At 53.1% G+C, this 247,354-nt stretch overlaps 98 protein-coding genes and 1 non-coding gene across 99 annotated transcripts in view; 48 read left to right on the forward strand and 51 right to left on the reverse strand.

The window, feature by feature from the left end:
• LTS14_004906 (uncharacterized protein) overlaps nt 1-1,459 on the reverse strand; it is a gene marked incomplete at both ends in the record, with an annotated part of 1,896 nt that extends 437 nt beyond the window's left edge. The window contains one exon of the mRNA XM_064837606.1: nt 1-1,459. This exon is cut by the window's left edge and continues 437 nt beyond it. Within this exon, the coding sequence (XP_064694929.1) occupies nt 1-1,459 (1,459 nt within the window).
• A 558-nt stretch (nt 1,460-2,017) lies between these two features.
• LTS14_004907 (uncharacterized protein) lies at nt 2,018-5,540 on the forward strand (the record flags this gene model as incomplete). The annotated part of the gene is made up of 2 exons (XM_064837607.1): nt 2,018-5,093; nt 5,260-5,540. The coding sequence occupies 2 exons, from the start codon at nt 2,018-2,020 to the stop codon at nt 5,538-5,540; spliced, it is 3,357 nt and encodes a 1,118-aa protein (XP_064694930.1).
• Nucleotides 5,541-9,508: 3,968 nt separating this feature from the next.
• LTS14_004908 (uncharacterized protein) lies at nt 9,509-11,312 on the forward strand (the record flags this gene model as incomplete). Its single annotated transcript, XM_064837608.1, has 2 exons — nt 9,509-9,601; nt 9,666-11,312. 2 exons carry the CDS (start codon nt 9,509-9,511, stop codon nt 11,310-11,312), a joined length of 1,740 nt encoding a protein of 579 aa, XP_064694931.1.
• Nucleotides 11,313-12,956: 1,644 nt separating this feature from the next.
• On the forward strand, nt 12,957-14,797 carry LTS14_004909 (uncharacterized protein; the record flags this gene model as incomplete). Its single annotated transcript, XM_064837609.1, has 2 exons — nt 12,957-13,038; nt 13,170-14,797. The coding sequence occupies 2 exons, from the start codon at nt 12,957-12,959 to the stop codon at nt 14,795-14,797; spliced, it is 1,710 nt and encodes a 569-aa protein (XP_064694932.1).
• Nucleotides 14,798-17,201: 2,404 nt separating this feature from the next.
• CCT5 (T-complex protein 1 subunit epsilon) lies at nt 17,202-19,109 on the reverse strand (the record flags this gene model as incomplete). Its single annotated transcript, XM_064837610.1, has 3 exons — nt 17,202-17,335; nt 17,455-18,951; nt 19,097-19,109. The coding sequence occupies 3 exons, from the start codon at nt 19,107-19,109 to the stop codon at nt 17,202-17,204; spliced, it is 1,644 nt and encodes a 547-aa protein (XP_064694933.1).
• A 401-nt stretch (nt 19,110-19,510) lies between these two features.
• On the forward strand, nt 19,511-20,392 carry LTS14_004911 (uncharacterized protein; the record flags this gene model as incomplete). Its single annotated transcript, XM_064837611.1, has 3 exons — nt 19,511-19,517; nt 19,577-19,850; nt 19,921-20,392. 3 exons carry the CDS (start codon nt 19,511-19,513, stop codon nt 20,390-20,392), a joined length of 753 nt encoding a protein of 250 aa, XP_064694934.1.
• Nucleotides 20,393-21,718: 1,326 nt separating this feature from the next.
• On the reverse strand, nt 21,719-23,503 carry LTS14_004912 (uncharacterized protein; the record flags this gene model as incomplete). The annotated part of the gene is made up of 3 exons (XM_064837612.1): nt 21,719-22,047; nt 22,100-23,380; nt 23,434-23,503. 3 exons carry the CDS (start codon nt 23,501-23,503, stop codon nt 21,719-21,721), a joined length of 1,680 nt encoding a protein of 559 aa, XP_064694935.1.
• Nucleotides 23,504-24,332: 829 nt separating this feature from the next.
• Nucleotides 24,333-24,930, forward strand: MRPL6 (54S ribosomal protein L6 mitochondrial; the record flags this gene model as incomplete). Its single annotated transcript, XM_064837613.1, has 2 exons — nt 24,333-24,492; nt 24,557-24,930. 2 exons carry the CDS (start codon nt 24,333-24,335, stop codon nt 24,928-24,930), a joined length of 534 nt encoding a protein of 177 aa, XP_064694936.1.
• A 173-nt stretch (nt 24,931-25,103) lies between these two features.
• On the reverse strand, nt 25,104-26,060 carry LTS14_004914 (uncharacterized protein; the record flags this gene model as incomplete). Its single annotated transcript, XM_064837614.1, has 1 exon — nt 25,104-26,060. One exon carries the CDS (start codon nt 26,058-26,060, stop codon nt 25,104-25,106), a length of 957 nt encoding a protein of 318 aa, XP_064694937.1.
• A 232-nt stretch (nt 26,061-26,292) lies between these two features.
• On the reverse strand, nt 26,293-28,266 carry LTS14_004915 (uncharacterized protein; the record flags this gene model as incomplete). Its single annotated transcript, XM_064837615.1, has 1 exon — nt 26,293-28,266. One exon carries the CDS (start codon nt 28,264-28,266, stop codon nt 26,293-26,295), a length of 1,974 nt encoding a protein of 657 aa, XP_064694938.1.
• A 401-nt stretch (nt 28,267-28,667) lies between these two features.
• On the reverse strand, nt 28,668-29,782 carry LTS14_004916 (uncharacterized protein; the record flags this gene model as incomplete). Its single annotated transcript, XM_064837616.1, has 2 exons — nt 28,668-29,464; nt 29,527-29,782. 2 exons carry the CDS (start codon nt 29,780-29,782, stop codon nt 28,668-28,670), a joined length of 1,053 nt encoding a protein of 350 aa, XP_064694939.1.
• A 257-nt stretch (nt 29,783-30,039) lies between these two features.
• LTS14_004917 (uncharacterized protein) lies at nt 30,040-31,913 on the forward strand (the record flags this gene model as incomplete). Its single annotated transcript, XM_064837617.1, has 2 exons — nt 30,040-31,817; nt 31,862-31,913. 2 exons carry the CDS (start codon nt 30,040-30,042, stop codon nt 31,911-31,913), a joined length of 1,830 nt encoding a protein of 609 aa, XP_064694940.1.
• A 702-nt stretch (nt 31,914-32,615) lies between these two features.
• Nucleotides 32,616-35,119, reverse strand: LTS14_004918 (uncharacterized protein; the record flags this gene model as incomplete). The annotated part of the gene is made up of 2 exons (XM_064837618.1): nt 32,616-33,676; nt 33,733-35,119. The coding sequence occupies 2 exons, from the start codon at nt 35,117-35,119 to the stop codon at nt 32,616-32,618; spliced, it is 2,448 nt and encodes an 815-aa protein (XP_064694941.1).
• Nucleotides 35,120-36,484: 1,365 nt separating this feature from the next.
• Nucleotides 36,485-38,233, reverse strand: LTS14_004919 (uncharacterized protein; the record flags this gene model as incomplete). The annotated part of the gene is made up of 1 exon (XM_064837619.1): nt 36,485-38,233. The coding sequence occupies one exon, from the start codon at nt 38,231-38,233 to the stop codon at nt 36,485-36,487; it is 1,749 nt and encodes a 582-aa protein (XP_064694942.1).
• Nucleotides 38,234-38,617: 384 nt separating this feature from the next.
• Nucleotides 38,618-39,630, reverse strand: ALI1 (putative NADH-ubiquinone oxidoreductase 30.4 kDa subunit, mitochondrial; the record flags this gene model as incomplete). The annotated part of the gene is made up of 3 exons (XM_064837620.1): nt 38,618-39,206; nt 39,258-39,336; nt 39,390-39,630. The coding sequence occupies 3 exons, from the start codon at nt 39,628-39,630 to the stop codon at nt 38,618-38,620; spliced, it is 909 nt and encodes a 302-aa protein (XP_064694943.1).
• A 394-nt stretch (nt 39,631-40,024) lies between these two features.
• Nucleotides 40,025-42,388, forward strand: NOT4 (transcriptional repressor general negative regulator of transcription subunit 4; the record flags this gene model as incomplete). The annotated part of the gene is made up of 2 exons (XM_064837621.1): nt 40,025-40,144; nt 40,199-42,388. The coding sequence occupies 2 exons, from the start codon at nt 40,025-40,027 to the stop codon at nt 42,386-42,388; spliced, it is 2,310 nt and encodes a 769-aa protein (XP_064694944.1).
• A 527-nt stretch (nt 42,389-42,915) lies between these two features.
• On the forward strand, nt 42,916-45,787 carry LTS14_004922 (uncharacterized protein; the record flags this gene model as incomplete). The annotated part of the gene is made up of 2 exons (XM_064837622.1): nt 42,916-43,001; nt 43,126-45,787. 2 exons carry the CDS (start codon nt 42,916-42,918, stop codon nt 45,785-45,787), a joined length of 2,748 nt encoding a protein of 915 aa, XP_064694945.1.
• A 473-nt stretch (nt 45,788-46,260) lies between these two features.
• Nucleotides 46,261-46,777, forward strand: LTS14_004923 (uncharacterized protein; the record flags this gene model as incomplete). The annotated part of the gene is made up of 2 exons (XM_064837623.1): nt 46,261-46,357; nt 46,419-46,777. The coding sequence occupies 2 exons, from the start codon at nt 46,261-46,263 to the stop codon at nt 46,775-46,777; spliced, it is 456 nt and encodes a 151-aa protein (XP_064694946.1).
• Nucleotides 46,778-46,961: 184 nt separating this feature from the next.
• On the reverse strand, nt 46,962-48,766 carry LTS14_004924 (uncharacterized protein; the record flags this gene model as incomplete). Its single annotated transcript, XM_064837624.1, has 4 exons — nt 46,962-47,686; nt 47,750-48,098; nt 48,332-48,516; nt 48,571-48,766. The coding sequence occupies 4 exons, from the start codon at nt 48,764-48,766 to the stop codon at nt 46,962-46,964; spliced, it is 1,455 nt and encodes a 484-aa protein (XP_064694947.1).
• Nucleotides 48,767-49,456: 690 nt separating this feature from the next.
• LTS14_004925 (uncharacterized protein) lies at nt 49,457-51,454 on the forward strand (the record flags this gene model as incomplete). The annotated part of the gene is made up of 1 exon (XM_064837625.1): nt 49,457-51,454. The coding sequence occupies one exon, from the start codon at nt 49,457-49,459 to the stop codon at nt 51,452-51,454; it is 1,998 nt and encodes a 665-aa protein (XP_064694948.1).
• Nucleotides 51,455-53,452: 1,998 nt separating this feature from the next.
• On the forward strand, nt 53,453-54,779 carry LTS14_004926 (uncharacterized protein; the record flags this gene model as incomplete). Its single annotated transcript, XM_064837626.1, has 2 exons — nt 53,453-53,661; nt 53,711-54,779. 2 exons carry the CDS (start codon nt 53,453-53,455, stop codon nt 54,777-54,779), a joined length of 1,278 nt encoding a protein of 425 aa, XP_064694949.1.
• Nucleotides 54,780-54,899: 120 nt separating this feature from the next.
• Nucleotides 54,900-56,546, reverse strand: LTS14_004927 (uncharacterized protein; the record flags this gene model as incomplete). The annotated part of the gene is made up of 1 exon (XM_064837627.1): nt 54,900-56,546. The coding sequence occupies one exon, from the start codon at nt 56,544-56,546 to the stop codon at nt 54,900-54,902; it is 1,647 nt and encodes a 548-aa protein (XP_064694950.1).
• Nucleotides 56,547-56,882: 336 nt separating this feature from the next.
• LTS14_004928 (uncharacterized protein) lies at nt 56,883-57,968 on the forward strand (the record flags this gene model as incomplete). Its single annotated transcript, XM_064837628.1, has 2 exons — nt 56,883-56,985; nt 57,007-57,968. The coding sequence occupies 2 exons, from the start codon at nt 56,883-56,885 to the stop codon at nt 57,966-57,968; spliced, it is 1,065 nt and encodes a 354-aa protein (XP_064694951.1).
• A 131-nt stretch (nt 57,969-58,099) lies between these two features.
• Nucleotides 58,100-60,396, reverse strand: LTS14_004929 (uncharacterized protein; the record flags this gene model as incomplete). The annotated part of the gene is made up of 3 exons (XM_064837629.1): nt 58,100-60,136; nt 60,211-60,267; nt 60,361-60,396. 3 exons carry the CDS (start codon nt 60,394-60,396, stop codon nt 58,100-58,102), a joined length of 2,130 nt encoding a protein of 709 aa, XP_064694952.1.
• A 444-nt stretch (nt 60,397-60,840) lies between these two features.
• LTS14_004930 (uncharacterized protein) lies at nt 60,841-62,434 on the reverse strand (the record flags this gene model as incomplete). Its single annotated transcript, XM_064837630.1, has 2 exons — nt 60,841-62,319; nt 62,378-62,434. 2 exons carry the CDS (start codon nt 62,432-62,434, stop codon nt 60,841-60,843), a joined length of 1,536 nt encoding a protein of 511 aa, XP_064694953.1.
• Nucleotides 62,435-62,981: 547 nt separating this feature from the next.
• Nucleotides 62,982-64,143, reverse strand: LTS14_004931 (uncharacterized protein; the record flags this gene model as incomplete). The annotated part of the gene is made up of 3 exons (XM_064837631.1): nt 62,982-63,459; nt 63,519-63,770; nt 63,827-64,143. 3 exons carry the CDS (start codon nt 64,141-64,143, stop codon nt 62,982-62,984), a joined length of 1,047 nt encoding a protein of 348 aa, XP_064694954.1.
• A 1,988-nt stretch (nt 64,144-66,131) lies between these two features.
• Nucleotides 66,132-70,969, forward strand: LTS14_004932 (uncharacterized protein; the record flags this gene model as incomplete). Its single annotated transcript, XM_064837632.1, has 4 exons — nt 66,132-66,630; nt 66,682-68,131; nt 68,186-70,875; nt 70,929-70,969. 4 exons carry the CDS (start codon nt 66,132-66,134, stop codon nt 70,967-70,969), a joined length of 4,680 nt encoding a protein of 1,559 aa, XP_064694955.1.
• Nucleotides 70,970-72,279: 1,310 nt separating this feature from the next.
• Nucleotides 72,280-73,890, forward strand: RPN7 (proteasome regulatory particle subunit; the record flags this gene model as incomplete). Its single annotated transcript, XM_064837633.1, has 2 exons — nt 72,280-73,733; nt 73,797-73,890. 2 exons carry the CDS (start codon nt 72,280-72,282, stop codon nt 73,888-73,890), a joined length of 1,548 nt encoding a protein of 515 aa, XP_064694956.1.
• A 1,943-nt stretch (nt 73,891-75,833) lies between these two features.
• On the forward strand, nt 75,834-77,410 carry LTS14_004934 (uncharacterized protein; the record flags this gene model as incomplete). The annotated part of the gene is made up of 3 exons (XM_064837634.1): nt 75,834-76,289; nt 76,453-76,788; nt 76,868-77,410. 3 exons carry the CDS (start codon nt 75,834-75,836, stop codon nt 77,408-77,410), a joined length of 1,335 nt encoding a protein of 444 aa, XP_064694957.1.
• A 1,675-nt stretch (nt 77,411-79,085) lies between these two features.
• Nucleotides 79,086-81,572, reverse strand: LTS14_004935 (uncharacterized protein; the record flags this gene model as incomplete). The annotated part of the gene is made up of 1 exon (XM_064837635.1): nt 79,086-81,572. The coding sequence occupies one exon, from the start codon at nt 81,570-81,572 to the stop codon at nt 79,086-79,088; it is 2,487 nt and encodes an 828-aa protein (XP_064694958.1).
• Nucleotides 81,573-83,257: 1,685 nt separating this feature from the next.
• Nucleotides 83,258-85,492, forward strand: KAR2 (ATPase with role in protein import into the ER; the record flags this gene model as incomplete). Its single annotated transcript, XM_064837636.1, has 4 exons — nt 83,258-83,435; nt 83,496-83,805; nt 83,861-84,683; nt 84,740-85,492. 4 exons carry the CDS (start codon nt 83,258-83,260, stop codon nt 85,490-85,492), a joined length of 2,064 nt encoding a protein of 687 aa, XP_064694959.1.
• An 850-nt stretch (nt 85,493-86,342) lies between these two features.
• On the forward strand, nt 86,343-87,468 carry LTS14_004937 (uncharacterized protein; the record flags this gene model as incomplete). Its single annotated transcript, XM_064837637.1, is given in 2 exon segments — nt 86,343-87,246; nt 87,266-87,468. 2 exon segments carry the CDS (start codon nt 86,343-86,345, stop codon nt 87,466-87,468), a joined length of 1,107 nt encoding a protein of 368 aa, XP_064694960.1.
• A 6-nt stretch (nt 87,469-87,474) lies between these two features.
• Nucleotides 87,475-87,783, forward strand: LTS14_004938 (uncharacterized protein; the record flags this gene model as incomplete). Its single annotated transcript, XM_064837638.1, has 1 exon — nt 87,475-87,783. One exon carries the CDS (start codon nt 87,475-87,477, stop codon nt 87,781-87,783), a length of 309 nt encoding a protein of 102 aa, XP_064694961.1.
• Nucleotides 87,784-87,919: 136 nt separating this feature from the next.
• On the reverse strand, nt 87,920-90,316 carry LTS14_004939 (uncharacterized protein; the record flags this gene model as incomplete). Its single annotated transcript, XM_064837639.1, has 1 exon — nt 87,920-90,316. The coding sequence occupies one exon, from the start codon at nt 90,314-90,316 to the stop codon at nt 87,920-87,922; it is 2,397 nt and encodes a 798-aa protein (XP_064694962.1).
• Nucleotides 90,317-90,849: 533 nt separating this feature from the next.
• On the reverse strand, nt 90,850-91,950 carry LTS14_004940 (uncharacterized protein; the record flags this gene model as incomplete). Its single annotated transcript, XM_064837640.1, has 1 exon — nt 90,850-91,950. The coding sequence occupies one exon, from the start codon at nt 91,948-91,950 to the stop codon at nt 90,850-90,852; it is 1,101 nt and encodes a 366-aa protein (XP_064694963.1).
• A 513-nt stretch (nt 91,951-92,463) lies between these two features.
• On the reverse strand, nt 92,464-94,527 carry LTS14_004941 (uncharacterized protein; the record flags this gene model as incomplete). Its single annotated transcript, XM_064837641.1, has 2 exons — nt 92,464-94,242; nt 94,306-94,527. The coding sequence occupies 2 exons, from the start codon at nt 94,525-94,527 to the stop codon at nt 92,464-92,466; spliced, it is 2,001 nt and encodes a 666-aa protein (XP_064694964.1).
• Nucleotides 94,528-99,070: 4,543 nt separating this feature from the next.
• On the forward strand, nt 99,071-99,424 carry LTS14_004942 (uncharacterized protein; the record flags this gene model as incomplete). Its single annotated transcript, XM_064837642.1, is given in 2 exon segments — nt 99,071-99,370; nt 99,383-99,424. The coding sequence occupies 2 exon segments, from the start codon at nt 99,071-99,073 to the stop codon at nt 99,422-99,424; spliced, it is 342 nt and encodes a 113-aa protein (XP_064694965.1).
• Nucleotides 99,425-99,860: 436 nt separating this feature from the next.
• Nucleotides 99,861-103,649, reverse strand: LTS14_004943 (uncharacterized protein; the record flags this gene model as incomplete). Its single annotated transcript, XM_064837643.1, has 4 exons — nt 99,861-102,310; nt 102,361-102,859; nt 102,916-103,261; nt 103,315-103,649. The coding sequence occupies 4 exons, from the start codon at nt 103,647-103,649 to the stop codon at nt 99,861-99,863; spliced, it is 3,630 nt and encodes a 1,209-aa protein (XP_064694966.1).
• Nucleotides 103,650-104,584: 935 nt separating this feature from the next.
• LTS14_004944 (uncharacterized protein) lies at nt 104,585-105,076 on the forward strand (the record flags this gene model as incomplete). The annotated part of the gene is made up of 3 exons (XM_064837644.1): nt 104,585-104,598; nt 104,641-104,793; nt 104,848-105,076. The coding sequence occupies 3 exons, from the start codon at nt 104,585-104,587 to the stop codon at nt 105,074-105,076; spliced, it is 396 nt and encodes a 131-aa protein (XP_064694967.1).
• Nucleotides 105,077-107,690: 2,614 nt separating this feature from the next.
• LTS14_004945 (uncharacterized protein) lies at nt 107,691-109,361 on the forward strand (the record flags this gene model as incomplete). Its single annotated transcript, XM_064837645.1, has 2 exons — nt 107,691-108,512; nt 108,576-109,361. 2 exons carry the CDS (start codon nt 107,691-107,693, stop codon nt 109,359-109,361), a joined length of 1,608 nt encoding a protein of 535 aa, XP_064694968.1.
• Nucleotides 109,362-109,393: 32 nt separating this feature from the next.
• LTS14_004946 (uncharacterized protein) lies at nt 109,394-109,961 on the reverse strand (the record flags this gene model as incomplete). Its single annotated transcript, XM_064837646.1, has 2 exons — nt 109,394-109,772; nt 109,822-109,961. The coding sequence occupies 2 exons, from the start codon at nt 109,959-109,961 to the stop codon at nt 109,394-109,396; spliced, it is 519 nt and encodes a 172-aa protein (XP_064694969.1).
• A 628-nt stretch (nt 109,962-110,589) lies between these two features.
• MAK5 (ATP-dependent RNA helicase) lies at nt 110,590-112,878 on the reverse strand (the record flags this gene model as incomplete). Its single annotated transcript, XM_064837647.1, is given in 2 exon segments — nt 110,590-112,067; nt 112,083-112,878. The coding sequence occupies 2 exon segments, from the start codon at nt 112,876-112,878 to the stop codon at nt 110,590-110,592; spliced, it is 2,274 nt and encodes a 757-aa protein (XP_064694970.1).
• A 533-nt stretch (nt 112,879-113,411) lies between these two features.
• Nucleotides 113,412-115,849, forward strand: LTS14_004948 (uncharacterized protein; the record flags this gene model as incomplete). The annotated part of the gene is made up of 2 exons (XM_064837648.1): nt 113,412-114,747; nt 114,804-115,849. The coding sequence occupies 2 exons, from the start codon at nt 113,412-113,414 to the stop codon at nt 115,847-115,849; spliced, it is 2,382 nt and encodes a 793-aa protein (XP_064694971.1).
• An 81-nt stretch (nt 115,850-115,930) lies between these two features.
• Nucleotides 115,931-116,909, reverse strand: LTS14_004949 (uncharacterized protein; the record flags this gene model as incomplete). The annotated part of the gene is made up of 2 exons (XM_064837649.1): nt 115,931-116,679; nt 116,750-116,909. The coding sequence occupies 2 exons, from the start codon at nt 116,907-116,909 to the stop codon at nt 115,931-115,933; spliced, it is 909 nt and encodes a 302-aa protein (XP_064694972.1).
• A 456-nt stretch (nt 116,910-117,365) lies between these two features.
• LTS14_004950 lies at nt 117,366-117,465 on the reverse strand. Its single transcript has one exon. It is a non-coding gene; the product is annotated as a tRNA-Glu (tRNA).
• Nucleotides 117,466-117,993: 528 nt separating this feature from the next.
• On the forward strand, nt 117,994-119,004 carry LTS14_004951 (uncharacterized protein; the record flags this gene model as incomplete). The annotated part of the gene is made up of 1 exon (XM_064837650.1): nt 117,994-119,004. The coding sequence occupies one exon, from the start codon at nt 117,994-117,996 to the stop codon at nt 119,002-119,004; it is 1,011 nt and encodes a 336-aa protein (XP_064694973.1).
• A 1,039-nt stretch (nt 119,005-120,043) lies between these two features.
• LTS14_004952 (uncharacterized protein) lies at nt 120,044-120,889 on the forward strand (the record flags this gene model as incomplete). The annotated part of the gene is made up of 1 exon (XM_064837651.1): nt 120,044-120,889. One exon carries the CDS (start codon nt 120,044-120,046, stop codon nt 120,887-120,889), a length of 846 nt encoding a protein of 281 aa, XP_064694974.1.
• Nucleotides 120,890-121,099: 210 nt separating this feature from the next.
• On the reverse strand, nt 121,100-121,969 carry LTS14_004953 (uncharacterized protein; the record flags this gene model as incomplete). Its single annotated transcript, XM_064837652.1, is given in 2 exon segments — nt 121,100-121,502; nt 121,518-121,969. 2 exon segments carry the CDS (start codon nt 121,967-121,969, stop codon nt 121,100-121,102), a joined length of 855 nt encoding a protein of 284 aa, XP_064694975.1.
• A 617-nt stretch (nt 121,970-122,586) lies between these two features.
• On the reverse strand, nt 122,587-124,070 carry LTS14_004954 (uncharacterized protein; the record flags this gene model as incomplete). Its single annotated transcript, XM_064837653.1, has 2 exons — nt 122,587-123,730; nt 123,784-124,070. The coding sequence occupies 2 exons, from the start codon at nt 124,068-124,070 to the stop codon at nt 122,587-122,589; spliced, it is 1,431 nt and encodes a 476-aa protein (XP_064694976.1).
• Nucleotides 124,071-124,082: 12 nt separating this feature from the next.
• Nucleotides 124,083-125,114, reverse strand: LTS14_004955 (uncharacterized protein; the record flags this gene model as incomplete). The annotated part of the gene is made up of 2 exons (XM_064837654.1): nt 124,083-124,642; nt 124,784-125,114. The coding sequence occupies 2 exons, from the start codon at nt 125,112-125,114 to the stop codon at nt 124,083-124,085; spliced, it is 891 nt and encodes a 296-aa protein (XP_064694977.1).
• Nucleotides 125,115-125,762: 648 nt separating this feature from the next.
• LTS14_004956 (uncharacterized protein) lies at nt 125,763-126,155 on the reverse strand (the record flags this gene model as incomplete). Its single annotated transcript, XM_064837655.1, has 1 exon — nt 125,763-126,155. One exon carries the CDS (start codon nt 126,153-126,155, stop codon nt 125,763-125,765), a length of 393 nt encoding a protein of 130 aa, XP_064694978.1.
• Nucleotides 126,156-127,792: 1,637 nt separating this feature from the next.
• Nucleotides 127,793-130,300, reverse strand: LTS14_004957 (uncharacterized protein; the record flags this gene model as incomplete). Its single annotated transcript, XM_064837656.1, has 1 exon — nt 127,793-130,300. The coding sequence occupies one exon, from the start codon at nt 130,298-130,300 to the stop codon at nt 127,793-127,795; it is 2,508 nt and encodes an 835-aa protein (XP_064694979.1).
• Nucleotides 130,301-130,684: 384 nt separating this feature from the next.
• On the reverse strand, nt 130,685-135,445 carry LTS14_004958 (uncharacterized protein; the record flags this gene model as incomplete). The annotated part of the gene is made up of 1 exon (XM_064837657.1): nt 130,685-135,445. The coding sequence occupies one exon, from the start codon at nt 135,443-135,445 to the stop codon at nt 130,685-130,687; it is 4,761 nt and encodes a 1,586-aa protein (XP_064694980.1).
• Nucleotides 135,446-137,177: 1,732 nt separating this feature from the next.
• On the reverse strand, nt 137,178-137,690 carry LTS14_004959 (uncharacterized protein; the record flags this gene model as incomplete). Its single annotated transcript, XM_064837658.1, has 1 exon — nt 137,178-137,690. The coding sequence occupies one exon, from the start codon at nt 137,688-137,690 to the stop codon at nt 137,178-137,180; it is 513 nt and encodes a 170-aa protein (XP_064694981.1).
• Nucleotides 137,691-138,854: 1,164 nt separating this feature from the next.
• LTS14_004960 (uncharacterized protein) lies at nt 138,855-139,157 on the forward strand (the record flags this gene model as incomplete). Its single annotated transcript, XM_064837659.1, has 2 exons — nt 138,855-139,024; nt 139,085-139,157. The coding sequence occupies 2 exons, from the start codon at nt 138,855-138,857 to the stop codon at nt 139,155-139,157; spliced, it is 243 nt and encodes an 80-aa protein (XP_064694982.1).
• Nucleotides 139,158-139,848: 691 nt separating this feature from the next.
• Nucleotides 139,849-140,432, reverse strand: LTS14_004961 (uncharacterized protein; the record flags this gene model as incomplete). The annotated part of the gene is made up of 2 exons (XM_064837660.1): nt 139,849-140,312; nt 140,366-140,432. The coding sequence occupies 2 exons, from the start codon at nt 140,430-140,432 to the stop codon at nt 139,849-139,851; spliced, it is 531 nt and encodes a 176-aa protein (XP_064694983.1).
• A 40-nt stretch (nt 140,433-140,472) lies between these two features.
• On the reverse strand, nt 140,473-141,718 carry LTS14_004962 (uncharacterized protein; the record flags this gene model as incomplete). Its single annotated transcript, XM_064837661.1, has 4 exons — nt 140,473-140,633; nt 140,683-141,012; nt 141,063-141,216; nt 141,266-141,718. 4 exons carry the CDS (start codon nt 141,716-141,718, stop codon nt 140,473-140,475), a joined length of 1,098 nt encoding a protein of 365 aa, XP_064694984.1.
• A 1,887-nt stretch (nt 141,719-143,605) lies between these two features.
• Nucleotides 143,606-144,138, forward strand: LTS14_004963 (uncharacterized protein; the record flags this gene model as incomplete). Its single annotated transcript, XM_064837662.1, has 2 exons — nt 143,606-143,631; nt 143,685-144,138. The coding sequence occupies 2 exons, from the start codon at nt 143,606-143,608 to the stop codon at nt 144,136-144,138; spliced, it is 480 nt and encodes a 159-aa protein (XP_064694985.1).
• Nucleotides 144,139-145,880: 1,742 nt separating this feature from the next.
• On the forward strand, nt 145,881-148,653 carry ATG13 (autophagy protein 13; the record flags this gene model as incomplete). Its single annotated transcript, XM_064837663.1, has 5 exons — nt 145,881-146,120; nt 146,185-146,280; nt 146,662-147,657; nt 147,724-147,773; nt 147,828-148,653. 5 exons carry the CDS (start codon nt 145,881-145,883, stop codon nt 148,651-148,653), a joined length of 2,208 nt encoding a protein of 735 aa, XP_064694986.1.
• A 990-nt stretch (nt 148,654-149,643) lies between these two features.
• On the forward strand, nt 149,644-150,227 carry LTS14_004965 (uncharacterized protein; the record flags this gene model as incomplete). The annotated part of the gene is made up of 2 exons (XM_064837664.1): nt 149,644-149,827; nt 149,881-150,227. 2 exons carry the CDS (start codon nt 149,644-149,646, stop codon nt 150,225-150,227), a joined length of 531 nt encoding a protein of 176 aa, XP_064694987.1.
• A 694-nt stretch (nt 150,228-150,921) lies between these two features.
• LTS14_004966 (uncharacterized protein) lies at nt 150,922-154,443 on the reverse strand (the record flags this gene model as incomplete). Its single annotated transcript, XM_064837665.1, has 2 exons — nt 150,922-151,843; nt 152,048-154,443. The coding sequence occupies 2 exons, from the start codon at nt 154,441-154,443 to the stop codon at nt 150,922-150,924; spliced, it is 3,318 nt and encodes a 1,105-aa protein (XP_064694988.1).
• A 543-nt stretch (nt 154,444-154,986) lies between these two features.
• LTS14_004967 (uncharacterized protein) lies at nt 154,987-156,651 on the forward strand (the record flags this gene model as incomplete). Its single annotated transcript, XM_064837666.1, has 1 exon — nt 154,987-156,651. One exon carries the CDS (start codon nt 154,987-154,989, stop codon nt 156,649-156,651), a length of 1,665 nt encoding a protein of 554 aa, XP_064694989.1.
• Nucleotides 156,652-157,082: 431 nt separating this feature from the next.
• Nucleotides 157,083-158,979, reverse strand: LTS14_004968 (uncharacterized protein; the record flags this gene model as incomplete). Its single annotated transcript, XM_064837667.1, has 2 exons — nt 157,083-158,738; nt 158,797-158,979. 2 exons carry the CDS (start codon nt 158,977-158,979, stop codon nt 157,083-157,085), a joined length of 1,839 nt encoding a protein of 612 aa, XP_064694990.1.
• A 393-nt stretch (nt 158,980-159,372) lies between these two features.
• Nucleotides 159,373-162,507, forward strand: RSC9 (Chromatin structure-remodeling complex protein rsc9; the record flags this gene model as incomplete). The annotated part of the gene is made up of 2 exons (XM_064837668.1): nt 159,373-159,461; nt 159,525-162,507. The coding sequence occupies 2 exons, from the start codon at nt 159,373-159,375 to the stop codon at nt 162,505-162,507; spliced, it is 3,072 nt and encodes a 1,023-aa protein (XP_064694991.1).
• Nucleotides 162,508-165,638: 3,131 nt separating this feature from the next.
• On the forward strand, nt 165,639-167,018 carry LTS14_004970 (uncharacterized protein; the record flags this gene model as incomplete). The annotated part of the gene is made up of 1 exon (XM_064837669.1): nt 165,639-167,018. The coding sequence occupies one exon, from the start codon at nt 165,639-165,641 to the stop codon at nt 167,016-167,018; it is 1,380 nt and encodes a 459-aa protein (XP_064694992.1).
• Nucleotides 167,019-167,552: 534 nt separating this feature from the next.
• LTS14_004971 (uncharacterized protein) lies at nt 167,553-168,533 on the forward strand (the record flags this gene model as incomplete). The annotated part of the gene is made up of 2 exons (XM_064837670.1): nt 167,553-167,751; nt 167,824-168,533. The coding sequence occupies 2 exons, from the start codon at nt 167,553-167,555 to the stop codon at nt 168,531-168,533; spliced, it is 909 nt and encodes a 302-aa protein (XP_064694993.1).
• An 800-nt stretch (nt 168,534-169,333) lies between these two features.
• On the forward strand, nt 169,334-174,731 carry LTS14_004972 (uncharacterized protein; the record flags this gene model as incomplete). The annotated part of the gene is made up of 2 exons (XM_064837671.1): nt 169,334-174,304; nt 174,369-174,731. The coding sequence occupies 2 exons, from the start codon at nt 169,334-169,336 to the stop codon at nt 174,729-174,731; spliced, it is 5,334 nt and encodes a 1,777-aa protein (XP_064694994.1).
• A 703-nt stretch (nt 174,732-175,434) lies between these two features.
• LTS14_004973 (uncharacterized protein) lies at nt 175,435-177,102 on the reverse strand (the record flags this gene model as incomplete). The annotated part of the gene is made up of 2 exons (XM_064837672.1): nt 175,435-175,596; nt 175,648-177,102. The coding sequence occupies 2 exons, from the start codon at nt 177,100-177,102 to the stop codon at nt 175,435-175,437; spliced, it is 1,617 nt and encodes a 538-aa protein (XP_064694995.1).
• Nucleotides 177,103-178,028: 926 nt separating this feature from the next.
• Nucleotides 178,029-178,645, forward strand: SWF1 (palmitoyltransferase swf1; the record flags this gene model as incomplete). The annotated part of the gene is made up of 2 exons (XM_064837673.1): nt 178,029-178,558; nt 178,600-178,645. The coding sequence occupies 2 exons, from the start codon at nt 178,029-178,031 to the stop codon at nt 178,643-178,645; spliced, it is 576 nt and encodes a 191-aa protein (XP_064694996.1).
• A 647-nt stretch (nt 178,646-179,292) lies between these two features.
• On the forward strand, nt 179,293-180,120 carry ECM31 (cell wall biogenesis and architecture protein; the record flags this gene model as incomplete). Its single annotated transcript, XM_064837674.1, is given in 2 exon segments — nt 179,293-179,673; nt 179,692-180,120. The coding sequence occupies 2 exon segments, from the start codon at nt 179,293-179,295 to the stop codon at nt 180,118-180,120; spliced, it is 810 nt and encodes a 269-aa protein (XP_064694997.1).
• A 1,534-nt stretch (nt 180,121-181,654) lies between these two features.
• Nucleotides 181,655-182,274, forward strand: LTS14_004976 (uncharacterized protein; the record flags this gene model as incomplete). Its single annotated transcript, XM_064837675.1, has 2 exons — nt 181,655-181,696; nt 181,747-182,274. 2 exons carry the CDS (start codon nt 181,655-181,657, stop codon nt 182,272-182,274), a joined length of 570 nt encoding a protein of 189 aa, XP_064694998.1.
• Nucleotides 182,275-182,376: 102 nt separating this feature from the next.
• On the reverse strand, nt 182,377-184,080 carry LTS14_004977 (uncharacterized protein; the record flags this gene model as incomplete). Its single annotated transcript, XM_064837676.1, has 1 exon — nt 182,377-184,080. The coding sequence occupies one exon, from the start codon at nt 184,078-184,080 to the stop codon at nt 182,377-182,379; it is 1,704 nt and encodes a 567-aa protein (XP_064694999.1).
• Nucleotides 184,081-184,705: 625 nt separating this feature from the next.
• Nucleotides 184,706-186,989, reverse strand: LTS14_004978 (uncharacterized protein; the record flags this gene model as incomplete). Its single annotated transcript, XM_064837677.1, has 5 exons — nt 184,706-184,854; nt 184,910-185,635; nt 185,688-185,781; nt 185,849-186,760; nt 186,843-186,989. 5 exons carry the CDS (start codon nt 186,987-186,989, stop codon nt 184,706-184,708), a joined length of 2,028 nt encoding a protein of 675 aa, XP_064695000.1.
• An 807-nt stretch (nt 186,990-187,796) lies between these two features.
• On the reverse strand, nt 187,797-189,360 carry LTS14_004979 (uncharacterized protein; the record flags this gene model as incomplete). Its single annotated transcript, XM_064837678.1, has 2 exons — nt 187,797-189,005; nt 189,058-189,360. 2 exons carry the CDS (start codon nt 189,358-189,360, stop codon nt 187,797-187,799), a joined length of 1,512 nt encoding a protein of 503 aa, XP_064695001.1.
• A 2,027-nt stretch (nt 189,361-191,387) lies between these two features.
• PEX11 (Peroxisomal membrane protein PMP27) lies at nt 191,388-192,212 on the reverse strand (the record flags this gene model as incomplete). The annotated part of the gene is made up of 2 exons (XM_064837679.1): nt 191,388-192,085; nt 192,146-192,212. 2 exons carry the CDS (start codon nt 192,210-192,212, stop codon nt 191,388-191,390), a joined length of 765 nt encoding a protein of 254 aa, XP_064695002.1.
• A 629-nt stretch (nt 192,213-192,841) lies between these two features.
• LTS14_004981 (uncharacterized protein) lies at nt 192,842-193,148 on the forward strand (the record flags this gene model as incomplete). Its single annotated transcript, XM_064837680.1, has 2 exons — nt 192,842-192,975; nt 193,040-193,148. 2 exons carry the CDS (start codon nt 192,842-192,844, stop codon nt 193,146-193,148), a joined length of 243 nt encoding a protein of 80 aa, XP_064695003.1.
• Nucleotides 193,149-193,234: 86 nt separating this feature from the next.
• LTS14_004982 (uncharacterized protein) lies at nt 193,235-195,916 on the forward strand (the record flags this gene model as incomplete). The annotated part of the gene is made up of 3 exons (XM_064837681.1): nt 193,235-193,314; nt 193,365-194,157; nt 194,213-195,916. The coding sequence occupies 3 exons, from the start codon at nt 193,235-193,237 to the stop codon at nt 195,914-195,916; spliced, it is 2,577 nt and encodes an 858-aa protein (XP_064695004.1).
• A 642-nt stretch (nt 195,917-196,558) lies between these two features.
• LTS14_004983 (uncharacterized protein) lies at nt 196,559-197,374 on the forward strand (the record flags this gene model as incomplete). Its single annotated transcript, XM_064837682.1, has 2 exons — nt 196,559-196,724; nt 196,779-197,374. 2 exons carry the CDS (start codon nt 196,559-196,561, stop codon nt 197,372-197,374), a joined length of 762 nt encoding a protein of 253 aa, XP_064695005.1.
• A 290-nt stretch (nt 197,375-197,664) lies between these two features.
• Nucleotides 197,665-198,635, forward strand: LTS14_004984 (uncharacterized protein; the record flags this gene model as incomplete). The annotated part of the gene is made up of 2 exons (XM_064837683.1): nt 197,665-198,324; nt 198,375-198,635. 2 exons carry the CDS (start codon nt 197,665-197,667, stop codon nt 198,633-198,635), a joined length of 921 nt encoding a protein of 306 aa, XP_064695006.1.
• A 27-nt stretch (nt 198,636-198,662) lies between these two features.
• LTS14_004985 (uncharacterized protein) lies at nt 198,663-199,660 on the reverse strand (the record flags this gene model as incomplete). The annotated part of the gene is made up of 2 exons (XM_064837684.1): nt 198,663-198,987; nt 199,035-199,660. 2 exons carry the CDS (start codon nt 199,658-199,660, stop codon nt 198,663-198,665), a joined length of 951 nt encoding a protein of 316 aa, XP_064695007.1.
• Nucleotides 199,661-201,352: 1,692 nt separating this feature from the next.
• On the forward strand, nt 201,353-202,702 carry LTS14_004986 (uncharacterized protein; the record flags this gene model as incomplete). Its single annotated transcript, XM_064837685.1, has 2 exons — nt 201,353-201,801; nt 201,859-202,702. The coding sequence occupies 2 exons, from the start codon at nt 201,353-201,355 to the stop codon at nt 202,700-202,702; spliced, it is 1,293 nt and encodes a 430-aa protein (XP_064695008.1).
• A 478-nt stretch (nt 202,703-203,180) lies between these two features.
• Nucleotides 203,181-204,058, reverse strand: LTS14_004987 (uncharacterized protein; the record flags this gene model as incomplete). Its single annotated transcript, XM_064837686.1, has 2 exons — nt 203,181-203,857; nt 203,944-204,058. 2 exons carry the CDS (start codon nt 204,056-204,058, stop codon nt 203,181-203,183), a joined length of 792 nt encoding a protein of 263 aa, XP_064695009.1.
• Nucleotides 204,059-204,821: 763 nt separating this feature from the next.
• LTS14_004988 (uncharacterized protein) lies at nt 204,822-205,553 on the forward strand (the record flags this gene model as incomplete). The annotated part of the gene is made up of 2 exons (XM_064837687.1): nt 204,822-205,209; nt 205,279-205,553. 2 exons carry the CDS (start codon nt 204,822-204,824, stop codon nt 205,551-205,553), a joined length of 663 nt encoding a protein of 220 aa, XP_064695010.1.
• Nucleotides 205,554-205,571: 18 nt separating this feature from the next.
• On the reverse strand, nt 205,572-206,057 carry LTS14_004989 (uncharacterized protein; the record flags this gene model as incomplete). The annotated part of the gene is made up of 1 exon (XM_064837688.1): nt 205,572-206,057. The coding sequence occupies one exon, from the start codon at nt 206,055-206,057 to the stop codon at nt 205,572-205,574; it is 486 nt and encodes a 161-aa protein (XP_064695011.1).
• Nucleotides 206,058-206,634: 577 nt separating this feature from the next.
• Nucleotides 206,635-208,419, reverse strand: ABD1 (mRNA cap guanine-N7 methyltransferase; the record flags this gene model as incomplete). Its single annotated transcript, XM_064837689.1, has 1 exon — nt 206,635-208,419. One exon carries the CDS (start codon nt 208,417-208,419, stop codon nt 206,635-206,637), a length of 1,785 nt encoding a protein of 594 aa, XP_064695012.1.
• A 482-nt stretch (nt 208,420-208,901) lies between these two features.
• LTS14_004991 (uncharacterized protein) lies at nt 208,902-210,306 on the forward strand (the record flags this gene model as incomplete). Its single annotated transcript, XM_064837690.1, has 2 exons — nt 208,902-209,528; nt 209,587-210,306. 2 exons carry the CDS (start codon nt 208,902-208,904, stop codon nt 210,304-210,306), a joined length of 1,347 nt encoding a protein of 448 aa, XP_064695013.1.
• Nucleotides 210,307-211,097: 791 nt separating this feature from the next.
• LTS14_004992 (uncharacterized protein) lies at nt 211,098-211,945 on the forward strand (the record flags this gene model as incomplete). Its single annotated transcript, XM_064837691.1, has 2 exons — nt 211,098-211,769; nt 211,823-211,945. 2 exons carry the CDS (start codon nt 211,098-211,100, stop codon nt 211,943-211,945), a joined length of 795 nt encoding a protein of 264 aa, XP_064695014.1.
• Nucleotides 211,946-212,053: 108 nt separating this feature from the next.
• Nucleotides 212,054-213,177, forward strand: LTS14_004993 (uncharacterized protein; the record flags this gene model as incomplete). Its single annotated transcript, XM_064837692.1, has 2 exons — nt 212,054-212,927; nt 212,981-213,177. The coding sequence occupies 2 exons, from the start codon at nt 212,054-212,056 to the stop codon at nt 213,175-213,177; spliced, it is 1,071 nt and encodes a 356-aa protein (XP_064695015.1).
• Nucleotides 213,178-215,567: 2,390 nt separating this feature from the next.
• LTS14_004994 (uncharacterized protein) lies at nt 215,568-216,227 on the reverse strand (the record flags this gene model as incomplete). Its single annotated transcript, XM_064837693.1, has 2 exons — nt 215,568-215,983; nt 216,038-216,227. The coding sequence occupies 2 exons, from the start codon at nt 216,225-216,227 to the stop codon at nt 215,568-215,570; spliced, it is 606 nt and encodes a 201-aa protein (XP_064695016.1).
• A 5,526-nt stretch (nt 216,228-221,753) lies between these two features.
• LTS14_004995 (uncharacterized protein) lies at nt 221,754-222,419 on the reverse strand (the record flags this gene model as incomplete). The annotated part of the gene is made up of 1 exon (XM_064837694.1): nt 221,754-222,419. One exon carries the CDS (start codon nt 222,417-222,419, stop codon nt 221,754-221,756), a length of 666 nt encoding a protein of 221 aa, XP_064695017.1.
• A 58-nt stretch (nt 222,420-222,477) lies between these two features.
• On the reverse strand, nt 222,478-222,840 carry LTS14_004996 (uncharacterized protein; the record flags this gene model as incomplete). The annotated part of the gene is made up of 1 exon (XM_064837695.1): nt 222,478-222,840. The coding sequence occupies one exon, from the start codon at nt 222,838-222,840 to the stop codon at nt 222,478-222,480; it is 363 nt and encodes a 120-aa protein (XP_064695018.1).
• A 352-nt stretch (nt 222,841-223,192) lies between these two features.
• Nucleotides 223,193-223,698, reverse strand: LTS14_004997 (uncharacterized protein; the record flags this gene model as incomplete). Its single annotated transcript, XM_064837696.1, has 2 exons — nt 223,193-223,437; nt 223,512-223,698. The coding sequence occupies 2 exons, from the start codon at nt 223,696-223,698 to the stop codon at nt 223,193-223,195; spliced, it is 432 nt and encodes a 143-aa protein (XP_064695019.1).
• Nucleotides 223,699-224,498: 800 nt separating this feature from the next.
• LTS14_004998 (uncharacterized protein) lies at nt 224,499-225,447 on the reverse strand (the record flags this gene model as incomplete). Its single annotated transcript, XM_064837697.1, has 3 exons — nt 224,499-225,043; nt 225,097-225,217; nt 225,277-225,447. 3 exons carry the CDS (start codon nt 225,445-225,447, stop codon nt 224,499-224,501), a joined length of 837 nt encoding a protein of 278 aa, XP_064695020.1.
• A 317-nt stretch (nt 225,448-225,764) lies between these two features.
• LTS14_004999 (uncharacterized protein) lies at nt 225,765-226,367 on the reverse strand (the record flags this gene model as incomplete). Its single annotated transcript, XM_064837698.1, has 1 exon — nt 225,765-226,367. The coding sequence occupies one exon, from the start codon at nt 226,365-226,367 to the stop codon at nt 225,765-225,767; it is 603 nt and encodes a 200-aa protein (XP_064695021.1).
• A 529-nt stretch (nt 226,368-226,896) lies between these two features.
• On the reverse strand, nt 226,897-228,698 carry LTS14_005000 (uncharacterized protein; the record flags this gene model as incomplete). The annotated part of the gene is made up of 2 exons (XM_064837699.1): nt 226,897-228,028; nt 228,082-228,698. 2 exons carry the CDS (start codon nt 228,696-228,698, stop codon nt 226,897-226,899), a joined length of 1,749 nt encoding a protein of 582 aa, XP_064695022.1.
• Nucleotides 228,699-230,991: 2,293 nt separating this feature from the next.
• On the forward strand, nt 230,992-232,364 carry LTS14_005001 (uncharacterized protein; the record flags this gene model as incomplete). Its single annotated transcript, XM_064837700.1, has 3 exons — nt 230,992-231,213; nt 231,263-231,457; nt 231,549-232,364. 3 exons carry the CDS (start codon nt 230,992-230,994, stop codon nt 232,362-232,364), a joined length of 1,233 nt encoding a protein of 410 aa, XP_064695023.1.
• A 4,155-nt stretch (nt 232,365-236,519) lies between these two features.
• Nucleotides 236,520-237,689, forward strand: LTS14_005002 (uncharacterized protein; the record flags this gene model as incomplete). Its single annotated transcript, XM_064837701.1, has 2 exons — nt 236,520-237,359; nt 237,417-237,689. The coding sequence occupies 2 exons, from the start codon at nt 236,520-236,522 to the stop codon at nt 237,687-237,689; spliced, it is 1,113 nt and encodes a 370-aa protein (XP_064695024.1).
• A 171-nt stretch (nt 237,690-237,860) lies between these two features.
• Nucleotides 237,861-238,820, reverse strand: LTS14_005003 (uncharacterized protein; the record flags this gene model as incomplete). Its single annotated transcript, XM_064837702.1, has 3 exons — nt 237,861-238,180; nt 238,238-238,621; nt 238,697-238,820. The coding sequence occupies 3 exons, from the start codon at nt 238,818-238,820 to the stop codon at nt 237,861-237,863; spliced, it is 828 nt and encodes a 275-aa protein (XP_064695025.1).
• Nucleotides 238,821-240,435: 1,615 nt separating this feature from the next.
• Nucleotides 240,436-241,555, forward strand: LTS14_005004 (uncharacterized protein; the record flags this gene model as incomplete). Its single annotated transcript, XM_064837703.1, has 6 exons — nt 240,436-240,614; nt 240,667-240,847; nt 240,910-240,919; nt 240,983-241,099; nt 241,155-241,351; nt 241,421-241,555. 6 exons carry the CDS (start codon nt 240,436-240,438, stop codon nt 241,553-241,555), a joined length of 819 nt encoding a protein of 272 aa, XP_064695026.1.
• Between the last annotated feature and the right edge of the window lie 5,799 nt (nt 241,556-247,354).

Raw genomic sequence — 247,354 nt, forward strand, 5'->3', positions numbered from 1 at the left:
GGGCTTCACGCCACCATTGCGTTATCATCTCGTGAGGGTCGAGGTCGCTATCGAGCTGCAGCAGGGTTTCTCCGACTGTTTGAACGGTGTCAAGGAGGATACCACCAAGCTGGAGACCTCGTTCCCAGTCGTAGTCAACCATTCCTAACGTACTACCGCCCGCACGATAGTTTCCACCGAGTCCAAAGATCAGTGGGCGCGAAGCCAGATTCGTAGTCCAATCTGGTACCCAACTGGGTAGCTTGCGCTTCTGGTTCTGTCGACCAGCGCAGGAAAGCATGACCATTGCTCTGCGGACTTCTGTTCGGTTGACATCCAGCTCTTCGTCATTGGCTTCAGCTTCCGACAGAAGATTGGTCACGGCACCAATTTGGTGTTGTGCGAACTCGATGTAGATATCTTCAGGTGAGGCCTCGTAGTCAGGAGTGATATCGTGCCGGCCTAGCCCAAGTAATGCGTAGACTTTGTCTCTGGGATCCGATGCGCCAAGCTCGCGGGATACCAGAAGCAGATCAAGGAGCTCAGGATCGTTGGCGTGGGACCCATCAATCATAGATTCAGGCTCGTCGACCAGTACTACACTTCCGAGACTTCCCTCCAGCGAGTCACGTGGTGCACCAGCTGTAGTACCAAGCTGCTGACGGTGTCGCAACCTGATACGATTGATTCGCGAGAAAGGTAGCTCGGAGAAGGATATGGCTTGGTCGATTTGCCATGCTCTTGGGAGCGGTCCTTCGAGCAGGGCAACGATGCTTTCAAGCTCATCCCAAGTAAGCATATTAGCACCCAGCACTAGTTCTACCTGCGGGTTCAGAACCACTTCCTGGACAACCCATGATCTCCAGAACCAGGGTCTGCGAAGGATACCCGACAAGGCTTTCCACTTCTTGTGACCTCTTTTGGGCAGGCCATATAGATCGATGTGTTCAGGGCCGAGTCCAGCGCTCTCGGAACGTCGTCCAATACTTCGTAGATGTCCAGCTAGCTGCATACCAGCTTTACTGTCGTCGTAGTCCTCACCAAGCCAGACGATAACTTTACGTGCGGCTTTGAAGATATCACCCATAATGGAGACTTGTTGATTGCGCTCTTTGACTCGCTCCTGACAAATACATATCTGGTCAATCCAGAGTGTCAAGGTACGCGTGGGGTCGCGGAAGCGATGTAAGGCTTCGAGCAGAGCCTGAGTAACAGCTAGACGTTTGCCATTGCAGGCGATACTCTTGTTGCGAGCTCCGTCACCCCACGTATAGGACAGGGCATTGTATGGGGTCTTATTAGGACCGGTAACGAAGCTGTCGATGAGATTTATGGCCAGACCCTTGTTGCCGATGCCTGGTAGGATTTGAGCGAGGCGGATGCCTGTTTTAGAGCTCTTCAGCGGACCATATCTGAACTCGCTCGTGCTGCCGCTTCCCGTAGAAGTGGTATATGGACTTGTCCAGCGGGTCAAGCTCATGCCGAATGAATGGCGGGATCGTGGCTGGTATCGCTATCGACTCTCACGATCCGCCAACTTCCGCCGATGTCGCACAATAGAATTTACACGATCGATCGGTGCCATGGCACCACAGACGTACACACGTATAATAATCTAGACGCGCATTTGCATGATGTCGCCTCAGCTGGAGGATTCGTAGCGGATCGGGCTTAGCGTCCACCACGTTGCTCCGCCAAACTGTCATGTTTTGATCGACACGTGACAAGTGAATCTTTGGGCGTCGTGGATCGAGCACATGAATTATTTGTACGCCAACCGTCCAGCACGATTTGACACACACTCCTGATCGCCAACACGGCACCTCAAGAGTCGCCTCAACGCGGAAAGGCATTCCAGCCCATCAACACTCTGTCGTCGCCCCACAAACCAAGTTTCGCAACCCACAGCGAGCTCCGGGACACAGGCAGAGCAATTGATTGGGATTGGGACAGCAAAGGCACAATCATGGTGAAGGAGAGAGAGTCACAAATTACATCGCCAACCAAGAGGCTACCTTTAGCCAACATCACCGCAAAGATGCAGTCCCCCTCGACCAAAAGCAATACCAGCGACGAGGTCGACTTCAGCGTCCTCAAACCTCTCGAACCGCAGGCGAAGTTCGGTGAAGCAAGTCCTTTGAGGAACCCGCTTAAGAAGCAGTCACCCACGTCGAATCTGTTCATACCCAAGAAGCCGCTGTATCGACCACAACTGCACAGTCAGTATCTGTCATCTGCCGCACAGCAGGCTATGCCTCAGCCACCGTCCCAGAGCACCTTCTACCTCCCTGGCCAAGCACCAGCATCTTCGCGTCCGCCACCTCCTCCATCGAACGTGCGGCCAACGCCCGTCTGGCAGCCTTTAAACGTACCCCAGCGAACACAATACCAACCACAACAGCCGACATTCTCCTCGGCAGGATCAGGATCCGGATATGCCGCACCATACAGACCACCTCCACCACCCAAGCCTATCGTCGACCTGACGAGGAACGACGACGAGGAAGAGTTCGACCCTGACGCAGCCATCAGGGATGGCCAAAGATTCGGCGAACCAGACCCTTACATGTACGTCGACTCGAATGCCGCAAACGACAACATCAAGAACTTACTCGAAGGTGCTTTTGACGATAATGAAGACAAGTCGAGGACGCGACTCAGAAAGCGCGCTAAGAAGGCGCTTGATGAGGGCAAGAAGAAGGAGGCTAAGGGCCTGGCGGACAAGCTTGCAGCATTGAAAGTCGAGGACAAAGCTGCTCCAGAGTCGGCTGAAGATGCTGAGGAGGAAGAAGAGGAGGACGGCACAGTTGAGGGTCTCGCGGTCAAGCTTCTACCGCATCAGGTGGAAGGTGTATCGTGGATGATTGACAAGGAGATTGGCAAGGGCAAAGTCAAGGGCGTGCTGCCTCATGGAGGTATCTTGGCAGATGACATGGGCTTGGGAAAGACGGTCCAGTCTGTGGCTCTGATCTTGACCAACTCGAGGCCACCACCGGATGCTAAGCCTGAGCATCCCAAGCAGAAGCTACCTGGCAAGGACGTCAGCAAATCTACACTTGTCGTGGCACCACTCGCGCTCATCAAGCAGTGGGAGGATGAAATCAAAACAAAGGTTTCCAAGTCGCACGCTCTGCGCGTACTGGTGCACCATGGCGCCAACCGCACGAAATCCGCCGTCGAGCTGAAGAAGTACGACGTCGTGATCACCACTTACCAAACCTTGACGTCCGAGCATGCCGGCTCCTCAATGAATGTCGAAGGCGGCGCACGTATAGGCTGTTTCGGCGTGCATTGGTACCGCGTCGTGCTCGACGAAGCCCACAGCATCAAGAATCGCAACGCCAAGTCGACCCAGGCCTGCTATGCGCTACCGAGCTGGTACCGATGGTGTTTGAGCGGCACGCCTATGCAGAACAATCTCGACGAGCTGCAGAGTCTGATCAGGTTCCTGAGGATCAAACCTTACTCCGAGCTCTCTAAATGGAAGGCAGACATCACACAGCCTATGAAGAATGGTCGTGGTGGTCTGGCGATGAGGCGTTTACAGATCTTCTTGCGCGCGATTATGAAGCGCAGGACTAAGGATATCCTCAAACAGTCTGGTGCTCTCAATTTCGGTGGCAAGCCTGCTGAAGGTGGCACGCAAGATGAGAAAAAAGGTGGGATGCAGATCGTGAAACGTGAGGTGGTCAATGTTGAGTGCGAGTTCGATGCCACTGAGCGTGAGTTTTACGACAGGCTACAGAGTCGAGCCGATCTGAGACTGCAGGAGATGATGAAGAATGGCAAGAACACAGACTATATCGGCGCTCTTGTGCTGCTGTTGAGGCTGAGGCAGGCGTGTAACCACATTCACCTGATCGAGATGGCCGCCAACAAGGATAAGGATAGTATGAGTCTCATGGGCAGCAAGCCTGCTAGTCACGGCGAGGATGAAATGGACGATCTTACACGACTGATGGGTGGCGTTAGTGTCGAGACCAAGAAGTGCGACGTCTGTCAAGTCAAGTTGGGTGGTGCTGAAGCTAAGAATGGGAGTGTGCGTTGTGGAGATTGTACGGCTGATATCCTTATGCTGAAGAAGAGTAAGAAGACGAAACCCAAGAAGAAGAAGGGCGCGGTTCGAGTTCAACATCGGCGCCCGGCTCAAGGTGGCGATGAGGATGAAGGAGAATGGATTGGTGAGGGGGCCGAGAGGCATATCGAGCTTGGTAAGGCCGGTGGAACGGACGACGAGGATGCTGATGGTGGTGGCGAGACGCTGAACTCCATCGACTCCGATCGTAGTGCCGACGAAGACGAGGATGAAGACGACTCTCCGCCTCGCGCACGTACTAGGCGCCGCCCTGTGGTCAAAGATGAGGACGATGACAATGACGATAGCACGGACGACAGCGACAACGACTCCGACGACTCACCTCCAGGTATCTCACGTTACTCCGGCAGCAGCACCTCTGGCAACGCCCAACCACCATCGACCAAGATTCGCCGTCTGCTTCGTATACTGCACATCGAGTGCCCAGACCACAAAGTCATTGTCTTCTCCCAATTCACCACTATGCTTGACCTTATCGAACCACACCTCCGCTCCGCCGGCCTACGCCACGTCCGGTACGATGGCAGCATGCGTAACGACGCGCGCGAAGCCTCGCTCCATTCCCTCCGAAACGACAGAAAGACCCGCGTCCTACTCTGTTCGCTTAAATGCGGAAGTCTCGGTCTGAACCTAACAGCAGCAAGCCGAGTAATAATCGTCGAACCCTTCTGGAACCCGTTCGTTGAAGAACAAGCCATCGACCGCGTCCACCGCCTCAACCAAACCGTCGACGTCAAAGTCTACCGCTTGACCGTCGCTCAAAGCGTGGAAGAACGCATCATTGCGCTCCAAGACCGGAAACGTGAATTGGCCAAAGCCGCTATCGAGGGCGCCGGCAATACGGTGAATAAACTCTCGATGCAAGAGATTCTGGGCTTGTTCAAGCACGATGCGCAACATAGTTCTGCTGAGCATGATGAGCAGGATCGTGCTATGTGGGAGAAGTTTGGTGGGGATAGTGGGGTATTGAAGGCAGGGGGGCGGGAGGCGGTGGAGAGTGGGAGGTTGGATGTTCAGGGTATGGGGAGGGTTATGGGGAGTCAGGGTGGGCAGAGAGGTGGGAGGGGGGTGGAGCATGATGTTTTTGGGAGGAGGTGGTAGGGTAGGTCGCTGGCTTGGATGGAACAGATCTCGTGGGTGTTGGAGCGGGATGGTGGGTATGACGATATCGTTGTCAGCTATAGGCGGCATAGGTGTCAAGAGCAATAAGACGTGTGGTGGTACTCCGAGCCAACATCATGCTGCCTATCTCAACGCGAAGTCTCCGAAAGTCAATTCTTCGTTGCACTTCGTACTCGTCGCAGCTTTACGCAGGAACATGTCTGATGGTATGGCACAGCTACTGCACGACGTGATCGTCGACCTCATCCTCTCTTCGATCGTTGAGGATCTTCTTGTGTGCGTTGTGCTTACTCTACAGCTTTTTATGCAGTGCCCTCACCATCTGGACCTAGAGGTAGCATAGTTGCTTACAGCGCTTACCACAGCTGCTCGATCCTCAGGAGTGGTTGAGGCTGTGGCTTCTCACCCATCACATCCAGACTGCATAACGAGATATCATCGCGTTGACGAGTAGGCACCGCGGAATCTCTATCGATCGAGAAACGTGTCTCATGTAGTGCAGAAGACTTGCATGTCTTGAACTCTCTCCGCGACGGCTCCCACCCCCGCTGCATCTACCCACCCGGGCCGACGACAACGGTTGTGGAAATAGCTTTACAACAGTGTTTGTGACTGCAGGCGCCAGGTTCTTGTTTGTTTGAGGCGGTGGGCGTGATGAGAAAAGTGCCGGGCGCGGACAGCGGCTTCGTCGGCTACTGAGGTACTGTCTCGAGAAGGAGGACTTGTTTTCTCCCACGTCTTGCATCGGCTGGCCGAGGAGATCTCCCCGTTCTCGTTGGCGTGGGGATATTTGCCGGTGTGATGGATATGTGTACATGCTGTGTTGATAGAATATGGAGCCGCGGATTCACCCTACTGGCTGTCCCTACAGCAGATGTGATCGCGATTCAGAAGCCCTTACGTCTGTAGTTTCGAAGCCGGACCGTGGTTGACATTGTCGCACAACGCTGTGGATGTATCGCACCCGATATACGACGCTCCCATCAACCGGTTTCGACATCGTCATGCAGACTTATTACACACCTGCAGTGGCACTCTGAAAAAATCCAATTTGCGCCAACCTGCATGTTCCGTCAAGACCAGTAAACAATCCAAGACAACCGCGGTAGGCTGTTCGCAGACCGAAACCGACTCTCCCACGACTTCGGTATTCAGGCTAAACCGGAACATTTCTGACCTCCTCCGTAAAAGCGACGACCAGGACCGCGGTGTCGGGATCATGACCAGAGACGTTTACACTAGAAGCGCCTTTCCACGCGCCCCCAGATTGCCTTCTCCCCCTAGTACAGATGCCGAAAGATGGCGCGGGGGGTGGTGGCAGATGACCATGGTGACCAACATCTCGCTTCTCGCCTATCACTCAGCGACTTTGTGTCACGAGGATGGACGCTGCAAAAAGCACGACCTGCAGCTTTCTAGCTGTTGTTGTGACAGCGGTGCCACGCTCTCAAGAAGCCTGTCCAGTCTCGTGGGAGCCCTCTCCACCATCTCCAGTATGCCGTGCGACCACAGACCTGATCTTAGAGGCTCGGCTACGGCATCTGCTCAACAAAGAAACACATTCTCGGGAAACGAGATGATGAGCGGCCTAGGGTGGGACACAGACATCCGGGGAAGGGACGGAAGGCGTTTCCAACTCCCGCCTTGTGGAAAAGGTTGCAGCTTCGCTTGCAGGAATGCAGGGAGCGGGATGTGGTGTCACGGCTGGTGACGCGTGGGGAACATAGCGACGGGTGCGGAGTGGAGGGAGAAAAAGACGATCGCTGCTGTTTCGAACCGTGACGATATGCGCGTGACTCGAGTCGAAAAGTTTGGTTTGGATGATCAGCTGCAATGCAAATCTGGTCTGGATTGAAACTGGCTATTATTGATATTCCAATAAAGGAGACTTCCTCTGTATCTTGGTTTTCGTGCATAGGAGCACTCTATAGCACGAGGACTGCAAGCGCCTATAGATTGATCTATGTCATCGTGTAATTACTATGGCGGCAAGGAGATGAAGTCGTGACCATTTTCGGACAATATTCTCCGAGAGTGTTGGAGAAATGTAGGAGTGAGATTTGCCTTGCCAGGATGGCCATAAAATCGTTATTAGTGCTGATCAACAAGGCCGCATGACAACGACGTCGCAAGAGTCATGGCCTGGACTTCATTTGAGTCATGCCTGTCCGGCGCTATTGCACCTCAGGCAGCAGTCGGCGATACTGTACCTGTACAAGATTAGCGACGCTGTGCTGCAAGAAAGTGGACGTATGATCGATGCGCTGGCACTGGTCAAGTCATCTGCCACCGCTCCTTGCGCTGAGGGACGAAAACCACGAGAGCTGAGAAGCCACTTCTCCATGTTTCTCCAACAATTGGCGAAGCGACTGCGCCCCTCTGATCTTGTGTCACACGTTGGCGAGAATTGACATTTTCCATACAACAGACGAACCAAATCTAAAGCGTTGCGCGCGACTCGTCCTTTGTGTGATGATTGCGCGGCCTTGCACAGCAATGTAATCATGAGATCAGAGACATGTCTTATGCGCTGTTCGTTGGCCACATAGCAGTTCTGTTCCTGCGTGAAGTCCGCCAATGCGAAAGCGTGGGCTTTTCGCGTGCCATGTGCCAGCGCCTGTGTGGCCTATCAGTCCGCCATGAGGCCTTCCCAATGCAGCAGGTGGCTAGGCCTGGTACTCCTTCAGCAACCCGTCGCATCCCTATCTTCGACTGCGAATGCGCGTGATGTTAGCGACAATTTTGCTCGGCGGAGGACCGGTTTGTTGTGAAAGGACAAGTCACCTCTCATCCGTGCGCGGGATATAAAATTCCATGAAAGTATCTCGACTCGCAACCTCGTCTCGAGTCAAGACCGAAACAGGAGAGAAGTTCTCGAACTTTATCATGGCCCTACCTCAGCCACAGTCACCTGCGCACTTCTCCAGAAGCACCGGGAAGGAGCCGTATCAATGACCGTCCGGTGGCGCTCCGGTGCCGTCCGGCCATGCAGAAGACGTATCTTTGTACTGACAAGCTCTTCCTGGCACCCGATGCATCCACCCACGCTTACTGCAGCCCAGTTGCGAGAAGGATTGGAGAGCAAATGACTACTCTGACCAGCGTTTGCAGACTCCGTTCAGCTGATGCCGGCGGAGCAATACGTCAATGTATTGGTACTGCACCACGCTGACGGCGAACACCAACGTTACACTCTGCGCAGCTCTGCGACGACCGACCCGACGCTATCAGTCTCCTTCAAGTCAGTGACCTACATGCGAGATTGTTTGGTTGCGATCATTTGTGACCGCCTTCTGGTCGACGACCTTGGCGGCGCTCTCTGTGAGATGAAGCTAATGCAGCCGAGCCTTCTGGAAAATAAGGCCTCTGACTAGAGTCGGTATTGCAGTCCTTGAAGCGCGCTTTGATTGACGGCGCAGACAGGTGCGTAGTGACCACCTCGACCTCTTCACGCTTTGCTGTTGGGAACGAAGATGCTGTGTTGCAATGGAATCGTCGTCGTTTGTTATTTTCTGTCCAGCCGAGGCTTGTCGTACCTGACTTACCGATCTCATGTACCGATCCGATAGCCCGTCGGATGGCGCTCAAGCGTTGACGATTGTTTTTGGCCAAACGGGGGTGGCACGGTTTAGACACGCGCTACAGCTGGGGATCACGGAAAGTGTTTGAATAGGTCGCTAGTGCGCGACGAATGGAAGGTCTATCGGTGATGCTGACTCTGATCGTTGGTCGTGAATTTTCGTGCTTGGCCACCCCCCCCCCGTGTTGTCGTGATGTGAATTGTAATGCCGCCTCCCGTGCTTTCGCGGGTGTTGTGGACTCTATCCCTGCAGTAGTGGAGCCACGGAGCCATGTCGCGGGCGGCGGATCCACGAAGCTTTCTTGGACCGGAGTAATGCGCGGTGCATGTCAGACCGTAACGTAGTCGGCGTTTTTATGTACACTGTCGGTCAGCCGAGGAGTAGTATACACGGCCTGTATCCCCACCGCAACATAGCAAGATTCATCCGGAATCACTTTACCCTACCGCTGCTAATTCACAAACAACGAGACACCACTGTATTACGACGAGACACTGGGTGACACCAACATCACTCAATCGACAAACTATTCACGATTGTGTTTTTGTTTAGCCGCAAGCCCGGCGCTACCGATCGCAGCCAGTACAAAGGAATAGGTACCGCCAGCGCCCACCTGACGCACATGCAAACGGCAAAACTACTGTGAGAGCCACGCGCGCCTTGCCATCTGCTGGCTCTTTAACCACCACTGTTGCTCGCCTCTCGCGCGCGCAGGACACCACCATATACCATGCCTTTCAGACCTGAACACTCGTTACTGCGGGTGGAAGTGCCAGCGCTGCAAACAATCGACACTGGCTCCGTTGAGAATCTGTTCGGCATGGTTCGTTCCCCATCGCTTTACTGACGAGATAACTTACCAGCTGCTGACATGGCACGTTCAACAGTGGTCGCTATTCTCGAAGACATCTCACGCAATGGAACATGGCAAGCGGTTAGAGAACTTGAGTTGGCGATTATGGAACCGCGAGACCTTTTGTTGCGCTCCAGAAGTGCAAGCCCGATCGACACGATGCTCATTCAAGCCGACGAAAGCAGCCGCGACGAGCATTCCAATGCCAGCGCTCTCCAGCAGTCTCGACAGCGCTATGTCCGACGAACTGGAAGACGCGGAAACGTCATCAGCACCCGCCACATGCATACCAACCGCTCGACCAGATTTGAGGAGGAACGACTCGGCATGCAGCACCAGCAGAGGCCGCGAAAAGCATATCACACCCGTCGACCTGGAGAAGATTGTTCTCTCGATAAAAGAGGCGAGACAGCTATCACCGATCGATTTGCCTATTGCCAAACCCGCATCGAAACCAAGTGCCCCACTAGCTGCGCACGCGGCCCAGAAGGCTCCACCACCACAACCAACAATAATAGCTTCACGTCCCCGCTGCGAGAAGAGTGAACCGCCTCTACCAAAGATTGAGGAGTCGCAGCTTACCATTGAATCGTCCACTTCGACCGTGGACTCGAACGCCAGCAGCTCTACCGAGATGCAGATCGTCGGCTCAGAAAGCAGCTCAAACACTGAAATGAGCACACACAGCATCGTCCGTGGTTTCGTACCTGGCGGAGCACCCTCATCCTATCGATCGCAGACGCATCTTCCTGTTCATGTGCAACCCACTCCCATCCTCAAGAACTCACCGTCCTACCGACATTCCGAAGTGCCTAAGAAGAAGAAAGGTCCAATGTTCACGATCGGCACATCATCTGGAGAGGATGAAAGCTCACTCGAGACTCGATACAGAAGCTCGCTGTCTGAGAGCTTACGACGACCCGATGGTAGCGATGGCAGTGCGGGCAGCAAGAAGCAGACGACATTCAAAGAAGAGGTGGCCATTGGCAGAGCTGCCGAGCACAGTCCGGTGTTCGAGTCTGACGATGAAGACGACGAAGTCAGCGAGAGCGCGATCGATGATGACGACGACTCCTCCGATTGGGAAGACTCGGATGACCAGAGTGGTCCGTCTTCAGTGAATGAAAAGGAACTGGTCTTCCATCGCGTGGACTCGCGGCCGAACCTGACATCGCGACGATCTATGCTCACTACTCTCATGACCGAGCCAGATCGTGCAAAAGCGCTGCAGAACGCCGCCTCGAGATCCACACCAGCGTTGCGCCGATCACGCACATCTACACCGAATGGACCTTCTGTTGCCACCTCACCGGAACCAAATGGGCACCTGATGCTACCGGGACAAGGACCTCCTCAAACCCAGAATGATCGCACACAACCAATAATCATGACGACCTCCAACACTCATCCACAACAGCTTGCGCTGTCGCCACGAACTACCCGCAGGAACATGTTGTCCACTGAGCTCACCGAGTCTCTACGAAAGAACCTACTCTGGGAACGACAACACAGGAGTACTGGCAATCTGGCTGCGCTTCAACGACGACACACAGCCCAAGACATGACCAAACTCAGGCAACAACCCGAGGCGGTGGCGATGTCGCAAGGCGAGCACACCAAGAACTTCACCAACGAATACTTCCACGCTGGTCTCCAGGAGTACCACGCCAAAGGCTGGTGAGGGAAGACATCCACGGGCGTCGCAATCGGCCCACTACAATGATCACTTCTTTACTGCGTTCAAGCGACACGCATGAATATCACATGCATCGAGGACGGACTGTCCTCACGGACGACGGCTGCGTAATCCGGCGGTGTCGAAAGGACACCATAGCCTAATGATCACGGGCATTACTATCGGGAAGGGGCAAAATTGAATTTTATGATACCAGCATAGGCAATTGACAGAGATCAGTCACATCACGACCGACGACACGAGCGAGGGCGCCCAACCGAGCGCAAGGAGCGTCTAGAGAACGACGACTTGTTTGCTGCTCGGCTGGTCCGGCGGCACTGTATTACTACATTGAATATACGCATGTACTTTTAGCTACCAGCTGCTACTCGAGGAGAAGTGGCAGAGAGGAGGGTGGTTGAGGTGGTGGCGTGGGATGATTATGCAAGTGCTCACAGGGATGAGCGAGCTGGCAGAGTAGATGGTAGTCGCGTAATGGTACTCACAAGACGTCTTGTTGAAAGACGGGCGTCGCATTCTCAAACATCTACATGGCTTCTAGACTCTTCATCTCCATCGATCTTCGTCTTGTTGAGTCGTTGGCCAGAGATCAACAGCGCAACGACACCTCAGACCGCTACTTTCGAGTCATACGCCGCAGCAGTGATCTACGGACCCAGATTCGTCAGCTGCAGCTGTATGTAGCATGCGTGCTGCAAGCCGAGCTCATGCAGGAGCTGGGTAGTATGCATACAACTACCTTAACCGTTAGAGCTTTATTCGCCAGCCTGGGTCCGGTGTGAGTGAGAGCTATGCGGCTCTGATGCACATGTTTTCGTATGATCATCTGGACTGTCGAGCTTGAGCTTTGCTTGGTTCTGACATTGTGTCCAACGAATTACTACTGCTTACGCGGTCGGGATTATTGTGGCCTTGGTATGAGGAGTAGTGTCGCGCCAGCTATAGGCTGAATGTGCTCACACGAAACCCATCTCCACCTCGTCGCCTCGTCGCTCCCTCCGCGCGACTACATGGCTAATCACGCGTTTCCTGCTCGTGATCTTGTGTACATGTGACAGCGCCACGGGACCGTCCAGTTCCCTGTTCGGCCAATACACGGCGAGGCTTTCCTGTAGGACGAGGAGAGTTTGGCGTTGCAAGCTTTGATTCCCACCTTCGTTCTCCACGTTCTCCACCAGACGAAAGGAAGTTTTCGAAGGACGCTAGAATGTCGTGATCGGGCACTTTCGGAAGGAGATTTGCATTTGCAATACGCTCGTCTGTTTTGTCGGTCGTGGGAACCTTGACATGTGACGTAGATCCCACAATACCACCGAATGCTGGTATGTGAAAATGGTTAAGTCAAGGGCCTAGAGTCGCAATGCTGCGTAATGTGGCCGCTGGCGCCGAGGCGACTGTTTGTGCGGAACTCCCCGGACGCCACATCGCGTGCTATTCACAGACGCTGCGCCACTTTTGCCTCGTGGTATGACGTCTGTCCTATTTGCGATATCCTTTCGGGAAGGCACGAGACGATACACCATTACAGTGGCGACGGCCGGTACGATACGAAAGGCTGGCATGCGAGACCAGTACGACCCTACGACCAGTCACGACTAGCACCTGTGTTCTACTGGCGCCAACGTAACCATGGGCGCCGGCGCTCCTGAAGCGAAGCAGCAAGGCCAGGGCAAGAAGCAGCAAGTGTGTCGCTTCTTCAATACCAAGAATGGTAGGTTGATGTCTTGCCACCTCTATACCACCGTCTCCGCCATCTTTCATACTGTCACTTTCGTCTCACTACAGGCGACAGCGTAGCGTAGCATTGTTGACACGTTTGAACACTACCAGGCTGTAGGGCAGGTGAAGAATGCCGCTTCTTGCATCCGTCAGAGTTTAAGGGCACCGCCGAGACAACATCCACCGCGCCTGAGCCCACTGGGAAGGTCGCCAGCAACGTCCATAATGTACAGCCCGCCTTGCAGGCTGACTCACAGTCAAGAATTCCGAGTACTGTTCCTGTGAGGCGGTCTAATGTCGTCCTAAGACCTACCCCCCAGGCTCAACAAGAAGATCCGCGTGCCTTCCAGATTGGGCAGGTCCGAAGGCGATTCCGACCAAGTTCCTCTGAAAAGAATGATAGCAGCATTCTAGAACTCGGCTTGAAGCCGTCGGATCCTGACTTCCCGTACGAGATCGAGGAGCTGCAATGTATCTTAACCGTGCCGAAGGCTTACCCAGATGTCAAGGCAAGTCTCAAGATCACGAACCAGGATATCCCGCGGGGGTTTCAACTCAATATTGAACGTGGCTTCGACATGATAACGTCCGCTAATGCTAGTGCCACCCTGCTTGGTCTGATGAATAGACTTGATAGGGAGCTGGAGACAATTCTGGCCGGGAAGATGGCAGACACTATCAAAATTGTGCCAAACCGAGGAGCGGTCGTAGCAGACAGGCTACCACCAGTACCAGCTGTTCCTGCTGTAGTGGCTCCAGCTCCTGTCGTAAAGTCTCCTCCCAGCTTCACTGATAAGGAGCGTGCTGCAGCCAAGTCAAATCGCGGTGCACATACTCGCCAACTTGCAGCACGCTTCGGTCGACTGCAAGCTTTCTCTGCATCCTCGGATGGTCGTACATACACTCTGCCATTAGACTCGCCTCGAAGAACGAAGTGGCCGTCGTCTCTGCAGATTCTGCGATCGTTCAGGCTGCTTGTGCCAGAAGCATATCCTCTCGAGCCAGCCACGATCAAGCTTGATAGTGATGCACAAGAGGCGAGGAATGTGGAGGAGGCCTTCGAACAACTGCCGCAGTCAATGAGGGAGCGAACGCTGACACAACTTGCCAACCATGTGGCTCAGCATATCGCAGACATGGCTGTAAAGGAGGCCAAACCTGCCAGCCACGTCACTCCGCCAAGTGCTCCTCCAGCGTCTGTCGAAGCCACACCGGCAGTATCGGTCTCATCAGAGCCAACAACTACTTTAAACCACGCTATATTATCCCGCTCAGCAGACAAGCCGCACCTTCACGTAATACCACGACCACCGGAATGGTCGCAGGTACACAACGATGGCGAAGACAGTGCCGAAAGTGCTGACGACACCTACTCGGAGGCCTCTGATAGCGAGGATGATGACCAAGATGAGAATCAAGCAGACGAAAGCAAGGCACTCGACACACCCTCTACCACCCAAGAACGTGGCGTCTTACTGTCCTTCCCTCACATCGAGCTCCATGGTATCGAATTGCTAGAGCTGACGTCGCTGAATATCAGCGTCAAGTGCGAACGCTGCAAAGACATCACCGATGTTCAGAAGCTGCGAAACTATTCTGGTAAAGCCACTGAGATGCAGCAGGTCACTTGCAAGAAGTGCGCCAATGTGCTCGCCGTCGGCTTCAGAATGGAGCTCATGCACGTCAACGCTGCTAGAGCTGGCTATCTTGATCTGGAAGGCTGCACTGTAGTTGATATGTTGCCAAGGTAAGAATTTTGAGTACAACCTGCCTGAGATCGTGCTAAGAATGCTGCTAGCAACTTTGTCCCGACTTGTTCAGAGTGCTCAGCTGCTTACCCTGCACCTGGCGTGGTTGCTGTACGAGGCGACTCGTCTTTTGCGGTGTGCCGAGAGTGTCACCGCAAGCTGAGTATGTACAGTGGTGAGCATGAAAGCCAGGCTCCTGCTGACAGGCCTAGCTTTCCGTCTTCCTGAAGTGAAGTTCCTCCACGTCAGCGCATCTGCAAGTAAGTCGGATCATCGACCAGGTCCACTTTCCACAATGCTTGAGGCTGACCGCATTTCTACAGTCCGAGCAAGCAGAGCTCCTGGTCGTCGCAAGGTATGGCCCTAAAACCAATGGCAATTCATTGTGCCACTCTGCTCGCTACGTACTTGAGAGTAGCAAACACCTAGCTGACGATGCAATTCTCCGCCTCTAGGTTAAGGAGAATTTGGGTATCACTGCCGGCACGGAACTGGCCCGGAAGGGGAGGTGTAAACATTACGCAAAGGTATTGTCATGATGTCCAACGCCGCGAAATCATCACTGTGCACGACTGACCGCACATCTTAGAGTTACCGCTGGTTCAGGTATGTTCGACGCAAGAAGGATTTTCGTTCCCACGACAGCTCGGCATCAATGTTCCAGCTGCGCCCTGGGTGGGCTGGCAATACTGACTCGGACAACTCAATCAGGTTCTCCTGCTGCTCGAAGGTCTTCGCATGCGGTAAGCACATCAATTTCTCTGGCAATAATGCTCGCTCAAGCCTCGGCTATTCACACAATATGACAATGAGCTGACAGCATCCCCGCCCCTCACAGACCGCTGCCACGACGAAGGAAGCGACCACCCGAACGAACATGCCAACCGAATGCTCTGGTAAGCATCAAACCTGATCTACTTTCCTCTTCAAGACATTCCCGTCTTTCCCCCACCCCGCAAATCTCCGAACGAGACTTTCTTTCCCTCGACCCCAGACCCCGGATTTGTTCTTGCAAGCATCCTCTATGCATGACGGCATGGTCAAACCACGATATGCGGTCATGGCTCCGCTGCACGAGAGAAACGGTTTCTTGACCAGCTGGCGATCATACATTATACCGTCATACCCCCTGAACGCGATGCGAACGCTCGCCGAAAGCAAGCGAAGGGCGAAGGTTTCGTCGCATATCCGGCCTGCTGATCAGACGTTTTCGGAACGTCGTCAACGGCGTCCGGTTTTCATCGGCTCTCAGCACCACATGTGATGGGAATAGTGTTCATGCTAACCGTTCGTTTTCTCTCCGCTAGTGGCTTTTGTGAGTTTAGCGGCCTCTTCCTATCTCTTCTTCCCTGCCTGCAGCGGCTTTCCCAGTTCGGAAACGAATTGGCCAACGACGTATGTGCCAAGCCAAAGATCAAAATACCGTACCTGGGTACTCTACCCTACTGTGGCGGTGCTCATGAGCTTGGACTGCCCCATTACCTCATCTGACTCAAGATCAACATCCATGCTTCGTCTCGAGGCCGCCCGGCAAGCGGTTTCAGCAAGCCACATGGGTGTGTACGTGAGATGGAGAGGCATCACTGACATCACATCTCCCCTCGCTACACAGGCTCCCGAGAACAAAACTACAGACCCGAAGACTGCGGCATCTGCCACGCCGTCCTGATCGGCAAACGCGGTCGTGGCTTCTGGGAAGGTGGGAAAGGGACGAGGGATCCGGCTAGGATGTCGAGGAAAGGTATGTTCCAAGTTCTTTGTCGCCCCTCCGTTACTCATCGTTTTGGGGACCATTGCTTCAGCACAACAATCAAACGACAAACAACAAGGCATACAGTGGGTTTGTTTGGGAAACGAGAAAGTGACTGACCGCGGCTTTCCCAGATCCGAGGAAGTATAAACGTCGGCCGGGCACGAAGCCCGAGACGTAGTGCTTTGCTGATTTCGTGACCCCGTATCATTGATAGTCTGCTGCCTGCCCTATGTATGAGAGGGCTGCCAGGCATAACAGCTACATGACCCGTAGCGCTTTTTTGAGGAGGCGATGCGAGCCACCCCCCCGGACGTATGAGGAGGAGGCCGTGGACATGTATCATACAGAATCTTCTTCATCATGCATGAGCTACTATCTGTATCTATGTACTCTGTACTTCCCCCTCCATCTAGCCGGCCTCCTATCCCCTGTCCACTCCATCATGTGTAGGAAGCGAGAAGACGGACAGAGTGCGAAGCGGCCGCACCGAAAGCTGGAAGGCGTGAAAGAATTGTCGAGGCCATGCGATTCTTTCCTCATACTATGCATACCACACAACGCAGTCCAGTGCAGTCCACCCCATTCCACTTCACCCCCACTCCCGCCCCCGACCAAGTCAGCCAGCCAGCCAGCCAAAAAGGCGCCTTGCCATCCTTAAAAATCATTCTCATCACTGCCCGCAATAATAACATTATTGACCTTGAGCACCATCCGACACAACTGCGTGGCAAGCAACAACTGCTGCCTTTTCGAAATCAACGGATCAATGACGAAATTCTTCTTCATGTCTGTGACACAGATCACAAGATCGTCGTCAGCAAAAAAACCATATCATTCCACATAACCAGCACACCACCGAAAAAAAAAGAACAAAGAAAAGAATGGATAAAAGGGTGGGAAGACTCACCAAGACTCCCCGTCTGCAAACAATCCACCCCCAACCTCCCCCTCCCACTCCCCTCTCCCCCCTTCGCCTGCAGAGCCTTAATCTCCGCCAGCGTCTCCAACCCCCTCAACCCCGAATTCTCCGCCAACGCCATCGGCACAGCCTCCAACGCCTCCGCAAACCCCCTCATACAATACTGTTCCACCCCCTTCTCCCTCAACGCCGCCTCCTCCACCGCAAGCGAACACGCGATCTCCGCCGCTCCGCCACCGTACACGATCCTATTATCTTTCACCAGATTCCTGACCACGCACAAGGCGTCGTGGAGGGAGCGCTTGGCCTCATCGATGATCATTTTGTTTGAGCCGCGGAGGAAACACGTCACGGCGCGACTATTGGCGCACTCCTCGATTACTAGCATCTTCTCCCTCGTGGTGCCAAAGGACATTTCGCGGACAATGCCCGCTTTGCCCAATTTCGCCGCACTCAGGTCCTCAAATCGAGGGACGATGCGTCCATTCGTCGCGATGGCGATTAATTCGATCTCGGGCCCGCCTACCCATCGCACGGCGGGGAGGTTGTTGGTCAGGAGTAAATGATTCGCTTCGTCGTCGAAACCCCATTGGCAGATGACGACGTTGGCGCCCGTGTCCTTGATCTGCTGAATCATTTCCGCGAATTTCGTTTGTTCGTATTTCTGCAGTTCGCGGAATTCGGCCACGCTGGTGATATCAAGCTTGTGTTTCGTTTTCGGTTTCGGGGGTTCGAAGGCGCAGGTCAGAATTGCTAGCTTCGCATCTTTCACCTCGGACGGCATTTGCGGGTGCGAGAAGTCTTTGTCGACTATTACCCCATTCACGAGGAGGGAGTCTTCGAGCGATCCACCGACTTTGCCGTCGACTTTGATCAATTCGAAATCGACGTCTTTGCGCTCGAGGTCGGCGACGGAGAGCACGGCTTCTACGGCCATGGTGGCGAATTGGTCGTGGGCTTTCGACACGATCTTGGAGCCGAGCGAGGTTTTGGCCACGCGGAGCAGGTTCTCCGTATCGGTGCGGGAGAAGGTGATTTCGTCGGAGATTTTATCCAACTCGGCCACCGCGACTTCACACGCTGCGTCGTAGCCGTCGGCGATGCGGATCGGGTGGATGCCCTTGTCTATTAGTTCGGCGGCTTGCTCGAGGAGTGCTCCTGCTAAGACCACGACTCCCGTCGTTCCATCGCCTATCTCGGCGTCTTGGGATTGGGAGAGGGAGACGAGGAGTTTGGCGATGTGGTTGCTTATCTCCATCTGGCCCATGATGGTCGCGCCGTCGTTTGTGACGGTGATGTCGCCATCGGGGGAGATGAGGATTTTGTCGAGGCCTCGGGGGCCCAGGGAGGTTTTCACGATGTTGGCGATGGTGCGGGCGGCGAGGATGTGGTTTTTGACCGCTTCGGTGCCGTGGGAGCGCTTTTTCTTGCCTTGGTCGCGGACGATGATGAAGGGGCGGCCGGACTCGTCTTTGGCTATTTGGGCTGGGAGGAGGGGGGTGTTAGTAGGTGGTGGTAGTGGTGGGGTAGGGTGTGTGGAGGGTTTGTGGTATACCGTTGCTCAGGTCGATGTCTGCATATCACTGTCAGCCATAATGCGATCTGTCATGTGATATGATATACCACTCACTCATTCCCGCCATGTTGGCGACTCGTTCACTGTTCCCTCACCAGGCTCCCTCACTACTGCTGCTATCCGCTGGCTTGGGCGTTGGTATATGTACTGCTCTTGTTCTGCCTTTCAATCCTTCTTCCTTTCTTCCTTCCTTCAATCAAATTCCCCAAGGTAAGTGGTGGGTAAGTGGTGGGTTGTGATTAATCAAATCAATTATTCCCTCTTCTCATGGTGTGATCTGTTTGCAATCGCGAACTTTTTGATGGCCCAAGCTTTCTCTCTTTCCACGCGACCGCGACCGCGTTTCTGTCCCGCAGCGAGACCGATCTCTCTCGACAACCATTGGCGCGCATTCACACTCACTTCACATCTCACATACTGACATCCACCACATCCACCACCAAACGCCAACGCGCCGCACTCGCAGCCATGCCTCGTAAGTACCAACCGACAAAGTCCAAGGCCAGACGCGACCAGTTACTAACAAGGCTACAGCCGCCATCTCCGACGACGAATCCGACGACCTCGACATCCCCGACATGATCCCCGCCAAGGGCAAAGCCAAAGCCAAAGCCATCGACCCGGAACCGATGGAGGCAGACGACGATGATGAGGAAGAAGAAGAAGAAGAAGAGGGAGACGAAGACGCCTACCAAGTCGAGAAGATCCTGAAACACGATTATGCCGTTGATGGCACCATCCTGTATCAGATCAAGTGGTTGGGTTACGACGACAAGGCGGATTTGACCTGGGAGCCCGTGGATAATCTGTGTGTCCTTGAAACATCCTACAGAACACAGACATACAAAAGAACGTTCACTGACAAACGTATGCCATAGTGAAACCGCCCCCGATGTCCTAGCAGCCTACCACGCCACAGTCGGCGGCCCCCCCGAACCCAAACCCTCCAAAGGCAGCTCGAAAAAACCCTCCACCAAAGCAAAAGGTAAACGCACCGCCTCCGAAGCCCTCGACGCACTCGACTCGCCTCTGCCCACCTCAACCTCAACTTCCTCCCAGAAACGCGGCCGCAAATCCAACGGCCTCACCTCCACATCTCAACAACCACCAGCAGAACAAAAACGCACCCTCCCGCCCGGAACCTGGGACGACCATGTTCTGGCCGTGTCCTCGATCGTGGAGGAAGAAACACCGATGAGAGTCGGAGGCGGGAAGGCGGGACCGCAGAAGAAGGAGTTGATTGGTTTGTTGGAGTGGCGGGATCAGGGACCCAAGACGCAGCATAAGATGAAGGTTCTACGGCAAAAGGTGCCGCAGCGGTTATTGGATTATTATGAGCAGCATTTGTGAGTCCCCCATTCTCCCTTCCCCCCCACCTTCCCTCCTTCACTCCCCTCCCTCCTCCTCCACTGCTACCCCTTGATTTCGCTTCCATCTTCGCGAATCATTAAGACGTCTCTTTGCTGAGACCAAGCTTTTTCTTTTTACCACAGGAGATTCTCGGCCGACTAGTCTTTCTCGTCGACAGTCCGACTTACCACGCTCTTTCGTAGGGTCTTTACCCGACCGGACGGCGATGAGTGAGACGAAGGAGAAGGAGGAGACAAAGACGACACTCCCAAGACTGGAAGGCGAAGGAGATGTGCAGCCCGACAGACACACTACCTCTCGATGCCGAGCTCTCGCAAAAGCGTCCTAGTGGACCAAGGGGGAAGAAAGGAGAAGGGAACCGCGAGGGGGCTTGGATGTGTCACGATATGTGCGCCGAAACGGTGTTTCCCCCCAAAGCATTGTATTGTTCCGTGGACTGCGAGGCAGCGCGAGCTCAGTGCTCGCCCGCTTCGCTGCTTTGGTTTCTTTTTAACTTGCACTACTAGCTGGAGTCAGGACCTCGAGAAGCTTGCATGGGAGATGTATACTGAGGGAAAATCAACGACTATTGATATGGTAGACCACTTCCGGTCCCTCCACAAGTGGCAGCGAAGTCTTAAAGGTCGTGAAACTGAAATTGGGAAAACCCGCTGGTCGCCGTGCTTGTTGATTCCGACTGGTGAGAACTCCCCGTAGACGTCCACCTTTCCCTCTCTCTCTCCCTCGCTTGCCAACTCGCTCGCTTGCGGTATACGTCGCGAGAGACCACGCGAATGGAGCCGGCGGGGGAGCTTTGTTCAGTATGTTGATTCGAGGAAAAGATCATACAGGCTGTTCTGTGTTGCCCTCGATGGTATGGAATGGAAGTCCTTTCGCATGTTCTTACGTGGATGGCTATGAGGACAAAGGGCTTGGAAAAGGGTGGGGGCTGGGAGGTGGAGCTTTTGGAGAGCTATGATGTGATGCTGACGTGGCGTTTGGGAAGCGCCAGCTCCGTGGCTTCGAGTGGATGGGAGTGGAGTGGAGGAGATTGTGATTTGTGTACAATGCAGGACTTTGACGGATACTTCATGTCGCATGTTCTCATATTGCATATGCTCATCCTCCCTAGTCTCATGCCCCCTCGCTAGATAATAGCAGAATCAGACCCAAGAAAGCAGAACATCGCTTCTGTAATGCAAGCCAAGTAATGCAGGTTAGCCTCCTCTTGTAGATGTATGGCTGTGTATGCTCCGCCCAAGACTCCCGTCCCCGCCCCCTCACTGCCTCAGCTCAGCCCAGCCCATCACATCCACCCGCATCCTTTCAAGCCATCTCCGCAACATGCTTCTCCTGCCTGTTGGTGAAGGCCTTGGGGTCGTTGATGGGCAAGCGGAAGGTCAATTGGGTTTGGAGCCCCCCGCCTTTCTCAGTGATTGGGAGCGTTGAGGCCTGGGCGTCGCTGGTCGTGCAACGTCCGATGCACCTCTCGACCAGTGTCACGACGCCGTAGATGACAGCCAGAGCCAGCACAACAAGTACGGCGCAGAAGGCTGCGTTCGGGATCGTGGTCAGGGTGTTGTAGTCTTGGAGAGCGGCGGCCGGGCGGTCGAGGTCGATGTTCTGGTAGAGTAAAGTCCAGATCTTGGAGAGGACTATATCATGTCAGCTTATGTTCTGGTAGTATGTGTAGAGGGGCCTGCTTACCCCATCCACTAGCGAGCGAGAGAGTAATGTGACCAGAAGTCGGACATGCGACGACCCTCTGCCAGAAGGCGAAGCTCGGGAGTGCGAAGAAGACGATGCCACCAAGGGTCTTGCTGAAGCCGGGTGCCTCGGGCAAGACAGTCTCAAGTATGCTCACGAGTGACAGGATCGGGCCAAGGCTGCCATTGAGAGTTTTGGCATCCTCTATAGCACCTGAGAGCTCAGCGCGAAGTTCAGCAGCATCGTTCTTGACGGTCTTGATACCCTCGATAGCCTGGGCAACGGTGTTTGTTATGTCTTGCTTGACCTGCCCGAAGTATTGTTGGATATCTTGAGCGTACATCTCTCCATAGTATGCACGTTGCTGCTCGAAGAGGGTCAAGGAGACGCTGTGTGCCTGTTGTTGCTCACTCAGGCTTGAGACGGAGAGCTCCTGCATGCGATCAGCATGCTGGCTTGACTGGGTTTGGGCCTGGCGTTGGGCGTCAGCCGCCTGGTCAAGCATAATCGCCATCTGGTCTCCGAGGCTTGAGAGGCGAGCTAGGAGTTCGTCTGTCGACACGGCAGACCTCATGTCCAGATCTTTGATTCTCGCCAAGGTAGTCTGATAGTGCTCCAGGAACAAGCGCTCCTGCTCGGATTCACGTTGGACAAGCCTTTCCATGCTCTCGGTAGCCGACGAGAAGATGTTTTCGTAAGCACTGGTGAGCCCACCCATGTAAGCGATCTTCTCGTCACGCTCGACATCGTCACGGAGAGATCGGCACGTCACTATCATGCTATGGCCGCTGGTCTCGTAGGTCGTCCATGCCTGCCCATTGCCTTCATGGTAGAGCGCTTTGATGCACGCTCCAGCATGAGCTTCCGAGTCACGCTCATAGTCCGGATAAGAGGTCTCGTGGCTGGTGGCCTTGCCTAAGATGCCTGTCAACCACTTCCGCTTTGTATTGCGCTCAGTCGGGAGAAGTGGGAGGCAGGCTTTCGGAATTGGGTTGCCGGTATGGTTGAGCCTGCAGACCGAGAGTCGTGCCGCGTAGAGCTGTTGCTGGTCTCGAACTAGTGCATCAGCACCAGGCGCAGGGTCATCGGGGTTGACGGAGACTGGACGCTCCAAGGAGGCACAGCTGGTCAGGAGGGCACCAGTCGCTAGCCTCTCACAGGTTGGAAGCGATTGGTATTTCTTGATTGCGGCCAGCTCGGTCTTTGCTGCATTTGAGAATGCGTAGTCGGGAAGAGAGGGTGCGTCGATGATGTTGCCGTTGCCATGACCAAGAGAGATGACTGTGAAATAGTCAGTGATACTGTTGACAATCAGCAGGGAAAGGGTAGTCTACCTTGATTGTCGATTGAAGCAGAAGAGATGTTGCAGAAGACAGATAGACAGAGGAGCAGAAGTGACCACATCGTGATGTTTGTCCTTCCCTGAGTTAGTATGAAGAAGAGACGACCAGAGTTGTTGGAACTCTAGGCGTTGTGTTGAAGGAAGTATGATATTATGCTGTGAAGGAGTGATACTCAAGTCGAAGGATGATCGTCGACCACACACCGATGGAAGAAGTGTCGATGTGAGTGGCAAACGGAAGAAGATTGTTGAACGGGGATGGCTGCCTCCTTATACCTCCCACAGCCGGCGGAGAGACGACGGAGGAAACCACGTCGCCGCCGCGCTAGGACCGTGGATGCCTTGATTGAAGGTCACAGCTACCGGATGTGGTATGGCGGCGACAATTGTTGCACGTGATATGCGAAACGTTGAGTGAGATTGAGCAAGTGAGGTTTGGAAGACATGTGATAGAGGCCACTCGCTATGCTGTGGGACTGCTGGAATCAGCATGGAGTCGAAGTGGGACGCGGAGACGTGGTCAGGGAAACTTTCGGGAGTGTTCCTGATCGGGCGAACTGCGCGCGAAAGCTCGTGACTTGCGACTCGTCTGACCATAAGTAGGACTTTCGATACAGACGACATATGCTGTCTACAACAATGGCAGCATCAAGATGTGAGAGAAGCTCATCGATCGCTCTCCAAACAGTCTTCCATACACATCGACCGACCTCAACAACACCCCCAGCTTTCCTGCTTCCAGCCTTCAGTCTACCCTCGAACTCCTTCTCGACCACCTCACGATGCCATTCCAAGATTGGCCGCGCTCCTCTCTCGCTACCGCCAGATGTCACGTTCACAGTCACACCACAGGCGCCAACACGTGGCTCATCAACCAGCAGCAAACAAATCATGCGATCACAGCAAGGATCCACGATTGAGATTTCTGGCCCATGGGGGAAGATGTCATACAGTATCCCTGCGTACATGAGTATAGAGCAAGACGAGGCGGCGAAGACGAAGACGCTGAGTATCCTCGATGCCGAGGATAGGAAGCAGAGGGAGATGTGGGGTGAGTAGTAAAATGATCCATCAGATAAATCGGATTCAATGGCTAATGCTACATATATACACAGGTACAGCTCGAGCCTACCTTCAAAATCACATCCTAGGCTGCAGCGAAGGCCACACCGCCATCCTGCGCCTCGTCGGCGTAGGCTACCGCGCTACCATCGAGGCCTCGGCCACGACGACAACGGCAACATATCCCGGTCAGAAGTTCGTCTCACTGAAAGTCGGATATTCGCATCCCATCGAACTCGGTATACCCGAAGGTGTCACGGCGAGTACACCGCAGCCGACGAGGATTCTGCTCGAGGGCGTCGAGAAGGAAGTGGTGATGCAGTTTGCGGCCAAGATCAGAGAGTGGAGGGTTCCAGAGCCGTATAAGGGCAAGGGCATTTTCGTCAACGATGAGACTATCCGGTTGAAGGCGAAGAAGATCAAATAGATATCTTTTGGTACACAGTTGCACAGCTTTTGTACTCAACATATGTCCTCATTCTTCCCCGAACTCAGATGCTTTGGTGGAAATGATCCATCGTTGACTTGTAATAGGCAAAAACTGGACTCCGAAGCACTACATGCTGGTGGAGCACTTTGTGGAGGCGTTAGCGTGACCACTTACTCCGAAGGCACCAGCTTCTTGTCACTCCCAGCCAGCTCCAACTGCCTCTGCTCCTCGGCCACGAAGCGAGCATACGCGCTCTGCCAGTCAAATTCCCTCGCCCAGCCGGAACCCTCCATATAGGACGTCCATCTATGCATACTCAAGCTATCCATATCTTCGTCTTCCAGCTCAGCTATTGTCTCCTCGTCAAATGACTCTCTCTGGAAAGGCTGAACAGCCCAGTATCGATCCACGGCTCTCCGTCGAATCTTGCACCTGATGGCAACATGCAACTGCTTGTCCAACTCCACCGCCCACCAATACCTCGACCGCGCAGGCGACGGCAGATGTTCGTTTGACCGTGAGGCCGGGCGATACAGGTCCTCTCGATCCATCTTGTACAGCGCTGTGCCCTCCCGTACCTTGAATCCGAGAGCAGTATGCACGACCGAAGTTCCTACCAGTTCGACAAGCAGGGGTGTCTTGTCCGGACGGGAGGAGTAGTAGAATGCGAGAGCCCGCCACATCCCACAGCCGAAGCAGGCCCGGTGGAACGGCGAAGAGCACATGTAGCATCCACGCTCAGCACAAACGTGCTCGCATAAAGGCCAGCGTATCGCCATCACTGTGGCAAGGAATGCGAGTCTACCAGGGTCAGAGGCGGCATCAAGGGAGTTGCGGTCGTTGTGGGAGTGGCGAGCCCTGCGTGTGTCTTGGAGAGACTCAATAAAGTCCTTCCTTGTGTCCTCAAAGCCAGCTTGTGCTTTGATGTACGCTCTCATCGTCTCGGCGTGGACGAACGTTGAGGTGAGACGTAGGTCGAGGGGCGGACCGGGCTTATTCAGCAGATCATGGTCGGAAATATAGGGAGCGGAGAATGCGAGTCCGTAGATTTCCTCTCGAAGCTCGACTGGCAGTCCCATGAGGTCGGAGTGTTTATCTTCCATGGCGGGGGAGTCGATGGTGGGCATGATGATTAAAGTGTTGGTTTGTGTAGATCGAGTGCCTGCATAGAACGATAGATGGCCATATGTATACTGCTGAGCTTTGTTGATAAGAAGCTGATGGCAGCCTGTGAGCCCAAGCATTAGTGCTGAGTGAGGTCCTGGCGTATTCAATGCCACTTAGTCCGCCTTGTGCTCGAATGGTAGTGAGTAATGCCATGAGCTCTCAGCAAGTGAGCAGAATCCCACTCAATGTAGCTCAGCCCTTTCCCTCCTCAACCTCTCCCTCAAGGAAGATCTCATGCCCGCTTCCCTCTCTGACCCATCGCCCAACCACCACACCAAGCACAGCCCAGATTGCAAGACCCCACCAAGCAGCACCAACCACGCCCTTTTCCAGCCCCCTTCCGTATCCCCAGCCCACAAGCACCGGGCCAACAGTTCTCGCAGCACTCGAGACCGTCTGTGCGATCCCATGCACCGTCCCGAGCACGCTGGGATGCGGACAAGAATTATTGACCAGTATAGCCGTAGCCGGTAGCGAGAACGTCCGGGCCGTGACCTGGATGAGTAGGAGGAAGGTAATGGCCGTCCAGATCCATCCTCCACTGGCTGGATGAGGAGCCGGGGAGGAAGAGGGTATGACAGCCAAATACGGCGCAAGCGTGTACGATATCGGGAACAGGAGAAGCGAGTATCGATAACTTCTCACCGTACCCAATCTCCAACTCACCCTCGGATAGAGAAGTAATTGCATACTGATGCCAATCACGCCCAAGATAGCTAATGCGGTACCAATACTTGGTGGTGGGAGCGCAAGACCACCCGTGAAGGTGAACGGCGCGTGCGGCGTATAACCTTTGGGAAGATGGATTGTAGTGCTATCGCCATCATTGTTCTTGCTCCTGGCAGTATAGCGAGGCGTGGAGAGGAAGACGAACCAGAGATTGTTGAAGCAGCCCACGTGGGCGGCGAGGCAGCCATGGGCTAGGAGAGTCAGGACAACGTTAGGTGTCCAGATACGGGAGAGTGGTAACTTCTGCTTCTTGATTGCTGAAGGTTGACGTGAGTGGTGAGGGGCGGACATTTCGAAGTCTTGAACAGCATGCTCATGAGCGGCCAGACTTTGATACTCCTGGCTCCTCCTCTTCGACCAGCCGAATGTTCTTGCGACCCAACTACTGAATCTCAACCCATAGTCCGGCTTGCCCTGCAGACCCTCTAGCGTCTCCTCGAGTCCGAGAATTACACCCAGTGCACTGAATGACAGAAACGCAGCACAAACAACACTTGGTAGCGCGTAAGGCCACATCCTCAACCATCCACCGTACTCTTTCCCAAACAACCATGGATAGCTTCCCACCGGATCCGCCAGCAGACCACCTAATAGCGGTCCAATGATAACACCAACATTGAACGTCATCGGCAAGAGCAAGAAAGCTCGGGACTGAAACCTCTTCTCCCTCACAATCTCGGAAATCATTGTCCTCATGACACCAATATTCCCGTTCAACGCTCCACCTATTGCTCTCCAGACCACCGCTTGCGCGAAAGACGAGGAGAATCCGAAGCCCAGTACTCCAATCGATGTACCCAGAAGCCCAACAAGAATGACTTTCTTCCTTCCCATCCTCTCACTATCAGCCGCCCTGCCCCATAGCACAGCCGTACACATCTGGGCTCCTGTGAACGCGGCAGCGAGGATACCGGCTTGTGTTGCTACTGTTGCGTCTGTTGGTGGAGATGCGCCTGGAGCATGGAAAGTCTTCAGTTGGTAGAAGATGTATGATTGCAGGCTTGTTGAGGCTAGAGGCTCGGAAAGGCGGCTGAGGGTAAGGATGGCGAGTTGACGCTTTTGTGGTAGTGAGGACCAGGATACTGGGTTAGACTTAGAGTCTGCTTTGGGTTGTGAAGGTGGTTGTGGGTCGAGGTCGTCTACGTTGGCTGAGTGTGTGATGTTTGTGTCTATGGTGGCTGTTATGTCGCCAGCGAGTAGATGCTCGCCCTCTCCCGTAAAGCCATCCTCATCCTCCGAAGTATCATATTCAAGATCATGCTCTTTCTTGTCATCCTGTCGGTGCCTGGTGTACTCTCCAGCTGCATAGTCGATCGATGTAGTAGCAGTTCCTACCACCGCAGAGGCTGGACTACCAAGCAAGGTCGTCGCCGTAGAATCTACTCCTTCTACATCGTGTTGTGAAGTCGAGTCTTTATCATGGTTCTGACCATTCATCCAGTCCTGGTAGGTCTATTCGTTTCGGCACCGAAGCGGAAAGTCCGTGTGGGGTGAAAGTGGGATGCAAAGCGATGTCGGCTTCTCAATGATTCCTGCCTTTCGTGCTTCAGATTTTACGGCCTCACAGCAGAATGATGTTTAGTGAAGACTGGTAGTAGGATGACAGTAGCATCCTTATCACAAACATATGGTCGGAGTATATACCGCCTAGTCCGTAGTCTGCATAGATCGTGCAGAAATGTCGATGCCGAACATCCGCTTCGGCGCTTGTGGATTTTACGCCGAAAGTATGGTGCTCGAACGTGTTATTGTCAGTAGTACGGTTCTCTGCCGTCCTTTTGATATGAAGGTCGGTGTAACTTGATGTCCAGTATAGATTGCGACCACCATTGCATCTCTTACACAGATGGCATCCCATGATCGTGTCTGTCACGGGCTCTCTGACTTTCATCGGCTTGCGCGAACATCTGCCTGGCGTTCAAGTTGACCCTCTTACCCTCCATCCAGCCCTTGTAGCCCTCAAACCTCTTTGGGTTCTCCTCGCCACCCACAGTAGGCCAGTCCCGTAACCAGTCCGGACAGGTCCCAGCGAGGACTTTCGGCACACCATGCCATGCGTATCGACTTGCGCCACTCATGAGTACTGCATCGCCCGACCTAAGGCGAAGGACCGCTGATCGCAGGGGGTCACCCGGTACCTGCTTAGCTTCAAACCCGATGACAAAGAGAGCATCACAGCCAATACTTATCGAGACCAGTGGTTGTGCACACTCCTCGCTTACATCACGATGGACGCTTAGTGTGTCTCCTGGACTGTAGAGATTGACGATCGCGGCTTCGGCCTTTATGGGGAAGATGCCCTCCAGTAAGTCCTTAATGTCCTTGGGAAATGGCGGAGGCGGTCCGACAGGGTAGACTTTGTTCGTCCAGTCGTACTGACCTCCTAATGTCATCCATCGGAGCTTCTTATCCAGCATTTTCTGTGTGCTCATAAGCGCATGGCCAGCCTTTGGGTTGTGTTGGAGTGACTGGGAGGAGACATCGAAAATTGAAGCAGTATCGGATGGATAAGAAACATCGTAGTGCAAGTGGACATTGGTCTTGTGGTCAGGATTGGAGAGATCACGGTGTAGAAGCTTGTCTAGCAAGGACATCTGGACGTGCTCTGGTAGGAGTTTGGGATAGTAAAAGAGACCTACCCTATTCTCAGATTGTTCTTGTTGGCTATCAGCTCAAGGGCTGCTATTCATTACTTACCAGGCACGCTCTTTACACTGTACACGCGGGGTGCTTCTGTACTATATCTGCTGTCTGCTTCGCCAGTAAAATCCTCGAAGGTCATGTCTATTGTCTCAGGGAACAGCTTATCCTGCTCGGTCAAGTGGAAGGAGTCGCCATTGTTTCCATCAACTAGAGTAGTTTCTAGCTCGCTTAAGGTTGCCTTCTGCCATTGTTTATACAACGTCCTGAGTGCTTCCGGCGGTCTTTCGCGTGCGTCTGGTCGCTCAGGCATAGCTCGTGAACACGGCCGCCCAGATCGCGGCAAGAGTACGATATACTGGCTTCGAGACCAACATGGACTCGTGGTGAAATCGATGATCAATGCATGGCGCCCAGACAAGATGTTATGGAGTTGTTCTTCAAGTTCTGATGCTCAAATGGTGCAGTTTATGACGAGCGCCAAGACCACGGCGCGTCTTCCGGTGCAAGGACGCGTTCTACTGTACACGAGCAACGTCTGAACCCTCAATGCTTGACAGAAGCCTGGAAATGCCTCTCCGTGCTGTTGAGGATGACGCAGAGTACCAAGCGCTCACCGCAGCTCCTCGACAAGCTCGTTTCCCACAGCGGCGAAAGGTCGTCAGGCAGAAAGATGCCTTGCCACGTCTGACCAAAAGCCAGTCTACATTGACACAGGTCGGCTGGATCGACCCACCCAGTAGCAGCAGCAGAATCATGGACAGCGAGGAGGAGTTCATGGAGCCACAGCCAAAGAGGCGAAGAATAACTAGGAAGCTGGAGAAGCCCGAAAGCCAACCCACATATACTCAGGCTGTCCACTCTGCCACAGCAAGGCAAAAACGAAGGCCGAGGCTGGATGAGGAAGAATTTGAGATGTGGCAGAATTCTGAAGAGGCTGTTCATACGCCCATGCAAGCTGTCGTGCGGGAGCGCAGAGCTAGAGCGGCCGAATCGATGCAGCCACTGGAACGTCTAGAGATAGTTGAAAGTGATGACGAAAACGATATTGGTGCCAGGCTTTCCTTGGAAATACCTGAAAGCGAGCTCCACGACCATGCGACCTCCGTGCAGAATTTGCGAGCTCACGATGATGGCACGTCCACTAAGCCGTTCGCCACACCGCAGAAGGTACGCTTCAAGGAGATTCCTTCCTCGCAGAGTCCGGCGAGCGTCAAGCTCTCCACTCAGGAGAGAGACCGCCATAGCGATATGTTCAGAAGTCCTTTGAAAGAGAGAAGCGTCAATGTTCGATCACCAGCGAAATCTTCCCTCAAGGTGGCCTCGCCTCTGCCGAGCAAAGGTTCTGCGGCCGTTACAGCTGGAGACCCTGACCCTGGTCTGTGGATTATCGACAAAATCAATTTGGCACCGGCCAAAACTCGTGACGCCGCTCCGCGAGCAGTGCGGACATTGAGGCGAACCAGTACTGTGCCCGAAACACAATTTGACCATGATGCTGACAATCTCGATCTGGTAGAGACCGAAATGGAGACACAAATTCTACCTGTGCCGGAACAACGAGCTCGAAGGAAGTTCCAGCGGACGAACACTATTCAAGACTCGCAACACGAGGACTCGGATCTGGAGCTGGATTGGCCAGAACCTACGCAGCATATCCAAGAAATAAACGAAAACATGGACTTTCAAGGTGAAGGGGCTACTTACAGCGAATACCAACAAGAAGACAACACATACGATCCAGCATACTCAGCATTGGATCGCGATGCTGCTCGGTTTGCCGATCAGATACAAACACAGGCGCAGACACAGGCTACATCGCTCCAGCCACATATCAGCAATAGTACACACAGTGATGACGAAGACATGCTTGAGGATGAGACGCTCGTGCCTTTCAAGACGATCGACCATGAGCCGGAGTCGTCGGCATCTGAGCAGTTGTCCAACGAGCTCATGCAAGCAGCTGAGGCTGTACCGTCTTCTCAGCCTTCCGAGCGCAATAATAAAGGGTTGGCTTCTGGAGACTGCGTCGTGCCTGCTCCTCCCAAGAATGCCGAAACGCAGACGGTCACTCAGGATAGATGCGCAGGGATCGATGATGATGACGACGAGCGAGTACCATCCTCGCCTCCTCCACATCAGCCATTCCAGCTTCTACAGCATGCAGAACCGCGCATTCCCTCCTCTCCGCCACCTCTTCGACCAAGTCAAGTGAGCACAGTCGTGCCTACCCAAACCTCACCACGACAACCTGTATCACGCCCCGGAGAAGTGGATCAGGCATCTCTAGCTTACATCAAACGCGAGAAGGAGACCCAAGCTCAACCAATCCTCCTTGTCTCCTCTCCGTATGTAGGCACAACACCGCAGAAAACCTTGAGATCCTGGCCAGAGACATATGCTACAAGTTCGCCTTTGCCGCTTCCGCCTTGGAGCTCCCCTGATCGTGTGAGGTTCGCTGCGGCAGGTACGCAGGGGTTGAGTAGGGAGATGGGAATGGAGAGTCTGGCTGATTTCAGCTTGCCGCCGCCACCACTGCTTAGTAGCTCTAGTGGGAGGGACGAGTAGAACGGTGTTGTAGCGATGTGGCTGCGGTGAACAGACCAAGGAAGTAGACATACATGTGCTTCGTTACAAGGGACGTGTGTTTACATAGTATCGAGTAGCACAGATATCGATCAAACACTCCTATGTTGTTCAGTACGCTGCACTATCTTGCTGTCTCGCTGTCGTGGCCCATGCTGCCACTATCTTCATGCACTAGAACCAGCAGCTTTTCCACTACCATATGGCTACTCGCTCGCGACTTCACCTCGACCTCGTCCTCGACCTCGTCCTCGACCTCTTTCGGCAGTAGTACCACGACCTCTGATCAAGACGCCGCGCCTACGACCACGACTGAGGCCTCTACCTCGTCCTTCACCCCTAGTACCTTTGCCCCCACCGCGATCTGTCCCTGACGCAGTCTGATCGGCTTCAACGTTGTTCCCTCCGCCACGTCTTGCACCACGACCGCCGCATGTAGATGCTGTGTGCCCATCGTTCGCAGAACCGGGAGCCCTGGCGCCCCTGCCATTGCCATGTGCTGAGGCAGGCTGCGTATTATAATGTTGACCACTATCAGCCTCTTCGACGAAACCTCGTTCTTACGGCATCACTCCATCCCCGCTGCCACGGCCACGACCACGACCGCGACCACGGCCACTCGGCTCAGCACGTGCTCGTGCTCCTCTTCCGCGTCCTCCACGGGTGCTAGCGCCATTACCACGTTGTCGTGCCTCGTCAAAAGCCTCACTCCCTGCTTGCTCTGCACGACGACGTTCTTGCTCTTTCTCGTCCGCCGTGATAATGTTTTGCTGCCATGATCGGAATGTAAGTGTATTCTGTGCTGATGAGGACGCAAGAAGTGCTTGTCTGTCCGGGTGGATCGTGGGCTCTTCCGTCTGCTCACCATCCGAATCCGGTTGGTTTCGGTCATGGTCTTCGTCATCAGACCCGAAGTTGATAGGTGAGCTCCGACTGCTGGCAGGACGATCACGGTATTCCAGCACTGATCGTACTCTCGACTGTGCTTGCTCTGGTGCAGACCGAGAAACTCCCTGAGTGTTGCCATTTTCTCGAGCGCCGCCTCGACCACTACGCTGTTGTCGCGCTGCTTGTCTCGCACGTCGTGCAGTCTCTAAGTGTTCCTCATCTGTATCTTGCTCGTCGCTTCGTCTTGCTCGTTCGCCTCTCCCTCTCGCATTAAGAGCTAGGCCTTCTAATCTCTTCGTCTCCGCTTCCAGATTCTGACGCTCGTTATACACATAGACATCTACCTGCTCGAGGCTCATCCCCGCCAATTCACGGATCCTGATATCTGTGTGCGTCTGCGACATGGCTCTTACCGACTCCCATACTGTGCGACGAATCTCTTCGAATGCCAGATCCCGACTACATCTGAGCGACAGTGACAAGCCTGCTGAAGCTTTTGCACGGGTCTCATGCGCCATCTTGAATTGATGAAAGTACTGCATGGTGTCTTCAAGCGACTCGAGGGCTTTGCGGGTGGAGAGACTAGCTTGCAGGCCCTCAAGATCCAGAGCTTGGAGATGGCTGTGCAGGCGGGTGATATAGCTATCGTTGATGCTGGCCAGTTTGTCTTGCACTTGAATGTCTGGAAGGGCCTGGTAGGTGTCCAGGGTACAGGCAACTTCGTCATTGAAGCCTGAAGGAGATAGACGTGATCGTGCTTGAAAGTCTCGAGTTTCGTATCGTTCGAACTCATCAAGACTTCGTGTTGCTCCACAAGAGATTGCAGGAACTCCATCACAGTCTGGCTTGCTGGCCTGATCATCTCAGTGGTGACTTCGGGCAGGGCCTGGACTTCGGCACTTTTCTCCACGGCTGCTTCGATGGAAGCTCGAGTGCGTTGCATGATCAATAGAGTATCTGGCAGACTTGGCTTAGTTGCAGCACGCAAGTGCTCGAGAACCTGCACCTTGTCTCGTAGTGTGAGCCCAAGGTCTGCGAGGTCTGCATGCTCAGGTATCGCCTCCCAGCTCATACCCAACGCATTCTGCAGGATGATTCGAACTTGGTGGACTAGCGGACTAAATACCAGCCTAGCATCGGCAGAAAGGCCAGTAGGAGTGACTTGCATAGGAGTCGCGGGTTGCAATTCCGTCCATGATGGCCAGGCTCCAGGTGTATTTGCGACTACTGCTGTATGCATCTGATAGCTAGGCGGCAGTATTTGTTTCGGCTTCTTCCTTTCACCCTCATTCAGTACCTTCGCTCTTTGAGTCACAAGGTTACGAAGAGTTGTGCGCCAGCCAGTGGTTGTATCAGTCCTATACCTGTCTAAAGTCTCATACCCTCTGAGTCCCAGAGGATTCGAATGAAGTTCATTGACTGGAACATGTGCAGGCGACTGCGGGACGGAAGATGTGTACAAGTCCTGATCGTCCTGATGAGGGAGTACAGGATATCGGCCTGGAATCGAATGTGACGACCGCAAAGCTGACTGCTGCGGAGGAGCAGCAGACCGAGCCTCGACGTTCTTCGTTGAGATCGTAGGTATCGCAACCACCATTAGTCTGGAAAGTAGCACATGAGCATCTCGAGAGAATTGCTGCTTCTCATCACGCAGACTGTCGTCCGCTTCAAGATGAAGAACGATCCGATCAGTGCTAAGTCGCAGAACCACTTTCTCGATAGCGGATGATAAATAGTCAGATTTCTGCTTACGATAGTCTTCGCTCAATGACTTGTCTGATATCAGTAAGTCGTATTGAAGTCTGAACTCGTTCAAGGCTCGGCGGAGCTGAGCTAGTCGCTCTCTTGCCGCAATAGTGTCGCTACTTTCGATCTTCGATGGATGAGTTGTGGCATGCTCGTGCGCAGCAGCGGAAGTAGCGCCAGCTGAAGCATCTTCCACCAAGTCAAATTGTGGCAGATGTGCTGGCGCATGAGACCTTGGTCCGAATCTGCCGTTCGTTTTCCGCCATATCGTGGCAAAAATGCCGTCCAAGACCCCGGATTTGGGCGTCAAGATCTCCACTACTCTAGGCAAGTATCCTATGCGAATATAAGGTGGGCTAGTCTTCTTCTTCAGTATCGAGGGACGGCGATTCGGTGCATGATTACGCTCTTCGCGGCGAATCGTCATGACTGGTGATCCGGCCGCGAAAATAATTGGATTGAATTTCTGGCGGCTCAGCTCACCGTTCAGCTGTAACACGTATTGCCGGCCGAGACTATCATCGCTAGGACTTACGGTCGTGGCAGCGATTCCAACCAGCAAGAGTAGGAGGCTTACGGCAAGTACCAGGTGTACGGTTGAGTCGCCCACAACAACGCTGAGACCTAGTCTCAAGTATAATCTTGCTGCATGCTGCGCAAGGCTTCTCAGGCCCAAAGGATAGTTGAGGAGATACGACAGCTCGTGATACGTCTATATAACACTAGGTAGCGAGTATGCCAATATCTGTTGAGCATTAGTGGAGGCTCCTGCGTTTGATTCTGCCATACTAACCATAAGGATTGCCGCCCGCAAGATCCATTATAATACTGGCTGCCTATGGAAGAGGCTCGGTAGTTTGATCCGGCAGGCCAGTACCAGGAGTGCTACGAAGAAGGCAGTGTCGTAGACGTCGAATGCGGGTTTAGTTGATATGCTCGAGCTGTTCAATATTGTAATAAAGCGTAAGCATAGTTGCAAGAGACTGATCGCCAACCAAGCCCCGATCGTTGACCAAATGACAAGTACAAGCCAGGTCAAGTTCTTCTCGAGGACAGGCATGAGAGTTCCAGGTCTGTTCTTGCCATCAGCATCTTCGGAGGATGCGTCGGCATGCTCATGCCTTTCCATTAGCGCCATGGCCAATCACGGCAATGACTGCTTTCGCGGTCTTCCACCTGAACACGTATGGAATGATGTTGTGGTGGCCGGATAATTCGATGGCGGTAGCAGCCATGCCGGCCCAATGGACGCAGCGTCGTAGTTCTTTGTTCGTCGCGCCCAGAACATACTGTCTTTGTTGCGGTCCATAGTGGACCCTCTACCCAAGCTGTAGCAGGCTCGAACAAAGCCAAGGTCATGTTTTTGATGTGAAGCTGGACGGCTTAATAAGTGTGATGCGAAAACAGCTTCTTCCGTAAGTAAGAATTATGTGCCAAATGTCGGAGAGCGAAAGTAAAGTCTATGCAAAGCTTCGAAAGCAAAAGGGAAGGACCCAACTTCAAGTCGGAAATGAGATGTGCAATTGTCGAGGTTGTGTCGGTCTTACGACCTACTGTTTGATATCGTAGCTACTTCCCTAAGGACTAGAAGCTGGTGAATTGCTCATGTATCGTGTAGGAGTGGGCCGAAGAGAGGCCGGTGTGATGTGAATGGCAACACGATGTAAGAAGACGTCCTCCAACCACCAAGACTGTAATAGGCCGCACAGAGTCTTCCACAGTAAGGCACCTTTAGGAAGTATGGTCCGTTATTAGAACAGACAATATTGTAGAATCCGCCCTACCGCTGCCCTCATCTCCTCTCCAGAGTCTTATGCAAAACATTTTGTCTCATGAACAAAGACGCAAATGCCGCAAGTAGACTGAAGATCAAGATAACAGCCCAGACGCCCCTCAAACTCTCCACATAAGCCTCCAACACCCCTTCATACCACCCCTCAGGCATATGGTGGATCCTCTCAACACTGTCTCTAATTCTCTCAATCTCATCTGCCGCACCCGGCAAGCCCTCGAATCTCGCCTCCAGCCTCCTTCTCAGGATGTTTTGGAAAACGGCGCTCGAGATCGTGATCCCGATACTGGACCCTGTGGATCGGAAGGCGTAAGAGGCTGAGGTGATGACGGCTTGGTATTTATGCTCTACCGCTGAGATCAACGAGATCAGGGTGATGGTCAAGACTGCGCCGTGAGCGGTCCCCTCCATGAAGAGGTAGATGAAGGGTGGAGCGTCCGGGACGGTAAGATTGAAAGTCGTGAGAATCAAGATGCAGGCGGTGAGGTTAAGGATTTGCATGAAGACGTTCAGCAGATAGTATTTCCCGGTTGCGCGCATGATGAGGCCAGCGCCGAACGAGCCTACGGCTGTGCCGGCAGCTTGAGGTATGAAGAGCGTTCCTGCTCGGGTGGGTGTGACGCCGCGTACGACTTGGAAGTAGATGGGTCCGTAGTAGATCAGTGCATACACGGCCATGGTCATGAACCATAGTGTAAGACAAGCAGCCATCACAGAGCGGTCCAGCAAAAGTCGAACAGGAATGATAGGCTCCGGCGCAACCTTGTCCTCGATGTATATGAATAAGAGCAGGAAGACCAGACTCAGTGGGAGCGAAATATAGACCAGAGGATGATTCCATGGGACGATGTTGCCGCCACTGTTGAGACCAAGTAGGCACAGGACCAAAGCAGCTACGAGTGTCAAAGCACCGAGGTAGTCCACCCGCGCCGCTTTCGACGTATCCGTCTCCTTAATAGGCACCTTCACAGTCAAGAACCCAGCAATTCCAGCAACGACAATAAAGGGGACCTGGATATAGAAAGCCCAGCGCCATCCAATCCAGTCGTTAATCCCGCCTCCGAAAACACCACCCAGACCCATTCCAGTCCCGTAGACAATGTTCGAGAAGCCCTGCCAAACACCTCGTTTCCGTAGTGGGACGAGATCGGAGGCTACGAAGGTGGAAATAGTGTTCAGACATCCGCCGCCCATGCCTGCGATGATACGGCCTACGATAATCACCCATCCGGAGGGAGCAAATCCACAGATCGTAGTCCCTATTGCAAAGAACGTGCTGGCGAACACCAGGCCAGCTCTTCGGCCGTAGATATCCGTGAGCTTTCCGGACAGAGGCTGACATGCAGCATTCGCGATCAGATATCCTGATGCTATCCAAGAAAAGAGTCGTCCGGACTCGAAATTCGCGGTTATCGGACCTGACAGTGTAGCCACTATGGTAGAGTCCAGAGCAGCAAAGATGGTACTGAGCCAGAGACTAGACATCGTAGCCAGTAGTTTCCCAGTCGAGGGCTCGTCCGCTACCGGGATGGTTCCGGCTTCGTGTTCGCGGCGCTCCCGTTCTACTTGTGCCTCGAGAGAGGCATGGAAAGATGCTGCTTCGGCTGGGACACTCTCCCGTCGATGTGGCTCGGGTACTCCTGAGGGCTTGCCGTTGCTGTGGCCATTGCTGTTTGATAAAAGAGGAGTTTGCTCGTCGGAGATGGGTTGGGGTTCTACTTCTTGCAGACCTTTGTGGTTGGTCGCCATGATTGCGGAAGAGTAAAGAGACTGATGATCTCGTTCAATAGATATGAGAATCAGATTTCTGCTACAAGACTACATACTGTATGCGTGAGAAGAAGTGAGTCAAAGCAGATGGATTTTGATTCGTCTGGCTGACGTTCCTTCCGCTTTTTAGAGTTGCCGAGCTTAAGCATAGATTACGGTCATGTGTGTCGGACATGATCGCAGACTAGAAGCCATTGGCGTTGAATTGCTGCCAGACCTTACGTGCCAACGTAGAACAACGACTTTCGCGGTAGCAGTAAATTATGCTGAGACCAGTGGTGCGCTGATATATTGTTCTTGAAACTCTGTATGTACAATATAACTATACATCCCGGTCCAGCCTGCACAATGCCATCTAATCCTCTACTTCTTCTTCTCTTCTTCTTTCTTAGGCTCAGGCTTGGGTGTCGGCAGCTTGAATGTTTCCGGCTTCCTATCCTGCCCCGGCCCAACCTGCTCCCAAGCCGCCGTGCCTCCCTCGAAATTCCGGAACGCCTGTGTCAATTCGAGCGGCTCGACCACAATCCGCTTCTTCTCCTCGTCGTACCTGATCTCCGTGTACCCCGTGAGTGGGAAGTCTTTCCTGAGAGGATGTCCATCAAATCCATAATCCGTCATTATTCTCCTCAGATCAGGGTGACCACTGAAGAATACACCGAAGAGATCGTAGACTTCGCGCTCATACCAATTTGCTCCATCGTATAGATCGCAGATACTGGGCACGGGGCTCGCTTCATCGGCGTAGGTCTTGACTCGGATACGGGAGTTGTGGCGCACGGAGAGCATATTGTAGACTACTTCGAAGCGTTGGTCGCGGGTCGGGAAGTCGACGGCGGTGATGTCCATTACGGCGGTGAACTCGGCGGCGGTGTGGTATTTGAGGAAGGTGAAGACTGGGATGACGCCGGTGGGGGTGATGTAGATTGTCAGTTCGTCTTTCCAGACGGAGAATCTGTACACTCATCAGTACTAGCTTAGAGCATGACTTTGTGAGATGTCATACTGCTGGATATATTTAGGCAAGCAAGAGAGCAGATATTGTCCATATTGGTGGAGTGACTGGCCCATCTCCTGGAACTTGTCTATCCATTGTTAGCATTGGCTTGCCGTGGGAGTGGCTACAGCTCTGCCATACCTGCTGGGTTCACAATTGGAGCATGAATTCGTCCCTCTGGCCCTCGCTGTGCGTGTCGCAGGTTCGGTAGGTCGCTAGTATCGGCCTTGGGCAGCTTCGAAGGCTTCGCCTCTGTCATCTCTGCCCTTCGTCCTGCTGTTGTCGCAAATGCCCTCCGCGCCACCGTGGCATTGACGCCATCCTGGATGCCTGCTGCGCGGACAGCAGACCGTAAGGGCCTGCTCAGTGATCGTGAGGCCATTGTGAAGGTTATGTAGAGGGTGTAACGAGGCTCCTGGTCGTGAATCTACCTGATCGAAGCATCACCATCATGTGCGGGAGGGCCCGCTGTTAGTTCCAGGTCAAAGCGCGGGAAGATGCGACCTGACCTGACCTGCTGTGAACTTGTGAAGCACTCGCATCGACATCTCTATTCACACACCCCTTCCATCCATCTCATCGACTATATTACCGCTCTCACATCCGACCCTCGCAATACACCTACCACAGACGCAGCTCGTAGCGACCATCAAGCTGGCTTCCTCGTCGCACGTCAGAGCTTCCGGTGCGCTTTCATATCTGCGCCGCCTTTCACTTCTACGCGTCACATCACCGCGGCCCACATCCACCAGGGCATTACACTCCATACCACCGATATGTCGCGAACACAGCAGGATCAGTTCATCGACGATGAGGAGGAGGAGACGTGCCCGTTGTGCGTGGAGGAGCTCTCCTTTGATGACAAGAATTTCAAGCCTTGTCCCTGTGGATATCAGGTAAGCGTGACTTTGAGTACTACGAGAGTATGGTGGTCACTGACACTGCTATAGATATGTCATTTCTGCTGGAACAACATCAAGAGCACGATGAACGGCCTGTGTCCTGCCTGCCGAAGACCGTACAATGACGAGAACATCCAGTACAAGGCACTAACCGCTGACGAGATCGCTGCTTACAAGGCAAGACAAGCTCAGAAGACACGAAGGAATCAAGCAGTGCAGCTCAAGGAAAAGCAAAAAGCTGAAGCAGATCATCTCAGTCGAAAACATCTTTCTGGCATGCGAGTGGTGCAAAAGAACCTGGTTTATGTGACCGGTCTCAATCCCACCGCGCAGGAGGATCAACTACTGCAGACACTCCGAGGCGATCAGTACTTTGGCCAATACGGCAAGATTGTGAAGATTGTTGTGAGCAAGGCCAAGGATCCATCACAGTTACAATCTGTTGGTGTATACGTCACCTACGAGCAGAAAGAGGACGCCGCTCAATGTATCACTGCTGTTAACGGTTCCAAGAATGGCGAGAGGACACTCCGCGCACAATTTGGCACCACGAAGTACTGTTCGGCATATCTGCGAGGCGAGACATGCACGAACAAACAATGCATGTTCCTACACGAACCTGGCGAGGCTGGCGAAAGTTTCTCACGAGCCGATCTTTCTGCACTCAACGCTGGATCTTCACAACAGGGCGGGAGCCGGCCACCACCTCCTCAATCACAACAGCCTGTGGCCTCAGCAGCGCAGCCGATGGAGAGGCAAGCCAGTGATCAGTCTCGTAGTCCGACGACTGACAGACCTGGGTTGCCTTCTACCGCTTCCTGGGCTTCGAAACCACTTCAGCAGCCGAGCCGCAATGAGAGTAGATCTACCAGTGGAACCATGGACAGTCCGGCACCGTCGAAAGCTACACCAGCGCCTGTTGCAGAAGAGCCCGAACCTCTCGTCACCGAACTTCAAACTACCACCTCGACTATCACTGCTGCGCCACGACAACCACGGCCTCGGAAACCGAAAACAATTTCACCCTTTGAGGAACTTGTGAGGAACCTTTCGATTGACAATTTCAAGTTCACTTTCTCCATGGCCGGTCTTCCAGAAGCCGATGTAGCGATAGTGAACAACTATCCTCCGCTGTTCGACAATAATGGCGGCGCCAAGAGACGGCAGCGAAGGCAACGAGAAGAGGAGCAGAGACGAATGGAACTGGAGGCGCAAGCATTCCAGCAACCTCCTCCCGCAGACGAAGACGACAACCCTGAAATGAGTGGTAGTTTGCAATTAGGAGGTGAGCCCGAGGAGCGACAGGCACTCGGCCAAAGCAATACCATGAGACCGCCGGGTCAAGACGGTGGACTCGACCCCCGATTCCAATTCGGCGATGTCTCAAGCCCAAGCACGTCTTCACCACAACCACAGCTCCCAGGTAGCTTCATGAACCAGCAAGCCACTTTCAGCCAGCCTTCGCATCTCCCTGGTCACGTCCGGGGAGTATCTCGCTTCTCCTTCGCCAACGACACATCTCCCTCCACAAATGTCAAGCCAGTAGCGAACCAGAAGCTGATGAACCAACAAACCTCCATCATGCCTCAAGCAGGTGGTTTCGGGAACGCAACTCAACAACAACAATTCTTCACCAGTAATGTCCAGGGCCCGCCTCCCGGACTCAAAACCGCAGGCACGCCGCCTGTGAGTGGTACCATGACTTTTGGCCAAGGGCACGGTTTCGCTACTGGAGGACTACAGTATGGAAGTGGTACAGCAGCGGGAAGAAATGCGAGCGAGGAGATGATGAGGAATCTCTTGCGAGGGAATCGAGAGGGCAGTGCACAGCGTGAGTCTAACGGTTTTCTTCAGTCCCCTCCTAATCACTACAGCTCCGCCTCTTCGGTAGCGTCTGGGTTCCCGCAGCAGCAGCAGTCGCAGCAGGCATTTCCATCGGCGAGTCAGCAGAACAATCCGAACTACGCATCGTCAGTCTTCTCGGACGGCGAGAAGAGCAACAACGGCCGTTTGGGAAAGAAGAAGTCGAAGAAGCATGCACGACAGGGTCATGGTAACACTGGATCTTCGGCTTCTTCGGGCTTTGATGGCGCTTCCACCGTGGATCAACATACGCTGCAAGGACGCTTTCAGGCTGCTGCTGCGGGGATGAGTGCGGCGGGTGCTTACAATGGTTCTGGTGCTGGGTACATACATGGTACTGGTGGTGCAGGTGCGGGTTATGGTGCGAGGTGGTGATGTGGCTGGAGTCAGCGTGGTGCTATTTCCTGTGCGCGCTTTCTTTGTTGATCTACTGCAAGGTGTTGGTGGAATTTCAGGCCAGCTCTCAAGCGAGTTCAAGCGTTGAACTTGCTTGCGCGCGTGGGCTGGCATGGGCGTGCACGTGCTTGGGACTTTGTGCCTTGCACATTAGAACGACAGCAAAGTGTGGGTTCTTGGGCATTGGTACCTGGATTCCCAAATAAGGCAAGGCGTTCATCACATCCTGTTACCGCCCCCCGAAGACTCTGTACGTATGCTTACGGCATCTTTCTTCCTCCTATAGTGACAGCGGCTGATAGATAAGGAAATAGATATTTCAGCCTTGTCAACTTACTGCCTGCTCCAAACAAACTTCACTTGCTTACGTCCGTAATGACAACGACTGCGATGCGACTCTTCTGTAGCTTGGTTCCGTAGCGCATTAATGTCTAGTGTAGAAGCGCTCAGGTAGTCTCTGCTTTTTGTCCATAGCACCACCTGCGCCACCGGCAACAGCCCAGACCATGCATAAAAGAGGAGGAAACAGAGCCAGCGACAGCCCGCCGCGCACCCACAGTCTAATCAATCTACGCATCACAACTTACATCTTGTAAGAGAAACCAAAGCTAACAAACCCTTCCAGATGACCCCAACAACTCCAATGCAAGTCCGTCACGACAATCAAGTGTCCACCTCCCCTCCTCTCTAGTCGAAGACCTTCTCCCAACCACCAGCTCCCGCCATGGCACTCCACCAGTACCACCGGGCTTCGAGTCCACCCTCGCATCCGAGGCACAAAGTCGGAGATCTACTCCCACTATCCCCCCGGGTTTCTCTGGCAAAGCGCCGAGTGCTATACCGCATCTGAACGAAGACGGCACCGTCATTTCCCGACCTGGCAGTCGACGTGGGAGCTTGATTGGTATTGTGGGTGTGGTGGGCAGTCGGCCTGCTACGCCTTCGGGTTCGAGTAAGACCGTTGTAGGGAGTTTGAAGAGGCAGGTAAGTCAGCAGGTTTTGCCTGCGTTGCCCTTGAGGCCCGGGACGCCTAGGTTGGTTTCTGGGCTTGGTGCTGCGGGCTCTGGGAGCCGAGCTGGGAGTCCGACGAGGGTGGTTAGTGAGATGGGTAGGAGGGACGTTGAGGAGACGCCGACCAAAGGGTCGAGGGCTGCGATTGGCAAGAAGGTGGAAGTTCCAGCTGCACAGACCGAAGCCAAGAAGAATGATGTGATTGAGAAAGCGGAGGACAAGGTCGTGCCGGCCACGCCTGCAAGATCTGCTGTGGTCGAGAAAAGTGTGCAAGCTACGCCTCCGAAGTCCGCTGGTGTTGCACAACCTTTTCAGGCCACGGCATCTAAGCCAGTCAAGCAGGACAAGACGAATGTTGAAAACGCTGTGCCTGCCTCTGCCACGCCAGCAAAGCAGGCACCCACAAAGACGACAGAGCCGATTGTCGCACCGCCCGTTGAAGCCTCGAAGCCCGAGAGGAAATCCTCGGGACCCCTGTCAATGCAGCCAGCGTCGAAAGGTGCTGCTACAGTGCAGACGAGCGACATGAAAGCCACGCCTGTGACGCCGAGTAAGCAAGACAAGAAATACGAGAAGCGCAAGCATCCTGGTAAGCTCGACATCACTGCCGCTGTCAACGAGCGAGACGAGGCCACCGCAGCAGCGATCAAAGCGACACCTGTTGAGACCGTTACACCAGCCCAGCCGCAACGTAATGTCTCACAGACCGCGTCTATTGCTTCAAAGCCTGAAAGCCCCATCGTCTCTTCGCCACTCGTCAAGAATGCACCAAGGACACTACGTGTGATGCAGACGCCCAAGACAGAAACACCACCATCACAGATACCCATCGCAGCTATGCCAAACTTGCCTGGATCATTTCCTGGTGTCAGACAACCCTCTCGGCAGCCAAGCGTTGCCTCCATCAACCCACCCGGTACACCATCTAGCGAGCAGGTCTCAATCTCAGACAACCTCAGCATGACCTCCACATCTATGTCTCGCGCCAACTCGCCTCCTCCGGGCGCTAGCGCGGGGGGGAATGTGGTCGGCAGTGCACCGGTACGAGCGAAAACCAAGAGTCAGATGAAGAAGGAGAGGCAGGAACGTGCTAAGGCTATCGAGGAGGAGAAGGCAAGGAGTGCTAGTGCGGCTTTTGCTTCTGGAGAGGGCAGTGGGGCTGTGACGCCTGTGGCTGACGAGCCGGCGCAAGAGGCGATTCAGGGTAGGAAGAAGAAGGCTAAGAAGGAGAAGGAGGTCAAGCCGCCAAAGCCTATCAAGGCTGCGCCGACTGTGAAGGAGACGACGACTGCCACCGCATCGAGTCCGAAAGACGCAGCCGCCAGTCAGCCTGTTTCGCCTGCGCAGAAAGTGGTGGCTGCTGAGCCTGCCAAAACTGCCCCTGTTGTCGAGCAAGTTGCGCCAAAGCCTCCCACACCTACTAAGACACCGGTGTTCCATGGTCCGGCACCGCCGCCTATGGTTCCAGCACCACATGAGCCTTCGCCGCCACCTACGCCTACCTTGACAGCCGCCTCGTTGCTGGCAGACCTCAAGAACCAGGCCCCGGAAATACAGAAGTGCCTCGAGTCGCTCTTTCGCGCCCCGACGAACACGACATACAAGGCCTCGCAGCCGATCTCGCCTAAGGACTTACAGAACCCGGCTTTCTGGAAATCTGACTTCAAAATCAATCTGACTAAGGACGAGGTTGATGCTCTTCTCAAAGGTGCTATTCCATCGATCAGTTATGGAGGACAGACCGGACGAGTCTGGGATCGAGGACTGGTTACGCAGACTGGTGCGCACCTTCGCGCGTTGACCGAGGAGCTAGAGCAGCGATTTCTGGATCTGGAGAAAGCGCTCAAGGAGATGCCCGACGAGCTTCGATTCAAGTACAGCAAACCTCAGAATGAGATCCGCTTCCCTGGAATCGACCTCGAGAGCCTGAAGCGTGGCTTTGCAGCCGATGGCGCATATGGTGCTGGTGCAGGAGGTGGGCAAGGTGGTGGTCGGGGAGACAGAGGCCCGAGTGTCATGGAGCAAATGGTTCAAGATGGCAACTCTCTCAAGAAAGGTGCCTTTCTTGTCGACGAGGCGGGCAGGTATGTGGATGAGTTTGTTATGCCGCCTGTTACCCCACCTCCTTCGGCTGGTGGTAACAGAGGTAATGGGCAGAACCAGGGTCAAGCTAATGCTGGTGCGAATGCTGGTGGTGCTGGTGGTGGTGCTGAGGGCCAGACTGCCAGGGCTGTGCAGGGGTATGTCAATGTGGATCTGGAGGTCGTGGAGCGACAGGTTCAAGAGGCCAGGAGGTTTGCTGAGGAGGGCGAGGGGAGGTTGAGGAAGATGATCAAGCGGAATAGGCGCTTACTGGGGCTCGGTTGAGCGTACGGGCCGAGCTGTGAGAGATGGCATTCGCTTGCTAGGTGGAAGGTATGAATGAAGATATCTGGTCACGCCGACATTGTGCTAGCAAGCAGGCCGGTTTTTGAGCATTGACTACATCCTTTGCAAGTAGTTTGGCTACGAACGATATGAACAGCAAGATCATCTCGCTCATCTACACTCATCCTACTGCCATACTTTCACAATTTCATCAGGCTTTGCTTGTGCTTCAACTTCATCTTAGGTCACGCTAGTCCTTCACGGGAAGGCACGACAATGCGTGACCCTTCCTTAGCCTCCCTGGCCAATACGAGGCCTACATTCATTCATCGCACTGCTGTGCATGCTTAGTATAAGAGATTTCTCCTTCTCGACCACAGCACTTATACATTACAAGCACAATAAAACTACCAATTATTGAACAAATAATATCAATAACAACTTCATCACCCACCAACACCTTACCAGCATCAATGAGCGTCGCAATTTTAACTCCGAACATTTCCGACTTGAGCAAAGCTACGCCTCGTCTCAAGGTCGCAGCTGCTGCTGCAGAGGTGATGGCCAGCAGTACGTGCTCACTACTATTCATCTGCTCACGAGTATTCACCAGTAGCTGACCAGCTCGCAGTATATCGTGCCAACTCTGCCCTTACACCACTGCAACGCTTCGGTTCTCAATCGGCTGTCGACGCAGAGAAGGTGCGGCGCTTCGTCCAGCACAAGGCGAAGTACCAGAAATTTCAAGAAGAGTCCCAGCAGCGTCGAGACAAGGTTGGCTGGTTGAGCAGGACCACTAGCGAGTGGGATGTCAACATCGCGGATCTTGAAGAGAGTGGCAAGGCTGGTGAGGTAATTGCGGCGAAGGAAGAGAAAGCGAAGGCTTGGGAGGGCAGCAAGACGTTATTAGACCAGGCGAAGCAAGTTATCGGACGTCTGGAGAGGTGGAGTGCATTTCTAGATCTGGAGAGCGATGATCCTGGATGGTGAGAATTGCAGAGCAGTCCAGCGATGGAGATCTACAGTACTCGTGGCCGTGTGTTATGAGCCGAGACGAGTGATGAGCTATGAGAATAACGACACTTCTTTCAGCTGGGACTGTGTTCAGTGAGCTGTTATCTAGTCTGCTTTCACATGCTGATGGTTTCCACAATATCATGCTCAAACTATGTTGTTACTCCCTGCTATGCTCATTCTCGTAGGGATCGACCTCGTAGCTGGCGAACTTTCGAGCGGACACTTTGTTGTGGAACATCAAATCCAACTCCTCGTATGTGCGACCGCGACATTCTGGGAGCCGGAAGTATGCCCAGACTACTGTAAGACAAGCGGTGGCAAACCAGAAGTAAGCTGTCTTGCCCTTGAGGTTGCCCTCCGTCGGGTTGATAAGGTACGGCTCGATCACGTTGGCCACGATCTGTGTCATGTTGTAGACGTTCCGGGACAGGCAGACAGATTTGGCTCGAAGGCGCAGACTAGAGGTCTCAGAGATAATGGTGTAGCAGATAGGTCCCACCGTGCTGGAGTACGTGAACAGCCAGAGCAGACAGAGCGCAGCTTGGCCCCACTTCGCTCCTGGGGAAGAAGATGCGCTGGCGATGATACCAACGATAAGTAGGAGACAGGCCAAGGCAATCATACCGTTCAGGTAGAGTGTTCGACGGCCAAATCGAGAGAGCAAGAACCAGGAGAGTACTGTACCGATGAACGCAATGCCTGTTCCTCCTACAGCGATCTGGTAGGCATTGTTGACAGAGATTCCTGCCTGCTCGAAGAAGTAAGTTGGGCCGTATGCGAAAGCCGATCCGGACAGCACTTGTCCTGCGAAAGTCATGCAGACGATCTCGGTACGTCGCAGATCGGTGCCCTTGAAGCAGTCGAAATAGCTGGACCCGCTCTCTGCCAGAGTTGTTAGTCGAGGACCATCATGCCCAGCACAGGGTTCACACTGCTATAACTTACCGACTTCTGCTTCGAATTTCAGTGTCCGTGAGATCTGGGCAAGTGTTTGTCGGTGAGAATCCGAGCCTTTGTTGTCAAGCTTAGCAAGTGCTTTCTGGGCATCCTCGATACGATCGTTGCGAACGAGCCACCAAGGACCTATCATCGTCAGCGAGTGCAGCCATGAGGGATCTAACGTATTGATACTGACTCTCCGGCGCGAAGAAGATGAGGCAGAATAGTGGAAGAGGCCAAGCCCATTGTACCGCGTAGCAAATTCTCCAGCTCCAGGCACCGTTGAGATCGAGGCATCCGTACAGGACGCCAGCCGCGATGAGCTGACCGATGGCCCAACATAGGTTGACATAGCCTAGAGGTAATTAGTAGGGAGCTTTCTGGTGTGACTTTCACACGGCGCTCACAGGTCATATAACCACGAAGGGCTAAAGGTGTGACCTCAGATGCATAAGCTGGTGCTGTTGTTGCAAATACACCCCAAGTCAGACCGCATAGTACTTGACCAACAAGTAGTACAGCGCTGGATTTGGCGAAGAATAACAGGAACAAGAACCAGTTCATGAAAAAAAGTGCTCCAAGGCATACACGTTTGTAGCCATAGCGTTGTGACAGAAAGCCATTAGCGAAGCCTCCGATGATGATACCACAGTTCGCTCCGTTGGCAAAACCTGCTTGCCATGGTCCCGAAATCTGGTAGGTCGCGGTCGCTGGGTCAAAGTTGCCAAAGGTACGGGCGAAGCTAGGGTAGCCGAAGAACTGATAGATGAGCCCTTCGAGCTGTTAGCTGCTTATACCAGCTGCGTTTTACTCCAGTCCTTACTCACCAACATCATACCCTTCCATCACGATCGTCGTTGACAGCAAAATCGACCACATGGCGGCCTTCTTGTTGCTCTTGAGGGCCTGCCATAGTGTCGTCTCGTGTTCAGCAACGGCTGCAAGCCTTGCTGCCTTCGACTCCGACATATCGTCAGCGCCTTCGAAGTGCTGAGCTGGCATCTTCTCCAGAGAGTCGGCCATGGTGAACGATACTGTCAGCAGTAGGACGTTCCAGAAGCACGAGACGTGAGGGCAGAGCTCCAACTATGTAGCATAATTCATGGCCAAGGTCCTGCAGATGCTCGGACCAGCCAAGACAAGATTTGAAGTCTCGCACACCTGCGGTCGACACAGTCCGCCGAGAGTTCTGGTAGCGTGTAGCTGCCAGGACGCCTGCTCGAGCAATCTGACACCGGAAGATGTGGTCCGGGGCTACTGCTCGAGTCAGCAGTCAGCATGCCCATGGGGTAAAGAATTAATAACACGAGAGACTGCCTCGCAGCTACTCACGGGACGTGGAGAACAGGAAGATAATCCGCCTATCAGAAGAAGCTCCCGATCGTATATGTACGCCCGAAGTCTGGCTATTTCGCATGCTTCCGGCTGACTGTCACCTCCACTGGCGACATCACGAACAGCTCCGCCGGCTGCATATGACCAATCGAGCCATCGTTGTGCTGCTCCGTAAAGCTATAACTGCTGGAGACTCCGGTGGGTGAAAACGAGGAAGCTCTTTCGGGACATCGGGTCAAAGATGTGACGACATACACAGTTCTATGGAAGGAGCGCGGCAGCAGCATCATTGATCGGTTTGTGTAAGTAAGTACATTGGCTTCGTTTGAGTCTGTTCTACAAGGACGTCTGTAGCATCAACAATCATTCTTTGCCACCATGCTGTATTCCGAAGGCAATAAGCTCGTCTTCCGCTACGATGACCACACACTCTGGATCGAACCCTGGAATCACAATGCGTTCCGTGTACGAGCTACCAAGCTCTCGACAATGCCAACAGACGACTGGGCGTTAAGTGAGGCACCAAAAGACGTCAGTAGCCAGATCTCGACCGAGCTTCCCTCTACAGATTCGAAGGAAGCCAAAGGCGGCGCAACCATCACAAACGGCAACATCAAAGCCACCGTCTCCCATCGTGGCAAAATCATCATCTACAATATTGAGAGTGGTCAGAAGCTACTGGAAGAATACGCACGGCATCGTAAAGATGTCTCGGACCCGAAGACTAGTGCTCTAGAGATCGAAGCTCGCGAGCTCCGTGGCATCCCTGGCTCGACTGACTTCCATACTACTCTCCGCCTGGAGTCTGTCGATCCGGACGAGAAGATTTATGGTATGGGCCAATATCAGCAACCGTATCTCAACCTCAAGGGCACGGATCTCGAGCTCGCACACCGCAACAGTCAAGCCAGTGTACCATTCGCCGTGTCATCTCTGGGCTACGGCTTGCTGTGGAACAACCCAGGGATTGGCAGAGCAGTGCTGGGTCGCAACGTGATGAGCTTTGAGAGCTTCTCTTCGAAAGTAATCGATTACTGGATCGTCGCTGGATCAACGCCAGCCGAGATCGTCCAGGCGTACGCAGATGTAAGCGGCCATGTACCCATGATGCCAGACTATGGTCTAGGGTTCTGGCAATGCAAGCTACGCTACTGGAATCAGGAAGAGCTACTCGGAATCGCGAGGGAGTACAAAAAGCGTGAGGTCCCACTCGACCTCATCGTCATCGACTTCTTCCACTGGAAACGGCAAGGCGAATGGAGCTTCGATCCAGAATACTGGCCAGATCCCGCGGCAATGGTAAAAGAGCTCAAGGAGATGAAAGTCGAGCTTATGGTTTCCGTCTGGCCAACCGTCGAGACAGCTTCAGAAAACTACCAGGAAATGCTAGAAAAGGGTCTACTGATTCGCCACGATCGTGGTGTCAGGGTCGCCATGCAATGCGAAGGCGATATCACGCACTTTGATGCCACGAACCCTGAATCTCGTAAATTTGTCTGGAGCAAAGCAAAGCAGCATTACTATGACCTCGGTATAAAGGTCTTCTGGCTAGACGAGGCGGAGCCAGAGTATAGCGTTTATGACTTCGATCTCTATCGATACCATGCTGGACCCAATATGCAGATCGGGAACATATTCCCGAAGGAGTATGCACGCGCATTCTACGAAGGTATGGAAGCTGAGGGTCAGAAGAACATCGTCAACCTCCTGAGATGCGCATGGGCTGGGTCGCAGAAGTACGGTGCACTCGTCTGGAGTGGCGACATTGCCTCCAGCTGGTCATCTTTCCGCAATCAGCTTGCCGCAGGACTAAACATGGGGATGGCAGGTATACCCTGGTGGACGACAGATATTGGCGGCTTCCATGGCGGCAATCCTGACGAGCCAGAGTTCCGCGAGCTTTTCACACGCTGGTTTCAATGGGGTACTTTCTGCCCCGTCATGCGTCTTCATGGTGATCGCGAGCCGAAACCTGTCAATGGCTCAGGTACCGCGCCTGGAGCTCCGAACGAGATCTGGTCATACGGCGATGAGATCTACGAGATTTGTAAGAACTATATCAAGATCCGCGAGCGGCTACGTGAGTACACTAGGGACCTCATGACAGAGGCACACGAGAAGGGTACCCCTGTCATACGACCACTGTTCTTTGAATTCCCGAAAGACAAGAAGTCTTGGCAGATCGAGCAGCAGTATATGTATGGCCACAAGTATCTTGTTGCGCCAGTATTGGAGGCGAAGCAGAGGAAGATGACGGTCTATCTTCCAAGTGGAGCCAGCTGGAAAGCATGGGATGGCGGCAAGATATATGATGGAGGCCACGAAATTGAGGTCGACTGTCCGATCGAAAGTATGCCGGTTTTCGAGCGCCAGTAGATCATGACTGCGTTCTCCGGATAGAGATAGATGTCACGATCGCATTGCGAATGGAGGTTTATGGTGTGATGCATCACTCTACTGTGGTATCACTTCCAGTGGTGTGCTCGTCGATGGCGAAAAAGTCGTCTTCTTCGAGCCACTGTCTTACGCCATCATTTCACTTTGTGCGTGCATGCCACATATTCGCAAAGTGTATTGCAGGCCTCGATACCAGATCGCACGCCAATGAGCTCGTTGAACGAGTCAAGATTAGCTAGCTAAAGCTCGTAAAAGTCCTCATCAGTATGCGGTCCATCGTCCCGAGCATGAGCTGCGCTGTCTTGGCCCAGGTAGGTGTGGAAGTTGAGGATCGAATCCCATCGGCCGAAGCTGCCCAGCTGCATTGTAAAGTCATCTAATAAGGTCTCTCAGCGTCACTCCTCGGGACATAGAGCGGTCCCCTTGCTTACTGAGCTTCGGTTCGGCCAGATCTTCTGGATTGAGGAGCACTCGACGATTATGGCCCCTAGCAAATGAATCGCTAATGACATGCCTGGCACTATCCAATGCTCTATGGCGAAGATCTGCTGGGTTTGGATGGCCACAAGTAAGCATCTGTCGAACCATGCCCATAGCAAAAGGTGCCAGACATTGACCGAAGGACGGGTCTTCCTGCAGCCTGCAGCCTGCAGGTCAAAGACGCAATGTCATCGAAAGCCACGCCATTCGCGGCGTCATAGTCCTCGCCGGTAGCAACCTGATACATAATCTCAAGCCATGTCAGCATTTTCGCTTTCGTTTCTTCCGGTGCTTCGCCCTTTCTAGAGGCCATGGCATGTAGGAACTGCAGGTCTCCTAGATGTGATCGTCCTATGATGTTGCCGCTCTCGAGTGCTTGACCAGCATACTGAGCCGCCAGGTACTTGACGCCCCATTTGATAACTTCGCTCTAAGTAAAGCTATTGGCCGACTGCTCGTCAAATAGCAGGCACTCGGGGTTATCGTTCCAGATGGAGCTGCGTACAAAGTCGTTGATCTCCGGCCATCTTGCTGGGTCTTGTCTTAGAGCTGAGTATAGGGTCGCATTGTCGAGGCGATAATCCGAGTGGATGGGTGCTGCTAAGGTCATGCTCTCGTGGATTGGCTGGCCTACTCTGCAGAGGTGGCTGCCACCGATGTGGATGCCTCGGATGTCAAAAAGCAGCAATATAAAGGCCAGTAGGAACTCCTCTTCGTTGTCATCTCCCTGGCCTGGTTCCGTTCGATGGACATCCGATATCCCCTTCTGATATCTGTGCATCAGTGACCACCACAAAAACCATATTGTCAAAGTTTCTTGCATGTGGGCCTATCGCATCAGGATTTGAAGCCATCGGGACCAGAGTCCATGACGCGTGAGGCCCACGTGTAGGCATACTTACTTGTCAAATCGCATCACCACGCAATCTAGTAGCCACTACATGCAATAATGTGTGTATGCGATGCTTGAGAGACCAAAATCGGATCTCGCTTCCTGCGCTGTTGTGAGACGCGAGGCCAGAAGGACGCGACGTTTCTACAGAATTATACCGCACAACGCCGCAATAACCGTCAATCTGTCCGCTTCCGCAAGACCAGACGACGATTGCTCACCCCGCAAACAGATCGACTCCACCTTTGCATGACAACCGCGGCACGATGATGTAGGTCTCGTGGGAATGGCCGGCAGAAGCTAGCTCGACTGTCGGTCGATCAATGATCTGGTTGATATTCAAGCCACCTTGACCTTGTACGACAAACTACCGACACGAACGAGCAACAGCGGACATCATGGCAGCAATACGTATAGCACCGTCTCGTGCAACGAAGGCACTGAATCTCTTACGAGCCGTCAACTCTGGAACAAGCTCCTGCCCATGCCATTCGAACCCGTCCCACCACCACAATGCTCGACCAAATCTCAACCCATTCGCAGGCCACAAACGTAGTTTGGCTACGCCAGTAGACAGCTCGCAACAGAAGGAGTATGCGTTCGAGATGGCAGCTAGCAGTATCCGCTTCGGACCTGGGTGTACGAAGGAAGTGGGCATGGATGTGAAGAATCTTGGAGCGAAGAAGGTCATAGTCGTGACGGATGAGACGGTGCGGAAGTTGGATGCTATGAAGCAGACTATTGAGGGATTGGAGAGGGAAGGGGTACAATATGAGATATACTCAAAGGTCAGGGTTGAGCCAAAGGACTACTCGTATGTCTATCGATGTTGTTGGTAACGTTGAAGAGCTAACAATTCCTAGGATACGAGAGGCTATCGACTTTGCGAAACCGCACAACCCAGAGGCTTTCTTGGCTGTCGGCGGAGGTAGTGTGATTGACACAGCCAAGCTAATGAATCTGTATACCTCATTTCCAGAAGCAGACTTCCTGGACTTTGTCAACGCCCCTCTCGGCAAAGGCAAGCCGATCACGTCGAAGCTGAAGCCGCTTATCGCCATCCCTACAACAGCAGGTACAGGTAGCGAGACCACAGGCACCGCTATCTTCGATCTCGTCGAGAAGAAAGCAAAGACTGGTATCGCACATCGCAACCTGAAGCCCACACTAGGCATATGTGACCCCATCAACACCCGCACCATGCCTTCAGCGGTGCACGCCTCGTCTGGTCTGGATGTACTATGTCACGCTCTCGAATCATGGACAGCCATCCCGTACTATGAGCGCACACCACGTCCCACGAACCCAATCAATCGACCTGCTTACCAGGGCGCGAATCCCATCTCCGACATCTTCTCCCTCCAAGCCCTCCGCAGCACGGTCAAGTACCTACCTCGCGCCGTCAAGGATCCAGATGACTGGGAAGCACAATCGAACATGCTCCTAGCCGCTACACTAGCAGGTGTGGGCTTTGGAAACGCAGGCGTGCATCTCTGTCACGGTATGAGTTACCCCATCTCATCGCAGAACCCAGGCTATCAACATCATGGCTACGACGTCACATTCCCTATCATCCCTCACGGCGTCTCCGTGGCCGTTACAGCCCCGGCAGTCTTCAAATTCACCGGTCATTCGAACCCGGAAAGGCATTTGCAAGCAGCAGAGGCTTTCGGTATTGATATTTCCAATGTCAAAGCCGCATCTGCTGGTGAAGTGTTGAGTGAGGCATTGGCTGAGTTCTTGACCAAACTTGGTGATCAGCCACGCGGCCTTAAGCATCTCGGCTTCAAGAACGAGCACATCGAGGGGCTCGTGGAGGGCACTATTCCACAGGCACGAGTGCTGATGTTAGCTCCAAGTTTGGACACGAATGGTGGGGAGGAAGAGAGAGAACAGCTACGTACGCTGTTTGAGAACGCTATGGAATACTAGTCGTGGTTGATCCCAAAGATATGGTGTGAATGCATTGCATGTGTATATGTAGCAAGCTATTTACGATCTATAACAGCGCTCATGATCTGTGAAGGCCTGATCTGCGTGCTGCAGCACTCGCTATCGGATATGATTTTTCCGCTTGATCCGTACCCTCATATCACCTTCGATACCCACCACTTGATTGCCAGCATAGCCCTTCTTGAGTCCGGGAAAGCCAGTCGCATCTTTATCGATTCCAACAGGCTGTTTGCCATCCCGCTTAGCAAACTCCACGAATTCAATATCGAAGTTGAGTAGAAGCACTGCAACAGAGCCAAGAACCTCTTGCTTCGCAAAAGTACGCCCAGGGCACATATAATGTCCTCCTCCAAAAGGGAAGTACTTGCCGCCCAGTCCAGTCGCGCTATAACCCAGTTTACCTGTCTCTTCATCCCGTTTCAAAAATCTTTCCGGATCGAAGACTTCTGGATCTGCGAAGAAAGCCGGATTTCGGTGGGTCATCCAGCTGGGTGCCATGACTTGCTCGCCTTGTTTGACGTAGTGGTGCCCGATAGCTACAGAGCTGTCGACTTGGCGAACGACCAGTAGATCGACGTAGAGGCGAAGTATCTCGTGGAAGGCCGAGTTGAGGAGAGGCAGACGGGTCAGTACGGATATGTCTACCGAGCCATCTGGGCGCTGGCAGGAGCGTAGCTCGTTCATTATCGTCGGGTGGAACTTGGGGTCCGAGGTTGGAGATAGGATATGTAGGAGTAGCCAGCCTGTTGCAGGTGTGGCGTTGGAAAGGATGCCTGCTAGGAAGATGAGGTCGAAACCTGCTTGGGCGTGGACACTTAGACCCTGTTGCTTGTAGAAGGCATGACGCTTTCGTACTACTTTGGCGCCGAAGTTTGGTTCCCAGTCAAGATCTTCTTGGTTTCCTGTTGAGCTTGCATATCCTGCTTCTAGCCATTTCTCTAGCTTCGAGACCGCGGAGTCGCGCGCTGCATACGATTCACTGGCAAACAATCGTGGTGTACCAAACAGCATACCTAGCATGCCGTCCTCCCACGTCTGGTAGTCCTTGTCAAAGTCGGGATGCATCTCGAGTAGCTTCGCACCGCAGAGCGCTGTCGTTGATGACCGGAAGATGTTCTGCCATAGCCAATCGTACAGATCAATCTCCACGCCTTTATCGAGCGATCGATCGCTGTCCAGCCTTTGCAAGAAGACCTCCATGAACTTGCTGGTCAACGAATTGACAGCGTTCGGTGTGAGCAGATGCTCAGAATGGATTCTTGCTGTTGTCGACTTCTCCTTCTCATCGATGTCGTACGGAAATGCTTTTAGTGAGTCCGCCTTGGACATTCCAAGGACATTCGTGCCCAGCTGCTGGTCCAATCTTGCTCTGGATAATTGTCTGCTTCGGAAGGCAGCGGAGATACCGGCCTCGGAGAATATAAAGTGAGTCCTTGTGCCGCTGAGCATGATCGAAAAGGCATCTTGCTGATATCGCTCGGCCTGCGTTCGAAGCCATCTCCAGAATACTCCAATGTTCTGATTGCTGAAGCTGATTGTGGAGCCCAGACCTGGGATGGCGTACGGAACCAAAGGAGGGTGCTGTGCAACCTGTATCTTGCTACCATGATCTGGATGCTTCCGAACATCAAGCTCGTATTTGAACAGTGTCGTGAGATATGTGTAGGCCAGCACTAGAGACACGGTCACAAGCAGAGCAAATGTGGCACCGCCAACGATGGACAGAACAGAAGTGTTGCTTGCCATACTGCTTCCAACTGTAGTTGGGGTCCGACACCCTGATGGTCATGAAATAAATACAAGGGAGGAGTAGATACTACCTTTCCAGCATGGTCACTCACTAAGTAGACAAGCCATAGTGTCCCACGCGATTTATCTTACATTGTTGGCCTGATTTTGACCTCACCGTTGCTTCCAAGATTTCGGAGACGAGCGGCAACCGGTCAAACCTTGTCGCCGTCCAACGCGGTCTGTGCACCTGGGACCTCACTTGACTGCCCCCTTTGCATGGCGGAAGTCCGGCTTCAGCCGATGCTCATCATGCATGAGTAAGGCTCGGTATCGCTGGGAAGCAAAGAAGCGATGCGTCGTCTTGTACTCAGGATCGCCATCGCGGCCGCCTTAGTTCTCGCCTTTTGGCTACTCACGTACACTTTGGAACCTAGGAGGACCGCATATTCCTGTCGTACGTTCTCGTCATGCATAGGCTTTGGCGACCGTCATCGATACCCACAACAGCCAACGCAGCCATCCATATGGGAAGCGGAAGACGAGGTGCAGAATGGAAATCTGCGCTTTACTCGACAATCTAAGAGCGCAAAGCCTGAGCTCCTGATACTTGTCCTTGCACGGGATGCGAACTCATGGAGTCGCGACTTCCGGTCGACCCAACGCTCAGTATACGATTTCATAGACCTGCTTGCGGCCACTGATCTGGACTTCTCAACTGTGTCCCTCGCAATGGCCACAAAGGATGTAGGCGAATACGCAAGCATGCAGGCAGCCACCAGTCGCATAGTCACTGCGAGAACGACGCTCTGGCTGCAGAATGAGCCTGATGAAGTGCCTTACGAGCAGAGACATAACCCGTTGATTCAGCTCGCACGCAGAGCGTCACTAGCAAAGTTGCGCAACCGCCTGATGATCTCAGCACTAGACGATGAACAGCATCTATTGTGGCTAGATGCCGATGTTGTCGAGCTATCTACACAAATCATACAGACCATATTGCAGCAGTCCGCCAAGAATGACAGTGTCGGGATCATTACGGCCATGTGCCATCAAAACCAGATGGACAATTATGACAAGAATGCCTGGAGAGTCGACTCTCCCAGCCTGATGGGACCGATCAACGACGATGGCCGAGAGAACGCTGTCAACCAGCTTGTGAAAGAACGACTGTTCCTGCCTGAAGCAATGAAGGCCTCCTCAGATGATGATGTCGTGCCACTTGACAGTGTGGGCGGTACCATCTTGTACATCCGGGCTGACCTTGTACGCCAAGGACTGATGTTCCCATACTTCAATATCGTGGGAACAACCTGGAGTAAGCCGGGGTGGATAGGTGTGGAAACAGAAGGCTTATGCTACATGGCTCGCGAGCTGAAAGGCGGTGGCTGCTTTGCTCTAGCGGGTGATCACTGGGCGAGGCACACAGACTGGGGATAGGGTATGTTGATGCTTGCTATCTGATTCTCGACTCGTACCAAGAGCCACGATGGCCATCTACCAAGCGTATCTGCACCGCAAGCTCGCCTTCTGAAGCGCTGCAGCTTGTATTGGACATCATCTCAACTGAATCACACCCGCTTGGGCCGAGTTGGGATCGCATCGCTGTTTGCAGCTGGCTGGCTGAACATTTTTGAGACAAGAGCATGCGCTGCACCAGGCCCAAGAAGAGTGCCGTGCATACCAAAGCCAAAGCACAGCCAAATGCCATCTGGTCTCTCCATCTGGTCAGTAAAAGCAGCAGTGCCAGGGCCAGATGCAGGCAAGTTGGCGTCAAAAGGAAGCCCTCCAGCTGACGTTGAGACCTTAGCATACCGAGTTCTCACATTCTTCGCCTCGAACTGATACTGCCCATTACCATCTGTAGGACCAAGGCGTTTACCAGCATACTCACGGATGCGACCGAAAGGTTTCGCATCGTCGAGGCTGGGATCGAGAGCATCTTGCATGGAGAGATGCACATCTTCTATTTGCTTGGCCGTCCCAAAGACGGTGACCTGCTTCTTTGGCACATGAGCAGCCAGGCCTACCCTAGGCTCGATGTACTTGTCGTCCTGGGCGATGAAAGGTAAGAGGAGGCCGACATCGTCCTTGTCAGCCTTGGAAGCCATCTCCGTGTCGATCAAGTACGCATATGCAGTCTGCACGTTGTTTGACAAGGCCACGTCGTCCTCGAAGAGTACGTTTTGCAGGATACCTGTAGTCCATGGGCCTGCCGCCAGTACTAGGCTTTGGCAGTCGAGGTATTGGATTTCTCCATCTTCCGTCCTCGCAGCAGCCAAACCGCTAGCTGAAGCCGCTTCTGGTGGCGTGACTGACATCAAGCACACCTTCTTGATGGTGTTTTTGGCGCTTGATGAGACACTTACAACATGGTGATTGTGGACGAAACGGACCCCAAGCTTCTTGCATTGCGCTTCAAGCCAACGTGCGAACTCCTGCGTATCAATCTTGCCGGTGTGGCTCTCCTCAGCATCGAAGATGTCCATCTCGTGGCCATGATACCAAGTCGGCTTCTTTTTGTGGCCTTGCCCTTTATGTGTGTATACACCAAGGACATTGTCGCGCTTGAAGTTCACAGAAGCAGTATCGCCAATCAGCTTGAAGATCTCCTCTAGATCCTCCCAAGCTTCTTCCGCCTGAGCTACCAATGGCTCAAATTTCCTGTCCAGGTGTAATCCGCTCAGGATGCCTGCACAGCTGCCGGATGCCGTCGAGAGGCTGCAGCAGTCGCTTCGGATCTCGACGATCGTGATGTTGTGTCTTGTCTTTGTAGCACGACACTTCCGGGAAAGCTCGAAAGCGACACAGAGACCGACTATGCCACCACCAACGATGACCGTGCTGCACTCATTGAGGTGGGCACATGGAAGAGGTGCGGCGTTCTCGATGTGCTCCTCAGGCTCGTCTGCTTCCGACGAGCTGATAGCTTCATCATCCTCTACCAAAGGCGCTGCTCGGACTAGCGAATTGCGCTTCAACCGAGGAAGACGACTTATCTTGGCGGGTGGTGCTCTCCTCTCGTCGTCATCGCTCTCCTCGTTGTACCTGACTGGTCTGGCGGTGTTGCGATTTGGCTTGACCGACGCCCTCGTCGGCGCGAATGCTTGTGTCGCATCCAAGCCAGTTTTCTGCTTCTTCACCAAGGCCACATCGTCAGAAGTACTCAAAGGACGCTTCGGCTTACCCACAGAACCATCTAGCCGGGGGCTCAATATATTTGATGCCTGGACTGACGCAGCCGAGCCAATAGCTGGCAGGAGTCCAAGGTCCCGAAGCTTGCGCGCGAAACCTGGTGCCTGGTTACTCGGCCAGGCACAGAAGCACTTGGCACTGAGCTGGTGTTTCGCGGTGTATTTGTGAATGGGCTTGCTCCTGCCGGACTCGTCTGCGCACTCGGAGCAGATGTGCTTGTTACACCTGCTGCAGATCCAGCTGTGATGTTTAACACGTTCGTCACATGTATCGCACTTCGCGGTCTTGATCCTTCCGTTCACGACCCAGTCGTTGTGGCCGTTCTTCGCCTTTTGGACTGGCCATTCTGTATCCGATGCGTTCTTGGATTCTGTTGCGGGCGATGACATGACGATAGCCTGTTCCTGTGATCTCTGTGCGGTCGTTTGATCTGAAGCGACGGAAAATCAAAGCTCGATCTACGGCTGAAGTGGTGTGGCGTTCCTACCAAGATGTCGATGGTGGAGACAATGCTGTCTGTGTATGCGGGCTTCTGCATGTACGACTATACAGTTTTGAAAAGTTGTATCAACAGAATAAGTTTGAGAACGGACTCGCAATCGATTTAAATACATTGGAGTCATGTGCCGCTACTTACCAGGACAAACGTGCGTTTCGCAGGTCGTGAATACATTTTCATGTGTGTTTGCTGCATGTACCGATGCAAACCGCATCTGACAATGCCGTACGTGAGCGGTGCTTATGGGAGTCAAGAAATCTCAGTGCCGATCAATAGAGTCACCAAGACATGCATCACCGCATTGTGGCAGCATATAGATCATGACATGGGCCTACTAGAACGAGAATCCTTGCTACATGTAGTCAAAAGGCAGGCGAATGGGAACCCCACGGCTCTGCCATATATCTACATCCCTGTCTGCACTCACGGTATCTACATCGTTCTGCAACTGCCGCAGTAGGATTGCCAAATTCGACGGCAGGCACGCTGGTGCAAGATTCTGATGAATGTCTGAGAGCAGTCAACATCTTATGACGATGAATGAATGCAGCCAAGGCCGAAGTATGTACGCCGAATACGCTTGCTAGACCTGTCGCCAGCCTGTCATACCATACACCTTCATGTGTTTGGCTTCTTGGTCGCCACTGGCGTCAAACCGCTGAATTCCCGAGCCGCGAACCGCATCATCTCAGCGCCTATATCGAAGACGCACAGCACACTCTTCATCCACACATCGCCCAGAATAGTGAGCTTCGACTCGCTTCCTTGAATGCCACTGTAGCACGTTGTCTCGTTCTGATACAGTATCATATCTACTGGGTTCGCGTAGAAGATTTTGTTACTTATCGCCACGCCGAAGAGGGGTGGGATTGCGTTACACTGCACCATCCAGGTGTTGTAATGGCTATCGTACCATGCGGGCGGCGTGAAGGCCAGGTTCACGGGGGTGGCGATCGTAGCATTGTCGACGTAGACCAGAGACGTCCCTGAGTCCACTATCGCTTGAGTGCCATTACCAAGCAGACCTGTCTTCCGGGAATTTGGCAGGCCAAGGACGTTGAACTGAGCGTTTTGCTTTGCCGAGAAGGCGAATCCTTCTATCACTATTGTATAGAACTGGTACACCCATGCGCCGGAGCTTGCATTGAGCATCCATGGTATGATCGGCGTACTCGCAAAGCCCGGCGAATATGGGATATTCGGAACTCCGCCAAGGGCCAGCACGCCACCGTTGTTGTAATCTCTGTTGATGGCGAGAGTAAAGACTGGTGCCACGCTTTCGTTCTGGAACATGTTGTAGAAAAGAGGATTGTACGTCAGTGCCGATTCTTCCCCGTCCTGGTGAGGATCTGAACCGGGATACGCCGAGGTCAGACTCATATACGCGAAGCCCACGAGACCTGAAGAGATAGTGTCGCCGGACCAGCCCGCGTAGTCCACGACTGCGAATTCCTGCGAAGGCACATTGATGCCTCCCATGGTGAATGACTCGTAACCCATACTGCCGGTCAAGGTCTCGCCATCGGAGTAGCTGATGTTGAAGTTCTCATTTGGTAGTACTCGGTATGTGGACGATCGACTCGAGTTGTAGGCCGGGCCAAAATTGCAGTCCGCCTGATCTAGTGATGTCCCGTCGTCGCTATCTATGCACGCAAAATCCGATGTCACCAACCAGGGGTCACTGCTTCCACTATCGACTACGAGGTAGAAGTCCTGACCACCGACTATGACAGGTGCCATGAAGACTGACCCGGCTCTCGCTGATACTAAATTCACGGAGCCACTCTTTAGGATCTTGTTAGCTTCTTCAGGATTTGGTGTTCGTACAGGACAACATACTGTCGGCGCCGCTGCGGCCGCTTGTCTTTGTAACGCCTGAACGTACTTGCCACTTATCGACCATCCAATCTCGCGACGAAGATCGACTGCGACGAAGCCAATCAGTAACAAAGCCAAGTCATAGTGCACCTTCATGATGAGAGACTGACCAACATTGTCCGTGACTTTCAGCTCGGTCAATGGCTGCTCGCGGTTCGATGGCGCAAGCCTGTCCAGTGTGTACAAGACGTCGTTTCCAGTATCGGGTAGAGGGACGCCCTTTCAACCACAGTCAGCTTGATTGAAGCCATACACTGTAGCCCAGATCGTCGCGCACCGCTTTCAACGCTACTGTCACGCCAGCAAACAATAACGCGAGGAGTCCTCTTGCCATGCTTGCGACTTCAAGTCGTGGGCCACAGATATTACACTGGGAACGCCGGCTGCGCGAAGGTACGTGGCTGCTAGGAGCACTAGGCGTCTGCGTGCGGCTTCGAGGCTCAGCATTTCATCTTTGGTGAGTGTGCAGATCAGAAATAGTCCGCCAGTTGTATAGTGCTGCGATGAGAGCATGTCAGCGAGTATTCTTGGCAGAGAAGGCTTTCGATATTGTTGATTGTGGAATGTCGCGCATCGGGCCAGAATCTGAGGAATGTGGCTGTGAGCCACGTTTCTGTCAACTGTTTTCTTCTTCTAGGACTACCGGAGAAGTGTCCGCTATGATACAGGTCTCCATCTATTTCTAATAGGTTCTAGTAATGATGATGAGCCAGCATCACCAAGCCGCACTGCTGTATTAACCAGTCCGCCGACCAGTGTTGATCTCAGATCCCGAACGCCACACCCTCTGAACTCCATTACCGGCTCATGGCTGCTAGCCGATAGCGTTGGGCTGTAAAACATGCATACTCTTTCATTGGTCGACGCTAGAATAATGTGGCTTACCAAAGACAGTAGCCACCGTCGATGATGCAGTTGTTGCCGGTCATGAAAGCCGAGCCCTCGCTAGCAAGATAGACAGCAAGGTTGTTGAGGTCGTCCGCATCGCCCAGACGCTTCTGAGGGGTGTGATCCACCCAGATTCTCTTCTGCGCCTCAAGAGCCGGAACACGGTTGAGGGCTGTGTCCATGTAGCCAGGACTGATGGAGTTGACACGGATGCCAAAGCGAGCCCATTCAGCGGCCAGCGACTTGGTCAGCTGCACGACCGCGGCCTTGCTGGCGTTGTAACATGACTGCTCTTGCGGGTAGTTGACGATCGAGCCTGACATGGATGCGATGTTGATGATGCTGCCGCCCTTGCCGCTGGCAATCATCTGATTGCCAACAGCCTGCGCCACCAAGAAGGTACCAGTGATATTGATATCGATCAGGCGGCGGAACTTGTCGTGCGGGTAGGTCTCGGCTTTGATGTTGGAGCTGTGGCACGAAGTGTCAGTCATGCATCTCGCTGTATTAGGGTCGACGGAGGCACTCACTCAGCAATACCGGCGGCGTTGATGAGGACGTCGAGAGCGCCGTAGTGATCAACGATGTCCTGCACCGTCTGATTGATACCCAGGCCGTCGCGGACGTCGACCTTGTAGAAGCGGACGTCCACACCAGTCTGCTCGCTAAGCTCACGAGCAGCATTGTCCCCGAGATCCTCCTGCACATCGAGAATGGCAATACCACGCACGCCGACCTCCGAGAGAGCTTGAGCCATGTTGAAGCCGAGACCACGACCACCGCTACCAGGTCAAATTAGCTTCTGCCAGATCATATGCTACTGATCAGATGGACATACCCAGTAATAACGGCGACCTTGCCAGGCAGAGTGAACTTGCTTAGCGTTGGTGTGAGATGCTTGGCTGCGTCTGCGCCCAACGGACGTGCGGACTTCGTCTGGTCGCCACCTGGTGGGTTCACAGGTCCAGACTGGCCAGCGGGGAAATTGATGCGTTCCTCGACGCGCTGGCCGCTCTCATAGCTGACGACCGGGACCTCCGGTTCGCTCCGCCTGACGGAGGTCGAGAATGTGGCGCGGGTGAGAGGGGCGACGAAGGCAGCTGCTGGGCGGAAACCAGGTTTAGCCACAGCCTTGACGATGCTGCGAGCGAACATGTTGTTACTGTTCGCAGAGGTGTGTTTGCTTGTGCGACTTCAATAGCAAGCCCAAGGTGCTAATTCAATAGTCCTAGATTGTTGTGCTCGTTGAGCGAGTGTGGTGGTGGTGTTTGAGCAGCGAATGTGATTTGTATGGGTGGTGTGTAAAAGTCAGAAGCCGCTGGAACTGCTGAGAGTAATGGCTTGCGCGGTCACGAGGTAGTCTCGTGCGTCGATAGGAGAGGAAGGCGCTGGTGAAGAAGCAGATGAGGAAGGTGCAGTTGAGATGGTGCTGGATATACAAATCAAGTGAGGAAATGGCGATGTAGTTGTGCCCTGAAAGCCTCTCGAATTGCCCAAAGATGTGATGGTGATCAGGACGAAGCAATCATGGACACGATACAGACCTACCTTAAGTCGCTGAAAGATGGGCCTCGCAAGATCTTTTGAAGAAATCCCATTCGCACCCTGATGACCGCGAAGTCCGTTCAGTCAACGCGAGACAGACCCGCTCTTCACCCTTTACGTTCCTTGCTAGCCTTGAATCACGACTTCTCATCATTGCGCTTGCGATAGTCAGCGCGCTGGGCCGTAGAGTCCGCGAAACGGTAGGAAGATGAAAGTGGGACTGTCGTGGTTCAGCGAAAGGTTTTGTGTGGTCGGTCTATTTTTCACACGTGCGGGACCCCCACGCCTTGTCCGCCGTCATGGCGCTGTCCTCGCCGTAGCTTTCGGCTGCACTGGCGATCGGCTAAAATAAGGTGGCGCATTGTTCGAGAAGAGAGCAAACGCCACAGTCTGGCGTAGTGGAATCTCGAGTGCGAGATTTGGAGATGGCATGGCATATTCGGCTTCGAAGTGCAAAGGGCGAATGCCGAATGTTGTCGTCTTTGAGTGGAAAACGACGATGCGCAATTCGTGGAAGCTTGCAATAGACAAACGCAACCCTGCACACGCAGAGCCTCATGTGCCTCGTCTCGAGGTGATGGGTGCTCATATGTCAGCTTCTTACTACCTCAACCGTGACCTTTAACACAGGCTGCATTGTTGTCATAACTGCTAACATCAGAACACTTCATCCTTGGTACACCAGTTGCTTCTGTCTTGCCGCGCATGACCGGACATGGGTGGTCGGCTTGCTTGCTTGATCGAATGGCTAGACGAGATGTGCTTATACCATAGCAAATCTCGATGGATCGATTCGTAAGAGGTGCGGAGAAGATGTGATCGATGTGCGTTCAACAAAGTCCGCAAAAGAGCTGTATATCATGGGACACGATCTTCGAAGTCTCCAGGCTCGTCTCTGCGAACAGGGTTGTCGTGCCATGGCTGTGCCGAGCCCAGCAAGCGTACTTGGGTTCAGGATCGCCGAATCACTTCATCCGGATGTTTAACAGAAGATCGGACTACCCACTCTCAATCATGTGCTCGCAACGTGAAGAACAGTGATAGACTCGACCTTATGCCTATTAGAGATGTGTTGCGCCATCATCTGTGGCCCCTACTGGCGGCGCCTTGAGGCAGGTTCTTGCACTGCACATTCCTCTCGCCCTGTGCGAGCTCACTTCGGACGAGATGCAGTATGGGTAGTCTTGAGACGCTGGGTCGATGTGTCAGGCAATCATGAGAGCATCCAAAACGGCTGCGAATTCGGAGTGGGCTTGAACAATGCTACGGTCCATGGCTCGAGAGGGTCCAAGGCCATGTCGACCTGACCACAAACAAAACATCGATTGTGGCCCGTCTGGTCATTTATACGCCGATCTCAGCTTGATGGCGGAAGGCGCGTTGTCGCGACTGCCTGACGTGAAGTTCTGACCGCACCCCATCTCACCTCATCTCATCTCTTCACTTCGGTTTTTACCCAACCTCTACAGTCTTTTCTCTATCGTCACATCATCCCCTTTATCATATATGACGTTGCGGTTCATATCATATCACAAGAACAAGCGCCTCAGAACAGAGCAGTCTTGAAGACTGCCACGGCGAATCAGCCGCACGCACCCATGCCAGACCCCCTATACGATACCGACATTGCGGCCACGCACGACAGCCTCGAGCACAACGATGACAACTTAGTGACCTCTCACGAAGATGTACGAGCGGCACAAGTCACCAACGGCCTTGGCGAGGAGGCGATCGGGGACCCTGGACGCGAACTGGCTGTGTCTGAGACACAGTTCGACAACGACCTCGTCGCGCCACATGGCGAAAGCTCCAACATCCAGAACGTGCTACGAGTACACAAACAAAGCCAAGATCAAGATGGGTCTGCTGGGCTTGCTGTCGATACTCCAGCCACTTTCCACACGCCGCTACTGACCACTGTCACGCTCTTCTCGCGCCCAATGGATGAAGAAATCGGTACTGGACAGGGTTTCACGTACGGCAAAGCGAGCAAGCCGCCTCTCGACATGAGAGGCATACGCAAAGGAGGCACAGCAGCTGCATCGCTTGAGCCCACAACAGCCATAGAAGGTCAGAATCAAGAGCAGGGTTTCGACGGTATGTAGTCTTGTTGAGTTAGCACATCAAAATTCACTGACATCGTGCTAGGAGATGCATCTATCGCACCAGCAAACACCGACTATGCGAATGGAGCGGCCGATCGGCAACTTATCGAAGGTTTGGGCAATGCTCATATACCTCTGGCACCAAACATTGACACAGCAGTCTCAACTCCAATGCAGACCGCAGCATCGGTCCTGATCAGGAAGAAACGCAAGAAGCGTGTTCTCCAGAGCTCGAATCTGGCAGGACCAAACAAAGAACAAGGAGCAGTTCCTGTCCTCCTGAACAGTGCCGAGCCCCATACGAAGGACCAGGTGCAGACATTCGCATACGTTGGCAGAGCGGCCGAACTCGACACTGCTACTCAGTACCGCGAGCAAAATACTGGAGGGAGTGGTCACTACGCGGGCGTGGCACAACAGAAGGGCATGATCCTTCATCACCCAATCGCTTCTGCTCAAACAAACCTAGATGATCTTGGTATGGTCGTTGATGCTAGGCCACACGTCGGTGGCCCATATGTTACGGCAATCGACGCGGAGCGTACTGAGGAGGCTTTCGCAGAATTACCGAAGCAGCCTCACTTGACAGACGTGCTCCCTTCATCAACTCGAGATGCTGGCCACGCAGACTGGCACGGTATGCTGAGCCGCAATTCCAGAAGACGCAGCCGCCATTCAACTTATCACCGTGAACGGGAGCCTGAGAGCGATGCTGTTAGTCAGACTATGGAAGAAGCCTTGGAAGACATCCATGACAAGCATCAACGTGAGAAAAGCAAAGCTCGTGCTGATGTGCAGAAGCTTAACGCAGAGCTTGAGCAAACTGTCGAAGCCAGAGAGGCTTTGCAGGTAAAACTCAACCATACGCTGCAGCAGAACGACAAGATCGCGACAATGCTGAAGCAGCAGGAAGGCAAAGTCTCAGCTTACAAGGTCAAGTTGAAGTCTTTCCAGACTTTCATGGATACCATGAAGACGGACCTGGCCGACCTGAAGCGGACTCATAAGGAAATGTCTAAAGCCAAGGAGCGCCTTATCCACACCTGTCAAGAACGTGAGCTTGAGCATGAAGATCTCTACAAGCGCCTGCAGCAGATGGCCACTCGGGTCGCCAACGACAGGGAACAGGGACTTGAAGCCTCTCGTGAGCTCAAGACGGAGCTCGATGCTGCCCGGGTTCGCAACGAGTACCTCGAAAGCTACCTTAGTGATACCAAAGGCTCCTTGATCGAGGAACGCGACCGTAGATCTCAAGTGGAGGCACAGCTTGCTGCCATGGCGGAAACACTGAGCACCACTCATCATCATCATGAGGCCGTCCTGGAGAAGCTGGAAGAGATCGACATTGTACTCAGCGCGTCTACAGCTCGTGAGCAGCTCACTGGATTTGTGGAGAAAGTGTCAGCCGCGCTCAGAGGACTAGACGGCCAGCAGACTGATACAGCTAACGACGTGGTCTCGGTGATAGAACTCTTAAAGACCTTGTCAGAAGAGTGAGTGTCGTATCTGCTACATACATGTATACATACTGACGCACTGCACTGCAGATTGATGACGGCCAAGAAGCGTGAGGGCGAGGCTGACGCCAATGATGCAATACTGCCACAAATACGAGCTAGCCTCCGAGACGCCTTCACAGAACTGAAGTCTGATCTCGAGCAGCGTGAGCAGCTTATGCAGCAGGATGCTGCACAGCAGGAGAGCTTCGCTATCCTACAAGACAGGCACCAGACAACGAGCGATCAGTGTAGGGATCTGCAGGCTCAATTGAACAGCCTTCGTCAGGATGAGCTTCAGCTCCAGAATTCCAACACGTCTTTAAGAGCCAAGCTCACTGCACTAGAGAATGTGTCGCAGCCTGAAATGACTCCGGGCAATGTCACGGATGGCGACGAGGATGCCTTGAGCGCTGCCAAGCTCGACTTACACAGCAAGACGGAAGAGTTGCAAGCTATACGTAGCGAGCTCAATGATGCGCATGAACAGCTGCAGTCACTCCGCATCCAAGTTCAAGAAGCTCATCGTCGGTCTACCAAGGCTGCGACCCAGCGAGAGCGACTGCAGGACGACCTCGAGACGCAGCTTGATCGAGTTCGTTCCGAGATGAGACGACATTCCGATAAGGTCCTCGATGAGAGGATGGCCGAGTACAAGAACCGCATGCGTGAATTGATGAGCGAAAGTGAGCTGTACAGCAACAGAGTACAGCCTTTACAGCTCGAGCTCTTGGCCAGTCAAGCTGTGATCGCTGAGGCACACCAGGCTGCCGCGTCAACGCAAGCCAAACACGAAGAAGCCCTTCTGAGAGCAACAGGAGAAGCGCAGAGTTGGAAGCAGAAGGCCGAAGCGAACGGAAGCATGGCAGAGGAGTCGACAAAGCAGAGTCTCGGTGGTGTTTCGCACAAGCTCGCCGCGGCGCAGACGGACTATGAGAGGACGATCGAACAGAAGGCTGCTCTTACCAAACATATCGAAGGTTTGCAGATGGCCATGCAGCAGGCCCAGAAGGCACACGACGACAGCGACAAGCAACTCAAGGAACAGCAGCACCAGCACGCCGCCTCCCTTAGCGACGTCACCGAAGAGTTGGCCACCGCGAATGCAACTATTGAGCGTCATAACGCTGGGCTAAAGCATCTGACCGATGAGTTTGAGCGTGCCATGGAGGTCGAAAAGCAAAAAAGTGCCATCAATCTCAAGGCTCAGCAAGACCGGCTAACACAAGCCCAAGATGAATTACAGCAGGAGAAAAAGAATGGTGAAGATTTCCGTGTTGAAATTGAGCGAGCATGGAAGGCAGATACGGAGGAGTACGATGGCAGATTCAAAGCTCTCTCACGGGAGCTCACTCAAGTGGCAACCCAGCGCGACCAGATGATCGCAGAGAATGAGCGCTTCCGCAATCAGATCCAAGACATTGCAACCCAACATCAGCAGGGTCTGGAAGTCGTAGCGAGTGATGACACGCGTGATGTGGCTGCTCCACCCGATGCTCGTCCTCTAGTTGACGACATCACACCAGCTGTCAGCAATAAGGAGAACGACCCGCCACGTCCGCGCAAGAAGGTGGATCGTCAATCGCTGACGGTGATCGAGACAACTCCTATCCCAATCCTCGAAGTGCTCCGTCCGGACTCGCGGCAGAGGAGTGCAGATGCTACTGTACGTGGGCCGGTTGTAGAAGAGTCGCAGCTTCAAGACACAACTGTGCATGTTCCAGCAACGCAGGATGATAATGAGGGAGGCTTCAGTACCGACGGCCGGGGTCCACTCGATGTTATTCCGAATGTCAGCGACGATATGATCGACAATGCTTCGCTTGGCGCACAGCATCCAAGCCATGTTGTGGAGGAGACACAGTTCGATGACAACCTTCCATCTTTCGCCGCATTCAACAGCAATACATCAACGGCTGCACCCAGGCACAAGATCGTATCGGTATTTACAGTGCCCTCAGCCGCTGATGCCCACAGCCAGGGCGGAAGGGCAGCAGCTCGCAGAGAAGGGTCGCTCCACGGCCCGCCTGGCACTTCCGAAAGCTTCTCGATCTACGAGGATCAGATGTCTCAGACCTCACTGCCTTCGCAATCGCAGCTGCAGAACAGCTTGACATGGTCGGACGCCGAAAAGGAGAAGTACACTTTTCGCAAATCTTTCCCCAAACCAAACAGTGCCTCCAAGATGGCTCCTCGCAACGACGATCACGATGTACAACACCGTACCGAGTCTCGCTCTAACAATCCTGCTTTTCGCACACCACCTTTCCGTAATGTTAGCGACAGAGCCAGTAGCAACCACAGCAGCACGCCCGACTACATCAATGCCGCTGGCACGAACCATCAGCAGGTGAACATCGATTCTGGTGGATACGACTCTGTCTCGAAGCGCCGCATATCTCGTACCGACTCCCAGACCAAAGCTAATCCCGATCCGCGCTTGCTCCCACGTAATACAGCTGCTCCGCTTGCAGCAAGCAAACGTAAAGCGGAAGCACCTCACATCGCAGAAGGCTACGAGCACGAGCGCAAGAAGCGTAAGAATGCTGCAGCTTCGAAGCCGCAGAACCCGTCAGGCCGCTCCTCTCTCCGCACCAGTTCTCAATCTTCCATCAACGACCTGCCTCAGATGCCGCACTCGAGTTCGTCTCGTGGTGGGCCTGCGCAGTCTTCTTCGCGTATGCGTACACTTGGTGGGAGCACTTCCCGCGCTGCTCGTGGAAACAAGAAGGCGTCCAAGAGTAAGTTGCTTCAGGTAGAAGTGTGAAGGCAAGCCGTATTGACTGGACTGTAGGTGACCAGTTCAATGCGCGCTTCTCCCAGGAACTACGTTGAAGCGCACAACTTCCACGGGCCTACACGACGGCACGCCGCACATTGTTGCTGCCGCGCACATGCTGTGCGACTTCCGTTTTGAGGCCGAGTGGTGTTACGATCATGTTTGGACGATGGCATCTATAAGACTAGTATCTTAATAATGACTGACTGATGCGCAAAGCGTCACGAATGATTTGGAAGATGGACCTCTGCTCGGTCAAAATGATGAATGGTGGCGGTGGTCAAGAGTAGTATACATCTGTCAGCATCTCTGTAGCTTCTGCAATACATCTTGGCACCGCGCATGACCTCTTGCTTTGAGCAGTACAGCCGATCCGTTCTTCCCAGTGCTCGTATGTCCGCATCCCCGTGCACCACGCGGTTCGCGCGCCAGATCCGAGCCTTCTATGGATACATCTCGTGTGGACCAGGCGGTCGGGAGCAGAGTTGTATTCCTACCAACCCGTTGGGCTGCTATTTGGCGTGGAGAAGGATGAAGCGGATCTCCTGGCCCGGGTGCTGTTCTGTCGGTGCTGCTTGTCATCTTGTTTCGTCCAGTCAAGCCCTGGCTAGAAGCCTTTCCGACGCCTCCGCGAGCCGGCACTCATATGTTGGAACCATCCCATGTCCTTCTCAGTCATGGAAATAATCTGATGGCCTGGCCTTTCACTTCCCTCCTCCGCGCTTCTGCTCGAGGAATAGGACTTTCTTCTTCACTGTGATGATGGCATGTTAGCTTTACACCGCTGATTATTCTGTTACGGGGGTGAGTGTTGCATACCGACGGGGTCATATTTCAGCATGCTCAGTGGTCGATGGGTCCGAGGCCGCGAGAAGGTCTTGTAGTAGCCTGTCAGAGCCATGGAGATGAGGCGGACGGGGATCGTGCGGGATTTTGCTGGAGGACAGTCATATCAGCTTTGAAGGTTTGTGTGAATGTGAGAGCGCCGTTATACCTTTCTTCGCCATTGTTGATATGATAAGAGGAAGCCGGCTGCAATAGTGTAAACCTGTCGTAGTATCCCGAGTGCTTGCTTTCGGCAATGATCGTAAGGTGGATGGAGGCTCTGCGGCTTGCGGGAGTGCTCGCTGGACCTTCCTTGCATGGAGCTTCAAGGCAGGTACGACCGCGCATCGTGTGCTCACATGTCAAGCAATTATCATATCGGAACAACTCAATCATCATCGCCGCCGACCACGACGGGACAGAACAGACACGACTGAGTACAGTTGACATTGATCACCACATCCCCATACAAGCGAAAGAGACAGGCAACGACCCCACCCAGATCCACCTCGAATTCACACTCCATCATCAACCACTCAACATGGGTGACCCTCAATATCTCTCTTTCCCCAAACTCGCCCTCGCTCAATCCGTCTTTACCCTCGCATCCCCATCAACAGATCACGCAGCGAAGGAGACTTCCCGCACCGCCCTTCAAGATGCCATCCGCGAACACAAAATGGCGCCTCTATACGCCTACCTCGCACATCCACAAACGGGCAAACTCAACATCAGTGGTGAAGGAGGGAGCGGTGCACTGAGTCCCGTGATCTCGAGAACGAACACCCGATCCGAGGCTCCACCAGCACATCTCTTGCGAAGAACGAGTTCGATCAATGCACCGAGTATCGTTGGTGTGCTAGGTGGGAAGCTGGACCCATCGGCGACGCTGGCGTGGGACGAGAAGCTGTACGAGCAGTTGAAGGAGGAGAATGAGAAGGAACTAGCTACCATCGCCAAGGAAGAAGAGGATGCGGCCGAGACACAGGGCGAGACGGAGGTACAGGGCAGTCGAGCCAAGCGAGCGGAATTCTACGCACGAGTCGGTGATAAGGATAAAGCACTCGAGGCTTTCGAGGCACTGATGGAGAAGACGGGGATTCTGGCTACGAAGATTGATATTGTGCTTGCTATTATCCGGATAGGACTTTTCTTCGATGACAAGTTGCTTGTGAAGAAGAATGTGGATCGCGCGCAGCAGCTTGTAGAGAGCGGTGGTGATTGGGACAGACGGAATCGGCTCAAGGCTTACTCGGGTCTGCACCTCCTTACTATCCGCGCCTACAACCTTGGAGCTTCTGGTCTTCTGGATTCGCTATCGACATTCACTTCTTCGGAACTGTGCTCCTACTCCGAACTCGTCGTCTACGCCACTCTAGCCGGTGCAGTAAGTCTCCCACGTCGGGACTTCAAATCCAAGGTCGTAGACGCACCAGAAATTCGCGCCATCTTCGGCGCCGGATCGGAAGAAGAACGCCTCGCCGCTCTCTCAGGCACTGCAGCAGACGGCGAGGAAATGGCAGTCGACGAGACCTCACAGAAGAAGAAAAAAGACGCCACGGCCACACCGAACCCGACCGCTGTCAACCTCACCACCCTAGCCTCTGGCTCCGCCTCAGCAGATGCACAAGCAGCCGCCGAACCCAAACTCGATTTCACGCCCCTCGCCACCATGATCTCAAGCTTGTACAACGGGAACTACGCCTCTTTCTTCCGCTCGCTCGCCGCTGTTGAGGAGAGCTTTCTCTCCAAGGATAGGTATCTGTACGAGCACCGCAGCTGGTTCGTAAGGGAGATGCGGCTTAGGGCTTATCAGCAGTTGTTGCAGAGTTATAAGGTGGTGAGTTTGGAGAGTATGGCCAAGTCGTTTGGGGTGGGCGTGGAGTGGTTGGATCGGGATCTGGCGCCTTTTATTGCCGGGAAGAGGTTGCAGGCGAGTATTGATCGGGTAAAGGGGGTGGTGGAGATGGAGAGGGTACAGGGGAAGGGCGGACAGTAAGTCTTGTCCTTTTGGAGTGTTTGAGTGGCTTTTGAAGTGTGCTAATGTGGTTGTTGCAGGTATCATGATGTTGTCAGACAGGGCGATCAGCTTATCACTAAGTTGCAGAAGTATGGGCAGGTTGTGAGGTTGAGGGGCAGTGAGAGGAGCTAGTCGAGCATGAATTGGGCGGAAGTGAGCCTGGGATCAAGCATGGTTCTGCAGCACTTGACGAAAGATCGAGGTCAAAGACTCGTTTCATGGTACGTTGCCGACTGCCCTTGCCTTGCAGGATCACCCCAACGACACCAAGCTTCGGTCAGCTGGTCGTCGTCTGCAAGACATGGGCAGCGCCACGGATGGTATGCTCTGCACACGGACGATACAATGATCGTGTCTGTGTCGAACTTTCCATACTTGGGCCGCCGCTGTGCCTGCTTTGGACGGTACAAGTATAACTAGTATAGCTCAGCACCAAGCATCGGATATCAAGCATCAAGCATCAAGCGTAAACTTCACGGGCAAATTCATGATGCCGGGGAGCTCACGTCTCATGATTGTTAAATCTACGGATCCCGATAAGCGGGCTCTAACTTCCCTTTCCCATCCGTCGTCTTGATACTCGCTTTCGTCAGATCGATATCCTTGAATAATGCTGCCTGTTGCCACGACATGTTAGTACGAATCCGTAGGTAGACCACTTCCCGGAGGAGCACATGGTGAACTTGGCTTGACAATGTACATTTATAGCGTACAGTTCCCTCCACTCTGCTGGCAAATCATCGCCTTGACTGAAATCTATCAGGACGGAGGAGGAGCATTCCGGGCAGAAACGGTGGGGTTTGTTCCCTTTGCCCATGCGGTAGGATTTCATTTTGTCGAAACTCCCGTCTGCCCATTTGACGTCTGATTGTTGGGGGTAGACTAAATAGTAGCCTGTACATCGCATCACGATCAGCGTTCCTTTCGAGGCTATGCCATGCCATGCCATGCCATGCCGTGACTGGGTCCCGGATGTATGGAGAGGGACGAGGTGGTGGGACTAGTGGTGGCTTTACCGTTCTTTACGCAGATGGAGCAGTTGCAGCGGGTTATTTGGCCTGTTCCTTCAGGGGCTAGGGCTTCAGGGAGGGTCGCGGAGTATTTGATCAGGCCGCAGTGGCAATTTCCTTGGTATTCTCTCGGGGACATCGTGATTTGGATTGTATGTTGAGACAAGTCCTGTTGAGTAGCGCTGCGATGGACTGTGTTGTCCTTGTTCAGGTTTGTATCAATAGCTCGAGAGGAACAGGATAGTATCTGCTGGTTCGATAGATGTCTGTGGCTTTATGTACGTATAAGATTGTGGCTGCCGGAGACTTTTGATCAAGCTCACGCGATTTGAGTTCAAGGAGTTTCTGGATGGAGAGTTGATGGAGTGGTTGCCTGCACCCGAGCCTAACGTGTTGGCATGGTGCAAGAAAAGTCTATACTGTATACACAGCTATACTGCAGACCAGCAATGATTAGAAACTATGGTTATGAAATGAGAGGATGTTTGTCCTGGACAATCGAAGGCTAGCATCGGTCCTGCCCTTGCAAATTGACACACCCACGCAGATCATCACGCCTACTTCGCCTCCGCATCATACCCGCCCTTTCTTCTCTTGTCGTCTCCACCGCGTACATTATCACGTATCAGTGCCAGGATGCCGATATACACATCGTCAGCTTTCGTCATATTGGTGCCGACATGTTCCAATTGCCGTGCCTGCCACGACCGCGGATGTGACAGGGTGAGCCCTTTCCTGTGTTCGTGTTTGTATGCGATGTGAGAGATTGCTACACAGGCATACGCGTTGTACGGGTCTACGATCGATTGTGACCGTCGACCACTCGGCCTTACGGGTAGTGTTGAGATCTTCGAGCTGCCACGATGACAGGTACAACTGGCCCGGGAGCTCTTTCCTGGACTTACTATGCCTCTTCCGAGGCCACGCGACGTGCCTGCCTCCGAGCAGGATAGCATCATATTCGCTTTTCGGACCAGGAAAGTTCTTTCACGCTTTTCCTGAAAGCTACAACACTCGCCGCCACCCACCCTGTCCTCTCGTTTTGCCCACCAGCAGTTCGCGAACATGTCTCTGCTATTCGCTCTCCTTCTCATTCCTCTTTGCTTGTCCCAGCCATACAACCTCCAAACGTCCTTTCCAGGCTCAAACTTCTTTGATGGCTTCGACTTTTGGACTTCTGCAGACCCAACCATCGGCTACGTCCACTACGTCGACCAAGCTACAGCTCAACAACATGGTATGATCGATATTACTGCTAATTCTACCCGCTGGGGCGTGGATACTACTCAAGTTCTCGACCCGTACGCCAATCTGGGACGACTCAGCATTAGACTTACGAGCCGACAAAGCTGGACTCATGGTCTGTTCATCCTTGATCTGGAGCACATGCCTGCCAATCAGTGCGGAACATGGCCTGCATTCTGGTCTCTCGGCAGTGGCACATGGCCATATGGCGGCAAGTCCACCTTCCATCCCGGCTTAGCTAAGCTGACCCATCCAAGGCGAGATCGACATCATCGAGTACAGCAACGTCCTGCAGAATAATCTTATGGCTTTGCACACCGGCAATACGCCAAACTGTACAATAGCTGGCTCTGATCAGACCGGGACACTACTTACAGACGACTGCAGCGTGCGTACGACTCTACATGCTGAATTTACTCATCGCTGATCCAATCTATAGGCTGCAAACGGGTTTACAGGATGCGGTGTCTCTGCGACCAAGCCCAACAATATCGGCTACGAGTTCTCAGCCAATCGTGGCGGTGTTTATGCTATGGAATGGACCTCCGCAGCCATCAAGATCTGGTTCTTTCCTCGGAACGCCGTTCCAGCTGGTATCGCCGCCGGCACTCCCGATCCAACTACATTCGGCGTACCAATGGCGAACTTCCAGGGAAGCTGTGATATTGATGCGCACTTTATGAACCACAAGCTTGTTTTCGACATTGATTTCTGCGGGTCGTATGCTGGTGGTACATGGCAAGAGCAATCTTGTCCTGCACTGGATCCTGCCAATGTAAGTGTCTCGAGCATCACCTTATCTTTTTACGTGTTGGAACGATCGCCGTATGTACTTTTGCTGATTCGCATGCCAGGGCTGGCAATCATGTAACGACTATGTGGCTGGCAACCCTCAAGCCTTCACCGAGGCCTACTGGCAGGTCAACTACCTCAACGTTTATCAGATGGCTGCTGGATCTTCAACGATGAGCAGTGTCAGCTCTGTCACGCCTGCTATAAGGACAAGCTCCGTCAGTACCGCTCTGAGCGCAGCACAGGGCCGGTCGACTACTCCAAGCGGTACACCTTCAACTGTCACAGCTTCACTCGTTGGTGGTACGCTATCTTGGCCATCAACATCGAGTGTCTCGAAAGCGAGTGGCGCTTCAATACCTGCTACGACGGCGGTTGTTGTGGTATATCAGACCGTTACCGTCGTGGGCTCCCTTCCGCTGCAACGCGCCAAAACCTCTCAGCCGATGACAGGAGGCGGCATCAACTTCTGTGGTGTGGCCGGATCAGCTTGTTTTCGTGCTCTTGACGAGTCAACGCCAGTGGAAACTAGCTTGCCAATCCAAATTGGCAATATAGTGCCGCGACAGGTTGAGGAGGTCGTGGTCGAGATGTCAACTGTCTAGGTGACAGAGTCAACTACGCCCGACTTCACTCCGACATTCTTCCAATACGAACCGCTGCTTCCTTACACACCTACCACCTTCTCTTACGAGCCACTCGCGCCACGCCGTAACATACATCCGGCAGGAATTACATGTAAGTAAAGCAGCACTGAGATCATGACATTTCTGACTGTCCTAGGCAAGCCAGTAGTCTTTGTGCGACCAGATGGCACCCCGATTATCAGTGGCTGTCAACTGCCACCCGGAGTTGCCGTCACAAAGAGCGAGCATATCACTATAGCAAGGCCCGTGAGCACAATCACGCTACCGTTGGAGCCGGCTTTCGCATACACTACCCGTGGTCTGATGCTGGGAGGGCCCATCGAAAATCGTGTCACGGGTGAGGCTTGTAGTGATCGCACTATAGCGATGTATCTAGCCGTCATGGTTGCAGCTGTAGGTGGGTGTATCGTGGTCTGATCTGGATGACACCAGACAAGAACATCGCCTTAATCTGAGAGCCATGCTGCTGTGAGGACGGCGACGTGGACGGGAATATGGTGCAATTTTGGGTGCGCACTTGCGAGGTAAAGCTGTGCAATCACTGCAATGTATGGTATACTTATGCTACTGATGAGCGCGGTTGGAGCAGTCTCGTAGATGAACGAGTAGCGCAATTGAGATGCTCATACATCGTCAGCTCATTGTACAGAGTGGGAATGAAATATCATGATCTAGTTCCTGAAGTTGGTGGGTACCAATACGGAGCGCGAGGATCCCTTCATCTCATTATCTGTCCACCGAAAGCTGCATACGATACGACCATGAGAGACATACACAGCTTCAAACCAATGCTGCCAATCTCAGCCCAGCGAATGGACGGGGAGGCCCTCGAAACAGAAAAGTAGTGCGAGACTAAAACAGTCACGATGAATGCCAACCCATAAGCAGAGCACCATGCCTTAACCTTATCTCACCCTACACCAGCCGCGATCCACACATTCATATTCAATCTCCAGCCTGCTCTTCGCTCCATCTCACCACGTCAACTCCAGTGTCTGGCCAATTTCCCTCAGGGTCCTCCCGTACGAGCACTCTGCGCAGAAAACAGCTGTATTCTAGCTGTCCTGAATGCATGCTCCGTATCGTGTCTTGCCCGAGCAGGTCACCACATTACCCCTTATATCTTCAGCACGAGCAGTCTGCGCAGACAACAGCCGTATCGTAGCTGTCCTGGATGCATGCGCCGTGTGTTACCTTCCTTATGCACACGCTCAGTTCACTGGGTCTCCACACCCCTCCATCTTTGCTGCCTTGGTAGTGCTGCAACCCCTGGAAAGCTCTGTTCAAGCAGTCTTGTGGGGCTCAGTCTCCATCTGCTGTGAAGTCGACACCATCTCCTCGCTTCCCTTCCTAGTTCCTTCCTTCTTGGTAGCGCCGTAGTCTCTGTGACTCTCTTTTCAAGCAGTCTTGAAGGCTCCAGCCTCTATCGTCTGGAAAGTGCGTTCTTTGATGTGCTGAATCCAGCCGGTGCTTACTGGTTGGGATGCTCATGGAGGCGGAGGCCACCAAGAGTGTTCGACGCCACTCAAGCTTGCTTTCTCACGTAATGCCTGGACTCGAGGTATCGTAGACCATCATAGCATGGTAAAATCTTATCACTCGCCCGACTCCTTTCCTTGCTTCGCAGCCATATCTAGGAATTCCATAACTGATGGATAGGAGCCCAAGCCAGCAGCAACTGTTTACACCTCTCATTGTAGGGCGCAGCAGCGTTCACTTTCTGCCATACATCGTCGTAATTGCTCCGCAATTCATCGGGAAAGACCAGACCGCGAGAATGAATGTCCTTGGGTAGCCGCGCCATGCTACTCGGCGCATCAGGGTGATCATAGTTCAACCACTTCGCGAACACGGCCCACCAATTCCGGAAGCTAACGATCAATCTCTTCAGCTCAGCGTCATCCTGGAGATTGACGCCCGAGAATCTCTTCTTACCCAGGTCGTTGATGTTGGTCTTGAGTATATACCGCAGTTCGTCGTAAGTCTGGCCCAGGCCATCACAGTCGTTGAGCTTCTTTTCAGAGTATTCGATCGTATTCGGTTGCTGCGGAGATCTGGTCCCAGATGGTGGTGCCAGGATGTTTAGACGACCCTGACTGTAGCCGCTCGTCAAGCCTTCACTATTGCCAGGCAGACTAGAACCACTGGCTGTTTTGGCCGTGTTTGCGGGCGTTGTGGCTGGCTGAGGAGTACGCGATGGCACAGCAGCAGCCAGCGGACCAGCGCTCGACTGGGTACGAAAGTGCTGACTTGGCAAAGTGTTGCCCGAGTTACTAGTACCAGTGCTAGCTGCGGGGTCTCCAGTTCTACTCTTCTTGCTCCGACCATTTTCCTGATACTGGTTGGTAGCGACGGAAGTGTCGGACGCTATCGAGGCTTGACCATAGTTGGTGCTCGTCAAGACGCTGCCCTGTGTAGGCACAGCTGGTGCAGCATCGTGGTGAGTCAATGGTAAGGCGAATCGGTTCGAGGACGGACCATTATCTCTCAAAGTGACGCTCGATGCAGGCACGGCTGGTGTAGCGGCATACTCAGCTTGTGACGCGGCGTAAGGCTTCGAAGATTGAATACTGCTCTTCAAAGTGCGGCCCGGTGCAGGCGTGGCTGATGCAGCGTCATACTGAGTCCGTGGCCAGACGTGCGAGCTCGAAGACGAAATGTCGCATGCATAGGCACTGCCTGGAACAGGCAATACTGGATGCGCGACCCCGTTCTGCTGTGAAGTTCCATAATCCTTGCCCATACCGCTCTCAACAGCAGCGGCAGCAGCCAGCAGCACGGTCGTACGGACATCGCCAAAATTCTGGATCTGGCAGAATTCACTCTGCACTAGAAGAGAGGCAATTACAGGCTTCATGCCGGAGACAGAACGTCGTGCAGTATCGGGCCAACCGCCAAAGAAAGCCTTCGTCTTCTGTAAAGTCTGCAAAGCGTCCGTGTACTCCTTGACAGCATAATTGGTATAGTCCTGGCAGATCTGGAAGAACAGGTGTGTGAGAGCAGTCAGCTTAGGGCCGTCTAGGCCAAAAGCTTCCAGATCGCGGATCTGCAGCTTCAGAAGATCTGGGATGCGCTTTGGGGTGTTTGTAGGGTCGACTTTGGTGCACCAGAGGACAATGAAGAAGCAAAAGGCGGTGATCTCCTCTGCCATACAATTGAGTGGCTGATAGGTAGCCAAGTCTTGGCCGATCTGGAGACTGGTGGCCTTGATCTTTCCTGCCTGGAGCTCTGCTGTGGTGGTATCTTTCCAGAAGTGGATGCGAGCCATGATATTGGAGATGTACTTGCGTTCGGTCTGGAGAGGGATCTCGTAGTCGCAATAGTTGCATTTGCCAGGCAAAGAGTCGCCAAAACCGCTGAACGACTCCGCCGTCTCGAGGTAGCGAGGATACTGGGCGTCCATCTGCTCATGCATATTCGTGTGAACGGCATAAAGTCTCGTGCCATATGGGAAAGCCTTGGTTTTGCCGAACACTCCACTGGTGATCTTCTCAGGCGCCTTATTGCTCTCAAAACTGATGTGAGCGGCCTTTGGTGGTACAACGGGGGTCGTTACCGCTGGGAAAGTGGTTGGAGCTGGAGCGGGTGTGGTTGCTGCTGTAGCCGTGGAAGTCGTCTGCACTGGTGGAGGAGTTGCCTGAATGGGAGCAGTAGACTTATGCCATCCTGCTTCTGCATACGTTGCTCTCAGCACAGCAGCCCGACGAAGATTCGGTGGCGTGCGGAAAGTCGTCTGCTTAGCTGGGACGCCTTCTCCTTCCTCGACCAGACGCTGCCGCTGACTAGCCTCGACCTTCTTCCTGTTCTTTTGGAACTCACCAGAGGGTTTTGAAAGCACAGTCTTCGTCAATGGTGAGAGCTGCCAGAACGGAGCGGGATCATCTTGCTTCGGTGGAGGCGGAGGCGGAGACGGGGAGGTGACGGTGCTGGTGACTTTCGTCACTGCCTGCCTGCTGAAGAAGATCAAGTAGAGGTCCACAAGCGAGACGACCGGAGCGATTTGACGAACGAGGATATTCCTGTCGTCGGCGATGGAGGAGAAGAAGAAGAGAGAGAAAGAAGTGATGAAGATGACGATGCCGAGGAAGTGCTTCTCGCAGAAGGAGTCGGTGGTCGTCATGGTGGCGACCGCCATACTAGCTCTTGGTATGGTCCCTGCCGCTGGGATAGCTGAGCTCGAGGGGCTATTATCTCTATTAGCTGGTTGTGGTGTGGTATAGATGGCGGTGAAGGTACCTTCTACTTTCTGGTATGATGCCGGTGGGATACTAGCTGTAGTACACCCTGCGCTGTGCCGTTCCCTGGCGGTGATGTGTGGTGTGATGGTGCTGGCGGCGAGTATGCTTGCTGTTTGTTTGTGTGGTGGCGTAGCGATGTGGTCGCTGTTTGTGTGTGCAAGTGTGTAAGTTTGTGGAAAAGATGCTTGAGAGTTTCGAGGTTCTTGTATGATGATCGATCAATAGCTATGAATTATTGTTGTTGCGGCTGCTATTGTTGCAGCGCTGCGGGCCGAGGAGTGGCTAGCGTGGTTTCGTGAGGTGACGTTGAGACGGTCACGGGGTGGGCTGCGTCTTGGTGGGTGGGATCCATTCACACTGGGAGAGATCCAGGAGAGGGCCGGATTGGTGATACTGATATGTCCCACCGTTCAGTAGAGTTTGAAGGGTGACCTAATAGGAGGAGTCTGCGGTTGAAAGGGGCGGGATATGAGCATGTCGTGAGCGCCGGTCGATGGATATACATGCTTGCAAGTCTCGAGCCGCATATTGGAAGCTGTCTTGAAGCATGTGCACATTACACTCATTCTTCACGTCTCGGGTGTAGGGGAAAGATCGTACGGAGTAGATGGATGGTCAATCGATAGCTGAATGCCATCACTTCGGACAGTATGGAATTCTGATACATGACCTTGTTTTACCCACCCTACCGGTTACATGGAGCTTGCGGCATGATCTCTGCTGCACCATCAAAAGCAGCACATGATGCAGCCCAACGGACCAGCCCTCCAGACTCGAAGGGATCGCCTTCACAAGCTGCATGAGCTGCCTCTCTGACATCTCACGAGTGCCTTGGCCATCCGCTCCCATGTGCTCCAGCATGTCAAATGAGACATTCGCGACGACTATCCTAGGCAGGAGCCTCGGAACAGCAGATGGGAAGTGCTGCTCATCTTCCTGCTGCTCGTGGTGGCTCGCGAAGCGTTCACAGTGGCTTCAGTGAACTGGCGTGGAGTCCCAGTTCCATGAGGTGGATGATGGCGGCATATCGGACACCACGTGACATCACGATCCAGTCAGTCTAAAAGCCTGGCAGTGATAGCAGCGGCCATCATGAACGTGGTGCTAGGAAGTGCAGATACAGTATACGTTCACCACACCACAGCTGTAGTCGAAGTTGAGGCGACGTCACGAGGATGCATCAGATAGAGTGGCACGTGACAGTGCTCGGCTTGTGAAAGGGACCCTGCCAAGAAAGCAGATTACCGCATGAGGTTCGGCGACAAATGTGAAAGTTGTCCATTCAGCGGGCAAAAAAGTGCCAGCTGGAGTTTGCTACAAGAGGCCACATTTAGCCTCGAGCAACGCTTCTTTATAAACATTTCCGAGGGTGCAATTGAGCGAGACTCAATCATACCTCCACACAACCCACCCAACCACCTAATCCCTCCTCTTCCCTTCCAAAGCTCATTGACTGAGCTTCCTTTTACCACCACAGTTGGACCAGCTCCACTACCGAGTCCATCGACTGACTTGATTGAGCTTCTCACATACTAACACACACACACACACCAGAGACACCGTCACGATGGCGAGGTTCTCACGGAATAAGCGGGCATCCCCACCCAGCGTCTCCCCATGGATGACCCTCTTCTACATCGGCGCCATCCTCCTCGCTCCCATGCTCTTCATGGGCATGATTCCTTCCGCACATGCCCAGGACACTGAGCAGCCTCTCAAGGACAGCAATGCTGTTTCTGGACCTGGTCAGTATCTCCTATGAACCCCTAAGCCCAACCACAGGCTAACATGTGATTTCTCCCCAGTCATCGGCATCGATCTCGGAACGACATACTCCTGTGTTGGTATCATGAGAGGCGGCAAGGTCGAAATCTTGGTCAACGACCAGGGTAACCGTATCACACCATCCTGGGTCGCCTGGAATGACGACGAGCGATTAGTCGGTGACGCCGCCAAGAATCAGTTTGCCTCGAACCCGCACCGAACCGTCTTCGACATCAAGCGATTGATTGGGCGCAAGACTTCGGATCGGGACACGCAGAAGGACATCAAGCACTTTCCCTTCAAGGTCGTGGACAAGAATGGTCAGCCACGTGTTCAGGTTGAGGTCAAGGGGTGAGTTCGGAGCATGATTTGGGGATTGCAAGGCTACCTACTGACACCACCACAGCGAGCAGAAGACATTCACCCCCGAAGAGGTCTCCTCCATGATCCTCGGCAAGATGAAGGAGGTCGCCGAGTCTTACTTAGGCGAGAAGGTCGTTAACGCGGTCGTCACTGTCCCCGCCTACTTCAACGACGCTCAACGTGCCGCTACCAAGGATGCCGGTACCATCGCCGGTCTCAACGTCCTCCGTGTGGTCAACGAGCCCACTGCCGCCGCCCTCGCCTACGGCCTCGACAAGACCGACCAGGAACGCCAAATCATCGTCTACGATCTTGGTGGAGGTACCTTTGATGTCTCCATCCTAACTGTCGACCAAGGTGTCTTCGAGGTCCAGGCTACCGCCGGTGACACCCACTTGGGAGGTGAGGACTTTGACCAGCGCGTCATGGATTTCTTCGTCAAGTCCTACAACAAGAAGCACGACACCGACATTGCCAAGAACGCCAAGACGATGGGTAAGCTCAAGCGTGAGGTCGAGAAGGCCAAGCGTACGCTTTCCAGCCAGATGAGCACCAAGATTGAAATCGAGGCTTTCCACGAGGGCGAGGACTTCTCCGAGACCCTGACCCGCGCCAAGTTCGAGGAGCTGAACAATGACCTGTTCAAGAAGACTCTTAAGCCCGTTGAGCAGGTGTTGAAGGACGCCAAGCTCAAGAAGAGCGATATCGATGATATTGTACTTGTCGGTGGCTCTACTCGTATTCCCAAGGTGCAGGCCATGCTTGAGGAGTATTTCGGCAAGAAGGCTAGCAAGGGTATCAACCCTGATGAGGCTGTCGCGTATGGTGCGGCTGTTCAGGGTGGTGTGCTCTCTGGCGAGGAGGAGGTGAGACAAATTCGTCCCTGCATGCATGATCTTGTACTGACTTTCATTTTTCTCAGGCCAAAGACGTCGTCCTTATGGACGTCAACCCCCTCACCCTCGGCATCGAGACTACCGGCGGCGTCATGACCCACCTCATCAAGCGCGGCACCACGATCCCAACCAAGAAATCCCAAATCTTCAGCACAGCCGCCGACAACCAGCCGACAGTCTTGATCCAGGTCTTCGAAGGCGAGCGCTCGATGACGAAGGACAACAATCTTCTCGGTAAATTCGAACTTAACGGTATCCCCGCCGCCCCACGCGGCCAGCCTCAAATCGAAGTCACATTCGAGCTCGACGCGAACGGGATTTTGCGTGTTAGCGCCGGCGACAAGGGCACGGGTAAGAGTGAATCCATCACCATCACAAACGACAAGGGCCGCTTGAGTGCGGAGGAAATCGAACGTATGGTCGCCGAAGCCGAAAAATACGCCGACGAGGACAAAGCCACCCGTGAGCGCATCGAAGCCCGCAATGGACTAGAGAACTACGCTTTCTCCCTCAAAAACCAGGTCAATGATGACGAGGGGCTTGGAGGGAAAATCGACGAGGACGATAAGGAGACGCTTATGGAGGCGGTGAAGGAGGCGCAGGATTGGTTGGAGGAGTTCGCGCAGACGGCCGAGGCGGAGGAGTTTGAGGAGCAGAAGCAGAAGCTGAGTGATGTCGCTTATCCCATTACGAGTAAGCTTTATGAGGGCGGTCCTGGGGGCGCCGGGGGGATGCCCGATTATGGGGATGATGAGCCGAGTGGGCATGATGAGCTCTAGGTCTGAGGAGGGAGGCAGAGGTTGTGAGGAGGGTGTGTGCTGTGGAGATGCGAGGGAGGTGGTTGGTAGGTGTGCAGTGTATGTTTTCGAGATGTATACTTGCTTAGCTTGCTTGCTTGCTTGCTTGCTAGACTGGGTCGAATTTGGTCTCTGCCTGCGTGCTGCTAGTGGGGAGGTTTAGATATATCCTGCTACTTGCTCGTCTTTGTTCTACTTCTTTAACCTCTGTCCGGTCCCATTCTGTGTTCTATTGGGTCTCCCGCTGCCTGCGTGCATGCCTGCGAGTCTCTTGCGCTGCAGTGCATCACGTTCTGCATGACTCTGGCCATCATGATGAAGTTGGGGAGGTAGATCATGCATACACGGACCTTTCTTTGATGTGCGTTGCGTGAGACATTTTGCCGTGCGGGTCGTCCTCTCACATTCACTTCACTCCTGCCCTGGCTTGGCTTGGCTTGGGCTGGCGAGGCTTGGCGGAGCTACATATATGATGTGGAGAGCATTCACTTCGCTTCACTTTATCTTGTATATAATGGAACAATGATACTGTCCTATCCATCTCATTGAGAAGTGGGTAGGCTGCTGTATAACACATACTTCTTCTTATTGTCACTCGTTTCTCATCGTCTGTCCCTATATCTGGACAAATACTTTTCTCCTTCTCTTTCGCGAATATCTTTTTTTCTCGTACAGTTACAATCATCAGCACAGAAGGATCTCGAAGCAACGACAGCATTCCCAAGTTAGCATACTCGCCATCAGTACCGCTATCATATCACATACAGCAGAGATCCTACCGTTCATCACTACGATATCTCAGCAAACGAGCTGGTCTCGTGCCGGTATCGTAATGGCCGCCACTAAGATGTCACACATCTCGCAATCGGGGATCTTACACCGGCAGGCGCCAGTCTGGTCTTGGATCGCGTGGTGGATCAGTCTGGCTTTGGACTGGAGGAATGAGCGTTCGTTCCTGGGGTGGTTCTTCAGTGGGATTGTTTTGACTGGGTTGATTGTCTCGGTTACTGGTATTCCTGGACTGCTTTTGGGTCGTCTGGCTGGGGTGTTCGGTGGTGGAAGAGGCGGCGGCGAGGAAGCGCTTGGTGATGGTAGATTCGTTGCTGTTGATAAGAATCCCGGAGAAGTGGCTGATCAGGATGACATTGCGGAGCAGGAGGATCGGGATCAGATGAGTGAGAGTCGATACCAGCGCTGGCTTGGGCTGAGACGACAGATCAGGGCTGAGGAAACACAGCGGAAACTTAAATTCGACGAGGAGGGTCGTCGTCTTCTTCTGGCTTGCAGCAAGACGAGCGTAAGCAAGTTTCGACTTCGCAGAGCTGTTTTGCCATCCGATCAGGCTATCCTTACTGCTGTGGTTGCTGAAACCATATCAGAGGCCGACACGACAGCGATTGACACACAAGCTCAGCCAGAGAAATTTTCTACTGCTCCTGATCATCCCGTCAATCCGCTTGAGACGGCCTACAATGCTTTGGTGCTCGTATATGCTCGTCTGGACATGATTCTGGCCTACGCACGCCGTCTGGAGACTACTGGTGAGAGCTTTGAGGCTGTTATCGCAGCCATCTTCGGTCGGGACGAGGTTATGGACTGGGCGAGATCTGCGGCGATGACTTTACAACAGATCGCCGTCTTATCTTCGGTTGATGGGACTCCTGGTACTCCTGACTGGTCGAAGTTGCCCAATATTTATCAAGCTCACATGAACGGCTTTCTCAGCCTGATATGGCGTCAGTCTGGTTCCCACAGCTCAAACGCAAGCCGCTCTTTGTCTTGAAGAAGATACAGCTTCTGCTACGGCTTCAGAAAGCGCTTTCCCGGCCGTCCAGACGGACGTAGATATCGATCGATCGATCGCAGACAAGATGAAGCAGCTACAGGCCTGGTACGATCCCATGATGGCCGACTTTAAGATGATGCCGGACTATGAAGACGACTCGGAGGACACATGAGAAGCCATGGAGAAGAACGAGCAGTTTCGTCTCTTCTGCAGCGAGCTCGCTGAATTCCTGCGCGAGATCGTTGACCATCTGTTCACCAAAGATGACGCCGGCAAAGATATCTGCTCGTTGACAGACCAGGCACTCGACGATGCCGGCTTGAAGATAGACGAGGCGTACGCAAGACCAGACGACAATCGGATGACTGCCAAGTTGTTGCACAGCTATTTCAACAACGACATGCGGCTTGGTAAGGCCCCCGAGACAGAGAAAGCGTGGTGTGTCTTGATGGACTTGCATTTTTGCTTGCATGGTGGACATTTGTGAGACCAGATGATTCTTCCTGGTGACAGAGAGTAGATATTTCTGTAAACGATTGTAGCAAAATAGCTTTCTTACAGCACTGCATGAGGCCGAAATCCGTTCATCGTATGATGAAGTCGCTCCTATAGTACCGTACCCCTCAGCCAGCACCTGCACTTGTATCATCCCATGTCCAGCCATAGCCCAGGGTATCAGTATGTGACTGGCCGGAAGTGTTCGTGTGCATCGCCTCATGGTCTTCAGGGATGGTTATTCCAGCAATATTAGTAGGCATCCAGGCGTCGAGACCTGCCAGATCGCCGTCTCCAATGCTGCCATTGAGCTCATCGATGTAGTTTGCAAAGTCAAGATCGAGCTGCATAAGGTCGATCTCGTTGGGCTCTTGTTCAGAACCATTGCTAGGTATGCCTGCTTGGCTATGCTGTGTGTCATATGTGCCTGGTTGGTATAAACCTCCATGCGATTGAGACATGGGAGTAGGCTGCTGTTCCGAGACAGCCATTCTACCGGGCCCGCCTAATGCTTGCTGAGGCGAGGGAAGGTCTCCTGAGCCTGGGCTGGCCTCGCTACTAACACTTCCACTGACGCTGCCTCCATACAGCTCTGTTATTTGTTTGTGGCCATCTTGCTCCAACGCGTCAGTGGTAGGTTCGGGCAGTGCGCCGCCATTGCGAAGATTGTTGTACGGCTCCATGGCATCGGGACCAGACCCTTCTGTTTGCTCGAGCATTTCAGGATTCAGACACCATTGTCTTAGCTTGAACAGCAACGCAAGAAAGATGGCCGGAACTCGAGATCTCTTCGTACCAACGATATTCCGTACGTGCAGTACCGCACGATCCATGTAGCTATCTGCCTTCAGCGCAGACTTGTCAAGCACTCGACCGATGCGACTCCTTGGATGCGACGCTGAAAGACATAGCTTAGCCAGGACAAATGCCGCAAAGGACACGCGGACATAGCTGAAGACCGGCATCGCGCGAAGAGACTCTGGCGGCATAGTGAAGAAGCATTCCAGCAAAGCATGTGAACTGGATATGCACCCCGAGATACATTCAGCCAGGATCTGCGTCGGTATTTCTCCGACACCTTCCCATTCCTGGATGGGCCCCATCTGATATGGTGCAATGAAGTCCTCCGGAGAGTGGTCAACATGCAGTGCAACTTCGTGCAGGCACAGCCGGACAAACCAGTACATGATCATCATGTCCCCGTTGCTTTCATCTACAGGCACGCTTGCCGCCCACACGTTCAGCTTGTGCCCAAAGTCTTTCAACATCAGCTGTACGCGAAGCTCGGTGATAGAAGCTACACCGCCTAGGTCGTCATAACTGAAGGCTACAGATATCTCTTCTGCTATAACGACTAATCTGGCCCAGTGAACCAGTAGCCGATCGGTGGGTAACGCATCCGGACTGCGTGCCAAGAAGGTGATGCATTCTCGAACATAGCTGCTTATGCGGAGCATGTTCGGTCTGCGGAGCGATAACGATACGCCGGCACAGATCATGTACGTGGCCACGAATGTTCGTCTGCTCTCTAAGCTTCCAGTGTGAGGGCTTTGGTTCCGTGATCGTGGTGTCATACTCAGATCTGGATTCGAGGTGTCCTCGGCAGGGTGCACGGCGTGGACCATTGCCTGCTTGGCTGGCTCACGCCCTCGATCAGCATTCCCAAAGCGACTTCGAGTCACAGTAGGCCTTGTACCGATGCCAATATCCATAGCCATTGTCGCCGCCATGTGGATGTACTCGTAGTATTTTAGTTGTCCAAACTTTGAAGGCGGATGATACCAGACAGCCGAGAGCAAAAGAGCCTGAATCAGGTCGAGGCTCTTCTCCGACCGCATTAGACTGCGGGTAGCATACATATCCAGCACCTCTTTGTCAAGCGTGGCCGCAAGCTCACTGTTCTCCTTCCCAGCCGCCGCGGCGAGGGTAGCCAGAAACAGCGCAGGACGAGCTACACGCATATCGTCCGCGGACATGTTTGCAGGTACGGGTACAGGAGGCCAGTGCGGAAACAGGTCGGTCTCGTACGTTTCGTAGAGTTGTCTCGCTGTCGCCATAGACAGAAGCCCTCGGTCTATGACATCGCGCTTGCTCAATTCTGGATAATCTGCAAGACGATCCGGCCACAATTTGGAGGCGGCAGGGTGCCTGATCTGCTCGCAGGGCTGGTGCTCTGCAAATACCGACTGTTGCAAAGGCCGAGCAGAGGCTATATTCTGCGTGAACCACAGTCCAGGCGTGCCTTCTTGTCCTGATCCTGCTGGGCTGGTCTTGGCACCGTTCTCTTTCTCCTTCAGCATAGACCTCATCGTACGCATTTCTCTTTCGAGCTCTGCCACCCGTGTATCTGTGCGCTTACGCTGCTTGCGCTTCTGCAAGGGTGTGAAGATACATGGCCGTCCAACCTTCGTACATCTCGAACAGGCATCAGGATTCGCCTCGTCTGGTATGCATCGTACTTTCTGGGAGCGACAATGGGCACAAGCTTTGTGTGCTTGAGGATCAATCGTCTCCGGGCTAGGCATATTGTTCTGTTACTGACAAACAGCCACGAGATGGACTTGGTAAGATTGGTCCGCGGTCTCGATCCGATTAGCACAGGACAGCAGTAGCACCCAAATGTCACAACGGCACATTGCCAGCTTACAACATGTATCCTCCATGCATGGGGGTATCTCCGCACGCCTGCAGATTCCTACAGATCATGAAACAGTGACTCAACACGGTATGAATGTAAGGCTGAAGACGGCCAATATCGGCAACAACATGGAGCCGTGCTTAGCTCATCACGAAAAGTACAATCAGTGTGTTTAGTCATTTAGGCTATATAGCGTCAATCTATATACCCAAGATCTCAACGCGTACATCTCTCTGCTGGGCTGCTCACGGATGCATAGCTATCACCTCGCCAAGTTGCCGTCCAGCTACAAGCAAAGATCTCTATTCCCAAATGTGCTCTGCTGCCGCACCAAGATTGAGGCATGCGGACCACGTCGCATCGGCCGCACTAGTACCTCGTGTCTGGAGACCTGCAGCCCAGCACCGGCCAGCCCTCATCCTACTCACCAAGCATCTTCCTCTGACGCACATCGATCTTCTTGCTATCCATCCTGCCCTGAGCAAAAGCCCTCTGATCAAGACTGGCAGCCTTGCGCTTTTGTGCTTTGCCCAGCTTCATGTCCCGGCTCTCCAGGTACTTGTCTGCGATGTCACTGGCTGTCTTGCGAAAGACCACAAGCTGCTTGTGCGATGCCCAAATGCAGAGGTCCTCCGTCTTCGTCCCACGATTCTGGCGCTGCTTGAGTTGCGCAGAGGCAGGCTTCTTGTCCAGATCTGCCACCAGACTCTTCATATGAGAATCGAACCCGGCATCGTTGAGATTTGCGGCTTCGTCGTAGCTCTGGCCATCTACTTCGTGGAAGTCCGCGATCTCCGACTCTGAAACAAAGTCCTCTTCGCCAAACCCATTGCGTTCGCCCAGACTCTCGTCTACAGAGACTGCATCTCCAGCGTGCTTGGCCTCGAACATCCACCGTGCTCTCTCCTGCTCGGCTTTTTCAGCATAAGCTTCCTCTTGCTTTCTCTCTAGCTTCCCCGTGCGCTGCAACCCAACGGAAACGCCATGGCAGTAACTATTCTGGGCGGTCCTGCCTTTGTGCTCACGGGACCACATCTGCACGAGATTGTATACCATACAAAAGGCGTTGGCCGCAGCAACTGTGTTCTCCGCGATGCCATAAAAGGAGATCTTGAAGGCCCGCATTCCAGATTCGGTGAAGCATTTGCAGTCAAAGAAAAGCCGCATGGCGTGGGTGAGCTCATTCAGCCTGTAGGCTTGCTGGACTGACTTCGTAGGGTCGCCATCGCGGCGAGTCAGCGCGACCACGCTCTGTCCGGCATGTTGCTGGTCCTCTGGCTTCTCGAGCGCGAGCACCTCTGCGTGCGTCATATTGAGCTGCGTCACAAGCTTGGAGGCCAGATGTAGTGCGACCTTGGCCTCGTTCTCTGTGGCGCCTGTGTCCTTCGCGGTGTTCAGGCATTTCTTCACGCGGGCGAGGAGATGGTCCTTGGACACGTCTCTGCTGGATTTGGCCGTTGTAGGGCATTCATCTGCAGCCTCGATGACTTTGGCTTCGTAAGGAGGGGGCGTTGGCGGCATATTGATATGGAGGTGTATATCAACAGTGTTTTGTAATCTGGAAAGTATGGGTATCTTCTTCGCGGCTGTTCAGTGTTGGGGAGGTACGTGGTGCGTGGCTGAATGGGAAGGCAGTCTTATATCGTCTGCAGTGCCGCAGTTTTAGCTTCAGGGTGAAGTCAGTGAGGGTTGTGCAGGTGAATGAGTGGAAGTGACGCGTGAAAGTGAAGGTGTCCGACTGGGCGCTACCAAGCGATGGCGTCCAAGTACAGATTCCGAGCGAAAGCGCTGGGTTACTTTCGTGATGATGAGAGTGTTAATAGCGAATGCAGAGTGAAGAGGTGCACCGATGCAAGAGTTGGGGTGCAAAAGTGGGAGTTCCAGGCGGCAAGCTACCTGCTGCGTTATGCTCATGGCATCTTTACGTCTTGTCTTATTCACGAGACGAGGCTACAGCCCAGAGCTATTGGCAGGTTCAGCGGAATAGGTCGCTCAGGGACCACAATCTCCTCCGTTGCAGATGACAGTCGAGGTCTAGAATATCCTTAGCCCAACAAAGTCGGCACCATAAGCCTGATATCCAGCATCGCCATTGGCGTTTCCAACAACAATCGCATCTTCCCCTTTGCCGTCACCAAAGCCACTGACAAGGACACCCAAGGTGGCAGGATCACCCCAGCCTTTCATGGGTGAGAAGAGCTCGCTACTACGACCAGACAGTGGTGCTTCAAGGCGGACTGGTGCAGCGCCATTGACTGCGATCGTGATGTTGCGTGTGTTCGTGCCATAGCCCCACGATGTAGCTGTTGCTACATCATTGTTGATGTATGTGATCTCAACGTAGCGAGAGCCAGGAACGGCGTGGCTTGCCCGTGGAATGCTAAGGCTAGCAGACCCGTTTTGAGCCAGATTTGTGATCTTGGAGCCAACAGGTGCACACAAGCCAGGAGTACAATTGTAGTGCGAAGCTATGCCGGAGGTCGTAAAGGCAATGCTGGGGTAGAAAGTGTCATGTGGTGGTGAAACGTGGACCGAGGAGATTTCGTGACTACCGCCGATGGTGATGGTGTTTTTGATGCCCGCTAGAAGACTAATATGGACAGTCGCCGATCCTCCCTGGAGTAGAACCTTTGTCTTTATAGAGGAGGCAGAGGTGCTGACCTCCAGCTCACAGTAACCAGGACGACTCTGCGCATATATGGTGAGTGTGTATGCTGCACTATCGGTAATGCCGGAAACATTGGGGAATGTTACGCCTAAATCGTGCATACGAGCACAGCGATCTGCCTTGTACACGCCAGATGGAGTCGTGTCGCCCAGTTCCAGCAAAAGTGTGCCGTGGGGCGCTATCTGAGCGGGATATGATGTGACCACATCTGCCGCAGAAGTGTTTGACCAGATATTCTTGACTCTCCCGGCACTTTGCAAGCCAATGTCTGGCAGTGTCAGGGCAGCATCGACGGTATTATTGTTCCAATTCACCAGCGCCGCGACTGTCCGACCACCACTCAATGGACCTGACCAGACGTCAAGACCTGCGTCCGAATATCGTCTAGATAGGTTTGCGGCTACGCCAAGCTCGTCCTGGTTGTACGCTATCACGTCCGCGTTCTTCAAGATGGCAAGAGACGAAGGATTGACATGTGTCATGGTATCGTTCAACGCGCATCCTATGACCAGAGGACTTTTCGCCATAGCCCAGAAAGTGAAGTGCGTCTGCTCTTCAGCCTCAGTAAAGATGTCGTTGCCGACCTCGAGCATATCCAAATCTGGCCATTGACCGGGCCCAGCATACGAAGCAGATGGTACAAATTGATTGATTTGTCTCCAGATCGTCCGCCAAGCTGGTATGATGTCGTTGGTGATACGCCAGGTATTGCCTACTGCTGGCGCCCATGCACTCGGAAAGTCTAGACCCCATTCGCAGACTTGGTATAGTACGTCACGTCCAGTCTTCTCGAGGGCGTCCCTCATTGTCTCAAACCGGAATGCCAGTGGTGAGCTCGGGTTGTAGTCTGCATCGGGGTAGCCAGCATCCTTGTCGCTGTAGCAGTTGTCGTATTTCAGTAAGTCCACACCCCATGACGTGAACGTCAGCGCGTCCATATCCTCGTGGTACAGACTCCCTGTCTGATTAGGTAGGCCATTCATGCACATCTGTATTCCAGCATCGGAATATGCACCAAAGCCAAGGCCTAGGCTGTGGATGTACTCACCCATGGCAGGAAAGCCATCGGGAAAGGAAGTCTCATTCCAGGTCAATGTGCCATTAGCCGTACGATCTGGTACCGTCCAGCCACAATCCGTGATAACCTGTCGGTAGCATGATTAGCTTGTCTAAAGGATCTCATGGCAGGCCTTTGTGCCAACACCTACATAATGATACCCAAGATCAGCCAGTCCGAGGTCTACTAGCGCTTGGGCATTCGATTCGACGATTGATGAGTTCGGTATACAAGCATAGTGATTGTAGCTATCCCAGCCCATGGGTGGCCGGAGGGCAAGACCATTGTTCACTCTCCTATCTAGTGTCTGGCTTGGACGTGCTTGCACCAGTGCGGCGCCGGCAGCAATCTGGAGGATTATAGTGGCAGCCATGGTGAAGCTGTGACAATGGCGAGTACATGGCGGCGGGAGGCGTCTTGTACGAGCGAAGGTGTAATACTGTATTGGAGGACAGAGATTGTCCGAAAGTCTGTAATAGCCTCATAGCTTCTCGCAGAAGATCAGCATGTGGAGCCGCAGGAGGGGTTGTTGCTCTGACGTCGTTCGATGGCGGAGGATGGATGGTCGCATTAGTGATCCATCTGCATCATGAATATGTTCAAGCGATGCAAGTCGATCGGCATGCGACAGTCGTGGACCTTGCACAGGGCTATTTCTCTACCGTTCTTGAGCTGTTGCTGAACTCTATCCCACCCTTCCTCCAGAGACAACTGTGAAACCATCATTGCAGTAGACAGATCACGTCCGAGCATTATCAAGAATGTAGTCCTGCGAACTGCCATCTTTGACACAGACCAACCTGAATGCGATTGACTTCCCACACCATTCCCTCCACGCAAAATTGTCCTTCACATTGCACTACTTGCAAGGTGCACAATAGGCTGACGAGGCCCGTTCTCGTTATCAGGAGGTCTGACCTGTGTCGCGCGGTTGTCGTATTTTCTCGCTGCAAGACCTCCAGTGAATTAGGCATGCAATTGAGAACGAAGCATGACATGTCGACTTCATCTGTCGTAGAGAGGAAGTCGGGTGCCTGAGCCTCTGATGTCTCGAGCTAGAACATTCAGGATAGATAGACTGGAGGGTAACGCAAATGCCTGCTGACACCAAGGGAGTCCAGACGGTTCATCCTACAAAATGTCTGGTGTACCATTCATTTCCTCCCAGAACCTCTTTAGTCCCGTGACCTTTTCCTTCCTTGGCCTCTCCCGCCACGACTCAGCAGTGCGTTTGGCCTCACTCATTTTCATCTTTCTGGAGAATCGCCACACAAGCACGCCCACACCACCTACCGCATCTTTCTGTCTAGCCTTGATCTGATCTGCTTTGCGTTCCAGCCATACGCGGAGCCCTTCTCTCAGATACTCTCGCTCTACCCGCCTCTTCCGCTCCACAAGCGCCCCTGCCACGCCTTGTCCCCAGATAACCTCGCCAGACCGTCGATCGTACCTGCAGCACTCTTTTGGTAGGATATTCGCCGATATCAGGGTAGAAAGCTTTGGCCGTCTGGTCAGAGAGCGATTCAAGCGAATACAGACTAGCGACCAATGAAGTCGGCGAGCAGCTACGTGAGTCCTGCTCAGGTAGATCGTTGAGCTGGGTGGTTGCAAGGTCTGCAATGGCGGCCTTCTGTTCAGAAGATGGTTGACACGGGTATGGTAGTATTGCAGTCTCAATCTATGCAGCAAGGGATCGAATGACAGCGTTCGTAGCTGATGTGAGGTCTGCCCATATCAGTATCAGTCCCCTTGCCATACGAACGTGTACATGGCAGCATACTCTGGACGTATACAGCAGTTCCGGTACGTCAAGAAAGTATAGTATGCGAAGCAGCAATTCATCTGGTAAGTCAAGTAACTGCCTGGGTGGCAGGAGCGATACTTCCGTCATCACCTTGCCTTGCTATCCTGTAGCGAATACATGTAGGCAGATGAAGCTCAGGATGCCAGATGGTGACCTTCTTGGTACTGGTATGCGCCATCAGGCACGGGCCAATTCCACCTACTGTCTCAGACCTCCCGCACTTTGTGTTGTCTTCACTGCTGTAGCCGCCCGGCAACAACCCAAGTCCACGGCATGTGCTTGGGGAAGCGATATGACCAAACACCATAATCCATTCTACCGAGACAGTGAGAGCGAACATTTGAACTGCGCGCGCGTACGAGGACCTCCACTTCCCCGGCCGCTATCCTCCTGCATCGGCCTTATGTAACAGGACTGTCTAATCAATTTCACTGGAGCTTAAGGAGCTGGAATTGCTACCAAGAGCATCTCCGTACTTGGTAGCCGACCGTACGACCGCCAATCACAAATTAGTCTTGCAAAATTGAAAGTGAGCTGCCGCAGTGTAATTCCGTCTGCCTACGACTCATGCACTGCCAACGAATGCACTGAGGGTAGGATTGCAGCACGAGCATACATGCTCGTCTGGCGAAGGTACAGCAGTCTGCGGCCAATGTCAAGCTCCGCCGCCATGTATCACTTTCGCCCATTGGTCCGGCTAGATGTTGACAGCTCATCCAATGACCTGGCGGCAGCACAAACTAGCTAGCCAAGCAAACCCGCACCTCCGAGCACATCAGGTGGAAAACAATTGCTGCGACTGGCCGTAGAACTCTGCTGGCTGTGTGGCTACCAGTCCCACACAGCAGCGTTACGTTTCAACCCCGTGACCGGACGCGGGTGCCCGACTTGCAGGCACAGCCGGAGCCAATTCGGACGTCAGCCTCCTCGTCTCATCTTCCGCAACCTCACCTGATTGTTCGATAAATCATGCTCAACTGTCCAATGGCGAAACTTGGTGCTGCTAGTGGCAGCCGTTACTTCGCGGCAGATGCCACTCCTTTTTTCATCAGAGATATCGTGAGCTAGGACCATCTCAGCTGCAGAGACGTCTTCTGCTGCATGCAGCGACGTCAGTTCCTTGCCCCAGCCTCCCTCTCGCACGAATATGCAGCACAATATCGGCTCGAACCCTCGTTGGTCGCTCATCGTCCTCGGTAGAAGGAGTGGCTGAGCAAGAGAAGTTAGCGGCTCGAGCATCAATCGTGTTGCGGCAGCGTTTCGTCGCTCGGCCGCTTCGCAGTGCCGTATACTGGTCTCTATCGACCGGTGCTGGCTCCAGGTTCAGATGAGAAATGTTTGAACAGTGGTTTCACCACACTGTACTGACGCTGCCTGCTTCTAAAAGTGTTTTGAAACACCTGAGAATTCGGAGGAAGGCTGGCTCGGGTACAATGGTCGTTTTCGTGCAGCGGAAAATACCTTGCAAAGCCAACGTACGCGAAGAATGAACTCAAGCTGGTGATTATAATTTTGAGCCCACAGATAGCCTTTCCGGTCCACCATACTCAGACTGCCACGTCACAGAGCGGAGATAGGCTTGGTTGAACCTAGCTCGTCTGACCGGGGCCTGAAGTGGTAGGTGTGGGAGCCATGAGAGGGACCTCACGCATTGACTTCCTGGCTAGCCGTACCTACGCAAGACATGCCTGCCCGCTGACGAACGACTCGCCTGATCGCTACTAGCACGGACGATTGCGGCAGGAAAGAGCGGGAAATGATCAGCTGAGTGAAGGTCGACGGGATTTCCCATGCATAGTGCATGCAGTCCGGGCATGGTTGGCATACCAATGATGGCCAAGGCTGTCAGCACCAGTGGCGACCTTACCATCTTGCAGGACCCCTCGATAAGGTGACTGGCTGGCTCCGGACACACCAGTATCTAGGCGAACAGGAAGCCTGCAGCCAAGGCAACCTAGCCACCCTGTTACATCCGTTAGGGTCGTCGTACGGGTGAACGAGGTACTGCATCGATCGAACCTATGAGATCGGCAAACCAAGTGCTCGTGCACTGATCCGTCCAGAGGACTGTGCTCTGCTGCAGCAGTGGCATGCACAACGCTGGGATGGCAGAAGCTCCTCTGTCCGCGGATACGATGTCGTCCATTGTCAGTATGCCTCAGGCCTCTGCCCCAAGGTATCGGACAGTGCCTTTTCGACGTTACCCAAAGCGGAAGTGTGTGCAACATGAGTAGCACACTGGCCTACTGTTGCAACTGTCAAGCATGAGCCAATGGCTGCCGTGCGCGGGCCAAGTTATATATTGCCTGACTCGCGCGTTTGGAGTATATCAGGCACGTGATCAGGGAGAAAGATTCACTTATACCTCAACGCCATGTCGCCGGCGGTAGGCTAGTACGCTTCGCTGAAGCTTCAATCCTTGCTGTGATGGACACACGGACCGAGGGTGACATGGCAGGAGGCACACGGGCCAGCGCCTACAGGCGGAGACGAGCCCACGACGCCGTCGATCAAGTACAGAGCAATATTGGCTGCATTCTCGTCACAATCGACGACGCTACTGCAATGCTGTAGCTGCCTTTCACGGCGATGTAGCTCGATAGGGAGGGCTTCCGGCCTCCCCGACATCGATCGTTGGTCCGATTCAGGCGACATTACGGTCTCGCTCGCCGTCGGAGGGTGGGACCACTCGCTCGAGGGTGTGAGGACGGCATGTGCACAATGACCATGGCTAGCTTGCTGTTCATGGACGGGAAAGCATAAATACTGGGCAGCATTCGCCCTCCGTCCTCTCGTCCTCTTTCAGCACCCTCATCCATCGACTCTACGAACAGTGTCAGCTTCCCAATACATTAAGAACGCCTGTACGTGGCAACTCCGCTTCTCCTCCACCATTATCCTCCATCACCCTTTCCACTGCTTCTGTGGCTGGCATTGCTTGTCTCAGAGCATGCTGTACTGCCCAGCCATCTGATCATGACATTGCTGACGCAGCGAAGGTCAACCACAGCCAATCATCAGCGGCCTCCCATATACAGACCTATACGTACAAGGTAAGATCGTCCCAGAGATCAACGAAGGACATGACCTAACTTCAGCCAAGACAATCAATATGTGTTTCTACGACAACCACCGCTTCGCCTGCAACGACTGGAAATGGGGCAACTTCCGCCAACACTGTCACGCGGAGTACCGCACAGGCGAAACATGCGGCATGAAGATGGTCTACCAGACACTTGCCGTCGCCGAGAAATGTCAGATGTGCCAGAAGATCGAGCGCAAGCAACGGCGCTACGAGAAGCACAGAGCCGACTATGGACGCTGGGTGCAAGAGAACCCGACAAAGTACAAGTTCTCCATCGAGAAGGCGGTCGAGGAGATGAAGGTGCTTGCCGAGGAGATCAAACGCTTGGTGAGTGAGAAGCAAGCGCGCTACATGGCGGTTGGGAATCCACGTCGTGCTTGAAGACTGTCAAACAAGATCCGCTTCTTGTTTGTGGCCTTGCAACGATCGCTCATGATGACGAACTTTCATGTAAACCCAGACTAGTGTTACTTTCGGTTGTCTCATGTTAGCTATCAATGAACATGCGTCGTTCTCATCTTACCAGTCATCGCTCAACGGAAACATGCAATTAAGGTGCAGAAACGCCGCTCTTTGAGTTGTGGAGTTGACCAATCCGCATGAGGCTGCGGCGTTCCTGGCGGTACTATGATACTTCACAGCGGCAGCAGATATCGGGATAAGTCGTGGAGTTAGAAGTACTCTCATTCAGGTTTAGTCTATCGTGGTTTTTGCTACCAATGTATAAGCGCCTGCACTCTGCCAAACAAGCCCATACTCAATTGTCCCATGAAAATGCCCACGGTCATCCATTATTCGTTACTGCCACCTCACAATTTCATCCCGACCATGTTCCTGTTTGCAGAGGTGGGTGGTTGAAGACCGGGGCCCCAAAGGACTGAGGGCCGCCGTAGTTGGGTAATACTGGACAGGAGGCATAGCAGCCAAACTCCGTTGTAGTGACGAACATGGTTGTTGTGGCGAGTGTTGCGTTTGTGCAGGACGGAGGTGCTGTTGGGAAGCTGTAGCTTGCTGGAGCTGTCGGTATGGGAGCAGTAGTACCGTTGTAGGAGGGCATTGGAGCTCCACTGCTTGCCGGCGCTGTCTGCAATGGCACGCTGGGAGATTGACTTCCACTGCGCAGGTCACCAGAAGTGCTCGGAAGCGGACTGCCTGTACTGGGCGACGTTGTGTCGTTTGTTGTGAAAGAAGGCGCGCCGCTGCTGGCAGCCGACAAGTAGATCGGCGGTCCGTGATAGTGAGGTGGAATGCCAAGCGGCGCCTCAGGTGGTGCAGTACCAGTTGGCGCGGGCACAGTGTCGTTGCTCGGCAGGTATTGTGATGGAGCTGTCGCTATTGGAGGAGCAAGAGTCCCGTTACGATTGCCGGCTGGTGTGCTGTATGGACTTGGACCAGTCGCAAGCGGTGCTGTACCGAGTGGTGCTGTTGGTGGGACAGCGGTGCCTAGGCGTGGCGCATTAGTGCTTGATACGGGTGACGTGCCTGTCAGCGCCGTACTATTCTCTGACGTTGATGGTGAGGCGGTGCCAGATCGTGGTGCCTTGGTGGTAGATACTGGAGATGTGCCGGCCGGGACAGTGCTGTTTCCTGACTCTGGTGGTGGAGCAGTACCAGACCGTGGCGCTCCAGAGGTAGAGGATGGAGACGTGCCACCTGGAGTGGTGATATTTGAAGATGGGCTTGGCGAAGCAGAACCAAACCGAGGAGCGTTAGTGCTTGATACTGGTGAGCTGGAACCTAAATTCGAGCCGGATGCCGCAGTACCAGACATTGCCCCTGTACCAGTGACTGAACCAGACGCTACAGCACCAGAGACGTAACCTGTTCCGCCAGTGCTCAATATGACTGTGATGGATGTGCTGGCTGGAATGCTCGTGACAGAACCAGAAGCGACGAAGCCAGAAGCTGAGCCGAAATTTGTGGAACTCACAATCATAGTCACCTCCGAAGTGCTGACCGACAAACTAGTGACGGCGCCAGATGCCACAAAGCCTGATGCTAAGCCATAACCAGTCGAGTTGACAACGGTCAAGACTTCCGAAGTACTGACAGGAAGACTCGCGATAGAGCCGGAGGCCACAAATCCAGATGCTGAGCCGAAACTCGTCGAATTGACCATGACTGTTACTTCCGACGAACTAGCAGGCGAAGCTGTGATTGAACCAGAAGCCGCAATGCCAGACGCGGAACCATAACCTGTGGAATTTGTGATAACGATGATCTCGGTCGAGCTAGAAGCAGGCGAGCTCGTGATCGACCCAGAAGCGACGACTCCAGACACAAAGCCGGAGCCAGAAGAATCAATAATGATCGTTACCGCCGAGGTACTTGCCGGAGTACTGGTGATGGATCCCGACGCCACAGAGCCAGAAGCTGAGCCGAAGCCGCTGGATTTGATGGCTGTACCGACTACAGTTGTGCTTGCCGGAATCGTGTAGGCGGAGCCGTTGGCAGCTCCACTTGCGCCACTGGCTTGACCGGATATTAGATAGCCCGAGCTCACTGCAAAGCCAGAGCTATTGATTATCACAGTCGCAGAAGTTGATGGTGCAGCAGTCGGAATTGCCCCAGAGGCTGCTCCTCCAGATGCAGCACCCGAACCAGCGGAATTAGAGATGATTGTCTGGGTCGAAGTGACGAATATCGAGGTGGTCTCAGCAGATTTTGAGCTGATGGTACCGTTTGATGCAGAGCCGCTAGCTGCCTCAGCTGTACCCGTGACATGGCTGTAGTAAGCCGTGGTTGCGGAGGAGTAGGTCTCGGTGCCATTGTCTGCGTAACTCTGTGTAGTGGTGACAGACATGGTATAGTCGCCAGTAGAATTGTACGACGTGGTATTGTGAGTAGTGACAGTTGTATAGCCACCATTGCCAGAATCTTGCTGCGACGAAGAGCTGCTGTTGACTTGAGAGACGCCTGTCTGCTCTGGCGTTATGGCATACTCGGTCGTGGCTGAGGCCCACTCGACTGTGTAGGAAGTATAGTAAGACGAATACCACACGCCGTTACTCGTATAGTAGGTAGAGTAGGCCGTGCCACTTGAGAAGGTGCTACCGTTGGTCACGTACGTGGAATAAATGGTAGGTCCGTTGACGAGAAGGCCACTGACTGGCATCTGAGGTCCAGGCGTGATTACGGGCATGCTTGATGTGCTGCTGCCCAACAGCGACGAGAAGGAAGAGCTGAGTTGACTGGGGTCCTGGGTAGGGGTCTCCGTAGCGAAGGCCGCATCGGTTGTTGTGCCGGCTTTGTTTTCAGATGACACACCTTCGACATGGTCAGCAAGAGCATCTCTGTATGAAGTTCACAGTACTTACCTCGGACGATCCTCAGTAGCACAGCGGAGTCGACACCTATCATGGGTTCACTACCATTGCCGGAAGTCTTCAGGAAACAATTGTAGCCATCCTGGTTTGGCGAATTGTAGTAAGAAGCACCCTGGCACACAGGTGACAGAAAATATGCATCAGCGGACGAGCAAGCACCAACGCATTGGCCGAAAGAACCATAAGATAAGGCGCCATAAAATACCGAAGAGGTAAGATCTGTCGAGCAGTCGACCTGGTAGTCGAAACGTTGAGCATCCATCATCTGGCTGATAACTTGACCATCGTCGTCCGGACAAATAAAGGCAGGCGAGGTTGGCGTGGCAAGATCTACAGAGTTGCTGGTCGTGGATGATGCACTTGCGCTGTTCGTGATGCTTGCCGGACTGGCAGCCAGCGTGACTACAGTGTCAGTGGCAACTACTGGTTGTGCAGTATGTACAATTGTGGTGGTCGTTGTCGGTTGAATGACGCCTTGCTTGGTCACGACCTATCTCACAATTAGCGGCTGGCTGGCTGGTTAATGTGCCTTTCAAAAGTGCCTACAACTGCTTGATCCGTAAAAGTCTCTGTTGCAACAGTCGGACCAACGTAGTACATACAACTACAAGCACTGCTGAAGGCGGAGGACATAGACGACAAAGATGACTTAGTGTCATTAGTACTGCTGCTGTTGTCGCTACTCGGCATGCCATGCTGCCGTCGGAACATGTCGAAAGTGTAATCGATCAGCACTTGTTTTGCATCCGAACGAGCAGTGATTTGAGCATGTGCTTCACGTTTGGCCTTCATGCCGTTTGTCTCGGTCTCCGTCACCGTTGTAGTCGTGTGGGGAGTTGTATAGATGTTCCTAGTTGTCGTGACCGTTCTGGTCGTCAAGCTGTAGTAGGTACTGCAGGTCATTAGCATCAACCCTGGCCGAGGTGCTGGTTGCAGTGTATATACCTTGTCGGCGTGTGGTCAACAGTTGCAGTCTGGTTCGGGTAGTCCATGTAGAGGCGACAGAAATCTGGTTCGTCCGGTTGCGCCAATGTGAAATTATAGTACGAGTCCTGATCCTCGGGGATTGCAGGGCACGGATCTTCTCGTCTTATGACATCCTTCCGAAACACGCGAGCAACCCAATCTAGCACTCCGGACATCTCTAAGGATCGTTCCTGTATGGCATGATCATTCTGCATTTGTAGCCCGACCTCGGGTAGCCGCTCATGGGCTCTGGCATTGGCGCAGATGGTAAAGAGTGTAAGGCACAAAGCCGCAGCAAAGAATGACTGGTGCATGGCGGGAGCCTGCAGCTGCGAACGAGTGACAAGCAGTTCAAAGATAGCTGTCAGACAAAATCTCGAGAAGTGGTCGTGCTCGTTGCCTTATAGTTCCTGATGCAGGAGCTTGATGATCGACATACGGACTGGAAAGGGTTGCTTCTTTATACAAGGTTGTCCAGCTCCATCATGCGTGGTTGACCTTGCCACTCACGACCATACGCCAGCCTGCCTTGCGATCGAATTGACGATTGTCTGGTCCAGCGATGTATAGAGCGGGTGGGCTGGATACGAAATGTGCGACACTCCTCTTCCTCGACAAGAGTGGCCTTGCGCAAAGCAGTGACTTCCCAGCCCGCCCAGAGCAGACTTCGCTACAGTAAAGCACTCCATGGTGGGACTTGAGAAAGTCGACATTCCGAAGTAGTGGCTAGGTATGTGAAGTCGCGAACATGTCAAGAGTCCCTTACCATGGTGGATGGAAAGACCCACTTCTTCCTCATTCTTGATCTTCCGAAAGTGCTCGCATAAGAATGTGTGTCGATACGGAACGGTGATGACACTTACTCGCCGTCTCAATCCATCGGCAGCGCCGAGGATGCGTGACTTAATCTGCCCTCGTATTCGGGCATGCTCTTCGAGACCTAAACATCTTTGACGGGGAGTATGAGAGGACTTGAGAGGAAGGTGAACTCTATGAAGACACGGGACACCACGGGACAGCCCGTGCTGAGGTAAGTGAAGCTTAAGGGCTCCCAGCCACTCCAATGGGCAGGTGAGATGACTCGAGAGCAAGATTCTCCTACTGCCATGTATTCATACGTCTGCCGTGAGCTAGCAAAGGTTGCTTGCGTTTTCGGAGAGGAGAGTGACTAGGTGCTGTCGGATGAAACTAGCTTGAGAACCACATTCTTTCATGGGCATTTGTGCTTCCTGTCTTGGCCTGAATCGGCATGCCTCACAAGAAGTGAGTCTAGTCACACCGCATTACTGACCCCTCCTAACCCAGATATCAGCAGGTTGACGAGACAGATGCCCTCTTGAGTCATCACGATCAGGTGCAATACTGTGTCATTCGCGCGGAAGAAGATGTGCAACCAGACGAGGAAGCGATGAGAAGGGAGAGGGAGGCTTTGGAAGAGATTACTGCGAGAGCTACAGAGTATGTCTTGATACGCTGCTGAGGCGGGTTGGACCGGCCAATTGACACGAATAGTGACATGATCGATGCCTCCCACCCTGTGGTGGGAGAGTACAGCTACCACAGTGAGAACAACGCGGACGAGTCCTCCACCAGCGCAGCAGAAACCGCCGACGAAGAAGCGTGGCTACGGAGCCTCGAGGCAGATGGACTCGGCCAAAAGATGCAAGTGAAAGGCCTGAACAGCGGCACACTTATCATGGACATTGATCAGCTTCGCCAGGACGAGTCTGCTCGTCCTTAACAAGGATAGCAATACAGAATTGCGGTGCAGCCCACGAAGCGGCGTACTGACCTGAGCTTGTTTTGTGCTTTGGAGATACCCATGTTGCGAACTACCAACACTATATTCCTGTACAGGTCCTCGTCCGAGGACGATCCCAGACGATGTCTTCTGCTGCTACCAAGGGAATCGCCAGGTCTGTGGGTGCATCAACATTGAAGCTCCAACATTTCTGCTACATCTTTCGTCGCTTGGCAGGTGCTTGCACATACATTCGACGTGCTTAGCATGAAAGAAGCAGTACGCAACAACGACCATATCCGCCATTGTAACGTTCCCTCTGCAACTTCCCATCACCTCGTTCAGAGCCCGGATCCGTTCTCTGGCCTGCCTCTCGCACGCATCGTATGTCTCTCGAACATCGATCAACGCCAGCTCGCCATCTCTCAATTGCAGAGTAGCAACAAGCAAAGGCTTTGACCGCCCATACCCATCAAATTGGAGTCGGATCGTACAATCGCAGTCCTCAATCGTCTCCAACCACTGCATACTACGGCAGTCCATACGAGCCAGTTGGCCACTGATGCTAGTCACCGCCAAGGCACTTGCTCGGAAGATGATAGGCGTAGCCTCGTATCGGATTTGGCGGTTTGTTCTGAGCAGAGGTGGCGCTCTCGCGTGAGCAAGTTGTAAGTGTCCAGGTGCTGGGCCATCGAGAAAGTACTGATATGAGGCTGCCCGAGCTTGCGCGCCCGTCTCAACTGCCAGTGCGTACTCGTAAATGGCATTTCGGATTTCGGCAGGGAGCTGCAGCAGCCTGCTCATTGCGTGTTGCGGAATAGTGAGAGTACCTAAAATTGCTTTCTAGATCTCGAGGGATGTAGAAAGGGGGCAGGCATCTTCCTGAACAGTGACTCGATCGTGTTATCATAGGTTGCTGCCTTGCAGATTGAGGCAGCCTGCATGAGAGGCTCTACAACATTGTCTGGATCTCTGGTGCCTTGCCAAATCCGTCGGTAAGTACACCTTTCATCATACTAGATCGACATCTCGGTCGCGACTGTTGCGCATAAAACCAGCACTATGCCTTGTCTACAAGCATTCTTGTCACGTGACTGGAAACTGAAAGTCGGATGATGTTACAGGCCCCGATAAGGCGACAGGCCATAATGGCCAGGGTCTCGAAGAATAGAACGGCATGCAGATCCCCCATAGTGAGAATGATCGGACGGGCACACTCTTGTTGGACGATCCGAAGCCTTCGACTGGCGACCACCGGGGACACGAATTCATTCGGGTTGCGGTGTCAGGCTGCCTCGAAATGCTGGCATACCGTGTCTCTTGTAGGGTCTGTAATATCTTGTAAAGCTTACGCTAGCGAGAGTGTCGGTGATGAACCAAGCATCGGACCTGGGCATCAATCTCGCTGGCGATCCTAGAGGATGACAAAGATGCGCCCAACAGGTTCTAAATGTTGTCTGGCTGTGCTTCTATCTATTCCTGCCACTTCGTACCACTCATCAGTCAGCTATTGAGTGTCTGCGATGGAGATTCCGTCCTCGTCTACTGAAACAGGCCGGCCAGATCAAGGAGCAAGATCACCATCCGAGAGCGATTCATGATGTTGGCGGTGGTATTACCTGGCATGTGAATGTCCCGAGTCTCAAAGCTGAGAAGAGATCGTCGCATCTTGCTCAAATGCCTCGAGCTAGGAGTTGCGGACCGTGCATGTGTAAGATTCTGGAGCGGAGGGATGATCGCGGAGTCATCAAGTCAGGTCTCTCGGCAAGTGCTCAGCACCATCTTGTTGGAACCACGTCGTTGGGAAAGCTTGATTAGCTTATGTAGCAGTGCGTTCGTGTTTCTTTATCCTTCAGATGAAGTGGGTGAGCTAAATGGTGATCATCTGGATGATCACCAACGTCATCGTCTGGTATAGACGATCGGTCTTCCCCGTATCGAGTATCACTATCCCGTGAGCGTTACGAGGGCTTACCGTGCAGCTGTAGCCTGTGCCTGCGCCGCTTGATGGTAGGTCTCGCTAGAGCCACATTTGTGTTTGTATGTGTGCGATGGACTCCTATCGGCATCGTCGCACGCGAACGTCCGAACACCCCGTAGCGCTCTGGAGACGTCTGCCATGCGTGCAAAACAACTGGGGATATCGTGGACGATGGGTGTTTTACAATCTAATCAGCTCTTGATGACCAAGGCATCTCAAAATAAAATGGATGAGGTAAGGTGTACTGATGCACGGTCCATCCGAAAGTCCACTTCTTTTGCTCGAGCTATACCATAAATGGGTCTCAGTACCCCTGTCGCAATGCACGAGAAGTCGCCGGACGCTGAAAGAGCTCAGAAGACATCAACACCGCCCGTGTTGCTGGTATGGCAAGCAGCTGAGTACGCTCTGGAGTATCGGGACCGCCATGCAGGCCAGAGAATATCAGTTTTTCGCTGCCGACCATGAGTCGCCTGGATGAGTAAAAAGGGGACCAGCATCTATCTCTTGGGTAAAAGACCTACTGCCTTATGTAGTCTGTCGTTGCCCTCTATCATTTTCAACGTGGCCTTGCAGTATCTCTCCGCCGGGGCACAGTGCGCCACAAAAGCATACAGCTTGCCATCTATGACCATGACTACAACAAGGAAAACAACAGGCAGTTTCCCATTTGTGGTCTCGAATGGGCCAAAGGTGCCCAAAGAAGCTCGCACAATGATCCGAAAGCAGGCTATGAAGGATGTCGGCTTCGCAAGAAAGAAGAAGGGCAATTATGGACGCGTCAATCTCAGACAGCTTCCACAATATGCAGGAACGACGGAGCGCCCCAGCATCCCAATCCGGTCAACAGTGGCAAACGTCAGCACAAACGGCAGCAGTATGCTCAGGATCCGGAGCGATTCTAGGGCTTCCGGCACCTCCACGCCCAGTCTGGACACTTCAGACACTCTTGATTGGGCCGATGAAGTTGTCGAGATCCAGGAAGATAGTACAGATATGGATTCTGCAATTACCCGGTACGATGCAGATCAGTACCTTTCATGCGAGCTCGTCCTCGCCGACATGGCTCTATATCCTGAATATGAGCGTGCTCGGTCAAAGTTTGGCATCGACCTGTCAAGTCTATCAATATTGACCAATTTCAATGTTGGCAAAAGCACTATAGCTATACTATCGGCAGATCCGACACGTTTGGCCTCGCTACTGAATCTACAGCAGTGGTCCTATCTCGAGTATATACCGGCTCGGTATGGGACCAGCAAGTGCTTGACTGCCGCCACTGACTGCCTGTTGGCGAAGGTGCATACCGTCCTAGCACCCAAAGAGGAATGTTATGCAGTATGTAGTCGACTATATGGCAAAGCTCTGCGCACGCTCCAAGAAGCCATCGCCTCTGATTCGTCTGCCATGGATGCAGACGTACTCTGCGCCACACAACTGCTCAGTCTCCACGAAGTAAGTCTTTTATTGACCCTTCTTGTGCACTCAAACCTGTCGTTGACGGCTCGGAAACTTTAGCTCTTGGATCCATCGAGGGATACGGCATGGTCACAACATGTACAAGGCTCCGCCCGCCTAGTACGCCACAGATCTGCTTCCCGATTCATCACCGAGTTCGACAAGGCCCTGTTTGCAGCGCACGTCGGTGGAATTGTGTCGGAATGTCTCATAAATAACACAAGCTGCTATCTCGAGGCCTCAGAGTGGACTAGTCTGTATTCATCAATGACACATGAAACGACCTTCCTTTCCGAGCGGAGTCCACTGACTATCCAGATGCGGGTCACCATGTTCTCCGTACCTGGGCTGTGGCACGATGTAGGAGAAGCGGTCAACGGTGAAGACTTCTGTAGCGATGCAACGCTTGCCTCGCTCGAAATTCGCTGCCGCTTGGCACATAGGAGTCTTCTGGACTGGCTAGAGCAATACAAAGCTCATTGTGTGCGCTTATCTCTGGTCCAGCCTCCGGCCACCGAGTTGGCTTTACGTCGAGAACTATTTGGTGCCGCTATGGAGTGCCTCGTCATCGTCAAGCGGCTACTCAGTACCCTCTGCGAGCACGAAAGAAGATCGCTCGAGATCGAGACACAAGCCCTGGCGCATCTCATTTTAGACTTACAAAAACAGGCAGCGCCAAAACACTCATGGCTCTTCAGTGGCCACGAGGTTGGGGTTGCATATACCGTGCTGTTGACAAAGGATCAATGGGAAGAGGAATCAAACGAACTCGATATGGAAGAGAGACGATTGGCGATAAGATCGCGGTATAATACATGGAGTAACACACTCCGCATGACTGGCTGAGTGTCATCCCTCGATGAACTCGCCGTCCCACCTCAGATCACGGTTTGGTTCCCGGCCTTCCACAACGCCACAAGCGGAATGCCGATGCTCCACGCATAGACGCCAGTCCGGGCGAAAGCAGCTATGTCGTTGGTAACTGTCATGTACAATGCGCAATACAGCGTCCGGGCACCGAGGAAGGAGTAAGCCATGGTGTTAAGGTCCTGCGCCGGTAGACCGGCGGCATTGCCAGCGAGCTTCACTTTACTATCAGCGCCAGCTTTCAACATCAGATGGAGCGCACTTACGACTGCCGCAGCGTAAAGCGGGAATATCTCCATCGAGTTCAAGTGAGCGCCTCGCGCACGGGACAGATGGTGCCAGAGTATCTCGGGCATCTTGCCCTTCCATGCTTGAAGATTGGTTCGCGGACTAAAGCCAGTGTCAGTATCGATGAGGACGCATAGGCTGGAGAACGTACTCGGCCATGGACATCTTGCCCTTGCTCGCCACCATCATGCGGCTTGTGTAGTACAGGTGCGGCGCGAGGCCAAGCGCAAAAGCATATGGGATACTGTGGTATGACCAATTTGCTGCAGGCGATGTCGTTGTGGTAGCCATGGTTGATGATCTGATTTCGCGAAGATGTGGTGTCTATGATGAGAACAGCCAGAGAGATCTCTACTTTGGACGGTTTGCAGAATTATGGCAGGCTTTGGGAGAGTGCATTGGATGAGATATATATACCTCAACATGAGCATGAAACGTCGACCACGAATGATCGCATGATCGTCACTTTTCTGATATGACTACGTTGATTGTGCACGCGATCCGGCCGTTCTTCGTGGTCGTAGTGTTTGCGGCAGCCGGTACAAGATTCTATATACTGGAAGGATCTCATTGGAGCTGTGACTTTCATCGATTGGTTGTTCGGAGCGGCTGTCTGCCTAGCCGCTTCCGAAAGCCTGCAACTCGGAACTCAATCTCGTGAGGCTCCGGAACCGTGGTGTGATTCGGAGACAATAAGGGAGACCGGTTGCTTCTTGAAGAAGCAACATGCGGTACTGCTGTTCTTTTGGAGACAGAAGCTACCTGGACTGTACATGTGATCACTTTTCGGTGGCTCATGACGATCCCGTTAGTCACAGAGGTTGTGCATATGTGTAGCATGGACTAGCTATTAGAGATATTTGTAACCTGCGAAATTAGATCCCACTGCTAGACTAGACCTTACGTTCTGCAATTACATCTACTCCATCCCAAGCCCCCCAGTCTTACCAAGAAAGTCAGTGCTCGCATTCCCTTTGTCCTGCTGCCGCAGAAGCTCCTCGATATCGATGCCACCGCTCGTAAGATATTTCTCACTCACCCCGACATTGACTCTCTGTTGCAGCAGAGCCTTCAGCTCTGCCCGCATTGATGCCGCCTCAGCTTTCGTAACTTCACGCGCTTCGCGCTCTTTCGATTTGCGTTTGCTACCACGGCCACGCTTTCCACTATCCTGCTTCTCCAATTCCTCGCTGTCATACTCCATGCCTAGCTCCTCTGCAGCGTTTCGGAAGAAATCCTCCTGCTTATGTTGTTTCTCCTTTGCGATGGTCATGTCTGCGATCTGCTTGGCAAGCGTCGCTCTAGGGCGGAGGCGAGAGACGATGCGACGGTCAATGTCGATTGTTCGGATGTAATAGCCTTGCTTGGCGGCATCACTCGCCTCCTGGTCATGGTTCGCAGCGGATCGTGCGTGCACCTTAGCTACTAGCCGGCGTACGCCACCCACTTCTTCTGGTCCGCAGATTAAGATGCTTGATCCTTGCTGTCCAGCACGAGCCGTTCGGCCAGACCTGTGCACGTATGTATCTGCTGCCCGTGGCAGATGATAGTGAATGACGAGCTGGACATTCGGAATATCGAGACCACGGGCAGCCACATCCGTAGCTACCAAAATGGACGAAGATGATATCCTCCCACCCGCAGCTTCTGTGAGTCGCTCCACGGATCGTAGTCGTGCTTTCTGCACCATGCCTGAATGCAAGGCGACAGCTGGCAGACCAAGATTCTGCAGTAGTGGTGTGATCCGCCGCACGGCATCAATGGAGTTCGTGAAAACCAGTGCCCGGGCATTAGAGTGCAGCATCAGCAGAGCGTAAAGATAAAGATCTTTCTCCGTGCCAGTGCACTCGATCAGACCCTCTTTAAGACCAGTAGCTAGCTGGCTGACCGGATTCGCGTCGATAAATTTGGGGCTTTCGTCGCGGAATTTGAGCTTCGCCAGCAGATACTCCATTGACTCTTTATTGCTCATGAGCTCACCGCCTGACTTACTTTTCCCAGCAAGCTTACGCTGTAGACCTCGATCGAAGGTAGCTGAAAAGACGAGAGTCTGGCGAAGATGCTTCTGTCTGTCGTGGATCTTGTCTACCTGTTCTCCGTCTTCATCCTGATCGTCTGCTGCAGCCTCAATCTCACGATCCAGCGCATCGAGGATCTCCTCGAGCTCCTTGTAATGGCCTTCACTTAGAAGTCGATCGGCTTCGTCCACTACCAAGAACTGAATCTGCTTCATGGCGTCCATAGTTCCTTGTCCAGAACTCATGATCTCCCACAATCGCCCAGGAGTGCCGATGACAATATCCGCGTGCTTCATGATTCTCTGCTGTTTTTGCAGAGACAGACCTCCGGTGAGAGTGGCAACGACCGGGCTTTCGAAAAGATCATTGAGACACAGAGCTGTGAGATGCTTACCAAGTTGATGTGCCAGTTCGCGAGTAGGCGAAAGGATCAGTGCTAGAGGTACTTTGTTGTCTTTCGTGCGCTTATTGCGTAGCTCCAGATAGCGCTCCAGGATCGGTATACCAAAAGCCAAGGTCTTGCCTGAACCAGTCGAGGCTTTGCCAATCACATCATGCCCGGACAGGATTTCAGGTATCGAGGCTTTCTGGATGGCACTCGGCTTACTGAAGCCAAGTCTTGATAGTGCGGCAAGTGTATCGGGAGATAATCTGAGATCACGCCAGGCTGAAACGTCGACATCTCTCGAGACTGCAGCATCTTGTTCGTGCTCACCAAGTTCGGTGAATGCGGTTGCTAGTGTGCTGCTAGGCTTCGCTGACTTCGCAAGTGCAACCGCTTTAACTTCAGAGCCAGTCTTCTTGGTGTTCTTCGGCTTTTTGGCCGAAACCGCACTGCTCGCAGAATCTTCGTGATCGCTGAAGCCAGCCCACTCATCCTCAGTCGTGCCATTGTGCCGAGCCTGGATTTCAACACGCTGTGGTGCTTTAGACACGAATGAGACCTTGCCACTGGTTCCGTCTCTGACAATATCGACGTCGTCTATCTCCTCGAGCCCAAAGAATCCTTCGTAGTCATCAAGACGGTCCGGTAGGGTAGCGTCCTTCCATTGCAATGCTCCGGCAGGGACGATGAGTTTGCCACGATCAGTCGTGGGCTTCGGTCCCAAGTCGATCTTTTGTTTTTTGTGTTGAGTGACCTCCTGCTTAGGTGCTGCGGCCTTTCGCTTCCTTACAGTCTGCACCGCCATCACATGCGCTGGGTTGGATTGAGTTATCTGCTATCTGTAATTTTTGCTTGAGATTTCGGCATACGAAGATTTGTTGTGGCGCAGTCGTGGCGCGGATAAGCTTAAACTTAGCGCGGTCCCCTCTCGCTTCTATAATCCTTGCACCTGCTTTGCTGTCGTTTGTGCCGCAGAGCATACACATGCTGCCGCCGTGCTGAAGCCATGGGACTGCTGACTCAAACGCGAACATCATCGACCTTGGTTCACCCAGCACTGCCAGAGCATTTCTACATAGCATGGCATTGCAGCTCCAAGACCTACTTTCTCAATATGTTGGTCAGCTAATTAATGGCTGTGGGTCTTCGGACTGTCACGAACCTCTGTGCGATACTGGCAAACACAACGATTTCGACCGGCCAGTTCGCAGATGGACTAATCGATCAGCTCGCGCCATAGCGTTGGCTACAATCAGTGGACCTTCGCCACGCAAGCATCTATGCAATCACTACAGCAGCCCCGCTGACAACAATGTGGTTCCCGAGTCGAGTGTTGCCATGGCTTCAGCCGATGAGAAACGCGATCCGTCGTCTTTCCAGCAATTGTTCTGCGACACATTCTCGATACGCAAGATATGCACGCCACAAGCCGATGGCATCAAGGTGGACCCTTCAGGCCTCGAGCATTACCATCGGGCTGTCAATACTCTGTTGAGGCCATTTTCGTCCGCTGGTGGGAATATAGTCAGCAACAAAACTGCTGCGACCATCATGAACGCTGCTTTACAAACCTGTCTGGCCGACGCTCCTTCGGGATCACCTCAGCAGTACGTCTTCGCCAATCGCTTGATAAGCGCAGGCCACGCATATCCAGCTTGTGATCAGCGAACTCCAGCCGATGCCAAGTGGAACATCTGGCTTCGAATACTAGATCATGTTGAAATCGAGAAGCCGACGAGCCGACTTCTTGTGCACATCTTGCAAGTTGTGGCGTTCCGTTCACAACTCGATGATCGGGCCAGTGATATGACAAATTGCATGCGCGATCCCAATGGACAATCGGCGATGCTGTATCGCGCATTCTCGACCATCGGGCCTACGAACAAACTGAATGTCGAGCTGGATCCTCTTGCGCACAAGCTTGGCTCCAGCTATCATACCCGGAGCATGATAATGCGACTTGTAGCTCATACCACCGAAATGAGTGAATCGACTCTGCTCTGCTTCGTTCTCTGGCTTAAGAAGTTGTTTCTCACGCATTGGCGAGGTACGCCTGTCGTCCAGAGGGACAATGTCGAGTTCGCCGCGTTGTTCTTGATCGATGCCATCAAAAACAAAACAGATACAATTTCTCCTGCTATGTTGGATTACTATTTGATCGAAGGCGTGTCAACTCGACTCTCCTCCCTTGAAATCGCACAAAGCTGGACTGAGCTTGCGAGCCGATGTGGCGTAGCAGATTGCAGTCACATGCCTTGGTACATTGGATCTTACGCATCCGAAACGCAGCGAAGCTCTAAGCTGGACCGCGAAGTCGTACTGCCCTACAGTCCGGCCGTCTGCCACCTTTTGCAATTCGACTTCTTGTTTACGACCACACAACGGGCTGTCTATTTCCGCTCTATAAATTGGCAAAGGATGCTGCAAGCATGGTCCGTGTCCGAGAAGGCATCAGGTAATCGGCAGCGCACAGAGTCGTCCAGGCTTCGAATCCAGCAGCCCGACGGCAGGCTCAGACATAATGAGGAGCAAGCTCTAGTCCTCAAAATTCGCCGAGATCATGTTTTACAGGACGCGTACGATCAACTATGGCAGCGGAGGAACAATGAGCTCTTCCGGCCGTTGAGGGTGTGGATGGCGGAAGCAGATGATCTCGAGCTTGGTCAAGATCTTGGTAGGTTGTGGCGCGGTGCGAAACGTCATCTGCCAAGTAGCTAACGGATCTCTTAGGTGGCGTTCAGATTGAGTTCTTCAACCTTGTCTGTCGAGAAGCCTACGCCGAAGACGCCGGCATGTTCACTACAAACGACGCTACGGGCACGAATTATCTCAGACCTGGAAGTATCCAACCATTGCACAAATTCGAGCTGCTTGGTACGTTGCTAGCATTGGCTGCCTACAACGGGATCACGTTGCCGATAAGTATGCACGAGACTTTTTACAGAATTCTGCTTGATGGACCTGTCGGAAGAAAGCCTAGCATCTGGCCCCCCTCGTTCATATCTGACTGGCCAGTGGAGTCCAGCTCCCTCGAGTACATGCTAGATCACGCGGAGGAGGACATAGATGACGGCTTCTCACTCGAAGCAAACGGTCTGCGGGTCTCGGCTTCATATGGTGGTAGATTCCGCACAGGTGATGAGTACACGCATACGATGAATGTGTACCAGGCAGTCCCAATGTATGGCTCTTCAGCGGGAATGGATGTCTCGGAGCTCAAGTGGCCTGGTTGGAGAATGATACAAGTGCCGGAAAATGCACCACCAATAACCGATTGGAAGAAGTTCGCAGAAAAGTACATGCTATGGATGGCCTACTATTCGGTAGTACCACAGTGGGAGGCGTTGATGAAGGGCTTCTACAGGATCATAGATCCACACACACTATCAATTTTCACACCAGCTGAGCTGAAACATCACATCGAGGGTACGTCGAATCTGGACATTCAGGAGCTCCGGCGAGCGACACGGTACGAGGGGTATGTTGCGAATGAACCGTATATCCAGGCTTTCTGGCGAGTCATCTCAACCTGGAGCGAAGCAGAACAGATGGGCCTAGTCAAATTCGTTACAGCTGCTGAGCGGGTTCCAATAGGTGGTGAAAAGGACATTACGTTCGTCATCCAGCATAGTCCAGGCACGGACGACGAGCGTCTACCTACAAGCTCAACATGCTTTGGAACACTGAACCTGCCTGTGTACAGCTCGGCGGATATCTTGAACACAAAGTTGACCATGGCGGTGAAGTATGGGATGGAGGGGTTTGGTGTAGCATAAGCATGCGTGTTCGTCAAGATGTATTGTGTATATATTCTGGCACCCGTCTTCTGGAGCATTCGACGTCATCGTGACGACTGACTAAAACACCACGGCTCCGCCATCGATGACCATGTCCGCACCGTTGATGTAGCTGCCCGCTCTGCTTGCAAGTAGCACACACATCCCGTCTAGCTCACCAACGGCACCCATCCTTCCCATTGGATTGCGGCTTGCCCACACACCCCTAGCTTCCTCCAGTGCTCCACCGCCAGCATTCAAGATAGTGTCCATGTAGCCCGGAGAGAGTGAGTTGACCCGGATGCCATAGTTCGCCCACTCAGCAGCCAGACTCGACTTCAATGCCACAATCGCTGCTTTGCTAACATTGTAAGCAACTTGCGGCTGTGGGAAGTTGACGCGGTGTGCCGAGATGGACGCTGTCAATGTAACACTGCATCCACCGGTGCCTTGCTTCGACATTTGCTTGGCAGCTGCTTGGGCGCACAGGAAAGCACCAGTAGTGTTGACATCAAGTGTCTTACGCCACTGAGCATCAGTCATGTCGATGGCAGACACGACACCAACAATTCCAGCGAAGCAGAAAAGGTGCTCAATGCTGCCGAGAGTCTGTACGACGGACTGGACCCCTTCGGCTACTTCTGCGGCGTCGGTCACGTCGACTGCAACACCAAAGACCCGGACTTTTGGAAAATCTTTGGCCAAAGCCAGCACATCCGCCTGAGACGATCGTAGTGTTGACTCCAGATCCCATAAGCAGCAGCCACTGGCTCCATGTTCGAGAAGTGCTCGTGCGGCTGATAGACCTAGAGTACCTGCTCCTCCGGTGACTGCCATTGAATCAGCATCATGTAAATTTTCAATTCAGAGACGAGGGGATCGCGCTTACGCTCTACGTACTCACAACATTGCCCTGCACGGCGAAACGAGCCGTTGCTCGGTCGCCAGCTTTCAATTCATTTGATAACGGCTTTGGCGGAGCGGTAAGAGACCCTGGAGAGCCATCCGACAGTTTCATGAACGGTATCTGCCTCGAGGACAGGGTATCGCGGTCACCCATGTTTGTGAAGTTCTGATAGTCGGGCTTGTCTGCTACACGCCGAGCAGAAAAGAGAAAACGAGATCGCCAGAAGCTATACGAATGTGTGGTGTAAGGTCGAGGATGGGCAGAGACATGAAACCTACCACTTGTGAATTTGCTTTATCAATTCTCCTTGTCTGTTGGTCAATGTTGTGGAGCTCAAGAAGGGTCACAGTCGCCCGCCAAGAGTGGAAACATAAGCGACGAATGATGGAGCGTGAGGAGGAAGGTCTGGCGCGGAATCTCCTGACTGCTTCTATCAGGAGGAAGTGATTGCATGGACCGGCATAGCAGTCCATGGCCGTGTTGCTACAAGGATTCATGGAGTCCGCGAAGGAAGTTCGCCTCAACTCTTCTTGACTTCGCTCCCGGTTATGCGGTAAAAGGACAGCTCTAAATTTATGGCGTAGGATGTTCCGGCGCGGCAAAAAGATCTTCCGGTGCGGGGAATTGAACCCCTGCCTCCTCGGGCCATGCTAGATCATGTTACTGATCACGTGAGAGCGAGAAATCCTAGCCACTAGACCACACCGGATTGTGGAAGACTCTCTTGCGGCGTCCGTACATGATGCACACATTTACGAGCCCGAAATAGTCCCATTTCTCGGGCAGAGATGTGCGGGACCGACATGCGCATCCCAGGAACATCAACTCGGATCTGGATGCCAATCAAGGTCGCATCTAAAAACGGACTTGGACGATCAGACGTGAGTCTAAGGTCTCATCATCCCATCGAATCACATGGTGCTGCAAGTACCGCCCTGTACCAACTCGGAAGAAGCCCAACAGTCAGCACCACCACGAAAGAACAAAGCTACACCGGTATATGCCCAGCTATGCGCTCCGTATATGCAATCGCGCAGGCCGCCTTGACTCTAGATCCTTCGGGGCACAGATACGCAAGAATCTCGTTGCCCGCCCACCACTTTGCTTGTGCCGCCGGATCTCCTACTTCACGAAAGTGATCACGAGAGTGTATCAATGGACGACTGCTGAGCATCTTTGGCGTCCATCATCAGAGAGTGTGGAGATTCCTATATCTGTGGCCTCTGCGGTAGCAATGATGGCGAGGGGCAGCACTCCAGTCGCCTCATCATTGTATGCCCTGCGGCAGATGCTGGGACTGACACCAGCCAATGGAGATGCTGCTCTCACCGTCCATCCCATCTTTGTCTGCATCGACTGTGAAGCGTTCGAGCATGCCCACCACAAGATCACCGAGATAGGCGTGGCTGTTCTGGACACTAGAGAGCTAGATCAGAGAAGTGCTGAAGCAAAACAGTGGATCGAGAAAATCAAGTATGGTCACTTCAAGCCAATCGAGTACGGATTACTGAAGAACAAGAACTTCGTCAAAGGCTGCCCGGAAGCCTTCAACTTCGGCACTAGTACATGGATTAAGCTGGCAGATGCCAGGCGAGTGCTACAAAACATCTTTGATGACCCGACTCGCTTGCATGAGGCTGCCGACTTTGACAAGCCATTGAGCAAGACAGGTCGAGACGTAATCTTTGTTGGCCACAACGCCAGCAGCGACACTTCATTCCTCAAGCAAGTGGGCTTTAATGTAGCAGTAGACGGTGGCACCAAGGCGACCATGGATACGCAAAAGCTGGCAGGTGGCACGAAGAAGAAGTCGATTGCCTTGCAACGGCTGCTTTTGAGCCTGGACGTCGATGCTTACAATCTACACAATGCCGGCAACGATGCGGCGTACACACTTCAAGCTATGCTTCTGATGGCGCTGAAAGACCAATCAACACCTGGAAGCGTGGCTGCCGACTTGCTGAAATATTCTGGAAAACTGTCTCCTGCAAAGCACAGCCCAATAGTCGCACCTCACGTCTTTGCAGGCACGGCTATGGGGTGTACTATCGAGTCGGCCGCTGAGAATGGATCTATAGCGACGGACATGAGAACAAATATCCAGAGGCGTGCTGAACGACAAGAGCGGAAGATCGTTGTACGGACCGTCCGCAATGCTTCTGAGGTGCCGGCCACGACTGCCATGGCGCTGCAGAGGCCAGTGACATCCCACAGCTCACATATATTCTTCAACGACCCAGGACCCTGAATACTGCTTGATAGAGCGACACGCTACTTGAGGCGGATGGGCCCGATGAGAGATCGACGTGGACCATCGCACGCAAGCTGGACCAATACTTCGTTCGTCATACTTCGAAATCTCTTGCCGACTGATAGCCGTGGCTAGATCGAATCAATTGCGACTCCTGGAGGTCTGGATGCAAAGATTGACAGCCATCTGCTCTGCTAGGCTGTGCTAGCGGAAGGGCTTCTAAAGGAAAGATACTTCAGGCAGCCTCGATAACAGGCGAGGGCGTGAGTGGTCTGCACACGTGGCGACCTCGATACTGTCAGAGGGCCGTCGATAAGCGATCTGCCAGCGCAAGATGTGGAGGCTGTAATGCGCCCTTTTGCTCGTCGGGCGAGGTCCACAGTTGAGCAGAAGCACAGAGGCGGCCTCACAGCAGTTAGTCGACCGCGACATACAGAAACGATCAATCTCCGGCCACGCCCCACGTCGTATGATACCCCGGGCTAGCTTGCATGCGTACATGTATGTATGGTCAAGGAGCCTTTGGGCGAGTCGTCGCAACGTGGGCGAAGATGATATTTGATGACAATGGTCGTAAGGTGGTGCGATCTCCAGCATTCACCGGCTATTGCGGGGCGTAGAAAGTAGCGTATGACGTAGAATTACACAACGGTTCAAAAATGCCGAGCACCAGCGGTAGTGTCATGAGACATAAACTTCTTGCTTGGTAAAGACTGTCACTATTGTCTCACCGGCCGAAGCACAAGGCGACCGGCTCCGGTGAAATAGTGACTCAAGCCTTGTCGTGCATCAGCTGATTTTATTCGATGACCTTCCAGTACGTATCGGGTGTGGTAGCCTCCGACGCTTAGCAGACAACCACATATTAGCACAGCCCTGGTGTAACCCTTCGTATCACCTCCCTTCACGTACTCCAACAAACAGTGTACTAGTATTCTCTCTTCACTTGACACTATTATCCACCAATATCAGAGTCACCATCCCACTCAAATCTCCGCCACACAGAGGATCAGCGAGAGCAAGCACGAAGCACACGATGGCGGCGGCAGACTACTATAATCCTGGCGGCGGCAACATGCCTCAGGCGCCAGCAGTCCAAGCACCGAGACCTCAGCAGCAATATCCATATCCGCCTCAGCAAAGCAACAGCACCTTACCCTACCCAGTCTCCGACGCACCGCCACCCTACTCCCAATTCTCCGACCACCAGCGTCCACACTCTCAGCCACCACCTCAAAACCGACCCCAACCGCACGTGAATTTCGCACCCACCAACAACTACGGTCCAGCCGAAACCCACGCCTACCCACCCGACAAACAAAACCACCGGCCCTCCGCCATGCACAATGTAGTCCACGCCCAAGCGTCACCAGGGCAGTACGGCCAACCTCAACAACCACCTTATCGCCCACCCGTTCCCCAACCCCAATCAGGCTACCCTTTCCCAAATGGCCTCGCACCACCACCACCCACCGAAACACAACGCCGAGCCTCAGGTAGCTCAGGCTACAGACCAGCCGTGACTCCCTACCAAGGCGACTACGACTACGACAGCCGGAGCGTGAGTCGAGATCGTGGAAGCAGCGGCCGGCACCACCATCATCACCACCACGATCAGTCAACGCAGCAGAAGAAGAAGGGCAAGAACTCCGTCAGCACTTTCTTGGGAGCTGGCGGCGGCGCATTGATAGGCGATTTGATTTTCCCGGGTCTGGGGACGATAGGTGGTGCGGTGTTGGGTGGGGTTGGTGGACACGAGTACGGGAAGCAGAGGCGGAGTTATAGTAATGTGGACGGGAGGTCGAAGAGTTATCATTCGTCCAGGGATTACGATTATGATGAGGGATTGGATAGGAGAGGGAGGAGGAGGGATGTTTATTGAGAGTTGTATGTTTTGGATGGATGAATTGATGAAGCTTGGCGCTGGTCGTGCAGGCATATGAATTTTCACGATCTAGCGTTGTGTAGCGTATGGTGTAGAGTAGCATGACTTGCAAGAATATTCGAGTATCCACAGAGTTTTGGCCATAATAATCATTACTCATGCATCATTCTGTCTGTCGTGGCATTGCTACCCTAATCTATCCAACTACTACCCATCGTCGTTGCCCGAAATACTCGGACTAGGTAGCTCAAGCGCAACCACATCCTCCCCTCTTCGCTTCCGCTTCACTGCTGCTCGCTCATTAATACCAATCGCGCCGCCAGGATGATTCCGTTTGAAAACAGCATCCTTGCGATCCCGATGCATCTCGTCCGCCACTGTCAAGGCGAGCATATCGGCCACAGCAAGTGCAACGGTTGTGCTTGTCGTCGGGGCCGCGACACCGAACGTCGTCTCCTCACGTTCCGGTATAGGTGCTGGTAGTAAGATGCCGACTTCAGCATCACATAGCAGCGGACAGTCTGCGACCTGCAAATGTGAAGATAACGCCATCGTCGTGATGCCAGCGGGAAGATGCGGTAGCAGATTCAGCAGTTCCGGTGTCTTGCCACTGTAGCTGACGAACAGCAGTACATCCCCAGCTCGAACATCGCCCAGGTCCCCATGGACAGCTTCGCAGGCATGCAGGAAGCTGGCTCGGATGCTCAGGGACTTGCAGGTCGCTGTCAACTTCTGGGCAATGTACGCAGACTTGCCGACGCCACAGATGACGAGCTTGTTCGCCGTTCGCTGGGTTTCTAGGATAGCATCCACTGCTATGCGGAGTCCTTGTTGGGCAATGGTCGAGGTCCTATATAGTTCTTTGACGGCCGCCAGTGCTGCTGCCTCGGTGGCCAGAATCTGGACTGCGCGATCGAGGAAGCTTTTTAGCTTGCTAGATGGGGCCGCCATTTTCGAGTCTTCGAGAGCCAGCGGAAGATCATTTTCGGTAGCGGGCGGCGTGTTCAACGGATCGTCCATGTCCGCTGAAGAGGCCACATCGCTGCCATCGTCCTTGAACTCGTCTATGCGTAGCATGTTGGAATCAACGCTACTCATCGCGGATTTCGATCCCTTGGCCGGGCAAGAGAGTCTTCGTCGCTTCGGCGCTCGTGGTGAATCCATGTCACAGCTAAAGCTGCTGCTCGCCGCCGTGAATAATCCCAGAAGTGAATGTGCAATCAGAAAGTAATGATCTAAAGATCAAGACCATGACATAGACCTCAACGACACTAACGACGCAACCAGAACCAAGAAAGCGCCCCAAAACGTTCTCGAACCTATTAATTATTCTACCCAAAACCCAACGGCCACTCGGATGCGAGGCTGAAGCTTCCGGCCCAGGCACCGATAGCAACGCACTACAACAGCGTCATAGATTATGTGAGCGCACATGTACGAAGCGAGGTACGGTCGCGAGAAGAACACTAAATAGCGCGTTCTTGGGGTTTGTCGCGAAAGCTAACCAAGCTGCGGTGAGGAAGGACAGGGCAGGCTTGGCTGGTTCGAGTGGAGTCGGTGGTAGGATGCGCTTTCGGTCGAGGCGAGGTGAATGGCGTGATTCAGAGCGGGTACTGCCGCGATTGCGCCGATAACACGATCGCCTTTTTCAATTCGGCATCGTTTTCGGGCGCTGTGGTCATGGTGAAGACTAATCACTCTACTACCACTCCGTACGCAGCAGTCACTCCGCCGCTACGCAACACGACACGCTCGCCTGACTCGATGGGAGCGCCATTTTCCAGCTTCACCTTGATCCGAGCTCGTTGGCCTTCTTTCAGCAACCTAGGCTTCTTCTTCAACCGTTCTCCTCTCTGATCCACCGTCTCAATGAACTGTCTGATGACGCCTGGGACGTGAAGGCGTCCGATATGAACGTCAACTGGTTGTGGGAGCAGAGCGTCGACCACGCCCACAAGCATCGTCAGGTCTTTGACCACAGTGACGGGCAACGAGATATTACATAATACGTCGCCAGGCTTGATGTGCTGTGCCTCGATGTCCTGGAGATGTAGTGTACAAATTTGACCAGCAACCGCGTAGTCATTCGGCTCGTCGGATACCTCTATCGCTTTGACTGTCGCGATCTCGCCGGCTGGCTGGAAAGTGACGGAATCTCCGATCTGTACGCTGCCTGATGAAATCCGGCCAGAGACAGAAAGCGGGTTCGTGATGCTACCTCGGAACAAGTCGACGACTTGCATGCGCAGAGGTTTACGCATATCGTCCTGTGTCGTCTCGGCCCCAGACGACGTTTCGAGAGCCTGCAGTAGCGTAGGGAGCTTCGCTTGCGCAATCCAGTTTACTTCTCTACCACTCGGGCTATTCGCAACGTTCTGCCCACTCAAGCCGCTGCACGGCACGAAAGTGATCTTCTCCTCCCTGAAGCCGGACTCCCGCAGTAACTTCGTCACAGCCAGCTGTACTTTCTCGAACGCTTCCCGACTCCACGTAGGCATTGTCGAATCGAGCTTGTTCACAGCAACGATGATCCTGTCGAGGCCCACAGCTTTCGCCAGAAGTATATGCTCCTTCGTCTGCCCCTTCATCCCCGACTCGAGCTGATTCGCGTCCACCACAAGCACCGCCATATCAGCTATCGAGGCACCACCAATCATATTCGGAACGAAGTCTCGATGTCCGGGTGCGTCGAGAATCGTGAAGTCTGTGCTTTCAGTGCTGAAGTGATGTTGCGCAAAGTCGAACGTGACACCACGTTCGCGCTCTTCCGTGCCGGTGTCCATTACCCATGCCAGAGCGAAAGATGATTTGCCGAGCTCAGTAGCTTGTTTCTGATACCTGAGATAGATTAGTATCATAAAGCGTGATATTAGACAAACAGAGCAGCGTACTTATCAATATCACGTTGCGCTACAGCTCCCGTATCGAGCAGTAATCTACCCATGAGTGTACTCTTGCCATGATCGACATGACCAATGACCACAAAAGCTGCTGATGGTTTCCGTCGTGCTTTCCCATCCTCCCACAGCTTAGGCACGTCCAAGCCTTTGCTCTTGATCTTTGGTTGTGATGATGGAGCAGTGGCGTTGCTGTCCAGCCTAAGAGCTTCAGTTTTCTTCACTAGACCATTTGATTTCTGCTTCGTTGATAATGTGTTGCTGCCTGTATTCGTATACATTGTCAGTGTTGCTCATCTCATCAATCCTTTGCTGGTCTGCTGTGCTTGGCGAACAGTGTCGTCCGGTGACGGTACTTTGAATGGATCGTCCGCTGCCTCTGCACCAAGAACCTCGGATAGAGACATATTTGGTCTATGTCCGCCAGGCAAGCTCGTTGCCAACGTGCGTGCAAATTCCGTCGGCGAAGCTCTGATATCGGGCTTCTCCTCCTCGGGCTCAGCTAGCGGCGGTGTTGGCTCTCGTGGTGGGGGAGTAGGCTCGCGCTTCCTTCTGATTGCATACCTGCGTAGTTCAGGAGGCGCATCTGCAGCAGGCTTCTCGTTCTCGATCGTAGTCTTCGCCTTCGAGAGCCTATCCAGTGAGCTCAAGGAACTTGTACTGTTCGCGGCACTAGAAGAAGCAGCGCCTTTCTTGCGCCGCTCTTCTGCCAGCTTGGCAAGTTTTGAAGAGCCTCCGAGCATCATTTGTCGTGGTAGGTGATTGCTCGGAACAAGCGAGGCCTGCTTCTGCAATGGCATGGTCCAGGCCACATCTCGAAACCAGTCGGAGGCTGTTGCAGCACGATCCAGGTCTATCGTCGGCGCATCAGCACAGTCTCCTTGAGCTCACAAGGATGAACGTGACCCACCTCTTCGCTTCTGCTCCCAGAAATGCCCTGGCCCACAGCCAGCCATCATGAAAGAACGGATACGCAAAACAGCGACTGACTCACCTGATTCTTGTGCACTCTTCTCAGCCGCCTCATCAAATTTGCTCTTCGGCTTCTCTTTCTTCGCAGACTGCTGCGGTTGTGTCTTTGGCTTGCGGTTGTTCTTGAGAAACGTGACACTCTTTCCAACATCCCAATAGTAATTCCATAGGGCGTCCTCGATTTCTCTGTCCGAAGCCTGAAGTCCTGCCTCTTCTAGCTCCACTCGCACTACAGGTGTCAAGACCGCGAATTGGTTGCGATCCTCTTCCGTGTATCCTTCGTCTTGCTCCTCGTAGTCGCCGTCATCGTACAGCTCGTCCTCATCGTAGTCGATGTTCTTGACTCGTTGCATGTTGGGTACTGGTACGCCCCAATCGAGGTCGACGTGTACGTGTTGGATTGACAAAGGTTACAAAATAAACAGTCATGTGTGCTCTTGCCTTTCCGATCTTCACGCACGTGAAACAGCTTCAGGGCTACGTCACTAATATGTCTCGGCTCAAGAAGTGCTCCACCTAAACTCACAACGTCTTTGAATATACCGGACAACATTATCATCATAACCAGGAAAGGTAACAGATCACGAGGCGTGAGGCTCAGCGTATGGACAAGGAGGAAGAAGTGTGAATCACAAAAGCTGAGAAACGGACTGAGCAAAGTCACAATTCACCAAACCAATATTGGCAGTACAATGTACATAAACGAAAACAGTACACGGTACCATGAAAAGCTCTCCGTCCCACCCAGGAAGGAACCCGTCCAACCCAATTCCACAAGGACCCTCCCCTGTCGTCCAAGGAAAGCAAGCCCGGGCCCGTAGGCACAACAAAGGCAATGCATAAAGACAACTCCATCATAAATCCATTTGAGCATGAAATCGTCGTCCCTGCCGATCCGCCAAGTGTTAAAGAAGGTGTCGAGCTATACTGCCAAGCAGCGCGTCCAAAGTAATTTTTTGAAAGCACAAGAAAGAGTGTGAAGGGCTTGGTTGAGCTGGAAGTTATAGTACTAGCATGCCGGCCATGCCTGCGACGGCGACGATGGCGGCGAAGTCCATGCTGATCGTCGAGCCGCTGCCTGTCTGGGGTAGCGGTCGTGCGGTTTGATTGCCTGCGCTTGCGGACGGATGGGCGGCACCTGTGGAGCTGATGGTGCCATTACCGTACGCATAGATCGTTGAGCTCGGACCCACAGTCGTCGAAGCAGGTGAAGTGCCGTTACCGCTCATAGTGGCATAGGCCGTCTGTACGACACGCTCGACGGTGCGCGTGATTGTGTACGTGGTAGTGGCACTGGTGATGACCTGCCTCTGTGTCGACTCCAGAGTCTCCTGGGCACCGACGGTGCTGCATGTCAATGCAGCGGCGGCTGCGAAAAGCGAAGTGAAGCGCATATCGTTCGATGGTCGTTCTAGATCGTGGAGTTTCTGGAAGGAATGTGGTGGACCTGTTGTGGCGGTACCGGGTAGTGTGACGCTGCACTGGAATGCGACAAACGAGTGTGTGTTGAAATGTGTTGACGGATTGTCGTTCGAAGCAGTAGCGACCTGTATGTACAGTCAAAAGAGTGTGAGGAGACCAAGAAGTGTCCAGTAACGATCGTGCGACGACGAGGTAGACGAAGTACTCAAGACGAAACGAGTCCGTGACAGTGTCTGAGACGGAGCCTCAATGAGTCTGTCGCACAAAGCGCTGATAATGATTCGTGCTGAAAGAGCAATCTGATCGATTCCTTTGTCCTGGTAAATGAGCGTGATACGAGCCTCGAGCCGTCGTAGAGTCGCAGTCGCAGCAGCGTTGTTGTCAAGTGAGTGTGTGTGTGTGTGAGTTGTGTTGTATACAAGAGATCAGGGCTGTGCTCAAAGACACTCTTCACGCGGACACCTACCGAGTATAATATATGCTTGAACGGCGACTGCAGAAGACTCTTAGCACAGGCACCCCTGTCGAGCGATTCAATTCCACGTTCCGAATGACACAATTTGATGTGGTACGGCCAATGGTCGTGAGCTGTTAGTGAAGAGTGTTTCCAGTAGCGCGGGTAGGGTGGAAATTGGCATGTACCCTTTTCCGACTTGCATGAAAGCGCGGCGCTAGGCCCGATTTCGACCTTTGCGACAGGACGCCTGAACTGTAGGTTGTCTTTACGCAGGAGCGACATGAGGGCAACAGAATGATCTATCGAGTGGACATCCCCCGACGACAGGTCTATCTATACGGCTCGTGCATCCATATGATAACACCACACTATCGTAGCCCCCCACCAACAACGCAAGCACAAGCTTTCATCTCATTCGCCAAGCCTCACTAGCCCATTAACCGAAAGCACACCCAATTGTTCGATCGTTCCTGCATTAGCGCCGTCCATCGTCCGGAGAAATGATCAGAGCACGGATGGAGAAGGAGAAGGAAAAAAAAAACGTCTTTTCGCTGAACGGCAGTCTGGGCTCATGGAATCGGGCCAACTACCGAGCTTGATTGTTACTTTCGCTAGCGCAAGACCCGAGGCGTGACAATGATCGCGAATGTGACGCGTGGGAATAGTGATGGAAGATCGAGACACGCGATGAGATGGTCGATGGACCACTGGTTGGGTGGTCAACAAACATTGTCGTGATGACCTTTGTGAGGACTTGTCTGGGCCACCAACGATTGATGCTGCCATGGATAGCATACATGGCTCACAGTCTCCCCAGACGACGAGTGAGCGACAACGTCTGGTCGAGCCAGCTGCGTGAAGTTCGGATGGGAAGCCACGGTGACTCGCTCTTACAACAGCTTACAACGTCATTTACATTCGCCACCAGCAGCATTACGAGTTCAACAGGAGTCGTCTTCCGAGAGATATACTGCCAATCTGCCGCGCGAATGATTGCAACCAGAACCGCCCCAGCACACATCCGTAAAAATGAAAGACGCCACGCTAACGACCCAGCAAAGCACGAAATAACCTCGCCGTATATTAGGCTTCAGAACGCATACCGAGGAACCCGCAGCGAGTGTACTCATCCAAACGAACGCAGCCTCCAACTCAGCCAACACTATTCCAAAGCATCCTAGCAATCCCATCAACCCTCATCTCCCTCTCCTCCCCCTCCCCCTCACGCTCTCGTTCCCTCTCAACATGACTACTGGACAACGTACTCTCCGCCCCAGCAAAACTAACACCCCGCCTTGACCCAGTCCGTCGTCTTTCCGACTGGGACTGCGAGTGCAACTGCGACTGCTCGGGAAGTTGCACAGCACTCTTACTTCCCCCACCTATCAAAGCCGAAGCAGATTTCTGCGGACTCTCGCTCTTGGCGTGCGCACCAGTTGGCACAACACCGCTAGGAGGCGAAGCGGAAGTCGAGAGTTTACTCGGCTCGTGGCCCTGTCGTGGTCGTGCGGGGAGGGAGACGGCGGATTTACTCATCTTGAGTTCTGTTGCGGCGGCGGCGGCTGCGGCAGGGTTTGTCCTTGCTGCTGTGCCGAGACGTGTACTGGTCTTTGCATTCCGGCATTTTCGTAAGCGCTCTAGTGAGTCGGCGATAGGGTCGCGGAATTTCTGGACGACTTTCAGTTCCGTGTTTACGGCCTTGAAGCGGCCTTGGAAGATTTCGGGGCCCATGGAGTAGGTGTTTGTTGGGCCTGGGAGACTGTTGTTCCTGCCGTCGTGTGCATTTAGTGTGGCGAGGTTGAGGTAAGACTTCAGTGTTTCGTTTCGTCGATCGTAGATATGATGGGGTACCAACGGCTGTCTCTCCGCCGCAGCTTCTCGGTCTGCGAGGGCTTTATCTTGCATCATTTTCAGCTCGATCCGACTTCGTCCCATTGCCGGTGTCGTGACGCCAGAAGAGCCAGATCGGGTTGAGTCGGGGCTGACGGGTCCAGCACGGAAGGTGGTAGGCCTTGTCCTGACTCGAGGCATAGAGCTTTCATCCTCAGGTGTGTGACCCTGGAGGCTGCCTGTTCTGGGTGTGTTCATCGGGTTAGTATTGCTGCCACTGCCTGTCGTAGGATGCGAAGCACTAGGCACAAAGCGAGAAACGAGCTCGTCCGCATCCTGGTCCGCTGCTCCATCATTACCGAGTGCAGACCGTGCCGAGCGCAAAGATGGAGCTGGCGAACCATGTCCACTGTGTCCATCGTCGAGAGCGCTGATACTGCTGAGCAATGCCGGAGCAGGTAGTTGTGCGCTCGTGAGTCGTTTGGCTGTGGGATTGGGATGCTCTTTCGCACCGTGCAGTGGACTTCGAATATGCGGTACGGGAGTCACGGCTTGCTTCTCTATCGCCGGTGGTGAAGGTGGCGGCGGGGAGGGCTCCTTTTCAGGAGATGGAGATGCTTGTATGATCGGGGCAGGTGGCATGCTTTTAGGACTCGTCGCACTCTCGTCCGATGCATCGCTTGCAGCAGGTGTACCATCTGCTTCAGCTTGTGACTCTTTTCGAGGCTCCTGGACCTGCACTTCTTTCAAGCTCCTCGCTTCTTGCATACTGAAATTTACAGCCGGATGCTGCAACCTCGCAGCTGCTCTATCGGGCGGCTTGTCCTGCGCGACACTCGTTCTTCGCGAATTATTGGCAGTATTCTGCCTCGTACCGTACGGACTCGCGCTCGCGCTCTCCTCCGTCCACTCATCCTCCTGCGGCTCCGTCCCTTCCATCTTGGTCGTCTCATCATCCTCCGCACTGGTATCGCCGCCCACACTCCCCACCGCGAAGCCCACTCTCTTCGGCCCACCATTCTCCCTGCTCGCTCTCCGCGCTTCCTGCTGTCTCAAAAGCTCCACCTCCTGTTCATGCAGATCCTTCTCCTTGTGCAGTTGGATCTCCTCGCTCTGCGGCCGACTCCTCTTCCCACCCTTCAACCCCATTCCAGCCAGATTCTTCCCGGACCCCATCGCAGCCAAATTCTTCCCACTCGACAAGCGCGTCAACTGCCCATGCGACAGGTTCTTCTTCAGCTTCGTCCTCGACTGATTCCTTGGCAACTCCGAAGCCGTCATATTCCTCCTCATCGCCGGCCTGTCCTCATCCAACGAACCCGGCAACCTGATCTCCGTATCCCCCTCATGACTCCTCTGCCGCGCATGATGATGCTTCCTCCCATCCTCTTGCTGGTGCTGCTGCGCAAACTGTGCCGCCGCCTGCTGTTGAGCAGCCGCAGCCTGCCGTCCCATTTTGGCCAGATTCCGCCCGCTGCTGTGATTCCTCGGTAGAACAATCTTCGCGTGCCGGCCTTTGGCTCCTCCGACTGTATGTCGTAGCGGGTGGTGTTCGCTCGCCGAGCCTGGGCTAGTGACTCCACGTGGAACAGCACCATGGGAGCTCTGACTGCTATGTCGTTTCATGATCGGTGGTCGGGCCATTGCTCCTCCGCTTCCTGAGCCACCGCCTAAAGGTGTACTGGCAGACGTCACCGAGGGCATCGCGGCGGGCATGGCGGAGCTGGGGGTAGTGGTAGTGGTAGTGTTATTCGTACTCGAGCCAGTGTTGTATTGCGCCAGTGTCGGTGAAGCAGTACGAGTGGAAGGTGCAGCAGCCGGTGACGGCATGGCGATCGATCGCTCAGCACACGCGCGCCATGCACGTCCAGCTCAGCGACGCCAGCGTGGCAAGAACGTGAGTTGCTATTTTGGTGGTTGTTAGTGGATGTAACACAGCGTAAAGGTCGCGTGGTCTGTACTCGGTTTCAGCATTCATGTACAGTACGGGTGAACCGGTGCTGCAGTAGTGCTCCTCGGCATCTCTTCGCCGCCGTAATGGGGCAAGTGGGGCTCGCCACGATTGAGCCGTCGGCAGAGTTTCTGTACATGAACGCCACCAACTCAAGTCAGTGGAATGCAACAGCCGTGTCTGGCCTGAAATGGTATGTACAACGAACTATACAACATGCACCCTCCATCGTCATATCCGTGACATCATGATGGCCACACCCCTTATTCCGTACCGCCTGGCTCAGCACCCGCAGCACTACCACCACCTCTCCCCTTCCCACCCCTCCCACCTCTCACAGCTTTAACACCACCCCCACCACCACGTCTCCTCTTCCCATCAGCACCTTTCACTCCTCCACCAACACCGGAGGCCTTCTGCTCCTCCTCTTGCACCCTCTTGACCTCCTTATCCCACCATTCCTGAAATTCTTGCTCGGCCTGAATCTCCTGGAGATCGCGCTTGGCGACCGCAGCTTTGATGTCATCTTTGACCGCTTGTTCTGCGGCGACGATCTCTGACATAGAGAGGCCGAGAATTTGTTCCGATGGTGGTTGGTGGCGGATTGACTGGGGTATGGGTTTGGTATTTGCGGAGGAGGCTGAGGGGAGGGGGTCTAGCTGGTTGTTTGGTGTTATGGGCGCGGGTCTGTTGGTTTCTGGCAGGGTGCTGGGCTTGTTTCCGGAGACGCTGCGTGGTTGTAAAGCACACTGACCTGATGGCCCAATGACTGGCTTTTGTGGCAGCTGGCCAGGCTTGGTGTTGGCGACTGTCTGGCGCATGGTGAGCTGCGGCGTGCCCGTGGCCCGAGTTGTCGGTGGTCTCGACCCTGGACCCGGCACTTGATCGTTAGGGACTGGTCGTAAAGCAGGAGACCGCTGCGCAGAAATGGTCTGCCATGGATTGGCTGCTGGAGACTGGCTAGTAATCGGTCCTCGTGCCGAGGGAGCAGGTACGGGCTCTGGTGAGAGTGCAGATTGCTGCATACGCTTGCGCTCTTTCTGTGATATCTTCGCTGCGCCGAGTGTGAACGAGCTTGGTGTAGCAGGCAACGGAGGTCGCGAAGCAGCCAGCTCCTGTGATAGTGAAGATGTCCGACCGGTAAAAGTCTGCGCCATGATATCCCGCATATCTGTTCTTGGACCTGGTAGGGGTGTAAGAGTCCAAGGCGCCACACCAGTGCTTGGTGGTGTCTTGCCGCCAAACGCGGGTGACTTAGGCGTACGAGGCGTAGCTGCTCCAGATGTCGAGACCTGCGGACCCAGCTTCGGGGAGGGCAGCACTTTACCCTTCGAATCGAACCATACATCCTCTGGCGGACTCGAAGGAATAGGTTCGAGACCACGAGGACTAGTCATCGGTCGTATAGCGGGAGACTGTTCGGGCGTGCCAATATCAGATGAGCCCTCTTCGTCCATAACGAACATCATATCTTTCGTCGATGCCTTTGCTTTGAGAGAGGGCCTGTCGGTGTCCATCCTCTGCGCGGTCGATGAACGTCTGCGTGCTTTTTGTGCCATGGGCGAGGCTCGGATCTCATCACCAAGCGACCCAAGCACGAAACTGTCGATCTCGTAATGTCTTGAGCGTACAGTGACATTGTCGATTTTGCGCTGCCGGTTGCGTTCGACTATTTCTGCAAGCCCAGGATGGCGTTCATGCAGCATAAGCTCCGCCCGACCACTTTTTGCGAAGGGCATGCAAGCCAATTGATTCTCTTTGACCACCTCGTCGAGCTCGATAAGCAAATCCTCGTCTAGTGCATTGAGATGATGTCCCTGCAGCATAGCTTCCATGTTCAAGCACATGTATTCCAGAGCGGCATCCTTGAATTCACGCACCGAGCTAGGCGAGATCGCATTGAGTAGCTCGCTGACATTGCGTGCGTTGACATACTGTCCGACGACTGCCTGGCAGATCTGCGACAGTCTATCCAGCATGAGCTCATTGGCCGCGCTCATGACATCCATCACGGCATCCAGAAAGTCGTCCAGTCCAACACTGACAATATCGTCGAAGAGTTCCGAGCCGGTATCAGCATATATGTGGCGTAGCACCAACATGAACGTTTTTGAGCTGATATGCGTCAAGTCGACATTGACCGCCTCTTCCGCCTCGCGTCCCGCAAGCCATCGACCGCCAGCACGACCCATGAACATGCCCTCGAAGAATGGACAACGTGCGCGAAGCATAGCACTGTGTACACGTATCTCATCATCCTCAAGCTGGACCATTACATCGCCATCATAGAAGAAGGCAGGGTCGGCATACGCGACCTCGAAGTCCCAATCCAGACACGGTCTCGGCGTGACCATCTGCCGTACAGCAGGCTCTAGTCTGCTGAGCTCCAGCTTCGCTGCAGCCTTCATGAGCTCAGTCCGTACTTGGCGGTAGCGAAAGCTCATCTTGGGATTGCGTTGAGCCAGGTGCCAGAAGTCGATGATGGTGTCTGTATACAGGTAGAGTGCCAAATCGACCAGAGTCAAGATGTCCAGACTTTGAAACAGGACGACCGTGCGACCGTCCTTGTCCAGTTCGGCGACTGCTAGATCGGGTATCGTGAACGTGCTCGTGGGACATAGATCCCGGAAGCCCCGTCGCAAGACCTTGCTCCTGCCAGTAATGACAAATCGATGGACTGTTATCGTGATGTCCGAGGTAGTGGTGGCGAGAAGAGCATCATACTTCGCCGTACTATCGGCCAGGCTATTGTCGCATACTTCCGCCAGATCCGTCTCGATGTCCTTGCTTCCAAGCACGACGCGCTTGAGTGCTTGTACACCATCTGTCTTGGTCGAGCCTTGCCAGAACCGATGCCGTGTTTCGTCCTCGACTGCAGCGACTTTGTAAAGCAGCTGCTTGAGCGAGAGCAACGGGAACAGATCTGCTAGTAGCTTCGTATCCTCGACCACAACCTGCGTCTTGAGTACATCGCAATCCCTTCTGATGGCCGCGTATGCACCGTATGCTGACGCTCGTACGGCGAGAACACGAGTGAGACCGGGCACCCGCGAGAATTTGTAGTCCTTGGGCTTGTATTCGGTTGTGGTGGAGGCAGTTGTGCTTTTGGCATTAGCTCGATTACTTCGTCGCCAGACACTGCCTTCTTCCGTAGATAAAATGATCGAGCCATCTGCGTCAACGCCAACGTCGCGAGCGTTCATGTTCGTCTTTTTGGGCGACCAGATACGTTGTGGGTGCGTGATCGCACTACGTATCTTGGCAGGATTAGTGGTCGAGGCACTGGACTTGCTGTTAAGCTGCTGGTTGATGGCCAGGGTGAAGACATCGCCACGACTTGACAAGGCGCAGATAGTGTCACCACCACCAGTAAGCTTGACGATCCTGTTCGGCGCACTGTCGTAGGTTGTGACGAGAAAGCTCTGTTTGAGGAAATAGTTACTGAAGCCTTCGAGGGGAAACTGTACCTTGGCGTATCCGTAGTTTGCAAATACGAAGACCTCGTGGCTTTCGAGCAAGCAGACAGTAGCTTTGTCGATGGCACAAACGCTCTGGATGGGCGAAGCAAACAGCGACGCTGCGACCTTGCGAGGCGTATCTTGCATCTCAAGTGAGCGTGCATCGGAGTCCATGATGCCGAGCTGTCCATCGTTCTTGCCGAAAGTGTATAGCGAAGATGATGTGTAAGCCACAGAGTGTATACGCGAGGCAGCGATGCCGACTACCATCTCACGTTTGAGTATGCCGAACAGCTGCCTTGGTATGGTACTGATCGGATCTTCATCGCTAGTCGTGCTCTTCGGCAAGCTGTAGCCAAGCTGACCGTAGCCATTATTGCCCCAGCTGAAGATTTCGCCTTCGTCGGACAGTGCAATTGTGTGGTTCTGACCAAGAGCAACAGTTGCCGCGCGCTTGCCGGCAAGAGCGCCACCCTCGACGCAGACAAGATTGAAGCGCGTCTGCTCGTCACCGAGACCGAGTCGGCCGCCTTGACCATGTCCGCACATATACAGATTGGCCACAGGATCGGTGGTGAGGACCGCAGTCGACAGCTTGGACATGAAAACTTCCTGTATAATCAAGGGTTTGCTGCGCACGAGGAACGGTAGATCGTCCAGCCAACCAGATGGCGGCGCTGATTTCGGCTGGAAGGAAGGTTCGTGGGATGACCACTTCCGATTGTGCTCTTGCAAGTGCTCTTGATAGAAGCGCCTAATCAAGTGCCCAGGTCGTCGTAGTGTGATGCGCTCAGGATATTGACGATCGTCCTCATCCCCGAAGCCCAAGGTAACATTTTGGTTGCTGCCAAAGGTGAACAGCTGGTCGCCATTGATATCATGGTAGTGGATCTGTACTTTGTCGCTGCTTTCTTCTTCATCACCAATCATGACTGGTCGATCGTCGTCGCTTCCGTTTGAGCCGGTGCGTGGACGTGAAGCCATATCAGGTCGCAACGTGCGATCCTTGATAGTAGCGCCATACGAGTCGAGCGGACCATGCCCTTCCTTGTCCTTGACCTTGATCAGACCAATCGTCTGATGCACATGTCCGGTGGTCTTGCCAAGCGCATCGGCAGCATCCCGCTCCAGCATGAGCCGAGCAACACTGACGTTGCCAAAGTAGAAGGCACGGTGCAGGGCCGTCCAAGCATTCTCCACGTCTTGTATGTACAGATCGATATGTGGATGCTCGACCAACGCGGCTGCAAAGTCATATGCATGCTCAGCACTTGAGGATGCAGCATGATGCAGCAACGTGAGCCCAGCCGAGTCACGCCAGTTGATGTCCGCTTTCGTCAAAGCACTGCCGTGATGCGCTCCGCTGCCAGGTGTTGTCGAACCATTCCTCCGGCCCTTCATAATGACAGGCGATGTGCCAAACTGAGCCGGACTGCCTATGATGGCCGACGCATTGCCACCTCTTCCCGCGCCCGGTCTGGTGTTGTAGACCGGGGTTTGAAAGAGCAATTGCCGAAAGATATCGACATCGTCTTCGTAGTAGGCCTTCCACAGCCGGCTGCTCATATGAGGAGGTGGAAGTGGTCACCAAGGACGAGCTCCCCGGTGCTTCGATCACGACACCTCGCTGTAACCTCGAAGAACGGGTTACGGCTTGTTTAAAGGTGTGATGATGGAGCTTGAGGGAGTGGTGAGGAAGAGGAGGGAGAAGGCGGTGCAACTTCCTTTTCGACTCAAGCGTTGGGTGATCGAAGATATGTGGTGTGAAGGGGAAGTCGAATGTGGTAGTGGGCTTCGTTTGATGTTCTTCGGCGGCTGTTCGCAATGGTGGCGTCAATGGAGTAGCTTCCTGTCCTTTGTCGCGTACCGCTGCCTGTGCCTAGCTGACTCAGAAAATTTCTTTTGACGGAGTCACACGTTCGCAGTCCGGATGACTTGATTTCGCGCGTAGATGAGTCTTTGTGAGTGATTGAGTGCCCCTCATAGTAGAACAGACGGACTCGTGAACGTCTTGGTGACGGAATCGAACGGGTCGCGATAAGGGCCTATCAGCATGCACTAACGAAGAACGAGGGACGAGCTTCTTCTTGCCAGCTATGCCATTACTCGCATTAGCACAATGGGGTGCATGCGGCACCCTTGCCGCCGCATGAACCACTCATCCGGCACGTGTCAAGGGAGAGCGAGTGTTCGACCTGGCGACGGTGCCATCCTCTCTGTTGTGCTTGAAGACCACTCGCCACCCGATATCACACACCAAATGATTTGCAAAGCAGTTCAGAAACACGTTCTTCTTCTATAGAGGCTACGAGCGATGGCCAGCAGAGCATTCCGGAACAGGGCTACAAGGAGTTCATGGGAGTCCATTCTCGCGCCGGCCGTACATATCCAGGTGGACAGGCCCAGGTCTACAGTACCGTTCTCACACAACCAACAATAATGGAGCTTCTCGACCTACCGGACGACCTCATATACTATCTCTGCAACACCATATCAGACCGCCGAAAGCACACGGCGGCATCTGATCTTGACCGTGAGTCTGCATTCGCAGATCTCATGAGGTTCGCCTCAACATGTCGTCGGGTCCGCCAAGCAGCCGTGCCACTCTTTCTTCGAGAAGCGAGTAATGTAAGACACGCAGCAAGTCACGACCACTTTCTACGTAGTGTAACTGGGTGTACGTATCCGCAATTTCTGAAAACGCTGGACATTCGACTCGAGTATCCTGCCTGGACAAGGAGCACGATACCACTTCGGTAGTCGGCACTGTCACGTATGAGTCTGTCAGGTCACCGTCTAGAAGCTTTCTCTCTCCAGATCCTTGATTGCCCTGGCAACGCTATGACCAATGCTATCGCCACACGCTTTGCTTTGCTTCACTTCGTCTTGTAAAGCTACCCCCGGTGACAACGAAACTGTCGTGCCATCAACGAGGGTCTATAGAAGAAGCCAGACTCTTATGGCAGTATCAAGATTGACAAGCACTATTTCGGCGTGAGGACTAAAAAAAGTCCGGACTTGTAGCTGGTCGCTGCAAACGAGACACCCGCAAGCTTCTGTCCGCGCCGCAAGCTCACAACACGACAGCTGAAGCAGTAGCTGATGACCATCTCATTTCTCACAATAACAATGAGTATCAAGTGATGAATCTATGGATGCTAATTTTCCGTACGAAATAGTCAAACATGCAGCAAGCTACAAATCAAAAGCACCTGGACCAACCAGAAGCTTCACATAACAGCAGTGTATCATCGGACCGACCTCACCGTTCTTCACCTGCTGCTGCAAAATTCCGAGATCAGGCGGCAGTCTGTACCCAGCATCCTCTCTCATCCGACTTGTGCTCATAGCCCTCCGAAAGCAAGTAGGAGTCATGGAAGCACATGAGCGACGGCTCCTCATCGACCAACGGCTCCTTCGTATCGATGCGCTCAGTGCCCTCGTACATGGGTACCTCTTCTACCTGCGGAAAGCAAACATTTTGCGCCCCAAAATTCTCCGCGAACGACTTATGCCATGTCTCGAAATCGCTCGCGTGATAGAAGCGGAACTGGAGACGCTTAATCCGGGGCAGGAAAGTCTGAATGAAGTGTTTCCGGCCGGCGTGTGTGAGATGAGGAAAATTTTGGCCTAGCATGGTCATGGTGAGGTTGTCTAAGGAAGACTTGCTGTCATTGTTCTCTGGGTAGATGCCCCAGCTTCGACGCTCTAGGGCCCTCTCAATCAGGTTGAAGAGATTGAGTTGTTCGGGCATTGTCATTTGACGGCCCTTGTAGAGCTGGGTGAGCAGTTGGATGGTTTGGGCGTTCATGCTGATGGGTTGTCGAGATACGGTGACCGTGGTACAATTCGATGGCAGTAGACAGCGGATGCCATGCAACGGCTGTCGGGATATATATATGTTGCAGTGTTGTTGTCCTCATCCTTGCGTCGGCACTTGGTGAGTTTAAGCATCGCTCAGTGACGTGTCGTCCTCATCCCAAGAATTTGACGCGAAGACTGAGCTTGCCTTCTACGCCGTTTTGTGTCTGCAGATACATATGGCGTCAATTCATACGTTGTCCACGGAGCCCGTTGCGATTACTCCTGCCTGGAGCGATATTGCGGAGCCGGTGCTTTCGTACAAATCATGCTTTTACAAGCATTAATCAGCGTTGCTGTACAGCTCGGATACGGCTCAGTAGTAGACATATGCGACGACTACGATTGGCTCTCGCTGCTTCTTCCACACAACCTACAGACATAAGATCTCGTCCATGTCTTTTCTCGCCTTCACCGAGCTCTTACTCGGATAAAATAAGATGCACTTCTCTGGCACTTTTTTACCAGTCTCGCCGTCACCGGTGGTCTTGCCAACGCGATCGCCATTCCCAAGCCTTCCGAAGAAGCAAATTCGTCACCTGCTATGGTGTCAGCATTTTCGCTGCTAATGGAGAAGAGGGCTAATGAAAATGGAGCGTGACTTACTCCCAGTAAATCTTTGAGCACTGCTAGGTCGTCCTGAACGAGATCAACAAGCTGCCAAAGCAGGCAAAGGGAGAGGTTTAGAAACGTGGTACGCCGAAAGGTCCATTTCAACACGGGCGAATTTTCTCTTTAAGCTCCTCAAAGCTGCTTCACCCTGTCTAACGAGGATACAGGGAGGGACTTCTCGGTCTGTGGTCGTATGCAGTAGCTGAAGGCTGGTGAAACTATGCTTACCATTGCCTATCCCGCGCTCCTTATTGCGTCCCATCAATACTGTGAGCAATATACTTTGGTATAGAGCAACAAGAAAAGGTCAAGTCTTACAAGCAACGACAGAGTTGGCTTCCACCAAGGTTCTGCTTATCAGTCTTACCTGCCGAGAAGCATTTTTGTGTTGATTGATATATAGCAATGCAGCCTTTGTCCCATTCCGGTCTTCCTACACCCTCGCAGAATCTCGATTTACACAACTTCAGACCACGAACATCGCCAAGGCACTGAATTGATCATGTACTTCTTCAGCACTCTTACCACTGGGCTTGTGATCGCGGCTGGTCTTGCCAACGCCGCCGCCATCCCTGTGCGCTCGTCTACTCCGGTGAACGCCGCAACGCCTTCAACCGAAAAGCACGCCGCAACCTCTTCAGTGCTGGCAAGAGACGATGATTGTCTGAAACTGTAAGTCTGCTCGAGTTCCCATATCTATACTCTCAAATCAAGAGTTGATTCACGAAACAGGTCCTTCCAATTCGAGCCGAAATGCCACTTCAAGCTCTTCCGCACTGGAGACTGGTCAGAGTACTTCGACTGATTGGCTGAAGAGAGCAAGAGAGTACCGAAGAAGTGGTCGTCAGGATATGTAAGTACCCATCCGGCACATACCTAGCACTGCTGGGCAAGCTTTCATGTTGTCTCGAACCCAGATGAGGTGGAGCAGCTCATAGCCGTGACTGAGGGTCGCGGTCCTGGTCCATTCTGGCTGACTGGAGAGAACAGGATATGTGCCTAGCGATTTTCTAGAATTTTGACAGTGTCGGGTGTATGCGCCTGGTATGTTGGGGCGCTTGCGATGAGGACAAGTGCGAGTAGCTACGACCTTACAAGCAACGTCACTTCAGCACTCCTTACGACAACATCTTTATTCTCTGCATTACGATCTGTCACTTCTTCGATTCACAGCTTATCGGCAATACAGGGTGGCGTGAGGTTTTGAAGAGAGCGGCAAGGCGCCTTGGGGCCATCAGCTATTTCGTATGACTCTACATTGATTGCTGGTTGTCTGAAATTGACATATGGCTACAGCTGCAAGACCAGTCGGCCGCGTGATCTGATCGTGAGATGCCAGATTTGTACCCTGCTTCGATACTTATCAACCACGCCTCGGAAGGCAGTGGAGAGTGTGCTCGCAGTCGTTGGTCGGTCCCCATTATTTTATGCCTTGATGCTGCCAGAAATGTGCAAGGACTAGCTCTGTAAATATCGAGGACGGTCGTCCGTCGCCCCTACTCGCCTTTCCTCACATACTCTACCGGTCCCTGATACTCTTTCTTTCCCCACAAATAATAGTAGGCCAAGGACCATACGACCGCAACCCCAAATATCAGACAAGTCCAGTTGAAGTTGGGAGCCGTAGGATGTGGTGCCGTGGGAAAGAAAAGAAAGATCCATTGAACGCTGAGAAATGCCAAAGCAATCAAATTGATGGCAAGACCAGCCTTCCCTAGGCTGAAGCGGGATGGCAGAAGCGGCTGTCCCTTGATGCGACGCCACGCCACGCAACCGACGCAGATAATGTAGCTAGAGTAGAGACCTGATACTGAGATTGACGAGAGCGTGAAGACTGCGACTGGCGAGCCGAGGATGATGAAGCTGATGATTAAGGCGAACACAAGAGTCAACGTGATCGCGTTGAGAGGGACATCCCAGCCGGGTCGCACATGGCTAAGATACGAGCTGAATGGCAAGCCTGGCGACATAGTCAGCATACTGCTTATTGTGGTGTTGCGTTATAGGACTGACCCCTGTCTCTGGCAAATGACCAAAGCTGTCTCGACGCGGTAGTGACTTGATTGACGGTACCAAACATGGTTAGGATGAAGATGATGAAGGTCAACCTGAGGGCAGTGTTAGCAAAGAGCAATTGGTGACCAGGACGATAAGGCTTGATACCCAGTGCCTCCTGCTTTGGATTGCGTGACATTGTACAGGATCTGGACGTATGGCTGGGCGTAGCTCGTTCCCAGAAGCTGGTCGAGGTCACCTCCGTTGACGGTCATGAAGGCTGGATCTATGGTGAGTATGGAGCAGCTTCATCTCGAAAAGCACTGGACACTTACTAACGACCATGATGAAGGTGAGCGAGTAGTTTACCGCCGCAGTCGCCACCATACTCCTTGGGGGCACCCAAGCTGCATCTTTAAGTTCTTCTGCAAGATGGGCTGCGCTGTCACTGCCAAGAAGAGCACCACTGGCTCCGAGCGAGCCCACGAGTGTTGCAACACCATAGCTGCCCCACCCCGAGGGATCGGCAAACTCTGTCCAGACCTGCTTAGTGGGTGACTTATCACCCATGACCCACATGATAATGAATATGGCGAAGAATCCCATGACGTGGATCGCAAGCATGACGCCTTCGAAAAGGGGAAGCCTACGGAGGAAGACGGTATCTACTCAATAATTAGCGCAGATCTTACAGGGTGTCTCATTGTGACATTACTGAAGAAGATCGTGATCAGAACAACTGCAATTGTCAGTACACATCCTTGCCATTGAGGTACTGCATAATCAGCATGATTGATTGCAATCATGCCTTGTAGCGCGAGTGCAGCGCCGTACGCCGTGGCGCAGAGACCTGTCTGCCAGCCGAGGACCTGCTACCATTAGCTGATGTAGACGGAAGTGCTGCAATGTCCCACTTACACATAGCCACCCGGTGAGATACGACAGAAACCTTTGATGCTCCCGTGGGGCAAACTCGCTGACCCAGTGATATTGTCCACCTGCTGTTGGAGCCATGCTGGCCATCTCGGCCATGGAGAGCGTGGAGAAGCACATGCCGATGATGACAATCAGATACATCCAGATGCCGCCCGCAGTACCGCCATTCGTAAGCGGTGCGATGGCTCCTGTCAACGAGTATACCCAACCATTGCCGAGGATCAAGCTGTAGCCAAAGATGGAGAGGAATCGGAAGTTTCGTCGCAGCTCCTGTTTCTTGTTCATTCGATGCATGTCCTCGCGGTCGGCAGGCGCTCGATCGTAGTGATCCTGCCCTTCCTCGTGGTCTATCATGCCATTCTTGACGACCTCGTTATCCACTTCTTGCTCCCGTCCATGGCCGCCAGTGGACTTCATCTCATATGATGTCGCCATGGTGGCTGTCGAATACGAGGACGAAAGTCAAGGAGATACAATTGATCTGGGGAGCAATAATCAAGAGTCACAAATGCAAGGCTCGTCCGTCGGGAGAGGAGGCCGCTGCGATTTCAGCAATCCAGCTACAGATCTGATGGGATACACGGAGTACACGGCATCTTGCAATGCAGGACTTGGCAATCGTGCCACTGTGCAGGGTAGAGCTAGCCCATGCCTAGATTATGTCTGGGAGGCAGCTAGCTTTGCATCCATGGCGTGCGCCAGCCTGATAGAATCCATGTAGATGGTTTTCCACATTGTCCCTCATTGTTTGAGTAGTCTGCATATTCTGGTGCAAGGGTCCAGGTGAGGTCGAGGCACAGCACAGCGTGGGGGTGTGGGCGGCGTGGGCGTGAGAGATAAAGTCGTCCAGCGTGGTGGAGAAGTCCAATTAAACGTCGAGCACAGTGTTCGGCGAACCCGTGGGGAGGTACTGCCGTCTCGCTAGCTGTCGGCATGCATGCCGAGCCGGCTTTTGTTGATGGTGATGGTCAGTGCAACGACGATCGCTTGTATATGCAAGTTGGTCGACCTGTTAGCTATCCTCAACATGCCTGATCAGGAAAAGGGCCCTTCGGAGAGCGACCCAAGCGCCTCTGGCTTGCATATCGACCACTCTACAGGTACAAGGCCCAACTAGGCGAATGCAAGATCGCAAGGTTGGTGCAGTCGTGGGACGAACCACCCACGTCGATCGAACGTCCCTGAGAACGATAGAGCAATGGGACCCCACGCCGCCTTGGCCTGTGCCATGTACAGACATGCAACCCCATCGACTCCTGGGCCTACGGCACCCACGTGCAGAGCCAGTGCATTGCAGTGTTAGCGTCGGTAGAGAACTGCGGAACCTGACTCCTCGGCAGTAGCCATGCTGTTACTTTTGGCACACTATGTGTGAGACATGCGGTGTGATAGTGCCGTCTTTCTTCGAGCTGTCAGGTGTATACGATGCCTGTCACTGCCAACATGCAGCATCATCGATGGGGTCGAGCGTCGCTTGGGCAGCACCTGATCTGATAACAGACACAAGATGGGACCTCGTGCTACTTCGTTAAGTGAATGGGGGCTCTACCTAGTGATAGTCTTGAAGTGTCCTTGTCCACCTGACGATGGCTCGTTTTGCAGTAGACACTCCGTCCGACCACCGCGCTTCTCTTTGGATCGCAACACTCCTATCGATCTGTTACTCAACGCTGACCTTGATACTGCGATTATGGGTGAAACTCTCCACCTTGGGTGTGGATGATGCGGTGATGGGCCTTGCGCATCTGTTGGCGTATGCAGAACAGGGCATCATCATTTACAGAATCTGTAAGTCAGACAGCGTGGAGCTATACAGACCCGAGGAAGGCGGCGCCGTTTCTTGGTGGCAGGTAAGCAGACATCAAGATCTCCTCAAGCTTGTATCTGTAGCCTGACCGTGACCTAGGTCGCTCAAGCTAGCAGAGCTTTGTACATCTTAACTCTGGCTGCCTGTAAGATTGCTCTTGTCATGCTACTGAGACGCATCTTCCTTCGAGCTCAAGCCATGCATGCACCAATGTTGTGCTGGGCAGTGCTGGGTGTGATTCTGGTATCGGCTACTGGTTCTGTGGCGGCAGCAACCGCGGTCTGCGAACCTGACATAGGTCCTGCAACAGATCGTGCCTCACCTTGTCCTGGCCTTGTGAGTCTCACTCATGATTCCTCGTCGTCAGATCGATCTAGTACGCTGAATCATATCGACAGGCAAATCGCTGGCTCGCGATTACAATCACAGACTGTATCACGGAGGTTGCCATTATTGCACTCGCTTCGATTTTGGTCTTTCAATTACAAATGCGCTTGCAGGACAAGGTCACAGTAATGACCGCTTTTGCTTGGCGGCTAGGGTGAGTTGAAGCAATTCCTCCCCGTCCTGCATGTTCAGCTGACTTCAAAGCAGCCTGATTGCTTTCGCCGCACTGCACTACAGCTCTTTCGCAAATTCCATACACGAAGGATCCGGCGGCCTGCCCGGAACTTTGACGATCGTATGGGAGCAAGCAGGCATGTTCTATGCCATCGGCTCTGCGACATGGCCATTCAGCAAGTCATTCGTGAAGAGCTTTGATACGAGCCCGCTCGTAGGCGTGACGATGACAGGCAGCTCGAAGAATCATTATGGCACTGGAGAAGGAACAGCTGGCGCGACGAAAACAGAGGAACCTGTGACGAGAGACGTCGAGAACCTGAGATATCGAATGCGAATGGACAAGTTTCGGCACATTGCCCGAGCCTCTGCTTCTGGCAAGGTCGAAAACGAAGACTCGAACAGTTTTGGTTCGCAAGAGATGATCATTCGGCGCGACGATACTGTCGACATCAGTTTTGAGGACGGACCAGTCAATCGCGCCTAAGCCAGGTGCCCATACTTGCCGAAATAACTATATATGCGAGTGAGCCACAGCAGGAGACCAATGTAATATCTGATACCATCGCGATGCAGCAGGTCATCTGCGCCAATTTTACTTTCGAGGGAGCTTCCAATTGTTGAATCTGCTTTCAGTCCAAACATAGATATTGCCCTGAAGTCGCAGCCGCATAAGCGATCAATGCGTCATTAATAGGTCAAGTGAGTATATATATCAAAAATGATGGTGGTTGGCTTCGCGTGCAGGATCGGCTTGTCTCTGAGAGACCTATCCGATAGAACACTTGTGTGTGAGCTGGCCAAAGAACCCATCCCGTCAATTTGTCTGGTTGCTCGAAACGGAGGCCACGTTCTGCGATGCGTTAGGCAGTGGGCCAACAGAGCTGACGGAGCTGATAGATGGCGCACGAGTCTCAGTCATCCGGAGCTTACTTGATGCGCCCGAAACTTTGGAGAAGTCACTGGAATGGTCAAGGTGCGTTGCTCATGCTGGACAAAACTCTTCCCAAGCCGCATCAGTTGAGCATTGGGATATAGCATGTAGGCTGGAGGCTTGGCCTCACCCGGTGAAGCTGCGTAGGTGGACAATTAGTCGTCCGACCAGGGTCTCTGGAAGTACGGAGTACATGTTCGACATCGTGAACCCCTCGTCTTCGTCTGGCGAGTGGTGTGATCGATACAGCAGTCACCAGAATCCACAATTGATCGTGCACTTTGTCGTCCGTACGGCTAGACCGATTGAGTAACGCTGCAGTGGGAGCCAGAAATGTGATCCGGAAGAACGCAATGTCTCGAGTTAGGACGAGTGGACTTCGTTGTACGAGAACTTATCGAGTATCCTTCATGTAAGCTCTCCGAGCTCATTGTAAAACCTTTGCAGTATTATTGAACATCGAAATCGACATTCTAAACCAGTCGGCCTCGGACGTCCTCGGGAGAAGTCCCGGTGCAGTGGACACAGATCCACATGCATCCGATGGCTTCTCGATTGCCTGGGACGGTGAATGTCCGTCAATACAACCGCCAATGTAGTCTTCTTGCAATTTAGTCTGGTTCGTGAGCCTTGTAAAACACTGAGAGTCGATCTGCCAAAGCAAAAATACCATCAGCCGAAAACTCATCAATCCGGTGTAAATGTGACTGAAAGACGGAAGCTCGAGGCGGTGTTGTGTCATTGGTTCGAGTCAGCAGCTTGCTCAGCGGACCACCAGACACACGACACCACCATCATCTAGCACCGGCCGCTCGTCACCTGGCGTCGAGCTTGGTACTGGTATTTGTACTGCTGTATTCAAAGAGCGACCTCCAGAAACTGTATCAACGACACAGTCCTGCTCGAGAGCTTTGTTGCATCTTGGCGCTAGGCTTATCAGTCTTCGGACCAGCACTCCATTACCTGAGGCAGCTAAGTATCCGAAGCACTTCCCGAGCTGCCTCTTCACTCCGTCTGGTGCCTGATCGCAAGCGAGCATGTGCTGTTGAGACTCATAGACACTGTCCACTAGCAGCGTGTGCACTGCGACAGTCATCTTGACTTTCCGAGCCACTGGTCCCGGCCCGTACGACTCAGTCACTCATACAGCCCTCAACATGGAGCATAGCATTAGCTGCTCCACGTCTGTCACGGGACCCTCGTAGCGAAAGAACAGGCAAGGGACTGTCTACTGCACTTGATCGACTCGGCGTTCCTCTGCCTGATCGACACCAACCTTCGTTGCTCTCGCTACAATGCATCAACATCCTCGCTCAACGCCTCGAGCTACCACCTCAGCAAACAATACTCCCACAGACCCGCAGCCTAGCAACAACCAAAGAGATGGAATGCCACCTCGACAAAGATCCAGTGTAGACCTGGCCGCATACACCGAAAGAGCCTCGACTACAGGCAGCGAGTCATCACGGCAAACCCAGCTGCCGTCTGCCGAGCTCCGAGAGAAGGAGAACACGCGTATGAACCAGATACTGCAGGTAGGTTGCGTGGAGAGAAAGAGATGAGGCGTGAAGAATGAGAGGAGGCTGACTCAACTTACAGCACTTTCATACCAAGGCGGCGCTGCTGATATGCGGTGCGAGGGCCAGCTTACCTAAGGCTAGAATGAGGGATGGTGGCATTAGACAAGATCGATGGGTAAGCGCGTCTCCCCTCCACTCCTACTTTCATCCTGTTATTCTGGTCCGGAACCCTGTGAGCTCCTATGGCGCCATATGGCCAAGCCACGCCCTGTTGTGAATCATGTTCGGCGACAGTGAGGTGACCAGCTGTTACTCCGAATACAGCGCCGCCCTGGTCGCTATAAAATAGTGGCCAACAGCGCTGGCGAGCCGTGCAGACGTCCGGGAACTCGAGTGCAATCCAGTCGGATTGTAGAGCCGTGGCCCTTACTCATTCCGCTGCCTACTAGAGACCAATGATTTGATATACAAGCTGGCAGCGTGTTCCAGGTGCCTGCGTGGTCGCCGGAACAGAACCGGCGACGCTTCCAGGCTACCTTGCTGACTCTGCCCTTAGTTCAATATCGTGTTGGACGATACGGATGCACTCCTCGATGATCTTGAAGAGTGGCGCCGGCTAGATCTTGCAACCGAACGGCCGCCGCCTCTGGTCGTCGAGGTATATATCGACACAGCAAACCTTAACCAGAACCAAGCTCTTGTCATCACAGACGAGCTCGGGAAGCGCTGGGATGTGTCGGATGCTCTTGCAGGGTCGGCGAGCTCTAGTCCTCGCCCGACCAACAAGCATGGTGGCAAGTATTGCGAGGTGGTTCTCGAGCGCTGGACCATCGAACTTGATGGGCTCAGCAGTGCTGCCAATGGTGACAAGACTGAACAACTGCCGAATGTGTACAAGAAGGGTGTCGTACTCTTCCGCTCCTTGTATGCCTTCCTGCGCTTTCTCCCAACGTGGAGGCTGTACAGAAGGCTTGGGCGTCATTCAGCCAATGGCGGAGGCCTGAAGCTCAAGTATAGGCTACGAGCCGGTGATCGATCTAGTTCGACCCTTTCCGACAAGGATTCTTTGTCAACGCCACTGTTTCCTTCGGAGAACAGCAAACACGATCAGCGATACAGCGACCTCTACGACAGCGACTACAGCACACACTCCCCTCCTCTGCCCGAAGGTCCTTCCCATCACCGCTTTGACGACCTCCGCACACCCGCTGGTCGCTTGCGCATACACCTTTCATACCGACCTGCTGTCGACTTTACGGTCGCGAGCTCCGAAGCACTACTCAGCTCGCGCTTCCTCGGTCTTGATCAAGGACTACCAGCATTGCAAAGCGGGCGATCACTACCACAGCAAGCACAATCAGCAAAGCAGAAGAGCTCTTTTACTGCCGCGCCACCTTCTCGAACAGCGCCACGCGAGCCCAGAGCATTGCTCGGCGCGTACGGTAGTTTAGGGACTTATCATAATACTACAAACAAAAGAGAGTCGCCACTTTCTGCGTTGAAGCTTAGGAGTAGTCAGGAAGAAGCTGAGGAGTTGGAGCAAGCAGCGATGGTATGCTTTGCCCTTCGTGCACTCACTGTGGCGAGTGTTTGGCGAACATGCTAACAATGCTTGCAGACAGACCGAGAGCGCCCACAATATGGACGTCATACTTCCGTTGGCCTTGAGTAAGCGAAACATCCCCATCAGGCCATATAGTACTGTCACTAAGATCTTTACAGAGTCAGATCGCCGTTCAAAGCAGGCTCTCTATCATCGTCTCCGCGTGGTGCTTTTGCATCGACTACACCAATCGGCGACTCGCCACCTGATCAGAAACGTCCTTCAAGCTCCAGAAACACGACCATACCAGCCGCAGGCACCTACACGGAAGGCATTGACGAAGGCCGCGTTCCCAGAAGACCGAACTACCATCCCACTGCGAAACGAATCTCGCTCAATACATTACCACAACAAGCGCTTCGTGCACCACCAAACTCACTACCCAACGAAACAGCCATAGCATCGTCTGGCTCAGCAAGCCCTATGGCACCGCCAAGCATGCCACGCTTCAGCTCAGCTTTCGCCGGCCGAACGAAGCGCACATCATCAACCTCACAACCCAACAACGCCGAGAACAGCGCCGGTAGCTCAGCCCGGGGCTCGACATCCGACCAAGCAGCCTCTGGCACCCGCTCCGACGACGACGACATTGCCGATTTCCTGAAACTCGTCGAATCGAGAGAAGTGAAAGATCTTAAGCTCTTGCCCTCTACACGGAATCATACGGTCGATCTGAGCAAATATAGTAGTATGCGGGACCCATCTGCGCAGTTAGCAGACGAGATCAGTGCGTCGTCTCTGCTCAATCACGGCAGTACGCCACCGAGTCGAAGACTGAGTAATGTTCCCGCTTTGTCAACGTCGAGTTCACCACGACCGCCGCAGCATGTGCCACATGTGAGGAGTCGGTTGAGTACGCAAAGTATTGCTGAGGAGGCGGCTGTTCCGAATACAGACGACCTGGATCAAGACGAGGAGCCGTTATTGTTTGCTACGGAGTTTTAGATAGATGGATGGTGAGGTTATATGCATATTGAGACGATTAGCGACGAATTGTATACTTCAAATATAGTGTTCCTACAACACATCCCGCGAAGACGGCGGAAGTTTCAGCTGTTTCAAGCGGTTGCTAATGTCATGTCAAGACTACGGGTAGCTGAGATGTTCTTCTTCTCACACCGCCTGTCTTTTATATTCCACAGTTTGGCTACGATCTTTTGTTGACCCGCAGCATTCCTTCTCGTCCGCTCATATCTCGCAGATACTCGATGAAGCCGTTTGTCGCTTGTTCATGCACGGACCATGTGGATTCTGCGTCTTCCACTGCACGTCTGGTCATCTCCAGGGCATCAAAGTACATGAATGTGATATGGCACCCGTCAATAGTATACTGCTCTTACCAAAATCCTTGAGATGCGCAGTTGCAAGGCATCTATTTATATTGAGGGGGTTCTGCGCCACATCTCGAGTTTTGGCCGGCCATGAGAATCCACTGGTAGGTCGCCTCCTGACATCGTGTCATTGAAAGCACTTTAACCAAAAACCCACAATCGAGATATTGACACAATGTTGAACAGGGCCTACCGCGGTCTGGCACGCCCCCGAATCTGGCCGCTCGTATGAAGCGAGGTATGTTCGCCTTCCATAGCTACGACCCCCAGAAGGCCGAATGCTTACAACAACAGGACTACCTGAGAAACGATCAATACCCAATGTTGCGAAAGTCGTCGCCGTCAGTAGTGCCAAAGGCGGCGTGGGCAAGAGCACAATTGCTGTGAATCTCGCCTTAGCTGCAGCACGACAAGGCATCGCCACTGGTATTTTGGATACAGATATCTATGGTCCAAGCATACCCACTTTGCTTGATGTTCGTTCAGTCACTACACCTTATACACGCTCAACTCTACTGAGAATTTACTTTAGCTAGAGGGTCTAGAGCCAGAGCTCGACACGAATAACCGTCTTCTACCATTGACTGCCTATGGCATCAAAGCAATGTCCATGGGCTTCCTCGTACCACAAGATAGCCCCATCGCATGGCGAGGCCTGATGATCCAGAAAGCCATGAATCAGCTCTTGTTTGAAGTGAGCTGGCCCAAGCTTGATCTACTCATTCTCGACCTACCGCCTGGAACGGGCGACGTGCAACTTACAATTACGCAGAGTATCGAGCTTACTGGTGAATAGACCAACTGCCAAGATTGAGACACTCAGCTGATTAAGGATATATAGGTGCCGTGATCGTCTCGACACCCCAAGATCTAGCCCTTCGAGACGCAGTCCGCGGTATTGATCTCTTCAAAAAGGTCAATGTACCTATCCTGGGCATGGTGCAGAACATGAGCACGTTCGCTTGTACAAATTGCGGCCACAAACACGACATCTTCGGCCTCGACGGCGCGAGGAAGAAATGCGATGAGCTCGGTGTGACTCTACTGGGTGATATCCCGCTACATCCTCAGATCTGCCATGATGCGGATATTGGTAAGCCAAGTGTTGTCGCTAGTCCCGAAGGACCTCAGGCGCAGGCTTTTCATGCTGTGATGGAGGCTGTAGCGAAGTCTGTCGGCTTGCGATGATGGGGGTCTGTCGGTTTGCGATGATGGAATGCAGCGGGCCCATGCCATGGGCTACGGACAGCGATGATAGACAGTACTTGTGCTAGAAAGGCCTATAGCATGTGATGACTGCCAGATGGGCAACAGATGGGGCTACCTTCAGCCGCGAGCTAGCAATCCTCAGGTCACGCCAGGCACCAGCCTGAGACGTCAGAGAACTACACCGCAAATGTGGTCATGTCACAAGCCACCAGCCTTACCGCGAACTTGAAAGCATAGCCGCCATGAGTTTTACATCGACATCGAGACCTTGCCCTCGACCGCTGTTCACAGGGAGGGATACATGCAATTGCGAAAACGGCTGGCAACCACTTCGCGCAAATGGCTGTAAAGAATCATCCGGACAGCGAATCAAGCCAATGCTGGGTTGCGCCAGCGATGCATACAACATGTAAATCTAGTGTACCTCTATCAAAGCTCATCACTCATCTCATCTCATCCCATCGTCATCGCCTCGTCTCATCTCGCCATTCCTCTCTCGAAGCGAAGCAAAGCAAGACTCGGGTATCATCACAACAAAGTAAAGGATATGCTCAACAGAGTCCACATACACACCACGCTATGCCTGTCCAAATTCCCCAACATGCCGCGTACCCTGGAGTCCCTATGCTGCCTCTCACGCAATAGTCGTGCTCCCACCGCCTTCAGCATCTACTCACCGACGTAAGTAACCCACCAACTCCCCCACCTTGCCCCTCAACCCCTCACTCAACTGCTCCTCCGGCGGCCCCAAGATTTTCTCAAACACAGGCATCAACTCGCCAGTCAAACCGCGGATGACTTCATTCTCCTGCTGATAAAGCGCAATGATCATCTCAAACACTGGCTCATTCTCCCTAAAATCCTCCTTCAGCGGCAAAAGCTCGACGAGACGCGGTAGGACGTCCTGCAAGGGTACACTTTGAGGAGCCTTCTTGATCATGCGGGATACGCAGCCCGCGGCGTTGTCGAGGAGGCGGGCTTCGTTTTCGGAGGGGGTGGTGGTTGTGCGGCGGGAGAGGAGGGGTTCGAGGGTGGCGAGGATGGTGTTGTAGTTTCCTAGGACTTCTTTCGCGTCTGTGCTGTGTAGGCAGAGCATTCCAGTGGCGAAAGCGGCGTTGCTCTTCGTCTCCGGGTCCTCGTCACCCAAGCGCTTAAGGAAGTTCTTCATAAGTTTGGCTGTGTATGGGGTACACGCGCCACCCATCCCTTCGACACATTCGCCGATCGTGCCGACAGCAGCAGAACGCTCGAAGCGTTCTTGGCTGGAGGTGTACTTGAGGATGGGAGTCTCGAAGATCTTCCACATTTGGGCGAATTGCTCGCCGAGGCAGGAGGAGAGCGCGGTGATGACTTCCATGGCCGTCTCGACGACGAGCCAGTCGTACTCGGCTGACTCCTCAGCCAGGACCTCGCCTTCGTCAAAGTCGTCATCGTCTTTCTGGCATGGATGTTGCTTTTGCAGTAGCAAGAGTAGTATCGCGGTCGTCTGCTGGAGAGGCGTAGACTGGCCGGATGTGTCGGATGGAGCAAGCACTGCCGGACCACACAGCTTAAGGGTGGCGGCGAGGTTGCGATTGATCTCGGTTACAGTAGCGCTGCAATTGGTGTTAGCTTGCAATCCCGAATCTCGCTAATGTTTGCATGTGGGAGGAGATATGGTTGGGCAGGAATATCAGAAACAGCCTCTACGGTTTCGCAGCATTTGCCCTTGGGCATCTGAGTGAGCTGGGTAAACGAAAGTGTTCTCATCATGAAAGTGCCAGAAGGGAAAAAGAACAAGAGCGGATAGCAGCACTTACCGATCAACCTCCTCCTCCCACAAGGCCAACGTGCCCTTCATGATCAAATCGCCAAGTTTCTCGAGATCCGCAGTAGGCTTGACCTTGAGCGGGAGACCTGCCTGCCATTTCTGCATGCCATTGTCCTCGGCCAACCCCCATAGACATGCATACGCGCGCCAGGTAGTGCCCACCGCGCTCTTGCGTACGCCGTCGTATGAGTGGTCCAGGAGAGGTAGCACGACTTCGATTGTCTTCTGCATGTAAGGGAGGTATTTGCCTTTGCTATGAGTCAAGACGTCACCGAGCACTTCGGCAGCAATCTCCTTCTCCATAGCGACAGCAGTGACGGCACCGAGATCGTCCCAGTCGTCATCATCATCCTCGGCACCCTCCATCAGTGCTCGCACAAGAGCATCATCGTCGTCATCGTCCTCGTTCTTGCCGTTGGCGCCAGCGACCTTGATCTTCTTGCCTGCAATCGTGACTTCCTGGCCGATCAGATCGGAAGCCTCCTCGCCAAGGTTCACCTCAGCATCGGTCTCCTCTTGCTCAAGGCAATCCATAAGTGCCTTGACCACACCTTGCAGAAATGGGTCGAAATCCTCTTCGTATACTCTTGCGAGCGTAGACCACAGGATATAACTCGTCTCCTTCAGTCGCTGATTGTCTAACCTCAGACCTTCCTCAGAGCTCTGCATGAGTGGTTGAACAAAAGGCTGGAAAGCCTCGGCACCCACCGCACTCGCGATCTTGCCTAATGAGTCAATGACAATGCTTCTGAGCTCAAGCTCCGATTCACTGTCCTTGATGCTGATATACTGGCCAAGGCTCTGCATAGTCGGCTTGAAGTAAGGCTCGAACGCAGACTCTGAGGCACTGGCGATGGCACCCACGGCACTGACTGCGGCCATCTGCACCTTGTGGTCATCGTGGCCAAACAGTCGTGCGAATCGTGGTACGAGCTCGTTGACGTATTTGGCGGCATCCTCAGAATCGAAGCCTTCGATGAGGGAGTCGACGGCCATACACGATGCCTTCAAGATGTGTACATTCAACTCATGCTCTTTCGACTCTGCCTGGGAGCTCTGCATGCCCTGCAGAGCCATGTCGAAGTTCTTTACCAAAGCCGGTATCAGACGTGCATGCTCTTTGCCCATGTTCTCCGCAAGATCGTCAGCCAATCGTGCAACGCCATTGAGAGCTGCGCTTCGAACACTCGTGGCAGGGTCCTCGAGTAGGTGGAGAACAAGGGGTAGGATTTCGGCCAGCTGAGTGGCGATGAAGTCGGGTGCGCCCTCAACACACATGCCAAGAGCAAGGATACCAGCACGTCGGTGACTCGGGTCCTGACTCTGAACATATGGTCCAATGGCCTGGAGGAGTGGTACAGCGACTTGACTAGGTGGTAGACTCTCACTTAGGATGTCGAGCAGGCCGAGAGCAGATCGTGCAGGCGAGATCTCGTCCTCATCAGAAGGCAGCTCGTCCAGCTCAGTTGCGACCTGCAAACACATCTTCGTCATATCCTCACCCTTCTTCAGACTCTGAACCTTGAGCTTACGGTATCTCACGGACTGCATAAGGAAGCTAAAGGCCTGGCTGCGGACATCGTCGTCAATGTTGGTGTTGGCAGCAACTTGCATGAAGAAGGCAATGAGGTCACCAAAGTGCATGCTCAAGAAAGCACTCTCGTAGCTCAGCAGCTTGTTGAACACGTCAAAGGCCTGCATGGTGTGCTCCTCATCCTCCGATTCGATGCAGCCTTGCAAGATCTTGATCATGTGCGGGATGGTAGTCTGAAAGCTCTTCAAGCTCTTGGTATCCTCGTCGGTGTCGAGAACCATGGCAAGCTCGGAGAGTGCCAGCATGGTGTTGATGCGGACCTCGACAGACTCCGGGTCTTGGATGGTGCGGTTGAAGAGGGTCAGCATCTGTGCCATGTTCTCCTGGAACATATCTGGCATGGTCTCCAGCAGGGTGAAGATGATGTAGATGCCGACCTCGCGGTGCCGCACGTTCTGGCTGGTGGCAGCATTCTGGAGAATGCCCGGAAGCTCACCCCACTGGCCATCTTCCAGATCGATCTTGGCGAGGGCAGCTATCACACGGGCCTTGCTGTGTCGGGGTAGTTGTCGCTCCTCGTTGATGGTGGACTCGAGCAGAGTATTGCGGAGCTGCTGCTTCTGAGCATCGTCCACCTTCTCCCAATGCTTGGGCACAAGCTTCCTCGCCTCGACAGCCGCAAGTTGTCGAAGGTCTGCAGCCTGTTCCGACGTGATGATGTGGATGAGAGCTACGAGTGATGATGGCGAGGTGTAATATTTCTTGTTGAGCTGACTCGTAGCCTGCTTGATGGTGTTGGTGTCGGGCTGGGTGAGGGCCTGCAGCAACGACACAAACTCCTGTTCATCCATCTTGCCGGACGATTATTGTAATGTAATGCGGCCTGCGCGTGAGTGTTGTGTATATCAGATATCAGAAAGCCACCCACCAAAATTTTTGTGAGACGCGAGCGCCGAGCAAAGAAGCGTGTCCCAGAGTGGTTAGGTTCGGATGATATATCTGCCGTTGCCCGCGAGCTCCGCAAACACGTGCTCCCCGAGTGTCAGTCTACAGTACGTCACCTGCACTCCAGCCTGCCAGCTGCAAAATAAAGCAAGATAAAGCAAAATAAAGCAAAATAAATCTGTCAGCGTCTGCACTACCTGCACTCTACCCGGTCCAGGCCCACGTGTACGCCTCTGCTCCACCCCAATGGCTCGCTTTTGCTGTCCCATTCGCGATCTGGCCTCTCTGGCAGGCCCAAACTGTCTAGTACGACGCCAATGCTTCTTGCTAGTGAGGTAAGCTCTGTACAACGGTAGGCGTTAAAGCAGACAAGCTCCCCCAAGCTTCTGGTACCAGACGCAGGAAGGCTTGGGACCTGTCCATCTCCAGTATACTACTATACACTCATCATGTTCGGCCTCAAGTCTGTCGTGGCTGCTGCCCTTGTTGGCAAGGCCTTCGCGGCCATCAACACTACCCTCTTGACCGACATCAACGTCATCTCGCAATACTGGGGTCAGATCTCCCCTTACCGTGACAACGACGACAACTACTTCGATGTCCAGGATGTCGGTCTTCCACACGGCTGCCAGATCGAACAAGCCCACACCCTCCAACGCCACGCCCAACGTTTCCCCACCAGCAGCTTCGACGATGGGATCAACGACGAGAACTTCGCAGCCAAGGTCAAGAACTTCACCTCCGCCAATCCCAACGCCAAGTTCACCGGTCCCCTAGCCTTCTTGAACACCTACCGCTACATCATGGGCGAAAGCTACCTGACCAACATCGGCGCCACCACCGAGTTCCAATCCGGCGCCACCTTCTGGAACCGCTACGGCCGAACCCTCTACAACGCCACCGTCGGCCAAACCCAATACAACGCCTCCTACCCCAACGGCACCGCGCGCCCCAAACCTGTCCTGCGCACAACAGGCCAACCCCGAATCGAAAACTCACAAATCTCCTGGGCCCTCGGCTTCTTCGGCCCCTCCTTCTACCCGACCCCGGACCCAACCCTCGCCTCCTTCACCAACACCTCCCTCTTCGACGTCGTCATCATCCCGGAAGGCGGCACCGAAAACAATACCCTCGCCTCCTACGACAGCTGCTTCGAAGACGACCTCCAGAGCTCCGACCTCGGCGACCTCGACCTCCTCTTCCAATACGTGCCCCTCTACATCACCCCCGCCACCGCCCGCCTGAACGCCTACGTACCCGCGGGGTTCAAATTCAATAACAATGATACCTACGCCATGCAATCCATCTGCGCCTACGAGAATGGATATATCGGCCAATCCGACTTCTGCTCCCTCTTCACCGAAGCCGAATGGCAGGGTTTCGAACAGACACTGGATATAGAGTATTACTACGACTACTCTTTCGGGTCGCCCACCGGTCGCGCCCAGGGGTTGGGATACCAGCAGGAACTCCTCGCCCGGCTGACGAATCAATACATCACTTCCTCCAACAGCTCGGTGAACAGTTCCCTCACGAACAACCCCGCCCAATTCCCCCTCGGCCGACCCTTCTACGCCGATTTCACCCACGACGACATCATCGTTTCGGTCTTGACCTCCATGTCCGTAGATTACTTCCGCGAACATCCCTCCCTTACCCAGTTTCCCCCGGATCCGGAACGCCATTTCATCCTATCGCACATGACGCCCTTTGGTGGCCGTCTGATAACAGAAGTCATCGGGTGTAATTCTCCTAACCCCATCGCAGAGCACACTCACGCAACACAATATTATCCCTCGGAATACGGCTATGATCCCGCCAACGCCACGAACAAATTCGTCCGCATGCGCTTGAACAACGGTATCGTCCCCCTCGACACCATCCGGACTGGTGAATGCCTTGGCCGAACAGACGGCTTGTGTGCACTGCCCAAGTTCCTGGCGAGTCAGTTTCAGGCGGAGAAGTTGGCGAATTACCAGTTTGCTTGTTTTGCGAATTATACTATCGTCAACCCCACTAATGGAAACGATTATGATGGGACGGTAAATAATATGACCGGTGGGGTGGTGGTGGGGCCGGGGATGATTACGGCGGAGTATTTGGCTAGTTTGTAGGTTTGGTGGTGGGTGCATGGATGCGTGGATGCGCGGATGTGTGGATGTGTGGATGCGTGATGGTGGGAGGAGTAAGGGATGTACCGCGGGTTGGTTGGAGATAGGGATGTGATTTACGTATGTATGTATGTATGTAGCGAAGATATAATGATAATGTGGAACTCTGGAAATTTATGATTTGACCGCTGTACGCTTGTGCATATATCAACCGAGTCCGGTTGAGACGCCCATGTGGATGGTTGATGGCCGAAGTATATGCGGATTGACACTGAATGGCACATCGGCGGATCGCATAAAAGCTGTATTACTACAACATCCTTCCATATGACTGAAGTTATTCTAGTGTACGTACTTCTCGCTCACCCGACCAGAGCAGAGGCTGTCAAATACACATATATACACGCATAGGATTCGATATAAGGTTATCATCATCACAGCCCCAGCGCAATCCTCCGCCAGCAATTCTCCACATCCTCACATAATTTGGTGAAAGCCGGGTTCTCCAGATTCCGCATCATGAAGTCTTCCAGTGCTGCTTGTCGGTCTGGCAGACTTTGTGTCGCGTATTCTTCTAGTGATGTCTCGGTATCATGCCGAGTGGGCTGAGCAGGGGGTTTAGATGGCATGTTTTGGGTCATGCGGTGTTTGGAGGGGGGATGTGGCGGGTTCTCGTCGATCTCGTGGGGGGCGTCTGCTAGACTGTTTAGACGAGGGATTGTGCTGTTGGGGGATTTGGAGGGGAGGGGTTTGTGGTTGGTGAGGAGTTGTTGCATTCCGGAGGGTTTGCGTAGGATCTGATCGCTTGGGTTGGTGGGATGAGAGGTTCGCGGCTTCTTCGATGGTGAGGATGTGAGCTCCGTTTCTGTGCTTGACGCTGCATCCATGGTACGTTTGAGCGGAGACGATGTCGCTGGCCGGGTGCTGGCAACTTGTTTGTACGACGACTGTGGCGCTGCAATCTCAGACGTGACGGCGACGGAGGACTTAGCAGCAGCGGGAACAGGCAGTCTCGGCATGACCATCGCCGGCTTTGTTGACTTTGCAGTCTTTGAGCCAGCACTGCTACTTTTGCTTGACGGTCGCTTGAAAGGCAACACACGTGGCGGTGGAAGTTCGTAGTGCTCCGGTGGAAGAGTCGTAGCGGCTGTGGATGGTCTAGCAGAGGATGAAGGCGCTCCGATTGTCTCAGATCTGATAGAGCTCAACGTAGTGAGCTCAGGAGTGCCTGAGGACCATTCTGTATGAGCCATTGATGTCGTCATCCTCATATCCGATATATTGTGTGCAGCAGCGGGCGGCGTTGCTGCTTCTTCCACTGCTTCTCTGATCGCTGCGAGTTGGCTGACATGCGAGGTAGAGGATGGCCTCTCCCTAGCCGGATCAGATGGCCGCTGAACAGTCTCTTGAGGCTTGATCAATGTCTGCTGCGAAGGCGTAGTGAACGATGTGTAGATTTGTGCGGTGGACGGCCGTTCAGGTATAGCTTCCCGAGGAGCGGCGACTTCGTCACGGCTGAAGTATCGCGGAGGTCCCATGTCCTGTGAAGCGATATCCTGGCTCTGCTTGGTAGTAGATGAATTGGAGATGTGTTCACCGTGCAATTGAGTGACAGTGTCGGGCTGTCGATCATGCTGAGGATCTGCCTGCTGATGAGTGGCACTCAAATGCCGAGACGTCTGTTCAGCATCGAAGTACGGCGAGCTCGAAGTGGCAGTCAGCAAGCGTTCGGGACCGTGACCAGTAGTCGGTCGAGCTTGTGTCGTCCTTGCCGTGCCCGGACGCTGCTCCTGGAACTCCATGCCGCGCTGCATGAAAGCGGTCACGAGCTTGCGGCATTGTGTGGCGTCTTCAAACCGTAGCTGGATCCGGCGTTGCTGCGATAAGTAAGTATGAGTGAGCTTGATCACGAGGGTTGCGAATTGGCGGACCTTCCCATCTGGCTCGTGTCTGTATCGTAGCGCGAGCAGGGCATCCTTTGTGATACCGAAGATGGGTAGTTGTTCTGTCTCCAATCGCACACCGTGTGATTCAGCTCCGCGTCGTGCCTGTTGGGCGGCGTCGATGTATTGGGCCACATTGAGCGTCTCCTAGATGAAATCAGTATACCATTTCCCACTAAACTTAGGTTGTGTAGCTCGATCGTACCAATACCGTCGTCCCTTGAACGACATCGAGGGAAAGTTGTCCATCAGCAATCTGCGTATCTTTGCCTCTGACAACGGCGAAGATGTCGGAGGCTTGCAGATGCGTCCAGGGGATGGTGTTGTCGGCGCGCACGCCCAGAGCATGGGAGAATTTGAGCACGCGAAGGCAGAGGTCAGTGGCCATGTCGGGAGAGGTGTAGTTGTGGGGACACAGACACAGGAGAGATGATTCGATGAGGATGTTTACCTACATTGTGATGCTACGAAATCGAAACACTGGTTGCCTTGCACGACTTGACGTCTGATCAGGTGAAGTCGCAAGGTTGATTGAAGCAGGTAGCAGAGGAAAGAGCTCTCCGTCAAACAAGCTTCGTGGCGCCGGGAGCAGCCGAATGTTGCATGGCCATCTCTCAAGCGCGTGGAGTTGTGGAGTTGTGCATTTGTGGGTGTCAAGAGACGTGTCGCATGTTTCATACATCTCAAGCATAGTCGATGCTGCGGTAACCACTTGGGATAGTTCGACGGAAGCGGCTAGTCGCGCGGTATCGAGTGTGTGACTGGTCTTTAGGAGGCCAAGATGGCACCCAAACGGGGAGAATCGATCGAGAAGACGGATGAGCATGAGGACTTTGTGAAGAAGTTGGCCGAGTACCATGAGAAGAGAGGGTGAGAATGATATCTCATCGAGCAGCATATTGTATGGTCAGCTGACTTCTACTCCTTCCGCAGCACCACCCTTGAGACGGAGCCAAAAGTCGGCGTGCGACACATCGACCTTTTCAAGCTATACACCCGCGTGGTAGACGAAGGCGGATATGATCTCTGCTCGGATACAAAAGCCAAGCCATTGATGTGGCGGCGCTTTGCCGAGGAGTTTGTGGGCAAGAACGTATATACTGCCGCGCAAGCCTTCCAGATCAAGAACGTCTACTACAAAAACTTGGTCGCATACGAGATCACGAAGCATTGGCAGAAAGAGCCGCCACCGAAAGAGATCTTGGAGGAGGTGACGGCGAAAGGTGGAAATGTCATGACGAGGACGGTGGAGAACTTCGCCAAGCCCGTGAGCAAGGAAGAGGTGAATCTGGGGAATAAGGAGGAAGAGGAGAGTCCTGAACAGCAGAAGACACCCAAGATTGAAACGACTGAAGGTGCGGACGACCCGGGTAGCGCGACAGGTAGGACGACGCGATTACGGCAGGCGCCACCCCAGCGCGTCCTCTTCCAACCCGACCTTACCTCTGGCCGACAGGTGAGGGGAGGGCAGAACACGACCACCTCACCCACGCCCGGCCTGAATGGATTTCCACCGGGTAATATGTCGCTCGCCGCCTCATCCACACTCGCCTCATACGAACCAGCCCAGTCATATCCCCTCTCACTCAAGCCAGTCACGACCCCTGCCAACAATCCCGAACACTACCGCCAAGCTGCCAAGCGGAAAGCTGAGACGATGAACGGACCAGCCCCGAAGAAGTATCGGAATATCATGCTCCCGGGGACTGGGTTTATCGGGCCCAATATTTACTTGCGAGCGCAGTATGCTTTGCAAAGTGGTATCGAGAGTGAAGAGACTTATGCTCTCCATCATCTTGTCAAGATTAGTCATGAGCGAGGGGACAAGTATCGCTTTGATCAGTTTCCTGGGCTGGCTGAGGCGTTGGTGAAGAAGTGTGTTAGTGTGGCTGGACTGTTCTATGATGTTGAGTGGGAGGTGTGCTATGAGGACGAGATGATGGATCAGGACGAAGAGACGCTGGATGGCCTACGTGGGACGAGCGATATTGTGCAGCGACTGAACAATATGACACTAAAAGTGACGGAAGATGGCATGCTGGACCCTGCATTTTCATCTCAACTCAATCGTGTCATGGAGGCTGCGCTGGTCATCCGGAACATGGTCTTGCAGCACGAGAATGCCAAGTACATGGTTAGCATCCCGACAGTCCGCGACTACCTGACAGTAGCGCTCAACCTACCCCAACATCCAGCCATCGTCGAGCTACAGCACTACGCCCTGGACACCGCAGAGCAACTCCTAGTCTGGTGCGATCTCGGCCCAAAAGACGGCCTCTACCAAGCTCTCGTCGCCCAACTCTACGGTCAAGACCGCGGCGCCATCACCTCCGCCCTCCGCACCATCGCCCGCATCGCCATGAACCTCCCGGGACCCAAACGCCTCGACGAAGTCCCCGACGCCATCCTCCGAAAAGTACAAGCCTGGCTCCTAGTCGAAGACGAAGAGCTCAAAACCGCCTGCCTCGATTTTTTATTCCAATATACCTCTTTCGCCAACAACGTCGCTACCCTCCTCTCCACCCTCGACGCTCCAGCCTTAACCCACCACCTCAGCCGCCTCCTCTTATATGGCGTCCAAGAGAAACGCGACCCCAAACCCGAAAGAAAAACAGACGACTGCCCCGCATCTTCAGACAACCCGAACAAGACCCACCCTATCCCCCGCCTCTCCCGCTCCGTCGTCCTCGACCTCCTCCAACTAGACGAACCCGACCGCTCCTCCGAATGGCTCCGCATGTTGTTCCTCGCCTCCCCCACCTCGGATATGACCCAGATCTCCCTCTGGCAAGCCTACCAGTCCACCTTCGCGCCCCACAGCGCCACACACCCGCATCTTGTGGCCGGGGAGTTCATCAAGAATGTTTCTGCTACTTTTGTGGGGGCTACGGCGCAGGTTGCGCTGGGGAATAAGTATGTTATTAAGGGGATTTGTGCGCGGAAGGAGCCGGTTGAGGCGGGCGGGTTGGTGGGGTGTGGTAAGGAGAGGAAGGGGAGGGGGTTGGGGAGGTGTCGGTGGGGTGTTAGGGAGGCTGTGATGGGACAGCAGATGCAGGGGGCTGGGGTTAGGATGGTGGAGTGTGGCGAGTTTTTTCGCGAGGGTGAGGCGATGGGCGTGCATGTGCTGGAGGAGCATTTGGGAATTCCCGTTAAAGCCGATGCGAGCAATGGCGGTGAGATGGATATCGATTCCCATGGTACCACGACGAACGGGACGGGACCACCGAAGACTGCTGCAGCGACGACTAAATTCGACTTTGCCAATGCCCCGCTATCGATGGATTATACCTGCCGCTGGGCCACCTGTCACCATCACCCCCTCTCACCCCCCTCCACCTTCTCCACCTCCTCCTCCTCCTCTCTCGGCTCCTCCAACGCGAGCACCACCGCCCTAAAAACCTCACTCTTCGCCCGACACATCTTCACCCACCTCCCGGATTCGGATTCCAGGCACGGGAAAAATAACATCTCCCTATCTCCTGATGCGACTGTGGGGGAGAGGTCTGCTACTGGGGGGAAAGTGGGGAGGGTGAGGTATGAGGGGCTTGTGGACGAGAAGGGTGATGCTTTTGGGGTTCCGTTGGGGGCGGTGCTTGTGCTGAGGAATTTGGCCAAGTTTCTGCCGGGCGATTCTGCCGCCTCTTCGTCCTCTGGTACTACGAATTTCGCTGCTTCTTCTGCGGGTGCTGAGTTGGGGCTGGAGGGCAGGGATGGGGGGGGGGCTGTGTCTGCGGCTACCGCTGGTGCGAACGGATGTGGACATACGGATCAAAAGAACGGGAGTGGGAGTTTGATGGACCGTGTCTTCGACCATGAGGTGGTGGAAGGTCTGATGACGGGTCTTACAAAGGGTGGCAAGGGGTTGGCGCCTTATGTGGGAGGGGTGCTGGGGTTCGTGAGGAGACGGGCGGAATGATGTCGTGGCTCGCTGAGACTGCGGATTTTTCCCCGCGCAATAGCAAACTGTACGAGTAGATGCTTTAGCGAAGGTGTTTTGGGCGGCGGGGGCGGGGGAAAGGGATCCTCGCCTTGTATGGGGTATATGTTTTAGAAGAAGGTCTGATTCTCACTTCTTGCCCCCTTGGTTTTGGTGCGGATGCTGTCGTTTTTGCTTGCAATGGGGAGATGTCCGATTGATAATGAGCCTGATCTTTTCGACCCGGTCTGCCTGTGCTGTACTGTATTCTTTCATCGTGACGGTCGGCCACACCATTGTTGCAATCGTTTGCGTTTTGGTGATCCTCCCGGCCCCAGCCACGCGTGATGTTCTCGGGACTATCATATACTGGGTAAGGACTTACCGGGCGGCGCTGCGAGATCGTGGTAATGCGTGAGTACAAATAGAGACAGCGAGTCTTTTTCCTTTTTTTTTTTTGGAAATGTCGGCTATCCGCGGCCTCGCGCTACTGTCATCGGGGCATCGGGTTGAAAGAGTTTCTTAAGGTGTGGTGGATCCATCATGTCGTGTTGAGGATGAGCCATCCCGAGATGAAAGGAGCGAATGCATATCTACATCGTAAGAATCATAGGCTATATTATCATACGTCTGACTGACTCTCTGGGATTAGGAGATGTATTCGCTAGTGGTGCGCGGCGGGTCTTGCAAAGCATGGTGAGAGGGAGTTGCGTGGAACAAGCAGCGCCACACAGGTTTGCTGATTGATGTAGGCCATCTGTCACCTGGCGCCGTCGTGATCAGGACACCGACTTGGAAAACGTGACTATGGCTGTTCCCCATCAATTCTTGGCGTCGATGTCCTTGATGATACAGAGGCTCGAACCGAGCATTGCCGGTCAATACCTCATGTCGTATCTCGTTCGTCGTTCGTACGCCTTCACCACCACGGCTGACGCGAGACATCGATGAGTTGCATTGATCAACCTTCTGAAAATGTGCGGCTGAGCAAGCTACTCTTTGAGCATCTACTGCGTCGCTGTCGCCTCGTATCTGGGTGCGTGAGGCGTGAAGTTGGAAAGTGGAAAGTCTAGGCCTCAGCGGCATGGTTATGGCTTCGGGTGAGGCTTGGGAGCCGCCAAGCCATGGGTTTCCTTTCATGGGTCACATCAATATCTTGGCGACGGCGCGAAGTGGTCAGATCAGAGTTTGCCGGTAACTATACGCTAGGCGCTGATGGCGTTGCTGATGAGGTGGTAAGGCTGGTAGCTGCAATGCTGCAATTGTCAGGAACATCCGGAAGTAGTTTACGGGCGCCAACCCTGCAGTATCTGCGGACGCTACGAAATCAGCACGATGTGCAAGATGCCAAACGCATGAACATCTTGTTGCGCCGGCATGGAAAGCAGTATACCGATGTGGACTTGCCTTCCAGCAAGGAGTGTATCTGGCCGTTCATGGCAGTACGCCAGAAGCCGGTCCTGCATCGCAACACCGTATAGCTGCAGTTTTCTGCCACAGATGCGGCGACACTAGTCTTCGAGACGGTGGAAGCCTCCTGTACGGAAAGCTTGAGGATGTATATATCCCTCTACCGCCGCTGGACTGGAATTGGAGCACTTCCACGTGGTTTAGCGAGACCGAGTGCCTGCGTTTTCCGATGGCGACGAAGTGGTTCGCGGCATCAGGCGTTGAACTAGTAGGCTATGCGTCGGACGGTATGTACAAAACGGGTACGGCAGTATGGATTTCTGCTTCGAAGTAGACGAACTCCGCAAGCTCGGCAACCGACATCCTCCCACCTGGTCTTCATGATCACAATGGTCCGATCCAGCAGCGTAGTATGTCAACTCGGGCATCTTATCGAAGCAGCGAGCTGAACAACGGGCAGAAATCCAGCACAAAGCATATGTGCTCCCGACAAATGCCCAGGCGTCCAACTTGCGGACATGCTGCGCATGGGACAGCCCTCGAGACGGCACGTCTGGTGCGTTGCGAGGAGTCGGGTCTGACCAAAAACCTATGCTCGCCAGTAACGTGGAGCTCCATTGACCTCGATCGTGGCTATTGTGATTCGTGCATTATCAGTGGCGAGCGGTTAGCACAAAGCCAAGGCCTTGACGCCGGCGTGTACTGCCAACGGATGGGCATTAGCTACAGAGAGCTGCGGGAGGCGAATCCAGGGGTCTTCCAGCCATAGTGCCTTCGCATACCGCAGCCGGGAAATCCGCTCAGCCTACGGTATTTACAACGAGTCACAAAGCTAGGTGCGAGTTTTCGTCTATAACGACAGCGAACGAACAAACCATGTCTTCGTGGTCGTCGGCACCACGTAAAGGATCCAGGGTCTTGCGGTCGGGGGTGGGTACGAAGCCAGGGGCAGAGCTACGGGCATTACGATTAAGCTGAAGGAGATTTCCGACTCCCATCATCACCGTGGAGACGATCAATCTGCCCTTCCTCTAAGCTTCTCGCCGACCACGAGAGTGAGAGTGAAGTTAGCGCTCACCGCAAGCCAGGTCCTAGACGCTCGTTACGAAATCTTGCCTTGCTGGTGTTGGGTTGTGGAAGTACTCGAGAAAGTCTTGGCCGCCAATGATGCGATCGAAGGCATCTTGATCGTAGCCATAGAGCGGCATAGTCCCATTGTGACCAGAATTGCTGTACGGAGAATTCGACGTGTTTGCATTAGCAGTCGCTAGGAATCAGATGTTTGTCGCATCAGACCATTTATCCTGATGATGACGTCGTCGTTATACCACTTACATCCTCGAACCTGTGCTTATCGGGTGACTCGAGTAGATGCGTTGCCTGTACGATGGTTAAGCTTCAGAAAAGACCTGACTTGTTCGGGCCTCCTCGTGGTTGCAGCGATAAGGGGCGAACCTCAATCTTCAATTGTAGATGCCCGTCATTCGATCACATGGATGGGGTTAGCATTCACCAAATGATACTGCAATAGGTGGATGACACTGGATTCGAGATTTGGTGTTGAGAAGGGGTAGAAGAACAACGGATGTGGACATCAAACATTCACTGACACGCGCTCGTCGATCCTTAGCGCCGCATGCTCCCGAGCCAATGAGTAAGCAGATGTGGGGTAACGGACAGAAAATAACGATCTCAAGTCTTGTCTCGAATGATGTCTAACGATGCCAAAACGAAAACGAGACAATGAAGATGCAGTCGCACCAAGCGGTGCCGTCCGCAGCGCAAAGCAGCAACGAGTGCGGCATCACATAAAGCATGGTACCGTCAAACTCGGACATGCCTTCAAAGTCGCAAAAGGCTTCGAAAGACAGAAACTTGGACGACGGCATAAAAAGGCGGTCGCGGAGAAGAACGAGAAGGATGTACACAGAATAGAGGCAGAAGTCGCCGCGATCAAGACATTGGATACCACAAAATGCGCGCACATACATTTATGCAAGATTTTGATCAAGGTCAAAGCTATCGATGAGTCTGGGGATCTTCCGTCCGAGGTCAGACAGCCTGCGACGCTTTCTTCGGATGCCGCTGTGTTGAATGTGCATGCGAGACTCTGCAAGTCGAACCCTGTGAAGGAGGCATTGCCGGATGTACTAGCGGAGATTCATCGAGCGCTTGGGTTGAAGTACAGTAGCGAGGCTGTGCCGAAGACGAAGAGGGTACGAGCGAAGGACTACGAGGCCGCTGTGCAGAGTGCTGCAAAAGACGCTGGGAGTGACGGTACTCGGACGGCCGTGGTAAAAGCAGAGACGAACGAGGAAGAAAATGTTTCTCGAGAGCACTCAGATCAGCTTGCGAGTGACGTTCGCTCTCATGATGATCTGGACAGACCTGAAGGCCATCTGGCATCTTCGGACGACGAGACCAGTGGAGCAGCTGGTGAGGGCGGCGACGAGGACATAGCAACGATCGAAAGACAACTCGAAGCAGAAGGTATAGCACGAAAAGGCAGCAAGAAGTCTCGTCCAGCGTACGACCACGCAGCAGACCTTTCCGTATCGGAAGAAGAGGAAGACTCCTTCTTTGCCTCAGCATCGCCAGAACCACGAAAAGCACCGCCATCAAAGAAACAGATCATCATACCCTCGCTCATGGGCGGCTACATCTCCGACTCAGGAACAGATATCGACGACATAGACGAAGCACCCAAGAAGAACAGAAGAGGTCAACGCGCTCGTCAGGCGATTTGGGAGAAGAAATTCGGTGTCAAGGCAAATCATATGCAGAAGCCTAATCGGAACGCTGGGTGGGACCCTAAGCGTGGGGCTGTCGAGGGAAGTAATGCTACGCAGCTTGGTCGTGGGGGGAGGATGCAGCGCGGTGGTGGTGGTGGTGGTGGTGGTGGTGGTGGTAATGGGCACAGGGCTGCTGCACCTGGTAGAGGTAATGATGGTATTCGTGCTGGACCTGCGCCTGTGGCCGCCGTTATGAAGACGAAAGAGAGCGAGGGACCTATCCATCCTAGTTGGGAGGCGGCGAAGAAGGCGAAGGAGAAGAAGCAGACGCTTGCTGCGTTTCAGGGCAAGAAGGTTACGTTTGACTGATAGCATGGCCACGCTACATCTACAGAACAGGGACGCAATCTTCCCTCCATACTGATACTGTATCCCAACCACTGGCACCTGCCAGGCAACAGCATCATAATCTATCTCGCTCGGACAATCAATCAGCGAAGCACTCAATGCCGCGCACGTACTCGAAGAACGCGAGGAAGCCCGAGGCTTGGCATGGTCAAAGCTGGCGCTAGCGGGGCACTCCCGCAATGCGAGCTGAACCCGAAGCGTGGCAGAGTTGTCTTGCGAGCTCAACGCGAGGGAGGCTACACACGGCAAGTATCCACCATGCCAATGGCTCTTGCAGAGGCAACATTTCGTTGTAGTATAAGAGTAAGTAGGTACCACCTCTCTGACTGTGCTCCGAAATCACATCATCATTTTGCCCACTCCCACCACCCTCTACCAGCTCAAGGTTTTCTTCATTGACGAGCACAAACCACGACGACTTTCCCTCACGATCAGGAGGCGATCATTACACCACCGACTTGAGCAACACCACCGTCCCGATCCCATTCCTCCATTATGCTATCACTCCGCGACAGTGCCGACTCGGCCTCGGGCGACAACGCCCTCTCCGCCTTCAAATTCTACTACTACCACCCGTCCCTCCCAGCCGCAATCATCTTCATCATCCTCTTCGGTCTCGCAACACTCGCACATGGAGTCCAGATGGTGAGGGCAAGGACATGGTTCATGGTTCCCTTTGTCATCGGTGGGACCTGTATGTCTCCAAGTCCCATCAAAGTCTCGAAAATTGAGGAAATTGGGCGATCGAGCTGACGTGTGAGATTAGTCGAGACGATAGGCTATATAGGCCGCGCACTCTCCGCCGGCCAAAACCCGGGCCCCTATACTCTAGGTCCGTATATCATCCAATCCCTCGTCATCCTTGTCGCGCCCGCACTATTCGCCGCATCCATCTACATGCAACTCGGCCGGGTGGTATTGCTTATGCAGGGCGAACACGCTCTCTTCATTCACCGGACATGGTTGACGAAGATTTTCGTCGGAGGCGATGTTCTGAGTTTCCTTATGCAGAGTTCTGGTGCCGGACTCATGGCTTCTGGGAATGGGGATAGTATCAACACGGGCAAGACTATTGTGGTGGCTGGATTGCTGACGCAGGTTGTTTTCTTTGGGCTTTTCGTGTTGGCTGCGGCGCTGTTTCATGTTAGGATGGAGAAGGTACCTACGAGGAAGAGTCTGGAGGTGCCGTGGTGGAGGAGGCATATGCTCGGGCTTTATCTCGTCAGTATTCTGATTTTTGTCAGGAGTACTGTCAGGGTCGTGGAATATGTGCAGGGATTCGATGGGTTTATTATGACGCATGAGGTGTTTTTGTATGTATTTGATGCGGCGATGATGTGGGTGACCGTTGGGGTTATGAGTTTTGTTCATCCGGGGGAGGTGGCGAGGGAGCTCAGGCAGGGCAAAGCGGTACGGGTGGGAGTGGGGTTTGAGGAGGTGAAGGATGGTGTTGATATGGGGAGGATCGGTGCGTGAGGGGTTTTGTGTGAAGAATCATCGAGTGGAATGGATTCAGAAGCCGGAGAGCATGAATTCGGGTTCCGCATTGGTTTCGAGTCCCACCAAATGATTGATCAAGGCCAGGGTAGTGTTTAGAGGTGCTTTCGTCCCTGTCTGTAGATGGCAATAAGAGCTTGAGGGGCACGTGTCGATGTTCATCTTGATCTTCATGGACGGTCTCATGTCTGATGGTCACTTCGATGAATGTCAAACTATCTTAGTCTCGATATCGTGGTCTCAGCCTTTGCAAACTGCGTCATGAGGTAAGGTCACACTGGTGGTCGTGTTCATGCAACGATAGGATCTGAGCCTTTTTGGATATGTGTTGGATTGGGCATGGCCTGGTAGAACGGCGTATCTTCTGAGTGCGACACAGGGAGGAGGGTGCATCGGCAGTTCGTCCCGAGGCAGCGGGAGACGGAAGAGACGGGAGGTTTAGCGTAACGGGTAAGGTGAGCACGTCCACGAAGTTAGCTTGGAGATACAGTAGTGTTCATGAGACAAGACAATGGTCATATCTTGAGTGACATTATTCGAGCAAAGGTCACTCGGGAGGTAATGGTGATGGAGGGACGGAGGTCAAGGTCATCAGTCAAGTGAAGAGCTCAGTAATAGATTGGATTACATTCATGCAGGTGACCTCCTTTCCGACCCGCCGCTCCACGTGCCTGCGACCCCATCGCGGGAGCTCCAGCAGTGACATCGGACAAGGTGAAGCGTACGATGAGATGTCTCGACCATCGGCGAATAAGCATAATAATCATGGCTTCCGGAACATGAGCAACGGCAACAACTCCAACCCCTCCATGCTATCCTCGGTCGCATTGCAACCACGACTCGCGACACCCACCCAACATCGACCGCCACCCCCCCATCAGCGATCCGTGTCGCCTGGGGCTCGTATCCCCTCGGCCTCCACCGCCGCCGCCATGTCACGTGCCGAACGCTTCGAGGATGAGAAGCGGCGCATAATAGAGTCATGCTTTAGTAAGCTGGATGCCAATGGCCAGCTTGCCGAGAGCTACATCACACATATCCGCATTATAGAGGATGCGCAACACCCGTCTTCTCCGCCTCCACCCGAGAGCGCCGAGAACAACAAGAAGCCGCGTCTGATTATCATCGCCGTGCGGAGTACGGGACGGGTACGGATGCACAAGGCACGTGAGAACAACAATGGCAGCTTCAGTATTGGCAAGACGTGGAATCTGGAAGAGCTGTCGGCCATCGAGACGTACGGTAGTGCGAATGTACCTGCGCAGTCGGAAAAGGAGGCTCAGCAGAAGCAATGGGCGGGCAGTGTGGGGTTCACCGTGACCATCACCAAGCCGTACTATTGGCAGGCTGGGACGAGCAAGGAGAAGGACTTTTTCATCGCCAGTGCGGTCAAGATCTACCGGAAGTACACGAAAGGTCTGGTGCCGGAGCTGAAGGGGTTAGATGAGAGGGAGAAGGCGACCATGTTAGGTCAGCCAGCACCTCCACAGCAGCAGCAGCAGCAGCAGGAACGATCGCCCGCGCCACAGTCACAATCTGGAGTCAGTCCTGGTATGAGAGCTGAGAGTAGAGCGGAGAGTAGAGACATGTCGCCTGTTGCGCCTCCACAGCCACCTTTCGCTCAACGGCCGCAAAGCCGAGAAGAGAGCAGATATCGAGGCAGTCCCGGACCGCCAGCCAGTATACACGACGCACGGCCCGGAAGCGCAGTACCGAATCGACAGCAGAGCGAGAGTCCTGCGCCTCCATCTTTGAGACCCGGCCATCCGCAAAACCAACAACAGCCAATACCGATGAATGTCCCACGACCCTTTGCCAGTCAGGAGCATATGCGATCACAGAGTCGCGAGCGGTCGCGGCAGGAGTATGGCGGTGCTAGACCTGGGACGAGTCCTGCGCCGGCTTATGGACGATCGCCGAGCTCGCAGCAGCAGGGCCAGCCTTTGCCACCACCTAGTATACCGTCTGCGAGGTCCGAAAGTCCGAGTGCTAGTTCGCTGGCATCTAGTGCAGGGCCTGGTCGACCACAGGTACGGAACGTGAGTCCGGGACGGCAAAGACAGTATCAGCAACCTGTGAATAGTGTCCCTGAGGACAGATCAATGGACTCGATGCCTTCGCAAGGTTATGAACTTGAAAAGGCACCGGCGCCACCCTCCCACGCGAATGGAGCAACCGCTGGAGCGGCACTACTAGCTTCAACGCGACAAAGATGGCAGGCTCAAAATCAGAATCAACGACCACTGTCGCCTGGCCCACCGCAATTACCACCCATCGAGACATCGCAAGCTGCCGCGCTCGCGGCTCAACAACGCAGCAAAGGCTCAGGCGACGCCTTCAACCCACTTACGGCTGCCAGCGAAGCTTCTTCAGCAGGTATGGTGGACCTAGGCGATGCGGCAGGCATAGCAGCCTTGACATCTTACTGGGGTCCCGAGCCCACGCCCACATCTGCGCCAGTCGTCGCCACACCCACTATCCAAGCACCGCCCGACTCGCCCCTCACGCCCGAGCGTAGTTCGCGCAGGCCTGGAATGCAAGAACGAGGGATCTCGGAAGCGAGCTATGACTTACGCCCTCCTCCCTTGCGATCGACGGGCGCTGCTGCTGGAAGAGCAGTCAGTGGTGATGAGAGTGGAAGTCGATATGCTACTCCTCAAGACCGCTCGGCGATTACGAGCGCGGCGCATACGCCTATGACGGAACATCCGCCTCCGCCGGAGATTAGACCTTTGGCTGTGAGGGATAAGAGACAGTCCTCCGAACAACATCAACAGCAGCAACAACGACCGCTTTCATCGAGAAGAAATGACGAGCCGACAAAAGTTGCTATGCCAGGTGCTTTTACAAACACACCCGTTGGACCTTCTCCCGCTGGCACACCGGTAGAAACTCCACGGGAGGAACGAGGCGAGGAAGCTGTGCAGCCCTCTGCACCTACCACTACCACCACCACAGCTACCCCCAACGAGTCTCCGCAAGAACAGCAAGAAGGCGCCGGCGATGCTTACAGACCTGGCCTGGGACCTATGATCAAGAAGAACGCGATCAGGGACAGATTCAAAAAAGCAGCTACGGCAGCCTCCGCGTTCAAGCCTAGACCTGGTGGTGCGGCGGAGAAGATTATGAGGGCTAAGGCGGAGAGGGAGGCAGGCATTTCACCGGATGCTGGGGATAGTGAAGGTGTGAGTGGGTTTGTTCCGAGGCCGGTCGCTGCTCCTGTGCCGAAAGAAGTGATGGATGGGAAAGGAATGATGGATGGGAATGGAGAGGTGCACGAGGCGATGCCGCCGAAGGTCGAGGTGGATCCTGCGACTCCTATCACGCAGCCTAATGGTCTTGGGATCGTGTCTGCGGAGATGGAGAAGGAGAAGGTAAAGGAGAAGGAGGAGAGGCCAAGGAGCGTCCAGCTCAAGGACTCGCCTTTGCCGCCAACAACAGACTCGCAAGACCTTCTTCAGACACCAGATCAGCAGGTCATGCGACAAAAGCAGGAGGATCTCGAGGCCGAAGAGCAGGCGGAACGAGATCTGTTTGCGCAAAGCGAGATGAGGAAACCTCTTGTTAAGGTCAAGAGGAGGAGTCAGACTCAGCAGAGGAATCTGGCCGCGCTGGGGATTGATCCCACATTACTTGACGGCAAGGCTCTAGATTTCGAGGCAGCATTGGAAGAGTTTGGATGGAAAGATCGATCTTTGGATCTCAAAGCCATGGCTGCGTTGGAATCGGACCTGAAGCGCGAGCAAGGGCGTCTGGAAGCTGGATCGTGGCTCGCCCTCTCTGACCCAAACACGCCTGGTGGTGCGGCAGACACGCCGGGGCTGAACGAGTCGAAAGTCAAAGCCGTGGAGAGTCTGCTGGATAAGGCTATTCAGGAGTGTGATGATCTGGAGGGTTTGCTCATGTTGTATAGTGTTGAACTCGGCAGTCTGAACGAGGACGTCGCGTTCATTGAGGCGCAGAGTCAGGGATTGCAGGTCCAGAGTGCGAATCAGAAGGGTCTTGTCCGGGAACTGGAGGGGTTGGTGGAGGTTATTGGGTTGGATGAGAGGGTGTTGGAGCCTTTGAGGTATGGCGGGTTTGGGGACCCGAGGGGGTTGGAGGTCGTGGAGTTGGCGGCGGGGAGGTTGTGGGGGGCTATGGTTGTGGTTGATCCGGGTTTGAGGGGTGCCGGGGGCGGGAGGCCTAAGAGTAGGGGGCTGATGGTTGGTGGGGGGGATGCGGGGGAGGCGCTGAGCGGGATGTTGGCGTTGAGGGAGAAGAGGGTGGTTTATGAGCGGGAGGCGGCGGGGTTCGTGCAGCGGTTCCTGCAGCATTTGGATGCTTCGTTCGGACAGGCTATGGCTGAGGCGAGGAGGGGAGTTCTCAGGCCCGCTTCTGCTGGTGCTGGAGTGGGGACCAAGAAGCTGAATAATATTGCTCTTGCGGACGCTAAGATGGGGTTGTGGGTGTACGGTCCTTTGATCCTGTTCACGAAGGAGGTCAATCGGCCTGCTTGGACGACGGCGCTAAGATTGTACCACGCGAAAGCTCAGCCTGTTTACGCGGAGGCTTTTGTGGAGAATATCTCTGGCTGGAAGCGATCGGCCCGCAAACCGGGGGCTGAGGAAGCGGAACTCTTGTTCACGGCTACAGAGAGAGAGGACCCGAGTGGTGCCGGCAGCGGTGGTGGGGTACCGGGTATAGGTGCCGCGAGGAAACTCACGATCAAGCGCAGTCAGACTCTAGCGAAAACTTTACGGAGTGCTGGCAGCGGCAGCAAACACACCCTGGATCTGTCGGCTTCTCGCTCCGGTCAGTCTTCCCCTGCCGAGGTATTTGCAGCGGGGATCGACGAAATGGCTCCCATGATTTCTCAAGAACAGAACTTCATCTCCGAATTCTTCTGGGCCAAAGGAGGCGAGACACGCGATTTTGTCGAAGTCGTACAGGCGCTTGGTCCGCCTGAGGCGAGAGCGGGGGGTGTTGATCTCGTTCGGCCTCGAGGCGTGGAGGTGGAGAGGGAGATGGCGGGGATCGTGCGCGGGGCGATGGAGGCGGAATTCGGCTTCTTTGCGCAGGAGGCCCAGGGTTTAATGGAGTGGTGTCTGGCTGGTGATCCGATCCAGGGTGTTGGTGTCATGGCTTGTTTATCGCGGCATAGCTATTGGCTTTCTGATACGAATCAGGAGTTCTTGCTCACTTTACTCGAGGGCTTGATCGCGAGGCTGCAGAGTCTGTGGACCAAGTTCGTGGATGAGCAGGTTCGGGCGATTGAGGATACGAAGGTCAAGATTTCCAAGCGGAAGGGCGTTATCGGGTTTATGAAGATTTTCCCGCATTTTGCTGCTGCGGTGGAGAATTGTTTCGCCGCTGTGGCGGGGCCGGATTATGAGAGTGAGAAGGAGGTGGTGGGGGAGACGAGAAGGTGGGTCGATGCGACGTATTCGCGTTTGAATAAGGCTATGTTTGATAGCCTGAAGGTCATCGCCAAGGAGAGTCCGAGTGCGGCGCCGGCGGCTTCTCAGCATAGGGGTGGGACGGCGGCGGCTGCGGGTGGGGCTGCTGGAGGAGATGATCCCGAGGATAAGGTGGTACTGAATTATCATGTTTTGCTTATCGAGAATATGAATCATTACGTTGAGGAGGTTGACGATGGTGGCAGAGAGGGCGTTTTGGCGGAGTGGAGGGGCAAGGCGTTGATGGAGAGGGCCGAGGCCTTGGAGGCTTATGTACAGAGGGTTGTTAAGAGGCCTTTGGGGAAGTTGTTGGTATGTGTTCGCGTCGTCATGTGTGCTGGATGGTCGATAAACTTCATGCTAACATGCTTCCCAGGACTTCCTTGACAGCACTGACTCCCTCTTGTCAACGCATCCGAACCCCTCTGCCATCGCCTCTCGACCTTCGTACTCGCGGAAAGCAGCTCGCAATACGTTCTCGCAATACGATGCCAAGGAAGTCCGTCGGGGGATCGATACGCTCAGGAAGAGGATCGAGAAGCATTTTGCTGATGGAGATGAGGAGGCGATCTCTAGGAGTCTGGTGGGCCTGGTGGGTAAGGAGTGTGAGAGGGTGTATGAGAAGACGTTTCAGAGGATGGAGGGGTTAATTGGGACGGTGTATCCGCCTACTGAGGGGGAGAAGAACGTGGAAGTGGACTTTAGTCGGGAGGATGTGAAGGCTGGGTTTAGGCGATGAGGTGGCTAGGTCTTGCTGAGACGTGCTGTATTTGGGTTGTGGAGGAAGGGAAGGGAACGCGTCTGTTCTCAACCACGAATCATTATTCTGCAAGGCGTTCGTGGTGTACAGAAGCAAGCTTTTGAGCTACTCGGATTGCTCTCAGCCAATTCTTTGGACATCCATTGTAGCGTGCTTGAGCGGGAGTGTATATATTGCTACAGTACGAAGCTTGTCCATCATAGGCGATCACGGCCACCGCAGGGGCACATATGAAGCCAATGACTAAATGCAAGAAATGACAGTGCGATGTTGAATATGTTGCCTTCCTGGTGTCGCTCTGCCAAATCGGTGTCGGCCTTTCTGAGCTTTGCTCAACAGGCTAACATGCAATTCAACCTTCCGGTATGGTCACAGAGTATGGATTGATGGGACCGGTGCACCGAAGGTGACAGCCATTGGTCAGGCGATCTCGAACTGGGGTTCAGCTGGCTATGTCTTCCGTTACGCATAGTTCTCTCGTATTGTAGGCAGTGGCCTACTCTGAGATTCTCGAGATGTCAAAGTGCGGTACGCAAGCCACGGTCTAGCTCTGTATCGAGCTAGACGGAAGAGAGCATTGGCGAGCTGATCACTGTGCATGGTCTGCCGCACGAGACGGCAACTCGAGCATACTGTCTTCTTGGAAGCTATCTTACAGGCTCTGGATCCCGGCTGCACAAAGTCATCGACGCCGACGTCTCCAGGCCATGCGCCGCCACTCGCTGAGCTTCCGTGCTGCAGGCCTCACCATTAGTATTGCTAGCGTGACTCCCATGACGGGTGATGCGATGAACCAGAAGAACTCGTCGCTATGTTCTTGCACAACCGGCATCGGGTCGAAGTTCTGTACAGACGTCAGCGATGTGCATGTGTATCCTCTGCTCCTGCCACTTACCATGCCGAAGTATCCTGTCAAAAAAGTGAGAGGTAGGAAGAAGATCGACACAAGCGTGAGCTGTCGCACACTCTCGTTCTGTCGAGCCGCAATTGTGTTGAATATCAAAGAAGTCAGGTTCTCAGCGGAACGAATCCTCATGTGCGTACTACTTGTAAGTGTAGTGATGTGATCTTGAACGTCCTTGAGGTAGGCTTGGGTCAATGGCGAAACAGCCTGACTGGCAAAGTCTGGCGAGCGTGTCTTTGCTCCCGCCTCTGTTGGTATTGGTCCGGCTCCAGGTGGCTGTTGTGCTACGTTTCGATGATCGTACAGCGCCCTGACAAGACCGCCTATCGGTACGAGCAGATCCAAGAAGGATGCCAGACCTGCCCGGAGTACGTAGACTTGTCGTGAAAGTGTGATCGATGGCTTCGTAAGCACGGCAAGTTCTAACTCGGTAAACGCATCCTCAAATGCTCTCCCGACCGGCACTGCCATGTCTACCACAGCATCGAGCACTCCCTGTACGAGCATAGATGGATCATCGCCAGAACGAAGTACTGTGTGTGGTGATTGTAGACGGTTATAGATAGGTTTGAACACATCTTCTCCAGATCGCTCGAATATGGTGATGACGGTCCCGCTTGCAGTGAGATAGACACTTGCCTGCTCGACGGACATGTTGAACCTTTGGTACAGATGTCGTCCTGGCTTGTCAAGTTGCTGCACTACATCTGCGTCGTTGGAGCTATCTGCAGCATATGTAAAACGCTTGCGGTGCGCACCGTGAGATAAGGCAGAGGTCTGTGGCGAGTTGTCGTGCTCGACAACATCCACGAGCTTCTGAAGTGTAAGCTCTAAGAAGAAATGGTCGTCGTACCAATCCACTTTGGCAAGGTTGTCGGTGTTCATCACATCCTCGAGGGTCAGTGGATGAAGATCGTAGGCCTGACCCAGTGTATGCACAACATTTCTGCTGATACCATTGACGTATACCCAACGGCATGTCGCCCAGTCTGGCTTGGGTTGAGTACTCAGGAAATGTTTGAGGTCGTCCGCACCTACGTCTTGGTCCACAACGCGGTCGGCAGAGTAATCGATGATCTTGATCTGTGCATCAGCCTCCTCGACCTGAGCATCCTCGACCTGAGCATTGCCGTTGAGGTCGAATCCTGGCTCCGCGCCGACTGCGAACGATCCATCTGGCTTAAAGACTTGAGCACGGCGCTGGGTGATCGATAGTCTTCGAGTGGTACTGTGAGAGAGTCCCACTACCTGCCATCCAGGATCACAGTATGAAAGATTCTGGCTTCGGGTCTGGATGCGATCTGATCTTGGTGCTGCTCTGATCCGTGGTACAACGTGCGCGCGAGTGCTCAGGTACGACAGAGCCCGGGGGGCACTTCGACTACCGTGTTGATATGCATTGTGCCGAGCCACACCAATCCAAAAGCCCGCCAAGCGCAGTCTCATAGTAATATGAATCGCTATGTCGAGTATATAAGTGAAGTCGCGAACTTACAGTAGGAGTCGGTGCTCGTTTCTGCACAGACCAGCAGCAACAAGCAAATCTCGCCCGCCACTCCAAGGCTGTATTCACACTTGCACCCACAACAAACGATGCAAGAACTGGTCAGAACATCATGACGGCGCTCAAGAACGTCCTCATCGCCATTCTCGTGCTGTCCTGGCTCACTTTTGTGGTACTATTCGGCCAATTGCCGGCGCTGAGAAGGACTCCAATTGGGTGGCTACAGCGACTCCTCTGTTTGCATCTACCTAATGGCCTACGGAAGGTCGACAGGAGGCTCACGGATGGGCGACTCACTGCGGGAAGCACGCGTCTTGCTACATGGCTGTTCTTCGAGAAGAACCCTGTCGTGCTGGTAATTGTGTCATGACGACCTCATCTTCAATATCACAGCTAAGTCCATGCCCAGATCCTCTTCCTTTTCCTTCTCACTGGCGCATCTACACTGTTCATCTGGAATGCTTCGTCCCTCCTTCCGACCAGCTTCCTAGTCCCTATTCCGCTCCTTTTGATACTGCCATACTGGTCTACCTATGCTACCGTCGTGTCGAAGGCCGACCACATCACAGCTGAGAATATCGATGCACGCCTTCGGGACTATCCATACGACCATGTCCTCTTCCATCCCGGGATCCCATGTACAACATGTAATCGACCCAAGCCAGCTCGCTCGAAACACTGTGGCCTCTGCGGTGTATGCGTGGCGAGATGCGATCATCATTGTCCATGGGTCAACAATTGTCTCGGCCGCGCCAACTATCGATACTTCTTGCTCCTCTTACTTTCGCTCGGCGTACTACAGATCTATGGTGCATATCTAGCACACTACATTCTGCAGCCTGAGCTAAAGTACAGATCTCGTGGTTTCATGCCCACCAGGAGCTCGTACTGGTCCGACCTTGGCTTGGGCATGGTCAATGCAATCAACAAAGGAGGTCTGTCAATAGCAGGAGTCGGCTTACTCGCGGCCTCCACTGCTCTGCTACCACTCGGGTTGCTCGCTTATCACTGCTACCTCATTTGGGCAGGCACAACGACGAATGAAAGTCAGAAGTGGGCGGACTGGCAAGACGATATGAAGGACGGCTATGCTTTCGTCGCCTCCCGAGATCAGCTCCAGACGCACAATCAGTCAAGGAAGCATGGCGATACATCGACGAAGAGCAATGGGAAGCGCCAGACTACTGACAATCCTGCTCTGGATTACGGACTTGATGGGGTGGAGGAGGTCGACGTTTTGTGGCCTGTTACTAGTGATCAGATCATTGTACGAACATCAGATGGTAATCCACCGCAAGGTCAAGAAGCGCTGTGGAAGCTGGTGTGGAATCTTGATGATGTAGTCAATGTCTATGATCTTAGTGGGTGGCAGAACTTTTTAGCTGTACTGAAGGGGCGGTAAGTATACCTCAGGCGTCGCTATGTACCATGGTTTGCAGTCCGGGCACATGCACTTTCAATCTCAAGCATATTCGAGCTGTCTGATTGGCTGCAACAAGTAAAAGGCTAGCGCGTGACCAGTGTCAGTGAATTAAGAAGATGGTCTGCAGCACGGTCCTGTCTGGCGTTTAAAATCATGATGTGATTGTCGCATGTTGCACGAAGTCAGAATAATATCAACGCCGTACTTATCCTGTCTTACTGCCGCTATCGTAATGTCGGTGCGACGAGCTCCAATTGTTTCTCAGCCGTTGCTGACCTCGGCTGACTCTGAGCCGATGGATGCAAGTACGACAACCACGCGTGAAGAATTGTGTACAGCAACAAAACAAAACTATCCACATTCCCAGCTCGCGAGCGAGCGAAACTTTGTAGGGCTTCCATCGGTGGTAAGGACAGAACAGAAAAGCTCTCATAAGCATCCCTTCTCGTATCATCTCATCTGAACGACGACAACCTCACCAGCGTTGAAGAACAACATGTCGCGTGCCTTGACCAGACTACTACCACAGACACCAGCCCGATCTACCATACACCACCTCAACAGCGGCATAGTCTTAGGAGCCATTCTACCGTCAAAACGAAACAATGCTGCCCACTCAAATCCCAGCACCAGGCGACACTCCTCCCACTCACCCCTCAGCACAACAACAACGACGAGGAAGAAAGTCACCTTACCCACGATATCCGCCATGCATACCCGCCAAGAGAAGATAACGATGCTAACAGCCCACGACTTTCCCTCCGCCCACATAGCCGACACAAGCGGGATCGACATTGTCCTGGTCGGCGACAGCCTGGCAATGGTAGCCCTAGGCTATGCGGATACGAGCGAAGTCACACTGGAGGATATGCTGCTTCACTGCCGGAGCGTAGCGCGAGGGGCACAGTCAGCTTTCATCGTGGGTGATCTGCCCATGGGGAGCTACGAGATCTCTCCTGAGCAGGCGCTTAGTAGTGCTATTCGTATGGTAAAGGAGGGAAGGGTGCAGGGTGTCAAGATGGAGGGCGGCGAAGAGATGGCTCCAATAATAGAAAAGGTCACCAAGGCTGGGATACCGGTACTGGCACATGTAGGGCTCACGCCGCAGCGGCAGAACGCGCTCGGTGGGTTCAGGGTACAAGGCAAGAACACAGCTTCTGCCCTTCGTGTCCTTGCCGATGCTTTAACCGTCCAACAAGCAGGTGCTTTCGCAGTCGTACTGGAAGCTGTACCGCCGCCCGTTGCTACCCTCATCACATCCAAACTTCGGATCCCTACCATCGGGATTGGCGCAGGCGCTGGTTGCTCGGGACAGGTCCTGGTGCAGGTCGACATGCTCGGGAACTTCCCTCCTGGCCGCTTCTTGCCTAAGTTTGTGAAGAAGTATGGTGATGTTTGGGGCGAGGCGAAGAGAGCGATTGAGAGCTATCGGGAGGAGGTTAAGGGTGGCGTCTATCCGGGGGTCGAGCATGGGTATGCCATGCCGGAGAAGGAGTTTGAGGAGTTTCGAAGAGCTGTTGAGGACACGATGAAGTAGGCCCTTGATCTTCCAGTAGCTGTTCTCATCGTCGTTAGGCTTATTTGCTATACGGCCTGAGGGCTTGTTTTGGCTCCTGCGACCCAACAGTGATGGAGACTCGAGACGAGCTACCCAGGTTCAAGGGCGGAGGTACTGTATGTAAGACGTTCGTAGAGCTGTTCCAGTTGGATCTCCGACTCGACTGCCATCCTTCATCCAAATGCCTGCGTGACACTGTAATTCACCACCAGCTCATCTCCCACCTTAAAGCACTGTTGGTACATGTCAGCGCGAGAAAGGTGAACCAGACCCGTGACAAGATAATAGAGTGGACTCACACGCCACAAGTTTCCCACCCCCTCGTCCAACCCGGGTGCAAAAACAGAATTGACATAACAGAACACGCTCTCATGATCTTGCAGAGCAAGTTTTCGTCGGAGGAAGCGAATCACGTATTCGAAGCGTTGATTGCTAGAGCATTTGAATCTGGGTTGGCGCAGAGAAGGGGTGTTGGGGAGTGGGGAGAGTCGGATTGTGACTACCCAGTCACCCAGTCAGTACGGTAAACTATGGCTGTTTAGAGCCTGATGATGGCTTCGAAGTGATGTTGAATGAGCTGAATGTATGTGCGCACGTGAGGGGGGGTCAATCAGTGGCTGTGACTACTTGAAAATTCGTTGACATGCAGATGGATGGCTCGTCCAAAGGGCTTGGAAGAGAAATACCTTTTGCTTGTTCCAGCTCACCCGCTGTTTCGAGAGCTCTATGTGCATCTTTTGGCAGCTGCTCGAGGACGACAGAGGCGGCCATGGTAAGCGGCATATCGACGCCGTGGTCATCGTCTTCTTCTTCTACTTGTAGATCTGCGGGTGATGTTGTCCCGCTCGAAGCAGCCATCTTCTGGATGATGTGGAGAACTGAGAACAGACCTGTTGCGTTATTCGAAAGTCTTGATTTCTTACAGTGGTCCTGACCTGTAGTGTCTTCGTGACCCCGTGATTGTTTTGCTAGGAAGAAGAAGACAGTGACGATTACGCAGCCACGCTATCTTTCGTAGTCCTTGGAAAGGTGGCTGAATTAGAACAAATTCCAAAAGATATGTTTCCCTCCTTGTCCTGTCGCTTGTGTTCGTGAGTAATAATCAGAAGCTGGGGGTTCTCATAGCGCTATTCACTTCAAACTCTGGCTATGCACTAGCCTGATACAGTGTCCAGCCAATGATGTGACGATGAATTCCGAGATCATCGAGAGGGTGCTTGTGGGAATCATCAACGTATGCTCACCGCGAAGGGTGTTCTACGGGCTCTCGCAACATATCGACACGACCATACCGTAGAAAGGCAGTCTCAAGGTGCGTCTTCAGTCTGGTCGTGGTCGACGCAAGAGGTGGGGTACGGTCGGCCGCAAATGGCCATGACGGGTGATTTGTAGCCCCAACATGCACTAGGTAAGGCTTTCCATCGCCCTCTCATACCTCCTTTTCTTGTGCTCATTCCAACGCACACATCGAGTTACCCAGTGTATGAAAGCCGCAAACGAGATCGCCACTGCAATGTCTACAGAGCGGGAATCTGGACAAGTGCCAATGGGCAAGGTATCCCACCCGCTCTTCCACAATCAAAATCTGCGACTGAATACGTCTAGGGCTGCCTCATGCGCTTCATGGTGAACGACTCTATCCCCACCGACTCAATCGATCACCACTTCACCCTTACATCCTACGACGGCAAACCGGAATCCTGGGTCCCGGTGATCGGCTCTCACTGGCACAAATATCACGACGAGTACATGCAAGTCTTCCATGGCCGTATTGCTTTTACTATGGACGGCAAGGAGACCATCCTCACGCCGTTGTCAGAGCGCCTTTATATCCCGCGACTCCACGTCCATAGCTTCAAGTTCTTTCCTGGAGAGGCGGCGAGCTTTACGGAGAAGACGAACCCAGCCGGAGATTTCAAGGAGAGCTTTTTTGAGGATATTTTTGAGCTGGGCCAACCTACTTTCGCGACGGCGATGAGGTCGTTCTACGATGGTGATACTTATGTAGCTTTGCCTGGTGGAATCAAGGTGCTTGATGAGGCTTACACGACAGTAGTGGGACGATTCATGAAGTGGATGTATCCTAGGCAGAAGACTGTTCTGCCTTCTGCGAGCACGGTGACGAAGAATTAATGTCACCGTGTTCGTAAAGGCCGTTGAGTGCTATTGTCAATCATGCTCTATATCTAAGCATCGTTCAATTGCACAAGCATATACAACCCCGGATTACTCGTTCTACCAACCCGGCACCTCCTCAACCTCAACAAAGAGCCCACCCTTAGGCTTAGCGGTGATGCCGCCCTTGATCTCAAAGTCTCCCTTCGAGATAGCACTACCAGCCTCAAACTTCGTCTCAAACCGTCCAATCCAAGCGGCAAGTAAACACTCGAACTCCGCCATGGCGAACTTCTGCCCAATGCACGAGCGAGGTCCGTGCAAGAAGGTCAGGAAGCTGAAGTTCGAGGCGGCGGAACCCTTGTTGTTCGCCTTCCCATCAGCATCGAGCCAGCGCTCGGGCTTGAACTCCAATGCATCGTCGCCCCAGAGGTGAGTGCTTGTGTTGATGGCCCAGGGAGCGAGGATCACCGTCGTGCCTTTCGGTATGAATTGGTTGCCGATACTTGTGTCGCAGTCTGCAGAGCGCATCGTCATGGAGACTGGAGCCCAGAGACGGAGGACTTCGGTGCAGACGGCGTGGAGATAGGGGCAGTCGTCTACCTGTGCTGCTGTTGCGTCTTCGCCATCAAGAGGAGGGAGCTTGGCGCGGATCTCGTCTCGTAGCTTTTGTTGGATTGAGGGGTGTTTGCACATTAGATAAAGGGCCCAAATCATTGCTGTAGCCGTGGTTTCGTGCCCGGCTACCAGGAAAGTCATCATCTGGTTGACCAAGTCTTCGTCGCTGAAACCACCACTTTCGAGCGCGACCGAGACGATGTCGACATCTGTTCGCTCCTTCTCCTGCATAAGGCGACGCTTCTGTGCAATAAGATCTCGGCAGATTTGCTTGATATATCTATTTGCCTCCATGACCTCCTCGTTCCGTTTGACTGGCAGGCGTGAGAGGAACCAGAAGGGAAGGAAGATCCCCATGAGTTGAAGCATACGACCCGTTCGACCAGGATTGAAGACATCGCGATATGTCTTGTTCAACTTGTTCTCGGGATCTTGAAGCGCATTAAAGTCTTGCCCGACACCCGAGACGCCAATGATGTCGAGCGTAGCGCGAGAGGTCCAGTTGTTCACGTCGATGACACCGGGTTTGTGGTAGTCCTCACCTTGCTCGGCCTTCTCTGGATCTGGAAGGGTGTCGCCGGCTTGTTTCGACATCTTGCCGGACTTGGCGTCTTTGGCGACACAGTCGACCATCTCTCGTGATTTGCCCCAGAACACTGGGTATAGGTCTTTGATGTGTCGGTAGGCGAACGCAGGCATCAGGTTTTTGCGTTGGCGCTTGTGCTCGTCGCCTTCGGCAAGCAAGATGCCGATACCGAGAATGCGCCCAAGACCATTGCGGAAATGGCTAGGTTTGACGAACTCGTAGTTCTTCGTCACGAGTACTTCGCCCAAGGCCGCGGGATTGGTTACCAGCACTCGTTCTTGGAACCAGACGCTATACTTGATCAGACCATCGTTCGGAACCTTCTCCACCCATTCACGCATCGGTGCGCCAGAGGCTTCCTTCATAATGCGGCCTGTCTGACCAGTGAAGAACTTGTTGTTGGGTGGCGTTGGTAGATGTCGCAGCGGACTGAAGAAGCGAGGGTACAATATTATCTTCCATGCTTGAAGTGTAAGGTATTGCAGGAAAAAGAAGGCGAGAAATGTCGAAGTGAAGCCGAACACTGCTTGGGGAGCATATCTGGTGAGGGCTAGGGCGCCAGCGCCTGAAGTGGCGAGGATTTGTAGCGTCGGCGGCATACTTGCTATAGGCAAAGCCATCGTCAGTATTGAGATTATAAATCTGTCAGATGGTTTCGCTTACCTCACAACAAGAAGATCGATGAATACTTATGTTTCAATGTTGGAGAGGAACAGAATGAAAAGACATGGGGGCGCTTTGGCAGCCTGGTGTGATCATGACGCTGAACAACGGCGGCGGGTCAACTACGATCTTCCGTTCTGACGCTAAGATCATGCTTATCGAATAAGCGCACGAATCGTTGCGCTGGCCTCGTTTACGAATCGGGGCATTCGTATAGCTTCGTAAAGACGGGCCTTGAAATTTGGATTGCGCTCAGCGGTTTGATGTTCCTCCACGCCCACTCGTTATTCACGCTCGATATGTTACTTCGTACGTCACCTCGTATGTCGGAGGAGACATGTATGGATGTTGCCTGGAGGGACCCTGTTCGCGGTCTTCCTAGTAAGATTAGATAACATTTCAGATAATCACAAAGATGAGATACCGAAGGATGCCGACCAATCCTGTCAATGGTGACTCGGGACGTCTTCTGCTAAGCTACATCTAGGGTCACAACCAGCAATTCAACACTGACACATCCAAATGCGACTCATTTGAGTGCCATATCCATGCCTGGTCACATAATACTCGCCATTGTAAATCCTACGGCAGGCTCATGAACAGCTGCAAGAGCTTAGGATAGTTTGGCGTCCCTAGTCCTGTCGCAGGATCCCAGCCTGACACGGCGGCGAAGCCTGAGGAGCCACAGTTAGGGTTAGATCCATTCGTGATGTCTTTCAGCGTCCACGGATCTAGCATGAAGTCAGCATGATATGTCATAAGGCACGAAGTAGTCAGTGTACTTACTCTCGTATAGCACCGGATTGACGAAGCCCACTGGCCCCTTGCCAACGGCGGTACGCTCCTCGTTGATTAAGGTGAGGACAGACGCCCACAATGGTGCGGCAAGACTAGTACCGTACCAGTGGTAATCAGTCCCATTGGTGTACGCACGGAAGTTGGCTCCATTCGCGCTGACATCTGGTATGCCACGCCCTGCGCGGTTGTAGACGCCGCCGTTCGCTCCAATGTTCGTGCCATTCGGTCCAGCGATATAGTATGGTAGTCCAGGGTCGTGCTTCGAGAAGTAGGTGTCGAGGGCAGATTTCTGGTATGCGGGCGCCTTGTAGCGATTACTGAAGCCACCGTGGGAAGCGAACAGTTCCGCGCCAGGTCCTAGGTTGTCTTGCATCACGCTCTCGGGGTCATTGACAGTCTGATTGGAGTATAACTGCGTCGCTCCCACAGAAAGGATGTATGGACATGAGCTGACGAAGTCGGGATTATAGATTGTGGCGTTTTGGCCATCTCCGCTGAGGCAGCCATTAGGATTGTCGTCGCCAGGGAAAGAAGCTACACCGTAGTCTCCAGACGCTAGAAGTATGGTGTGGCCCTGTAGTACAAGCTTCATGATCTCATTGCACTGCCGGTATTGGTAACGGGCGCTCACGTCAGCTTCTGCCTCGCCGTAGCTGACACTGATGACACGAGTGGGAGCATACACGCCACATTGTAGCTGGCCTTTGTAGCCCCCTGCTTCATCGTCAGCCTCAGATCGTGGGGCACACCTGGTTGCTGTACTTACCCGGGTTCGGATCGGGATATGTGGGATCGACGCCTGGGGTGTCACCAGCCAGGCCATCATAGTTGTAGGTGCAGTAGGATCCGTCGAGGGCGTCCTTTGGCAAAGGTGTTAGTCTAGATCCGCGGCTGCTACATGTATCGGTCTTGACAATCACAACTTACCAGGAATGTGTTGAAGAAGCCAGTGAGATTGTAGTCCGCTGAGTAGAAGCTGTCATCTACTTGGTACAGTACCACATCCTGTGGGTAGATGAGGGAGTACGACATGTCCATGTCAATGTCAGACTCGCCAGTATTGGTCGGGTCTGAAGCGGCCACTGGAGCTTTTGCGCCGTCGATAAAGGCTGGGATAGGATGCGTGCCATTTGGTACATTCGGTGCGTATTGCGTGAAAAATGCATTCAGATCCGACTGTGCATAGAAATCGCCATCTTCAAAGAGACCCAGAGCATTGACAGAATCCTTCAAATGCGCTTTTGGAATGTCGTAGAGTGCTCTAATGCAGGTCGGAGTGATGTTGCGACCACAGTCCTGAAGATCTGGTGGTAAGCCGTGAGCACCTGGTGGCATCTGCCAAGGCCCATGGTTCGGTGGCGCCCACTGCGGTGGTCGTCGTCCTGGGCCTCCAGGACCCCATGAAGGTCCCCATACCGGCTTGTTGCGGCTGACAGATCGTTTGCGAAGAGGTGGAGAGGACTTCACGCCCGGTGTGATGTAATCGACGTGGCTCTGTATGTGAGATGGCAAAGAGTAGCTATCGCAACCAACACGGATACGGCCTTCTCGATCCGCGTGTTCGAAGTAGCTGGTCCGGAAAGCTTTCTCTGCGGCGTGGACCGGGATATTAGCAGCGAGCCAGCCATTCTTCGACCAAAGAATGTCCTTCTGATCGATGTCTGCTACCTGCGAAAGCCACTCGCGCACAGCATCGATGGACTCTGGCTCCGGCTTAAACAGATCATTGACCTCGGCGACAGTAAGATAGCTGGCATAGGCTGATGACTCAGGGTGCGAAACATCCATGACCCAATCATAAGCCTGATCCAGTCCGCTTTGCACAAGACCAATCTTGATCTGTTGCCTTTGTCAGTATTGAGGTCGCACAGCATGCCCATCCAAGCTTGTTCTCCATGACTGTGGCAACACGATCACTTACCGGTAGTACAGCATCAGGATTAAGACCAGCTCGACGCTTCAAGACCTGCCTCGCCGTAGCTGGCCTCTCTTCGTGCACCACATAGTCGTGGACGGGCAGCCCGATGGCTACCGATAGCGTCAATGACGCAACGAAAAGTCGAAGCATGATCAAGAGCGTGCCTGGAAGCAATGTTGTTGCTTGAAGAATGAGAATCTGTCCCAGCAAGACGACACGATCCCGGACAGCATTATGTACTCCATCTCCGCCTTCAGACGATCCGTCTATCTGGCGGTGGATGGCTAGGGGTGCTATCGTCTAGTCGTAGGCTTTCGTCATCTAGCGCTCGTACTATCGGCCACTATGGAAGGTACCATATCAATTAGGAAGGTGTTCGCATGTTCCAGCATTTTGGTGCTCATCCGAGGGCTCAAGTTGCATTCCTTGGTCTTATCAGCGCGCATCGCGTCGAAGGCTAGTCTCGCAGTTTCTACGTAGCGTGCAGGACGGTGTAGGTTCACCAGACTAGGATACAGATTCTGAGAGATTCGACATAGCGTCACTCGGCTACGATAAGCATTGTATCATTCTGTAGCGCGGAACCTTGCAATGAACCTAGAAAGCTTGGCATGCACGCGCGAAATCAGCGAGTGATCTAGAATCTTGCAGCAGACCTCTTGAAGCAGCCAATCCAGTTGAACACCTGATGCGTTTGGACGCTGCTGGTCTGCCGTGCGCAAGATCTTTGAGCTTGCTAGGAAACGACGACCCTCGAACATCTTGGCACGACGCACTAGGCGTAAAGTACGTCCGGACCGAGTAAGTTGTTAGTTAAGGACTGGAAAGGTGAGGACAGAACAGTCACTTATCATCTGTTAGATGACTATACTATTTTCGCACACAAGAGTGTAGGATGCCTAACACTACCGCCCATATCATACAGTCGTTGTTTTTCCAACCCGCAGCCTGCAGCTTTCATCCTCCCACAGCACCATAACCTGGACTTGTACCATTCTGTGACATGTCCGGAAAGCCTAGATCATACTCCGGTGGAAAGCTGTTCCAGAAGTCGTTGTCAAGATAGTTGAAGAAGTCCGCAGACAGTATATCGTCGGGGGGTGTAGGCTGCTGTGGCGTAGGCTGACTTTGAGGATTATGCTGTCCAGTTGTAGCCTCTTGTGTCACGTCTTTGTACAGCTGCCTGTGGTCGGTAGACTGCATAGTCGGAAGAGCGAGAGCAAGGTTGCTATTCGATGGACTGAACTTTGCCTCGTATACCTGCTTCATCCATCTGATGCGGTGAGCCCATTTGCCGAAACACTCATTGTTGACTTGCTGGCCATCCGGAGCAGACTTGCATGAAGCGTCGAAAAGGACAGCGGCCTGCTCGATCACTTGGGCGAAATCCAAGGATAGATGGAGAGTCTTGATGTCCCAGCCCTCTATCTCCAGCGAAGCAATCTTTGTAAGGACGATGAAAGCATGGGCAAATTGACCGAAGACTGAGAAGGGGAGAATCAGATAGTCGTTCGACGGTATCGAAAAGTAGACGTCCGCAAAGCGCTTAATCGCATCAATGCAGCGATATAAGTCATCGATATGTGATCGTAACGGTTTAGTTGAGCTTTCCTGCAGCTCATTCAAGCTTAACTCCCAGACCAAGATCTCAGCAGTAAGATACTGCATTTTGAGTAGGATATTGGTGCTATCTGGACTGGGATCGCGTTGGCGGAGCTGCGCCAGGTCCGCCTCGAACGCTTTCACGTACATCTGCATTGGCGCGTTGGGCGTCTCGGCGGTATGCGTATCCTCGGCCAGGTGTTGTAGTCTGACCAACTGAACGAGAAGTAGGTCACTGTCGTACTCTCGGGTTTCTTCCAGTACCTGCAATGACTCGTCCATGAACTTGGTATATGGCAAGGCATCGATCTTTTTGAAGGAGGAAGCGAGCATGGACGTCAAGTAGTAGACTCCAGCTGTCGCCCTGTACTCTTCCATTGTCATGACACGGGAGATCATTCCAGGTCCATGCCAAGCTTTTGTTGTGGCTGCTTTAAAATCCGTCTGGCACTGGCCCGGGGCACGATCGATGCCTAAGTCAATCGTCATGGCAATGGCGAGGTGGAGCAGATTGGTGACTTGTTGACCCCAGAATATATGAGGGTGGTACCATGCAACGAAGACCTACCGATTCATTAGTCTATATTCTCGATAATCAAACAATGATTCTACTCACCAGCAGTCCCTGCACAATCCCGACATGTTTCTCGTTATTTATGAGTATGCGCTCCGTCACATCCCGCATCAAGCCTTTGACCAAGGATTGTTGCTTGGGTAAGTCGTGAAAGTACGTTACCGTGGCAATGGCATGGAGTAAGAGTGGCTGCTTGCTCCACAGCTCCTGTGCTGTCACTGCCGGCGCCAGACATACGAAAGGTAAAGATGATGCCATCAGGCGCTTGTATCTGTCCAGCAGCACTTCAGCTTCGCCAAGAGTGACTCCAAGTGTGCTGAATGCTCGCTGGTCTTCAGGAGACATCATCGACGTCGGGAGCCCTCTGTTGATAGCGGTAGGATTACTTGTAGGTGAGATGTCGTTTGTGTTGGTACTGTCGTCTGGGCTCTCGTCTCGCATATCTATGCAGAGGGTGCCAAGGACTTCTGATGTCGATGGTCGATGGAAACTGCCATCTGTGCCCTTTTGCGATAGAGGCGGCGAAGGATGACCTATGGGCCCAAGTGAATGCGGATGTGTGGAAAGCGTGTTAACCAAATGCTCGATCTTGCTCTCAAGTTTGGCCAGTTGTGCTGCGCGGCTACAGTAGATAGTGAGTGGTCAGAGTCGTGATTCAGGTCGATGGAGACGGCACATACGAGTTTTTCAATGTCTTCCGTCGTCGGACAACAGGCTCCTTGGAGCTGCATTCTTTCTTGAGCCTCGCACATCTATGAGATGATCAGTGAATGGGAATGACCTTGACAGTGCCGGGTTGACATTGTAGCAACTCTCTATCCTAGGGACGGTAGTATCAACGCTTTGCTCCTGCATAGCACGATACTTCCTTATACCATGGTAGAGTGAGATCTTCGACATACCTATCACAAACGTCCTGCTTAGACGTCCGAACACACTTGGCTTTGGCCTTACTGCAAGTCAAGCCTACATATCAAGAAACAAAACAATTAGCAAATGCCCTGGAGAGTATCACAGGCATTACAGCGTTGGATTTCGTACAGGATCTCACCACCGACCGCGATTCCATGACATCCGGAACGGATCCGACGAAACTGCGATCAACCTCCATCATGTTGCAACGGACGAGGAGTCACACGGTGGCGCCGTGGCATACATAAGCAAGTGGCCATTGGAAAGCTAGTTGTCAAGGACAGATTGATGTTTGAGCTGTTGTCGTCGATTGGCAAGGAGACGGACGCGGAGGCCAAAATCCTGCTCCGCTCCCGTTACAGAAGACTGCGTATGATTGGCCCATAGGATGAGCCGGGACCTTTCCAATGCGTCGGACTTTGTATCACGCCGTGTCCGTTCCACTTTTCTGCCATGCCAAATGCTGCTCGATACATGAAAATCTAGGCAGAAGCATTCGAGTGGCATGAGTCCTGCAGTGTCTCGCAAACGCTAGCCTTCGCTCGTATAGAACCTGATTGATGAATGGCTGCACCGTAGAGGTAATGCGATCACCATTGACCGTCTCGCCCGGGATGATGTTGTGAATGGGACCATCATGGCAGCTGACTCGATCATGCGAAGACTCGTGATCCACGACGTATTTCGCTCTCAGACAGGACGGCTTGATCCCACCCGAGTATTGGCGTCCTATCTCGATGCAACAACGGACATGTGCAGTCTTGGCGAGTCCTGCGTAACAGCTTGATACATGCTGCTGCTTCAGGGACAACCTCTCCTTAGGTCGCTAAAGCAGGACTGCTTCCCCGTATCAGCGCCTGCTTGGGCAAAGACGATCTTGGAGGGCACGGTCTCTTTGTTACCTTACATTCGTGGTTCTGAACTGAACAGAGTGCGAGGTATCGCCCCCAGCCTTAGCTCTGTGCCTCTGCCTTTTGTGCGCTCAATAGTCGTGATGATCTGGGTAGACACGAGTTTGTGGAGCGCAGAGGACTTGGCATGATACTTCAGATGCCATTGTCAGGTTACTTGGTGCCCACTCTGATGAGTATTCTATTGACGAGCGTGGTATGCGTGACTACACTGCACAACGATGTTCTTTCTGTCATCCAGGTGGAGGGCTAAGAGTACTGACCCATTTCGTGGTAATGAGCCTCCGAATATAGTCGTGATATGGCCCTGTGGGAAGTCATCGTCTGTGGACTGCACGAGCTGACTTTGGCTTAGTATTCAAGCTGCCGAAAAGACCACACATCAGCGGAACTCATCGGCAACCTTCAGACACTGTGATATTCGCCCAACGTTACAGTGACCAAGGAAGCACAGCATCCACTAATATCCACATTCGTTCGAGATACAGTCAATATGCATAGGTTTCGGACTGGGACGTGATAGGTATCTCATCCAAGAACATCGCCGCCTCAAGCAGTCTTTTGCCACGCCGCCAATAGACCGATACCGCTGCTCAAAGTCCCCGCCAAACCTACAATGCCGTCGTCCAAGTTGGCCAGGCCCAGGGCACTGAGAGGTACTGTGACGTCGCTGAGGTCCGAAATGAGCTGAAGTCGTGCTGCTGCTTGGTCCCTGTTTATGCGTGTCAGTACAACTGCACGTTTCACAGTATAGGTGACGCACTTCTGCAATTTCTTGACCTCAACCGCCTTCTCCGCATCTTGGCCATCTCTCTGCTTCTTCTGCGCCGCCTGCAATTGGTACGTGGTATACAAACCCGCGGCCACATTACATAGCAGACCAGCCAACCACGCTCTGTACGCCTCCCGCTGCGCCCTCACTGCCCCCTCGAACTTTTTAATCCCGCTCTGATCGATGAATGCAATATTATCCAGCAAGATATAAAATGCATACCCCAGCTGCCGACCTACGGCGAGGTATTTGAGGACCGGGTCGATAGAGCCCGGTTTGGCATCTGCGGCCACGGCGGCGGCCTTGAAATGCTCCACGAATTTACCGAGGCGCATGGCTTTGCGGACGGAACCAAAGGTCTTTTTAATCGCCTCGTAGGTCGCGACCGTCTTGGCCGGGTGGTTGGTCCGGTAGGTGTACCATGCTAGGAAGCGTGAGAAGTATTGAATGGTACGGAGGGTTTTGTCGCGGCCGACTGCGCCAAGGTATCAGCATCGCGGTTTTCATCACATATATTCCGCTCATGTTCACATACTCGTTGTCGCGACGAAGCGATTGTAGTGGCTCACGGCCGGGTGGTAGATAAGGGCATCGGCGACCATCTTGGCGGCGACTGCAACTGCGCTCTATTGACACGGGCGACGGATATCCTGGGGATGTCCAAGGAGTATGTATAGTACAAGTACAAGATAGGGAGAAGTACCGTAGTGAGACTGTGCCAAGCGAAGAGCTCATGGCTTCGACGGTCGGCATGTGACGAAGCACCTCGGCACAATCGTTTTTGCGGAGAGCAAAAGCTGATGCCTGAGGCCTAACATTTCCCGACTCGACAACTCCACCTTCATCCATCTCCACATCGACCTCACGACTCGCATTTTGGCTGAAGTTCCCCTCACATCGTTGCCATGCAGTGGGGAACCATCAATGCAACCACGGAGTACCCACTGTACCTTGCATGTCCTGCCGCTTCATCCTCATGTCGGGTTGCATGATGAGCGAATAACAGGCTCCGACTCGCGGCTAGCGAACCTCGAAGATGGCCTTTGATAGCCTAATCGAGAAGCTAGGATATGTTAGAGTAAACGAATGAAGCAATCGATCGTCATTGAGGCTGACGGACGAGCTCAATGTCTTGGGACCCGGATGAAAAGACTGTAAATGTATAAGTTTGCTTGATCACCCTAGCTCGTGGTGAGCTTTTTGGCCTGATCACCTTCTGCACACCGCGACCATGGCCCGTCTCACTACCGTTGGTGGCCTGTTGGCACAAGCGGCAGCATCTTATGCATTTACCTGCCAGTCGAGCGCCAGCGCAGCCTACAATGCTACGTCCAACTACCTGGGCTGCTACACTGGCGGCACAAGGTAAGTGCAATACTTCAGCGTGTCCATCTAAATATTGATCTTGTCCCGCTGACCCTCTAATCAGCATTCTCTCTGCCGTCAAGCTCAGCACTATCGCCATGACACCTCAGCTGTGTACCAGCTGGTGTGGTGAGCGTGGTTTCCAATACGGTGCCATTGTCTTTGGAACGTAGGTTCATCGCCGTAAACGGTTATTGAGAAGAGACTGTCGTTGACGATTGACAGACAATGCTTCTGTGACCACCAGCCGAACTACAGCATGTCTCAGAAGGTCAACGACACTCAGTGCAGTAGTCGTTGCACGACCGACCCGTCCCAGCGATGTGGTGGTGGATACATGTGAGTACAGAGCTATGCCGAAACGTTGACCGAGAGCTGATGTCTTCTAGCGCATCCCTCTACCAAATCACCAACTCTCAACCAAGCACCGGGGCTAGCTACTTCACCCCAGCCTGCCAGACAAGTCCTCTCTGCTCCCACAAAGTCTGTGACACCAGCCTCAGCACATCCGACCGCATCGCCTCTCTCATCTCGGAACTCACCGAGGAAGAAAAGATCTTGAACCTCGTCGACGCCTCAGCAGGCTCGACCCGTATTGGTCTACCACCTTATGAGTGGTGGAGCGAGGCCACTCACGGTGTTGGCTCGGCTCCTGGTGTGCAGTTCGCTAACATGGGCAACAACTTCAGCTACGCCACCAGCTTCCCTGCTCCCATCCTCTCATCTGCAGCTTTTGATGACGAGCTTATCTTTCAGATTGGTGAGACGGTTGGGAGGGAGGGCAGAGCGTTCGGTAATAATGGATTTGCTGGCTTCGACTACTGGGCGCCTAACATGAACAACTTCCGTACGTTCTTGGCATCATCATCACAATTCACGAACACTGCTGACGAGGACACAGGTGACCCCCGCTGGGGTCGTGGCCAGGAGACTCCGGGTGAGGATGTTCTCCGTGTCCAGAACTACGTTCGAACCTATGTCCCGGGCTTGCAGGGTGGCGATCCAACCAACAAGCAGATCATCGCTACCTGCAAGCATTATGCCGTGTACGATCTGGAGACCGGCCGCTATGGCAATGATTACAACCCGACGCAGCAGGACATGGCCGACTACTACATGGCGGCTTTCAAGACTTGCGTTAGAGATGTTGGTGTGGGCAGCATTATGTGCTCTTACAATGCGGTTAGTCCCAGAAGACAGTACTTGGAGAGTGTTTTCGACTAACTTGTGTTCATAGGTCGACGGCTACCCATCTTGCGCGAGCCAATACCTCCTTCAAGACGTCCTCCGCGACCACTGGAACTTTACCAACGATTATAATTACGTCGTGTCCGACTGCGGAGCTGTCACCGATATCTTCCAGTACCATAATTTCACTGACACTGAGGAGGCCGCTGCGTCTGTGGCTCTGAATGCTGGTACCGATCTCGAGTGTGGTAGCTCATACGTCAAGCTCAATGCTTCGTTGGCCGATGGCCAGACCACTATCGGACGACTCGACGAAGCTCTTACGAGGTTGTATAATGCTCTCTTCACCGTTGCCTTCTTCGACGGTAGCAACTACACTGCTCTCGGATGGTCCGATGTCGCGACCTCGGCCGATCAAAAGCTGGCCTACACTGCAGCTTGGGAGGGCATGACTCTCCTCAAGAACGACAACTCGTTCTTGCCGCTGTCTGGGTCGAAGAAGGTGGCCGTCATTGGCCCCTATGCCAATGCTACCACGCAGATGCAGGGTGACTACTCCGGTACGCCAAAGTATATCAACAGCCCACTTTCTGCTTTCCAGGGTTATAGCTCGTGGACTGTCACCTACTCCAACGGCACAGGAATTGCTTCGAACAGTACCTCAGGATTTGCTGCTGCGAAGGCTGCGGCCGCCGCTAGTGATGTCGTCATCTATCTCGGTGGTCTCGACAACTCACAGGAGCAGGAGACTCTGGATCGTCTTGCTCTGAGCTGGCCTGGTAACCAACTTGATCTCATCACGGAACTTGCCGCGATCAAGCCGACTATCGTCGTCCAGTTTGGCGGAGGGCAGATTGATGATACTCCACTTCTGAACAACGCAAATGTCAAGTCCGTCGTATGGGCAGGCTATCCTAGCCAAGACGGTGGTGATGCGCTGCTTGATATCTTGACGGGCAAGCAGGCACCCGCCGGTAGACTGCCGATCACACAGTACCCAGCTAGCTATGCCGACGAAGTTAGCATCTATGATATCGACCTGCCTTCTAATGGAACGTACCCTGGTAGGACTTATCGATGGTACACCGGCAAGGCTGTCCGACCTTTCGGCTTCGGTCTGTCGTACACGACCTTTGGCTTCAGCTGGACCAAGCCACTTCAACGTTCCTACAACATCCAACAGCTGGTTGACAGCTGCGGTCAGGGCAACAAGAACAACAACGGTTGGGGCAGTGGATGGGGCTGGGGATGGGGCTGGCCGCATGGCTGGAACAATGGCCATGGAGGCTGGGGAAACAGCAACACCGGCAGCAACACCGTGATCAACGACGCCACACCCTTTACCACCATCTCCGCTTCTGTCAAGAACACTGGGAAGCATATCAGCGATTACGTCGGTCTCCTCTTCCTCTCCAGCTCTAACGCCGGACCAGCACCACGACCGATCAAGACCCTGGTATCTTACTCCCGTCTCCACAACCTCGCTATTGGTGGCTCGCAGACTCTCAATCTACCTCTCACGCTCGGATCTCTTGCTCGCGCGAACACGAATGGCGATATTACTATATTCCCTGGTGACTATGAGATCGTGCTCGATAACGATGCCTCGCTGAGCTTCAAGTTCTCATTGACTGGGCAGGCGGTTGTTATTGATACGTTGCCGGCGCCTAAAGCGAGCTATAGTGAGACTGTAAAGGTTAATCTGCAGGCACCTAGCCGGGCGGACTATGGGGATCCTGTTGCTGGGAGCTGAGTGGGAGGCGGTCGTGTGGAAAGATGATTGGCGCCTATGATGTGGCTGGGAAGTGATGACAACGAAGAACTTGATATCAGTGCCGACGAAGTAGTATAGCACTGTAATTTAACATCCTTCCAACAAGTTTGAGCGCTGGAGTGGCGCTTGCATTCTCCGCGGAGCTCTTCATTTGCTCGAGGTGCTTCGTATCTTACAATCGCAATCACATCTGTACTCGTCTTGTTCCATCACACTCGTCGTCATGTGAAGGCGATGGAGCAGACTTCATTCGCGATATGCTGCGAACAATCGTTATATCAGCGAGAATAGTGATACCCGGATATACTGTAAGGCGAGGCCGAAAAAGCTCGAAAATGACTTCATTGTGGAAACCACATCCATTAATCTTTTGACATTTCCTCCCACCCCTCCAAGCCCACGCACGTAGACAGAGCACCGCTCAGACATCTCGCGACTTCTCCATTCTAGCGGCATCGCCATGGACACCGTACGCCAGGAACTCCTACCCGCATATCGCTGCGCGGGGTTTGGACCACCATCAACTACGCACGTCAGGGATCGCAAAGATGGCTCTCCGTGGACGAACAGTCTTGATTACGGGAGCCTCGATGGGTAGGTAGCATCATGTGATGGCCTCCGATGGCATTCCCCGACCGTCATCAGGGCATTGGCCACGCCATCGCACTAGCATATGCTGCGCAAGGTGCGCATCTGGCCTTACATGCTCGATCTACAGACAAGCTACAGGCCGTGGCAAAGGAAGCTTCGAGTATAGCGAAGCCGAAAGGATATGAAATCACCACCAGTGTGTAGACTGCCGATGTGCGGGACGCCGCCTCTATACAGCGAGCATTCTCAGCAGCGGCGAAGGACCTGAGCGTAGACATCTCTGGTGGCGCTACCTTTGATATCCTAATCAATTATGCAGGATTTGCCCTAGGCGCACCTGCGACGTTCCACGAACAGAGCATTGAAGACATCAGTACCATGATTCAGACCAATATCTTCGGCTTCAGGGTCGCTGCTAACGCCATGCTCAACGAAGGTGGTATGGCGAAAGCGAAACATGGTACAATCATCAACGCCACCAGCACAACAGGTCTTGAAGTCCCACCTCTTCCTGGCGAGGCGGTCTATCACTCCAGCAAAGCCTGCCAGGAGGCATTCTCGAACGTCCTTCGCAACGAGACGGTGGGAACCAACGCACGCATCTTGACCCTACGGCCTGGTGTTGTCCAGACGAACTTCCATGAACAACGTGTCGGTTATGACCAGGGGCAGTATGATGAATTCATAGATGGCATCGAGGCTCTTGTCGCGGAAGATGTGGCAAAGGCTGCGGTGTGGATGGTACAGAGTGAAGAACGTGTGAGTATTAGGGCACTAGATGTGATCCCGAGCAGTCAGAGGACTCTACGATTGTTTGATCGGGACTGGGAGAAGAGGAACAAGTAGTGAGCAAGAAGTTCCAGCTGGCGCTTCTGCTGTTGCAGCTGGATATACTGATTGCTGCTCAAACACGCTATAGTATTGAGTTGTCAGGAGAACGACATCAATTGTCGTGCACGAGCGTGACCTTCCACATTGGGCACTGTAGCATCATTGCGTCATTGCCGTCATCGGAGACTCATAAGCATAGCATCATTTGGTGAACTACTAATGACTGACAGAAAGTGACCTTGCCGACTTCTACTTCTGCTGCTCCAACATAAAATATTTGAAGCTCTTCACAAACCTTATCCACCATGGTCAACAACAAGATCAACGACCTCTTCAACGTCACAGGCCTGGTAGCTGTTGTTACTGGAGGCGGATCGGGCCTAGGTCTCTACGCTGCTCGTGCATTAGATGCGAATGGCGCGAAGGCTGTCTATATTATTGGTCGTCGAGAGACCACCTTAAACGAGGCTGCCAAGACTGCTGTCAATGGTAACATCAAGCCCATTGTCGGCGACGCAAGTAATAAAGCGTCACTCCAGAAAATCGTCAAGCAGGTCCAGGAGGAGCAAGGCTTCATTAACCTCTTGTTCGCGAACGCGGGTATTGGTGGACCAAAAGATGCCTCGTCACTGGGCGGCTCGACGGAGAAGATGACCGTCAAAGAGTACCGCGACACGCTGTGGGGCAATGCCGAGCCCGAGAACTATACACAAACGTACCATGTCAACTGTACGGGCGTCTACTACACTTCTCTGGCTTTCTTGGAGCTCCTTGACGCAGGTAATAAGAAGCGCAACGTACCTCAGGATAGCCAAATCTTGGTTACGAGCTCGATCGCAGGCTTCAGTCGTGCATTAGCCTCGAGCTTTGCTTACAGCACTTCCAAAGCGGCTGTCAACCATCTTGTTAAGATGATGAGCACTTCTTTTGCGCAGCAGGGGTTTCATATACGGGCTAATGTTGTGGTGAGTTGAACAAGTCGATTGCGATTGGGAAGTGCTGATCTGTTTGCCAGGCACCTGGCCTGTATCCGAGTGAGATGACAACTAGTTCCACCTCGAACATGGACAAGTTTGGCGGCGTGCCAGGTCATGACGGTGCGTTCGCGGACGCTCATGTGATGGATCCGAAGAGATCTCCCTCAGAACGGACAGGCAGTGAACAAGATTTTGCGGGGTTGATTCTCTTCATGGCGAGTCAGGCCGGTGCGTATCTGAATGGTGAAACGATGGTGACCGATGGAGGAAGATTGGCGCAGCTACCTGCGACCTACTAAGCTGCGCTACACTCGACATCTTCCAGCCTAGCCTCCAGTGCCCGTGGAAGCAGTGATCCCACCATCCACAACTAGAGCATGCGAGGTGATGTACTTCGCTGCATCACTACACAAGAACACTGCGGCATTAGCGACATCAATGGATTCGCCCATCTTGCCCATGGGAACGTTGTGCTCTGTGATCTTCCGATATACTTCTTGATCCTCTGATCTGTTGCTCTGTCCTAGGTTCTCGACCAGTGGTGTGAACATCAGGCCTGGCACGACGCAATTGAAGCGTATCCCTCGTTTGGCGTACATTACGCCAGACGCTTTCGTGTATTGGATTACTGCTGCCTTTGCACTTGCGTATCTGTTCATGATCAGTGGACAGTTCAGGTTGATGACTGGGATACTCACGCAATCTGGGGCTTTCCGATGAATCGTAGTGCGGTTATCGAGGCATTATTGATCACCATGCCACCGCCCTGCTTCTCCATGATGGGAAGAACGGCATGACACATGCGGTAGACACTGTTAAGATTGAGATCGATCTGCTTCATCCAGGCACCTTCCTCCATACTGCCAGGGTCACCAGGAGCAGTCATCCCGACGTTGTTGATGAGGATGTCGATTTGGCCATATTTCTCGACTACCACCTGTATCAGACGCTCGACATCCTTAGTAGCCGTCACATCTGTCGTCGTAACTTCTACCTCGGCAGCCGGATTGTCCTTCAGGAGTCGTTGTCTTGTGTACTCCGCTGCTTCAAGGTGGAGATCGCAGCCGAATATTCTCACTCCATTGTAGCTCAGTACGCGAGCTGTGGCCGCGCCATTGCCCCATGTCGATGAGTCCGGGATGCCGACTTGACCTATGCCGGTAATCAAGGCTACTTTTCCTTTGAGATCCGGATATGTTGGGAACGTAGCTGTCATATCGCCTATCAGTTTATGCAGTGGTTCGTCCGCACCAGTCCGTATCTTATCATTCAATAGGTCTACAACATGCTTATATCTGGTCGCCGAGATCGCTATTTCGGACATGAACTCTACTAACGACCCCTCACCACGACCTCAGATGCTCATGACCTCTCGGTTTTGAAACATCTTGAGGTCATCTTGAGCGGTATCTGGTACGCTCGCAAGCTTGCACATTTTCCTTCCGATGGCGTCTGTTGGCCTCTCATTGTGGCCTCAATCACTGCTCATGCTCGCCCGGCAATGTTCGGTATAGAGACTATTGCTCCCTGCGCATAGAGCGTGATCCGACGCAAAGCCTGGGGCCTACATTTTCTGCTGCTTTTGCTAGCATTTTGAGAGGAGTGCTGGATACCTGGGCGTGGATGCCTGCTCAGCCAAGATGTACAGAAAAAGAACAGACGCTGCCTGGACTGGCAAGGGATGACTCGCACCCAACACCGATCTGGATTTCGTCGGCCAGAGGAGGAAGTTGTTGCTGCCGTGGCTGTTGAAACTGTAGCCAATCGGGCGATTCTGTCTTGGACCCTTCCGCATCGGTCTCCATCCGGCTTTCTACCATCAACACACGGACCCTTCGGCAGTCGCGAAGACAATCTCCACGACCTCGAAGCTTGTCTTGGATAGCAGCCACACGTGCAAACCTCGTGCCAACCTTTCGCTACGGCTCGTAATACACACAGACTACGAGCTCGCCTACGAGGTCGTGGGTTTCGCGAGCGTGGCGCCCATGTGTTCTCGGCACAGCCAATATCACCAAGGCACAGACTACACCTCTACAGCCATGGCTCAGAAGGTTTACCGTCGCGCTCATCTAGACCACAATAATAACCGTCGAGCCTGGTAGTCGTGGCGCGAAGGGCCAGACGAGCGTTGTCCTTCATAACGGCTCGCCAGCTGCACTGTTCGTGAAGGCGAGAAGTCCATCTCCATCGTCCCCTTGCAAGACAGTCCTTTCCACTTTTTCTTCATATCAATGGCACCGCTCTCGAAGCTCACACTCGCTCTGGCCTGCGGGCAACTTGGCCAAGCACTGACGGTACCGGCAAAGCGACAGTCAAGCACGACCTTGACACCATACACGTTAGACGGATGGCAGTCTTTGGGCTGTTGGAGGCAAGTCACGACGAAGCGACCATATTAGGGCTGGCAAACATGAAGCTGATGAATATACAGCGACTCGCAATCTAGCCGCACCCTAAGTGTGGCAGCCCACTTCGGCGAGCATGTCGATGACGACAACTGCCAATACCAATGTACACAGCTTGGCTATATCTATGCCGGTACCGAGTACAGTGGCCAGTGCTACTGCGCCAACCAAGTCAACAGCATAGCGACCCAAGAGCCGATGTCTGACTGCTACATGCCGTGCAATGGTGATCAGAATCAGCCTTGTGGTGGGCCTGATAGAATCAACTTGTTTTGGAATGGTCAGACTGCGGCTGCAACGCCCATAGCGTCTAAAAATCAGGGCGTCGACAACTGGGTATTCGAAGGATGCTACACTGACGACATCGGGTCACGGACGCTCGCTCATCAGGTCAATACGAACGATGGAGCAGCGATGACTGTCAAGACATGCGTTGATGCATGCGATGCGGCGGGCTATACTTTGGCTGGAGCTGAGTATGCTGGGCAATGTTACTGGTATGCCACGTGGAAGTCTTGTCTAGGACGTTACTGACCCATGCTTTTCTCACTATTAGTGACAACTCCTACACAAACGGTGTCCTAGCTACTGACCAGACCACCTGCAACATGGCTTGCAAAGGCAACGCTTCCGAGTACTGCGGCGGAGCTGGACGCATGAATCTTTACAGCTACAATGGTGCCACTCCGGTGCAAGGACAAGCCGCTCCGGCCGCTACCAGTTCTGCTGCGTCTGTTCCGGTAAACATTCCTGCCGGATGGGCCACGCTCGGCTGCTACACTGACTCTGATAATCCTGCAAAAAGAGCTCTTGGTACATTCTTCACCCAGCCTTCCGGTGGTATGACAGCCGAGACTTGCATCAATTTGTGCTCAACCAATGGATATACTATTGCCGGTGTCGAGTACTCCACAGAGTGCTACTGTGATACCGTGATCAGGAACAACCAAGGTCTCGCTGCAGATGGCAACACTGGCTGCAATATGGCTTGCTCAGGAAATGCTGGCGAGACTTGTGGCGGTCCCAATCGTCTCAATGTCTATGCTGTTGGTGGCGAGTGGGTTCAGCTTGGTTGCTATAGCGACCAGCCTTACTCCCGTACACTTTCATACAGTGCATCCTACGCTGGCCAGCTGACGACCGACACATGCCTGTCCACCTGCCAAGCAGCAGGGTATCCTTACGCCGGGACTGAATATGGCGACGAATGTCATTGCGGCTCATCATTCGACAATGGCGGTGGTGTAGCATCCGATGGCAATGCCGGCTGCTCCTTCGCCTGCGCCGGCAATAGCAGCGAGATCTGTGGTGGCAGTCAGCGGCTCTCCATGTACGAGTACATCAACACGGATGGGACTGTCTCGAGCACAGCCCCAGCAAGCTCTACCTCACCAGTAGCCAGCAGCCCTACCACGACAACAAAGTCCTCGCCTGTGACCACCAGCCTACCCTCTAGCTGGCAACACAGCGCTTGCTACGTCGATCAGACCAACGGCCGTATCCTGCCGCAGCAACTACCGGACTCTTCGAGCTTGACACCAGTATCTTGCATCAACACCTGCGCAGCTGCTGGCTACAGCGTCGCCGGGGTTGAGTACAGTAGCCAGTGCTTCTGCGGCAATGCGATCGTTAATGGTGGCGCTCCTGCTTCTGATAGCGTCGCGGCCTCCCAGTGCAATATGGCCTGCTCCGGCGACTCTACTGAATCATGTGGCGGTCCAGGCCTGATGGATCTCTACTACACTGGGACTTTGACTACCCAGGCTGCGGCTGCTGCTCAGACCAGCGGACTCCCGAGTACGTGGCAGTATGCCGGGTGTTTGTCCGACAACGTCAACTCTCGCAGCCTACCTGTTCAGATCAACGTCGCCAACAATGACGCCACCACTTGTCTCAATGCTTGTGCTGTACAGAGCTATTCTGTCGCTGGCCTTGAGTATGGTAACCAGTGCTTGTAAGTTCTTGGCCTCCTCAACGCGTATGAGTGTACACTAACATTTTTGCAGCTGCGGCGCACAAAGCGATGTAACGGCCTCGGGTGCTACAACTTCGACTCAATGCTCCATGACTTGTGCCGGAGACTCAAGCTATCTTTGCGGTGGACCTGGCGCTATGAACTATTATATTCTCTAAAGTACGCGAGCTTGGAAATATTGGGTTAATTAGATTTCCATATTGCAGCAACTAGACACGCTTCACCAATCTCTCGCGTCATCGTGGCCTAGTGTGATAGCAATTTCAGCAACATCTACTCACGAACATCACATACGATATCGTCAAAGATGCTCTGTTGCTTATGGATGATTGGTAGAGGTGGCGCCATTGCGCACAATATTGTAAGTTTGCACGACTCTTTGATGCTGATTACATATTTCCAGTACTCATTATCGAGCACGTCAGTGATGTACATTGCTTGTCAAGTTAACGACTTGAGAGCTAAGCACGGAACAGCATAGCCACAGATACCAGGACAAGAACTTGGAAACCGGACCTCTTCAACTTGCGCCCACCGCTAGTGGCTACCTTCTGTGACGCCGAAGCTGTAGACCCAGCTGCTGAGGTCTGGGGAGCAGAAGTCTGCTGAGTGGATCCTGGCGATGCTGAGGTCTTGCTCGCCTGACTGACACCGCCTGTACCCGCGCTGCCACCACTTCCGCCGGTCGCGCCCGGACTCTGCTGTGCTTGATTTTGGCCTGCGAAGCTCGAGCAGAAGCCCATCGCACTCGATAGGGCCGGATAGTCGGTCGTGTCTGCCGTCTGTGCCCACGCTACACAGGAACTCCATGGCCCATCGAAGACCGAAGCAGCGAAGCTACCACCGGAGTTATAGCAGAGACAGCTTGCTTGCACCGAAGCGTCTAGGTCTGTGAAGGAAGAGGTCGCTGCTTCGCAGGCGGAGAGACCGGACAGTGCTGTGGCGCAAACTGATAGGTTTGGGTCTGTGATGGTTACAGGGGCTGAGCTTGGCGTGGCGAGGTTCGCGTTGTTGTTGGCGCCTGCTAGGACGCTTTCGAAGCACGGCTGTGGAGTGGCAGATTGGCAGCAGGAAGCCGACTTGAAGGGCTTTGCAAGATATCCTGCACAGTTGTTGCAGATTCCTGTGAAGGCGCAGGCTGGACAAGCAGATGGTCAGCGCACGTCAGACTTCTCTTGCAAAGATGGCCGCGAGCTTGTTGTTTCTGGTATTATCTCGTCTCACCTTGTGGTTGCGGCGAACAGATTGCCCACTCCTGGTTACAGTAGTTCCACTCCACCCCGAGTTCACCAATGCCACCTTGCCATGCCTGGTAGCCCCACTGAGGTATATCGCCCATGACAAGATATGCGAGATGGCTGGACGGCCTGTCAACACGTATGGAAAGAGATGATTGTTCAGTAAAGTTGTGGGCAATTATGAGGGGATGTCACTAGCAGAGCACAACCAACTAGCAGCGATGCAACCCGTAGGCATCGCCGGTCATGGCGAAAGGCTTTATAGCAGGCCGGCCAGTCTAAGCCTATCTTCCTTGTTCGGTGAGACCCGAGGATAGGTAAGGCATACTCAACATTTGGATCAAGCATTGCCCAGGATAGCCAAGAAAAGCGAAGGCAGAAAGTCAAGAGGGCTCTTTTCTTGGATCCGAATATTGTCACACCACCGGACATAAGACCGGTGTGATGCATCGCCTGATGCTGGAGCCCAAATGCGTCCCTTAATGGATGTGGCTGAAGCCTTCGGGTCTCAGGGGAGATCACGCCACCGATACCTGAGAAGGAGAGCCGCGGTTGTGTTTGGGTGCGATGGGGTTGGAGACATACAGGCCAGACTGATAGGAAGCGAAGCCTGTGTTGTCGCCCCCGACAGATATGACTCGAAACATATAGTGAAACATAGAAGATTTAATTTACGGACGGTGTAGATGAATGAAGGTGAGCGTATTCTAGTGAAAAGGGCATGCCGAGCAAGTGCCGCAAAACCGCAAACGGTCCGCGACCCTGCATCAATCACGGACTGTGAAAGCACAAATTTCTACAGATTGGTGATCTACACACAGACATGAGTTTTCCCAAGCAGTATCGACCGCCACCACCATCACGATGCCAATAAGACCAGCCACCGAAGATGACATCGAGCCCATGTCAGAGATTGCCGCCCAGGCATTCTGGGACGACGAGCTTTTTGGTGAGCTGATCCATCCATATCGGCACGAACACCCGGAAGGTGTACGGCTGTACTGGCGAGCACTCATCCGAAAGGCTTGGAACGACCCGGCTAGCCATTTCCTGGTATCTACCGTTGGCGAAGGCGATAGTCAGACTGTTGCTGCGTGGACGGAATGGATACGTAAAGGAAGGAAAGATGAGGTGGAGGATCCCAAGAAGAAGCAGGCGGAGTGGCCTGCACTGCCACCTAATCGAGCTGCGCATCCTGACCGTATCCATTACTTGGAGCGAAGTTATGATTATATAAGTCATCAATGGAGTGGTTCGTCTTAGAATTCTCGATCTGTCGAGTATCAAAAACCTTTGCTGTTTTATCTGATTGTGTTGCCAGGGCCAAGAGAGCAGTGTTGGGATATCGCTCTGCTAGCCGTCTCACCACACCACCAAGGTGAAGGTCACGGAAAGAGACTCATGCAGTGGGGCATTGATCAGGCAACGCGAGAACAACTTCCGATCAGCGTGATTAGTGCCTATGGTAAGGACAAGTTCTACAACAAACTGGGCTTCACTATCGCCAGCGGCTCAGCTCAAGACGGCGAAGGTAACCCTCTGGCTGGGCTAGTGAAGGGAGGCTTGATCTGGTGGAAGGAAGATCATCTGACATAGAACACAATTGGTACATTCTCAACAGGACATCGCTGCAGCCATCATCATCCCTAAAGCCGCCATCCCCAAGCCCGCCCACGACGGTCTTACAGCTCCCGCCTCCGCACTACTGAGATACGGATACCCATCCACACTATACTCTCCACTCACGACCGTGGCTCCGGCGGTAGTATTCGCATTATGCATCATCGCCTGGAATTGGTAGATAGTCGCATCATTCAACTGCGTCTTGCCCTGCTGTAGGGCTTGAGAGACGTTGTACGGATCCCAGGTGTAGTGGTTGGTCGAGATGCTAAGGTTTTTGACCAGCGGGTAGCTGAACCCTGGACCGGTGAAGGCGAGATCGGCTTCAGTGTAGGGATCGATACCGCGGTTCCAGGATATGTCGATGGCCGAGGCCGAGAGGTTCAAGGTTGAGGGGGCGACTGGTAAGGTGAAGTTGAAGTTTTGGGCGAGAATGGCTGGAATTGACAGCGCTAGGATGCAGAGGCGATGAGACAGCATGTTGGCGATAGAGCTTTTGGGTTCCTTCGGACGAGTAGTTGTCGTCGCTCCCAATATCGGCGGAACGGCAAAAGTGAGGACGAAGAGCTTAATACGATCCGCGCGGCTGTCGATTTCGTCAAGCTTTCGTGATATCACAATACCAGCAAAGCTTTCCTTCGTCTGTGCAATGGGCTGTAGGTATAAAGCCAACAGAGGAATCAAGCTGTTTATAGAGAACGATCTGAAGGAGTCGCACAGTAGGATCGATCGACGAAGCTGCGCCACCCTAGTGCCATTGGCGCCGAGCTTATGATACACGAAGGATTCTCTTTGCGCGTGTGCACGGCGTTTCGGCACAAGAACACAAACTTATTAGAGATGATGATTGGGACTCTCGCGATTTTGACAAGCTGGTACGAGCTGGAGATCCTGCCTGTGTGGAGGCTTTCCTACTTGCACTGCACTACCTAGCACAGCCCTTGTAGCATCCCCGAGTCTCTGGTGTCGGGCGCCGACGTCTCGACCCTCTTCTGCGCACATAAACACCAATTCGCACGGCCGAGTAGCATCCACAGCCCGACCGAGCAAAAGCCAATCACGTCTTGTAAAAGCAAAAAGCATGATAGAAAGCAGCAGCCTCCATCTCCTCCTCCCTGACCAACAATCCACCCCTCCCCTCGCTCCGATCCCTAGACATCACCCCCATCCTCTCCGCCAACTGCCCTAGTTCCCGATCCTCGCTCTCATCCTCAAAGACCTCCCTAAAGCCTTTGCGGTACAGGAGTTCGAGTCCGTAGTCCTCGGCTAAAGCACGGAAGCCTTCCCACGGTACCACAAACTCTGGTGCGTTGACGGCTTCTTCGAGACTGTAGTGGTATTTCCAGCCGTAGGGGGGGCGGAATATGCCATCTTTCGGGAGGGGGCGGGAGGTGAGGGGTTGATGGCGCGGGAAGCGGACGGCGTAAATGCTGTTGCCCCATTCTATTGAGCCTTCGTGGATTGGGATGGAATTGGGCTGCTCATGAGATCCATTCGTGCTCTTGTCGCCATTGGTGTGCGCGTTTATCGTGGGAGTAGGCTCTGCAGGTTTCTCCGGATCCCACTCCTCGTCTCCAGCGCCATCTGTAGTCGTGGTCTGACCGTTCGATACCGGCTCTGTAACAGCGTCTGAAGGCTTCTCCGGGTCCCAATCTTCGTCCCCCGCCTCGCCATTCCCATCCGCAGGCTTCTCGGGGTCCCAATCATCTTCCTGGTCGGCCTCCTGCGCACCATTTGCGTCACCGTTCCCATGATTCACACTCTGCGATCCAGATTTGTTTCCTGGTGTTGCACCCAACCCTTCTGCTTGCAATAGCCTCTTGACGGTTGCTGAAATCACATCGCTGTCAGGCATGACACCAATAAATCTCCCGCCCTTCTTCAACGCCCCGGCCACATTCTTCAGCATACCACGTGCCAGTGTCTCGCTCTCGAAAGAGTAATGGAGAGCGAACATCATGCTCACTACATCAAACCCACCACTCATCATGCCGCCTTGAATAATGCTAGGTCCGGGTCCAGCATTCGGATTGAAGCCGACTTGGCGCACGATGGGTATGTTAGAGAGGGGTTGGCCGAAAGTGTCTTGCACGAAGAAATGCGCGTCCATGGGTGGAGGCCGTCCATAGCCGCCTCGACCACCGCCTCTGGCCCCTCGTCCTCCACCCTTGCGCATATTCTCGCTGTATCTGCCTCGTGCTTGCTCAATACTGACTTCTGCTATGTCACACCCCACGTATAAGGCAGGCACGGTCGGCGCCTTCTCCCACTTCCCCAGATCCCCTCCCTTCCCGCACGCCATGTCTAGCACCTTTAGTCCGTCCTGAGGTGGTATGTCGGGGCGCGAGAACTTTTGGATGAGTGTGCTCTTGATCCAGTTGTTGAGGCTTCGTAGACCCTTGATCTGTGAGTCCGTCTTCCGCCATTCTCGGCCTCGCTCGGGCACAGCATTGTAATGTTCTGCCACCAGCTCTGCTCCCGTTGCCGTCCGCGAGGCGAGGTTGCTCCTCTCGGCTTCCTCTCGTTGCCGCCGAGCAGCCTCGGCTTGATCGCGGGATATGCGGGCACCACCTCCTGGTCGTTTAAGCTGGCGGACGGGTGATGGTGATCGTGAGCGAGAGTGGGAGGGTTCGCGGGCTTTGCTTCGGCGTTTGTCATCCTCGTCTTTATCAGTACGTCTTGCTGGTGGCGGTGATCGGCGAGCGTAGGCGTTGGGTGTGCTGGTCCGAGCCGATTTATTCGACACTACGCGTGATCCGCCACTCTCTCGTTTGCGTTTCTGAATCGGCCGTGCTGCCGTGACATTGGACGGTGTGTTGTTGCCTTCTTCGTTGGCCCTCATGTCGTGGCTGTGATGGAACTTTGCGCGTCTATCAGGGAAGGAGGCCGATGGGCAGCGTGGTATCCCTCATATTCATGAGCGCTAGTTCTAGTGATGGTCTTGTGACCTCCAAGTGAGTGTGGGCGTACTTTCATTGATCCGGTATGAGTGATACCCGCTTTATGAGATTAAGCTACAAGGGATCACGCGGGGCAAACACTCTAACGAGCACACCCGGGCAACGCCATTCTACCCCCTCTTCCTTTACTTCCTCCCTCGATGCACTGGATTCCTGCTCGTATCCCTGCTCTCACCGTGATCTCATACTCACTAGAAGGGAGCATGGAGCGACCATCTCACCGATGCTGTCCTTGTTCGGTAGCTGCTGCCAAGGCTCGTAGGGCGTGAGTTGGCGTGCTCCCGGAAATGAAGACATATCCAAGCTGATCTGGCTCGCACAACAACAAAGGATCTGCACAAATCCCGGCTACTACTCCCGAGCAATGGACGCCATCGAGCTGAACGCAAGGACTGGTGAATCACCAACATCAAGCAGCTCATCGGACGACCATAACGGGAGCAACACCGAGGTCAACCCGAACCGAGCCCAGCACGCCCTCCCACCCACCGACCAAGGCTTCCGCGCCTGGCTCTGTCTAACCGGCTGCTTCGTGAGCAACGTCGTCGTCTGGGGCTTCGCCTTCTCCTTCGGTGTCCTCCAAGAATACTACACCACCCATGAACCCTTCAAGTCCCACCCTTCCGGCATCCCCGCCATCGGCACAACGGCCACAGGCCTGAGCTACCTGACCATGCCCATCTACTTCTGGGTCTTTCAGAGATATCCTCGCTGGAGACGTTGGTCGTGCTTTGCCAGTCTGCCGCTTCTGGTCGCCGCTTTGGTCGGGGCGAGTCTCGCGAATGCTGTGCCTCAGCTTTTGGTGTTCCAAGGTGTACTCTATGCCATTGCTGGAAATGCTTTGGTGACGCCAACGATCACGTATCTGGACGAGTGGTTTGTGAGAAGGAAAGGGCTGGCGGTCGGGATCATGTGGGCTGGTGATGGCGCTGGCGGTGTGATCATGCCCATTTTGATGCAAGTTCTGCTTTCCAGGGTCGGATTCAGATGGGTAAGTCTGCATGGTCCTACAGTACGATTTGATGACACCCTTGCTGACTCTACTGCAGACTCTACGCATAATCGCCGGCATTATCGTGCTATTGATGGCGCCACTGCTGGTATTCCTACAACCCCGCGTGCCCGTCTCGGCCACGGCCACGCCCCGCCCACTCGACATCTCTTTTATTCGAACTCCGCTATTCTGGACCCTCGAGGCGTTCAATGTCTTACAGGCTTCGGGCTACTTCCTTCCCAGCAATTACCTCCCTACATACGTGGAATCGCTTGGTCTTAGCTCAACATTCGGCTCCCTCACATTGATCCTGATCAATCTCTCCTCAATCTTCGGCTGTATCACCGTCGGCTTCTTGGCCGACCGCATTGACATCACTACCATTTTATTCAGCATCAGCCTCCTAGCGGCCACGACGATCTTCTTGACTTGGGGTCTCTCGATCTCCGTCGCACCCATCTACATCTTCTGTATCACATACGGCCTGACCGCCGGCGGCTACTCGTCGACATGGGGCGGCATGGTCAAGGAGATTCAGCGCAGGCACGAAGGCATTGACGCCAGTATGTTGTTTGGCTTCCTGGCGGCGGGGAGAGGCATTGGTGCTGTGGCTTCTGGGCCGCTTAGCGAGTTGCTGCTCATTGCTGGAGATCGCATGCACTCGAGAGCAGAGTTCGGGTATGGGACGGAGTATAGTCCGATCATCATCTTCTCGGGTTGTACGGCGCTCGTGGGTGGCGGTAGTTGGATGCTTAGGCGTGCTGGATGGATATAGTCGGAGCACGGTGACTAAAAACCGGAGACCAATGTTTGTTGCACTATTCATCCCCAGCAGCTCTATCCACAATACCTCTTGATATTCTCAGACTGCCAAGAAGGGCGCCGAAGGTTACTACTTACCCTCACGTTCGAATAGCAACCGATGGGAAGGCTCTTCACACCAACGACACCAGGTTTGATTCAATCTCAGCCTGTATAAGACATTGTCTCTAAGGAGCCCACATACACGTGGTAGTTGAAAGTGGCCTATCCAGGCGCACAACACGACCGTATTCGGGAAGATGCGTCCCGCTGTCGGCGACCGGCGGACGAATGGTCGCTGACAAGCTCCGCGAACGGATCAGGCGCTAGAGGGTGCAAAAATCGCAGAATGCGTAGTCGCGGACTTTATGCAGCGGCTGGCGATTGGAGGCAGTGCGGGAGCAGACGGTGTTATGGCCCTTTGCTGCCTAAAGCTAGTACTTGCGGCAGAATAAGACCGCCTGCTCATAGATATCAATGTTCATCACAATGAAACGTGTCGATCACGGGCAGTTGTGTACGGAAAGCACGATCTGGTGGGCCCAAGGGTACGCTTCGAAGCATTCGAAGGCTGAGTGACCACTAGTCTTGCTATAAGATGCTAGCCGTCGTGAAGACAAGTCTAGAACTATCCGGACCGGCGATACTATCTTCCCTCAACGATCCGCCGATCGACGACCAAGTATTGCATGTTTACCCTTCTTAGTGCACACCACTGTTGGTGTCTTGAGGTACGCGCTTATCGTCCCGCTACAGCGAGCGACGATGCGCGACACATACCTTACAGTTTCCGAAGTCAGGATTCCTCCTATCCCCATCGAGTCCTATTCGTACCTCAATGCGAAATCCGATGCGATTGGCTGGGCGCCCCTACCTAATGGAGAGATGATTGAGGAGCCTCCCGGATGGGCGCACGGCGGTGTCGCGCCTGCTGGGCCTGCCTACGAAGGGCAGCCAGCCAGGGAAGAGAATGTGATCATACTGTGGGAAGCCGGCTGTGGCGCCATCGAGCTCTATCCTGGCCAGGTATCGCTCGAGAGACTTGAAGACCAGCGCAACTGCACACAGGCCTGTCTTGATGTCTTGACCGGCCCACTAATCACGTGGGGACAACCGAATTCTACTTGGACGCTACAGAACTGCATGTTGTTGCCTATTCTGTCCGCAGCTTTGGCCTTCGGTGGACTGGTGGAAAGCACGCCGGGCATCGTCGAAAAGTACGGGATCGAACCGGTCAGCAATGTCGCACTTCTCGATCAGTACGCCATAGTGACATCGGGTGTGGCAGAGCTACAGGTAGTGCTGGAGTATGCTAACACGTACTGGCCAGTCATGGACAATTGTCTTCAAGCCTTCTGTAGAGCGAAGATTGGTCTGAGCTGCCAGGCGAACATGATGAACACCACCTATAGCTTAGGCGATGCCCATCCGGCGCTGGTATGTGTGCTCTGGTGCTAGTTATGAGCTGCATACACGCTTACAAACCACAGATCATGGTCGAGCTCTACGACAATTGGCCAGTCATGTGCTTTGGGTTTGATGAGCCTCCAAATGCTGACATTGCAGGCACCGGTGCAGGTCATTTCATGTGGGGATGTATTGACTCTCACTAACGTTGGCGTCAGGTCATTGTGTCCTTCATTATCCAACTGCTCGTGCTACTGATCACCTGGTCCCTACTGTCATTGGCTGATAACGTATTACGAGCAGTAGTCTATGCGATGGCCAGGATACTGCGCGGATATACTGTTAACGCCGCACGTCTTCAAGCGGACCGCGTCAGTGAGAGGTACCAATATCCTGTCCAGAGAGCGGCACTGGTCTCGGCCTTGGTAGAGTTTCAGCGGACGCAGGTCTTCTTCATGCTGAGCTTACAGACTGCCGCATTAGTAGCGCTGTACGACCGCAAGATCCTCGGAGTGCAAGATTGGGAGGGCCTGATAAGAATGCTTTCATTCTTCAATGACCTGGCCACATCAGGAGGATGCACTGTCGTGGCTAACCTTCTGGTCCTTCGCAAAGATGGACCGCTCGAATGGCTGACGCTTGGTTGGTCCGGCGTCTGCGTTGTTGTTAGTGCAACAACGTGGATTGCCACGCACTTCAAGCCCGTGGGAATCAACGACTTTACGCCCATGAGCCAAGAGATCTGGGAATGCGCTGGTTTCCTTGACCAACGCAAGTACTGCCAGAGCGCCTACAATTACGCCAAGGCCTCCCTGCCAGTATCATCGCTCATGTGGGCTACGTTTGTACTCCCGATACTCGTTATGTTCTGCTTGCTCGTTGACCGAGCGAACGTATTCGGGACCGTCCACCCAGTATCACAAGTCGCCGAACGCGTAAACATCTTTGTGATGATTGACCATTGGTTATCTCGGAAAGGCCATCAGCCCTTACGGAGTCGCATGTTCAGGCTCACACGAATAATTTTCGCGTACTTTGCAGAGGCTTGGCTTGTATATGCGAACGTATTCCTCCTTGTCAAGTTCTTCGGCTGGCTCAACATCAGCCAAAGCCAGTGGACACTTGGTCAAATCATAGCAGTCGCGGTCTGGGCGCCAGTCTTCGCTGAATACATACACTTAATGATTCGTAAGTCTATCAACGATCCCTGCTCCCTGTTCACGCACTTATACGAGTTCCAGGAGGAATCGAGAAGGCCTTCAGGGCTCGCCTGGCGAGGGGGTACAAGGTCGTTGCCGTCACCCCTGCGTCTGCTACACAGGCCAGTCACCCACCGCATACCAATGTTGGAAGTGCGAGCAGCAACAGCTTGGCGCTTGCACCGAGTAGACTGCAGACATCTAGCATAAGCTATCCTTCATTACCAATAAGTCCTTGAGGACATGGACTAGATTCTAGACCTTCGTAGAGACTACGGGACAAACGTGTTATCAGATCAATTGTATCAATATACATCCTGCCCATCCCCCGAGCGTGCACGCGGTAAAAGCCGATTGATTTACGGCCTCAGATGGTCTGAGAAGCGTGTGAGAAACACGCCTGCTCAAGGTTTTATGCTGCAAGATGCTTGAAGTGCCTGCGGCGATCTCTTGCTGTCTTGCCGTCTAACGAAATTCTCATCGGCTATCTTCTCATGGCAGACAGCAATCAGGGTCTTTGTAGCTATGTGGCACCATGTCTCCCTACCCATGGACTCCTGCCGACTTCTAAACGTTCTAACGACTTCACACAGCTTCCCCATCCTTGTTCTTATGCATCACGCCCCCATAGAACTTCCTCTCCTCGTACACCTTCACATCATCCTCACCGTACACCGCACCTTCCTTTTCCGCATGGATGCGCAGCCATCTGATACGAACAACATCATACTCAACATTTCTCGTCTACCACCAAGTCCAGAGATTAGCAGCCCAGCCAAGGATAATCGCTCCAGCACAGACGGCAAATGGGACCTTGTACCTATTGTACGCGAACTTGGATCGGAAAAGCTGGAGTCCTACGACACCACCGACTTGTCCGATGCTGAATTGGAAGACAAGAGTGAAGGCTGTACCTGTTGTGCCCGTCAAGGTCGAGGAACGCCCTAAGCACGTATCAGTAATGGTCTGATCGGCGTGAATGCGATCAGAGTAGCCTACAAGCCCAGAAAGGGATGAAGTAGACGCTATAGAACATCGTGCCAGAAATGCAAGCCACGTAGATCCCAACCCTGTTCGAGATAGTGAAGAAAAGGATGAAGCAGACCATCATGCCCGCATTCATGGGCTGTGTATACGCGGGTCGTGTCAGCCAACCTCGCTTCAAGAACCATCCTGAGAAGATGATCGCCAGAACTGACACCGCAGCTGGTGGGATATTCAACAACTGATTCCTTGGCAGATTCGCGAAGCCCAAGCTCGTGGTGATGGTCGGTAGGAACCATGACAGACCATACCCAGCTAGATTGACCATGAGCTGGTTGATCATAAAACTCCAGGTTCGAGGGTTTTTGAGAGAGGCGACGACTTCAGATTTTGTGAATGCTGCATCGTGCGTTACTGACGCGTTCTCGGAGAGGCGTACTTGCAGGTACTCCTGCTCTCGTGGCGTGAGCCACTTGGCAGAGCGAGGGGACCTGGGATAGTCCGGCAGAACCAGGTAGACGACGAGCGCTAGGAGGATGGTATATTAACCTTCTAGAAGATATACCCTGCGTGGCAGTCAACTTACCACTCAACAGTCCTTTGCCGTAGAACACCCACCATCTCCACGCACTCAGTTCGTAAAATCCATTCAGGTAACTGATACCATAGGATAGCAGAGAGTCCACCACACCTGAACAGTTCTAGAATCCGAAAATTCACACAATGGGTCTGGCCATCTCGTCACCCCGGTACCAGCTATAAAGCTGAGCTGCGAGACCAGGGAACATGCCGGCCTCCATGATACCCAGCAGGAATCGCACAGCATACTAAGGCTCTTTGTTCTGGATCGCAGCATGGCAAGCGAAGACTACTCCCCAGGAGAGGATCATGCGCGATTGCCACTTTCGTGGTCCGATACGTTTCAGTTGCAGGTTGGACGAGACTTCGAAGATGATGTAGGTGATCTGGTGTCTTTCATATCAGTATGGGAAGCATGTTCAGGAGCACGTCATGCCGGTGACGTACAAAGTATCTCGACTGCGCCCAGCTATATTGATCTAAAGTCATGTTGAGCTCCTTTAGTATATTACACGGCTCGTCGACCTGCAAGACCTTGGCCGTAGCGGCATTCTGATAGTCCAGGTTTCTGGTCAGATAGAGAACATCGATGAGCAGTAAGAATCGTCTGTCGACCTTTCTTATAATCCTACGATCATCGTCCTGTGAGAAGGTGGCAAGGAAGGCCTAACGACTTCCTGCTTCCCGTACATTATGTGGTTTGGTATCTGTGCTGGAGGGTCTTGGTGATTGTGAGACTTTAGGCTCTGGCACAAACTTGGGCTCGTCGAACATGTCCGCTATCGAAGGTCGGGTAGGATGAAACTTGGAGTTGGACTGCTCAAGCTACTCATTTCAACAATTCCGACATTTCCAAAACACATAGAGGCCGAGCATCGGCCCTGCAGGAAGCGATTTCGAAGGAGATTGTTGGGGCGCCAAGATCAATCTTTGACGGTGGTGGTTTGTCAAGCTATCAACTACGCCAATCATCTTAGAAGTGAGATGAAGCCTAGGCAACCTTCCCAATAAGTCATGTCCTTGTAGGTCACGCCTTGTTGGTTACGCTCCCTTCATACAAATGGTCCTACAGCTTGATTCTTCGCGGCTCATCGTTTCGGAACAACTTCGTTTCCATGGAAGCGAATTGCTCATACCATCTCAGCGACCCCGGATTGACAATCGTCGAGCTTGGTATGATCTTTTGGCCAGAAACGATCTTCTTGACGACTACTTCTGTTTTCTTGCCATTCACCGTCATCGGAATGTCAGGAGTCTCGCAAGTGAAGGCTGGAACATGCCTTGCACTGAGCTGCGTTCTTATGCGTTCATTTATTGCAGCTCGTAGCTCATTGCTGAATGGGTGACCGGACTTCATCTTCACGAACAGTAGAACAAGTTCGTCAGAATCTTGAGGTCGACGTCGCCCGACGCATAGTGAATCTTCCAAGTCCGCAAATGTTGTTAGACAGTTGTATACTTCCGCGCTGCCAAAGCGCACTCCTAATCATGTTCAGTCAGGATTTCATTGATGCCAAAAGGGTGATATTAGCAGACCTGAGGGATTCAACACGCCATCGCTGCGGCCCATGAATTGAATGCCTTGCGTCTTTGTGTCCATGCGAATGAAGTCGCCTTGCGTCCAGGTTCCTATTGCGTTGTCACCCAATGCCCAGCTGCTCTTACTGTACGTACGAACCCTTGAACATCTCGAAATATGCCGCTCGGTACTTTTGACACCCTTCATCGTTCCAAAAGGATACCGGCTGGGACGGGAACGGCGCAGTACAAACAAGCTCCCCCGGCTGCCCGGATTCTTCTATAGCTTCTCCGGTTTCGGAATATATCTGCACTCGCATCCCTAGGACTCTCGCTTGACACCATCCTGCGTAAACGGGTAGATCAGGACTAGCGCCAACAACTATTGGGAGAATATCAGAGCAACATCTTATCATTGAATAGTGGCCGACTTACAAGCACCCGCTATGTCCGTTCCACCTGCAATACTACTGAGTTGCACGTCATGAAATGTTCTATACACCCAATCGTATTGACCTTCGGCCAAAGCAGACCCAGTGCTTGTAATCACCTCGAGATTTTTCATGGGTGGGAGGTTGTCTTTGTTCAAGCCGTGCTGCTGCAAAAGGTTCAAGTAATGTGCGCTCGTACCAAAATGGGTCACGTTGTGACGCGCGAGTAGCTGCATGAATCCAGTGATGGTGGGCACCATGGGCGAGCCATCATACAAGATGGATCTTGCCCCACTGAGTAGCCCAGAGATTGCATACATGTACATGATCCAATTGGTCTATCTGGTCGTTAGCTTCACCGGAATGGCAGGAAGGAGGGAACCATACCGTTGTGTATTGTAGATGCACGCTACCCGGTCTCATATCGGTGCATACGATCTGTTCGAGTTTCTGCTTTAAAAGTACACCGCCGACGCTATGAACGAGACATTTTGGTTCGCCTGTCGTCCCGGAAGAGTATACAATGATGAGTGGGTCGTCAAAGTGTAGGGCTGCAAAAGTGAGACGGTGTGAAACACCTCTTGTGAACTGAGCAAGTGTGATCATCGGAGGATTCTGCGGGGCAAGTTGCACCACATTATCGAAACGAGGTATGATGATGACTCTGCTTAGTCCAGCCTTTTCACTGAGGGTTCGTGCTACAGACTTGACTTTGTCCAGTAAGTTGATTCGTTTTCCATTGTACACCTGCGCATCATCTGCAAAGAGCACAATTGGACGGACTTGGATGAAACGATTCAAAATTCCTGTTTCACCAGTCTCTGGAGAGCACGATGTGAATATACCTCCGATCGTTGCCGTCGCCAGAAAGATGACGAAGGTGTTGATGCTGTTTGATCCGATGCAGGCAATACGGTCTCCCGCCTTAAAACCCCCGACGGTCAGGGCATTAGCAAGCTGCGCGACCCGCACCTGTAGGCTCTCTAGCGTTAAATGTTCCACTTCGTCGAGTTCGCGGATACCGGTCAGTACTATACTGCCAGGACTTCTTGCAGCGAAGGGACTCTCCAGGATATTCTGTGCAAAATTAAGGCGTGCTTGCGGGAACCAAGTTGGTCGCGGCATCAAATGATGCGAGTCCGCTTCCGTTATGGCAAATTGAGGCCTTACTGACGCAATGACCTGAGTGTATTCCCAGACATGCATCCAGAAATCATTGATCTGTTCCGTTGACCATTTCCAAAGGTCATGGTAGTTCTCTGTCGCAAGTCAGATACTTCCTTTGAAGCCGTGCTACATTGTTCGAATTTCCTATTACCTAAAGTCAACCCATACTTCAGATTGGCCTGGCGCCGAAAAGCAACAACTTGAGTGGATGCAACATCTTTGTGCACCCAGAGCTTTCGCGGTTTGTTGCTCATAGTTAGTTTCTGTCAGGTTCGATGCCACACGGAGGATACCTACGAGACATTGAGGTAATCAGACTCTGACGAAGATCTGTTCATAGATTACTAGTGGCTCGTGCCCGTGCTCATAAGTATCCGCTCTCCTGATCTCCGAACGCTTCTGGATAGTCTGTTTCCGGGCCGTGTCGCGCGGGCCGAGCCGCTTCGTGCGTTGTGTACCCATAGCCCTAGTGACCACGCGCCGGTGGGCTCGTCGACAGCATTGGCCTTGTGCATGTGCACTAGGAGAACAAAGTGAGCTACGCATGTATCTATCTCGTCTTGAGCAATGATCGCTCCACCTATATCTAGTAGGGTAACTAGGGTCAGTGGAAGAAGAGTGCCAAAACCGTCCGTGCTTATGGAGTCGGTCGCCTGTCACGAGAATTGAAGTGATCTACTGTAGGGTTGCGTCCACCGGCCGGTTTGTTATTTCGAAGAAATGTCATGGACTCGGGCAGATTCGCATTATACGGGTCCACGGTTATTTGTGATTCCTGGCGACCGCTGCAAGGCAAAATTTGAGTTTGAGCATCAAAACATAACAATAAGTTTGCATTGGAAGGTTCGGCAAAGTTGCTGCTTTGGCCCGGAAGCGTCCATGACCCCGTCTGGTTCCAGGTCCTTGTCATGCCGACCTCACTTCCATCGGCTGGTCAAAAATGCGCATGAGACGATGGATTCCGTCCACAGCTCGCAGATACCGGAGCAGTCGAAAAAGCGCAAAAGAGAAAGGCGTGCCTGTGACCACTGCAAGGAAAAGAAGATCCGATGTGCGCATTGCTCGCTACTTCTCACCTCGCATGCCTTTATTGCAATTCTGACCATTTCCAGGTAATGGCGAAAGCACCGACCCATCTTGTCCGAATTGCCTCGATCGTGGCGTGGCCTGCGTAACTTCTTCCCGTGGTCTATCGCGAAACGTCCAATCTCTAACGCCGAATTTTCTACCTGAGCTGAGACCAGATCACTGCGCGGTGGGTGATGCACCAACAAGTGACTGCGCAGAGGGTGATGGAAGAATAAACCGTTTGGTCTCACCAGACTGTCTTCTCGCTCCAACTGACGAAATCGAACTTGTCGCAAGCGAAGAGGTGGTTTCAGACGCTCGCCTCAATGATGTCGGCGAAGGAAGCAGCATTCTGTCCAACCATGCGGTAGATACCTTTCCTCGAAGACGCCTTATTATGCTGTCGGCTGCTCAAATGCTAACACCCGTTTCTACCGAAGACAAATTGGGAGTATCACGGTGAGCGACTGCGCCCCGATCACATGACCGCATAATTTGAAACTGATATGGCAACAAGGCCCTCGATCCTACATGTCAATTTGCTCCAAACCCGCTGTGCTTTGGGTGAGTCAACAGACACGAAACCCAAGATTCTCTGAGGCGGCTAGTGCTTTCGCCTCAGACATCACGCGCCGTTTGAAAATGGATGGCGATCTGTCTACTGTGCGGCAAGCAGAGCCAGACGCCGAAACAGCCTGGCGATACACAAAAGGTTCTCAACCCTCCATGCTGACCGACATCACATGACTAATAGCGTCCTAGCCTATTTCGATCACTCGCTAGATGCGGCTCTTGGTATCCTACATCGGCCTTGGTTCGAACAGCAACTTTCAGCTCATCTTGCTGGGATTCTCTTTGATTCCAGCCCAACCTGGCATGCTCTTCGCAACGTTGTCCTTGCAGCTGGCTGCCGTATTGAGATGTCCAAAACGAGACCATTTCATGAAGCCGCACAGCATGCTTGGCACTACTTTGAGAACGCGCTTTCTGTGTATGCAAGACTTTTGTTCTTTAAGACGTCTATCGCCGGTGTTCAGGTATTAACACTAATGGTATGTCCCTCACTCTACCTGTCAATACCCGTGAACTTACTGTTCAATCTAGGCCTTCTACACGCAGAACATTAGTACGCCTTGCCTTGAGTACATGCTTTCCGCTGATGCCGTCCGCCTTGCATTCGCTAAAGGTCTTCATCGAGCGCCACCCTCGACACAAGGCCTTTCATTGCAAGAAATGGATTTGTGCAATTCCATTTTTTGGGCTATATTCTGTTTAGAAAAACAGATTGCCTCACAATCTGGCAGACCATCGGTACGTGTTGCCAGGTAATCTTGCTGATCTCGTCTATTCTACTGACATTTGGAAAGGCAATTGATGATGATGAAGTTACGTGTCCGCTTCCAGTAGGCGGGGATGCAGGTAGTGCACTCAATGTTCCGTACTGCCACTGCTTGATCCGCCTGGCGCAAATGTCGTCAAAGATCGAGAAACGACTGTCGACAGCTCAGTGCAGGCACTTGAACCTCGAATCTACTATGCGAGTAGTGCAGCAACTGGACTTCGAGATGACGAACATCAAAGCGTCCTTACACGACAATTTTGGACTAGTTTTAGGAGACAAACCTACAACAGACGCTACTGGTGGGCTACATCTGGAACAGTATCTCCACGTCCAGTACGCTTACTTCACCGCAATGTTAAGCATTCACACGGTACTTGCATACCCATGGCTGCGCGCTTTGGTTGGAGCTCGCGAATGCAGCCAGGAATCGGACGCGGTTTTGCAGTCGGTTCAGGTCGTGGCAAAGACATCTCGAGCTGCTGTGCTTTTGACGGAAAACATCCGCTTCAATGCACAAACGCCCGTACCGTAAGACCCGATTGCTTTCTCTTCATCACAGCGTATATCTAACACTATTAACTCTAGGGTGGCGTTCTTTGGCCCAATCTATGCTCTGATCAGTCTATTTGTCTGCTGCTTGAGTAGTGAGACTACCCAATCTGACCTGGCTATTATGGAAATTGGGACAGGCTATTTCGGTCGAATATATGTTTCGACCGATTCCCTCATATCCGTCCCTTTTGTTCGAACGCTAACGACATTGGTGGCGGAGCGAAGTGCTCCGCTTCACGCACGAGACGATCTTACCTCAAATCAACAGGGCATAGACGATGAGTTTTCAAGACTCGGTGGGGCCGACAGTACTTTAGATGTTGAAGATTGGTGCACTTTCCTAAGGACCAGCCCGGCAGACCAGTCGTCGCACCTCGAAACCTTCCTTTAGGTTGATGTATGACTTCGGACATACCCGTTATACCTTATCTTGTTCTTAGCGAGCATGTAAAATACGAGCTGAACGTACATTAGGCGTTTGTATTACACCCCTAGCGTGGACACAATTATTCAAGAGCGACCCATCCAATCGAAAGCGATTGGAACTAAACCTGGATAGATGCGTAAGAGGATCTTGGAACATAGGGCTATTATGAGCTCCGCCAGCCTTGCTTTCTCTCTTGGTTACGCACTGCCGCGATGCCACCCACAGATAACGATCTCTCCTCCAAGACGACACATTGCTTTGCAGTGTCAAGTCCCTGCCGTCCTCAACCCATCATACTACAGCCGGTCGGCAGCAACGACGAGTACCCGAACTAAGATTGCAGCAGAGCAGTGCATACAACCGTGACCACAGCCGTAGCTCCACATAGTCCCCAGACACCGTCGTCGAAGCCCCCAAGGCCTGTTACTGCGATATATGTATCAACTGCGCAGACTCAAGTCCACGCGGTAAGCAGCACGCCCATCTCTTTGTCCTTCTCGTCTTGGTAGAATTTCAGAACCGCCATTCCAACGGCTGCATTACGGATACCGAGAAATTGCATCGACATCACATATATCTGCTCGCCATCTGGAGTGGTGGGGACAACGCCGAGTGAGCTGGCTGCCGAGCTGGGGTTCATCATTGCCCAGACTCCTAGGCCGAGGAACAGGGCGGAAACGCCGAGACCGTTGGCGCGCCAAGTGGTTCGTTTCAGAAGTCGTTGTGGGAAGGACATTGCGTGTTGATTTACGTTTCAGCTGGAGTATCTTGCGTAAGCGGCGGGGACATAACGTAAGGGTACGATGCGGATAATAATAGTAAGGTGCTTGAGACGGAATTATACTTAGAGGTGGGAAAGAACGGCTCCCTGAAATACTTCAAAAAGTCCTTCTTCAGCGTCCTACCGTCGCTCTTCTCGCCATCCAAGACACATTGCTTTACCACACTATCAGATTTCACTGGATACCACTGCTCAACTTTGATGCGCGCACCTAACAAGCTTGAGGTCAGCTGGCGCCTATGCTGCTTCGCCTTGTTGGCTCCGTCCTTATCCGCGAAGATCACGTCGATCCTGTCGCCGGGGTCAGGTCGCAAATATTCGATTGTTAGCTGTTCCGTGACTTTGTTGACCTTGAGTCCGGCACATGAGGCATTCCGTACGCCATTATAGTCGTTTCTTGCGCCTTTCACCCTGCCGGTGTCAATAGATACTGGCCGCTTGTCCTGTCTTTGAGGCCTTTCATGTCGGCTTGGTCCGCTGCTCGAAGAAGGAGATTCCCTTAGCGACCCAAGTGTATTCGATAATATGTTTCCGCTTGTAGCGACCTCGCTATACCTGCGTTGACTCGCGCTTTGTTGCATAATAGCCTTGATGGCCTTGATCTCTTCAGCTTGGGTCTCAATCGTTTCCATCATCGTCTTGTTGCTTTCCACCAGTGCTTTTGACTCTCCGCCATCTGAATCGGGACACTCATAAGTTGCTTGATGACTGCCGCCATCTTCGCGAGCTTGTCTTAACGCTCTTCTCAGCCTTCCATTTGCGTTCCGCAGTGGAAACCGCCACAAAAACGTGTGCAGTCTGTTGCGCACCTTCGTTATTCTCTGCAACCCTAGGCCTACTCTTCGCTACCGCCCTCTTCGCCCCGCCGGCTTTCGCCTTTCCGGTGGTCACCATTTGCCACTCCGCACCCCCTTCGCCCTCCGACACCGCATCGCCTGTGACGCTGGCGGCGAAAGCGACGGCGGGCGTCGAGCTTCCAGCTTCGACATCTTCCCCACGTCGACCACCACCTTCCCCAACACCGATGACATCGTTTTGTGTGCTTTCATTCATGATGATGCGCGAGGTTTTGAGGTTTTGATCTGAATTTACTAGCAAGTGTCCCAAAAGTAGAGCTGTCCCAAAAGCCGTTTAGCACGTTACTATTATTACATTCACCGCGCCATTAATGTATCACAACCTCTAATTTCTCTTGACTGCCATCCTCGTCAGAGCGAATTTGCAGATTGATTGGACATATATGTAAACCAATAACACTGTTTGCATCGTTCTTCTCTGACCTTGTAGCAACTGGATCGTGCTGGTGCTAGGATTGACTGCCGTGCGTCAATCACTTGTTGCTAACTCCGCCGCCTGCCAGCGCTCTGTGGACTGGGCTTTGATCCTGTTTTATGGTCAGCATAGCCTATTCATCCAGTCGTTCGGAGTTTCTTACCGCCCAGGCTTGATACAACTGGATTTTTGGACTCGATGTCTGTCGGGATCCTGGCTGCAAGACCATCCTGGCCGCAAACGGTATCTGAACTTCACGACCATTGCCACGAATAGTTTGAGTCAACACACCGTGAAGCATGAGATCCTCAGCGTCACTTCCCCCGGCATACACGCGCTGAACCACGTGTCGTCGAGATTCGATCGCCGCCCATGCGCCTGTTCGAGACTTTCGAATTGCTTGTCGTGTTATCAGTACGGGTTTGCTGCGAAAGATACGCCCAAGCACCCACCTTGCTCGCCTACAATTTCATTTTCACCGACAACCAGACGCCCGTCTGCAGCGAAGACTTCATCAGCCCATAGATTTCCAGCATCTGGATCAGGCTTATCTCCAATGCGGAAGAAATTGGTGATCAAGTTCTTGACAGCTGAGGGCACAGGGTTCATCCATTCTGCGCCTTCTGTGATGTAGGACATATTTGACGGTTACTGTTCGGCTGAAGGTGTTGATATTGGTGATGGCCGTGAGATTTGGTAAGGTACAGATTACTGCTGATCCATGATCAACTAGTAGATCACGTGCTCAGTACGGTAAGCTCCGTGTCCCCCGCACGTACAGTTCATCGAGGCGTCCGAACGAATATGGCAAGAGGGGTAGGATTAACCCCTCCCCAGCTTGAAAGCCGTGGCCCCCACGTTTGTACACGGGTTTTAGCGCTCGCCTTGCGATGGGGCGTCGTCTAAGGCGTTATATCGCTCATCACATCAGAGGAAGACGATATGTGCTGACTATCAAGGCATCGAGCCCAGAGGACACGGTTTGAGCAGTCAAGATGGTAGCAACTGGGTAGCGGCATCCTTGGCACTAGTATGAAACTGAGAACGGGAATTACACCTTATTTGATGGTTTGGAGACGACCCGAACGTGTAGAATGAATAACAAGACGATTTCAACGCATCAGAACCACTGCGAGAACCTTCGGAAACCAGTCAAACGCATATAAATACGCTGCGAGCGCTGATACACTATCGGACAACATCTCTTTAAGTGCCGACACCACATTCTCGGGCAAAATCCGAGGCATCACTTGACGATTTGTATGATAGTTTGTGTACAGAACTGATGGTTCGCGTCTGAGTCCCAATGTTTGGCAATAATTGCACCAACCGTGCGGGACTCAGACGCTAACCACCTGTACTCCTCTAGGACCCACAGGTGTACGACTTCACGCCTCCTTCCATTTCCAGCATTTTTGATACAGTCGGTGGGCAACGTGCTACACAAAGACATGCTTGTTTCGAAGTGTACCCAACCCTTCAATGCGGACCTCCACCACACCACCATCTTCTACCCACGCAGGTGGTTTCATGAAAGCAGCCACTCCGCCTGGCGTTCCCGTCATGACAACAGTGCCTTTGCGGACTGTCTTTCCTCGTGTCAAGTTGACCAAGATATCAGTGATAGAAAACAAAAGATCGTTTGTGTTGGTCGTCTGTCGCACTTCACCATTCACTCTGGTTTCAAGCTGCAGATTCATGGCATCGGGAATCACTTGACAGGACGCCAGAATTGGACCTACCGGCGCAAAGCTATCGAAAGACTTGGCCACATGATGTTGTCCTCCGGCTGCGTCCTGTGTTTGCCATTCTCGTCCGCTAACGTCATTTCCGCACATGTAACCCAAGATATAATCAGCGGGGTCATGATTTTCCTCCAGATCCTTGCAATCTCTCCCAATGACGAACGTAAGCTCGCCTTCATAGTCGAGCTTGCGCACGCATGGTGGGATCGGAATGTCTTCGAATGGTCCAGCGAGAGCATCTTGATAATTTCAGCACATGTTTCGAAGCTACTAGACAGCCCGGCATCGTTACCTGGTGGCTTTGAGAAGTACACTGGGTACTTCGGAGTCGGTAGTCCGGTCTCGGCCAGATGATTCTTGTAATTCAATCCAATGCCGTAGATTATAGGCGTGGTTGCAAGCGGGCTTAGTACCTACTACACATGTTACGACAGTAACTCCAATGCAACAGACACACGTTTGGAACACTGACCTTCACCACTCTCGCAGTCTTGTTGCTGCCTGTCAGATTCGAGAGCTCATCTCCATCGTATGTCACCACATCTTTTCCCTCGATTCTGTCGAAGTTTTCGGGTGCTTCTCCAAACAAGATTCCGCCGTCAGAGGTCTGGAACCGGATCAAACGATTAAACACTGTTTTCATGTTAGCACTAATATATGGCGCGATGGACGTGGGATGAAAATGAATTGTAGGATATGCGTTGTTTCCTTGAAGGGTCAATGATCCATATGCCTAATGATCTAGGCCGCATTCGTCCGGCATCCCCGATCACATTGGCATCGTGTGAAGACTCCGATCTCTTGAAGGGTCCCAGGTGTCATCGTTTAGTATCCTGGCATAATTTCGATCAAGCAGGAGAGAAGCATTCAAGCAGGAGAGAAGCATTCAAGCAGGAGAGAAGCATTCAAGCAGGAGAAAAGCATTTATGCGAAGTGTCCTAAGCTACGCTCTGTGTTTATCTACATGGCAACCAAGTCAGGCACGGCACGTGCGCCAATCTCGACACGTTTCATGAGCGACTTGTCAGATTCGCCATTTTGAAGCCTCGCAATGAGATCCTCTGGGTCGACGTCGGTGCCAATCGGGTTCTCAACGAAGTGCTCAGAGTTCATGAAGGCTGTTGCCTCCTCGACCGAAGCAAAGTTATCGACCTGGGTTTCTATCATATTGCGATCTGGGTCTTTGTAATAAATACTCGTCGTTGGCCCGTGGTTAACACTCCACACGGGTTCTATGCCTTTCTGCTTGCGCTGTCGATAGGCCAGGAGCAGATTGTGCATGGTGGTGAAGGAGAATGACACATGTTCTAGACCGCTGCTGGTGGGTTGCTTCGGGGCGGTTCCCGGCACACTGATGATTGCGATGCGGTGATGTTCTTCGTCGTATGTGATGAATGACAAAAAGTCGTTGCCATATGTGATGGTGCCGCCGAGAAATTTTGTGTAGAAGTCCACCATACTGGCGAAATTGGCGGTTCGAAGGACGATGTGAGCCAGACCAGCGGGGCTTGTGACTTTCCCGGCCGAAGCGTCGAAGTCAGTAGTTGCTGAAGGAGCGCCCATGATATCACCAAGTGTACTTCAAGATTGGAACTGTGAATAGATATCGAGCAGGGAGTGGCGTCCAAAGGTCCCGGAATTGCAGATGTAAACCGTGGGATGCAGCCTTGGGCGTTGGCGGTACTGCTGACAGAGGGTACTGTAGTGGATATGTATCCCCGCACGGAAGCCCCGTGATTTCCTTTCCGAACGTTTTGGGTCATGTTCGGCAGGGGGCTCTTGTCACACGATCAAACACATGGTCGGAAGGCCAAGGGCCGTACACAAAACCAGCTTCAAGGCTAGTCTGAAGGTGGTGGTCCTTCACTGATTGAATCGTATGAGACCCTTATGAACTCTAGGAGCACAGGAAGCCTTCACCAGAGTCCTTTTGGTAGCATTTTTAATTACAAATTGTTAAGTCACCTATCTGCCCCAGAAAATAACATCTATAATGCTATGGGATCGGAGTTGCCATATATCGTATGAGCCAGGTCCGACTGTATAGATATACCATTCAAGACATGTCCAAATGCCATAAGAACGCTGCACTTCAGTGAGCTACACCGTTGCTTTCTGCGCGCTCCGTCTGGCCAGTCACCACGTTCCACACGCTCTGTGCTTCATCCTCTGTACCTAGTGAATTGGCTCTCCACGCAACGTGCTGATCGGGTCGAAGAAGGACAAGGTTGCGTTCATACAGTCTCTTCGCTAGCGCCTCGTGGGACAAGGACACGATTTTGAGGGGAATGGACAGCTTGGAAGCTGCTGTTACCAAATGCTCTTCTCCAGGGGCGTTATCGTCAAATGTCAGAAGAGTCCAGTCCTTGCCTAGCTCATCGAACAGTGCGCCTCCGTGGCTGAGGAATAGGTGGGGCGGGCGACCGCCGGGCCAAGTTGTTGGTGTGTAGGCAGAAGGTTTCCACTCAGGTTCAGCCAGCGGAGGGCTGTCTTTGTCGGGTACGATGATGTGAGACTTGTAGCGGTAGCCCATTTCGATTCCGAAATCTTTGTTCTCGCCATCATGCTCCTGATAGTGCTCGTCGACCTTGACCCGTGTCTCCCGCGCCTTCTCGGTGTCCTCATCAACGTGGTTAGGGTCCGATCCATCCCGAGTGAGCAGGGTTTGCAAATCCGCATGGGTTTTGAAGTGGTCACCAGAACGAGCAACGTTGCGCTCCGCAACAGGTTTTCTTTCCAGTTCATAAGAGCGGAGCAAGTCAGTGCCGCCTGACTTGTTCACGACAGCAGCCAACTTCCATCCCAAGTCGAAAGCGTCCGCTATGCCCATATTCATGCCGTACCCTCCAGTCGGAATGTTTTGATGTGCGGCATCTCCTGCCAGTAGGACGCGACAGTGTGGTCCAGACCAGCTTTTAGTGACGGCTATGACCGGTCGCCACGTGGATCGGACAAGAACTCTGTCAATCTTGACGGGATAGGGGTCGTTCATGCCGCCCAGCACTCGAGCCACCACATCTTCAGCACTCATATTGTCCGTCTCGTCCTCGACGTCCGCGGGTAGAAACAAATGGGTAGTCCATGTATCGACCTCGTCTTGAGCAATTATAGCTCCCCCGAGACCTCCTGCAGGGTTGGTAATAAAAATATGCCAGAATCGACCGTGTTTGTGCAGTCGTTGAAGGTCTCGGGACTTGAAGTGAACTAGGGTGGCTCTTACTGGACTACAAATATTAGGAGAATGAGGAACGCAGAAGGTATGCTGGGTGACACGTACATCGGTCCACCTTCTAAGGGTATTGCGAGCGATCGTCTTACAATGCTGGATCCACCGTCGCAACCGGCCAAGTATTTTGAAACGAACACATGTGTGGTGCCATCAGGGTCCCTGACCGTTGTCAATACACGTTGTTCTTCCTCCGAGACACTCTCCACAGTCCAGCCAAAGCGTATATCGATCCGTGGATCCCGATCACATATAGCTTTCAGCCACTTCTCGAACACGGCTTGCGAGATCCGCTGCCAGGCCTCACGGGGCTGAGTGCCGTCGTTACACTCCCTAATCTGTTGTTCAAATTTGTGGACGCCCGGAAGTTCCCACTTGCTCAATAAATAATCCTTTCCCATGCCTGTGGACATGAGGACATCTGCATCAATATCCGGGTCAACGCCGTGCTTTCGCAGCTCAGCTGCAAGTCCAATAGTGCGGAATAGCTCCATGGAACGTGCATTCGTCAAGTCCATCTTTGGCCAACTGGTGGTTGTTCGGTTGCGCTCAAACAATATCGAAGAAACGCCGCGGTGGGAGAGAATTCGTGCCAGGGCCAGTCCAATCGGCCCACCTCCTGCGATGACGACCACGTCATCGGGAAGTAGGGATTCTTTGGGTATCATGGTGGTTATACGCAACGCTGACGGTCTATCTTGTAGGTGGGACGGTTCACTTTGTAGATCAAGTCATGTATGTGGAGTGTAGAGGATACACTCTTTGCCTGACACCGACACCCCGCATCTCGGGGCCACCTTCTACGTCGGGTCGGAATCGCGATCGCCCCTCTGAGATGAGCCCAATCGTCGGGCCCTGGGCCTTCTTACGCCTCGACAGACCTGATGATACTCCCACCGTCTTGAGAACATGGCCAGAGAAGCAATATTTAGGTGTCAAACATCGTTAACACCACCACGCTCACCTGGGCAATGTCGAAGGCCCCGACCGTTCATGTCCGAACTGCATAGATCGCGGGCTTGAATGCGTGATGTCAGGTGCTCACAATCAATCTCAAGAGACTCGTAATGTTCAGCCAAAGACCCTGATATCGACCTCTGGTCAGATCGACGTGCAGCGTTACGTACCTTCTACCCGCATGGCGGCTTTGTACTCTGGCGTTGATCCGACACAGATTGATCATGATAACATCACAGCCTGTGCAACAGATGGGTCGAATGTCGCCCACAGCTTGATGATGCAGGCTAAGGGAGCAGCGTCCCCCAAATGACATGGTACGCTCGCTTCTAAGTGTTCCCGTATGGGACCGGGACGCGCACTCGACGCCGCTCGAGAGTTGGCAGTGGAGCGGTCAAGCGTGGAAAAGACTCTTTACAACACATCTGGCATCTCTGCGGGTGAAAGAATGTCATCTACGCTATCCGCGCCTGGTTTCAGCATGGAGCAGAAATTATGTGTACAAGTCGCCTATCTGACGGTCAAAATGAGCATCTACACGGTCTTAGCATATCCCTGGTTGCGTTCTCTGATCCGCCTGGTACCTGATGAGCAGTATCGGGAGGTTGTTGCAAACTCAATAGCTGCCCCGGTCGATGCTGCTCGCAACGCTATTCTCCTTACTGAGCGCATACGCTTCGAAGCTCAAACGCCGGCGCCGTAAGATGCACCAATCTATCCGTTTATCAGAGTGACCAGAAACCTGACATGGCGTACTGAAACAGAGTCGCGTTCTTCGGCCCCATTTTCGCCATCATATCTTTGTTCGTCTGCTCTCTTGATTCACATACCGATGCAACCGACCTAGCGATGATGGACATTGGAACGGGCTAGTTCGGAAGGCTTCATCTCACGACAGACTCGCTCACCTCGGTGCCGTTTGTACGTACGCTGTCGAGCCTGACAAGTGCTCACTGTGCCGAGATTCCGGCAGCCAGCACACTGTCGTGCTTTTCTCAAATTGGTGTCAACTTTGGAGAGGCCACGGGTCCAGAGACGTATTTCTGGGCTCTAGACACTGGCATGACCTGTGAATTCGACCTGGAAGATTGGGGCACGTTCTCTAGGAGCAGTCCCCTGGAGAGAACATAATTTGCGTCGCTAATCGAAGAGTCCACTAAGTCGCATGATCCAATGTCACGTCTTGTCTTTGTGCTACTGAACCAAATGGTACTGTCGGTTTGGACAATTATAAAGTGGCTTTCTACCATCATTCCGATAGTCCAGGGTCATCACGTGGAGAAATCAGCCCCCCAGAACTCCGTTTTGTGACCCCAGCTTACCCCAAGGCCAGATCGCCCAATTTGTTCGGAAAGGTACTTCGGAAAGGGTCATGGTGGGGGAACTCTGGCGCGTCCTGACAACTCATCAAGATAAAGTGACTGCGTTCAGTATCCCACAGAGCGCGTTCTCCTTCATGAGAGTGCTGTAGGACTCGCATCATACAACCTCAAGCCATTATGGTCCTCTTCTCCTCCAGCAACGTCCTGCTTCTACTGGGCTTCTTCGCTGTCTCTTCCCTTTTCCTCTTGACAAAAGCATGGAAGATTGGGAGTCGACCTGTCGACATCCCACCTGGGCCCCCCACCATCCCAATCTTTGGCAATCTCCATCAGATGCCCATCGACAAGCCTCATCTTCAATTGCAGAAATGGGCGCAGGAATATGGGTAAGCCAGAAGGGACGCGCAATGCGGAGATGGAAGCTGACGGTATCAGCCCTGTATACTCAATCATTCTGGGTACCACTACCATGATCGTGTTGTCTAGTGATGAGGCTGTGAAAGATTTGCTGGATAAGCGCAGCGGAAATTATTCTGACCGACCAGACATGTATATTGGACAGACCATTGCCAGTGGAGGACTCCGGTTGGTCGTGATGGTGAGCTTCCTATGCATTTCCTTATGAAAAAGGCCATCTAACCATTCCTTTGCTTTGTCTCAGCGGTACGGTAAATTCTGGCGCATGATCCATAAGACTATCCACAACATCCTGAACATTCGCGCTGCCGTCAACTACGTACCGTATCAGGATCTCGAAAATAAGATCATGCTTCAAGGTATAATCGACGAACCTGACGCATTTCTCGACCACATTCGACGTTACACGTTTTCGCTATCTACTCAAATCATCTTTGGCTATCGAGCTCCGTCCACCCAAGATCCCAATCTTCAGCAGCTATTCTGGGTAAGTCAAGACCAGCTACACCGCAACGCTCCTCCTAAATCTCATACAGAGCTTTGAACGATGGGGCAAACTTGCGGGTAGTGCAAGCGCACAGATAGCTGATTTATTCCCAATCCTCCAATCCATTCCCGCCGCTCTCTCTCCGCCCGTGCGTACTGCTCGGTGGCTACACGAGAAGGAAAAATTTTTATATGTTCGCTTGTGGATGCGTGCAAAGAAGGGAGTCTCAGACGGGACTGGACACGTACGTGCATCACGGATACCTTTGAATCCCGAGACAATGACAGACGCTAATCGAACAGCCTTGCTTCTGCAATGATCTCTTTCGGGCACAGGAGACGGAAGGCTTCGACGACGCCCAAGCAGGATACATCAGCGGCTCTCTTCTCGAAGCGGGTTCTGACACTACTGCTGCGATTCTCTATGGCTTTATTCTTGCCATGATCATACACCCTGATGTCCAGAACAAGGTGAAGGCAGAAGTCGATAAGGTCGTAGGACCCGAACGATTACCCACCATCGAGGACTATGAGAATCTCCCGTATGTGAGGTGTTGCATTAAGGAGGCCATGCGCTGGATGCCGACCGTGATACTGGGTGTACCACATGCCGCCGTGAACGAGGACACCTATAAGGGCTGGCGAATTCCCGCTGGAGCGACAGTTATCAACAATGTCTGGAGCATTCACATGGATCCGAAACGATCTCCTGATCCTCGTACCTACAAGCCAGAGCGTTTTGCCTCTGACACGAGATCCTTATACGAATCCGCCACTGGGGAGGCCTCTCAAAGAGACAATTACGTCTTTGGTGCGGGGCGCCGACTATGTCAGGGTATTCATATCGCCGAGCGAAGCCTGGCTCTTGGAGTCTCCCGTCTCATGTGGTCCTTCGACATCAGTCCTGCGACCGATCCCCAGACCGGGGAACCTGCCAAGTACGACGGCGACGACCTTGTCGGTGGCATTACTGTTGAGCCACGACACTACAAGTGCAACTTCAAGATCCGTAGCATACAAAAAGACAAGATCATCAGGCGAGCAGTGGAAAAGGATGCGGCAGACTTCCTCGACAGCCGGACTGGACAGTGGCGAAAAACTCCGGACGGTATGGCCTTCAGCACGTGGGTACCGGAAGAGGTCAAATTTTGAGACGCTAGACTACGTTGATATGGGCAGTTTGGGACTTCTCTAATACGCCGTGACTGAGGATATCATGGAGAAGTCGCTGAAAGGTAGCACTGCCGTACATGAGAATTGTTATCGAGGGAGCATTCCATAGTCAAACTATGTGCAGTGTTGGAATATGCAGTCCAGCAGTGAACTCAGTGATAGCCTCAGGAAACAACGCAGATCAGGTAATAGTTAGTCAGTCAAGTGATCTGGACGAAGGGCTTGAACACCAAGCAGCTCGCCGCTCTGTAGTTAGTTCTCTATTCAATCCACACTGTAATCAATCAGATCACTTGGTTGGGTCCTAAGTACAATTCAGACTGTCCGACACCGCCACAGCTGTGCACTATATACGAAGACAGTTTTCCAACATGCAGTTTCATTCACTAACTCGGCCAACCAACAAGCTTTGCCATCCTTCTAACTTACTCCACCGAATCAATCGATATGCAGTTTTAATCCATCACAACCTTGCCATTCTGGCTGCTGGTGTCTCCGGCGCAGCCCTTCAGGCTCGTGGCGCCACTGGAGGCACTTGCCACTTGGAGATCAGCTTCGCTCGTGGTCAAGTGAGCAACTATCAACTCATTCCATAATAGAACAGCTAGTTAACACGCTATACACATAACCTTTTCTGCGGCGGTGACAACTCCTACGCTTGCAGAACCCAAAGTCATACATGCGGACGGCAGCAACGAAGAACTCTCAAACGAATGCAGATACGTCGCAAGGGACCACTGCTACCCATACAAGCTTCCTTACAGCATCTTGTAAGATATCCCAAAAGGAGTAAATAGATGGAGCTCGGCTCATCACACCATCGGCAGTCTAATAAAAGACGGATATGTCAACTACGCTGCCGAGCATGCCGTATTCCACAGCTCTCATTGCAAGCAAGATGCGTTCTCTGGCATCTCCGCCGATGGCCTCGCGGAGAATTGCCTCTTGCTAAAAGCACAAAGCCATTCAAAGGGCGAGCAATCATGTTTGTGCGAAGCCTATTACATGTACCATCAACAGACCAATTGATCAAGTTCACGAGCGATGAACTCATTGCTATTGTTGTTTTCCTCTGAATGGTATACACAGGTATAGCGCCAATCTCATTTCTGGATGCTGTGGCTCGAGGCGGTTGGTGAACGAAGATATCCAATTCCGTCGATGCGGATTATATTACACTGCGCGAGTCTCATCGAGCTCATTGCTGCCTTTTCAAAAAAACGTAAAGCGAAGGGATCCTGAGGTCGTGCTTAGCGTTGACGATTTCTGCATCTGGGAACATTCTCACATGTGACACTAATTGTTCGTCTCAGTTTCCCTTGTTCCTCGTGGACCAGGGCCGCCGCGTTACGATAATGGTAACAATTCTGCTTTAGATCCTGCAGTCTAGTGCCGATTTAGATTACTGTCCCAGTGCCAAGGCGGAGACCCCGCAGTGGAGGCCCCTCGGCCCTTTATAAAGATACATTAGTTTGCAGAACCAGGCAAGGCAGTCATCCCCTGCGCAGTGGTAAGGTTTTGACTTGATACAGAAACGGAGCCGCAAGCGGAGATCGGCTGGTCGTCGGTCGAAGTTGTTCTAAGAAACGGTTGCTTGGCCGTTGTGGCTCGCTAGTGTGTATCTACCCAGTGAATGTCGTGATTTGGTACGAGCAAAGTGCATCGCCATCCATGATCGCCCATGGTGCAGGATAGCGGGCCTCAGAACGCCGGCATCGCCAACCCAGGATGATTGGCAGAGAAAGCGACGGAACATTTGGCGTTTCATCAGCATCGCTCTGGAAGGGAGTTTTCATATAGTCTAGTGTTTACGTCAAACGGCCACGAGGGTCCTGCAAATAGAGACAAAGTCGTTCTAGTATGTCACGACCGGCCACATAGGTCATGTTGCTGTGGTCAAGGACAAGCGCCCTCGATTCCGGGATTTCATGCGCAACTGTTGGCTGAGACGGTGTTGGCAATGACTCAGGCGGACCCATCGAGCGAAGTCAAGGTGATCGTTCAGGCAGGCAAGCCAAAATGCCTTTGTACATGCCTGGAGTTGCTGGACTTGGCGCCAGACAAGCCCATGAGCTTCAAGAGAGGCTCTACTTCGATCGCTTTGACGAGATGCTGTTCAGATCTGGCAGAATGCCGATTGCAGTGGTGGATGGACCGGTAGCAGGATATGGAGGCAGCAACTTGGCTTTGTTCGATCTTGAACAAGGTGTGTCAGATGCGGACTTCTTCACTACATTTGTGAATCGGAGCACGGCACAGTAAGGTGCCTCAAGTGTGAACTTCAATAAAACCGTGAGCCACCAGAAGACCGCCGGGTGGTTTCTGGCAGGCTACCGTATCCCGCAGCTGGAGCAGACAGTCTTGGCCTACTGACAGGAATCATCAAAGAATGACGGATTCTCCTGAAGACTATGATCATTGCACGGAGAACAGCAAGGTTGCCACCAGGATCCCCGCGAGCTATGGAGCAGCTTTTTAAAGACACGCTTCGTCGGGACTTCCTCGTGCCGACAATCGGGCGAGCGACCTCACCGATGCCGAGAGACATAAATCAACCGAGTGTCGTGAGGCTGTGGCGCGCTTCAGGACTGAGGACGAGGTGAAAGGAAAGATGGGTAGCAAGTTGTAGCAGTAATGTACGTACCTAGATGTCGTCCACCTGCCATAGTTATTATTACTCCATGAAGTAAGGTACCGTTGGTATATGAAATGGACGGCTAGAACTGTTAGAGTTAAGTGAGGAGCGTTGCGCTAGACCTATTTGACTACTATGGCGGAGGCTGTCAAAACAATGGGAGCGCTTAAGTTGCCCGCCTCAGATGTGGCAAATCGCAATGCCTGGATGGGGAGTGGTCAATCACCTTACCTTAGGTATTGTACGCTTTTATTATCCGAGGCTCGTCATGCCTTGCGCGGGCATTGTACTGATTACTTGAAAGGCCAGGTCGACCCGTCTCACCCAGATAGGCTCTACCGTCAGCTATCCTACAGCATGATTGCCCATCCGGGCAGCGAGACCATCAGTCCAAGTCCGGGCAAGGTCAATGTCACCTACACCACAAGGCCGTCACGGCGCACATCGCAGGCTTGTGGCAACTGTCGGTTCGACTTTGTGCCCACCTAATGACGCCAACAAGTAACTGACCGAGATAACAGTCGCAAGAAGGCTCGTTGTACTAGCGAAAGGCCGACCTGTCGACTCTGCCGCCGCCTATCCCAAGCATGTATCTACGCTGATCACGAGCCGGTACAGTCGCAGGAGAGACGGTCCAGTATAGCCGCCTCGCCTGCGCCAAATGCTGTCGTTCCGCAGCAGGCCGAAGCTGTTAGTCGCCTTACGATTGGACAAGGTACACACGACTTACATTTTTCAGCCAGTCACTCACGCAATGTTCGCTGCGATGGAGGCCAAGCTCGTCCAGATGCAGGAAACGATGTATAGGTAAGTGTTATCATCACGGACTAGGCTAGCACAACATTCATAGTTAATGCAGCATCTCCCGAACCCTTCAACATCCTGGTCTGCAAATTGGCGACCGAGCGCCAGTGTCTTATGGCAGTCAAAGGTCGCACTCGATAGCTCAAGACGAGTTCGGCTCGACACCTGACAGTCTACCTTACGAACCCGGCCCAGCCGCACCGATCGATCATAATATCAGCTACACCTTTTGTGGCGGCGATCCGCCAGCCGCTGTCGTTATGAGCACTGTCAAAACCTTCTTTCTGTACTGCCACAACCAGCCATATTGCTTCTTCCAGCCTGCTCACTTCCAGCAAAGGATAGCGGGAAACGTCGTACCAGACCATCTCTTATTCGCCATACTTGCACATGCATCACGTTTCTCCATAGAGCCTTATTATCAAGGCCGCCAACGTGAGCTTGCCGAAAAGTTTGCCAACAGGTCCTGGAATGCAATCGTTTCGCAAATATTTTCTGGCACCAAGACTATGAGCCTGGTCACGCTCCAAAGCATCGGCTTACTCTCCATATTCGACTATACAGGTGACGTTTGTCATCCTAGTGGAGCTCTATACATCTGCTGATATTGACTACTAGCCGGGAAGAAGCGACACGGCTCGGCATGGGTGAAAATCGGATTGGCCGTGAAGCTTGCGCAAGAAATGCGCCTCATGATGGAACCAAATTCAACGATCCCAACAATCGACGCCGAGGAATGCCGGAGGACGTTCTGGACGTTCTACCTACTGGACCGCCTGGTGTCTTGTAGCCGTGCGAAACCACCTGCGATCTTGGAAGGCTCTTGTCTGTTGCAGCTGCCCTGTGACGAGGCACTCTGGGCCGCCGGCCAAGCTATCAAGACGCAAAGGCTCGAGAATCTTGCGTCCAGAGACCTCCTTGAGCCCGCAGAAGTCACGCCGTTCGCTGTAGTGGTTTTGGCTTCTTACGTTCTCAGCCGATGCGCTCAATACATGCTCCAGGACTATAATATACGAAGCAAGGAGCTTCTTTGGAGTCCTCAGTCGGATCATACGTCTATCGCCGGTGATCTTGCCTATCTGGAAAGTCATTTCGATATGGATTGCGGGACTGAACACATGATGACGAAGATCTGCCAGGGCGCCTCAACAATAGACCAGAGCCGCGCGGGACCCATGGTCTTTGCGCGCGCACTTGTCTACCTTGGCCGTTGTCTTCTGCACCATCCGTTCTTGCTACGTCGGCGCTTGCTGGCGTGTAACGTGACTGCGCCCGCAAAGTTTCTCTCGCGATCATTCGATTTGTGTCGCACATACGCTGTTCAACTTACTCAGCTTATGTCAGAAGCTTCTCGTGCAGGATGTATAGTGCTGACGTCGTTCTATGGATACTCTGCGGTCGTGGCTGGTGGCATACATGTCTTGAACACTCACAATCAACAAGCGCACATTGCTGAGGAAGCTGGTCTCAACTTGAGCATTTGCGAAGTCCTGCTCGATACGGTCTCGACATACTGGGTCAATGTGGGGTCTATGGTACGGATAGTCAAGTACGTCCTGAGCTCAAGACAGACTGCTGATACTTCGTGACAGCAAGAAGCACTGCGGGTTTTCTCCGCTCACGGTTTTGACTACTGTTTTCTCAACGACGTATCGCACACCGAGCTCGCTTTGAGTGCGGAGGCAATGGAGACGTTGTGGTCTGTCGTAGACTATTCAGCCATGTCGAGTATATCGCACCCGAAGCCTCCCGTTACCACGAACCTCTTCGATGTCTCCAACAATAATCAGTGGTTTGACCTGTTCAACAGTGCAGGCTATCTGGATAACGAAACGCTACCGGGGCTGCGGGAGACGAATGGGTGAGAAGAAGGCGGGACAGAATAGCGCGACTACGCGTTGGGCAATAGAACCACGACAGCAGCATTCGTACTTTGCCTGATACAGTCCACAAACCTACAACGGAGCAGTAGCGAGGAACAAATACCTTATATAAATCGAACTTGGCATGATGTACGCAGTACACACCCCTTCCATTCACAATTTCGACATCTGTCTGGCTCTTTGGACTTCGAGCTGCCGGAGTTCCACTCTTCTGATCTTGCCGCTTATTGTCTTTGGCAGGAAGTTTTCGCACACGAACTCAATCTTGCGCGGGTACTTGTATGGTGCTGCCATCTCCCTGCAGAACCTTTGCAGCTCAGCCGCTAACTGAGACACATCTGCCGAAAGAAACTCCTTGTTCCGCACGATGAATGCTTTAACGACATCGCCGCGGGCTGCATCTGGCGAAGCTACAACTGCTGATTCCTGCACTGCTGGATGTCTCTTCAGTACCGACTCGATTTCGAATGGGCCTGTATCAGTTCGTCAGCCGGCAGAACATGCTCCACTTGCACTCAAAAACCACCTACCTATACGGTACCCCGAGGCATTGATGACATCGTCCGCCCTGCCAACGAACCATATATAACCATCCTCGTCGCGGTATGCTCGATCTCCAGTCAGGAACCATTGCCTTGGGTGAACGCTGCGACCCGGGCGTGCTTCGTGCCGCACGGCTCGCTTCACATCTCCAGTTGCGGATATGTAGCCATCGAAGATGCAGGCCACCATATCTCCGGCTTTTGTCGTTGTTGCTATCGCAATATCTCCTTCTTCTCCGGTCGGACATGACTCGCCATCCTGATCGATGATCTCGAAAGGCAGCCCTGGGATCGGTTTGCCCATGGATCCAGGGCGGACCACGTGGCCCACAAGATTGCCACACAGCAGAGTCGATTCAGTCTGTCCGTATCCTACACAAACGGGTCAGAATGTATTCATTTTCAGCTCGGTTAGCTGCATCGTTTCTGGATGAAGTAAGCTCGCACCGTCTTTGATTTCGCAGCCAGTCATATCTTGCCACTGGTTGATTACTTCACTGTTGAGAGGCTCGCCTGCGCCCACACAGTGCTCAAGGGACTTTGGTGGTTTAGCTTTGCACAGCTCGCGCATGGCTGTCGTTATGAGCTGTCTGTATACAGTGGGAGGGGCGCACAGCGTGCTTATAGAATATTGGTGCAAAGTCCCGAGCAAAGATGCCGCCGAGAACGGTCCCGAGAGGTCTTCGACAAATAGTGCTGCGCCCATGTTCCACGCGCCAAACCAGGCCCAGGCAGCCTTACCCCAACCTATACCGCGAGTCAGCCGAAGGAGCAGTCTTGGGTTCGGAAGATTTACCTTGCTCTGATAAGTTCCAGTACACCTTTCCGGGCCGTAAGTCCAGCCAATACTTTCCTGTCATTGCGGACGCTACAAACCGTCAGTCCAATGGCACATGGCGGCGAGGCTACGTACAAAGTGGACATGAAACCTGATTATGAAGGACCATCTTTGGCATTCCCGTCGTGCCGGAGGTGAAGTAGATCAAAGCTGGATCTTTGCTTGCAGTCCTAGGTCCGTGGAAAGGACCCTCGACATCGAACGATGACATTGCTTCTTGATACTGTGTTACTCCCGCTGCTTTGACCGCGGTGCCTGCCGCTTGTATCACGGTCCGTATCCTAGGACATTGTCCTCGAACGCTCAGCAGAGTTCGAATCGATTGTTCGTCCCCGATGAAAAGCGTTGCATCTGATGCTTCTGCACGATATGCTATGTCTTTACCCACTGCTAATGTGGTGCAAGGGCACAGCACGAGACCCATCCTGATTACAGCTGTCGCGAGCTCCCACCTGACAGATGAGAAATATTAGCTTCTGGCATGGCTCGAGTGGTATTGCCAAAGGCGTTTACTCACCAGGCGGGTACACGAGAGAGCAGAATCATCACTCGCTCGCCCTGCTGGGCTCCCAGGCTTTTCAACAGATGCGCAGCCTGCTGAGATCGCTGACTGAAGTAAGCGTACGAGAGCTCTCGTGCTGGCACGCCATTACCAGTTGTCCAGTACATCGCTGGCAGGCCAGGGTATCGCTCGGCCCATTGATCGACGACATCTGTGGCAAAGTTGAACTCGTCTGGACAGGTGGTTGGAGTGACAGAGCGATCTGCCGGGTGTGCAGCAAGAGTAGAAGCCATCGTGAGCTGGGTCCGGGGGTTCAGGCTGACATTCTTTGTGTGGGAGCTTTGGATCTGTTCATCAGCCGCTCCCTTCTCGCTCAAGATACTCTATAACTTGGGCGGGGTCTGCAGTTCTGATATGATCAACGCCCGGCCGGAACCTATCGAGCCATCCACAAACGGGGTATCGTCGCCAAGTCATGCCCGTCACGCGCAGGTGTTCCCCAGTTTCCTTATGCGGAAGCCTCCCCAGTTTCCCCAGAGTCACAGGTGCCCCGTGTCCGTCTCCAGGTCCGCTTCCGGGGCCAAAGGTACCAACTTACGCACTCTCTACTCGATTGAGAGTGCCCCAATAGCAACAATAAAACTAGACCGATTCACACGATCAACTGAAGATCCGGAGAAACGGGGGCTGACCCATCTTACTCGGGGTCAACAAGCGGGGCGTTTAAAGCAAGGCGAGTCCAAGCTACATAAACATGCGGGAGCCCATTTGCATCTGTTTCTGTCATTGCTCCTGACAAGTCCTACTCTGTTTAGCACACAGCTGTCTCATCCCGAACATCTAAACATGTCAACTCAAATGTCCGAGAAGAGGGGGCAAGACGAACATTACGACGGAGATCTTCGAAAAACTGATACCGCTGGAAGCGTCGTGTTGACAATGGAGATGTTCGAGAAGCTGTACCTTTCGCCAGCCAACAAAGTTTCTGGCGACCTGCGACAAAGATTCGCCAATCCCACCCCCTTGTAAGCACCCAGCTCGAGCCATAGTCCCAATTTCAGATACTGATCTCCGTAGGCCTTTGCTGGGTTTCATTGTCACGACAGCATGTGTACCTTCAGCCCTCATGGGGTGGGGAGGCGCTAGTGGAGGCGGTGCGGCGACGATTGGCGTCTGCTACTTCTTCGGCGGAATGCTGCAGATTATTGGTGCCGTCCTCGAATGGATCATAGGCAATACATTCGTCTACATCGTCTTCGTAAGCAACGATCTCCTCCCTTTGCAAAGAGACGATCAGGCCATACTGAGTCTCATTTGCAGGGTACCTTTGGTATGTGTCGCTGTTTTGACAGATGAGGTGATGAGCAAAGTACTGATATCGAACGTCTCCCAGGCGCTTTTTGGCTGTCCTTCGCCGCGACGCTGACGCCATACTACAACGCCGAAACAGCCTTCACGTCCACAGCCAAATCTGAGGCTGCAGGTGCTGCGGCATTCGAGACGAGCTTCGGTAAGATATGTGCTACCATTTGTTGTAGACATCTCGCTGATATCTTCGTCTCCAGCCTTTTTTCCTGCATTCCTGGGAGTTATCGTCTTCATGTTCATGATCTGCTCGCTTCGGACGAACGTTATCTTCTTTTTAATCTTCCTCACGGTGGATATCGCTCTGTTCCTGCTGGCTGCAGCGTACTGGAAAGCTTCAGTGGGTGAACTGGCACTATTCCATACCCTCGGGTTTACAGCTGGTGCCTTCACTTTTGTAAGTGTCCCGCTGGGCAGATGTGGTCGCTTTTTGCATTCGAGCCAAACGCTAACCACTTATGTCAAGATTCTCTGCGTCCTCGCCCTGTACCTGTTGTTCGTTCAGCTCCTGGCCGCTGTAGAGTTCCCGTTGACTCTCCCAGTCGGTGACCTGAGCAGCAGAATCGGGAAGAAGAAGGTAGGGCCAGGAGAGGCAGTCTAAGTCAGCCGCCGTAAAGCCCATCTGGTAGATTTGCGATCTATCGACACTACTGTTCTTTGAGGAGCAATGTGTAGTACCATGCAGTCGTGCCCTGTACTTATTGGCTTAAGAAATGAGGTCCAGATCTCACAATGTGTACGCCGTTATTGGATGAAGTGTTTTGGTCAATCGAGGACGCATTCGCCACCTTGGTTCAAGGCCGAATATCAGGCAGGTCTCTGCCTCACGAAGCCTCATACGTGACACCTTGTTTGCCACACTTACATGGCACCGAAACAATTCAGTTTGTTCCTGACGCATTAGACTACTGACGCGAGTCGGCGGCCCAGAGACTGAGAGATATACGCCGGGTTACTGCACCAAGCCGGTCGATCACAACAGTATGCCCTTGTCAGGAAAGGTCAGCTCAGCTAGAGCTCAGATAGAGCTCAATAAAACGACACGGACGGTGCACAAGCCTGGGGGTGTGACGGGCTCCCGAGTTACTGCTACGGTCGTGAGGCGTGGGAACGTTCGGCGCCGTTTCCGAGACCGTGTCCGGGTCCGTCTTGTCGCAAAACATCACCATCGTCCGTGTAGCAGTCTGTCGTGCTACTCTAGATTTGACACTCGGAACACGACCCTGCGTCAAGGGTCAAGTCCTCGGTCAGGAATGCTCCACATCAACAATTGCGGCTAGTGGTATGGCACTGCAATATCGTTGTTCTGTTCTTCTAGGCTCGTCACTACGCTAGAAACGCCCCGCCGCATACCTGAACCCTTTACACTTTCTATGCGTCCACTGCACATAGGCTCAGACTAGTCCACGCCTATACACGTTCCGGCTTCTTGCATCCATTCCAGCTGGCTTCCCATCAAGCGCTCGATAATCAAAAGCGACCCAATTGCTCGCCATCCTTGCTATGAACCAAGCAAAGGGCCACCTACCCGGGCCGACAAGGACTGAGGAAGAGCTCGAAGGCTCTCTGCATCAGCCGCTCGAAGCTTCAGAACGGTCTCAGTCCAGGGACCTCCACGGCGACATCCCACGAAGACTGCTTTCTAACACGAGGTTCGACTTTGCTGGGTGTGACCTTGCACCACAGGTGTCACAAGCTGCGGTAAGTGACAAGGCCCTACCGCACCGACTTATAAGCCCACACGAGCTGCCACTCGATATGAGTTTCGAGACAATGGGCTTGCCAGGTCTAGACAGCGCTTTGTACAATGCAGTAGGCTGGTGGCCCAACGCATTAAGGCCTTCCAGATGGCCCGAGCGCGCAGGCCCGGAATGTGGTCCACCCTCACTTGTCAACGACAGCGACAGCGTCCGCAGTAGCGTATGTGGCTCCCCTTCCCCAATCAGCAGCGACCAGGAGTCGGTGGGGTTCGAATCATGGAAGGGGCAGCTCCTAGGTGTGGAGGACGAACTTTTCGACGCCGTGGCCGCAATGTGCTCAGAAGAACGACTTGGCATCGACGTAGATCAGTCCAGGGGTAACTCAGGACTTAAGAAAATACCTACGGTCGTCCTCGTCGCGCAAGAATCGCCGAGGGCTGCTAGATGTCACAGCGCAGCGCTTATACCAAATGCAGCTACCCTCGACCAGACATATATAACCCTCTCGGATATAGAGCTTAAGTACGAGCAGACGATATAGCTTAGCTACGCTAAATCCTATAAAACCACTCCTCGGTAAAACGAGGTTATACCGGCTTGAGACGAAATTTCGAAATCTCCGCCTAACTATCTTTTATAAAGCGATAAACGCCTACTAACGGACGCTCTAGCGATAGCTAGCCGAGTTAATCCTCTTAAAGAAAGAAGGAGTTCGAAATCGAATTTTTAAAAATTTACTAAATAAAAAACTAATTATTATTTAAGCCTCTAGCTAGCTAGATACTTAATATAGGTTTTCTAGGCTAGATAAAGAGCTAGTAGAGCGCGAATAACTATAAGAAAGTTAATCGGACTATTACGGACATAGAATTCAATTATTAGCGACGAGTTAGGAACTAAGGCCTAAGGCTAGCAGACTAACTCTAGGGCTAGATATAGGATTACTTTATTACTAGGTAATCGAGTAATCCGGATTATAATTACTATAGGTAACTATAATCGGGTTGCAATTACTGTTAGTAATCGCGACTATATACGAATCTCCTATATATATAGAATAGACGTTTCCTATATAGGTAGTTCGTATTTAACCTAAGTTACTAACCCGCCGAAAGGTTAAACCTTAGAGTAGTTACTTACCCGACCTATCGCTTAGAACTTACTCGTCTAACGAGCTCTAACCCCCTTATACCGTAGGTATATAATATTTTAAATACCCTTATAGTAGGTAAGTACCCTAAGTAAACAAATAGCTCCTAATAACGAAAGAGACGTTAGTATAGCTTCGACCGCTCGAGCTAGTGCTTCTACTAATAAAGAAAGGACAAAGTATTCCGCTAAACCGGACTTCTTCTATAGGGATCGTAATAAGCTCGATAACTAGTTAAACTAGATTATGCTATACTTCTCCCTTAAAGGTATTATAAGCGAATAACGACGCTACCGTATTATAGTATCCTACCTTCGAGGCGAAGCTTAAAGCTAGATACGTCCTAAATTAACTATAGTTCTACTCGAGAATAGAGACCTAGACGGGATCTTTGCCGACTTCTTAGAGTTCGCTAAATAGGTTAAGGGAATCTATAGACTTAGTAATAACTAGTAAGTCGCTATCCGAAATATCTAATACGTTACGTAAAAGGCCTCCGTATCCTAGTATACCGCTAAGTTTAAAGAGGTTTTGTAAGGTGTCGTACCACATCTACAGTATCCTGCACGTAACCGCAGGGGGACCGCAGGCTGTCTGCAGTCTACTATAGTTACGTAATATGTTCCGGCCCCCCGTAGGGGGTCCGCAGGGTGTCCAATCCGGACACCTAACAGAACATATTAGCTCCCGTATTAAGCGAGGGGGCTAAGGAGAGGAGATAGAGGAAAAGGAAGTAGAGACTTCCTTCTCTTCTACTCCTTAAGTTTACTATCGTTACTATCGTACGAGATATCGCGTGCGTACCGCTAGCGTAGCTAGGGCACGTACGGCGAGTACGCTCTTCGACTTATCCCTACCCTCTTCCTTGCTACAACCCCTTCGCCGTAGCCGTATCCCCTACGTAACTACGCCGGAAACCTTATAAAGTAAACTTCACTCCCGTCTTCGGGGTAGCGACTCGGAGGATGGGACCGAAGAGAGTTCCTCGGCAAGGCTTAGTGCCTTTGTAGGGAATCGAGCCGCTAGCGGAAGACGTGCGTTTAGGAATTGAAGACCTAGGCGACGTCGAGGATAGAGACAGCGACGAGCCGTAGGGCGGAACCTCGTACTATCCTACACCCGCAGCGGAACAGCCGCTTCTAGGTGAAGAACAGACTATCGAAGAGATAGAAGCTTAGCTTGCCTAAGTGCAGGAAGAGCAGCGTCGATTAATTCGAGAGAAGATCCGCGCTACTTAAGCCCGTAACGCTATCCTCGCTAGCGCTAATTCCGAGACTCTAGGGGGTGATGTCGCTGTAGATGCCGCATCTACACCGCAGGGGGTTATTAGCTAGAAGCGTAACCGTTCGCCGGATAGCTATCGATAGTATAGCAAGCGGCCAATTAAGGAGCTATCCCTTTATAAGGGCAAGTCCATTAAGGAGCATTCCGATTTCGTTCTAGCCTGCGAGCTAGCTTTCCTTTAGGATTCTCGCCAATACAACGCGGGTTTCTAGAAGGTTACCTAGGCTATACAATACCTAGAGGGTAATGCTAGAGACAGGTAGGTGAACTAGTAGCGATCGAATCTAGATTAGCAATCCCTCGTTACTTAGGGCTAGTTTACGACTTTCCTTCTAGATTTGCTAGATAATCCTATCGCGTGCTTGTTAGATACCTATAAGCTGTACACGGCAGCCAAACAGCGCGAAGGCTAGTCTACACGGGTTTTCCTAACGTACATAGAGACCCTAGAACAGCAGCTAGATCCATATACCGAGAAGCAGAAGTTGTACTATTACTACTCTCGCCTACGGCCCGAATTAAGGATCGCAGTAACTAATCACAACTAGGTTCCTACCGACCGGGAGGAGTTATGCAATCTGGCGACTAGGCTCGAGAAGAACATTCGAGATAGCAAACGAACTATAACTAAGACTGTCGTGCGCAAAAAGCGAGTAAAGTTATAGCCGAGAGGAAGGACTAGCGGAGGCGCGACGCATACCGCACGCGCTCCGCACTCGATAACCTTAACCTCGAGTTCGGCTAGGACGTTAGACAAGACGAGATCGGATTATTCCTATCTCGAATGCTACAATTGCGGCAAGAAGGGGCATATATCGCCCAATTGCCCTAATCTAGCGAAGCCGAAACGATCTTGGAACCCTAATACTATCCTAGTAAAGGGAAAAGCGTAGGCCTTGTTGCCTCTACTTCTAAGGAAGCAGGGCTACGCTCGATTGAAGCAGCGCAAGTAATCTATTTTAATAGTTCTATCGTCCTTTCGGACGGATCTAAGAGTGTCCGGGGTATCCTAGATACTAGAGCCTAAGTTACTCTTATTAACCAGCGAGTCGCTGTTCGCTATAAGTTAGTGAAACAGACGGTTGATCTACTAGATCTCCGCTAGTTGGGCCAACAGCGGACCCTATGCTACGGAGCATATAAGTTTTCCCTTTAGATAAAGGATGCTCGAGGGGTTAAACGGGAGCGTACTATCCTTGCGTATAGAACAGATCTCTAAGATACGGATGTCCTACTAGGTAGACATACCCTACGTACTTTAGGGATAGACATCTTCAATAGTGGAGATAAGTAGCGCTAGGGTGCGACTTAGGACAAGATTGATATCGTCTCCTCTACCCACCTCCGTAGCCTTATCTCTCGCTTCCCGGAAACGTCGGTCTAGCTTATCGGATAGGTATACGCCGTGCTACCCGCATCCGGAGGCACCGCACGAGTTCATACGGTCGGCATTAAGGAAATTACTATTCCCCTCGCCTTGCAGGAGTTCGAGGATGTGTTTAACAACGACTCCGCAGGCATGCTGCCGACCTATCGAGCTACTAATTATGCGATTAACCTTTAAGAAGGCAAGGAGCCTCTATATAGGCCCTTGTACTCTCTCTCCGCTAGAGAACTCGAGGTACTTCGAGCATATCTAGATAAGGAGCTAGCTAGTAGTCGGATCCAACATAGCACGAGTCCCGTAGGAGCTCCTCTCCTTTTCGTTCCGAAGAAGGACGGAGAACTACGGCTATACGTCGATTACCGAGTATTGAACTTAGCTACGATTAAGGACAGATGCCCTCTCCCGCTTATCGAGGAAACGCTTAACCGGCTTACTAGTGCCTACTTCTTTACGACGCTAGATTTAAAGGAGGCGTATTATCGCATCCGAATCCGCGAGGGAGATAAGTGGAAGACTGCGTTCCGCACGCGGTATAGCTATTTTGAGTACAACGTAATGCTATTCGGGCTTACGAATGCTCCGGCCACCTTTTAGTCGTACATTAACCGCGCATTGGCCGGGCTGCTAGATAGCATCTATATGGTGTATCTAGACGACATCCTAATCTATACCTATAGTAAGGATATCGAACAGCACTAGGCAGCGGTAAAGAAGGTGTTAGACCGCTTGCGGTCCGCAGCCTTGTACGCTAATCTAAAGAAGTGCACCTTCGCGGCTAAAGAGGTCAAGTACCTTAGCTTTATTATCCGGTTAGGGTTAGGGTTAGGGCATCTGTCCTTAATCGTAGCTAAGTTCAATACTCGGTAATCGACGTATAGC

The sequence above is a fragment of the Recurvomyces mirabilis genome (genome assembly GCF_035927965.1).
Source record: "Recurvomyces mirabilis strain CCFEE 5264 chromosome Unknown scaffold_11, whole genome shotgun sequence".
NCBI lineage: Eukaryota > Fungi > Ascomycota > Dothideomycetes > Mycosphaerellales > Teratosphaeriaceae > Recurvomyces > Recurvomyces mirabilis.